Source organism: Neopelma chrysocephalum, unplaced genomic scaffold, assembly GCF_003984885.1.
Source record: "Neopelma chrysocephalum unplaced genomic scaffold, ASM398488v2 Primary Assembly neopelma1_147, whole genome shotgun sequence".
Taxonomy (NCBI): Eukaryota; Metazoa; Chordata; class Aves; order Passeriformes; family Pipridae; genus Neopelma; species Neopelma chrysocephalum.
Window position 1 is genome coordinate 15188728 of NW_020897809.1, and position 288358 is coordinate 15477085.

The window sequence follows — 288358 nt, forward strand, 5'->3', positions numbered from 1 at the left end:
AGAAAGGTTTAATTTAGTGGAAGAATGTGGATAACAAACTTGCCCTATTCACTGGCATTGCAATCTGTGGATTAGATGGATTTCACGTGTGACTAAATATTCATGTATGAATGCTAATGGTCTGAAATCAGAATCCTGCCCAACGTGGAACTACATCTGAGCCCTCCCTGCAAATCTGATTTAAGTAGGAAATACAGGCATGCACTTGGGGCATGTGCTGGTTAACAAATCAAACTGAACTTAAAAAAATAAATAACTGTTAAAAACGAGGTTTTTATGAGCAAGCCCCTTTAACAAGGTCTGTGAAGAATTTTGAGAGTTGTGTTTTTATGTTTCCTGCAGAGAAAATGTCCATGAACTGAGGCAATTTTTGAGCATCACCGTTTATGTCAAATGAATGGATTAAAAAAGCTTTAGGAAAGCAGAATGTGTGGGTTTAAATGCAGAATGTCAGAATTGCTGCTGTGAAATCTATAATTCAATCTTGGTTTATCATCCTAAGCAAAAGATGGATTTCTAGTAATGGATTGTCAGTTTTAAACTGTGCTGTAGCTTTTTGTAATAAGCACAAGTAGATTCTTGTCAACTCGACATGTAATATTTTTCCACATAAATATATTTCCTTGTAATATTCAGTCCTGGTCCCTGCATTTTTTAACAAGAGACCACACTTCGCGAGGATATTTGCTCACGCCGTCCAACATGAGAGGTGATGCACTGAAAATAAAATGCTTTGGCAATTAAAATTATCCAGTTTCAGTTGAAATCGTCCTTATTTATGCAGGGCAGAAGCTTAACATAATTTATTCAGTGATTTTGCTTTCTTTTGTACCTGAAGACAGGCCTTGCGAGTCAGAGGTTATAACCCTGGTAAAAGAAGCCAGTAATTACACCTGCCAGCATCTCCCTGTGGCCACTGGCACAATCACCCATCAAGGATAATTGACAACTAGTTAATAGGATAAGCTTTTGTTTCTTTGGGTTGTTTTGATGTGTTTTCCTACTCTTTAACAAGGGAAAGTCTATTAACTGGTGAGGCTCCACCAGGAATGTGCTGGTGGGCACAGGAGGAGGGTTCTTTGAGCAACCGGAAAGGGACAAACATCTTTAAGGGGCCGGGACGGAGGAAGAAATAGATGTCTTTCATCTCCTCTTTGACATCTGAATTCCCAAATCCCTGGCTGCTGCAGCTCAGCACGTGCCTGGAGCTGTCCCCAAGGGAGCAGCAGCCATATGGCCTCCACCTGAGCCAGGGGCTGAGGTGGGCAACAGGTTTTCTCTTGGGGCAGCTCAACAAGCCACAGCTCCGGTGTTTTCATCCGAGGTGCCAACGAAGCAGTTGTAGGTGTACAGTGGCGCCATGGTGGGCAGGATGAGACCCCCTGACCACTGGGCTCCATATCCTGAGAGCTGAGGGGTGAAGAGGAGCATCCATCACCTTTTTTCCCCCCCCTAGCAGTGATCTGTTCACAGCTTGTTCAGAACAAACGGCGCTCACCGCTCGCGGTTGTCACAGCAGAGGTTGCGAGTCCTGAGGCCAGGAAAAGGGAGGAGGTTGAAGAGAGAGAGAATAAATCCCAGCTCAAGGCTCCCACTGGGATGTGGGGAATCAGGATACCCAGCTCCAGATGGCTGACTGGGGTTGTGGTTCACATCCCATCCCTGACTGGAGATGCTGCTCCCATGTGTGTCATGTCCTCGCCAGACAGCAGGGGAAAGGGAACAAGGATGCGCCACCTCCAGAGGCCAGATCCAGAGCAACTTCCCTGCATTTCAGTCAACCCCTGGAGATGGAATTGAACTCAAAATTGCAAAGGGAAGGGACACCTTTGCAGGTCAGGGAGCAATATGAATGTGGCCCGAGCTCAGTGTTTGCTGATGGCCAACTCTAAAGCCACCCCTTGATCAGCCTGTGGATGTTTTTAATGGATTTTGCCAAATATCTGATTTCCTTCCTGCATTTTCACTTCTGGAGTTATCTCTGACAGCTGGCAATGCAGTGGGAGTGTCAACATCCTCCATCTACCCCCAGCTGCATTTCTTGGGGTGCAGTGGTGCTTTCTGGATCTAATTCATGGCTCTCCAAAGTGGCACATTCCTCCCGTGCCTGTTCCCTGGGGATTACACCTTTGTTCCATTGCAATCTTTCCTGCACAGGTAGGCGTCTGCATATCAAGGTTTAAATATCTAAAGGGATGTTATTAACACATATTGTTTGTGTTTAAAATATGCAAAACCATTAAGTCGAATTACTTACTGGTTTCCTGCTGAATTTATTTCTCAGACAAAATCCTGTTACCTTTGAAAGAGCACAAATATTGGGTTCTAAATAGCTCCTGTTAGGAAAAAAAATCCAAACTATGAATAAGGATGTTTTAAACTCCTCAAACCATCTGTGTGCTGCCAGCTTACCTATTGTGCCTTTAATTTAAAAGGAATGCTAAAATGAGTGCAAACACTGAAAATTATGGCTCTCTATGGAATACTAATCCGTAATATTTGCATATTTCTGACATTTTAAAATTCCCCAGACTCTCATTCCTCTGTGCTCCCGTTAGGGCAGTTGTGAGGGCGTTTTGTAGTTATAAGTAAGGAAGGAAAGCTAAGAGGATCTCATCAGGGCTGCTCTGTGGGACTCGGAGAACCTCCTGTAATTTTGGGATTTGTCAGATTAAAATCAATACTCCATTCCTTGACACGAAGGGAGGCTTTAAGAACCATTATTCTACCAGGAACAGCAGTATTTTCTTTAATTCTTCTCTTTCTATGTCCTGATTCACATCACCAGTGAAAAGGACATTTATTCTACAGCCAGTTCCTAAAACCAGAGACAAACGTGATTCTTTCAGATTTGGATATTGGAACTTGTTGTCAACATTTTCCCACAAAAATGAGAATCAAGTGAATCCCTCTCTTCATGAGAGGGCACTGGGAAGAGGGGTCAAAGGCAGCACACCTTCCTGCCTCTCCTTAGGGGACTGATGTGGTTTGGAGTCGGGAAGAAGAAAAATCAGGATCAGGCTGTTTATAGACAAAGCTGGATAGCTTTGTCTGGAGACCACAGGCTGAGAATTTTCAGAACAACTTCGGACTAGTATTTGAGGCTGGATTTTCCACAGTTTCCTCTGCCTCAGGTGCTCTTTTCTAGGTACCCCAGAAATCAGGGGTTTTCTAAGGGTTTGGTGTGGACAGAGCCTTCATAAAACCGGTGCCTCAAAACCCACCTCCTGAAATATCTTTAGTCACGTGCCAAAACCAATCCTTTTGGACTGTGAATATCAACATCCCATATCCTATCTATGGTGTACAGGTAGGCAAGGACCTTGGTTTCTTGGCCTCACTCTGAGGTACAAGCCATATTTGCACAGCTGGTTTTCTGAGGAATCCAGGATGTGCCCTGGAAAGGGACTGCACCATCATTCTGCTGCTCACCTGTGCTTTGAGGTGTATTTCTATAATATAAAACTAAATCTGGTCCTGGGACTGCTGGGAATTGTGTTCTATGCAGGAACCAGTTATGAGAACAGTAAAGTGGTACCAAATCATCTTAGGTTGGCCCTGCTTGGCTGAACTTGCTTAAACCCAGCTTCCAAGTTGAAATAGAAATGTTTATACCAGCCCTCACTTGGAATAGATGTAAATATTGACAAAAACCAGAGGTAAAACATGCTCATTATTTGGGAACTCATTCTAAACACTAAGTGCACACTGCTGAAAATATTCCTCATCTTACCCATTTATTTCCACTGCAGGATAACCAAGGGCTAAAATTCTGCTGTCTGGGAAGACTTTTTATTAGGCCTTATCTCCGTCACCCTCTCCACTAGTTCAGAAGGATGTGACTGGAAGCAATTAACATTTTGATGCACTTCACCATGCAATTGCCAGCCTTTATTTTCTTCCCATTAAAATCACTGGCTCAGTTTACAGCTGGCTTGTTTTTTTAATCTGGTCTTTTCTATTCCTATCCTAATGGAATCCATTCAATTAACACTGTGTTGGGTGGAGGGGAATATCAATCACCAAGAAATGCCTATTTTCCTTGGCCAGACATGGAAGGGGGTTGATTTTTTGCTCTGTCGGGGACAAAATTTTTGAAATTTGATGTTATTAGGACTTTATTTTGTGAGCAATCCAGGTAATTGTTGGGCTTTGGACACTTGAGTTCAAAAGAGACAGCTTGGCTTTGGGTTTGTGGTTTTTTGGGTTTGTGTTGGGTTTTTTGGGGGAGGTAGAGAGGAGAAGCGTTTTGGGGTTTTTTTTTTGTTTGTTTATTTGCTGGTGGTTTTTTGTTTCTTTTTGATTTTTGGTGGTGTTTTGGTGTTTTGTTTCGGGTTTTTTTGCTTATTTGCTTAAATGAATCAACCCTGTTTTGTATGTTGAAAGAAGCCTCGAGAAAATGTGTTTGAATTCTGCAGTTCTCCATTGTGAGAAAATGAATAGCATGAAAGAATAGCACAGAAACCAGTGAACCTGAGGTGGACTTGAACTTTCTGGACTTCTTTTGTTGTGGATTTCCTTTCATTCCCAGGGAAGGCATCTTCCTGTTGGCGTGTGCTCCTGCAGTCACAATAACCACCCTGAATAGGCCCTGTCACAGCACTTTGGGGGGAATCAGACCTTTGTTAACACTGGAAGCAAAATATTCATAGAATTTGACAAGGATGAGGAATATTCCTTCTGAAGAGTGAAGGAATTTAAGGAGGGGAGTGCCAGCCCTGGGATATTCCTGGTATTAGGGCACAATTATTTAGGAATTCACTGAGCATCCCTTACCACTGCCATCCAACAGGTCTTCTCTGGCTGTCTCCACATCCTTTTTTTTCTTCCCAATCAGTTCAGAAAGGATGAACATCATGGAAAATGTCCTCTTTCTGTGTTTAATAGTTCGCTTTTGCAGAGAAAGCAGATCTGGGGGCTCAGATATTCTGGTTTGTATTCAGTCGGAACTTGGATTTGATGATCTTGGAGGTCTTTTCCAACCTTAATGATCCCATGATTCTATGAAAACAGTAGTACAGTGGGTAGGAATAAATTTGCCCTGAATCCTATTTGAAATCATGCTATGATCTACTGTTTTAGTAATTACATGGAAATTATGATATTTTTCCCAGGGAAGAAGAAAACAACAGACAAACTAATTAAGAAAACTGACAGTGTAAAATATAACGTAAAATATATTTTGTGTTTAAAAGTCCTGTTCTAGCAAATCTCAATGCATAATTCAGAATAGTTTCACACTCAGACCAATTACACAACTGGTGTGTGTTTTAAGAGGAAAACACACCAAATGGTTCTTATTTGTAAATCTCACTAAAATCCGGGGTGAACATGAGCTGGTTTTCAGTTTTGCCATAAAACAGGAGACCCCACACTCACACGGTGCTGCAACTTTTTGGGTTGGAATGCTTCATTGCCAGAGGGGAAGAAGAAAGCTAAACAGCCTGTTCAATTAAAATCAGTGGAAATTCTCCCAGTGACTTCAATGAAACCCAGAATGGGCACAAGATCCATGCAGACGACTGGAAATGGTCCGTGGAGAATTTCAAGGCAGCTTTGAACTGGGTATGGAATAAAGGGGAAACCAAGTGTAAGTGGCTGCCAGTGGGGCTGTGAGAAACCCATGTGCAAACACTTCCTCTGATAGCACTGGAATTCCCTGAAATTAAGCATGGTTTTGATGAGGAACAAGTTGCATTTCCAGTTCATCAGAGTAAGAAAAGCTGCAGCAAACTCTTCAGGAGTTTCTGCAGGCACTTCCTGAGGTCGGTGAGCTGGTGTGTGCGTACAAAGCTCACGGAAAATCCAGGTTTCCAATAACAGGAAGAAACTGGGACACCCCATGGCAGTGTCTGTAGGTTCAGAGCACTTTGTTCTGCCCCACTTCACACGAGGGAGCCCTGGGGTGATGCAGATGCTCCCACCTCACCAGCCCCGTCACCTGCTCATGACCCATCTCTGATACTTGTCTTACCAAAACTTTCTGAAGGCTTTAGAAAACTCAAGGAACACCCCTAAAGAAGGCATTTGGTTTTATCAGTCCTGATGCACATATCCTTTCCCCCTCCACCTGTCATTCTGGAAGTGGAAAATGGCAGGTCAGGAGAGCAGCTCCTTTGCTACAGGCTTGGACTGAGATTTTTGCCAAAAATGAGTTTAATGAGAAACTTAAAAGGGAGGAGGCACCAAAACCTCTGTCAAAAACAGGAAGAAGGGAGAAATGTGGAGGGCTGCAGACTGAAAGTGGAGTGTCCCAAGCCATCATCTCTCTCAGTTTGCAGGGCAATCCCTGAGCTCACCGTTGTCTGTTATACAGTTATTTTTGGTATTATGCTCTGGTTCACTTAGTGGAAAAATCAAGGTTAAAATTTAGGTAGGTAGGTAGTTGATGGAGCATTTCCATGCACCACAAGGCTATGAATATACCAAAAGAAAAATATATTCATATTTTTTCTCACCATCATTTCATTTCTTCTCTTTCATATCTCTTTGTTGTTTTGGGGTAGGTGAGATGGTGTTTTACCACACTGACATAAAAACTGCTCTGTTTGCACGTTTCTGCTTCTGCAGTGCCTGACTTAGGGAATAACATGGATCCCTTAAGGAATTCACTAAGACGTAACCTTAATTAATGTTACAGCTGTATGGAAATGTGCCTGCCCCTGGTGATGGGAGGGAATGATGCTGAATGGTGACAACATTGTCCTGCACCTCCAGAGCACAACAACTCTTGATCTTTCCTGTTTCAGCACGTGGAGGTGCTGAGCTGCCTCTTAATGTAACTACAGGTAGCACTGGCTCGCCCACATAAATGATACCTGTACAGCCCATTTTCTCAGTAATTGTGCTTTAGGAAAAGGCAAAGCATGTGCACTTTATAACTGACTCTAGACCAGAAGGGATCATCAAAGGGGTCCTGATTTTTAGAAAGCCTCACAGAAAGTAACAGGTAGAATTTCACCTAAATTAGAGCAGCTGAAATCTGCAGTATGACTGTGTCCAGGACTGGCAGGGCAGCTTATCAGAAGGGGCAGCTTGCCCAGCTGCTCTAACTGATTTCTGCCCTCAAGGTACTTGTCAGAAAATATTGTCAGCTGGCTGCACTTTGCACTGCCAGGATTTGTCTTCATTCCCCTAAATAATGTCCTGTGTGGGGACGTGTGTGTTTTAAAACGGGATAGAGAAAACCGTGTTTTATCTCACAAGTGGTAGTTTGGTTCATTGTCAGGGGTTTTTTTGGATGGAGATTGCAATAAAAATGGTGTTGCCTAAGGCCAGACTATTCCCTTAGACACCAGGTGTTTTGGAGCTGGGCTGTGACCACACATCAGCTGAGTTTGGGTTCAATGAACCCACTGGCATCTCTTGATGTCCTGTGGTACCATCAGCTTTTCACTCTCTCTGCTGCTGACAAACTTTTTCATGTGTTGTGGTGCTTTTATTCATTTATTCATTCATATTTTTGTTGAGAATATTTGCTGGTTTACAGCTCTGTTTCTTTTTCTTTGCCTTTTTTTGTGCCTTTCCCTCACTTCTGTTGTGTTATGGAGTGAGCTCTGCTGCTGATTAAACTGAGGTTGATGCAGAATTCCCTCACCAGTAGCACATTTTTGTGTGTGGACAATTTGGTTATTTTTTGTTTTGTTTTTAGCTTCAGTGCTTCTGAGTTCAAACTATTCCACTTATTGCAGTCATAGTCTCCAAGGACTCTGTGTAAGGTTTAATTCCATGAACAACAGAAGTGCTGAGGAATTTGGATATTGGCTGTCATAGATATGTGTGGACACAGGTAAATCTGTATGTCTGTCCAGGCAAAAGCCTTCATGTGGAGGCAGCTATTCTTTAGTAGAACCTAATCTGGGCAGCTAAATCTACCTGAACTGAATTATTTGCCATGTCTGTGCTATGAAGGTGTTTAACCATGGTTTTGTATTTCAGACATAAAAATGATGAGTTAATACCATCACCAGAATTTCATGCCTTCATGCACACGATTTAATCAGGAATTTATGGTCTCATCCCAAACCTGCAGCTGCTACAGTGAGAAAACCTTTGCTCCTACCTTTGGCAGGTTCAGGAATTGCTTGATGCCTTTCCCTTTGGAACTCATCAGTGGGAAAATCCTCACCAATGGGGAATGTTTCCTCTATAAACAGCTGGAGAGCAGCATGGTCACTGCATGTGGACTCAGTGGTGGCTCTTATTTCCCCTCTGCAGGAAGGAAGGGAAGCAGGACCACTCATCCTGTACATCTGTCTGCAGGGATACAGCATTTCCATGAGTTATGGCAAAGCCCTTACAAAGGGAGAGGCTCATGGAGGGTCCTCAGTGGAGATATCCAGGAGCATTATAACAAAATGCCTTCCAGGGACACGTAATGAGGAGCTGGATCCCACTGCTCTGATTCAGGGAGGTTACTCAAGTGAGTAAGAGCTTCAAGATTCAACTTTCTTGCTTTTCAGTGACAATGTAATTATGTGTGTTTTAGCAGGAGGGATATTTAAAACAGGAACATTTTTTCCAGACTGAAATAATAATAAAAAAAGTTCCCCAAACAAAAAAGTAACGAATGCTGACACCCTCAAATTAAAACCCACACATTTTCTGAGAAATCTCTAAGCCAGGCAAGGTAGCTCTTTATTGAGAGAGATTCAGCATGAATGCCTTGTCAGGAAACTGAGTTTTCTCAGGAAATGTGGATTGCCTTTTGAAAACAGTCTTTTCAAAGTGTCTGAGATGAGGTCACCCATTAAAATTGGCAGGCTGGCATGTAGTTACAATGCACACCATGCATGCCTTGCTCCTCAGACATGTATCACTCACTCTTCCCCAGGATTTTATTTTTCTTGGTGGGGAGGTGACCCCAAGGCAGGCAGGAGGCTCATCCCTGTCTCCCAGCAGTGTGGGAGTACAGAGGCTGTGCTGCTGGGATGGTTTTGGACACTACTTTTCTAGGACAGGATAAATTACAGGTCTAATTAATGGGGTTGTGCCAACAGGAAAAAGGTGCAGTGGCCACTTTCTGAGGATTGATGTTAAATCACAGAATTACAGAATGGTTTGGGTGAGTAAGGACCTTAAAGACCATCCAGTTCCACCCAGCCCACTGTGATGGGCAGGGACACCTTCCACTAGCCCAGGTTGCTCCAAGCCTCGTCCAACCTGGCCTTGGACACTTCCAGGGATGGGGCAGCCACAGCTTCTCTGGGCAACCTGTGCCAGGGCCTCCCCACCCTCCCAGAGAGGGATTTCTGCCTCATATCTAATCTAAGTCTACCATCTGACTGTTTGTGCTTTTCTTCTTCCACTGGCAACATCGTGTAGGATCATGTTCAGAGTTAGGGCTCCTTTTACTGAGGTTGGAACAAGGAGCTGGATGTGGAGAGGACAATCAGCCTTTCTCAGAGAGGGAGAACACTGCGGGAGTTTCTTACACTTTACTCCCCGTGAAAGATCACAATTTAATCCAAAGTTGCTGAGCAATCTATGCCCAAACCCCCCAGACTAAAACATCTGATGGTCTGGGGATGGGAACAGGCTGAGTGTGTGCAAGGCAAAATCACAGCACTGCACAGTCAGATTTTACCAGTGCAGCACTTTTTGATTTGTTTAGCATGAGATTATTATGAAAATACTTGTAAAGAGGGAAGATCAGCTGGTTGCAAAGCCTGAGCATTTGGCACTGCAACAATTTGTATTGATAGCTTCAGGCTAACTATATTTTTTCTTGACAATTCATGCTACTCAACTCAAACTATGAGATAATTTGTTTCTGGAATCATGGACAGAATGAAAAGTCGGCTTCCAACTAGATCCCAGGGCTTCAGAGAAGGAAGTGGTCGGGTGCAATGCTTTTCTTTTATTAACAGATTTGAGCTGTAAAACTCCTGGTTATAAGAGGCATTACTTAAATTCCATTTTCAGTGTTGTTTATTGTGATTTCTAATGCTATTATTTGATGCCTAACATTATTCTTCAGACAGTCAGCAATTCTAAAAACCACTGTAATGTCTGAGCACGAAAATGTGAACATGCAAATTGCTCGTATCTGGCACTGAATATGTATGTTTGAAACAAAACTCTGCTACTCGTGAATAATCATTACCCTGAGCTCTAAAATCTCCAACTGTTTAAAAGACAAAGTTCATTAAGTTAATTACAATTTCTTGATGGCAACTCATCTTGTTGGCAAAGTCAATCTCTATGGGAAACCAAAACAGCTGAAATGTAATCAGATGCTGCTACAGAAAGTGGTTTAAAAAGGCAAAGTGCTTGAAGTTAGTTAATTTTTAAACTCAAGGCAAAGGCAGTTTGTGCCAATCCTGGATTCTCTGTGTCTTTCCTTTTGTCAAACAATTGATTTTTGTGTATTGTTTTTAAGTCAGCCATACAATAGGTAATTCATCATCACTGGGAGAAATAAACTCTAGCAGTCTCCAAAAATAATTGAATTTTTCAGAAATTCTCTAAGGGGGTGAAAAATCCATAACAGCCATTAAATTCTGCTCTTTGTAGAAGGAATATGAAATATTACAATTATGATCGAGAAGAAAAAAACCCTCTTTAATTCCAGTTGCTGAATCTAGCAGGAATAATTCAGTGTTTTGTTATGCTCTTCTGCTGTTTCAATGGAATTTGTATGAAAAAACGTGATAACACGTATCAAAAGATGTCATTTACAATGGGAGGGAGGAAGCTGTTTAGGAATTCCAGCCTGATAAATGCAGGAGATTATAGCCTTGATCTGGAGCTGTGCTCATCTCTGCACCCAAATTGGAGAACAGCTTGTTGCTGCATAAATTAGGAGGCATTTGGTGCCTGCCCTATTATGGCATTTCTGTGGGATCTTCATTTTTGGAGCATCTCCAGATCTCCTTTAAATCCCAGCTGTGGTTCCCAGGATCACTGCACGACTTCAGGCCATGGGAAAGAGTCACATCCATCCTGGAGAACCCACCTGCTCTTGGCAACCTCACAGTACAGGAGTGGCACAAAGAGCACAAGTGGGAGCTGGGATTGAGCTCTTTAGCAAGGAGACATTTCAAGGGTAGAGCAGTATTGTCAAGAAGTTTCCAAAACCTATGAGGGAACTAGAACTGTTTCTTCCAGGGATTTTGTTCCTTTCCTGGTATCTGTAGGGTCTTCCTTGCTCATCATCTTCCAAAATGGATCAGGATTCTTGCTATTGTGCACCAGTAAGACTTAAGGTCTAGTGGTCATACACTAAATATTTGCTATCCAGGAGAGATATCCCAAATCCTGTGGTCTGTGCTGATAAAGAGCTCCCAAAGATCAGGAAAAGGACCCATGCATTTGGAAAAGGACTTACATTGGCATGGGTTAAATGGGAAAGGAAGGAGATACTGAAAAGTAAATAGATGCTGCGATAATTTATTGAGAGCTATTTTTTTTTCTATCTCCATAATAGCGTGCTGTAAACTAATAGATCATCTGAGATGAAGCCAGAGCATGACAAGATGGATCATTTAAGATATTAAATGATGCTTTACTGTGTACTGTTGTTATCCAAAGTATATTAAAAAAAGTATCAGACAGTATATTTTTTCCAGTCGCTCTCATATGTTTAGACCTGGCTTTGTAAATCTACTGCATCGTTAGCCCCTGCCTGAGCTCAGCATTTAGAACAGTTTACAGTTCTGAAACCATTTTGTTGCAGGCTGTCATTTTATTGGTGTGAAAAGCCATTTGGGAACAAGGGAAAGAAGTGACCATGCTGTTTAATAGGATCCATACCCAGATCTAGTGGGAAAATAGTGTTGTTTGAGTTTACATATAGAGATACTATTTTGTGTTGGTTCTTGAGGTGCTTCCCCTGCTGCTCTGAGGGTTTTCTTTCCCTCATCTCTCCAAGAGGGTAGAAAACCCAAGGTGTGTGTGAGGCAGGGTGGTGGCATGAAGCAGGAGCCCTGCCAGGGGGTGTGTGCCCCACACCAGGATGGGCAGCCCCTTCTGGTGTCCTCTGACCATGCTCCAGGTGCATTTTTCAGAGTGAACACGTTTTTAAAAGCAACAAATCACAGACTGTTTGGGTTGGAGGGCACCTTAAAGCTCATCCCATTCCACCCCTGCCAGAGGCAGAGACAACTTCCACTAGACAAGGTTTCTCTAACCCACCCTTGGACACTTCCAGGGGTGGGGCCAGAATATGCCAAGATATTTAATTTAATTTAAACCCACACGTAAATCTGTGGTAGCTAAGACAATATTCCCTGAGTTTGATATTATCTTCCCAACCTGCCCCTCACAGTGACTCTCAGGGCTGTTTTGGAGGGACTGCCACAAAGGGAGGGTCACTGGGTTACTCTCCTTGCTATCCCCCCCCAGAGAAGGGGAATAGTGAGTGCCAGTAATACCATTGGCTTTATGAAGTGGAAACATCTTTATTCACAAAGGGCAATGTGACCATAAATTTTAGGCAGCGTTGATGGGGAGATGAGTGGTAACCTGAGGGGAGAAAGCACCTCATTCTTCCAGCTACCCAACACCCAGCTGAGCTTGGTGCTAAGGCAGTGAATGTCTTCTCTTTATTAGAGCTATGAGCTCTTATTTTTGGCCTTTTCCAATTTTTTCCAAGGACTGTCTTGCCCTTTATTTTCCTGCTTCTCCTGTCTTACAGCATTTTGTGTCTCTGAGTTGCATTATGAGGGGTGGGTTTGTCTTCCACTGAAGAATTAACTACTAGCCAGGGTTGAAAGAAGGATATAGGATTTCATGGACCAGTGAACTAATGCAATGTGAAATCCCATTTTCCTATCTTCCAAGTGTCTACAGAATTCCAAGTTAATGTACTTTATATTATATGGTTGCCACCTGTTTATATTATCAGTAGTTTGAATATTTAAGCATGACACACTTCATTTCCTACCAATTTGTCTGTATTTCAAGAATGGATCCTCCTAGTGTTTCCATACTTCATTTTTTTCTCCTTTTTTCACTCCAAAATGAATATTGTGGCTTAGCAAGACTACATTTAAATTTTCATTAGAAAATTATATAGTTCACAGCACAGATTTAATTGATCACACTCTTACCTGGTGTAAATCAACACAGCAGCATTAATTCTAACAAGATTTCTCACCAGCTGAGGATCTGCTTCTGTGGATTTTTTGTGTTGTTCTCAAAGCCCAGAAGAGCAAATCTTCAAAAAAAATGTCTTTGAAGCTGGCTCACTTTTAACAGTTCAAAATCACATTTCGCTGTCATACGCACATTTGAGGAACACCATAAATCTCACGTAAGCAACCCGTAGTTTCAGTGCATATATTTAAATATCTGATGATCCAAGGGCCCATTGCTGAGCACAGACGTGTGGGTGGGTGTTTTACACCGACTCATAAGGGGTCGTTGGATCGTTTCTGCATCTGGACTAATAAATGGCAACTGCAGCTAATGGAGAACAATGAATCTTGGAACAAAGGGAAAAAATAGCGCATCTGCTGAAGGAAAGATGTGTCGAATACTGATTAGCAAAGAGATCTGGGAGTTGTTGGAGAAAATCTCCAAAGCATTCAGCTTAATGTGCGACTGCAGTGAAAAGGGCGAGCAGAACGCTGGCTTGTACTGCTGGGGGAAGGCAATATAAATCAAAGCAGCTGGCTTTGTTACCATCAGGCATTGTTTTGACATCACCCAAAGAGCTGAACTTTGTTTGCTATTGGCCACTCCAGCTTCAGAAGAATGTATTTCTGACTGGAGGGGATTTTCTGCACGCTAAAACTAAATTACCATCTTCTGCATTTTAAGATAACGCAGAGGAAGAAACGGAACAAAAAAAATCAGCTCATTAAGAAGTAAAGCGGCCGCTCTGATTGGGGCAATTGTTGGCAGCAAGGAGCAGCCTCCAACTTGACCTGAGGTTCAGTTTCAGGAAGGAAAAAAAAAAAAAAAAAAGGATGTGGAACTATTACCTGAAACATGGTGAATTCAGATTGGAAAATAAATGTTTTGTTGAAAATCTCATTTCGTGACAACTCTAAACTGATGGGAGTCATCACTACAAAGGCAGCAAACGACAGAGAGAAATGGAACTGCCGGGGAATGAAAAGCTCTGCCATAATGAGCTCGGTGCTCTTATCTGCTTATGAGCATTTGGATTTGGTCAGGTTTTTAATTTGACGAGATTCTCAGACCAAAGGAGGGCTGATGCTTAATACAAAACTTAGAGCACAACCCGTGGCAGCTTTCGGGGGTCACTCTCTGTCAGAATTGCCACCACAGCTCCTTGCATGCAGAAGTTGTCGATTCAGCCATAAATAATCACTGCTGGTTGGAACCCTGGTGTGCAAAATTCTAGCTTGAGTTCAGCCACAGAGGCTGTGAAATGAAACATGAAGGGGGTGTTTTAAGCAAGAAAAACCTGTCACTTCTCTTTCATTCAATGGGAATGTGTGAATCTAACAAAAACGTTTTGTTATGGCCTCAAGTCACACCAGCGGAGATTTAGGTTGGATATTAGGAAAAATTTCTGCACTGAAAGGGTGGTCAGGTGTTGGAACAGGCTGCCCAGGGCAGTAGTGGAATCAACACCCCTGGAGGGATTTAAGAAACACGTAGATGTGGCACTTAGGGAGATGATTTAGTGGTAGCCTTGGAAGGGCCAGAGGAACGGTTGGACTTGATGACCTTAGAAGGCTTTTCCAACCTTAATGATCCTATGATTTTTACTGGACTAGAAAAAAGATCTAGAACTTTTGTGAACTTTTCTTCTTTATACACTTGGAAGTCCAATTCCCTCCCATGGAATTGTTAAAAAATCGCTCTGTTTTCTCCACAACCTTCTCCATATAAAGAAAAAAAAAGGACATGTCGGGGGTACAACACCTCTGAGCCCCCTGTGTGCTTGGGGTGTGTTTGCAGTGGAGTTGTGACAACTTCCAGGGCAGTTCCCTGATCCTTGGTTAATTTTTCATGCAATCACAGAATCATTAGGGTTGGAAAAGCCCTCCCAGCCCAGAGAGTCACCCCTGTGTCCCATCCCCACCTTGTCCCCCAGCCCAGAGCACTCAGTGCCACAGCCAGGCCTTCCTGGGACACCTCCAGGGATGGGCACTCCAAACCTCCCTGGGCAGCCCCTGCCAGTGCCTGATCACCCTTTCCAGGGAGAAATTCCTCCTGATGTCCAACCTGAACCTGCCTTGGTACAGCTGGAGGCCGTTCCCTCTCCTCCTGTCCCTTGTTCCCTGGGAGCAGAGCCCGACCCCCCCCGGCTCCCCCCTCCTGTCAGGGGGTTGCAGAGCCAGAAGATCCCCCCTGAGCCTCCTTTTCCCACTGGCCATTTCTAACCTGCCCCAAAACACCCTCAGAACAACTCAATATCCCCCTCTCACCTTCCTGACTATCCATCCTGTGTCTCAGTTTCTCCACTCAGATGTGTTATTTTTCAGTTATATTGCAGCTGAAGTCAAACAACAAGAATAAATTAAGGAGAAGTGTGGTGAGCTGAGCAGTTTTCACTTTAACAGTATTTTAATAATCAGGAAAGTCACCCATGTATAGTAATGATAAATTGCTTTCCTACGGGGTAATATAAACTTTACAAGTATAATAAATATTTCTGCTTGGCCAAGAAAACTGAAATACTGGAAACAGTTTAAATATGTGCATCAGAACGAATGAAGATGAAAAACTGGTGAATATTTTAAAAATAGCTTATGTTTTTTGTAAATTAAATCTCAACCTGTCTTTCTAGAAATGGGGATTTAGGTCATTGATGTGCTTAAGGTCTAGCTGGAATCAAGGAGATTTTGGTGTCACATAGGTACAAAAATTAGATTTATTTCTCTTCATGTCGCTGTTAGTAAGATGGGATTAAAACATTCAAGGTTACTGAAAAGAAATATGTCCATTTTAAATTTTTAAGCTAGAGATTTGTTTGTGTTACACTACGTAGTTCAGTAAAAAACCCCACTTTTTTCGTAGGAAAACTCCTTCTGGAGAGTTACAGATGTGATCCATATCAAAGACAGTATTTATTAGTGATACTGAGACAGAATGAGATTTTTATAACAGCCCTGCAAAGTTACTTTCCCACTTTCCACCTGCAGCCAAGAGAATGAGGAAACTTAATATAGTGGTACTGTGAGCCAGAAAAAGCTTGAAAATACAGGTAATACACCCAGGAAAATGGAATAACTTTATTAGGTCCTTTAATCCCATTTATGGTTAGTGGGAAGTTAACAGGGTCCGGAAGAGGAGCTTTGTACCACTTGAAAACTAAGGTTTGAAGCTTGTTTCCAGCTTTGTTGTCAGTGCTTGTGATGCCAGCCTTTCACTCATCCTGCAGAGGACATTTCCTAGCTTTATTCAATTTTCTTTCCAAAGTTATTACATTTCTCTCCTGCTAAGAAACATCTAACTTCAGTCAGAGCATCCAGCTGCAACAGCCTGGTTTTCATCTGTCTTTTCTCCCCATGGATATCGTCAGTCACTTCAATCTCAGCAATCCTTTATGTCAGACATGTTTTATCCAGCGTTTCTCAATATTTTGGAGAGAGATACAGTTTTTAATGTGACTTTAGTATAAATTCCTGGGCGTTCCTGCATCTCTCTGTGTATATTTCCCACATGTTTTTCTTTTTGCTCACTCCTATTGATTTTTCCTGTGCACCTTTTGTTTTGCTTTGGTGGTAGAAGTGGTAGATGGGGGGAAAAAAGGTTTCCAATTTCTGCTTCTATTTTTATTTTTGCATTACCTTTTCCCTTCTGTCTCTTTGCTTCCCAGCTATGTCTCACCAGGAGTGACACGGGTCGATGTCATCAGTATTTGCACTTCCTCTGTGAGGGACAAATGTCACGGAAACAGGTGCAGAATAATCTTCTGACAACCCCATAATCCCTGTTGTGGCAGATCTTTGCAAGGTCAAACTCTGACAAAGAATGTGTACAATTTCCAAACCCAGCCCTGGAGAAGAGCAGCACAATTTAGAATCATCAGGACAAGAAGAGATGGAAACTTGGCGTTGACCTTTTGATCTTCAACTGTAAGTTTAAAGTAAAATCTTGCTGATTGTCTCCTCCAATTTTGTTTTATCCTTCTCTCTGTGTTCTTAGATGTGTGGGTATAACTTTTGGAAGTGCAATTCCTGCCAGGAATAAGCTGCATTTTCCAAAATAAAGGGAGGATGCTGTGCTGCAGGAGGGTTTTGGTTATCACTCCGTTCTGGTTCACTGCACCCTTGTCCTGACTTTTCAACTCTGCTGAATAATTTCATTCATTTATTTGTACAAACACCGTGGACAAAAATTATTTTCTGAGACACAGCAGCTTTCTAATTCCTCTGTGGCTGCTGGTTGGATTTGTAGCAGACCTTTCAAAATAAGGCACTCAGGTCTGGGTGGATAAAAATAAAAGCAGGTTTTATATGCTGAGTTCAGCAACCTGGCCCTGCAGGCAGGAGCACAGGCTGGCTGAGCTGACCCCTTTTCACGACTGTTTTGGGCAGTCTGTGCTCAATATCTTTTGTAACTCAAATTGATTTGTGCATGAAGGAGCATATTCAGGGGTCTAATACACAAATACAGATGATCAAAGGAAACACTACAACCAGATCACTCCATTTAGTGTTGGTACACACACACATGAAGCTTGATTGCCAGGGATGCTCAAGAGGTGCTTGGAGTAGCTGTAAAATTGTCTGTGCATGTCATTGGTGGTGGTGGGATCAAACCAGCCCTGAATTCCTCTCTGGGCTGTTTGAGCCAGGAGATCCTGCCACGTGTGGGCCAGTTTTGGTGACCTGATGGCCCTGCCCCTTCCACCCACAGTGGTGACTCCTGCTCTGTGCCTCGTGAGTGGTGATGTTCAAACCCAACACTCAGGTGAATTAGGTTTAAGGCTGATTTGTGAGCCTACAACAGAATAAAGGGGATTTACCATGAGCACAAAATGTAGCTTTTTCTGTCAGGACAAGGAAATGATTTTATGAAGTTCTCATCTTGCATAAAACATAGGGAATTCTGTGTTTTCTCTTTGACAAGCTGTTGGATCCATGGCTCAGAACGTGCTGGTGGGAGATGGGTCATTGCTCTCTCTAGGAAGGGCTCTGATGGGTTTTACAAATGTTTTTCTGCTTGAAACATTCATTTATTGCTATTTCTGACATAAATAGTGCTGCTTTCCTTACTTGGCACAGCAAAAGCATTTCCTGGTAGGGCAGTAACAGATTCCTAGAAGAAGGAATTGGGCCGTGTTGGGAACACCTCGTGTCCCTTCCCTGTTTGCACAGGAGAATGGTGCAGGCAGTGGGGAGTAATTAGGATTGATTCCTGCTGTCTCAGTCACACACATGGATTCTCCTATAATTGAGAGAGATTCCACTGATGGAATTGAGCTGATTAGCCTGAACAAAGTAATGTTGCATCCACATGCATCCTGCCTCCTTGTAATTAGAATTGTTGGTCTTCCAAGAACAACTGAGGGAGGAACACTGGGAGCTGAAGGACTCTATTGATATGTCATAAGACACAGTTCCTTTTCCAAAGTCTTCCAGTCTAAAAGGAAAATTAAAAGGTAAGAAAACCAAGAGGGAAAGAAGGAGGGGACATAGTTTGCTGAGGTTATATGGCAGGACAGTAAAACTGGGTAGGATGGAGATATCCAAGGTCTCTGATCCTGCATTGTACCCACTGCATTACGTTCAATGCCTTTCAAGCCACTGTAGTACAGGCACCTTTTAATTAATTTTTTTACAGGCTGTGTGCCTTTAAAAGCAAAAATAAATCTACAGGCTTGTAAAGGGGGACTGCAGAGATGTCAAACACTCCTGCAGGTGCAGCCATCCCTGCATGATGTCACCTTGGGTTGAAAATTAGCAAACTGTCAGTGGATACATAATGGAAACACACAAAATTTGACATTTATTTGCAATTTACTGCTCAGGAAGATGTTAACAAATCTCCTTTTTTACCCTGAACAGTGCTGTCCTCAGTCCTGGGCAGGTGAAATCCCATTGCAAACCTCCTTAAAAGAAAGATTTTTTTTTTTTTTGTTCTTCCTGATTTATTGAGGTATTTGATAGTTTTATGGCAAAAGGAGCTCTGCCATCGCACATTTACATAAGCTCCTTATGCCAGACAATACCTTTGTTTGTTCCTGAATACACCATGTATTTTTCCTCCATGTTTAAATGTAGATTCACGTTTAGGGAGGATAAAAGGGTTTGAAATGAAGCGGTTCCTGGGTTAACCACAGCACCTTTTTTCAATTAGCTATGAATTCACACATTATAATAATCCCTGTTTTGAGACCATTCCATGTAAATTGAAGATTATAAGCAAGAATGCTGAGTACTGCTCTTCTCCCCCACCCAATTACTGATTTATCCTCTGAATCTTTCCATGTAACACCTTTTGACTTGGATCTAGTTCTGCCTTTACCTCACCAAGTCTCCTAAATGTTACACACAGATAAAAAAATTCTGGGCACTGATTTCAAAACAGTTGTTTTTTTGGCAAAATGCTTCTGTTCCCATCAGCACCCGGGATTCAAAATTCAGTATGATGGACATTAGAGCAAGCTATATAATGAGCAGCTGAAGGAATGGGATATGGTTCCCTGAGGACATTTTTGTTTTGTCAGTATTTTCAGGAAAATGCTCACACTGTATTTACTCTGAATAGGAAAAGGAGTTTACATGCAACACCAGTCTGTGTATCTGTTTTGGTATAAGTCTGAGCAATAAAGGCAAAAATATGTATTTGTTAGAAGATACTACTTAGTAGTCATGGCTTTATAGAGCCCCATGGAGGGGAATAATGCTCTGCATCATCTCGGCTTTCTACTTTGCCAATTTATTTCTTTTCTGCATTCAGACAGCTTTTGTTGGTGCAGCTGTAGACTAGAGACTGTCTTTGCATCTCCTGCCTGCTGCACGTGAGGCTGCCTGGGTTGGGCAGTGAGGTACAGCCCTGAGGGAGGAAAAAAAACCCCAGTAGACACAGGATACTTGTTCCAGTTGAAGAGAGATCCTCATGGAAACCAGGGGGTGTCTTTGTGTGAGGAAGACTTGAGGAAACAGCCCAAGCCACAGGGAGAGGATGTGACTTGGGGAGTGACTTTTTGCATGGGCAGATTGTGGTGGCACAACAGATAATGGCTTTAAACTAAAAGAGAAGAGATTTAGAAGTGGTGAAAATCCTTCCCTGGGAGAGTGGGGAGGCCCTGGTACAGGTTGCCCAGAGAAGCTGTTGCTGTCCCATCCCTGGAAGTGTCCAAGGCCAGGTTGGACAGGGCTTGGAGCAACCTGGTGTCCCTGCCCATGGCAGAGAGTTGGAATGAGATGAGCTTTAAGGTCCCTTCCAACAGAAACCATTCCATGATTCTCTGTCTCTGCTCTCTTCCAGATGTCTTGCTGATCTGGTTGTGTGTCCCTGGCATCTGCTGCAGATGGGCAATAGGATGTTTCTCCCATGTCCTGCAGGCAGTGATGTTGAAAAGACTCAGGTCACTTTGTGCACTCAGTGACAGAAGCAGCTCTGAAATCATGAATCACTGCACATAATAAAACACCTCCTTCATCTTGTGCCCAGCTCTGCATTCCCAGTCATTGGTACTTTTTCTCAATCTCTATTTAATGTCAGCTTCATCTGTTCTAATTCACTCCAATACTCCAAAGCAGAAGCAGCTGAAACACCTATTTCTGCAATTAGTGCAATCTTGCTCCTGCATGATAATCTTTTCTCCAAGCTGCTGCCTGCTCCCAGAAGTGCTCTTACAAGAGATCTGGTCCTTCAGTTTAGTTCAGGATAACTGAGGGCAATTTAACCTTCAGGAGCAAATACTGATGGAAAAGTACTATGTGATTTCATTTTCAGATGAAGGCAGTAAGGCAGGGACAGTAGAACACCAGATTTCACCTTTTCTGTACTGATTTTCGAGGTCATTATCTATTACTATTAGGTAATAAAAAATTAGGTATTACTTATTACTATTAGGTAATAAAAACCTGTCTGTTCATCACAGGAGTCTGTTCTGTTGTTTGTGCCATAATGCTTTTCTTGTAAATTCAGTGCTTAGAGTGATGTTCTGTGCTGATCACTCCAAATCTTTGTATCTCCTCCAGAATGAGAGGATGAAGGAAGGAGCTTGTGCATCCTGTAGGTAAGGACAGAAAAGTTGCCAGCATCTCATTTTTGTGGAGGAAAAGTCTTCTCTAGGTTTTGTTTTGTGCCCACATGTCCCCTTTGTCACTGCTATCTATACTAAAGGTCTAATGAGTGTGGATTGATTTATTTGGGGAGACCCCCAGTGATAGTTCCCCAGACTGCAAACCATGTCTACTTTTCATGAGACTCCTTCCACGAGACCTATGAGTAGGAAATGGTTTTGTTTTTATTTACCTCTGACTGTGCAGAGCAGTGGAAAATGAGCCTTGAAGAATCCAGCTTCAGATCTGAAGAGTTTGTGTTAGTTAAAAACCTGGGATCGTTTCAGGGACCTGAAAACATGGCTATGGTGCTTCCAAAAGGAATTATACACTTGTGTGTCACTGCAGCATCACTCACTGACTGGACAGCCTGGCACAGTGACACATCTCATGGGTTTGCCCCAGTCCCCTCTCTCCCAGTATGAGAGATTTGCTGATTTGAACTGGGAGGTTATCAGACACATCAATAAATCCCAGTATGTGGTGTCAGCCCAGCACCAGAAGGCAGACCAGACTGGTGGTCTCATTGCTATGGAAGAGCTCGTGGTGCTCTGGCACCAGGAGAGGGCACCAGAAGCCCTGACTCTACCCCAGCATGTCCCAGGGCTGGAAGAGAGGAGGAAGTTTCCTACAACGCAACAGTTTCTCTTCTGGACATATTCCTTCATTCCCAGGTTCAGGATACCTCATGATCCTGCTTGGAAAGACTGGAGTTTTTACCTCCAAGAGCTTGCAGCACCCTGTGTGGGCTGTATTTTTTTCCCAGGCATTACTGAATGGACAAATATCCCTGCTGAGGATGCCATCCAGAGCTGGCATTATGTGGTGCATTGATCAGCAGCTTTAGCACAGAGCTGAAGGTATCCTTGGGAGGAAGAGTGACAATCTCACTCTCACCACAAAGGTGGGAGGTTCATCAGTGAAACAGTGTTGGAGAATTTCTTTTTCCTCTTTCCTCCTGTGGAGATTGAGGGAATTGGCTTGTGATGGTTTTGTTCTGTGCTTAAACGTTGCTGTCTGACTTACAGACTTTGAACAGTTTTAGGCAAATTGTGCAGCTGAATAAATAGGGAGGAAGCAGCAAGTGAATCAAGTGTGCTTGGGGAGCAGCAGAGAGAAGCTGCTTCCATTGATGGAAGGTGGGACAGGAAGCCCACAGAGGGATTAACCATCTCTTTTGACCTTTGTTGCAATCAGACACATTTTCCTGGCCTGCTCACATGAGTAAATGCATCTACCAGCTGCCTCTTGCAAGTTTGTTCTTGAAAGAAGTCATTGAGTCTCTTGGAGAAGTGTCTTGGCTCACAGACTGAGAGCATCCACAAAGGACTGGAAGTCTGAAAAACCAGTCTGGTTTGCCAAGCATGGAACTAGAAGCACAGGCTTGGATGATGTATGTTATCCCAGATGAAATAACACACTTGGAATGATTATCTCCAGCCTCAGAGCATCGAGAGTTGCTGAATTATCTCAGGTGTCAGCTCACCTTCTCTCTCAAAATCACCACTCTTATCCTGGCAGTTTTAAATCCTCAGGTCTTTGATCCTGCAACTTTAGGTTGGAGAGAGCTTTGAAATTAACTGGAGAAACATAAGGAATCTCTTAATGAAATATGCACCTTGTGCAGTTGTCTCTGGGTGTAACCAGGTGTCTCCTTAGGCAAAACCTTTGGCATCCAGCAGGGTGATGCTGCACACGCCTTACAGGTGATTTCAGGAATTCCCAGCAGCAGCTTTCCTATGAACATTGCCATCCTGGGAATGCCTCTGTGCTGGGGTTTTGACTATCTGTGCTTATTTAATTTATCTGCAAAATAACATCCACATCTTTATTCAGCTCTGAAACTACAGAGGGATCCCCTTTCTACCTGCCCTCACTGCACACCAGGATTCAGAACCTCAGCAGCCCTTCCACAGCCTGTTTCCATAACAACAGAAGAGGAAAAAAAAACCTGAAAAGTACTTGCTAACTGCATGCAAGGCTGGTCCCTGTGGCCTCCAGAGGTGCATCAGGCTTCCTGAAACCCCCCCAGGCTTGGAGAAGACCACAGAGATTTCCCTTCTACCCCCACCAGGCCCCTTCCCCCGGGTCCCATGAAGGAAACTTAAATTCTGTCCTGTTGGGACTGAAACAGCAGCTCAGCTCTGTGGATCCACAGCACCACCCAGGAGGCTGATGCCTTTCAGCTCTATCAGTCAGTTCATTTTTATCCATTATCCCTTTGCTGTGCACCCTCTCTCACCCCTTCTCCTGAGGGCACCAATAGGTTTAATTGCCTTGCACAGGCTCTCCAGGACCCCCATTCCCACATCTGCTCTCTGGGGACCCAGGAGGTGTTTAAGGAGCACCCAGGAGGTGTCTGGGATGTGGCACTGGTGTGGTTGTGCTCTGATCTGTCTCCTAAGGACCTGCCTCACTGAGCAGTGACCTTTCACCAGTGCTATGGGCATCATGGAACCATAGAACAGAATCCCACAGTGCTTTTGGCAGGAAGGAACCCTAAAGACCATCCAGTTCCAACCCCCAGGGACACCTTCATAGGCCAGGTTGATGCACCTCAGGGTCACACTCTGGGGAGTCTTGTTCAGTCTTTCTTTGACCCCATCTCCTACTGCTCCTTACTTCACCTTCAGGATGCCTTGAGCCTGATCCCCCATCTAGGACTGTCCTGGGGTCTGTCCTGACCCCCAGTCCCGTTTGGGTGGGATGGGACAGAATGATGTTGGCCCAGGCAGTGTCCCCATTATCACTCACTCATCACCTACCCCTCTGCTGCTCCTGTTGAACCCTTTTTCTCTCTACATTCCTCTTAATTTTTAACCTCTTCATTTTTTTTTCCACTTCCCCCCCATCCCTGAGTTCCCCTCCTGTGGAGAAAACAACCCCAAACACCCATTATAATGTTACAGTACAAAAAAATTAAACAACCTCACGTTATTAAAAAAATGCAAGAAGAGCCTTAGCCTATGAAACACAGCCCAATTGCCAACATTCCCCATTATATTGCCACTGTTTGTACCATCCTTTGCCTGAATTCTCTTTTTGAATGTTATCTCAGGAGTGAGCACACAGCCCAGCTAACGCTGAACTTGGAGTCATTACTGCAGTAGAAATAAGGATGAATTATTCTGCGAGCAAAACAAATCCTGTGCAAATTGGATAGCAAAAGTTGTGTCTCTGCAGCTTTAATTTAGGGCAGTTTTGTGTTTTTCTCCTGGTTCAGAAGTGGTTTGCTCACTTAATGAGGAGGGGTCTCATTCTGCTCACATTTCTCTGTTTCACAGAGGTATCTCTCCCCTGCTCATCAGCATCACTCCTGATTTATACCAGCAGTCAAAACGTGCTTGTCTCTTATTCTGTCGTCTTTTTTTTATTAATTCCAGCTTGTCTTTGCCCTTTTTGGCATCCATAACTCCAGAGGCACAAGTGAGAGCACTTATTGAGTCCAGGTGAAGGGGCAGCTGCCAATTAAAGCCCCGTTTTTCATTGTCATTCCTACACAGATAGAGACAACGTTGTTGGAGCAATCCATCTTATCCTCTCCTTGGGTCACACTCCAAGCCAATAACCTCATCAACATAAACACCCATAAGCCTTCCTTATCCTCTTCATCACAGTTAAAGCCATATTTTACTTTCTCTTGCCTTTTGGTGCTCTGCATGCTGAACTTGCACCATGAATTTCTCCATTGCCTTGCACAACTCATCACACTGACTTCCCAGGGAGTGGAAATCTGTGGCTTCTCACTTTTCCATAGAATTACTTTTGGTGGGCCAAAGAAGAATTTTCTGGGAAACATAAGCAAGGTTTTCTCTTGTCATGAAGAGCAACTTATTCTTAGGACAAAGATTAGCTACATGTCTTGAAGGATAAATACTTGCTCTAAACCAACACCACAGGGAAAATATTGCCTGTTATCAGTTTCTAACGAGCTGATACAGATCTCAAGGTATTTCAAAGACACAGCATATTTCATATTTAAGACTATTCCATTTTGTAGCTACATTAGTCAATTAATATGTTAGTAACCATAATAGGTGCCCCCAGGGGTTAGCTGGTGCACTTGGCTTTATTACAGCAGTATTTAAACCCAGCCTTGGCTGAGTGGTCTGTGACCACATCTAGATCAGCTGTGCTTTAAAAGAGGCTTTGTCAGCACGGGGCTGGTCACAGTGCTCAAAACTCTCTCTCTGGAGATGCACAGCCATAAATGTGCTGCAGCCTGCTCAGTATTTTAAGTTCAAATAGCATCTTTTGATGAGAACACGTGAGTCAAAACACAGTAGTACCAGCACTTCTCACTGTTTGTTTTTTTTTTCCCAGAGAAGCACAAAGCTGTCTGAATCACTGGCAGCATTCACACCTTCAGCCATTGCTTTGAAGATTTCAGGGATTTTTTTTTTCTATTTGAAGACATGAATTTTTTTTAATTTTAATTTCTCTCAGCTGCTCATGATGAGCACAACTCACTACTTCATTTTACACTTCAATGTCAAACATTAAAAGTGCTCAAGTGTTTAAGGTAAGTCAGTACTGTCTTCTCCTTAAATATATCCTATAATCATATGATAATCATAATCAAATATATATGATTGAAAGTTTGAGTAGGTTTTTTACTCATTAGAGATTTTTAACCAGCACTACTAATATTTAAATTTAAGGTCAAATAATATTTAAATGAAAAGTCAAATAACATTATACAGTCTTTTGTGCATCCCTTGTACGTGATACCTGCCATCAACATCTCACCTTTGGACACGTGGTGACATCTTTGAGGCCAACCCAAAGTGTCAGATAAAGGGGGCACAGTGACCCATCTGTCCTATAATGGATATATATCCACCTCCAGCCCAAGCACAAGAATAAACTGACACATCAGCCCCCAAATCTTGCCGACTCATTGGGCTTTCAGCTGCTGTTTCTGAGAGCCTGAGCTCGGAGATGTGCCAGAGTGCATCAGTGACAGGGTAAATTAAATTCCACAGCGTCCTCCTGCCCATCTGGAAACAGCAATTCAGGCTGTTTCCCATTGACCTCACAAGATTAATTGGCAGTTGATAGCCTTTATATTCTAATTTTCCACCCAAGGGCCCTGTTGTATTTCAACTGCTGTGCCTGAAGAAAGGCATCTTCATGTGGAATGAAAACTTTTATGAGTGGAAAAATTCTGAGCAGAGGAAGCCCTGCCTAGTTTGGAATCTTTTGTCTCTTCACCCTTTCTTACTCCCACTTTGGATAGACAGGTTGGTTTAGAGGGATTTCCTTTTTCAATGGTTTGTGTGAGGAGATTTTGGCTTTACTTTTACTGCAGTTGCATAATTCTCCTTATTTTCAGCCAGTCCAATCTCTTGGCAATAAGAACAAAATCATCAATTGTCAACAAATAAGTTTATATGATTTACTGTTGCAAGAAGAGAAAACACAGTCCTTTAGTCCCTTCCACAAATTAACCAGTGAATCCTGTAACTTTGGAATGAGATGTATTCATGTAGAAAGAAGTAAAATTTGAAACGTTTTTTTGGTTTATTTATAGTTTGAAAGAAAATGGTAACTTCTTGACCCTTCCTGCTCCCCCTACCAAGAAAATCTGTAAGGCTTTTAAGGTATTCCAGTGAATCATGGATGGCACAGGGAAGGAAACTCATTCCAGCAAAGGTAAGAGAAATATAAACAGTTTGGGTGTTCACAGCTTGGACAGAGGATTGAATGTATCTTTCTAGAAGCAATTCCTTTTAGAAAAGTTCCTTTGGTGCACTGGTGATTACTGTCATCGTGGCAGAATTATGCCTGGTTTGCATTCCTGCCCAGAGGTTGAATGTTGGCCTGGGGATCTCCCTCCCCAGTGGTGGGATAAGGGATGTGTGTGACTCCCCAAGTGGGAATATCTGTTTATCTGTGATCCTGGACCTTGGAGGAGGTTGGTTTTGTCAGCAGTCAGTGAATACTTCGCAGAGAAATGTAAAGCCAAATAGAGGTGGATTGGATCCGCAATGTTTTAATCATTATGCACGTGTGATAAAAGTGCATTTAACTCCCAAATGAGGCAAGACACTTTTAAAATGTACTTTTGGTTGTGCATTTCACTGCTTTAGCAAGTTTTACAGAGTCACTGCCAAAGAAACACGTGTGAGCCCGGCAGAAAAAAAAGCAGATGGTAGAAGGACTGAGAAAGCATTTTCACCAAAGCTGAAATTTGGGAGCTGTTGGAGATGATAGAAATGTCCACAGGATGAATTTTCAGCCCTATGAACTTCAAGGAGCTGGAAGTCAGCTCAGCATGGACCCCATGGTAAATCTGTATCATTAAATCTGTGTGTACCAGAGCTCACCTGCATGAATCCCAACACAGGTGGGTTGGACAAAGGGCTTTCCCTGGTTTTGTTTCCCCTCAGTTTTGGATTTAGCCAAACTAGGATGCATGTTCAAGGTGTTGATTTCTGAGGGAGCACATCACCTCTCTGAGGAACCTTTTCAAGCCCTCGTAGCTGTTGTCACAGGACCTTTTCTGCTCCCCAGTGCAGAGCTGGGCCATGTGAGCAGGACTGAGGGTGACAGAGCAGGACAAGCCTGCAGAGCCTGGTGCAGCTGCAGTCAATTCACAGCTGGACAGGTCCCAAAAGCAGTTCCTTTTGCTGACAGGACTTGGTTTAATTGGTTTCTTTTGAGGTGATCTTTGTGCATCCTTGGCTCATTCCAGGGTCCTGTTGGCCTGGACTCAGTGCTGAGCTGGGCTTTTGTCCCTGCTGGGCATCATCCAGGGCTGCAGCACAACCCTTGTGACCAACCAACACGAATTTCTTTTATCATTCATCCCTGATTCAATCCTTTTTTCTAGAGCTAACAAGCGTTCTTAAGAAAAACATCCAGTCTTGGTGTCATAATGGCCCATCGTGAATAACTTACCACAACTAAGAAAATCTTGCCAAAGGGTTAATTAAACTCATTGTTTAGAAAAAAGCAGTCACTAGTTCTTGTTATACTTTGTTATACTTTATCAGCTGGATAGAGGAGCCTTCCTTTGCAAACATCTGTTTGCTCTGGGCCCACAGACAGGGATCTAATGAGCTCTTAACCTCCCACTTGGTGAGTTCTCCCTGCAAGATGCACTTTCCAATTCTGCAATTTTATTTATTTTTGCTTAACCTATATATTTTATACCTGTTTCATATCCTCTGCTTATTCAGCTATGGATTTTGTAGCCCTCAGATTGATAAGGTTCATCCTATGGCTCTTAAACCCCTTTCAGACTTATGTCCTGCTCAGAGCAGAGGTTCTTCATGGGGATTCAAATGTTATGACTTGAATTCCTTCTCCCATCACGTTGCATTTACTGGCTGCTCTTCCAAGTGTTGGAAGAATTTATCTTTTTAATTTATATACTGAAAAAAATGCTAAGTTTTGCCTGCAAACTTTACTGAAACTATAACTGTGTGTTTTCATACCTTAAAAGTATAATTCTGATCATTCTGGTAATCCCCAAACTTTAAAGGGACTCCTTTGTTTCATTCTCATAAGAATGGAATTTTTGACTCACAGTCATCTTCTTGTCTTTGTGGTAATATTTCCAGTATTTACTGAGTGATGCTTATTTTTAATAAAGTCTCATGGGTTTTCATTATATATAAATACATATATATGAATGTTGAAGGACAAGACAAAAGTATTCCTGTTTTTACTGTGTATTTTCCCAATTATTTTATCTGTATTCACACTGCTAATTATTTTTCTCATTGAATGTCTTGTCTGAAGGACACTGAAGAGAGATAAATCCTTTATATACTCTGTTATGGGAGAATTTGCCAACATTTTTAAAAGAAATCTTATGCTGTTGGTCAAGCTCTTGCTTCCCTGCTTGCATCAATAATTTTGTATAACTGCTCACAGTCTGACTGTACAAAAAAAAAGAAATAATTGCTGTAATACACAGTTATTTGTGTGCTGTTGTTTCCCAAGCCCTCCAGTCTTCAGATAACTTTGTCTGTCTGGTAGAATGTAAAAGCAGTCTGAGATGTAATTGGAAAATGCGTATCATACCATGTAGTATTTTAGAAGCAAATTGTCTGGGCTGAAATTGCTGATGCAGGTGACCTATTGAACACCCTGCAAGCCACCAGTCAGATTAAATTGGGAAAGGAATGCAGGGAGCACCAACTGGTTCAGCAGAATCCCATCTAGTGGTTTGGGGTTTTATGTGGATTTTAATGCAGGTTGTTGTAATAAAATCAGTTCATTATATGGACACAAAAAAATGGAAGAATACAAATGATAGCATTAGCCAAGCCCAGTGTTTGTCTCTGTCTTAGAAGAGCATTGTCATTTCTTCTTCTCTCATGAAAACCAAATGAACCCCTCTGCAATCAGCTTGTTCATGTGTCTGCACAACTTGGGAGGGGGGTCCCTGGTAATTCTGATTTAGCTGTTCAGAACTGTGACTGCTCGGTTTCAAGGGTAGCTGGAATAATTCTGCAAATGTTTGTTGTTATCACAATCCAAATGGGTTTGATTCTCAGTTGGAAAATGTGCACAAACCATTTTTTACAATACTTGTTCTTATTTTTGTATAGGGAAGTTTGGATAATTAGGTTGTGTTATATCAGCGTGGGGTTTTGGCAGTAGAAATTTTATGGAAATTATGGCAGTTGACTTTCACAGAAAGAAAAAAAACAAAACACCACAAAGCATTTTATTCAGCAGTTGGTGAGCAATAGGTCTCATCTGCATCACTGGAAAAACAGGACTGTGCTCATGGATTATCCAGGCAAGGGCTTCATTCTATATATCCCACCTCTGCACTAGGCAAGAACAAGAACAGCTGTGAGGACCTTGTTGCTGATGTTTTATCCAGTGAGTAGCAGCAATTGTTCAGGAAATAGGAAATCTTTATTCCTGGGCCTCTTTAATCTCTTTCACGAATGAATGAGATCAATGCCATTGTCCTGACGTGAGTCACGATTCCATTTCACTAAATATTGTGCCTTGCTCTGCCTGGGCTCTGTGCCAGTTCTGTGCAGAGACCAAAGATATGTTTTCAGATAGGAGTTTTTGTGTGGCACTTGCTTTTCCTTACAAATGTCCTTGTTCTGTTGTGTGGCAGAGACCTGGGCATGCATTGCTCTGCCACTCTGCCCTGGGAGGGTGGGGAGGCCCTGGCACAGGGTGCCCAGAGTAGCTGTGGCTGCCCCTGGATCCCTGGAAGTGTCCAAGGACAGGTTGGACAGGGCTTGGAGCAACCTGGGCTAGTGGAAGGTGTCCCTGCCCATGGCAGCAGTGTTGAAATTAGGTGATCTTTAAGGTCCCTTCCAACCCAAACCATTCTGTGACTCTTGCAGATGGTCCTGTGCAGGGTTAAGAGTTGAACTTGATGATCCTTGTGGGTCCCTTCCAACTCAGCACATTCTGTGATTCTGTGATTCCAGCACAGCCTTTCTCTTCAAATTAGTGTTTTAGCTTCATCCCAGGCACTGGTACCTGGATAACTGGGCAGGCTACTCGAGGAGAAGGTGTCTTTGGCAGAATGACCAACTAGACTGATGTGGCACATCTCTGCTCTCAATACTTGTGTGTATTTGAAACCTGTGCTGTGGAGTTCTGCTTTGGAGTGTTGCTTCTGGGAATGTCACCACAGCACAGTGCAAAAATCAAACAAACAAACAAAGGAAACCAAAACCCAAAGCAAACCAACCCAAAACTAAAACCTGCAATGGCAAAGGTCTCACTTAACCAGCAATGACCTCAAAGATAACAAGGTACAAAGTTGTTCTTATTTGCATTTTATGTTCATTCAGAAAGAAGCTTTCTGGGCAATTTCTAAGACCTTTAGTGTATGTTTGAAGGAAATATTCTATGAATCACATTCTATGTGGAAGGTGTCCCTGCCCACAGCAGGAGGATGGAGCTGGAGGATTTTTTAAGTCCTCTCCAATCCAAACTGTTCTGTGATTCTGAAAGAACAAGGGTAGTCTGTAGTGGCACCAGTGGAAGTCAAGCCTTTCTTCCACAAATTCTGTAATGAAGAAAGGGCTCAGTTTTGCCCCAGGTTGGGTCCAGTGAATCTTTGATTATTTTCTGCTTGATGAAATATGTTCTCAGAGCTCAGTCTGTCTGTCCTGGAGCAGAGTGCAAACTTGTGTGGGGTTTTCTGGTACAACTGGGAATTAAACCTAAATCCCCATCTCCAGGCTGAGCTCTGTTATCTCCTGCTGTGCCTGTTTTTCAATAAAAAGACACCACAGCCTCTTTTTTGAAGGAAATATATAGTTCTTACAAGCTGGCCATGGGATAACATGGGTCAGCCTACTCTGTGACTTGTTTTTCATCCTCATCTTTGGATCTGAACCTCACTATGGATGAACCCCCTTGCCTAACTTGAGTCTTTCAGATTCACTGTGACATTCTTGCTCCTAAGTAAGTTTTGTGGAGTTGTTTGTATTTTGGATTTATTCATTTTTAATGTAGACCTCGCTGCTTTCTTCCAAAAGAACTGGAGGAAACTAACTGGGAAATAAGAACCAAATATTTCCCTGAATTTGATCCTAAATCTATTAGTGTTTTGCACAGCAGACAGGCAGCTCACTGTATTTTGGTGTCATATTTGTTATTATGGATTAGATCAATTGTCTGGCTACAGGAGCAAACCCTCCCCTTGTAATGCACTTAGTCAGTTGTGAAATCATGTACTCAGTGGTGGGAAAAAAGGAAAAACCTCCACAGCCCCTCCAAGCAATCAATTTATGCCCTGAAGCATGAGATTTGATTACCATTGTTATTATCTTAGCTTGCATAGTTACAAATGTTATTAGCAGTCATAAAATTATCCAGCCTTAAAAAAATTACATTAAGAAAAAGAATCCCAGCATTTCACTCCGGGTTCTCCACAGCCTAAATTCCTGGGATTGCTTCGAACTGCGAAAAGTGGTAGTTCCTTTAATTCATTTGAAATTTGCTGCCCTTTGATCACGTGGATTTCTCCTGTATCCTCATTAGGAAGGGACAGACGAGCATTTTCTGGCACTTTTGTAGTTTCTCTCTGGTCAAGACCCATCTAACTTTCACCATTTCAAAGCTAAGTGTTGATGAGGTGTGCTCAGATCCATGTTTAATAAGCCATTAGTGGGATGTGCATCACCCTCTCTCTCATCTGTGTTTTTCCCTTTGTGGTTCCTGTGAACTCAAAGTTTCTGTGGCAGCTTTGTGCTTCTCAAGCTACATCTCAGCTGGCATAATTTAAATATTCTAAAAATTCCAAAGTTAATGAAAATACTGTGAAATGTTGCAGCAGGGTATCACCTAAAACCCAAATTTTGACATGGAAAATTGCCAGTTGGCATAAAGGCAATTATTTTAGCCATTTAATTTGTCCAGGACCAAAACAGATTCCAATAAACTTGTCCTATTTTTAAGAAAAAAATCCATATCAAATTGTGGTCCTTGATATTCAAATGCATTCCTATTTTTGCATATTCTACCTATCCAGAAAATTGCAGCATCTTTATTAACGAGAGGTGGTGGTGGGAGACGTGCTGGCAATTACCAGCAAATTAATTTTCTCTGAAGAAAATCTGGCCAATCTGTTCTTTTGTCCTGAGTATTTCATGTATCTTAAATGGCATTTAGAGTACAATTGGGAATCTTCTGAGCCTGCCATCAGGCTCTGGAACTGGGTTTAAAATGGTAGGTGTGTCTTGAGGGAGGATGTGAATCAGGTAACAAGTTACAGTTTGATCAGCACAAACACACCCTCTATTCCTTCTGATTTCTTCAGAAAACTCCTGAGATAAATATTCTGAGGGTTTTTTCCTCACATTTGATTTGAGACAATATTATGCATTTAGCACGTATTTTAAATATGTAATCAGTACTAGCCTAGTGAGATTTAATTAATTTTTCCAGTGTTTCTCGCAGTGTTGCTCTCTCCTTCTCACATTAAGTAGGGGGTTTGATGAAAAGACTCCTTGATTTCCAGCAGGAAATCCCAAAATAAAGAGCAGTTTTGTGGAGACACAGAGAGGACCTAACTGAGCTTCTCTGTCTTTATTTTTGTTCTGTGCAGCCTGAAGTGCTGCGACATTTGTCCTATTTCATCACCCGGTGAAATCTGAAGCACAATGGATTATATCTATTTACCCTTTACTTAAGGCAAACCCTATTCTCAAATAGATGTGGTTAGGGCCATGTTTTGTTCTGAACATATTTTATTTCGGAAGCGTGGAGCAGCTTTTGGTGAGCTGAGGTACTTTGACTTCTCCGTCAGCTGGTTTCCTAGTGGAAGGAAAACTTTCTGCCTGATTCTGTGTGAAAAACTCAAACCATGTCGTGGTTTCCATATTATGGGCTGAAACCTGAAAAGGTGAGGAGGCCCTGGGCAAATCATGTTGGCAGAGAGGATCTAAAAGTTGGGCCAACAGGGAAATGAAAGTCTAAGTGGTGGCTGCATTTTGCAAGCCCAGCTTCCCTCCGCAGTGTCTGGGATGGGGATGTGGAGGTGTGGGGATGGACAGCCTGGGAAGTTGGCTTTGGGAGCAGTCACTGGAGGTGAATAAATTATTGTCCCTCTTCTTAATGTCAGAGATCAACCTGGAAACTCCTGGTCCTGCTGAGGCATCCAGGAGGGTGTTGGCCAGGGGTGGGGAAGAGTCGTTGTCCCCATTTTTCATCCTCTTGGCAGCGGCAGGAGGGGCAATGCCAGCTCTCCCTGGTTTTTCCCAGCTCTGTTATCTCAGCTCCCAGACAAGCAGCTTCCCACCCTTGGTGTCTTCAGCTGTTGCCAACGCTCCAGTGAATCTCCAGTGCCCTCTGGGTTTGAGAGGACCTCTGATGGCCTGTTGGTGCCAGGTCAAATGGCTTTTCAACACCTCTGCAGCCCTGACACGCTCGAGACATTCCTCTCCAGCTGATTCCCTGTCCATTACTTCCTGAGATTTCCCCTGCACGGGGGCACAGGGCTGTTGCTTAGCTCTTGGTTGCTTTGGGAAGCAATGTGCTGTAAATGTAACCTTTTACTGTCTCTGCACAAAACAGTAAGTCAATTCAGGATTTGGCCGTGAGGGCAGGATTCAAAAGGAGAGTTATCCCATTCCCTCTGTGTGCTCTGGGCTGGGTCTGCACCGCACAGAAATCCGGCTGCCCAACTTCACAGCTTTCCCAGCAACCACAGCACGCTTTCCATGTTTGGCTCCATGCATTTGGGGAGAAGTCTGGCATTTATATTGGATCAAATTCACTTAAACACAGATTAATATGAAAATTATATCTGTGACTTTCCTTTCTTTGCATGACTGCAAACATACCATTGTTTTAACAGTTTTGCATTTACTTTCTGTAAATATATATTAAATTATTCTGCTCTTTACCCTTCCAGTTTTCAGATTTTTTTTTTTTCTTTTACTACCATCTTTATAATACCTTTTCTTAAATTTATTTATTTACTTCCTGGCCAAATAGTAAGCTCACCTGCTTAAATCTGCTAGAGATAAACATCAGTTGGCCAGTACATCAACAAATTCCGACCCCCACTGTCCAAAAAATGTTTAACCCAAATGCTGATAATCCCCGTGAGTGTGGCTGTGATTCGGTAGGGTGGGTTTATGGTTTAATGTCCGTGAATGCTACTTTGTGATTATTGCTCATTGAATTAGGCAGAGCTCAGAGAAAAGCAAAACACCCAAAGGTCATCGGCGAGACAGAATCGTCTGAGAAGTCCGAGGCCTCATGAAAATGATTATGTCTGACCTTCCCCACCTCTCTGCAAGGAGTGCTTAAGACAATGACTGGCAGATTTGTGACGACTGTCTTCACCAATCACTTAAAAATTTAGCCCATTCCACCCGGGGATCGCTGTGGTGAACCACACACAGGCACTCAGGTGCACACATCAACCTGATCTGGGTTTGTGATCATGGAGAGCACACACAGCAAGGGGTGTTAGGAGGGGGTGTTAGCAAAAATAAAAGAGGAAAAGAGGGATTTTTCAGAGGTGTGGATGTATGAAACACCGGGTGATGGGATGATTGGTACACGGCAGTTTACAGGGGGAGAGCTGTGGGGCAGGAAGGGCTGGACTTTTCCCAATTTTCATCCTTTCCTCTGAAAAGCAACGACACTTCTGCACCCCAAAAAGGGCTAAGCTGGGGCGGGGGCCAGTCTCTTCCCTGGCAGCGCCTCTCCCCTCCTTGGCCGGATTTTGGCGACCACCATGACGAAGCGACAGCATCCCAGGGTCCTGCCGGGGGCAGTGTCCCCCAGCTCGGCCATTCCTTTATCCTCCTCCCGTTGTGGTTTTGGGCTGGCTGGCACTCGGAGCGCCCCTCCCGCACCTGCCCGGGGCGCGGGACATCCCCGCGGGCGGGGGGCTGGCAGGGGCTCCCTTTCCTCGCTCCTTCCCTCCGCGATTCCCGGTCCCTCCCGCCATCCCCAGGTGCCTCCCGGAGGAGCGGCGGGCGGAGGCTCCTCGGTGCCGGCTCTGGGATCGGGCAGGTGGGATCCGGAGCGGGGCCGGGGCGGGGGTGGGAGCTGCTCGACCCCCGGGGGAGGCGGCAGCGCTTTGGGGAGCGCGGGGCTCGTTGCCATGGCTCCCTGTAAGCTCCGCCGGAGGAGATAGCGATGCCAGTCACGGAGGGACCCTCTCCCTCCTCGTGGGTGTGGAGCGGGGCTGGGTTTGGGGTGGTTGGTGCTTGCGTTGGGTTTTTTCTCTCCCCCCTCTCCCTCCCTCCCTTTTTTTTTTTTTTTTCTTTCGGGGTGGAGCGATTAATTCGGAGCCGCCGGGACGGGGCTGCGGAGCCGCCGCTGCCGCGACCCTCCGCCCGCGCCGGGCTCAAGGTACCGCGGGGGCACCGGGAGGGGGGTCCGGGGGTGCCCAGCCAAGGGGCTGCTCTGCAGCCACCTCCCCTCGTCCTGCCCGGCCACAGAAACCCTCTGGAATCATTATTGTCATTATTTTAGAACTGGGTTTCCTCCTCCCGGCACCGCACCTGGGCTGCGCCCTGCGGAGCAATGAGGAAGCGGAGCCGGGCTCAGCCCTGGCGAGTGCCCCGGGGGGGGATCCCGGGGGGTCGGTCCTTCCCCTTTCTCCTTCCCCACCGGGATGCTCGGGCTGCCCGCGCTCTGAGCGGGTCCTGCGGGCGGAGGAGCCGCTGCCCGGGGAAAGTTTGCGGGTGGTTGCGGGACCCGGGGGGCGATGGAGGGGCCCGGGGGGGCTCGGCTGGAGGACGGCGGGTCACTCTCGTGTCGGCTTAGTTGCGTTCAAGTTTGCCAGCCCGGGTGTCCTGCCTCTGTGGCAAACACTTGTTTCTTCTCCCCTAGCGATTTTGGAGAGGATTTTGTGTGTTTTTTCCCCGCAATACCTAAATAATTGCAAAAGTCCCCAGTTTGTTTTTTTTCCTGGGGAAGCGATGTGCCCGTGCTGCCCTGCAGGAGAGCTATAGGAATCTTTAAACCTCGGTGTTGTGCACTGTGTGTTATTGATTTTTGTTGCACGGTCAGAGCACTGGTGGGCTCAGCTTGGTTTGGGTTTTCAGGATGCAAGAAGGTTCCGTTTTCTAATAGTCAGACACGGTAAATGTACATAGACTTTTCACCTATCACTTCTAGAAATATGATATAGTCACGTTCTATGGTTAGTGGTACTTTGCATCTTATTTTGGGGCAGGAAGGGGCTAAGCTCTGGTATATTGGATAATGTACAGGTATTGGACCATAACAGATAGAAAATAAGGAAATTCATCCTCAGCACCACATGGGAGTAGTTTTGCTTGCAACGTGTTTTGGAAAATTTCACCAGAGAGTGGACAGGTGGCATTTTTGTTTTGTTGGCAAAGGTTCCTTTGGTGTGACTGAGCTCCCCCAAATACCATTCCATAAGTAATAAATAATAAATATTATGACTTTAGATGCAGCTCTGAGAGAAGGAGAGGGAGGAAAAGAGCCTGCACTTTAAATGAATACGTAATTTTTGCTCAATTGTGAACACATGGGCAGTGTTGCCTTGTTGGAGCTGTGCATGTCATCCTTTGCCCACTGCTTCCCGTGAACCCCTGCTTGGCTTTTCCTGATGGGAAGTATTAAAGAGCACAACTGCTGCTGTGTTAACACTTTGCTGTTGCTTAAAAATAATACATTTTCTTTGCATTTCAAAAAAAAAAATCAAACCAAAAAAACCCCACCCACCTCTTCCAAAGGGTAGTTAAAAAATTAGGAAATTCTTTTTAGCCAGTTTCTCTGGTCTTCACTTGGGCTGAGCATCTGCTGTTAGTGGAGTGTGGCTTGCAGAGGAACTACAAGACCAGATCATGTGACATTAAAATAGGATGCAAAAGATAAGATACCAAGATTTGCAGAATGCATTGGAGTTTCTTCTGAAATATTGCCCAATGCACGTGAAATGATCATGTAATATCTTTAGAAAAAACCACCTGTCAGCAATCAAGCAGCTGAAGTTTTCCCATACACAACACACAGCTTCCAAACCAGTTTGTTTCTGAACTCTTCCTGTTTATTATTGATTTTTATTGAAATAGGAATGAATTCTGAATATGAGGCTGAAATAAAGAGACTGTGCTTCAGCAATATACACTGAGCACATTTAACTCAGTGTGAGTGTCATTATCATGGGCATTTAGGATTTGTTACTTCGGTAATTAAACTTAATGAATGGAAACATAACAGTCCACCTCTTTATCCCAAGAAACCTAACAGATAAGCCTTCTTTTAAATGAAAGATAACATTATTCACGACATGGATACGTACCTCAAGGAGCTTGGATTGTAGCCACCTTATTTGCCAATAAAAATGTACTTTATCACTTCTGCTTGGAAGGGAAAATGAAACAAAAAGGTATCTATTCATTACATAAAATGATGTTGTGGGCAGTTGCTTCTGTGATAAGAAAGGATCCACTCCTTTCCCAGTGGGAGAGGACAGGGACTACTTTAAACACTACTAATTAGTTCAGTTTATCTTGCACGAGTTACAATGCTGTAGTTAGTTAATTATAGCTTTTCCCATTAGCAGTATGTTAAGAATAATGAATTAACATATCACGCAGATCAAAAGAACATCTACAAAGTTTATCTTAGAGGAAAGAAAGTGTTATTGTGTGTCAGGAAGTCCCCGTGGCTTTCCCAAGGCATAGATTTTGTTGGAATTCCTGAACTGGCGCTTCAGAGCCTGATGAATGACTTGAATTGATCACAAACAAGTGACACTGGAGCTCTTGGTTGCTTAGCAACCCCCCAAGATGCCACAATTTCTTTTGGTATATTTGTCCAGTAAAGTAGAAATTCTGTTTTGTTAAAGAGTGTGGGTTCTTTGTGAGCACAAAGCCCACCTTATAACAACCTTAAATCATGTGTAATGAAAATTAATGTCCCAGTACAGAGCCTGGGGAGCAGCTTGGGGGTCAGAACAGAGCAGGAATCTTGTAAAGCACATTCTGGTGGTGGTGTGCTCAGTGTTTTAGAATAAGTTTCAATTGTTCTTTCTTGGTTAGACTTCTGTGCAAAACCCAAAATCATTAGTGGGACACGTAAGTCCTAACAAAGGCAGTCATCTACCAAGTGCTTTTTGAACAGTTCCCCTCATGCTGGTCTTGAGCTGTGAGATCCTGCAGTTACACTCCATTATGAAATGCAACATGGAATGTGTTGTTTGATCATTGTCTGAATTACATCAGGATGGTCTGGCCCATCCTGTGGCTGGAGAGCTCTGCTGGGTTGTTCTCCAGGAAGACATTGGTTCCTTAACAGATCTGTTCTGTGTAAGGAAATAAAAGATTTAGTACTTGAAGAGCAGATGGAAGAGCAGTGTTATCATGGTTGTATACCCAAAGTGCCAACACTGATTCTTACCAGGCTGTGGCACCCTGCAGACAGTTCATATTCACTGAATTGTACTTTTGTCAGTGAACTCTTTATTGTTGCCCTTGGGTCTGTGTGTGCTGACACCTTAATTCCGGAGAGAACCTTGGAAGGGTATCTTGCAGTCGTCCCATCCCACTTCTGGGTGTTTGTTTGCAGGGAGACCTCACAAACTGGATTAATTCTGGCTGAACCTAAGCCAGAATATCTCTGTCAGGAGTTTACTTTGTGCACTTCAGCTGCTAATGGGCTTTTCATCCGTGGCCTCCTGAGTGGAGCTGAAGCAGAGCCTTTGCAACGTGTGTGGGTGGATCTGGGGTTCCCAGCACTGTTTTGCTCTACTTATCTACGCCCTTTTGGGCTCTGCTGCTTGCTAATATAGACATGTCCCCTTCTGAAATTGTAACTAAGAGAAAGCACACCAGGGCAGGCTCAACTGCAGGCTACCATGCCATTTATTTTATTTAGATAGCAGTTGGTATTCTGGAAGATTTCTTCTCTCTTGATGAGAAAAAGGAATCCAGGTATTTCTCTTCTTTAAAGAACTGGAGTATTGCATGATTTACTGTATATTGGACTAGAAGGGGGTGTTGTAGTGGTCTGCTAAGACTACACTGAACCAAATCTCAACTCATTGTCAGTATTCCTAGGCTAAAATAGTGGTTCATAAGCTGTGGGCTTGTAATTAATTGCCTTTCTAGGCTCAGAGAGACTTAGGCAAAGATTGAGGTAAATGTGAGCTTGTTTGTCTTTGTGGTGGTGTTGTTATGGTTGGGTTTTTTCCTGTTGTTTCTATGTAACAAAGTCAGTGCCTCAAAGTCAAGGTTGCTTTAATTGGCTCTTCTATTTTTTCCAGCCACTCTCCTTGTATCTGTTTTATGCATAGACTTCTCTAAGTCCATTTGCATACCCAAATGCTGATTAGCACTTGCCATTGCAGTGATTGCCTCTGCACTATAAGCAGATGAAGGTACATGGTAATATTTGGTATCTTGGGTTTCTCCTCCTGGCTTGTCCAGACACCCCCTATGAAGCCCATGGAGTGCTGGCTGTGGTGATATGTTATTTTCTGGGGCTTCAGCATTCTCTAGCAGATGTTTCCTTCTTTCTTCAGTGCACCTGAATGTATAAAACTCAAAAAAATGCAGATGGAAATTCAGTTTATCATTAAAACTACTGTTTATTGTGTTTGTTGTTTTCAGTGTGATCTCCAGGTGCAGATCCCGTTCCGTGTAAGGACAAGAATTATGTTGCTTTCTTCATTAGGGATTTTAAGTCTTCATATTTTCTTTTGACTTTCTCTAGCCCTCTCTTTTCTGCAATTATAAAGAAAATTGCTGATTTCAGGTGGTTTCCTCCTATTGTTTGTTTTTTCTCTCTTGTTGTTTGTCAGCAACAAGATGGAATTAAATCAGAGGTGTGGCGAGGATCTGACTGAGTTAGGGAGGGTGAAGGGGACATTGGGAAGGACAGGGATGAGCCTGCTTGGACTCATCCATGTCTTTGCTCCTGTTCTCTGGCGTGGAAGAAATAGAGTCTGGATCCACTTCTGAGCAGCTGGAGGAGAAGGAGCCAAGGGCCGAGGCTGGGCAGGGTTGTTTCTGTGAGAGTGCAGCTTTCGAGGATATTTTGAACAGATGGTTCCTAGTCTGGCTGTAAGAGCTGGTGTGTCAGCCAGGCTGAGCTGCCTCGGGGACAGCCCCACGCCAGGCTCTCACAGGTCACCTCCCAACACCCGCTGGGGCAGAAACGGAGCTTCTTGTGGTGTCCCTGTTCCATCCTCCCTGCCTTTGCACTCAGGGAGGTGGGGAAAGGTGACCCCTGTGTACCTGCCATGACATTTATCCTTAGAACAGCACCCAGTGGCCTTTGCATTGCTCTGGGAGTGCTCCTGGTCCTCAGCCTGGACCTCACCTTGCTGCTGGTGTCACCTGCCTGGTGCTGTTCCTGCCACCTCCTCCTCGTGGGAGCATCAGAGGCAGCACCTCTGTGCATTTCTTTTTTTGAGAGGTGGACAGAGCTGTAACTTTAAAGGTGGGAAGGACCCATGGGAAGGGGGTCTGATGGCTGGGGACTCTCAGTGCCCTCCTGAATAGAAAGTGTAACTAAAATCAAGCCAAGCAGTGAAAGCACAAGGCTCCACTTCCAAAGAAACCCAGGCATTTCAGTGAGCCAAAGTCCTCTGTCCTCTCAATATAGCTTAGTCAGATGACTTTGGTGCTTTTAAAAATCTCATTTCAAGTGTCTCCATTTTTTTGGGAGGCCCTGGGGATGACTCTGCAAGGCTGGCAGTCGCTATTCAGGCCAAAATTAATTGGTTAGGCAGCAATCCACTAAGAGGGGGGGTGGGGGTGGGGGAAAGCAAGCAGGATTGGGCCCATCCACCTTTCAGTCCGTGTCTCCTTTGGTGACTTTTGGAGTGTGACACAGGCAATTCCCTGTCAGCCTTTCCTGCTGGCTGACACAGAAGAGGTGGCTTTGAATGCTGCCTGCTGTGCTTGTGTGGCACTTGAAAGGAGAGAGGGCTGCCTTTAAGGACTGTATTCCCACAGCTTTAGAGGATGTTTGAAAAATGCATCGCTCAGTTCTGTCACGTGTATGTTACAGTATTAAACCCGATGGAAACCTGGAACAATGTCTCAGTAAAAAATGGCTGGTGCCAGTGCTGTATCCCCAGTGCTTGAAATAAAATTAGTCTTGATGAAAGATTGCTCTTCTTATAGGGAAAGTAAAATTATTATTCCAGGGCAGATTCTTTTCTGTTAGAAAAATACCACAACAATGCTTTCAGCAACAGGAGTGATTAACTCAAAGGCTTTTTTATTATTATTATTAGACCTGCTCACAAAATACACCATTATTTTTGCAGTTTACTGAAATCGGAGAATTGATAATAAAAGATTGTCTGCAGATTTGGAAGCATCTACCTTTTTTTTTTCCCAAGGCTGATCACATAGCCCAGTGTGATCTGTCTATCTCATCCCTAAAATCCTCCCCTCTGTGGTACTGGGGTGGTTTGTGCTGGTTGACCCAGGTCTGTGTGGATGTTTGCATCCATGCTCGTTTGCCTAACGTTGTTGGGTTTACTTCTTTGCAGGCAAAATACTCCAAACCACAACCTGTTTGCTGATTTCAGTGAACTTATTGCCTAAAATTTCTGTTATTGCTCAAGTCTTTTCCTGGATAAGGGTCCTGTGCTTTATTTTTCACACGTTATTCTTTCATGTCACTCCACCAATGACTTTGCTCTCGTAAAATTTCATTAGGGAATAGGTTTTAGGGGATTTCTGTTTTGACCTGCTGTAAGCCAGAGAATGTCCTGTCTGATCTTTTTTTTCATTCAGTTCTGCAGGAATAAACTGTATTCAGTGCTTACTTTGAATTCTGCTGAGGTGTCGCTCAAACCGTAGTTATTTTGGTCATTAAAATCCAAATTCCGTTGTGATAAATATTCCTTTGGTTCCATTTGAGCAGAAGTAAGTAACACAGGACTGAGCTATCTGCAAGTACTAATGGAAGCTTTAATTTAATACATTTTTAGGAAAGCCTGATAAACTGTGGTGACTTTTCAGGCTGAATATTGCACAGGAAAAGCACTGGTGAAGTCACGGCGCCACTGAAATGGATGGTCAAACTCCCCCTGACCTCATCAGAGTCAGGTTTTTGTCCCAGGAGTGATGAAAATCTAATTTACAACCTAACCAGTTTGAGAAGTAGGCGTAATGGCTCAGGTCCTTGACTGATATAAATGACTGTGGTTCAGCTGAGGATGATTGAGTTACACTGACTTTCAGCCATCTGGGCTTCTGCAGAATCGTGTCCACAAACACTCCTGTTGAGAGCTTTGTGATGGTGTCTCCTCTCTAGTGGCTCATCCTCGTCTCCTAATTTGACTAGAAACAAACAGCCAGGAAACAGCAATGAATATTGGAGTTTTCTGAGTCACACAAGTGACAACTGTGGCGTGTGAGCTATAGAGAAACAGTGATTAAAGGTCTGTCCCAGCTGCACAAAGCTAAGCCAGACCTGCTTCGTTAAATGTACAGGGTTCCACTGAAATCCCCAGTAATTGCTCAGGTTTTACCACCTGCATGACAAATGCACCTTTCTGTTATTGACTGCGTGAGGTTTGACTTAGGCTTTCACCTAAATCTGGGATTTTGATTATCTCTGCTTAGCCTGTGGAATTGCAGCATCCCTGCTGTCTGTGTGCAGCACTCACTCAACCTGGGATTTCACCACCCTGGTTTTCAGCTAATACCTGTCCAGACAGTACCTACCTGCTGGGAAATGCTCGGACTTGCCTTTTCAGCTTCAAGTTATATCCCAGGGAATTGCTGAAAATTGAGAGCTGTTTGAGTTGTATTATAGAACAAAGCTTTATTAAAGGTGAAGTGTGGTGTGTGTGGTGGCACCAGAAAGTAATCAAAGGGTGGTTTGGATTGGAAGAGACCTTAAAGTTGATCCAGTTCCACTGCCTTGGGCAGGGACACCTTCCACTAGCCCAGGTTGCTCCAAGCCCCATCCAACCTGGCCTTGGGCACTTCCAGGGATGGGGCAGCCACAGCTTCTGTGGGAACCTGTGCCAGGGCCTCCCCACCCTCACAGGGAAGGATTTCTTCTTAATATCCAATCTAAATCTACTCTGTTCGAATCCATTCCCCCTTGTCCTGTCACTACATGCCCTTGCAAACAGTCTCTCTCCATCTTTCTTGTAATACAGCTTGTTTGGTTCTGCAGCCCCTGAAGAAAAGGGAGTTTCTCCCCTTTACTTCCCCGTGTGCAGGATCCTGCCTTTCTGAGCACTGTACCTAATTATCCTGCCAGTGCAGCAGATTTTCACTGTCAGCCATTCCCCCTGTCAGACATCACTGTGCACTGAAACCTCACAGAATTCCAGCTGCATAGCAAGAGGAAAAATTCATCTTTGGTGCATGTAAAATATGCCTCAGTGTTTATTAAAAAAAAAACCCAAACCCCAACGGACAACAAACCTGAAGGGTTATTCACAATCTTATCATGTGGATCACAAAAAAATTGGAATGATCTTTGTATTCAGCAGATAAGCAGCATTCTCCATACAAACCTATTCCACTGTGATCCTCCAAAATGTATGCTAAGCTTGTCTGTGCACAAAGCTCCCTGTAATGGGTGGTAGTTAGACCAAGTTTTATCCTTGCATAGGATAGGATATGGTCAGGAATGCTGTGTATTGGCAGTGTTAATTATATAATGCACTCCCTGAAAAGAATAATGTATGCAATGTTTTGATGCTCAGGCAATGACAATCCATTTAACCATTTATAGCTTCATGTATTTTATAATCCCTGAACCCAAATGTCCCCAGAGAGGGAATGTGCCCTTAAAAATTTTAGGCCTTTAAATTAAGTGAATTTAAATGCACTCATTTGCATATTTTTCCTTTCTTTGTTCTGCCTGAATGAGATATTACTTCAGTAATTGAACTGTAACTTGGCTGCAGGTAAATGATGTGAGACAGCTGATACTCCGAGTGCCCGAGCACGTTACAGTGTGTGCTGCTAATCCAGCAATTTAGTGCACACCTTGGAGAGGAGAGGGTGTCCAGTTCGGTTAGGATCACCCAGAGCAGGGCTGGGACTTGGAATTTCAATTACTCTGGGATGCTAAATGTGCTTCTGGAGCAGGGAATTGAGAGGATGTGGTGGGGGGGAAGGAAATGGGCATCACTGGGAAAAAACTGCTCACTGAGGAGATATCATAGAGAACCACTAAATGGTTTGGGTTGGAAGGGACCTTGAAGACCATCTCATTCCACCCCCTGCCATGGGCAGGGACACCTTCCACTAGTCCAGGCTGCTCCAAGCCCCGTCCAACCTGGCCTTGAACACTTCCAGGGATCCAGGGACAGCCACAGCTTCTCTGGGCAACCTGTGCCAGGGCCTCCCCACCCTCCCAGGGAAGGATTTCTTCCATATATCTCACCTAAATTTCCCCTCTTCCAGTTTGGACCCATTACCCCGTGTCCTACCATTACAGTTCCTGATGGAATATATAGATAGGTCAAAGCTGGATCTCTTAAAAATCAAATTTTACAGCCAGAACAGAACACTGAAGCTTCTTAAACAGCTTTCACGAGCAGGCCCTGGTGATGACCTTTTTGGCCTGTATTGTCCTCAGCCACTGGATTTGGTGTCTCTGTACCTTGTGACGGATAAACTGGGGTGGGGGGACAGAAATGGTGGTGGGAGGGAGAGGTGAGACTGATCAAAGGCATAAAGTGTCTGTTGGAAAAAGTCATGGTTATTATCTTTGGAAAAGGTAGGGTGATACATCACACAAGGATGGCCAAGTGTTTTTGGCTCTGTTGTCCTCGGTATCTTGGTGTTTTGTGGGAATACCAGAGGAGTCCATGTGCAAAGAGGGAAAGCAGAAGGAGGTAGTGGATGATTGTCTGGAGAGCTTGGCACCAATCCCAGAAAAATAATGGAAAATTGATAGAGGACTGAATTAATATAGAGTTAAAGACTAGCGAGATAATTAAGGCCTCTGAGAAGGGTTCTTCGTGGAGTTACAGGTTTGATGGATGTGGATAACTGAGCTTTGTGGCAGAGTTTTTGGTGTTAGATTTGGAAATCTCAGTTAAAAATAAGCCAACCCAACAAAGCTGGTGTGTAGGACTGGTAGCAATCTTGTTTCATGTAATCATGGAATGGTTTGGGCTGGAAGGGACCTTCAGGGTCATCTCATTCCAACCCCTGCCATGGGCAGGGACACCTTCCACTATCTCAAGTTGCTCCAAGGCCTTTATTTAATGGATTAAGACTTAGCTGACAGAGCTGAACAGGTATTTGTAAGTGAGGCTCATGCACTGGAAGATGTGTGGGTTTGATGGGATTTCAAAAGAACCAGAACTAGTCCTGAAACTGTTGATCATTTTTATCAATAATCTGAACACCAAAATTAATTGACTGCTGCCAAAGTTGTGTGTGAGGCAATACTGGGAGTGTAGAAATAATAAGTTATATGGAGTGACTGACTGGCTGGCAAGATGCCTCTTCTTCTTTCCTTCCAATTGCCTGTGCTTTGAGCAATGCACTGGAAGAGGGTGGCCTTGAGACCAGGGTGAAAGGGTATGGAGGGGTCACAGCAGACAGAGAAAGGAAGATGATTTCCCAATGGGCTGAAGGATCCTTTGACACAGTTTTTATCTGAGTCCATGAGAATGCTGGAAAACCATGTCCAGTTTTGGTGTCAGCAGCTGAAAAAAAAAGGGTTTACAAAACTGAAGAGTCAAGAAAATAACCACAATATTGATTTGAAAAGTGGAGAAAATTCCCTGCAGTGGGAGATTTAGAGACTCAATCTGCTTAGCTCATCAAAAAGAGGATTGAGAAGGGACTTGATTACAGGGACAAGTATTTTCAGGGGGAAAGCATATCCAGCTTTTTAATCAAGAAGAGAAAAGAAAAATCAGATCCAATAGCTGGTAGTTGGAGCCAGACAATTTTAAATTAGACATTAAAGACTTTTTTTTTTAAATCTGTGATTAAGCACTAGAATGAACTATGATTTGTTCAAACTGAGAGGGGATACCTTGTGTGATGCAATCAAACACAAGTTACTGGATGTTATTTGCAGCGGTAGGGAAAAGCACAAACTGCCTGTGACGTGCAGGAAGATGCAAAGGCCCTAAAATCTGTGAGCATTGGGAAGGAAATCTAAGGGAGAAGATAAGGAGAAGGAGAAACCTACGTGGGAAGCACAAAAAGGAGAAACAGAAGCGCCAAAAGGACAAAAAGAGGAGTTTCAACTGGAGGCAGAGCTTCTGTTTCTGAGTATTGGAGCATATGTCTCAGCAAAGGGAGTCTTGGCATTGGAAGCACCTTGAGTGCTGGCAGGGCTGGAATCATCTGTTTCCTAGTCAAAACAGCAATTTTGGATTCTGTGCTTTGCTAATGATGATGAAGAAACCTATTTGTGGTTCGGGCTTTTGGCGCCGTCGGCCCCCTGTTCTGCTGCTGTGGGAGAAGAAAGTTGTGTCTCCATGTTCAGCAAAGAGTCCTCCCCGTGGGCTCTGCTGTGCCCTCCACCTTGTTGGCATCAGTCTTACAGATACCAGTTTTAAAAGAAATCACGAGCCCTATATTTACACCACTAAACCAAATTTTAGGGAATCCAGCAGGGAAATCTCCGTGGTCTCAGCTGTTTTTTTTGACGAGTTCTGTGTGGTTTTGTCCTCCTGAAATAGTTTTACCAGATCATTGACTCTGACTTTTTTTTTTTCCAAGGAGAAACATACTGTATTACAAGTGCTTCCGATGCCTAATAACGAGGCAATCATTCATTTAAACATAATATTGTGTTTCTTCTGTGGGGAAGTGCAGTGGTTCAGCCAAAATCATGGTCCAGGTGATTTTGTTGCTGGTCTTTTTCTGTGGATTTTCAGTTCTAATGGAAGTGAAACAGATGCCTTAAAGGCTGAAAGGAATTTTGCTTCATGGAAATTCTTCAGCCAGGAGTGGAAATCACTTTTCCAGGAAGATTTCAAAAGCTCTGTCTAACATCCACAGCAGAGAATGTTTCTGTGATGGTTACGGGGAGAGAAACAACTCACACATGTTCTTTTTTTACAGCTCCATTGCAAAGCTATTACCTTTGTTTAGCAACATTTCCTCTATTGTTTTTGGCTTTGAAGAGAGTTGTTATTTCAGGATCTTCTCATTGGAAAAAGGCAGCGTGTTTCCTTTGGACTATTTAACAGAAACATAAACTCTTTGTGATCAATTAGAGCATCCAATTACCTGCAGCTTTGCATGGGTTGAGTGTTTCTACCTATTGTGGTCACAAACCTTTTGCATTGCCAGCAATACTGAGGAGCAGTTTTCAGAGTGTAGAACCTGGGCTGATTATGGTCATGTTCTCTTTGGAACTAGGAAAAGTGATAAATGGTAATAAAGTTATTTATTGAGGGGAAAAAAATATCGTTCAAGAGTGTCTGCCCTACCTGTAACTAATTATTCAGAAATTCTGTTGGAAGTGTATCGACCTTCATGATCATTTTCTCTCTCAATGGACATCTCAGTAATTGTCTTTGCCTAAGAATTCCCCAGAAGCTGCTCTCAAATCAGAGCAGCACTTCAGCATTTAACTCCTGACACTGTGACATCCATTAGGAACGCAGAGAGGTAGGAATTACCCTATTCAATCCGATTAAAGATCCAATTAACTTGGAATCCTCTCCCTGTTAGTAACTAATACTGGATGACTCAACAGCCTGGAAAAAAACCCCCACAAACCACAAAAAAACCCCAACCCCAAACATTCCTCCCTCCTCCCCTGAACTCTCACAATCACAATTAAGGAGCAAAGTGTCCCTGAAAGATTTCTTTTATTTTATTTTTGTCCCTTCTTCCCAAGCATTTACTTCTTGGCTTCCATCCTGAAACATGAGATCAATAGCCCTTATAAATTCTTATCCTGGCTTGGGAAAGTATTATTATTAACACTTTAAACATCTAATCATTCTTCCAATCATTCTGCCCTTTGTATCAATAACAGTCTGGTGTCAGACAGTTCACAAAGTTAATTATTGTGATTTTTTTCCCCATTTTAAACTTGCTGTCTCTTAATTCCAATGTGATCATTGAAGTGACTGTTTGACCCTGTTTCACCTGTTTTCATAAATACTTAAGTCTGTCATGTCAATTCCTTGAAACACTTGGTCTGTACATGAAATACTGATAATTCTTTTCATTCCTTTCTTAAAGGGACCTTTAATATTTTCCTTATTTTTGTCTCGTTTAGTCCTTTCTATTTTTATAATTTTTGAACGTTTGTTGTCAAAGGTCAGAATATATCAGCAGCTCATCTAAATTTCTAATAATTATTAATAATAATTATTTTTAGCCCTTTCTAAGGCATTTTGTACAGGATCTCCCATCTCAGTTGCATCTTGAGTACCCTGGGCTGCTGAGCAGATGCTTCCTATTGAAGGGATTTTTCTTATTTTTTTTGTAGAAAAAAAAACCCAATCCAATCCAAACCCTCTTCTCCTTCAGCCTCCTGAAGGCCAGGGGCTATTTGTGAATTTAACTTCAGTTGCATAAAATGAAACAAATCTCTTCTGACCCTCGAGGAAGGCTCATGTTTTAGATCATAGGTCGCTTCTAAATATAGGGATGGGGAAATTAATGTCTCCCTGGACAGATTATTCTGGAACTGTCTCCTGCAAAGGTTTCCCCAGTTCCCTTTGAACTGGGTGTCCCTTCCTAAAGATGCAGTAGATTGAGTGGAAAAGGTGTTTTTATTTATCTATCTATCTATCTATCTATCTATGTATATATCTATCTATATAGATATATCTATATAGATATATATATAGATATATAGATATCTATATGTACACACAATTAGTTAAATTTTGCATAGAATTATTTAACCACCACAGCACTTCATAGAAATGATTGTATATCTCATATATTTATTTATATTTCCAAACCATTTTGTGCAACAGGCAGTAGCTTTTGCCTTGAGCTTTTGCATCTGATATTACATTTATCTTCCCTGAAAATAATCACAGTACCAGCAACATGGATGAGCTGCTTCACTTCTGGTTGTTTCCCTTTCAGGCACAATATGGAGCATATCAAATTTTTAGATTTATTCCAGAGGCATGAACTTTGAAACTTGGCATTACACCCCTGTAATGTGTGTGTTTATATGAGTATACACATACAAGTGCATTTATACCTTCTATTTTTTCAATAGACAGGTATGTAATTTGGTATTTTGCCTAGTGTGGGCACATGAGAGGTGCTGGAAAGCTCATGTACTAATATTTGTTCCTAATATTTAACAATCAGGTCTTGCCTCAGAGGTGATTCAGATTCCTTCTATTTTGGGCTATTGCTTTATTTTGGTGCTCCTCTCTGAGGAAGAACATCCTCCTGTCTTTGGCTGCTGACATCTGTGGCAGATGTTATGACTCAGAGCAGACAGGAAAATTCAGATTTATATTTTCTTCTTTTTTTTTTTCTTCATAAGTGACTTGCCCCCAGGCATGTTTTGACAGGGAGGATATAATTTCAAATTAAATGTGAATGTGGAGGCTTTCCAAAGCTACAAATTGCAGAGATTTCTCAGCATGACTCAAAGAAAAATAAAACTCTTCATGCTGCTGGGTTGCTGTGATGGGAGGACACTGCTGGGGTGAAGCTCTGGTCCCAAAACCCCAGAGTTTATTGCCTTGGGACAAGTTTGGACACGAGACAGGAGGTGTCCATCAGAGCTGCTTTGATTTCATCCTTTAATAACCCTGCTTATCTATAAAACTCATAAAGGCCAACAGGGAAAAGCTGGATTTTTTTTCCTTCTGCCTTCACATGGTGAGTAGTGGTTTAACATCTCATTTCCCCTCTGGGGTTGAAATGCTCAGGTGAATCTCCAGCAGCAGTGGGCAGGAATATTTTTAAGAGGAAGAATTTGGTCTGAAAGCAGGGAATCCAGAGGGCCAGGAAGGGCTTTTTGTCTGTGTTGAGGTATTTCCCTTTGGATGGGGAGAGGTGCAATGAGGAGATGATGTCCTTCTTCATTGTGGTGGGGTTTTTTGAGCTATGTCAGTAAATTGGTGTCTGTGATTTGTGTGTCTTTTGAAGTAAGAGAACTTAACACTCCAGACCTGAAACATTTTAAAGTATTTCCTGAGTTTAGGTGCAGAAATTTTTCTTCCTGATGAAACAAAACAAAGAGAAAACCCCTGTTTCTTCCCTAAATCTCCAGATTTAGGTTAGCATTGTCTGGAGCTGCTACTCTCTGTGTGGGTTCTGCTCTTCTGAAGACATGATGTCCTCTCACTTTGCCTTTCGTCTTCCCACCTATATTCTCTTTTTCACCTTTTGCTCCAGCTTTTGCCCTGTGTTTCATCTCTTTCTCTGCTTCTCCTGCTTCAGTTTTCCTCTCCCCACCACAGCTGGGTCTCAGGGCAGGTGTACTCACACACAGGGTGGTTCTGCAGCCCCTGGGATTGTCCCAGCTGTGACATTTTGGTGTTAGTGTGGCGTCAATAAAAGGAAAGATGAAGTTCAAGGACTTCTTCCATCAGGGTGTGACTTCAGCTGGGATCTGTTAATTTACACTTCTCCTGGAAACTGTGGAGATGTGGATGCAGGCAGGATCTGTCCCTCTGCCCCAACAGCGCTGGCCCCAAGATCTGTAACATCTCGTGGTCCCTTTTGGGTGGTGTGGACATGAGCTTCCTCTGGGTCACCACGTTCACATGGTTTTTCCTTCTGTGCTGAGAACGGAGAGTAAGAAAGGAGTGAGAGCAAACTCTGATGGCTTTAACCCACAATAAGTCTGATGTCCTCGGGGAGAGCAGAGATTAAAGAGCCCAAATTCTCTGGGAGATTGTCACTTGGCTAATGATGATCGTAGCCCATGGCAGTTAGGGATGATATGGCTGATACTTAGCCGGGGTTGTGAACCAATTAGTCTGCTCAACAAAACACTTAGTCCACTGGGTGCAAATGTTAGGAATATTTATAGGGCTGGCTATGGAGGCAGCTAATCAAAACTGGAGAAAGCTACTTAAGAGACTGTCCCGGGCTCTGCAGAGGCCCTGAGATTACACAGCTGACAGATAAACAAATGTTTGCCCGTGTAAATATTAGGACTCAAAGACTGTATTTGAACTCTTTTTTCGGTTTCCTAGTGTTGTAAAATCAATTAGGGGTGATTAATACGGGCTGGAATCCACTTCCCTGTGGAGAACAGGCTTCAGTGGTGGCTGCCTGTGAGCAGTCTCCTGCAGGTTGGCTTCTTCCAAGTGTTCTTTTGGGGTGTCTCGTGGTCCAGGTGGGATCATGGCAGAGGATGTCACATGGGCTGGCCCAGGTGAACTGGGAGCAGCACAATGATAATTCAGCATATTCTGGCATGTTGATTTGCATTCATTAACTGCTTAATGCTTAAGCTCTGAGTATTCCTGTTAACTCCTTAAAACATTGAATCTTTAAGCTACTGACTTGCTGAAATTGCAAAACACTGGCATCACAGCCTGGTTTATATTAGTGCTGTCCAGCCCTATGATAGTGATGTAGAGAGTTGGTACTTACATCAAGCCTAACAGTACAGTTGGAGAGGAAATGCAGTAATTTATCTTAATTTACGGTAATTCATCTTAATTTACAGGGTGGCTTGAATGTTTATAAGGATTCCTTTGTTGGTTTATTATTTATTTGCACTTCATTTGAAATTTTCAGGGGTTTGCCCCTCTAATCTGAGGCAGAAACACTTGTGGTAAACAGATCAGATGGTGAGAAAAATCCACAGACTTCCCTGGAAAAGGTTTTGAAACCTGAGAATATTGATTGCTCAGGCTGGAGACACAAATGTGGTTATACATGTTTTTTGCAGAGAATCTGCAAATAGAACAGCTTCTAACCCTAGCACTAAGCTCCTGATCAGATATTCTGCCTTGCTGTTTCCCAGCTGTTATTTTCCAGCAAGTGATCAGTTGGAAATACAGCCATTTTGGGTTTGGGGGCTGAAGGTGCTTTTCTCCACTTTATTTGAAAAATCAAATGTTAAACTGGGGCACTTATTGTATTTTGCAAGCTCTACACTAGGTCTTTACTTAAGGAAAAATAAAATATTAATAAAAGTCAGGTTGGAGATTGTTCTGGCAAGCACTCTGTGATTTTATTTTTATTATTATTATTATTATGGTGTTTTTTCACACCCCCCTGTGTGTAAAAGCTTTCTTTGTGCTGCTGCTGTTCTGGCTGTAAGTGGCTTTAAGTGCAGTGAGTTTTAGGATAGAGATGTTATTTCTGATGGCTCTTATATATTGAAAATGACATAATGTCCTTTTTGATCCTGAAAGATGCAATTCCTATTGGTGCTGATAATTGTGTTAATAGTGCTTTTTAGGTGGGGTTTTCCTTTTTTTTTCTTTCTGTTCACGTGTGTATCAGAGATGCAACATACTGGCCGCTAAATGGGGTAAAAATGGTCTTTTTGAGAAGATGATCCAAGTCCATTGAGACTCTCCAGGGATCTCATTAAATCATTCTTTCCTTAATACAGTGTAGTGCAATATCAGCTGTCAGGATCCCCACAGTGTGCTTTCCTGATAGGTTAGTTTACACAGAATTAATTGTTCTAATTTTGCAAACAACCAGTACAGTGCAGATTGGTTTTCATTTATTTATTTATTTTTAGTCTTGTGGATTCTGCTTCACATTTCGAGATAGTTTTTACAATCCATCTTTACTTCCACAGCTTTGTCACAGCCCATATTACATAGGAATCATGATTGATTCTTATCATTCTTCTTTTTGAACTTCCATAGATAAGAATTGCTATTAATTTAAGCAATAATTTTCTGCATAAATTTTTTTTAAACAACAGCAATATTAGGATGCATCAGAAAAAGCAAACTCAGGATTGTAAAAGGCTTCAGTGGTTTAGAAGCTCCAGAGACCAATCCTGACTGAGGAGAATGGATTTCCCTTTTCCTCAGAGGTCAGCTGGCTTGTGTGGTACAGGATTAGCAAAGGGAAAACCAGCCTTGCACAGAACAAAGGAGCAGCAAGTTGAAATCAGTTCATACAGAAGCACAGAAAAAATATATTTGAATAAAATCTCATGGGCTGTGCTGAGAATTTGGCTTGAGCATCTTTCTTTCCAGTTGGGAGTTCAGGCAAGGGGAGTCCTCCAGCTGAGAGTGAACACAAAACTGAAACACTTTGGTCTGTGGAAGCTGGGGGGAGTAAGGCAGTAGGAATAGGTGAGGGAAAAGACAAGTCAGGATAGCTTATTTGGAAAGGAAAAAAACCCAAACAAAGCAGCAAAACCATCCTCAAGGCCTGTTGTAATTCAGAAAGTGTGTTAAGCAACACTTGGATTTTAGCTTTCATTTCTCATTTACATACGCAAAACACTCTCAGGTGGAAACTACAATTTTTTGTATAAGAAATGAGCATTTTGGACAATGGTGCTGTCCCTCTTGCCAGCATGCCTAGGAGGAGAAATAGGAAGTCAGGGAAAGGTGAGATTCCTTTGCCATCTCACTAACTGTCTTTTCAGCTCCTCTTAAAGAAGTTCAGGTGCAGTGTACACTGTGAATTAATATTTCCATAGCTATTCCAAACTGCTTTTGCAGACAGGGATTGTATCTCCATTTGAGACACTGGATCTGAACAGTCCAGGCTATGGGCTCAGCATGGATCCAGCCCACGGAGCAAAGGGAATGTCTCCATCATCCTGGCAAATCCCAGGAGTTACACACCGTGCTGTGTGCACTGGGCTTGACCAGACATGAGGCTGTTCTGTGCTGGGAGGCAGCTGGAATGAGAAGGTGCCACGATCCTGTCTGGGATGTGACAGAGCCTTGGAGGGCCGTGTCCCGTGCTGGCACCGCCGGTGATGTGCATGTTACTCTCATGTCATTGTTATCTCACAGTGTTGACATCATACACTAAATAACACTTAGGCAGGTCTCTTCCCATTAAAAGATGAATTCCCAACACAATTGAAGTCAATGGGGCCTTTGTCACTGACTTCAATAGGCCTCAGCTTCCACCTCAGGACTCCATGGGAGGAAGAATAAATTGCTGCCGAAAATGCAACGGGCTCTGACATGCAGTGGGAAAGGATAATTAGCAGCCAGTCATGGAGCTGCCATCCTGGTTGTCTGATGAATAATAGAACTGAGGACAAGTGATATGTTGCTTTCCAAATGGGTTTAGCAGATTAACATGAGTGTAGGCAGCCAAGAAATATGGCATGAGAACCAAGTGTGAGATCAGTTCTAGACAGTAGACATCGACTTTTCCGTCTGTCTGGCCTCCACAACATACTGAGGAGTTTTGTGTAAACACTGAAACAGGAAGATGTTGGAGATCAGGAAGAGAAAATCTTGTGTAACTAGGCTTTGTTTCTTTTTTTTGTTGTTGTTGAATTGAGTTGATGCTCTTAGAAGAGCACAAGACAGATTTCAATGAAACTTCTTCTCCCTTTTTGCATCTTGTTCAAAATGCCTCTAGAATTGGTTAGAGGATGGTTGGAGCTCTATTGTAAGATGGTCAAGACCAGGCTGGATGTAGCTTGGAGCAACCTGGTCTACTGGAACATGTCCCTACCCATGGCAGGGGTTGGAACAAGATGATCTTTGAGGTCCCTTCCAACCCAAACCATTCCATGATGGTCCAAGGATGAAGGACCATGTTTTACAGACGTGTGCATCTTCCATGTATTGAGGAAGCCCTGTCCTGGAAGCCCTGATTTCTAACAGAAAATTGGTTAGACCAGCTGGTGCAATAGACTTCTGGACTGAAGCACAAAGATAGGTGTTGGATTTGTGGATCTAATCCCTCTGAGCAAAGCCAGCAACAATTAAAGCAGAAGAAAGGCAGCCCAATGTAGTTTTAATCATTAGTCCCAGTTTGTAGTTGGTCTTAACGCTGCGTGAAGCTTTGTGAGAGCATAAAGGCAGCTCTGTAAAGCTGTGGCTTTTAACTAGCCCTGTTTGTGTATTGTGATTGGGGAAACCATTGACTTCATATTCTTTCATGTTCTTTCTGTTCCCTTCTGTTTTGATGTTATCGTGGAGTCATCGGAGCTGCGTATTAAACAAGAGACTACTTCAATATGGAATGATCAAAGGGCTCAGGGAACACAGGGCCATGAAGAATATATGCAGAGCTCTGGGAGAATGGCAAGTTGAATTTAAAGGCTTTTTCGAGCTGCTTAATTCCTGCTTAGATTTCTGGTGCCACCAATGGGCGACAGTCCCTTTCTTTAAATCTTTCACTGAGGATTGACTGGCAGAATCGCTGTTTTACATGGGGTTTAAAGAGGAAAAGGCCACCCTGAAGGTCAAACCCTAGGAGATTTCCTCTAAGAGCTCATTGATTCTACTAGATTTTTGACTTGGAGAAAGACCACTCCTTCCTGGATACAAGTGCCTCAGTATGTACCAGCAGAGAAGGCAAAAGCAAAAGTGTAAGGACAGGAAGAAAATTAGAGAGAGATGCTATGGGGCAGACAGACAATGACCTCAGTCTTGTGTAATTCAAAGTGGTGACATTATTAGCTACTGGTCCATGAAAAAAAAAGAAAGTTATTTTATCAGTCTCAGAAATGGATTATATTAGCAATGAAATTGGGCAGAATAAAGATTTATAGCCCCATCCTCAGCTTGAGTAAACAGGCAGAGGACCTCTGCTTGCGTGGGGATGGAAGGGTTGGGCTGTAAATACTGGGGGTCTGGTTTTCTTCACATGTAGACATGAACTCAAGGTTGCTGGGACTGCATAGGCAAGTAACTGTCTTCTTTTTTTTTTTTTCTCAAAAAAATTAAGATGAGCATGTTTTACCTCTCTAACCTCATTATAGGACTGGTTTCGTGAGTTGCCCAGTGCTGTGGTAGTGATTAGCAAGAGCCTACCCCATAAGCAAACTCTAGATTTGTGCTATTACCTACTCCTGTGATATTTCAATCTGATTCATTAGAGAAATTAGCATTTTTATGGACTAATTAGGGGAAAATGTTGCTCGTACTCTTTCTGATATACAGAGATTTTTCACAGCTTAGTAAAGCCAAATAGGAGGGAAACATGATTCTTTTCCCCCACAAAAAAAGGAGAAAAGCAAAATGATGACTCAAATTAACTCAGAAGACTGGGCAAATTTGCACAAAAAAATGAAATTAAGAGAAGGTTAGGTTGCTGTGTTATTGGCAGTTTGTCCAGGTTTTTTTGAATTCCAAATTCCAGCTCTCTTTCAGCTATTTTGGTTCTTGAGGCGTAAAAATATTTTAAAAGCTGTCAGTCAGTCACCATATTTTTTGTGACAGTTGCAAAATGCACAGTAATGAGAATGAATAGTAATGAGTGCATTATTCAGCAGCTATAAATACCAATTGATTTTCATTGGAAGTTTATATATTTCAGTCAACATACATTTTAGCTTTTTTTTCTTTTTCCCCCCCCCATCTTTTTAAACCCAAGCTCAGGTTTTATCAGACCGTGGCTAACAACCATTCAAACACATCTCTGTTTTCCTCACATTAATGAACCACTTGCTTTTGAAGTTTAATTCTAAATATGCATGTGTGGCACTTGCTCCTGCTCATGTTCTGCATTAGCCAGGAGGATAAAAATGGGTGTCTCTGACTAAACATCCGAGGTCATCTCTTTGCAGGGGAAATGTTCTTTTTTTCCCTTCGAGGGTGGAATAACATTATTTTAATCAGTGCAAGGCGTCTCCTGTTTTGATCGTTGTGTTTTGATAATGATCTTGCTTTACAGAGGCCCAGAGCACTGAACCCCTCATTTTGGGCTTCTGTGGAGGAGGCAAAAACCTCCATCTTGCATGGAGGGTGGAAGTTCAATTAGGCATTTTGGTGTCATAGGAGGTTGATGGTGCTTTAATTGGCTCCAGCTGACTGGCTTTTAGGCCATGATATTCCTCACCTGCAGTTGGATGCTTCTCAAATATGTATGGAATTTTGGATTGCGTTTGAAAATGTTGCACAAAGTCAGAATAATTATTTCCAAATGATGCTTTGCGAGTGAATGCACTGTGATAAGTACAAGGGAAGGAGAAGCCATTAAAAGTGTAGAATAATTTAGGTTGGAAGGGACCTTTGGAGGTCATCTGGTCCATCCTCCTGCTGAATGTAGGCACAGCTTTGAAGTTAGATCAGGCTGCTCAAGGCTTTGTCTGGGTGAAAACAGTGATTAGCCTTCTCTCTCCATGCTACACAAACACGCTTCCCTCAGCAGCTTCTCCTCAGTTCTGTGCTGCAGCCCCTTCATCATCTTGGTTCTCTCCGCTGAATTTTTGCCAGTTTGTCAGTGTTCTGTAACAGGGAAACCAAAACTGGACACTCTGTTCCAGATGCAGTCTCACAAGTGCTGAATAAAGAGCAGGAATTGCTTTCCTTGCCCTGCTGGCTCTGCTCCTGCAAACGCAGCCCGGCGTGAGGTTGGCATCCATCACCATCACTGCCAGCTCCTGTTCAGCCCCCAGCCTGTCTTCCCTGGAGCTGCTTTCTGCTCTGTGGGTTTCAATTTGCAGAGTTTCATGTCTGGTTTGGCTGAATGTTGGAAGTTTTCTGTCAGCTGCCTTCTCCAGCCCTGCTGAGACATCTCTGACTATCCGTCCCGCTCTCCAGCGTGTCAGCAGCTCCCCAGCTCTGCTGTCATCTGGGAACTTGCTGCTCTCATTGTCTCAGTTGTTAATGAAGATATGAAGTGGTTAAACAAGTTGTCTTCATGAAGGTTAGTTCTGTAATCTTTAGGATTGGGGTGACAGTCACCAGGCAGTTGGATGTTGCTGTGTGTTGTTCCTTCTCGAGGGTGGCCATGGCAGTTGCCTTTTCCAGTCACCAGAAGGATCCCCCAATTGCCACAACCTTTCAAAGACTTAAAGAGCAGCCTCAGAGTGATGTCAGCCTGTTTTTTGCACACTCACAGACCTCTGTAGGTTGTTTGATTATGTGGCTCCTGACAAAATCTTCCTCTGCCATAGATTGGACTTCCCTACCCTAGACAAAGACATCAGGACCATGGATCTGGGCAGCCTGAGAGGAGGCCTTGCCCATAAAGACTGAGGCAAAAACGTCATTGAATGCCTCATCCTTCATTTATACCCTTTGTTAGCAGTTTTGTTGACCTACTGAGGAGTCACCCACATTTTCCCTGGTCTTTTGCTGCACTTGTACCTACAGGTGAACCTTTCTAATTGTCTGTACCATCTCTTGCCAGCTTCAGCTCCACCTGGCTTTGGCTTTCCTAATTTTTCCCTGCAGTTTGGGCAAGGCTTCTGTAGTCCTCCTGGATAGTTATCACTCCCACCTTCTGTTCACTTCTTTCTATATTTGAAGTCAGTCAGGAATTCCACGTCCAGCCAAGTTACCCTTCTGCCACGTCTGCTCCACTTCCCACTCCTTGGGGTGGATTGTTCTCCTGCTTTGAGGATGTTTCCCTTGAAGATCAAGGAGCTTTCCTGTGTCCTTCTGCACCCCAGGGCAGTCATCCACAGCACCACACCTTCTATCTCTCTGAGGAAGCCAAACTGCCCCCCTGAATTCTGAATTTCAGCATCGATGTTGTCTCAGGGAATCTCAGTTGCTTGTGCACCACCAGTGCCATATTTGCAAATACCAGGGTGCTTAAAGTCCCCCAGGATGACCAGGGCCTTTGAATGTGAAGGCTGCATAAAGCTTTATCCACTTCCATTGCTTGCCTGGGTGGTGGGCAGCAAACCCCCACAGCAAGATCCTCTGTGCTGACCTCTCTCATCTGACCCACAAGCATCAGCTCCCAGCAAACCCATCACCTGCTTCACAGCACAGCATAAAGGTCTTGAGAAATAATTCTGACTCATTAGTCTCTTCTGAGGAAAATTCTGTTTCCTGGGCATAGATTCTGACAGCTTTTAATCCTTTAAAGTGCCTTTTCCAACAAGTATTTTTTTTCCGATGGACTAAAAATAATTCAAAACCCTATTGGATTCTAAATATTTGGGGTACCTTAATAACTTAAGCATATCCTTAATGACCTTTCCTGATGGGGGATGGTTGATATAAAGTCTTTGTGCTTATCTGTGGGCTGAAGGAGTTAACAGAACACTTGAAATCTTAAGTGCCGGTGGAAAGCACTCGAATTAATGTAATTTTTCCCTTGCACTTTTCCCCTCGTGCTTTCAACAGTTCAAAAGTTGCAGTGCTGCAATGGCCCATCTTGACCCTTGTCTCTGTGCTAATCAAGTGCCCTGTGCTGTTACTTGGGCCATTAGCTCTGCACTCGGAAGTTTTATTTCTGGCTCTGCAATTATCCCCCTGCTGCAATTTCCTTATCTGAATCGGGGGTAACAAAGCTCTCCTTCTCTGCAGAAGGTTTTGAGATTGGATGATGAAAAATGCTGTCTAAGGGTTCAATATTGTTATGTGAACAAATATCACTTTGTTTGCGTGGCTTGACTGTCTTATAAACAAGCAGAGAGTTGATGACCAAATCAAGATTAGAATTGAACAAATGAGGTATAATGAACAACTTCAGACTTGACTTCATTTTTGCCTTCTGTTTGAAAGTCATTAACTTTTATAAGTTAATCTCTAGAGAAATTTTTAGTCTGTAAATCATTTGCCAGTTGGGTCTAGAAATCTTTTGGTTTGCTTGTTTCCTGGCTTTGCTTATCATTTTAGGTGCCAAATAAGTTACTTATTAGTTTGTATGATCATCAGCAATCTGAACACAGTCACATATTATAAGGTTAAGTTTCCAATTTTAATGTTGTACAGCATCCAAGTGCATTTACAGGACGTTTCCAGGAAAAAAAGACCCTGAAAATTCTAAATTAACAGTGAACTGTCTTTACAACAGGAAGAAAATATTCCTTAATTAAAACTATACTCTAAATCTGTTGTGAAGAGGGCAGCAGCAAAATTGATTATTTTAAAAATAATTTCAAGACCCTGGGTATGTTATTTGTACTTATTGTCATGGGTTTGGTCCTTCTGGACTTTTGGAATTCATGTGTCGTGGCAGCTCACATATGATGGACTTTTGTGTTGTAGAGTGGAGAAGAGTTAAATTTGCATAATGCATAAAATTTATAACCAGGAAACATTAGGGAATATTTTGTCGGATGGTGTAAATAAAACTAACTTGAAAAAAACTACACTGATTTGTTTGAGTTGGAGACTACTTATGTAGTGGCAGAACAAGGGGGAATGGATTCAAACTAAGAGAGGGTTTAGATTGGATATTAGGAAAAAAATTCCTCCCTGTGAGGGTGGGGAGGCCCTGGCACAGGTTGCCCAGAGAAGCTGTGGCTGCCCCTGGATCCCTGGAAGTGTCCAAGGCCAGGTTGGATGGGGCTTGGAGCAACCTGGGCTAGTGGAAGGTGTCCCTGCCCATGGCAGGGGGTGGGATGAGATGATCTTTAAGGTCTGTCCCAGCCCAAAAAATTCTGAGATTTTCTGACTCCATGATAAGATTTGCTCCAAAGTGTCTGAGAAGGACCACGTGTTTTGCCACCCGGGTGCGAAGAGTTAAAAACTACTTTATATCTTAGAAAACCACAGAGCTAAGTTTTCTGGCTGTTGTCATTCCTAAACCCCCAGTACTGTGATGGGAATTCATGGGTCTCCTGGAGGATGGTGGATATTTTTCAGCTGGCACGTGGATACTCACGGTGCCGCCTTTCCTCTTCAGGAGAAATCCTTTTCTCAGCCCACGTGCTACTCAGTTTGCACACAGTCCATGTTGAAGAGCTCAGGGAAAGGTGGTAACACAGACTTGTGCAGTAGAAGGTTATTAAAACCAAGTGAAAGTGCTCTCTGTACCTCGGGGACCCTAAATGCAGAATCATTCTAACTAATAGGCGGGTACTAAGTGCGCCAAATTTCACCCCAAGGCTCCTGCTGGGGTCGGTTTTGCTCGCTGATTTTTATTGACTATCAGGATTTATTGACCCAGGAGGGAAATATTGACAGAGGTGATTCTCTGCCAGTCACAGGTTCCCTCAAGGGATCATAACACCTGGTGTAAACTGCAAATTTAAGCTCAACACAAGCGTGCAAGTCATGGCACGGGGTTTAACTGCTGAGCATTCACCTCCTGGGCTGCTGTGGCAGAGCTGTACATCAGACCTGGGTGATTTTGCACAGACCTTGACATTTATTTTTTAGGGAAAAAAGGCTCTGCTGCCCTGACAAACCTCACAGAGAGAAAGTGTGTGCATGTGTGAGCATGAGCCTTTGCGTGTTAGCTGGAGCCAAGGTGATTTCCCTCTGGTAAACATTATAACAGCTTTTAATGCTGCCTATCCATATTATTAAATTCATCACCTGAATTATGTACTGGTAAAGGGCTATAACATTTCTTATGCCTGAGTAATCAAGGAGCAAAATCTGGCCCAATAGACTTGATTTACAAAAATGTTCACGGCTGCCTTCTTTTATTGGTACAGTAAATCACAGGAATTGTTGGCTCACATCATGTGATGGTCCTAGACAGCTATGATTAGTATTTCAAGGCTCTCTTCTTTTAGTAATAAATAAACAGATATTTGAGCAACTTGTAACACTGTGTTTGGTGTTATTGAGCCACCTTATTCTAAATATGAGACAGACCAGAAACGCATTTCCTAGTGGGAAAACTGAAATATTGGCAAAACATGTCTACTAAACTAGACTTCTTAATGTTATTCCTGTAAAATTAATAGATCTTACTGTTGCTAAAGAGAAAATAATCATATTATTTAAGAAATGGAAAACTGTTGTGCTGACTCTTCTCAGCACACTGGGTTGTATTCATAATGCACATGGGTAAAATTACAGCTAAAATGTTTGTTTCTTTATTGAAGAGGTTCTTTTCTCTCTTGCTCTTTTTTTCTCAACCCATATTAATTTCATATACTTGGTATTAATCTGAAGATATCACTGTAAATAATCCCTTTAGCACATTTTTCACCTGTGTGGGATCCATAAGCCATAAGGACATTGACCTTTTGCTGGAGCAGTTTATCCATTTCATCCTGTGCTGTTTTCTGAGCTGGTTGATGCATCTTTTTATTGCTTGAAAAAACTTCCTCCTTAAAATCCCTGCTGTTGATAGGCACAAGTGGAGCTTATTCCTCACTGGCAGTGGTGCTGGAGCTGATGGAAACACTGCCCATGCCTGGGTGCTGGGATTTGGGGTCCTTTCATCCCTTTGCCACCCACGTGTCACCGAAATAGGATCAACCTTCATGGTCTGCACTGCAGGGCAGAGCTGGGTCTCGGAAGGTTTGATGTGCAGAGCTCAGCTCTGCAGGACTGGATTGGCTTCAGGAGCATCCAAAGCAGTGCCAGAGCTCCATCCTGGGCAGCATTCCCTGCTTTTGATACCATTCTGCTTTGTCAAGTCCTCTGGGCCAAATCTACGAATTATCTTGCTCTGTGTTGTGGGGATCTGTAGCAGGCACAATTCAAGCAGCACTCAAATATTTAGTTTCTCATTTTCAGGGCGACTCAGAGGTTTTTACTTCATCAGTGGGTGGATTTGTTAGGGAGAAATGGATGGATGAAATGTGAAGGTCACATTGCAGCAGGGACCACTCATCCTCGCTCTTCCCCTGCCATCAGGAGCTGGAGGAGCCTGGGAAGCTGCCTGTGCCATCTGTGGCATGGCCAGAGGCAACAGGTCATGCCAGACCTAATCCTGGCTCAGCATTTGGTCCTGGTTCTGCTCAGAGAGCAGCAGCCCCTGGGCAGCTCAACCCAGGGAGCAGAGATGTCTCAAAGCCATCTTTGTGCCCTGCTGCCTCTGCCCTGCCCTGCCCCACACCTCTCTGAGCTGCAACAGTGTCAAAGTCAGTGAGTGAATGAAAGCATGAACTGCATTCCCTCACTTAGAAATCTGTCAACTCCCTCTCACCTTTTGGAAAATCAAGAGAGCAAAGCGACTGCACTTGTGGCACATCAGAACAATAAAATGCCTTGGCAGAGCAGAAAGCAGCCCTGGGTATCCAGACACACAGACACTCTGTCCACACCCACAGGGGAAAAGGATTGTATTTTAATTTCTCATCTTTAAAAATCCCAATAGATCTATAAGATCAAGGCACCTGCCTTTGATTCAGGCCACAAAGTTTCTATGACAGTCATCATAAATTCCAGTTGGTAAAGGTGCAGATTTTTTCCCTTGAAAAACCAAGCAACAGGTTGAGTTTTCAGCACAGAGTGGGAGACAGTTTTTCTCATTAAGACATGTTTTCAGCAATCCCTTTGTGAAATAGGTTGATTTTCAAACTTAAGTATCTTGCTGCAGCCAGAGCCATTTACCTGAGCTAGGGAAGCAAGAGCTGGCTGTGCCTGTTGCACAGGAGGAATGATGGTGCTTTCCTTCCAACAGGAACACCTGGGGCAGAGACACCTCAGTTGTTATTCTGCCTTCATGGTACAGAGGAGACTTGGGCAAAATGCTGGATAACCTTCAGCAGGTGGTTCGTGTTGTCAGGAGCTGAGATCACCTTCCTGTGAGAATCCCAGTGTCACTGACTGTAGTGTTGGATTTGTGGTGGAGGAGAACTGCGGACATTTATGGTCAGCTGAGTTCCTTCAGGAGGACAGTGGAAGGCTCCCTGATTATGGAGGTGGGATTGGAATGAGATGATCTTCGAGGTTCCTTCCAACCCAAACCATTCCATGATCCTCTGACCCCCAATAGCTCCCTATTCCACAGGAATTAACCCCTGCTAAAATGAAAGGGCACAAAAACAGAATAATCACATTTTTAAAGCAAGCAGTGCCAGCTTGAGCCCTGGAAAAATAATGTGTCTGTTTGTTTGAGTAAACACTTTATATTTTACAGAGTATGGACTATTTAAATGTCAAAAGATGAAGCAGTTTGATACACACATGGTCAAGTAAAATACTTCTGAGTGACCCCCTGAGCAGCGTCTGAGCTAAAGCTGCAGTGGGTGCACTTGGGCACTGAAATCAGGTCTGCTCCTGCTCTGCCTTTTGGATGGGAGCAATGGTACCCAGTGCTACAGACCAGGTTATTAATACTATATCCTGTATTTTTTTCCCCCATGTTTTCCTACACTTTCCACTGAAAATGTTTTAGATATAAATCCTTTCCTCCAACTTGTGAGCTCTATTTGCTCTTCCTCTGTCTGATAACTTCAGCCCCACAGACCTTCTCTCCAGGAAATGCCATTAAGATTTTCTTTTAGCAAAAGTGAGTAGCCCTTCAGAAATCCTTTATCAGCTCTGGTCTTTCCTGTTATAGTTTGCCTCCTGCTTTTTTTTTCTTTTTTTTTCCCATGGATAGCTGTAATTTAAAGCTTACTAGATCGATAAGTCCAAGATGCACAGCATAAATGGGAGAAGCAGACAAACAGCTGGTAAAGATAGGAGACAGTTGATTAGAATGAATTCAAGCTATAAAGCACTTGAGTTACTATTCTCTGCTGTGATTTTGGAGATAGATTAAAAAAATAGGAGAAGGGGGACATACAAATAAAAATTTCCTCCTCCCTTAGAATCTCTGATTAAAATAATGTTGAATTCCTTCTTTCCCCCCCCATGTCTCTAAATAAAAAGGAGATTTTTTATTTGGAGGAGAGGTTTTAATCAATTACGAGGGAATTTGCTTAATATAGAGATAACTGGGGGAAATTTAATGGCAGGAAGTCTGGACCTGATGTAATAACAGCATCTTGTCTTGAACTCTCTGAATACAGGGCTGTGATGAACTGAGATCCTGCAAATGGCCTGTTTTGCACTGATTCCCAGCATAAGGATTTTCCCACTCCCCTTTGCAGCCCTGGTGATTGTGTGTGGGACTGGGATTGGGTTTGCTCTGTTTTCCAGCCCAGGCATGTCTTGCAAAGCTTGGCCCAGGCTGCCACAGCTTTGCTGGGCTGTGCCCAGCTGGCACAGCCTGTGGATCAGGCAATTTGCATTTGGCATTACAAATTGCAGGCACATTACTTTGTGGAGGTAAAGGCCCTCTGAAAGGCTGAGTGTGTTGCCAGCAGGAGAGCAAACATTTCTAAGCTAAACCCTCAATAGAAGTCAAGAAGGATTAAGGTGCAGCTGAAAATAGAATCGAGGTTCCTAAATCACTGCAGAGCTTTAGAAAGTGGTTTCTGTTCACATCAGAAACCATAATTTATCAACAAAGGGGTTGAAATTTAAAATATATGTGCTAGTGGGTTGTGTTTCAGTGAAATTGCAAACTGCTGTTGATGGGAAGGTTCATGTAAATGTTCTCTGTGTGCCCCTGACCACAGAAACTATCTGAAAGACTAAAAGCATGTACAGTGTAAAATACACTTGCATCTGTGTGGGCTGAATCTGTCTATATGTATCCCGAAGGAGCAGGGGAACGTTCCAATGTGAATTTAAAACACCGTGGGAAAGGAGGTGCATGTTCACATGGGCACTTTGGAAGAGGGATTGGGTCTGTCCGTGGGGAAATAAGTCTGTCTGCAACTGGTGAGATGAGATCAGATAAAGAGATTATCAAGTAGTGACAAGGAAGAAAATAGGTTAGCTGGATTCCTCTTTATCACTTCTTTTCCCTTAAGACGCCTCACTGAATATCTTGTCATTCATACAGAGGGGCTGGAAAGAAAATCACTTTTAAAGGTGACCCACAGAGGTAAAAACAGACCAAAATTTGCTTGTGTGCTCCTCTTTCTCCTTGTTGACATAGGAGTTGGCCTGGAATTTACACCATGTGTGTGTGTTCTCCCTTTTGGGAGAGCAGGAGAAGTGGGTTTGGAGCTCCCCAGTCTTCCCCTTGGCTTTCCTGCTTCCAGCACATAGGAGAACCTCCTGTGACCCACCTGTGGGTGGGAACATCGAGGTGCCAGGTCAACAGCAGGGGTGTGTCATGTCCAGGTATTAGAGAGGTTGATATAGAAATACAGCTCTTGGCCAAAGTGTTTAAAACAGGTGGAATATATTGTAATAAACCAGATCTGTTTCCCCTTGAACACACTTTCCTTTCATGAGCCTTTTTTATTTTTTCTCAAATTTGAAAGGGAAGTAACTACTGAAAATCATTTTGAAATGTGTTTCATAATAGTGGAACTACAGGAGAGCAATAATATAAGTGGTGGTTGATAAGGTTTATTGTTTCTGGTTTTGTGTTATCTCTTGATTCCAAAGAAAGCTGAATCTTATCTTTTGGTGCTCTACAAACACTTAACAGGCTTTAGAAAGCTTGTAATGGGAGTAGAGAAGAAAGGCAAAGAAGCAGAGGGGAAATGGAGGTGCAGAGAAGTGACTCCTTCCAAGGTCACAAACCAGATTTAGAATAAGAATCAGATTTTCTCACTTCAGCCCATTTTTTTCTATTCCATGGGGTATGTTGCTTCTGTTATTCAAATATGGAAAAGCCTGTCCTTTTCCAGTTAAATGAAGGTCAAGGAAAATGAGATCAGTCATAAACTCAGTGACACAGAGGGGAAAAAAAAATAAAGCAAAGGAATTGTACTGATAAAGATGCTGGTTTAGATAAATTCAACGCATGACATTCCATTTATCAAATCCCAAATTTATCTTTCTCTCTAGATGCAGTAAAGTGGGGACAACCCCTCAGATGTAAAACTGCAAGCTGACCATGCATTGATGAAGAAGCAGCTGCATGTACTGGTTAGAAATGCATATTTTTTTCTCTCAAATTCAATATTTGTGGTTTGGATGCAGATTTTATTTACCTCCATTTCTGAATCATAACAGTTAAAGTCATTGTAACCATTTTGGACCCCTTTGTGACCATTTTTGTCTTTAATATTCCTTCTATAAAAGCATAAACACGTGTGTGTATGTGTGTGTGTACATCTGTTTGTGCATGTCAGTGTGTTCTGGAGTAATTCCACGTGATTTTAATTCCCTGAAGAATGCAGACATGATTTCAAAGCCTGAAAGCTCTCTGAGGTCAGATGGAGCTTGTTTGTCTTCTCTTCCCAAGTCAAGCAGTCACTTGTTATTGTGTGTGTAACTGAGCCCTAAGCCAGGCTTTATCCTGTTGTAGCAACTAATGGTGAGGAAATTGTGATTTTACAGTTTAAAACCCCCTCAGTTCTAGATGAAAAGGTGCTGTAATTATTTTATTCTGATCATTTCAAGGTCAGCCTCCCATTCTGCTCCCCAGCAGCTGGTGGTGGTGGTTTAGGGGGACAGTGAGTTACCTCAAACACCTGAGGGTTGGATCCACAGTGGGAGATGGACCTTGGATTTCTTTAAAATTGGGCCTGTGGAAGAGAAATAGCGGAAGAGCAGGGCCTTAGTGGTGGCTTTGCCAGCAACTGTTCAGCAGGGAAAAAAGGGTTTGGAGCCCTGGAGTTATTTATGGCTTGGACTTCCCTAGGACAGTTTGTTGCCAGGGGATTTTAGTGCCTGTGGACCCTTCCTGTAGTGAGATGTGCTTGGAGGAAATAATCACACTGGCAAGGGATTTCTAGCTGTTTATTTATTTATTTTTAAATCCTATTCAGAAAAAAAAAAAACTTATAATTCTGTGTTCTGTTTCTGTTTGTGGCTGGTGAAAAGGGAGCCTGTGCTACCAATATATGCATTTCCCATTAACTTTTATTAGTAGGAGCTCTAAGGCCAAAGATTTGCCCATAATGGGAATTATTTACACCATAACTTTGTTCTGAGCTACCATTTATTAGGATTTTCTATATTCTGCTCGTGGTCTTGGCTGCCGCAGAGAGCAGGGCTGAGAACACCTTATGTATCTGCTGCTGAATTTCATTTTGTGAACTTTAGTGGTCTGTAAAAATCAGAAAGATAAAGTTATTGATAAAATGTAGACTCTGAACAGTGCTCTAACTTTTTTATTATTTTTATATTTTTTATTATTCCCGCTGATAAATTGATTATTTCCTTACACCCAGTGATTGTTTCAAGTAGGAAATAACTCACTAGTTTCTGATAAGCACCAGCTAATCAGGCAGTGGGATTCAACTGCTGTGTGATTCCAGATCTCCATAAAATCTGGTTATATTTTCATTTATCTCTTTGGAGGGGCAGCTCTGCCCTGAAAAGCTCACTTTCTTGTCAGTTTGTAAGTCAGCTTATAAACTTTTCCCTTTTTCAAGCCCAGCCATCTGGAAAGGTCACCATGGCTATTTTTTAGGTATGTGGGAGAGAGGAGAATAAAGATTTACTCTGCTTTTTTTAGGGGACAGTCTGTCTTGTTTCTTCTTACACACCCCCAAAACCTTCTCATATATTCCCCAAAAACCTTCTCCTACCTTTTATCCCCCCAAAACCTCCTCCTGTGATCTCTGTGAGAGCATCCCGTGGTCTGAACTGTTCCATTTCAAGGGGGAAATCCTGGAAATGTAGATAACAAAGTGCAGGCTTGAGCAGCTTCTATAGAGAATCACAGAACCATTTAGGTTGGAAAAGACCTTTAAGGTCACCAAATCCAGCTGTTCCCCAGCACTGTCAAGGCCACCACTAATTCAAGTCCCCAAGTGCCACATCCACGGGGTTTTTGAACACCCTGAGCTTCTCCCTTGGCAGGAAAGGTCACCAAAGCCTTCCCAGCCAGCTGGGTGGTGCTGGGGTGTCCTGACAGCAGTGGGGATGTTTGGAAATGGGCTGTTTTCCTCCCGTTGGTTCCCAACTTTCAGCACACCCAATTTTCTACTTAATGTGCCGTTTCCTCCCCAGAGTGAACCAGTTTCTCGGGGCAGGGCTCAGCCCCGTGACCTCTTTGCCCTGCAGTGACCAGAGAATGAACCCAAAGCCATTCAGATGGGGCTGCAGACTCGAGTTAATCTGTGTCCCAGTGTCTGCCCCACAAAGAACTGCATTTACTTACACAGGGCCTTTTTATTTGAATGCCTTTCTCCTCTTTGTCAGAGAGAGGAATCCTAATTAAGATTTCTATTGTGTGATGAAGTTCCTATATTTAGGGTTCATGAGTCTTATTGCCTTTTAAAAGATATTTGGCGAGGTGGAAGTTAGTAATCGTTTCTTTTCATTTAAAATTCAGGGCATGATATGGGAGGCTGTATTTATGAGGAGGGTACATCATCATGTCATTCTCTGCGTGCTTAAAAGCTAAATAAGTGGTTAAGGAAGCTCCCATCCTGAGGAGAAGAAAGGGCTCATTAAAAACATTAGCTCATATAGAACAAATTGAACTTCAGTGCCCTGCATAAAGATTATAATAACTGTAATAATAAATGAATTAATAATGCATTAAAGGAGAATTCCTCCAGTCAGCTTGTCACACGCTTATCCTTGAAAATTGACTTCACTGAGGTGTGTCACATGAGCTAATGCCCTTAACTGATGGATTTGGGATTTTTCCACACTCCAAAATCTACTTAAATCTGTATTTCTGTATTTTTGACAGTAAGTTTTCTGGATAGACACAAAGTAAGTCTTATCTATTTGGTGTTGCAAGCCAGGGGAGAGCTCTTTGCTGAACCAAAGTGATCTCTGGTTTTCACCTCAGGTTATCAGAGTTGGTAAATCCTGACCACTTAGAAGGGAAACCTGAGATGGATATGGAGCGTTGGAGCCTGCACACCTTGGGCTGATGGAGGATCCAAAATTTGTATGGCCTCTAGCATATATTTTTATGGCCTCAAACTGACAGAGATAGGTTTGGGTTGGATTTTAAGAAATCCTTCCCTGTGAGGGTGGGGAGGCCCTGGCACAGGTTGCCCAGAGAAGCTGTGGCTGCCCCTGGATCCCTGGAAGTGTCCAAGGCCAGGTTGGACGGGGCTTGGAGCAACCTGGGCTAGTGGAAGGTGTCCCTGCCCATGGCAGGAGGTGGAATGAGATGATGTTTAAGATCCCTTCCAACCCAAACCATTCTGGGATTCTATCTGGAGAACTTCCATAAAATTGGAGGTTTTGCTCCCACTCAGTTGTGGGTTATAAATATCGTGAGATTATCAGGATTCAGGAATAAATTATCAAGTGCAGCAGCAAAATACATCCACAGGGTTTTGGTTGAGGAAGTGTAGGTGCTGAGGCATATCTTCAGCAGAAAAGTGAGGATTTGGGGATTTCTGCTGTCTCCCCTGGGTAAGGGCTGAGTTTCTAATGGTTATTGCACTGGGGAAAAGTTGCATTAAGGGAATTGGTTTTCCAGACATCATAAACCTGAGCTGGTCGTAAACTGCATCTTCAGGCACCTGGGTACCTTTAAAATGAATCCATTAGTCAGTTCTGAAAACCAAAACAGCTCCCCTAAACCCAGGCACTACTGAAGGTGTTTACATGAGGCGTGAGGTGGTTAATTTTTAGAATCTTAAAATAATTGATGCTGGAAGGGACGTGGAGAGGTTGTCTGGGTGCCTCAATTCAAGGAATCTGGGTGTTCCAATTAGAGATTGTAAGAACACTTACCTTGTTACTACAGAATCTCAGAGTGGTTTGGTTTGGAAGGGACCTCCTAGACTGCCTCATTCCAACCCCCTGCCATGGGCAGGGACACCTTTCACCAGACCAGGTTACTCAATATATGATTATTTATCCCTCTGATGCTTCTGTGTGTCCCCACTTACTCTTGCAAACAGGTATTTGTGGGTGTTGATTTGCATTGTGCAAACCCTGAGCTTTGCCTGTGTAAGATATGAAAGCAAATTCCTTCTGGGATGCCTTTTTTTTTTTTTTTTTTTTGAGAATAATTGGAAATTCATATCTAGTGTTTGGTTGTTTTTATTGGTTTTTCTTTAATAAAAATCTCATTCAGCATAAAAAGGACGACATCAATGGGTTTCTTATCAGTGCTTTGCATCATGGTAATACCAGAGCCAACAGTAAATTGTGTGGGTATTATAACAGAATAAAGGAAATTAGGCAGGGATTTTTTTTTGAGAAGATCTGGAGTTTGCTTGTCAAGTCATGCAATATATGCTTTGCTTTATTGACTGGCTGGTGTGAGACCAGCTGAACAGTTGCTGGAGTTTGCACAGGGATTCTTTTCTTTCCCACTTTATTGGTTTACTTTGGCCCATTATTTGAGACATGCCAGAAAAATAGTAAGATATCAAAAAAAGGTGATGCATTAATGCAGGGAATTGTTCCAGCTCAGAGTGTTGCCTTTGCATCACCTGAAGTGGTCACCTGCTGAAAGCCCAACCCTGTTTTTCAGCCTTCCAAGCACTAAAAGGCACAGCAGTGCTGCTGGTTTTTGGAACAGAGCAGGTACCTGGGAGGGAGCTGCTAAAATAGTGACAGAGCCTGGGGCTGGCAGTGGATAACAAGGGAAATAAAGCTCCACCTGCTGAGCTGGGTCTGCTCCTCACACCCTCTGGGACTCCTGGGCTGGCTGTGCCAGGGCCAGCAGAAAGGCCTAAATGTTAAGCTGGTTCTTAAATTTCCAGTAACAAGCCTGGGTTCATTAGCACCCCCATCAAATGGCTTTCAGTTGCTATCAGTCTGACTTGTATTTGAATTGATGACCTTGAGATAAAAGGCTTTTTATTCTATTACCCATCTCCTGAGCCATCAAGCCTTTAATACACCGTGCAAAATCGGTTTTCAGATGGTATTTCTTTTATATGATATTGTCATTTGTTATTAAAGATGTCTGATTTTGGGTGCTACCAGCTATAATTGTGCATAATACTACTTTTGTTATTCCTATTATTTCAGATTTATCTGCTATATTACTGTACACTTGTAGACACAGAGAAAATAGATTGGTAATAAAGTGTAATCCAGTTTTATATAAATGAGTTAATAAAATCACACAAAAATACAAAGTTAAAATAAATTCAGCAGCAGCAAAGCTCACTTCAGTGTTACTTCAGTAAATTGAAATACAAAATTCTGCTTTGATGCTGAAATAAGCTTTACTGCAAAATACTACCAAATGCTCAGTAAATTAAGGAAAAATGAGTAAGAATATGTAATTAAAACATCACAATGAAGGAATTATGTTAAACACCACCTCCTGAATGGCTTTTTCCTGAAGAGAATATGGAGTAGACCATGTGAAGAAATCAATGTGTACAGGCGTGTTGGAAGTGTAACAAGGGAGCTTTTCCTATTTGGTTTTATTTGACTGTATTTCTTAGGAAAAGATGAAACTGGGAGCACTGGGATATAAGAGGTGCCTTTAGGGACAAAGTCTTTGAAAATTCTCAAATATGGACAACTTATTGCACATATTTGACCTGCCTTGCCAGTATTTAATATGAATTGGAAAAAAAAAAGATAATATGAAGCTGTGCTGTGCTGGGGCAGCCCCAGTCAGTTGTGCAAAATTAAATGATTCTTTTTCAGAGGAGATAATGTTTCTATATGATGTTATTTCTAAAAATAATAAGTGTCAGAATGTGAATCTGGCACAAGATCCTAAGGGGTCAACCACTGGACCCCACTTCACATCCTGCCTCAGGAGAGGGGGTTGTGTCAAGGTCATTTTAGATGCTTCCAGCAATAGGTCACAGCAGCCTTCTTGGAGATAATGTATTGAAATGATTAACTATCTATACAGCTCAGAAAGCTTTTCATTCTATCTGTCCTTAATTTTCCTCTCTGTGAATTAAGGCAGCCACTGCTCGTGTTCACAAAGTACAACTGAGCGTGGCTTTCTTAATTAAACCCTGTAATGTGTTGGGATATTGCTGCCACGTCTCATTTTCAGCCCTCTCTCTTTACAGAGGGAGCAGATATCCTTCTTTCTAGGTCATGTTTTCTAAATCTCATATGAATAATTACCTCCTGTGTCGTGTGGTTAACATCTGTTAATATTTCCCCAAACACCACTTGTCTCTGGCAGCAGAGCTGTGCTGACTCATGTTTAGGTTTTATCCTTTCCAACCTCTCTGTCCTCACTGTGCTGCTGCCCATCCAAAAACACACGTTTTAAATCTTGCCCTTGATTATTTCCAAAATAGGTAGGACTTTGCATACCTTTTTATTAATTTAACTTCATGATTTCAGATTTTTTTTTCAAATAATTTGGGATGTCAGTGCTGTCACTCAGAGTGCTGGTGGATCCTCCACACTGTCTGTGACCTAAGTCACTCATGAAAATATGGGATCGAGTCAAATACCTGATGTGCTGATGTGCTCCCTCAGTGTGGAAGTGAACTATTGAAAACTGTTCTTTGAGTGTGTTTTTTGTCAGTCTAAACTCAGAAGTTGGTAAATCTGCCTTGTTGTGGTAGAGGAATATGTTTGTTCACAATGTATCACATCTGATTGCCTCCTATGATAGGGAAATTATCCTGATTTAAAACCCAAGAAGACTGGGTTGACATGGTTAGTTCTCCACAAATACATCTTGGCAGTTTCTTCTCACTTTATATTCTGTGAGTGCTTATAATTTCATTGTTTTATCACTTGTTCCTGGGTCTTCCAGTGATCTGAAACTAGATTATGTAGGATTCCTTTTTCCCCTTCCTAAAAATAGCTGCTCTGTTTGACCATCTCTTACCCTCTAGGACCTCAGCCATTCCCAGGCAGTGCTAAAAAGTCATTACTGGTAGTTTAAGGAGAACTTCAGCAGATACCTGAAGTATTTCAAACAGAATTTAATCCTCAGTGACTGATTCAGCTGTATCTTACCCACAGAGGCTCAAGCTCCCTGCTCAGCTTGTGGTCCAAGCTCCTGCTTCAAATGAATTATTGTTAACCAGACAGTATTATTCTTGTTTTTGTAAGTGCACTGCAGTCGTGGTCATGTTCTCCCATTGCATTTCCTTCTCTTTTTTGCTCTCCTGGTGTCTGATCCTTGTGCTGTGGGACTGTCCTGCTCCAGCAGCAGGTCCTGGTCGGTCCCTCTGAGGTTGAGCATCTGCAGTCTGACAGCAGTAGGGCTGAGAGGGAGGAGGAGGAGTCGGTGTTTTGGCAGCTGGAACATCCAACACGTGGGGGTTTGAGGGGTGGGAAGGGTTAAACTGGATGTGTCTCCTAAGCTGGTGTGCACTGGGATTTTTAGAGGCTTATGGCTCAATAGCACTGCAATGGATTCTCATGGCAATGGCAAAGGTCGTGTCCCCAAGACAGGTGGAATCCATGCTGAATTTGGAGGGGAAGGCACACAGAGTCCTTCCAGGAAAAGGGCTAAGAATTTGTGTTATGGGTATAAGAAACTAGTATATTTTTACTAGTCATTACCTTGGGAAAATGCAGAACAATTTTAGTTGAAATGAGTTGAAAGAATCTGTCCTAAAATCCCAAACTGAGAGAGTGTTCAGTCTTTAAAAAAAGCCCAAAACCAACAAAACAAAAAACATAGAAGTGTGTTGTGGGAGGAGAAAGTCCTCAGATGTAGATTCCACACCCCTGGAAGTGTCCAAGGCCAGGTTGGACGGGGTTTGGAGCAACCTGGGCTAGTGGAAGGTGTCCCTGCCCATGGCAGAGGTGGGAACAAGATGATCTTTAAGGCCCCTTCTGACCCAAATCATTCAGTGATTCTGTGAAAAGGCAAATGTGAGGACAAATTCCTACTGTGGATAGGGAAAAAGGCCAAAATTGTGGCATGAATTAAAGCATTGGTTAGTTTTATACATATATATATATATATATATAAAAATATATATATATAAAATGTATCTTTGTTAGCAATATGAATTATAGACTTGGCCAGTGTGTAGCATAGTACTGTCCTCTGTCTGTCTGAGACAGAATAGTAGAGAGAATTGAAATAAGAAATACATGGTAAACATAATAAATGTATTAAAGAGGCATGGTAAACCATTATAAGATACTCTTGAAAAATTACAGCCTACTTTTTGTTGTGTTTTAGTAGTTTAATCCCTTTCCAAGTCCTGCCTCCACAGATTTGAACATTTATGCATTTCATTCTGCTATGAGCAATATTCCCCTTCTCTGCAATGCCACCTTCCAGTCAGGTGTTTCTGTGGCAGATTTAATAACAAAGTGCCTTCAGTCCTGTACTTTGGAATAAAGAAATAATTTAAAAGCAAAAAAACAACACAGGTCCCTTCAGGAAATGGAAAGATGAATTCATTTTCTGAAAGTGACTGAGCTATTGAATTATTTTTCTAAAGGCATTATTTGATAGAATAAGTAAATGCTAGAGGACATAAAGTGATTAAAAATGTAATAATTAATAGCAAAAAGGAGATAAGCAAATTTTAGGTGTACAGATTTGCATCCCGTGCCAACTCGGGATATTCTGTGATTCTGCGATATCAGTGACTTTTCTTATTATTTAAAATATTAAGTTAATGAAACCCATGAAGATTATCAAACTAGAAATTGAAATTACCATTTTCTCTGAATGCAGTTTTTGGCAACTAGAAAGACTTTGGAAAGCAAAGTGATGGCACAGAGAGATGTGATTTGTGACCAGAATCACCAACATTACCAGTGTTTTATCTTGAGGCAACTCAGTCTTCGTGTGATGAGGAATCACCTGATTTCCTGACAGGCTGAGAACCGATTCTGACTCCCTGATCCACCCTGGATGGGATGAGCTGATGTTCCTCCAGAAAAGAACAAACCGGCCCCGCGTCCTCCACCCGCTGCCGAGGGGGAGTTGGTCCATTCCCGTTCCTTCCCTGCATCCCGGGCCCTGGAGAGGTGCCAGCTCCCGTTAGATCAGCCCTTCATCTCCCTCCCCGAGCCACATATGCTCCGTGCAGTGCTGTCTCTCCCATCTCTGACAAGTGCTGGGGGAAGTGTTCCCAGAAGTTGCTGTTTGTCTGAGAGAGCTGCTCCTTCCTCCTCCGCCGTTTTCCCGCTCGTTCCGGACGCGCGGGGTGGGCCCAGATGGATTCCTGCTTTCCATGCCACACGTGTGCACTGAGTAGACTCACAAAATTATCCCCTGGCTAACCAAATCAGCCACATGTCAGCAACAGAAGCCTTGAAAGTCATTGCAGCTCCAGTTTCTAAAAGCTGATGTCTCATTACGGAACGACTCGCGCCTGAGTCTGGCCTGACAGAGACGTGACAAATGACTTGGGGATTTTCTCTTAAATGCTGCTCTGCTATTGACATGTTTCCTCCAAACCCGTCCTGTCATGCCAGATCATAAATTGTTGCAGTAGAAGTTATTCCTCTGGAGCTCTAAGATTGATCATTGCTCAGTTGTACCGACAGGTTTTTAATCTGTTTATTTGGCTGTGCCATCTTCCTTGGCTGGCTGGAAATAGGATTCCCAAGCAGGCAGATATCTCTTGGAGAGATTTCACTTTGCATATTTCCTCACTCACCACCTTTGAAAAAGTCATTTTCTTGTAAACACTCGCCTGCCAAGCTTAGCATTTTCTATCCTGCCAAAACCAAAATTGCTGATCGTGTCTGAATATGGCAAAAGAGGGAAAAGAGTTATTACCAGGTGGCCTAATGTGCCTTTTCCCCTCAGTGCAGTTGCTGTTCTGTCCTTGCACACAGGGCTAAGGGTAAGTACAGGACACTGGCTATTCAGTGCCTGGAATAATTTGGCTGGAATTTTTTATCATTAACATGCAGGAAGGGCAAAGCCAGTTGACACACGAGTTCATTACAAGGGATTTATTTCCACATATACATTTAGGAAGAGTCAGCCCTAAGTGCTGTTGCCTCATTAAATTCAAGAACTTGGATACTGTTATCGCTCTCCCAGATTTAATAGGCATGTTTGTTCCAAAGGGTTGTTTTCCTGTAATCTCCTCCATTGCACTCGGACACCTGACAGATGCTCAGTAGATTTCTGTGCCCGCTGAGGGCTGGAGCTTTGATAACTGGAGGAGAAGGGCTGAGGTGTGAGGCTGTAGGGCTGCTGCTCCAGCAGATTTTTCCCTCTGAGCTGAGTGCTTGGAAGAGGCTGCTGTGAAACCACCAGTTTTTGTTTGCTTCTCCCCGACAGTTTGCGTTGGCCGGAGCTCCCGCGCGGCTTCTGTCGTCACTCCACGAGCTCTGGCTCTGGGAGAGGGGTGAGGAGGACACCCACTAACAAGGGGCTTGTGGTTGTATCCTCAGCGGGCCACGCTGGGAGACAAAGGGACACTGTCTGCCCTCATAATCCTCATTTGGGAATTAATGAACAAGTGCAGGGCACAGACGTGAGGGCTATGAAACCTCCTCGCCTGGGCAAGGGGTGCTTTCCCACTGCTGCTTAATGATTTAGTTTCAGATTTGAGGGAGCCTTTGTTGCTGTGCAAACTAGTTTTGGGGAAGGGAGAGATATTTTCAAGGGTGCTTCATGCCAGTGTTAGAGAAATACATATTTTTTTCTTAATTCTTTCCTGAAATCCTGCAGATTAATGAGGCTTTTTGATCATCTGTTGAGCTGCTGTGTCCCCACAGGGCGGTTGTTTTCATTAACCAACTTGGGTTTACGTTTCTACAATGCAGATTTATGTAAAAAAGTTAATAATAACCCCAGAGCACGAAATAACAGGGAAAGCAATTCTCTCCAGGTAATTAAAAATCAAGCCTTTCTTACCAAACAAGATACTCTGTAACCTGTGAACCCAAAAGATTGTTTTGGTTTCCTACTGCCTTGAATTCCCAGTCACTGCACTGGGCAGAGCTGATGCATGTTGTGCCTTCCCCAGCAGGCAGGAGATAATCCTGGGTTACTCCCAGCCTGTGTTAGGCCCAGGCTGGCTGAGTTGCCAGTAAATAGGTTGAGATTTGCCACTCAGCTGCTCTCAAACAGAATTTGCAATGCCCTTTTTCTCAGTACAGCCACCAGTTTGGGTTTCTTCCCTTTGAAATTTCCCTGTTTGCCAGCGATGGAGGGGTTTGGATAGATGGGACAAGTGTAAAGAGCCTAATTTGAAACCAGTCCATTTCAACATTCTAACATTTATCCCCCAAATCAAGATGCACAGTTTTTGCCAAGTCCCTGCTCATTACATGGGATTTTCATTTCTCTCTGAAGGGCTTCTGCTTGGATTTTTATATGCAAGGATGGTGAGGGAATTCCTGGGAAGTGGGGGTTGCATTCAGGGTCCCCCAACACTCCTGGGGTGCTGCTGTCCTGTGCCCAGGGCTGGTGGGTGAGGATGGGACAGCCCCCCATGGTGAGGGGCAATCCACCTTCCCTGAGAGGAGCTGGAGGAGATTGGGGGCTGCTTTTGGGTGTAGAGTTTAGATAGCAGAGTATTTTTCAGTAAAACTCTGAAAGCCCAGCCTGGCATTGAGTAAATTATGATTTCACCCTGCTTTTCTCAAGGTGATAATTTTTAACTCAGCATTTTGGGGAGCAGTGGCTTCACCAAAGACTTCCATGTTTTAGCCTTGTCAAGGCACCCCTGGAACACTAAACCAGTGATATTCAGAAAACACTTGCAAACCTTTTTGCTTGGTGCTTGATTTGCAATGAAAAACAGCTCAGGATGCCACTCATTATTAAATTTTGGCTTTAACCAGAGGGCTTGAACACAAACATTTGTCTCCCTCAGAACTGCTAATGCTTTTGACATATTTTTTGAAGTTCCCATCACGAGCTGGAGCCTTTGGCCTCCTGGGGGTTGCTGGCAATGTCCTGACCTGAAACTTGATTTTTAATTCTTGTAGCAAGTATTAAAGATCAGTGAGAAAAGGTTGCTTGGTATCAGGATTAACTTGAGCTTTGGTTTCTCTTCCCACTGTTTTCTGTTCAAAGTCATTCTCACACTTGCAAGACAAGTGAGCTGAGTCATTTAGTGTTGTGGCTGATGGAAAAGTGCCCCACTGGATCCCACAGGAGTTAATAGGTCCAGATGCTGGTGATGGGAGGATGATTGTGCCATGAGGCATCAAATGAATGTGGTGCCATCATTTGGTGAGAAATACATCAAGAAAAGGATCACGTGTTAAAGGAATTGGTTTTAATAGGGATTTTTTTCTCTATGTGTGTGAAAGGGTAAGAGAGTGTTTTACTGTAGAGTGGTAGAACTGAGATTTTCAGTTATAAAGCATGTAATTGATACCACTGATTTGTCTTCTTAATGTGATTTAAGTGTCCTTTACAGATCATATATGTATATTTATATGTAGACAGAAGAAATATTGCATTCTGTCATTCTGTGTATTCGGGTAGTGAGCTCTGACGTGCAAAGCACAGGTTAACACAGGACTAAGGATCCCTGCTCCATCACTGTGTGTACATTTAGGTGTGTTGTTTTGCTCTCAATCTCTTCAGGCTTCCAGGACTACCCACCATAGCTCATTTCATTGACAAGTAATTGAAACATAAGGAATTAGCTTAATTAGTGATTATGAATTGTTTAGTTTTTGACTCTTTCTATGCAAATGGTTGTCCAGTTCTCTATTGATTTGTCCAAATTAGTGACCTGGCTGCATGAGATATTATTGACTTTGTTTTACAGCAAGACATGAGAGCAAATCTCTTTTCTCCCTATTTCCCTGCATTTAGATGACTCATCACATTTCTCTGACTCAGTTGGGTGGGTTTTTTTGCCTATAAGTCTGCCACTTTCACCCATCTGCAACCCATTCCTCTCTGGAAAGAGGGATAAAAATACTTGCAGGCATCATCCCAACAGAGAGGCAGCAGTTTGGTGATGCAGCAAAGGCAGGTGCACGCTGACATCCACCAGGGAATTCGAAATAACCAAAAATAATTTGCTTTTTGAGAATGTCATTGAAAAGAAAAGGTTTTGCTGAACCCTGAGATCCCCCTGAAAGGAACCTGGTCCTCTCTGTAACACAGATTTACACCCTGGGTACATTCAGGGTGGAAAAATGAAAGTGTGGAAGTGTTTCATGTTGATCTAAGAGAAATTCTGTTAAAGGCCATCATAGCCTAGGAAATAACAGTGCTAGAGGATTTTTAATTGCGTACACAGTAATTACACAGAGCTTCATGGTACTTTCAGTAATTTGGCTTTATAAAATGTGTTGATAGGCCAACTTGCCCCCATTTGAAGCTGATCTTAAGAGATCTCAGAAAGAGTACAAAAGTAAGTGAAAATATGCTGGAAACTGCAAAAAAACCCCAACAAAACAAAAACCAACTAACCAACCAAAAAAACCCACCAAATCAAAAAAACAAAAAACCCAATAAAATAAAAAAAAAGGCATTAGAATAGCTTGAAGTTGCTCTGACAGTCAGAGACAGAAATGAGCTGAATTTAGGAACTCATTTTAAAACTATTTAAAATATCATTTTCTAGGCTGTAACGAAAGATAGAGTTTAAATATTTCTTGGCCAAGTTCAGCTGACTTCTTTTGAAAGAGGAGCTCATTGAAATAGGGCAGAAGGACAGACTCAGATACTTTAAGATCAGGCTTTGGAAGTACCACATACAGGAAAATATAGTGCTAAATACTTTTCCCCTGATAACCGTGGTTCTGCTGCCATATGATCCACATTTCCAGCTCGGGGATGTATCACCCTGCAAATTGCAAAACTAAGTGTTAAGAAATTCGCCCTGAAAACGTGCCAGCAAAGTTCCTTAAAAGGCTCCCAGAAAAGATGACTCACTGCTTAAATGGCCACTCGTTGCATCTGCGGAGCATTTCAGGTTAAATTCCCTGCAATAGTCATGATTCCCTGGGGAAGCTGCAGCCACAGCCCGTGGACCAGGTCCTGGTGAGGAGGAAGAGACATCCAGGAGAAGGACAAGGGGGCAGGAGAGGCACCAGAGCCCCCCTGAGCAGTGAGGAGGAGGAGGAGGAGCACACAGGCTCCCCCCCGAAGAAGGTCTGTAATTTCTGAGCTGATGAAAAGCAGGTTGGGGATGTCAAATGGCTGATTGATGTGTTACCAGAAAGGGACAGATGGCCAATGTTGTCCTGCTGTTCATGCTGAGCTGGGGTGCCTTGGTTTGTCAGACCACTCTGGGAAGTGTTTGTGATGTGTTCATACCTGGGCTGTGTCTGTGTCTGTCTCTATTTTGTACCTATGTCTGTCTCTATTTTGTATCTGTGTCTGTCTCTCCATCTCCTGTTGGTCTCTCTGCAGAGTTGTATCACAGAACCTTGTTTCTTGATATAAAATCAGGATTTTTTTCCTATATAATCAGCATTTCTGAATTCCTGTTTTAACCCATGGGTTTTGTGGGGGTTTTGTTGTCGTTGCTGTTGTGTTTTTTTCTTTTCTTTTATGTCTCTCAACAAAACCTGCTTCCTCAGTCTCTCAGCTGTGTCTGATGTCCCCTCGTAGCTCCCCAGTGGGGCAGAGCTGAAGTGACAAACCTTGAGCTGAAGCAGAGCTGAGACATCTGAGTTTATTCTCAAGTGACTGGTGCTTTTTGCTTTTCTTCACATCTAAAATAACCTTTAGTGGGACAATTTCTTTTAACATTTCTGTTTCCCTGGGCCATAGAGGAATTTGATTTTTTTACCAGTTGTTTGCTGGCTAAAGACACCAGATTTTCCTCACAAACCGTGTTTCTGATACATTTCAGTGTTGAAGAACCTAAATCCAGGTTCTCTGTAGGAATCTTTCAGCAAACACTGATTTCCTGAGCTGAAAAGCAAATTCTCTTTAGCACTGGTTAGATTTTTAAAGTATCCTACCACAACCATTTGCAACCTTGGATGTTCCCAGCTGGTATGAACAGGAAAAGTCACCAGGACTGTGCAGGCGCTCCCGGCTAATGAGCTCCGTGTTTGGCTGCTCTGGGATGTGCCAGGTTTTGCCTGGCAGCTTTTTTTTTTTTTCTTTTTGGCTCCTTCTAAGTGGAAGCAGCTTCTTTCTGTCTTTTTAATAAATGGGGGCAGCTGCACATCGAGGCAGTGCCCTTCCAGTTTTGGAAGATTTATCAAAACTGTGCCGTAGCCTCTTGTGATTCCTTGTGGAAGAGGGATCCAAACTCTGCTGAAGTCACCAGGAATCTCTTCCTAACTTTCATGTTACCTTAGTGGTAATTCTACCTTTGGCTCTGTGTGGACAGTAAGTAATTGTCAATTATCTTTTCTGACAGAGGTGCTTGTGGAGACACAAGTTCCTGATTTTCATGAGGCACTGGAGGGACAGGACAAGGGGGAATGGCTTTAAATCGAGAGAGAATAGGTTTAGATGGGATATTAGGAAGAAATTGTTCCCTGTGAGGGTGGGGAGGCCCTGGCACAGGTTGCCCAGAGAAGCTGTGGCTGCCCCTGGATCCCTGAAAGTGTCCAAGGCCAGGTTGGACAGGGCTTGGAGCAACCTGGGCTAGAGGAAGGTGTCCCTGCCCGTGGCAGGGGGTGGCACTGGATGGGCTTTAAGGTCCCTTCCAACCCAAACCATTCTGTAATTCTGTACCAAAGGACTCTGTCCTAGATCATTGTCATGAAAGGTCAGAATAAATGGACTTAAATAAAAGATACATATTTTATTTGTGTTAATGAAAAAATCTCATGTTAAGAAGTTTATGTGAAACAGGTGGAGAGAAGGATGGAAGGGTGAGGATGGAAAATAATTCATTGCTTAATGTTGGTTGAAACTGGAGAGGACAGAAGAATTCAGCTAAAAAGAAAAGAGTAGGGTAATTTTCTCATAAGTATTAAAATGGGAATCCAGGTGGACATCCCATCCTCTGAATCCCAACTTTCTTCTTCTCCAGCATGTTCTGTGGCAGCCAGGACACGTGAAGTTCTCATTTTATCAGATCTGAGGCAGAGGGACAAAATCCTTGAGTACATCCCAGCACGTTTTGGGGTGAAAACATGCTGGGGAAAATGGTCATTTCTGTCAAAGAATATTATCCATGTTGCAGTTGAGTGTCAATGCATGTTACTAACGTATGGAATTGTGTGGGAGATGGTGTACATTTTCTTTCTGTCTGTTTTTGGGTCATTGAACAGAAGAAACGTGATTTATTTTACCAAGTTTCTGTGATGGCCTTATTTGCCCTGAGCATGGGAAAGAAGGGGAATATTCTATTTACCAGTCATAGACTCAAATTTAATTTTAGATATTGTAACTTTGCTCTGCCAAAATGTTTTTTTCCCTGTCTGGCTCCACCCTAAATCCAGGTCTGGAGCAGGTCTGTGTGTGTCCCACAGGGGTGTGTTTGCAGAGCTGAACCAACATTTTCCTTCACATGCTACAGGCAGAACAGTTTTGCCTCAGGTAAATCCTTTCTCTGGGAAAACCCATCAATAACGCCTCAGGGCCGGGATCCCCACGTGGAACAGAGATGTTTGCTGGGAAAATTGGACTAAATTTTCATGTCTGTGTCAACTGAAAGAAAATTAACCAGGAAAAATAGTTCTGTCCTGTAAGGCAGGGGGAAAACAAACAACCTGCAGAGCAGAGAAACAGTTTGTTTCTCTCTTTTTTTGTTTCTTTTTTGTTATTTTTGTTGCTTCTTTTTTGTTTTTCTTTTTTGTTATTTTTGTTACTTCTTTTTTGTTTGTTTCTTTTTTTGTTATTTTTGTTGTTTCTTTTCTGTTTGTATTTTTTATGTGTTTTGTTCCTTTTTTGGTATCTTTTCATCTTTTTTGTATCCTTTAACTTTTTGTATTTCTGCATCTTTTTCCATCTTTGTATCTTTTTGTGTATTTCTATCCTTTTCTATCCTTTCTGTATACTTATGATATGCTTCTGGTATAGTTTTATACCTTTTTTTGGTGGTATTTTTGGTATCTTTTTATATCTTTTAAAACTTTTTTTTTATCTCACTTGTATCTTTTTCGCACCTTTTTTTGAAAATTTTTTTATCTTTCCTGTATCCTTTTTATTTTTGTATCTCGTTTCTTTTTTGTTTCTTGTCTATTTCTTTTCTCTTTTGTGTGTTTGCTTTTTGTTTCTCTTTTGCTTCTTTTTGGTTTCTTTTCCTTTTTTTGTTTCTTTTTGTTGTTGTTGTTGTTGTTTTGTTTCTTTTTTCTTTTTTTTTTCCCTCTTTAAATGCAAAGTCACAGGTTTTCTTACCCTGTAAGGTACAATTCCTTTACTTTTCTGATTTGACAGCTGCATTTTTGCCACTCCATGTTATTTGGGGAGGTTTATTCTTCCTCCTCCCCCCAAGAAGGAACTTTGCTCTGCTGGACCTTCCCAGCCCAGGTGGGCACTTGTGGCTCTGCAGCAGCTCCAGAGCATCTCTGCCTTATAAAATTACTTTACATTTCTTTGTGGCTCCTCTTCAGGCAGGGGAATTGCACAACTTAACATGAGTAATACTAATTATTTGGGATCTGTCACTGCACGACTGCTGATGAATAATGCAGATTATTCTGCTGCTGGATGCAGTTGTTGGGGGTTTTTGCCTTTTTTCCCCTCATCACCTGCCTTGAAGTATTGTGACATTGGGTGACACAGATAAACCTGAGTTCTGTAATTAAGTTGTATTTTAATGAGCCTGGAAAATATTCAGTTTTGCACGTCTTCATGGTTTAAAAGTGGCTTAATTAGTCTTCCAGCTTTCCTGTCTGCTCAGTGCTCCTCTGACATTTCTCCATAGGAGTAGCAGGATTCAGAAGGAAAAAACTTCAGAATTGCCCCACACTGGCATATTTAGGTTTTCATGTTAATTAAGGTAATTTTGTGCATTAGATCAATGTATTTTTCCCATTTATCAGTGCAAGGCCTATTGCTAAGCAAACACCTCCAGTGAGGAGGGAATTTCAGTGACTACGAATTTGACTTTTCTCATGGAATTCTCCTTATTTTCTGTGAACATCGGTGTGATTGGGATTTTTTTGCACAACTGCTTCTAGAAAACAAGCTTTAAGCCTCCTAATATAGGCTTTTGCAGTTGCAAAAAATGATATTTGAGGAAAGCAGTGACTGAAATCACGGGTTCCTCCCCCCCTTGCTGTGCACTCTGCCCAGAGTTGGTGGAATATATACAGGAAAAGCTCTGCTTAGGTGGGATCTTCTTGTTTTTCCCACAGTATTCCAGCAGAGCTGCTGGCTGCCTCGCTAAAGAAAAATCACTTGTGTGTGGTGGGTGAGGAATCTGTGTGTATTCAGCTCCTCTGTCTGAGTTCTGAGAGCTCTGTCCATAACGTGTCCAAAGGGATAATTTTAGACTGAATTTGATCCCCTTTAGGCACAGAAACTTATGAATTTAACAGTCCAATTTTTTTCCCTCCCACCCCCTCCCTCTTTTTTTCCCCCCTGTGGCTGTTTAATATTAAAATGCTGCATCTTTGGGTAGGAAGGTCAGCAGGGAAGCTCCTGCTGCAGAGGAGGGATGGATGTTAATTATCAGCAGTGCAGGATTCCCAAACCCCTCACAGGAGCATCCTCTTTGAAGGGACTGAGGCTCTTGAAGGGTTTTGGGCTCTCTACGGGTCTGCAGAGGCCCCATAAGTTGGTCCAAGTGGAAAAGATAGCCCAGATTTGCTCTGGCAGCATGGAAAGCTTATCCTGATATTCAGAGTTTATTCCTGTAAAGGGAGGACATGCTGATGTCCAGAATTTTTCCCAGAAGGAAAAACTTGAAGGTTGCTCCTGCACTCCAGAAAGGTGATTTTATTCCATCTTAGACTTGAAAATAAATCTGAATATATATATATATATATATATAAATCCAGTTATATCAGAGTGCTTGGGATTAGGAATGGCACATTTCCAGCCATAGTTGTCTCCCTCAATTGCAGCTGGAAAGGCTGTGGAAAAGGACCAGGAAAAGAATCGGCTGCTTGATGGTTCTTCCTATGGAAGAGTCCTTTGAAATTTAGCAACTCAAGTTCCTGAAGTCAGGAGTAATTCAGGAGTGATGTCTGCTGCAGTAAAAACCAAGCTGGTGTTTCCAGAAAATAAATGAACTCCAGATGTATTTATTAACTGTGTGTCTTGGATTCAAAGATCTTCAAATGAGAAAGAAAGTGTCCAGTTTTCCCAGCAAAAACATTTATAATGGGAAGAAATAGCTTGAAAATTTTCATTTTTTAGCCTAAGGCCAAACAGAACAATCACATGTAGATGAATCAGATGGATTGTGTGTATAGAATGATAGGAAAATCTGCTCTGGAGCATTAGTCAACACTATCACATTATGATTTTTAGCTATGTAATTACAATCATGAGGTGTGAATACTTACATTGGAGGGATTTGTTATCAAATTGGACATGGGGCTTAATTTAGATTAAATCCAGAAACTTTGTGCTTGGAAATCACCCAGCACTTTATGCCTCGTAGGCAAAAAGTGCAGAGGAAGAACATGAGAAGAGGGAGAGGAAATAAACCCTCTGTTTGTAGAGACAAGGATACACTGATTTTTCTCTTTTAATTAACAGTAAAGGTCTAGGTATGATAATAGGAACAAATCAGCTTGATGGAAATCCACTGCAAACCAGAGGTGCACTGCATGTGCAGAAAGGAAGATTAAGCTCCAAGCAGAGTCCTGTGGAAGCTGAGTTTTGGAATTGATTATTGTGAGCCTGAGCCTAAGTAGTAAATGTGAAATATTAATTAGGCTCCTCGTTTATGATGAAATAAAGGTGGTTTAGTGTTAAGAAATGAAATTGAACCAGATTTAGAAGAAACCTTTCAAATTATTTTGTGCAATAGGCTAAAGCAAATATTGATTCACTAGTACATTAATGCAAATACATTAAATTATTGGGGATTAGGGGCCACTTTAGTCTGTGGAGAATCCAAAGCAGGAGCTTTAACCTTTTCACCAGTCATCCTTGACACTTGGGCTGTGGCAGCAGCCGTGTGTGTCCTCTGCACTGGAGCACTGGGATTCTCCAGGGGAGTCTTTGGTACAATTAGTCCATAATCTTTCATAATGTGCTCTCCAGAGGGTCCTGTGACTAAATGCTCTTGATAAGTGATAGTATATGCAAAGTAGATCTGCACTCGAGGTCCTGTCATGTGACAAATGACTGATTTAGAGCAAGGGAGCTGCAGTGAAACCTTGATTAGCTGAACCCATCTTAGCGAAACTGTTCTCATCTGGAATTAAGAGCTGTCCCCCCAGGCTGGGTTACCTCCCTGCTGGAGTTCAGCCAGTCAGGGTGTTCTCCAGGGATAAGTCAGGTGGTTTCCTGGCTCCTGGTGGAATGAGAAGAGGGAAAATCATGAAAGGAGCAAGAAATAGTGGGCATTTTGGCTCCCTGTGGCAGGGGGAGCTTGGAGAAGGCTGTGAGGGGTGGAGAGGGGGGAGTTGTGCCCTGGAAGGGGGACACTGCACTGGGTTGGGTGTTGGTGCTGTCAGTGTGACCTTACTGTGCCAGTTAGACCAGGTCTAACTTGAGGGAGAGAGACTTTCTGCAAGAGCATGTGGTGACAGGACAAGGGGGAATGGCTTCAAACTGAAAGAGAGTAGGTTTAGGTTGGATATTGGGAAGAAATTGTTCCCTGTGAGGGTGGGGAGGCCCTGGCACAGGTTGCCCAGAGGAGCTGTGGCTGCCCCTGGATCCCTGGAAGTGTCCAAGGCCAGGTTGGACAGGGCTTGGAGCAACCTGGGCGAGTGGAAGGTGTCCCTGCCCATGGCAGGGGGTGGAACTGGATGGGCTTTAAGGTCTCTTCCAACCCAAACCATTCTGGGATTCTATGATTCTATGTGGGAAAAGAGGAGGAAGGAATTGCAGCAGAAGCTCTGGGTTTTGTCATAGTCACTGATTCCTTCAGAAGGGAAAATCCTGGATTTTTTCCCGTGCTGCAATGCACGTGCCTTTTATCTCCCTCCAGTCCCCTCCAGACTGGAGCTGTGGCTGGAGCAGCGCTGTAGTTCCCAATTCCCTCCAATTCCCTGCTTTTAATGGCAGCAGTAGGTGTCAGGAACCCAAGAGTCAGTCATTTTCACTTGTCTCCTGGTTTCCTGGTGTCATTTCATCTGCACTGGAAAGCCCACAGAGCATGGAAGCTGTGCCCACAGTGCTGTGCAGGAGCAGATGGTGTTCCCTGCTCAGGTCTTCCAAAGTATAGAATTCCACTGATTTCACCTTGCTGAATACCCTGGGCACTTACTTACTCATATTTCTTGGGTTTTGCACACTTTAATTAATCATTTTTATAGGATCACAGGTGCTGTCAATTCTTCTGTTAAAACCTCTGTGTCACATTTATGAACTGGTACCGGGAGGATTTAAACATCCTTTTGTTTGTAATTAAAAGCCTTAATTTCCTGGCAAACTTGGAACAAATGCACCTCAAAATAAGGCTTAAATAGCACTTTAAAGCTGTTGTTAAATGTATTTTTATTAGAATAAGCCTGTGTATCCCACGGGAAGTTCAGGGAACATTTTTTTTTTGCACTGAGAAACAGGTGTCCAAAAGATGGAAGGAGAAGGTGCATCATGGGAAGACACAGAGAAGTTCAGTAGGATCACATGTAAAGTCTGGCAGAGCTGGAATTTGAATTTCTGCCTCCTAACCAAGACCATCTCCTTAATTAAAGGCACCACAATGATTTGGAAAAGAGAAGGACTGCAGCGACAGGGTCTGATTTGAAATTTGTAATCCACATCATCTCTTTCTGAGCTCATGCTCTGCCCTCACAAACATTTTCTAGAGTGCAAGGAAGTGCTGGTTTTATGTGTGAGACTGGCACAGTCAAAACACAGCCTGACATGGGCCTCAGCTGCCCACTCCTGCCTGCCCTGACTCTGGAGAGCCTTTGTTTTGGTCCAGCAATTTTGCTAGAGCACTGTGTGTGTCATTAAGAATCGGTGGCCTAATTTCTTGTTTTATTATGGATGACAAAATAAAACATTAATAGGTTTTTTAATAAGAACTGGAAGTTAAATATTCATTATTTCTTATTACTCCAGTGTCACTGAGCCTTTGATGTGCCGTAACTCACAGAGCCTTCTCCCTGCTCTCCACTTGTACCCTTTTAATTCACGAGTGTGAAGGTTGTCTGAGTGTTGCTTCTGGCCCATTTCACTCCTTAGCAGCTCCCAGCTGTGGGACATGTCATCCTCTGTCCTGATGGATGGATTCTCACAGGCATCATGAACATTCTCTGACTTCTGGTGTGCACTTTGGCTTTGGGCTAAACTGCTTCCTAAAGCTGCACCAGTCACCCAGAACTGTTTTCTTCAGTATCACAGAATCATGGAATGGTTTGGCTTGGAAGAGACCTTAAAGATCCTTTTGTTCCAACCCAATCCATAGGCAGGAACACCTTCCACTAGCCCAGGTTGCTCCAAGCCCTGTCCAACCTGGCCTGTGTTTCCAGTGTGGGAAGAATGACATGGCATCTTCCCCACGACAGATGGGGAGGGAGAAGCACTGGGCCATCCATGTGCCACAGGAATTTGCTGTAGGGCTTTGTGGCAGCAGGGGAGCAGGGAAGGGGATGTCATGTCCAAAATACAACAGTAGCTAAGGCAAGAGGGACAGCTTTGCAGTTTCTTCCTTAAAGCTATTTATATCCTCTCTTTCTCCTTCCCAGCCCCCTTGTGTGTCTGGGTTGTCTCTCATTCATTTGTCCTTCCAAGTCAACTTTCTATCCTAAATTTTCCCCTTCAGATTTAATATTTTTTCTGATACCATGTACTCATAGAATCCCAGAATGGTGTGGGTTGGAAGGAACCTTAAAGCCCATCCAGTGCCACCATGGGCAGGGACACCTCCCACTAGCCCAGGTTGCTCCAAGCCCCGTCCAACCTGGATTTGGACACTTCCAGGGATGGGGCAACCACAGCTTCTCTGGGCAACCTGTGCCAGGGCTCCCCACCCTCACAGTATAGATTTCTTTCCTAATCTCTAATCTAAAGCTCCTCTCTTTCAGTGTGAAGCCATTCCCCCTTGACCTGTCTCTCCATACCCTTGCAAATAATCATATTTTTTTCCAAGTGAGTTGCTGCAAACATTGACTGTCCTCGTCCTTTAATGCCATATTTTCCATCAAAATGGCATTTGAATGCCATGTGCATTTTTGTGGCAGATTTCCTCAGAATAGAGGCAGAATTTGCCTACATGTGTCTTAAATCTTTGTGTCTTAGGCTTACTCAGAGCCCAGTCATAATCACACTCTGTCCCACCCAACCCCCTCTAGTCAACACCAAGATACCACAACCATTGGTTGTGGAAGACTTTGTAACTTCCTGAGGGTATGGTTTTAATTCTGTTGAGGAAGATAAGCAGAAATGTGAAAATCAGTACTTAAAATAGAGTTTTAAGTGGGGAAAAGGTATAAAATTTGGCTTTATTTAATAAGTATAATCATTAATTATGAATAATGTGCAAGAGGGTCTGTAATTATAGTTTCTAGTCACACAAGTTGCATCCTATGGGTCTGGGCATTTTCATATCGTAAGTTCCTCATATGCAGGTTAAAGAGAATTCTTTATCAGTGACATGATCTCCCCTGAAAGAAAAGGCACATTCTGCTTTCTGTGTGATTAAATATTTTCCAAAAGTAGTTAATTTAAAAATTAATTTCAAAGCAAAACGTTAGGTTTGTGCAAAGGCAGCAGACACCTGCCTGATGAGGTGTTTGCTGTTCTCTGATGGACTGGATTTTGTCTCTGTGTAGTAGTTTGGGAGTAGTAAAATAAGGTTAAACCATTCATTCTAACCTTAGAATGAAAGATATTTTCACTTCATACAAACAGAACTTGCTCAGAAATCCAAATTTCTGGCTCAAATGCTGATTTCTCACTCCTGGGGGTTGAGTTTACTACCAGGAGCAGGGCCATGGCTGAATTCAGCGTGGTGGGAAGGAGCTGGAATAGCAACAGTCCTGGGGAGAAACTCCAGCACTTGATGAAAAAATAATACAATCAATTAATAGATAATCAAGTGTTAATAATTTAAATGAACTCGGAGATGAGTTTTGTTAATATTTAAACATTATTCTGATAGATTAAAATGAATCACAGTTATCTATCCATCCATCCATCATGAGGGATACTGGGGAGAAATTGGAGTCTGCCTCCTGATGTAATGGATTTCTGTGACCCCATTGCAACATCAGCTGATGTTTTGTGGTTCAAAAGAGATTCAGTGTATTTCCTGTGTGTTACCCACAACTTTACAAGCATTCAGGGAAAAGAACATCAATGTCTGCAATGAAATACATTCAAAAGTGGTTGGGTTTTGGTTTTGTGGGGAGTTTTGGTCGTGGTTTCTGGTTTGTTTTTTGTGGAATATTTTTGTTTCTGTTATTTTTTTGTTTGGTTTGGTTGGTTGGTTGGTTTTTGGTTTTTGGTTTTGTGGGTTTTTTTGTGTTGTTTTGGTTTGGGGTTTTTTTTTTTGTTTGTTTGTTTTTTAGGTTTTTTGAGGGGTTTTTTTGAGTATTCAGAAGGTATTGCTTTTCTCTTGCTGAAGCCCCTGTCCCCTTGTTATGTATTTTATTCATAAAACCTGAATGCAGATGTTTGAATTCCTTACTTGGCTGCATTTTTTGCTAAGAGCAATGAACCACTTTGGAAATTCTAATAGGTACCTGGTCACAAAAGGAAGTATGGCATAAACTACACAAGATTAACTTGGAATATTTATTTTATATTCTGGACTCACTCATGTATTAATTTTTCAGATAATTTTAACCTCACAGATTCATAGCAATGAATGTATTTCAGACTTGAAATGTGGCAGTTTTCCAGGTCCTTAGAAATTCCTGTTTCTGTTGTCCTTATCACCTTTCCCAGTTCACATTTCAACCCTAAATGCAATAATTTATTGGCAGCACTTTAGATTCCAATAGTTGATGCTTTATCCAGTGACTCTGGAAGAGGGGGCCTGGGATAAAAACTTGGATTCATGGGAGAATCCAGAGGTTTTCATCTACTTAATTGGGAATAGCACTGCACTCTCTCTTGGCACTGCTCTTGAAGACACTTATATGAAGTGGTTGTTGGAATAGTTTGGAAATGAGGAGTGTGGCCAACTGGAGAAGGGATCTTAACATCTGGGAAAAAAGTCCTTTTTGAAATGGCACCCAGTTTTGTGGATTGTTTTCTTTGTTTTCTCCCCTGACCTATTTTAATTTGGTTTTAATCACTTTTTTGTTGGGGGGTGTGTGTGGGAATGGAGGTGAGGGTTTAACAGACAATAAACTGTATAATGGCAGTGATTAACATTCACACGAGGTAACTCAGAGATAGGGAAAACACAGTCTAATAAACTCTTCCACAAGTGGATCTGCTCCCTCTGTGCTGGGGGGAAAGAAAACCAAAAACCCACTCTGGGATTTTGAAATTACCCCTGGAGATTGGGCTCAGAGATTGCTCCTGGTATTGGTGTGAGCAGAGCATCCAAATCCCCTGGAATCTCGGTCTCAGTCATGTCAGATGCCTGCAGGACTGGGTGTCCTGGGGGGAACAGTTTCTGCAGAGATTGGGGACTCTGTGCCCCTGTTCTGGGCTTCAGCTGCTCAGAGCTTTCAGGCTGTTGAGTCCCAGGGTTTTAAATGAGCTGTACTGAGTAAAATCCCTAAAACTGTGAGTGAAATAGAAATTAGGGGATGTTTCCTGCGCTCCACAAAGGCAAAGCTGTACTGGGGAGCTGGATGGGTTCTGGTGTCCAGGCAGCTTGTACCAGGACTGGTCATGTTATGGCTCACACAGAAGTCACCTCTGATCTGTCTGTTCTGTGCATGTCATCTGTCAAAGCTGCTCTGTCTGCCGGGCATTGATGTCCTTTTGGACAGATTTATCTTACACGCCATCCTTGCACTGTGACCAGTGTCATATGAGACAATGAAAGAGGCAGGTGCACACTATTTCTTAATTTGTTTTATTGTTATCTATAAATAATTTCATTTTTACTCTTTCATTGATTTTTTTGTCCCCTCCCAAAGCAGGTTCCTATTTGTTTTCTTTTTTCCCTTTTCTCGTTGCTACTCTAATGGGCTGTCTCAGCTCAACAGCCATCAGCAACCTTGGTTTGATGAGGCTGCTATGAAACATTTAAAGGTTTAAATTATAAACTCAGAGGGAGAAAATCAGTGATGCATGATTAGCTGAAAGTTTTAAGTATAATAGTCGTATTTTTCATATTCATGTGCAAAAATGGCTTATGTCAACTGTAATGTGATTTTTAATACATATTAATAGACTCTGTTGCAATGTGGATGGTTTGTACACCTTTTGGCAGATGGCTGTGGTATTAGAGTGTGCACAGGATGAATTAGTCATTTACTGAAAGAAAACAATACAGGAGAGATAAGGTCGAGGCTGCTCAGAGATGCAGTTCCAGTGCATTGCTCCTGCAACCGAAAGGATTAGAGGCAGGATTAAATTTGCCAGGAAAATTAAATAAACTAATAGATAAATTCCTGTGTCAGAAAGGAGCTGGCTGATGTTACAGCTTGTTCACGTCCCTGGTTGTGGCTCCCATCTTTCAGCTCCTGTATTTTTAGAGGTCAGATGGTGCAAAGCCAAAGCTCTGGCTCAGCTCGCCCTGGAAGGGTTGGAATGAGCAGCATCTCCCACATGGAGCCCATGACTGTGTGGTCCAGGCAGCTTGGATGTGTGGATTAGAGGGATGGAGCAGCTCTGCTGGGAGGAAAGGCTGAGAGAATTGGATTGTTCAGCCTGGAGAAGAGAAGGCTTTGGGGTGACCTCATTGTGGCCTTGCAGTGCCTGAAGGGCTCCAGTAGAGCTGGAGAGGGACTTTTTACAAGGGCCTGGAGTGACAGGACAAGGGGGAATGACTTCAAACTGAAAGAGAGCACATTTAGGTTGGATATTAGGAAGAAATTGTTCCCTGTGAGGGTGGTGAGGCCCTGGCACAGGTTGCCCAGAGAAGCTGTGGCTGCCCCATCCCTGGAAGTGTCCAAGGCCAGGTTGGAGCAACCTGGGCTAGTGGAAGGCGTCCCTGCCCAGGCAGGGGGTGGAACTGGATGAGCTTTAGAGTCCCTTCCAACCCAAACCAGTCTGTGACTCTGTGTGGAAGGCAGTAAACTCTCTGCCTTGGAACTGCTGTAAGATGTGAAGGGAGCTGATGGCTGAGCATTGTCCCCTTGTTGTGTGTTCAGAAAACAGAATTAGCCGGTGATGAATCTGCGAGTTCCATAAGTGTGTTACACATTTCAGGTAGTGGCCTGACAAATGATCCAGATTTCTTAGGAAATCACTTTAGCAAATGCTAAAGGGCACTCATTTCTGAGCAGGAGAGCAGCAGCTGCTTTGGCAATTTATTGCTGTGCTCAAATACCCAGTCGAGCCGATTGCCTGTAATCGCCCTGGCTGGTAACCCTGGCATGGCTGGAGCAGCCCAGAAAGAGATATTTAAAAACAATCTGCATTCCCTTCATTGGAAATCTCCTGAGCCATCCTCACTGCTTAAGTTTTCGACAGGAGAGGCAGTAGCTTTTGGCTTGTGCTTTATCAAAATGATTGTCAGGGCGCTTAATGAGCTTTGTGGCAGAGCGAGCGCTTCAGGAACATATGTCTGCAGCAAGAACCTCGCTCCTGCTGGCTGGGCACGCTGCTCTGCTCCACAGGCAGCCTGCATCTCCCTGCCTAGCTGAGCCTGGGAGCATTTCAGTGTTTCCAGACACCCATTTGGAATTAGGAATTACCATCGCTGCATCCAAGCCAGGCCCTTTGAACAGTTGTTCAAAGTGGTGAAGGAAAAGTGGAAATGAATTCCGACACAATTCACAAGGTGCAAGAAAACCACCTGCTTTTACTGGCTAAGGCTGTGATTCCTCTTGAAAAGAAAATGCAGGGAAATTGTGCTTTAAGTCTTTGAAAAGGAGCATTGTGAGGTGAGGTGGTGGCTGATATTAGTGCACAATAACTGCCTGACAGGTTTGCACCACGCGCTGACACGTCCTGTCAAGGCTGCTGGAGATGAAGCCGAGCTCTTTGCTGGAGATGGAGCAATTGCAGATCAAGTGATATATAATTTACTGAGCTGCTTGTTAATTCTGTGATGTTATGAAATCTCCTGGGCATATAATTACTACAAATGTTTACTTGACTTTACCACATAGCTTGACATTACACTCCATAAGTTTGTACCTCACTAAAATCGTGGCTCAGCCATAAAACGCAACTATCAGGCAGCAAAATATTAAAGAAGTACAGATGAGACTAAAGGCATTTTAAAAGTGCTTTCTACGCCTCGGAATTGCAAACATTCATCCCATCTCCTGCTGATTGCACACTTTGTAATAGCTATTGTTTCCACGGCTGGGGTTTAATTTTCCTCAGTACATTGGCAGCGCCGGTGATCTCAATATCAATCCTCCCAGCAAGGCTGCGAGGGCTGTGGGGAGGCCAGCGGGGAGGCAGCCCTGATTGACAGATATTTTAAGCCCTTTTGTGGTTCAGGATTAGCAAAACATTTCCAGGCAGACCTGTTGGAGTGGGTAAAACGTGGGATCCTGGCACCCGTGGGTGCCTGTCACCTGCAGGGGAGCTCGGGTGGATTTGGGCTCAGGTTGGTGTCATCCCTCCCTGCAGGTGACACTTCAGCCCTTGTTCACTGCAAAGCCTGGAGCAAAGGTGTTTCCAGCTTTCCGAGGGAACTTGGAGCTGCCTCCTGACTGTTCATGGCTAAATTGCCACTGAGAGGGTTTTTCATGACACTGGTCAGGCCCAGAGTGCAGGAGTGTGTCTGAGATGAATATTTTGGGGGGCACTGTCTGACCTCCTGCTGACCTGTCACATCAAGCAGGTGTTGGGTCGGGCTCAGCCTGCTCTGCACTGGGACAGGTTCTGCAACACCAGTCGCATCTACACAGCACTCACAGAATCCCAGAATCATTAGGGTTGGAAAAGCCCTCCCAGCCCATGGATCCACCCTGTGCCCCATCCCCACCTTGTCCCCCAGCCCAGAGCACTGAGTGCCACGTCCAGTCCCTCCTGGGACACCTTCAGGGATGGGGACTCCACAACCTCTCTGGGCAGCCCCTGCCAATGCTTTTCCACCAGCTCTAAAAACAAATGAGTCACACTTTGCACCTGTCTGGATGTTTTTTGGAGTCCTGGGTGGTCCCTTTGGATAGGGAGAAGTGGTGCTAGACAAGAACCAGCTCCTGGGATGTTTCCTCCTGGCCTGCAGCTTTCTGGTAGAATCCCTGGAGCTGATTTTGCAGCGAGTGAGAGCCACTCCCAGACGCCTGGGATGCCCAAACTTGTCTTGGATTATAGAGGCTTAAAGTATTTGTTGAAAACACGGATTTCTTTGAGTGTGAAAGCAGTATTCCTTGTGCCCAGCAAGCTTGTGTGAGCCCTTTTAAACATTAGCCAAGTTGAGGATGAAAACAACTTTCACTCTAATAAAGCCAAAGTTGCAAAATTAGAAATGCTGTTACAAAAAGAAAAGCAGGCAGAATTAGGGAACAGAAACTTGGTGTGTACCTGGATTAGCAGCTGCTGAAGGCGTTACCTCCAAGCGAGGTGGGACTGAGATTCTCACCTGTTCCCATCCTGGAAACGACAGAGCCAACTCTGTGTGAGAGAAAAACCCCAAAGCTATTCATCAGACTCAGTTCGACACTGGAGGTACAAAAGGTAAACAGAAACAAAAAATCAAATGTTTTTTTGAGCCAAGATGTTTCGACTGCTGGGCTGGACACTTGTGGCCTCCCTCCGTGAAGAAATGAGAAAGCAGCAAGGGATGGGGGTTCCCTGGGAGGGTGGTGTGGTACTTTATTAACATCTCTCAGGCTCTCCCTGATTTCTCCCCTGATTTGAAGGACCTGTGTGTGTTGTCAGTTTGGATTTACCTGCCTGGCAGTCAGGAGAGTGACCTCAGTTCACTGGTGAATGGATCTGAGGAAAGCACAGGGACTTGGGATGGTGACCTCTTCTGTTCCTTTCAGGAGACAAACTGAATTGCAGTTACTTGGTTTATAACCTGTGTAAATCATATTGATAAATCCCCTCCAAGAAAGGTTTTCCTGAGACAGGTAACAGAGAGTGGCCCCAGCCCTGCTTTGCTTCACCAGTTGCTTCTGTTAACTGGAAAGGCAGGGAGGTGTTCTGGGGCTGGAGTGGAATTTGACAGTTTTCCCATAGAAGCAGAATTTTTATTTGGTTTTTTTTGCCATTGAAGCTGATATCAGTCAGGAGCATCTATCCCGACCTCAGAGGATACAGCCTGGTGTAGATTAGAGTAAGTGAGGGCTGAGTCCTGTAATGCTGGTGTATTGATGTGACAGAATAGCTTGTACAGACTTGTCTGTCTTAAACTATTTGGTTTATATATAAAACCCCCAACATTTTCTTGGTGATTCTTTCCTTTTGAAATAAATTCCCACTGTGTCTCCCAGCCTGGGGAATGCAGGCAGGTTTGAAATACTCAGTTGAATGGAATTTTCAGTGCTCTGCTCTCTGATCCCCACAGACTGTCGTTGCCATTGCAGGGTCTCCAGTTCCCTGCTCGGGGCTTTGAGACCAGTCTCTCTTTCATTTCTTCCCCAGTGAGCTCCTGTTCCAGCCTCACAAATTCTCCCAGGTCCCTGCACTGCCTGTCTCTGCACAGCACCGACCCCTCGCTCATCTGCATTCCCTGTGATTTTGACAGAGCCGTCCCTCTCTCAGGCTCTGTTCCCTCCTCATCCACATCCAACAGCAGCTGCTCCAAGGCCCCATGTAGCTGTACCAGCCTTGTTTGGTGTCTGCTCTCATTTTCCTTAAGTACTTGTCATGCTGCCTCTTTTTTTCCTGAAGCTTTTCTCTCTCCATCTCCATTTCACACTCCAAATTCTTTGCTCCTTTGTGCTGCTTCACAGCACTTCATCCCTTCAGCCTCAGAATCATGGAGTGGTTTGGAAGGGACCTTAAAGCCCATCCAGTCCCACCCCCTGCCATGGGCAGGGACACCTTCCACTAGCCCAGGCTGGTCCAACCTGGCCTTGGACACTTCCAGGGATCCAGGGGCAGCCACAGCTTCTCTGGGCAACCTGTGCCAGGGCCTCCCCACCCTCCCAGGGAATCCTCATCCCTTGCTGCTTTCTCATTTTGGCACAGAGGGAGACCACAAGTGTCTGTCTCAGCGATTGAAATGTCTTGGCTAATAAAAAAATATCAGTTTTTTGTTTCTCTTTAACTTTTCCACTTCCAGTGTCAAACTGAGTCTAGTGAAGAGAGTTGGGGTTTTTTTCACACTCTGCTGTTTCCAGTATGGGAATAGGTGAGAATCTCAGAGTCACACCTAGACCAGGTAAAGATGAGTCAAGACACACATTTGTTTTGTGAGATGTCTGTTGGAAAGGAGCTTTTCCCCAAGCAAGTCAAGCCTTTACTGGTATTTGTTCAACCCAGTTGCCTTTAATGCCTTTCCCAGGGTTACCTGCTGGGAGGAACAGAGCGAACAATTCTGTGAACAGGTATGGTAGAGTAAACCCAATGTCTTGCTGATCCTAGTTGGGAAATACCATAGAGCATCCCAGAGGCATTGTTTTACCTGTCTGCTGACTAGGAAGAAACTCTCAGAGAAAGGAATCTGTAAGAAACCTGTTTGAAATCCATGTTTCTCAAGAATTCTCTTATTCACATTGTGATACTCATCTCAGTTTCCATCCTCTGTGCAAACCTGCTTAGTGTGTGTTGTCATATCATTTACCTGATCTACTCTTCAGTTATTGGTGGGAGAGAGGGAAGAGAAGGAAAAAAAACCCAAAATCCCTTTATGAAGTGCTCTGCCAATTTACCATGCCATGAGAGATATGCCATAGTTATTACTAAAGCCTAATTATGTAAATGACATAATTTAATAATCATTATTAAATCCCAGCAAGCTTTATTTCTTCTCCTCATTGTTGATGGTTGTCCTTGATAGCAAATGTCACGATGCATATCATAAAATTAATTTTTGTGGGGGTTTCACACCCTTGCAGGGGTTGGAGTGCAGGAGGCCTGGCAGGCAAAGGAGGAGGCTGCTCAGCAGACCTGTTATCTGTGCAAGAGCAAATGTTGTCCACAAGGATGGCAGGGAGGGGAGAGAAAACTCTCACAGCAGCAAATATTTAATTAAAAGTGCTGCTTGGGCCAAGTAGTCGTGGCAGCAGCTGCTTAAACAGAGATCTGTCCTTTAAATAACTGCAGCTAAACAAAGGGAGGAAAAGGAGAGTGGAGAGAAAAGCTCAAAGGGCATGTGCTGTAATGGCAGCAGTGGTTTCATTTTTATATTGCCATGTCTTCAGCAGCCATCAGCTCCTTCTCTGCCTGTTGGAAACTCGGGATGCTTCAAGATCTGGGGGTTTTATGGGGTTGCAAATCAGTGTCAAGAAAGCCAATACATCACCTGCCACCTCCTGTTACCTGTGTTTTGGGTGTACAAGGTCTAACAAGGAAGGCTCCTGTTGGCTTTTCTGCCATGCAGAATAAATCAGAGTTAGGTAGGGACAGGATGAGCTCTTTTCCAGTATTCCCTGGCTAAATTACAGGTAATTGTGTGGCTCTCCACTGCAGCAGTGTTGCCTTGTGCCCCCGTGCCACTGGCTGCAGACAGTTCCCTGCATTTATTTTCAGGCTCTCAGCAAATTCCCTTTGCTTCTTGATCTGCCACCCTGTGACCTGGACCTCGAGAGGATTCCTGTTATTCATTTAACATGGAATGTTATTTATCATAATATAGTCATGTTTTTCAGGGAGTGTTAAGAGCTTCCATCAGGCTTCCAGGTGCAGTTTAGCTCTGTAATAAATGATGTTTTTTGGTCCAAGAGGATGGACCCAATGGACACACCAGTTGGGTTGGACAAGAAAGAAGAGTGTGGGGTGTCCATTCATATGTCTGTGCTGTGGAGAGCTGTTTGAAGTGCTCAGATCCATAAGGAATGAGGCCATGCAGCTCCTCTTTCCATTGCTCTGGGGACCTTTTCCAGGGAAGCATGAAGAAGCAGACACTAAATCAGAGATATCTGAGAGTCAAGTGAATGAAAGATAATGTGCAGCTCTTGCCTTTTTCATAACTGACTCCTCTCTGGGGTATTTTTAGGTTTTCTCAGCTGCTTTCTGGTTAGTCTTTCTAAGGTGCATAAAGTGAGATAATGATCAGAGGGCAATAAAGTGGATTTATCCACCTGACATGACACAAATGAGATAAAAACCAATATGACCAGTAGTATTTAGGGATAAAAACAGTAAGATAACAGTATTTACAAGTTTCTTTATTTGTTTTCTTTTTAAGAAAAAGGTAGAGCAACACATGTGATGTTATAGAAGCTCTGCACAAAGTCTGTAATACAGTTTTCACGTGTGTGGCATGGAGAGCACGTTATCTCAAGGTGCTTGTAGTTGATTAGTGTGACACTTCTGCAGATGAAAAAGTCACTCTGGCTCTGAAGAACAGGGTGTTATGGGCAGAATGGGCAATGAAGGCCGTGATTCTGCCTGTTTGACATTCAACATGAAGCTACTCCTGACAGTTTTACATAACTTGAACAGATTTTAATAATTCAGGCAGAATTTTCCACTCCTGATGCACGTTTGCTGTACTTTGAATTTAATTTTATTTACTTTAATTTCTAGCAAGGTGGAGTTGGGGTTTTTGTCAAAGCAGGGAAGATATGGTGGGTTTGTGTTCAGTGTTCATAAAGTCACCTCATGGGGAACCAGCAGCAGCTCCAGCTTCGAAACAAGGACTTAATATTTGATGGTGGGACTTAGGTGGCTGTGTTCTGCTGTTGCCATGGAAAGAAAACACCAAAAGTAAAGAGAAAGGAAAAGTGATGATCTAAATTACCCTTGTGTAGTTAGTGGGCACTGCCTCTGAATTGTTTCTAAACCTCCTTGCCTGGCTCAGGAGATACTTTACCAGCCCTCCACTAGCTGAGGGAATGGACTTAGATTTGCCCAATTTCCTTCAAAAGATTTTTCTCCGGGAACTTAGGAAATAGGTGTATTTTTCCAGGCTTTTAGGCTTTTTGGATAGTGTGTTTTGCTGCATCTGTTGCTTCCTCATTGTTCTCTGTTCAGGCACATAGTTGGAGTTCAATTGTATTCCTAAAGATCAACTGTGCCTTAAAATACACTGTGTGTGTTTGTGATCTGTGTGATGAAACCTCTCCTGTGATCACCTGAAAATAATGCAGCCACTGACAACTGCCTTTCTGCATCTTGCAGGTAGTGAAAGGGATGATGAATGTGGATCCAGAGGAGAGAAAAACAGAATTACAAAATCTTTTCCCTTTCTTTCACAGCTACAGTAGATATATATCCAATATATTGTCAGCTGTCTTCAGTGCAGCTGATGGATGTTTTGATTCAGTGCCCTGAAAAAAGGCATTAACAGAGAAAAGCAACTGTTGCAGCAAGAAAATCATTGGGATTTGGAGCATTTTGAATGATGCTTTTCTCCCACAATGGTAAAACTACCTGAGTGAGTGCAGAAAACTGCTGCTGTGCTCAGAAATAATCCTCACCTTATCAACAACTCCCCTGAAAGCCTGGGCACAAAACATTTTCATTAACAGGAGCTATTGGAAAAAAAATGATGGCCAGATAAATTGCAGCATTATGCTGCTTGGAGGAATGTCTCAGGCACTTCCAGGATGATTGTGAACACTTTTCTCCCTGGAGATCCTGACAAAAACTTGTCCCATCCGTTTCTCATGAGCCTGGGCTGGGATTGTAAAGGCTCCTAAAAAATACAGGTGAAACAAGATTGTCTCACCTGTGTAGGCTGAGCTTCTGAATGTGTGTTTTTCTTTAAGCTTGTTGGGGGTTTTATTTAGCTGTGAAGTTCTTTGTGGAAGAAGAAAATGATTGTAGATTCCAGGTAAACATAAGGGAAGTTGGAAATGCAGGATAAGGATGAAGTATCCATGTCTCTGATGCTATCCTGTTTGCTCTTGACTTCCTAATGTACAAACTGGGCCAAATTCTACTATTATTGCCCTAAATCAATTCCTCTGGTGGTATTTCCTTGATAGACTGTAAATCACACATAAGTGTGGATCCTGCTGTAGAATCAAACCAAGATTCCCATTCTGAGAAGAGATGCTCCCCATCCAGGCATGTCAGGGTTTCAGAGTGATGTGGACGGTGTTTAACTTGTGCCCTTAAATGCTTTCATTCAGTGTCTGTGGTTAAATCACTACATTGGACTTAATTTTTACTTATTTTTTTTTAAAGTAATCTTTTGTATCTCTGGTAACGTGGAAAATGTTGGAAGCTCAATTGCCTCGACTTAGTGGGAAAAGCAAGCCTGGGGAGATCCTCCACAAAGCTGAGAGAGCTAATCTCTCTTATTACAGTGAAGGAGGAAAAACCTGAGGAAGACAGAAAGTACACAGGCTGCTCGCTGTGAATCCCTCCGTGGTCACGAGTCACTGGCTGCAATTTAAATTAGAAACACGCAGTGTCCCAGTGCCTCTCACTGCCTTGTAGTGCCATTGTGCTGAGATACACAGATAAAACTGAGAGTGGAGATTTGCCTCAGTTTTGCTGTTAGTTTTCTTGGGGAGTTAGGGTTTTATGTGTGAAGCTTGCCAGGGTTTTTCACTTGGGGTCTTGGGAATGCACTGAGCATCCCCTGAGTCCACGAGGCGCTGAGAATCACTGTGAGTGTTCATGGTGCATGGCATGGATGAAGGAGTGAGCTCAGATTTAGGATTTTTGGTGTTTGACAGCACTGCCAGTGTTGTAGGTTGTGAATGAGCTCACCTGTCTGCGGCGCAGCAGGAACAGATGATCCTTAGCAGATCAGGTGGGAATAATAGCTGTTTTCTCCTGTTTATAGGGGTAATTCATTTGCAATTAAATACCATTTTCCCCTCTGTTCGTGTTGTCACCTCATTTCTAGCGCAGGGAGCTCTGCAGTAAACACCAGCCCGTGCTGTGAGAATCACTGACACCGAGGGGAGCCCTCGCAGCCCTGCAGTGGTTTTTGTCATTGTGGGGTGGTTTTCCTGGCACGGGGATCGCTCCTGCACCACGATCACCCTGCACTCTCCACTGGAGCCCATTAGGGGCTGGATGTGTGGTTTTCTCCCCCTCCTTTCCCACCTGCCGGAGCGCAGGATTCCTCCCGGGGCAAATTCCCGAGGAGCTCTGGGCTGTTCTGTGCTGTTCCCCCTGAGCTTTCTGCTGACTGAACAATCCCCTCAGCCTGCAGGCCCGCGAGGAGCTGTGCCTGGCACATCCCTGCCCGCATTTCCAAGTCAACAGGGCTCTGCCTGGCTTTGTGTCTGCCCAGGGATGGAGCTGGAATGGCTCAGGCTGCGCTGGGCTGCGGGAGAGGCTTCAAGGTGAGGCAGGGCTGCTCCGAGGAGATGTTGCTTCACTATAACTCGTGTTTGTTTGTATTAACGTGAGAAAGCTCATGATTTTCCTATTATTCCGTGTTTTGAAAGAGGGAGAATGAGTGCACAAAAGAAGCGAGCGCCTCTGCTGCAAATCCATTCTGAAATTGAGGAGAATTTGCATCTCCTCCGTAGCAGAGCTGTCATGAACAGCCTCATCTCAACACCAACTGCAACCTGCTTTCCTTTCCTTTGTGCCTGCCTGACACGTCCTCACCCCCACTCACCCAGCCCACTTGCTGCTGTCCTTTGGTTTGTGCTTCATGCTTGACCTATGAGCTGAAATGCTAATGGCTGTTCAAAATTTCAATTAATGTAAAACTAGTTTCAGCCAGAAACGTGGTAAGCTCGTGTAGGAGACGTAGTATCTCGAGGAAATACAGAGTGGCAAAAGCCTCAGACAGCAGCAGAATTTTTAACAGGCTACTGTGCTTTCAGGTGGATCTGCAGAGCTCAGATCTGGGCTAGTTTGTTACCAGTGATGGTCACTGTGTGTTTGTAGGTCACGACATTCCTCTGCTACAGCGTTATCTCCTTGTGCTGGAATAATCCCTCTGGTTTCATTGGTTAACAAAAAATGAATGAATGCATGGCCATACCTTTGAGTGAAGGAGATAAAGCAGACACACGTGGGGGGGATTAGGCTGCTCTTACATCTGTAAATGTGCATATATAAACCTTATTTTATGGTGACTTGTACAAGAATCATGCAAAGTACACTTCGTAGTGCAATGAAGGAACATAGTCTAAAATTTCAACATGGTATTTTTAATTCCACTTTAAATGCCTTTAAAACTTGCTAATTAAACACTTGTAGATTTCTCAGGAGTCTGCAGAACATTTACACCAGCAATTTATGCTGCAGGATGTGGTATATACACCTCAGATACACTACATTAAATCCACATTTTCCCCTGAAAGAGAGATTGGTGCCCCAGTAGAACTGGAAGAAGGATAGAAGATGAATGTAAAGATATGGATTGGTTCCCTCTCAAGGAAAGATTAGGTTTGTGTCTAGAGACCTGACCTCCTCTGTTCCAGGAGCTGCTGTAGTGGCCCAGAGCTCCCACTGCTCAGAGGTGCCCAGTTAACCCAGTCCAAAAGTGAATTGGGGAGGAATAGTTGTACCTGCAGTGAGGACGGGCAGGGAAACAGGACCTGGGACCAAACTGGGCAGCTGAGTTACCCCAGAACACACCCCAGTGCTCTGGTTGAGCTGCTGCTCTGGGGGGGCTCAGTTTGGCAGTGGGACTGCAAAGGGGGGATACAAGGAATTGCACAATCAGAACTGATGCCAAGGGGGGAGACCTGTAGAGAGCTGGGAAGAGGCAGTGAGATTATTGAGCAGTAAATTTAACACTTACGTGTTAATACATATTGAGGGACTCCTTAATTCAGTTGATGGAGGTCAAATATTTCATCAACTCAGTAAAAAGAAAAAAGTACTTAAATGGGTGGAAGAGAGGCCCGTTGGTAGCTGTTACAGACTAGAGGTTGGCTGCAGCATCTGGCTCAGAAAGTCCCCAAGCAGTAGGAGATGGGAGAGTGTCTGTTCTCCTGCACCCCCTCTGATGCTTATCCATGCCTGTCCCATCAGAAGGGCTGAGCCAGAGCCACTTTGGGGTCACCTGGTGTCCTGCTGTTCTTCTCTTTAAATCAATACAGATATTTGTATTTACTCACATGTTTAAGAACATCCCTAATGGTGGGATTTGGCTGCAGGGCACTCAGGGTTGTGTGTTCTAATGGTACAAATAACCACAGCAATGGTTATCTCAATTTACTTGTAAGTGCTGTGTCAGTGATGCCACAACTAAAGTATAATGAGGTTTCCATCAGCAGCAAGTGCCATCCACAGTGAGGTTTTATTTCATTGGTTATGAAGAGGCTAAACCAGGTATTGATTTCCAGGCTGGATTTTCTTGTGAGTCTTTATTACAAGTGCTGCTCAGAGGCTTTTTGAGGTTCCAGCAGAGTGGATCTGATGATCCGCTGGCAAACCTGGGGCTCCTCATCATCTTTGCAGGGCTGTGATTTTCTGAGTAGGTTTCTATTGTGAATATCCAGAGTTGCAAAAGTGAATTTTGTTTTCAGCAGTTGTGTAACTTAAATTAAGTTGGTGGTTTTGTCAAATGTTCCAGGTCTTAAAGTTGCTCACGCAGATTTTCACAGGAAGGAAATGCAGAATTGGGGAGTTTTATTTAAGTTAAATGATCCTCTGGTGGGCTCAGTCAATTCCAGTTAACATTGGATGGGTTGAGCAGAGAGATCAAAATGGGTATTGAAGAAATTGTTCCCTGTGAGGGTGGGGAGGCCCTGGCACAGGTTGCCCAGAGAAGCTGTGGCTGCCCCTGGATCCCTGGAAGTGTCCAAGGCCAGGTTGGATGGGTCTTGGAGCAACCTGGGCTAGTGGAAGGTGTCCCTGCCCATGGCAGGGGGTGGAACTGGATGGGCTTTAAGGTCCCTTCAAACCCACACCATTCTGTGATTCTGTGATTCTAAATTACTCATTAAGTTTGAATACCGTGTATTTCCGGAAACATTGCTGTTTTAAAAACCAAACCCCAAATTCAAACTCTTGCTGACTTGAAAGGAGCTATCTCATGGTGCATGTTGGAAGGGGTAAGCAAAAAAACAAGGGGAAAAAATTATTCAGATAATCTAATTGGCAGGAATCATATTGGTAACATGACAGTAGCAAATCCATTTATTTACATTTTCAGGAAAAGCTGAAGACCTCACGTTCTTTGGCAGCAAGACCCTCCAGATCCTAAGTAACCTTGTCCTAGGGATATTAATTCTAATATACTGTTTATTGAAGTGAATGTTTTACTGCTGCTTGTGCTACATTTCACGGCCTTTGCTACATGTTTCTTTATTAATTATATTCACTCCATCACATTTTTAGAGTGGTTTTGTGGTTTGGGAAACTGAAAGACTGATGGATTACAAAATTGGGAAGGAATAATAGTTGCAATTATATTTGAAATATATAAATTTTGGGAAATAATGCTGAAGTTTTTTAACTACACTGAGAACTTTTACTTTAGATGTGCTGTCCAATAAGGTTTGTGAAGTCCTTGGCAGGATAAATAATACATAGACTTTTCTCACTAAACCTCCTGAGAGTGGAATTGCATCTAAAAAAAATATCTCCACTCCAGCTTTGTGCTACTGTCTATTTGGAAATATTTTGCCACGGAAGGAAGAACAACTTTCTCATTTGGGTGATTATCTTAATCACTTCCAGCATTTGCATCATGGGCTGCTTTTTTAAGAACTGACAACATCCCAAAATAGGTGATTGGGACAGAGTCAAGTGAAGGTTATCTTCTCCCTGCCACTAGCACTGGGATGTCAAAAAGCTTTTAGGGGAAAAGCTGTGTGTAACACTGACACCTGAAGTGAAATGATGGGGCCTTATGAATATTCCCTCTCATCTTTTCCAAACACTTGAGTGACTCTGCACGTGGGGGGTTTGTAGGGGAAAAAAAAAACCCTCTAGAGCTGCACAAATAGTGTTGCTGGAGCACTACATTTAGGGTTTCACTGGTATAAATCTCAGCCTTTCCCAGCTAATTAGTGAAGTAGGGAGCTACTCGTGGCATGGAAAAGCACAGGGGTGATTAATTCCATGTGCTTCCTGGGGCTCTGCCTGTATCCCAGGGAACCTGTTCTGGGAGCTGCAGGTGGAACATTCCTGCATCTCCAGAGGTGGTAGGGATGAAGGGGTTACATGGGTTGGAGCCTCCAGGTCCAGGCTGACCCTGTGCAGGGATGGAGATGGAGGCAACACTTCTGGAGCACTGGTGCTCTACAAGCTGAACCCCAACCGTGGGACTGTAGTTGAGAAAGTGAGAGGACTTAATTAAGCTCCTATATTATATACTCACTGAACTTGTCTTATTCAACCTTTGTGGTTCCATGTGGTATCATTAAACAACCCAATTTTTATTTCTTATACCAGAAAGCAATTTTTTTTCCCAAGTGCTTTTCTGTTTTATCTGTAACTGTGACCATACAGAAGGCTGTAATTTCTAATTGCAAATGGCTTTTTATTTAAAAATCCTGTCAGTTACAAGTCACTGAGAAATTAAACCCAGTTCTAGCTAATGAAAAACTTAGCCCAGAGATGTCCCAGTGTTAAGCTGTGGGAATCCAGTGCCTTCCTGAATATTTGTGCTGTACAGGACTTAAACAAGAACCAAACCTTACATATTTGAAGAGGGAACCAAACAGCTGAGGTAGATGCCATATTTAGTAGTGCAATATAATTTCTCTTGGAAGCAGTAGACCAGTAATCTGGGAATTTTGGCTGTCATCCTGCTACTATTTATGAGCAATTTTAATGCAGTAATTACACGAAGGGAAAATTTTTCACTAGGTTGATGAGATAAATGGAAATTTAATTTTTTTCTTGTTTGGTTGTCCAATATTTTTATTACATCCTTGTGGAAGCGAGGGGGTATAATAAAAGATTCTGGAACTGCATTGCTCCTTGGAAAAAACAGATATTTTGAAAGATTTGCTCAGTGTAAGTTAAAGGCAGCTCATTAAACAAACAAATGAGCTGTCCTTAGAGCAATCAGTATTTACTATTAACTGAACAGCACAGTAAATAATGAATTGCAGGTAAGGAACTACAGATAAGTATTTGCAGTGAATTCAAATTACTTGACTTAAGCCTGAGGCAGAGAAAAGCAAATAGAAGGATAGAAATGGAGGGAGGAGGGGGGGAAGCAAAAGGGAGAGGAGGGGTTGTGAGTGTGACATTTGTTGCATCGATACGTGTTCATTTGTTGGGTAGAAGAGAGGTTTTCTGTGGCAATCTGGTGCCCCCCTCCCTGGTCCAAGGGATGCTGGAGCCAGCTCCTTGTGAGGACAAAGGAGGAGGTGGAATTCCTGGAGAAAAGGGGAAGAGAAGGCTTTGGGGAGACCTCATAGCCTGACAGTACCTGAAGGGGGCTCACAGGAAGGCTGGAGAGGGGCTTTTCCCAACCCCTTGTTGTGACGGGACAAGGGGTAATGGCTTCACACTGACAGGGGGCAGGGTTGGATTGGATGTTGGGAAGATATTCTTCCCTGTGAGGATGGTGAGGGACTGGCACAGGCTGCTCAGAGAGGTTGTGACTGCCCCACATCCACAAGGTGTCCAAGGCCAGGTTGGACGGGGTTGGAGCAACCCGGGCTAATGGAAGGTGTCCCTGCCCATGGCACGGGGTGGGACTCGATGGGCTTTAAGGTCCCTTCCAACCCAAACCATGCAGTGATTCCATGGAAAGCAGGAGCTCTGGGCCTGACCCCACACTGCCTCAGAGCAGGGCTGATGTTTTACCAAGGTAGGATTTTGCAAGGTGCTCTCTGGCACTTCCCCACCCCCGAGGACAGAGCTGTGCTTTGGCACCAGCGAGACCGAAACCTGCCCACAGCTGCCAAGTGCCTGCACAGCTCCCTCATTTATTTCTCCAAATTACTTAAGCAACTAAATTGTTCGTTTGCTAGGAACTGGCACAAGATGAGAAATTTTGGGCTGGAGTTTTAATCATCACAGGAGGGAAGGACTGTGCTGCCTGAAGTTTGGGTATGAAGCTGTGTTTGAAGCCGGGATGGATGGGCTGTCTGGATGGATGGATGGATGTCTGGGCATCTGATGGAGGATGTCTGATATGGCTCGTTTAGGAAGGGACTCGGGGTTGTTTGGGTGCTGGAGATGAGAGGGGAGGTTGGTGATTTAATCAGGATCTCTGCAGTTTCAGCTGAGCTGTGGGCCTGAGGCTCGGTGGGACAGCCAAGGGCGTGACAGCCATCCTAAACACCTAAAGCCATCCTAAACACCTACAGCTTGGCAGCCCTGTCTATAGTCACCTTAAATGAGGTTAATAGCTTGGCACAGGTCTCTGCTGGGAGGATGAGTCTCACCTGTCCACGTGCTGAGGACCAGCATTGTCCAGCACAGGGTGCAGCAGAGACTGGGGGAGATGTGCATAAAGGGCTGGCATTCCATAAAACCTGCTGTCAGCCCAGACAGCACCTCTGCTGCTCCGTTAGGGATCATATACATGACATTGGAACAGGAGGCTTATCTTGCTGGATAGTTATCACCAGGCAAACACCTCCACAAAGATGGAGGGGCTTAATTCCTCTCGCTTAGTTCCTCTCACACCGGGGCTGCGTCTTGGGGAATCCACTCCAGAATAAACCAGCCAAGGTAAAACACAGTGCAGGGAGATTTCTGAGTGGCTTTTGGAAGTATCCTCTGGCTGTGCACAAGTCCAGCAGCACCAGTCCCCCTGTGCTGGCTGCTTCCCAATGCTGGTGCTGTCAGCCCCTGCATTAGTATTCCAGCCAGGGAAGAGGAGCGAGGCGCTAGACAGGCCGACTAATTACAGCAGCCTGCAGAGGCAAGTCATGCTGTACCACAGGATAAAGGATATCCTGCTTATTTGGAATGTTTCTGCTTTGCTCTGTCACTTTATTTAAAAAAAAAAAAAAAAAAAGAGAAAAAGAAAAGGTGTGAGCTGATGGGTTTGGGTAAAGAATCGAGTTGTGTTCCTGGTTTCTTCCTTGAATTTAATCTGAATCTACACGATGCTTTGTAACATTGATATAAAAAGAAACTTGCTGCTGCTCAGCCTGTGACCTTAGCTGGCTGCACACCTCCTGGAATCCCAGCTCTCCTGCCTCTGGTTGGCATCCTGACCTGCCTGCTCGGGTCCCCAGAGCTGTCAGCAGATGGGGGAGAGGAGGATTTCACTGCCATGGATGTACCATCTGCAGGCAGCAACACTGGTCAGATTTTTATGAGCCTAAATTGCAATTCTGTGTCCAGAGGGTTTGCTGTCAGAGCATCTGTTTTGCTGTGGCTGACACAGATCTGGAGCTGAGTGTCTGCCAGGATCAGGTGAGGGAGGGTGGGAGCCCTGTCCTGCGGTGACAGCAGCCATCAGGTGGGGCTGCTCCGTGTCCTGGGTGCCCCCCAGGCTGTCACACAGCCCAGCTTTTAGCAGGCTGGGGGTTGGAAAGGTCCATTACTCACCAGTTAGAGCCAGGAGAACTCAAACTGCGGGAAATAACGACTGGCACAAAACAGAACCTGCTGGTGCTGCCTCATTCTGCCTGATTTGCACTCGGGCACAGCCTGGGGGTGACAGCAAAGCCAGAGGGTCTCTGTCCCCTCCAGTGCCCTTCTGCACCATCCCCCCTCTGTGAAACCAGCACTAAGCAGATTAGTCAGGTTCTTCCATCAGCAAACACTCGCTACCTAAGATACTTATAAGACATCTGGTTTTTAGCCTCATTTCCAAACAAATGAGGCTTATGTGATTATGGTGTCTGTCGCCTGCCCCTCGTTGGCCAATTTCAACCTTCATCCAAGGATTTTGCTCCCAAAGGCCTTACTTTCCAGGAAGTTTTCATGAGCTGGGGACCGTGTGAACAGAAGTTACTCTGGAGGAAGGGCCACAGCACAACCTGTTGCTCAACCCCAAGAGCTGAAGCGAGAGGGAGCATGCTGGGTAAAAGGGGAATCTCTGCTTTGTGCCTGTGTTTTGGAGAGGTCCAGCAAACCAACTGTGAGGAGAAAACCCTGTGTGTGTGTGGGCTGTGGCTCAGCTCTGTCCCTGCTCCAGCTGTGCTGGGCAAGGACGAGCATCCCCTGGTCCCACCTCCCGCCTGCCCCCAGTGCCAACTGCCCTCGGTGATCCCAGGATTGCTTTTCTGATCCCTGGATTAACCGGGCGGGATGTGCAAAGATCCAAGAGCTGTGTTTGAGCCAGGCTTAGTCTGGAAATGGATTGCCATGGTCGTACAGCTCTGCCTGTGAACTTGGTGGCTGGAGTCAGAGCTCACTGTGCTGCACAGGGCTGGGGTTGCTCCTTTGCTCCAGCACAGTACGCTTGTCTTAAAAATGGCTCTTGAGAAATTATCTTGACAATGAGGTCTAAATTCTCTTGGGACTGATGTCCCTTAGCATTATGTGTTAGAGGATGCACAAGTACAAAACACACCTTAGAGTGGTTCATAGTTCACTGAGATACCGTGAATGAAGCTGCACGAAATCCTCTGTGCACCCACATCCGTAGAATCAAAGAATCACAGAATGTTTGGGGTTTGGATGGGACTTTGCAGATCATCCTGTTCCACCCCCTGCCATGGGCAGGGACACCTTCCACTAGCCCAGGTTGCTCCAAGCCCCGTCCAACCTGGCCTTGGACACTTCCAGGGAGGGAGCAACCACAGCTTCTCCGGGCAACCTGTGCCAGGGCCTCCCCACCCTCACAGGGAACAATTTCTTCCTGCTGTCTGATCTAAACCAGCCTTTTACTTCTCTGTGAATTACACTTGAATGCTCATTAACACTGGATATGTCTCCTTTTGGCAGCTAAAAGACATTTTTGCCTTGTAATGAAGAACCTAAGGGTGTCTAATGGAATGTGTAAAACCTACCTATAGGAGTTCTGGGATTACGGAGGAAAAGCAAATGTTTCATGTTCTGGTCCTTATTAATGAACTAAATGAGATTGTGTCCTTTTTTTAAGCATAAATGAAAGATAAAAGACAGATGAGATTTATGAACAAGGTCATTAGTGTACCAAATTTCTCTCATTAGATCTGTTACATTACTTTCCAACTTACACAACTCTCATTAGAAAAATTTATGAACTGGAATGATTACAAATATACTGCATTTTAAACCATCCCTACTTTTAATTGCAAACCTAAAAAAAAAAAAATAATTATCCTTCTGTGCTATAATAGAGTTGTACTTTTGGGTATGTGGTTTTTTTGTTGGAGGTGTAATAGGGGTTATTCCTGAAACCAAAGGATGGAGAGAGAGAGGAGAGGAAATTGGACCACTTAGTGCAATTTGCAGTTTAGCTGAAACATTTACTTAATTTATAACTTTGTTAGACCCAAGTTCATTTTGCAGGGTAATATTGTTGTTTCTTCTCCTCACCAGACTTCCACTTTCACATCCCTACGTCTGATTTGAAGCAACAGTGAGAGGAAGCACCAGGTATCTCTCATTCTGGTTGGACTCCTTGTTTACAGAAGAGTGATGGAGATGCTATTAAGCACAAAAGGCATCACCATATGCCTGTTTTTCTTTGTATTGAGTTTGGCAGCAGCTATTGAAATACCATTATCAGGTGAGTTGTAGTTATTTGCTGTACACTTTGCTGTTTTGTTTGATATCCCCTTTTTTTCCTTTTAAACTTCCCCTGAAGAAAAAAAATATTAAATCCTCCTTTCCAGTTGTTTCATTTTAAATTTAATCCTGCCACAACCTGGCCTTTGGGAAATTCAGGTGTGATACAAAGTAGAGCTACTCTGGTTTTGCCTGTTTAAATGTAGCGGTGAACTTGTCTAATAACATATATCTGGTGTTTGCCATCCAACACACAGCTTAGCTCCGAGGGTTTGGGTTTGTCCTTCACATAAATTGCTCATTTTGGCTCTGAATCTCCCTGAAGCTTCTTTGATGTACATATATCCTTGTTTTCTTGTCTTGCAACCCACCATTCCAGCCTGGAAAAGGAGCAGGTGTGTGGCTCAGGGTGGATGTTGGTCCCCAGGGAGGTATTTTGTACTTTGTACCCCCCTGGGGAGCACCTCGTGTGTCCCTCTCTGGCTGTGGTGCATTTAAACTGCCTGTTTTACACGGTCCATGTGCTTCCAGGACACGTGTAAAATATGGGATGAGGCTCATAGGGAACAATCCAAGCAGAGCCCGTGGACCCCACTGCCTGGAGCACAGCCCAGACCTCAGAGCTTTGCATTTTCCAAGCATAAATGGACCAGGAGGATTGCAAACTACACTTGTTTCTTTATTTTGTTTTGGGTTTTGTTGGGTTTTTTTTGGGGGGGTGGTTAAACAGCCTCAACAAAGCAAAACTCAACAATATTGGGGTTTATGAATTATGGTGGGGGAAAATAAACAAATAAACCTAAGGGAAAAGCGATGTAAGGTCTTTGCAGGGTTTTGAGTGATGTGGCCTCAGAGTAGGACATGAGCCAGTTTTGGGGCATCCTGTGGAGCTGCTGTGAGCTGTCAGCACTCTGGAGCTGCCAACAGCCCTGGCTGCAAAGGGGAAGGCAACCAAGCAGGGTTAGAGGAGATTTTTTTTTAAAGCTATCCCAATTTGCATTGGAAAGTGGAGAGTTTTTTTTCAGGAAGGTTCTGCACCAGCTCCTTGAATGTCAATAAAACAGAAGTGGAACTGTGCCTGTGAAATGCAGGACAAACTGCCTGGGCACCCACTGCTTTTACATCACCATTAATTTGCTCTAATGAAGCATTTTATATTTGAATAAAAAGAGTTATTTCTGATCAGTGAAGCTGGTGATCTTAGAAAGTGTTCAGCTTTGAGACCACACGATACGATCAGACATTTCACTCCAGCTTTGAGCTTCCTGGACTCCAAATAGCAACCAGAGAGCATGTTAATTCCCTTCCTGGCTGTTTGTAACAATGTGATGATCCCATTATCCCCAGCCCTGCTGCAGGGAGTGTTCTCCCTCGTGTGGCTCTGCTACACAGGCATTTGCAACACTTTAATTCCCTCAGAAAACAACAATGTTGGTGCAACATCCTTGCGTGACCGTGTGAGTGGTAACTCTGCACCCTGGAGGGGTATTAACTCATCCTTGCAGTCCATGGATTTCCTGGCAATTTTATCCAGGATGGAGATACAAGTTTGCTGCTTCACGTGTGTGAATCTGTGTCTGGATTAAAAGCCAGTTATTGACTTGCCCTGTGAATAAATTCCCCAGCCCAGGGCCCCGTGCTGTGGCTGCAGGGGTGGCACAGTCCCAGCTCTGAACGTGAGCAGGTGATGCCCCTGGGCTGGGCACAGCCAAGCCTTTCTTTGGCCACTGGGGCAGTGCCAGTGACCAGTTTGGGGGAGCAGAGAGCACTGTCCATACCAGGAAGATGATGATCATGTTTTTGTTAAGGCAAGGTTCCCTTTTAGCAGGAATGGGGCAATCCTGACATTGTCCCTTTCCAAGGAAGGACCCGAGGGGGCTCCCTTTTGCTTGCCTGGTGATTTAACTCGATCCCTCTTTGTGCTCAGTCTCACAGCTTCCAACAATCACGGAGCAATCCCACACCCAGGTTGCCTACCCCTTTGATGAGGACTTTACAATTAAATGTGAAGCCAGAGGAAACCCTCATCCCACGTGAGTAGTGCTGGGGGGAGCAGCAGGAACTGTTTGCTTTTAACCTTTGCCAAACATTGTCCTGGCTGTGGGTGGCTGGGGCACATTAACCTGCTCATCATCACAGTTAAGGTTTGGGTTTCCACTTGGGCCAGTCAGTCTTTGTTGCTCCATCACTTCCCCTCACTCTGTGAGTGGGTATCAACATGGTTTTTTCTTGCTGGGAGAGGTTCCATTTCTCTGCCACGTGCCAAGTTCACCCCATGATTTAAAAAAACCTTGTCTGGGCCGTGCTGCAAAAGATAGGAGGTGTGTAATAATAATCAAAGGAGCCCAGCTGCTCTTCTGCCTTTTCCACAGCCACCCTAAAAATGCCAAACACATTAAATCATGTATTCAGACATCACATTTGCATTTTATCAGATAACTTGTCTGTACCTGACATCATCAGGGCCATGGTGATGTTACAAATGGACACGTAAGGAGTCATTCAAATAAATATCCAAAGATAAGCTTTATGTATTTTACACCAGTGTAGAAAAGAGAAAGATTTTTAATGAAAATATGATTAACAAGAATGTAAAAGCTCCTCCTGAGACTTTCCACACTGAATGGGCTAAATTAATAGCTGGTTTGCATGTCATTTTTAGTCTTTAATCCTTCCATTCTCCTTTCTCTGCAACACAATTTAAACTTTAAAAAGGTTTTCTTTACTTTATATCAAGATTACTTGATCCCTTTTAATTGAGCTCTGAATGGGGATTTGTAGCATGATAACAAATTCCCTTTGTTTCACAGATTGTCAGTGCATCAATGAGAAGTTTTCTGTTCTCTTGAAGTGATGTGATAGTGCCTGTTAGGTGATAGGAACCCAGATTCCCTCCATGCTGTAGCAAGGCAGTTTTGCCAAAACTAGTGAAGTGACAAAATGCACAGTTTTGTCAACATTAATTTATTCTCTTGAAACAATACTCTTAAAAAAAAAAGGTACAGCTCCCACTAAATGCATGTTATACTGTAATTTCCAACTGTCAGATTTTGAATCAGTGCAGCCAAATTTCAATCCATCTGAGAAGTCCAGACACAGGACCTGTGACAAATATTTCAAAATCACACCCCAGTAACATTAAAACTACAGGTTTTAATGGCAAGGAGAAGCTCAATGGGATCATCTCCATTTCTTCTGGGTCCAGTCACTGGGAGATGGTGAGAAAAGCCCCTGCCAGTCCAAACCACCAACATTTCTCCAGACCCAGCCCTTTGCAAACCTCCAGCTCCTTTCAGGGGCTGGCTCCTGCTGTCACAGATGGTCCCTCTTGTTTGCTGTCCTTGCCTTAAGCTCTGTGTTCCTATTTCATGGCACAGTGAGTTATCCAAAGGCAAAGTGTCCAAAAGGAGAGATGTGCCCAAGAGCCAACCCAAGTTAGAGTAGCACAGTTGTCGTTTTACCATTCAACTCTCTCCTCTTACATCCTTTTATTTCAATAAAACACTCTTGGACCCACATTTACCACTGATTTAGTCCCATAGTGCTCTTCTGGGGCCTGCCCTTCCTAACACTTGTTTTATTTTTCAGCTTTAACTGGACTAAGGATGGAAAACCATTTGATTTGTCGTCTGACCCCAGGATAGTTACATCCAACAACTCTGGAACTTTTGTGATTCAAAACCGAGGAATCATCAACAATTTTCAAGGGAAATATCGTTGCTTTGCTTCCAATGTGCTGGGAACTGCCATGTCAGAAGAAATCGAGCTTATTGTTCCAAGTAAGGGGTTTACTTTACTTCTGGGTTGAAATTATTATTATTATTATTATTATTATTATTATTGTTATTGTTATTGTTATTGTTATTATCATTACTATTAAGATGAGAACTGTGTTTCCTGAAATGAAATGAGAAAGAACTGGTTCCCAAGGTGATGTAGGGTGAAACATGAACTGTTTGTTACTCTGTGAATATTCAAAGGAAAAATTCTTATTTGCTCCCTGGAATGATTTAATTTAGTTGCTGGTTTTGAGGATAGAACTCAAATCTGGATGCAGGATTTCAGACAAGACCCCTGGACTATCAACTCCCAAATGCAGCTACTGACACTCCTTCCCAACTGCATCCAAATGAAACTGGGTAGATCATGTATATGTTTTCCCAGACACAGTATTTGGGAGAACATTTATTATTTACTTTTGCTTTTTGAGCATTTTCTGCCCCACTTTGCCTCCAGAGGGTGGGTTAGTGACTAAATTAGTATCAACTTTTTGATGACCATCTCAGGAGAGCTGAAAGCTCAACAACAGAAAATGATTGTTTGCTTTGACTTGGCTTTTTAAATGCCTTTGTAAAGCACTTGCTTTGCCTTCGCCATAAAACCCATAAGAATTCTTTTCTGATTTGTGTTTGTTTAGACCCAGTGCTTCTTCTCCCACTTCTAATACTTTCCTCTTTCTCTAAAGAAGAAAGCATAAATATTGATGAGAGTTGTAGGCTGGTAAATTCTCTAACTAATCTGGGCAGAGACAATTTGTTTGTAAGCTGATGCCAGCACATCATGAAAATACAGGAATTAAAATATTTGGAGAGATAAAGCAAATAGCAGAAAATATGGCAGAGTAGCTATCTGAGGGCAGTACAGTTATTGAAAGGCATTAGCTGTTCATGAAAGGTAAAGGTAATGGGATGGCTCATGGAATAGTGTTAGAATTATATTAAAAATTTAAAATGTAGTGGGCAATAAAGGATTAGGAGGTTGTTGTCAGAGAAAACAAAATTGGTTGGAGTCAGATCACTTTGGTGACATGATGGAAAAGGCACTTTGTGAGTTTGGAGAAACTCCTGAGTTAAATTTGGCATGATCTCTCTGATATTGGCTAATTTTATTTGATAAAGAATGAGAAATTATGTGATGCTTTTGCTTTCCAAACATTTATTGGAAAGCAAAAGCTGTTAAGGGTCATAAGAACATTTCAGCTCAGCAACCACGACTGAGGGCTGTTCCAGTGAGGAACTGGAGGACAATATGGTCCCATCTCTGAGCTGGGAACAGGGAATCAGGAGCTGGGGGAAGGATGACAGAAATGGGAGGTTTTTACAGCAAAATAGCAACTGATGCAAATGTTTGAAAGCTCCAGGGGAAGTGACTCAGTCAGCTGGGAGTTCATTAGTCTGATGTGAGGAACAGTCTGGGTTTGGGATAATAAATACTTACAGGGAGGATATGAAAGGCCTGGAACTGAGTGAAAAATGAGCTCAAAAATATAGTAGCGAAAATTAGTGATCCTGGAAACTTGTCCTTCCATCACCAGCACAGAGGGGGAAATGGGGGATTAGGGACCAGGTTTGCAGGTTTACAGAAGTGGGATGCAATATATGGATATGGATTTATGGATATAAAGTTCAAGGTCCTGGTTAGGACAATGTTGTAGAGTCAAAGAATCATTAAAGGTTGGTAAAGGCCTCTGAAGTTCATGGAGTCCAACATTAACCCAGCACTGCCAGGTCCAACACTAGACCATGTCCTGAGGTTGATACAAATGTCTTTGTACCAATACACTTCATCCCTTTTATTTTGGAAGATGAACAGACAATTGTCTTAAATTCAGGATTGAAATATATGAAATTGGAAGAGAATAATCTGAAGCAGAACCTTCCTAGTGGGAGTAGAAAGGAGAAGAAAATTCCCTGGCTCCACGATGGAGCAGGGCGAGAACATGGAACAGGCTGCACAATGCAGTTGTGGGATGGTAGAAGAAGAGATTCAGCAATGCAGTGGAATTTTTTCCAGGTTAGATCCTGCATTTCTGAACTCCTGCAATATTTTGTTGTCAAATATATGACAACCCTTTGTAGTGGTGGAACTGGTGTGTCCACGTGGCAGGGGATTCCTCCACAGCCCTGTCAGCCTCACAGGGCCAGGACGTGGCTACCTGTGTACAAAACTCACTTCTGGCAGGTCAGTGTGGATGAAATGGGCTATGAGAAACATGTATGAACATTTTTTTCATGTCTTTTTCATAAGAAATAATTCTGAGAAGCATTCAAGGCGTAGCCAGGGGTGGGAGAGTCGTGTTGCTGTGGTCACAGAGAACACAAGACACGTTTTAAGGGCTGGGAGAGTTTCTGGCAGAGGACTTCCAAGGATGCCATGTGAATGTATTTTATGAGTGCTCCTCATGAAAGACATGATTTATTTCCCTTCCATCCAGTTTTATGGATTTTTTTTTTCCTTGGGAAATTTTATTTCGTGTTGCAATGCTCACTATTCCCTGATGCCACAGCTTGGTGTTTGTGAGGAATTCCCAAGATTGCATCTGTTGCTCTGTGGTTTAATCTCTACCAACAAGCAGTTACTTTAAGGGAATGTCATTCCAGAGTAGAGGAGAACTGCACAAAGTTTTAGGACAGTAAGTTGAGGTTTACTGAGCTAATGGTGTAAGTTGGCTCCACGGGTGGGACAGTGCAGCTGATGCCACTGGAATTTCAGGCAGGAACAGGAGCCTGATGCAGTTCCTCAGGTTTAGACAGGACATAGTTCCTCACTTTGCAGCCTGGCCAGGGCAGTGGGGTTCCTGTGACTTCTCATAAGCAAAATGTCTCAAAGTCATTACACTTCAGAGGAGTTGAGGACCTCAGTGTCACGTTTCACTGAAGGGATGTCACCTCCAGCAGCAGAATATTCCCATATTCCATTGCTCCTGAACTAAAAAAGATGCTTAACATGAAAAACAATGATGTCTGTATATGGGATTATTGAATTTTTACTCAGAGCAGACATTTTTTGCTTTTCATGAAAAATTGGCTATACAGCTTGAGTAGGTATTACATATACTGGGAACAGTTAGCAACAAATTCATTGGGAGGTTACAAACATGGTTGTTATCAAGTGCAGGAGGAATTTTAGAGCTAATATATGCAAAGTCCTAAACCCAGAAAATAAACACGTGGTACAGATAATCTATTAGAGGGATTTACTAAACTCATACATCTCTTAAAGCACATTTGCTGTTATTAGTACTCTTCTGCCATCAGTTCTTTCATTTAATGGTGCAACATAGATGCTGCAAATAAAATCAGGATTCAGGGGGGAATAGAAGACACATTTGCTTTTCTAAAGTGCTGGATGGTCCACAACTGTGGCCAAGTGAAAGAGCTGCTGCTACACAGATCCGCTGCAAATCAGCAACCCCTGACAGAGGAGCTGGGCATAAATCACCTCTATTCACCCCCAGGTTTTGAAGCAGAGACTGGTACATGTGAGATCACTCCATGCATTCATGGCATGATGTAGAGGTGGCAGAGCTTTGCCAGCTGCATTCAAGGCAAATGTGAAGCTACTTGGCAAGTCACTGTGCCAGTGAAGGGAAGAAAACCCCAGCGAGTCAGAGAGGGCCAGCTTCTTTCATAAATTACATTTCCACTGCAGCAGCAGAATACTGGGTCTGTGAGGTGGCTGCTGAAAAGGAGAACAAAAGACTGTTTACTCACAGTAGTCATCCCAGGAAAGCAATGGAAATGTCAGCAGAAATGATCATTAAATCTCACCTACATAATGAAAATACCCCACCTCCCCTATATAGGTTGACATTAAGGAGAGGGGGAAGAATGGGCTCTGAGGATCTGATCTGTGTGCAGCACCAACAAAGGCCAGATTGTTACAAGGTACATGCAGCAGGAAAATGAATTTAAATGGTGAGAACACAGACTTCAGCTCCCCTCCTCCTGGATTTTGGGAATCTGTTGCTTGAATTAGTGAGCAGGCCCCATGCCAGAGGAAGGAGAAGAAGTACAGTTTAAACTTCTTTAATTAACTGTGGTGTAAAAGACTCCTCATGGTAGATTGCCTTAAGATTTATGCTCAGTATTTCTAAAGCTGCTGCTCCAAAAGCTCAGAGATCTGGGGATGGAAAAATAGGCTGAATATAAAACTGTCCAGTGTCAGGCTCTGCTCTGCCAGTGATGTGAGTTCTAGAATTCCCAAAGAAAACCAAACCCGTGTTAATATTCAAAAACCCAGATGTGAATATTGTGAAATCAGTAGAAGATGCTGAGCTGATACTGAAGCAGGAGGTCTTAGTAACCCACTTTGTGTTCCTCTGTGGAAAATAAAACAAAAGAGAGGAACTCATTGAGACTTTGCAGGTGATGGGAATGAAATGTAACCCTCTTATCTCCTAAACCCATGTCCTGTACCTATGAGAACTTTACTGGCCATCTGAATGGTTGGGTTCACTCTGTTGCCAGCAACCATCATTTTGGAAAGGGTGATAAATTTATACAGGAAAAAGAAATCACTGATTCCACCCCACATCTTTGGGGGAGAATAGACTGACAGCCACAGTCTTCCTGACAGCCAGACTTTGGTAGCTTTTTCCATTAAATGCAACAATTAAAAAATCCATAAATAAGCAGGATTACATCTCATAAACAGTTCAAAGGCTGCAATGAAAATTACAGATTTAACTACTGCTCCTGTGGCTCAGAATATCAATTGAGGTGCAGAGATGAACACTGGAAGCTTCCCAAGGTGCATTCAGTGCACTTGTGATTGAGGACTGTAAATCATGGTTGAGATTCTTTGACATGTTGGGCTCTTTGCTGCACAAGATATAGATCTGCATGAAAAATCCCAATTAAATGCTAATTAAAGTGTCCAAGGGGCTGGAAATTGCCGGGATATCAAAATTTCTTGACTGTTTCTGCTTTCTCTCACTTTTGCATCCTTTAAGGGTTTATTTGCAAGGAAGAATGTAGGAATATCCATGATGGATCAGGCTAAGCATCCCTCTATCCCAGGACAAATCTCCAGCAGCATCCACAGAGAAGGTTATAAAAATAGACCTGGTGGATAGTGATGTTTTTCTACAATAGCTTCACAATGTATTCATTTGCTGTTGATTTAACATTAAGAATTGACTCCCATTTTATATCAGATACCAATAGAAACAAGACACAGGGGTCTCAAGGACAAGTTACCTGGAGAAATGCTTTTCCTTCAAGTTCTCAACACTTTGCTGAGAAACGTGTAAAATATCAGATTGAATGGAATGTATTCTCATACAAAGTGGAATAAATTGCCATAATTGGTACAGTTGTAGTGTGAAGTCACTGTAGTCAGCAGCAGGACAGAAACCAAGCTGTGGGACAAAGTGTGCCAAGAGATACTTGAGTAAATCAGCAGCTCTGGGGATGGAGAACCCACCTCTGGCTGCTGTATTTGTGAATTTGTGCAGCCAAACTCAAATGTGGATTTTATATTGCATTGTATTGATGTCCTTCCTGTTTGTTTTTGGTTGAGATACTGCATTTTCTGAACAGATAAGGAGGAGGAGGGAGGCACTCAGGCTCCTTTCTGAATTTTCCCCCAGCCACCCTAATTTGCCAGTGGTGCTTCAGGCTCCTCTCATTAAACTTTGAGTCACCCCAAGGGATTAAGCAGAGCCTGGCTCCCTGCACAAATGACTCTGGACACTGATAATCTTCCATTTCCATGGTTCACACACACTGTCAAAGCACTTTTAAGGCTGGTTTTTGAGTGCTGGGCAGCAGTCACAGTGCTGCCTTGTCAGGAATAAATACTTGGGCAGCAAAGCCTTTCTGAGGAAAAAAAAATACTTGGGCAGTTAAGTTTTTCCCAGGTATTTTGAGTTTTAGATGTCATGGAGGGCTTTTGGGAGATGTCTCCATATCAGGTGTGGTTGTGTGTGTGGTGGGAGTCCTGCTGGCACCTCGAGCCTCTCAGAATCATTAAATAACCTTATTTTTAATAAATCAGAATTCAGAGCAGGTATTTTTCTAGTGTTTGAGACCACAAAAAATTGCACTTGTCAGAAGGTTCGGCTAAGGAATTTATCCTGAAACTGAGTTTTCCTCTTTTACAAAGCTTCAAGGGTTCAAAACACTTAAAGTTATGTGTTATGAGAGGGAAAATCAGAGTTTTCCAATCTTTTTCATGGTACAATAAGCAAAAAAAGCAGCAGGAAAGAGGCAAAAAGGCTCAGTCACCTGCGGTGCAAGTGCTTGTTTGAGGTGAGGACGTTTGGGGTCAAGTTGCTGCTTCCCCCCAGTGAAGTCCAGATGCCAAATCTCTGCCACACTTTGGAGATGAATGTCTGTGCTCCCAGCTAATGACACTGAGACCATGACTTTTCACTCTCTCCTGGTGGGGCTCTGTATTTTTGTGTAATTCTGTAATTACTGGCTACGGAAATTCACTGAGAAGACCAGTGATTATGGCACCCAACTGGGAGACTGGAGACCTAGATTTAGTTGTGCTAAATGAGGCAAAAAATGAGTTTGAACAAGTTTCCAATGTCCTACATGAATGATCCCACTATTAGTCTATTTACTGGCCTCTGGTTTAGTCAGAAATCCCTTATCTTTCACTTGATCCAGCTTACTTGAAGTTTTGTTGAGAGTGATGTTTCTTGGGAATAAACAAATTGGCTTTTTCCTACTGGAAAACATTCACCTCTACAGTCAGCAGATGTATTTTCCAAGGCTTGAAGAATGTAGGTTGCTGAATGTACTGGATATAAATATCTAGTTCTTCTTTTTCACCTGAAATTTCACCTACAGGGTGGGTGATGCTCATTAGCTCCATTTTGCCTCTCCTAAGAATTCATAACCTACTAATAATCCTCCTGGAGATGAAATCTCTGCACAGCCTGCATTCAGGCAATCAGCACTGTAATGATTGCTTCTTTTTATGTTTACTAATCCTGAAATGTATAAAGTGTCCTCAGAGCCCTGTCCTTGCATTTCCCACCCTCCTCCTTAGGATGCTGCAGATTCCCTGCAGAGCTGCTGGACCACTGTTGTTTCAGGCTGTGGAGTCACCATCAGAGCTCCCTGTCATGACTTGAACACCAGGATGGTGATGTTTGCTGGGCCAGTTTGACTCTGCACAGCCAGGACATTTTCATTCCTTTGCTGTTTAATTGCTGTTCATTTTGCTGGTTGAGGCAGTTGCTCGAACTGAAACTTTTTGCCAGTTTGAACTTGCCTGAAACGAAAGCAGGAGGCAACGTCAGCCCTGAAACTGTCTGAGCTAAACTCCTGTAGGGAGTGGTTCCGTTTTGCAGCCTGGTTTCTTGGTGATAATCTCTGAGCTGCAGCCTCCCGGTGCTTGGTCTGGGGTGGGCTCTGCTCCCCCTCTTCTCAGATGCCCTTGGGTTGAATTTTGGGCTGCTGAGGTTGCCCGGGTTGACTTTGCACAGGCCGCTGGTGTCGGTGCTGATGCTCTGGGTGATTAAACATCAACTGTTTAACCTCTATTTCAGCCCAAAAAGTGCAGCCCTTGTGCTCCCCTGTGCAATCTTTGTCTCTGCATCCTGAGCTTGCTGAGGGAAGTCTGCCGGGCTGCAGGGCTGAGCTTCCACCCCTGGGGGGATGAGGAGGGAACACAGAGCTTTGCACCAGCTTTCTGCTCCATCTGATTCTGGAGCTGGATGAGAACTGGGACACCTCCAGGCACCAGGTGGAATTGCTGCCTGATGTCTGTCCTCACCTGCAGGGACTTGCAGTGGCTCCTTGGGAACCACTTTTTAGCCAACACTTCCCAGAACATTCTGCACTCCCAGGCTGGTTTCCCATCTCCTGGGAGCAACTGGGGACCCACGAGTGCACAGCCCTCTGTGCCAGGCTTGGCCTTAGGCTGTGGTTCTCTGGGGCTCTGAGTTGTCCCTTCCAGACAGTGCAGACAAAGGAGCTATAGAAAGAGTTTGCAAATAAATGTGTTAAAATAAAGCCTAAGCAAAGCACAGGGACATCACAAACAAGTGTTAAACATCCCCATTCAGTGCCTGGCTTTCAGTACTATGGTCTGTGCACTTTGTGAATGAAGGGATTCCTGCTCAGAATATCCCTGAATGCAGGGATTTCCTACTCTGAATAAATGCAGGGATTTCCTACTCTGCACCACTTCATAAATAAGAATACTAATTAAAGGCAGGAATCCAAAGGAAGTTGTTAAGGTAAATATTTTATTAAAAACTACCTTAAGGGGAAAGAAAAAACAAAACTTCAAAAGGTACCAATAAAAGAGGAACTCTTCTTCTTTGTGCAGGTGTACCAAAGTTCCCCAAAGAAAAAATCGAGCCTCTGGATGTGGAGCATGGAGATTCTGTGATTTTGCACTGTAACCCCCCAAAAGGCATCCCACCTTTGCATATCTATTGGATGAATATTGGTAAGTAAACAATTTTGGCACAGTTCATGCAAGGAGACTCAAAACATTTGTCTTTCAGAGCAGTTTCATTGCAGATTCATAATTGATGGGAATGAGAACTGTGCAAGTGCTTGGCAGAAATATCTAGATACTCAAAAATGAAGAATGGAGATCTGTTTTCACAGGACACAAACTGTAGAGTGGATTGACACAACAAGTTATCAGAGATGAGCTATCAGAAAGCTCATATTTCAGTTAATGACTGCCAGTAATGAGGATTCCTGCATTTATGGAGAGAGGATATTGTGTGTCAATATTCATCAACTAGTGGTTGATTTATGAAACCAAGAAAAAAAATAATCTGTTAGGTTTGTATAATTAGTTCCTTGTGGGTTTCTGTGCTGTTATTCTGCAGCATTTGTGCTCTGCAGGAGTTTCTGGCTCTTGGGAAGCAAAGGAACAAACGGGAAGGGTTTGTTCAGGATGCTGCCCAAATACCTGCAGAGACAGGGTGCCAGACTAAAGCTCTGATCCTTTAAGGCAGCCCCTCTGCTCCTGCCAGGCCTGTTTAGCACAGACCTGCATTAGGCTGGATCAGCAAGGAGGCAGAACATCAACCTGAGCTCCTACGAACGTGCCCTGCCCTAATCTGGAGTTACAGAACAGCAAAATGCTTGGGACACTGGCTGGGGAAGCATCTGCCAGTGATGACCTCCATATCACCATTCCAGACCTTTCTGTTGGGGAGAGATGCTGAAAATTTACTTTTACCTGAGCAGGAACTTTACCCTGTGTATTTTTTATTATCGATTATTTTCCATCTACAACAATAAATACATATTGTTACAGAAAAATATTTATTGTACTTTGTACATTGAATATTGATGAATAACCCATTGTTTATGCCGTGTTTTCTGCCTCTTTTGCATCCAAGTTCTGTTTTGTGGCTGTATCTGGAAGGAAGCACATGAGAGGGGAGCATTAGTGAAGCAGCTCAGTGTCATTACCATCTCACAATTATTTTCTTCTTGCAGATTTGCAGCACATCCCACAAGATGAAAGGGTCTCCATGAGCCTTAAGGGAGATCTGTACTTCGCCAACGTGGAGGAGAATGACAGTAGGAGTGATTATTGTTGCTTTGCAGCATTTCCAAGGCTCAGGACGATTGTGCAGAAAATGCCAATGACGCTGAAGGTTTCCCGTTGTAAGTCTGGGCATGAGCAGCTCCCTGTTCTCTGGTGCTTTTTGAACTCCCCAGGCATCAGTGCACACACATGTGTGCCCTGTGTCTTTAAAGAGATGCTCTCTCAAGAAAGGGCACATTACTGAGCTTATTTCCTGCGTTATTAACCTTATTCTCAGGGCTAAATCCAACTGAGAAAAGCTTTTTGCAGCTGTCGGACCCCAAAAGTGCCCCGTTCTTCCTCCTGTTCTCCCCACAGGAAAAGCCAATGATGCATTAGGGAAATCTGCTTCTCTTGCGGTCCTGCAGGTCTCTGACAGATGGGACTTCACTGGGTTTTGAGGACTTTATGTGGCCACCTCCTCTCTGGTTTTTGTCCAGCTGCATCTACGTGGTTGGGAGGGACGGTGCTTTCCAGGCTACCTTAGTTACACACGAGGCACTTTCCATTTTCTTAAAGAAATGTTGTGTAGGGAACATCAAATTTTCATTTATTTATTTATTTATTTATTTTTCCATCTCTGTTTTCCTGTAGTCTCCAAGGGTTTTGTACAAAAGATGGTTTCAGGTACTGTCCTGCCCCCGAGCCTCACTGGGGCGTGCAGGGATCGCTCTCCCACAGAATCTCAGAATTGTTGAGGTTGGAAAAGTCCTCAAAGATCATTGAGTCCAGCTGTTCTCCCAGCACTGCCAAGCCCAGAACTAACCCAGCTCCCCAAGTGCCACATCTACGTGGCTTTAAAATCCCTGCAGGGATGGGGACTCCACCACTGGAGAAACCTTTCAGTGAAGAAATTTTCCCTGATATCCAACCTAAACCTCCCTTGGTGCAACTTGAGGCTGTTCCCTGTGAGGAGACCAAGACCCCCTCGGCTCCCCCCTCCTGTCAGGGAGTTGCAGAGCCAGAAGGTTCCCCCTGAGCCTCCTTTTCTCCAGGCTGAGCCCCCCCAGCTCCCTCAGCCCCTCCTACTGCTCCAGCCCCTTCCCAGCTCCGTCAAACCTGTCCATTTTTTGGGAGTACACAACCTGCTGTGGTGTCAAACCCCTCATTCCAGCCCTGACTGGATGGGCTGTACATCTACAGCGTTGGGACCAGAGGAAAAGGATACAAATACCCAAGGAACCAAAAAAAAATAAACCCACCCTTTGGGGCACAGTCCCAGCTGTGCTAAATCAGCAAAGCCCAAGAGAAGCTGGTGGAACTAAGGCAGCTTAAACCAGCTGGAGCCCATCCTGCTCTGCCTGCTCCTCTTCTGGCTGTAAGAATTTCTGCTGTCACTTGTACCACTCACTGAGCTCTCTGTGCCCTTAATATCAGTTTTCTGTTTCACTAATACCTCTGACCTTTGGGGCTTATGCAGCTCAGAAAGCCAAGGAGATTTTTTTTTTTCCTCCGTGAATGAAAATCTCATATTTAATATGTGATTCTGAGTGTTTTCTTGTCGGGATAAAAAGATAAAGGATTAACTAGTGGCTTTGTGTGTCTTAATGCTTGCTTAAAGTGTATCTTGGGATAATAATTGTGAGAAAAATATCCAGAGGAAACGTTGCTCTCTGTGGGTTTTCCGCTGGGTCCAGTCCCCCACACATGCACACACAGAGAAAAATTAGATGGGCTTTGACTGTGGGGCCACTGGTAGCCCTGGAAGTGACCCAAAAACCCACTTCAGTGTGAACACCTTGTCATCAAAGCCACAAGACTTGGTCCAGGAAAAAAAGAAGTGAAACATAAATTAAAGGGTTTTGTAAACTCAGTTTGACCTTGCCCACCCTACTCTGTGCCAAGTCCCTGCTGAGGGACTGCATTAAAAAAAAGACATATAAAGAAATTTAAGCAGTAAGAAATAAAAGAATAAATAAATTTGATACCATTTATTTTTAATGGATACTTAGAACTTAGTGATTTTTTTATTACCCTAGATAGCAAGGTTGAAAAGCTGATTGCATCACCCGTGGAGTATTTTGACATCAGCTATGAAGTATTTTGCAGAATAACACATATATTTGAACAATTTTCCTTGTATTTTCAAAAATTTGTTGTTCATCTGTTACTTTCCTTTATGTTTTTCTTTCTTTCTTTTATGGCAGAAATTGAGGGGGGTTGGGGCGGGGCATGATTTTGTTTTGGTTGATTTATTGTTTCTTTTGATTCTGTCTCAACCCTGCATGTTTGTGTTTGGTTGTCACTTTTATTTATTTCAGTAAAGCATGCTAATGACTCAGGCTCACCTAATGCTGCTGTTACTAAGGGTGAGTTGAATGCATCTGTTCTTTAGCCTTTAAACTGAGAATCCACCAGCTGAGATGAAATGGGAGCTGGTAAAAAAAAAAAAAATATCACAAAAGCCTTTTGATTGTGATGGGTTGGATTTAAGTGCTCCGTGGAGGACAATTTGCTCATCTCGTAGTTTTTGACAGAAATCTGCAGGGTTTTTAATAAAAAGGTATTTTTTTTCAGTTGAGGAAGAAGCATTCACACTCCAGAACATGATGTAAGGAGGGTGACATCCTGGGTTTCTTGTGTTATCAGCTCAGAACAGCAGCCAGAGCTGGACGCTCCAGATCTTTTTCTGGCAGTTAAGAGGACTCTGGGATTAGGGAGCCACGGTTTGACACCATGAATTCATGTCCAAAGGGTCACCCAGGGGCTGCATTATTTCAGGGGGAGCTCAAGGTGTGGATTTACAGAGTTTTGGGTGCTCTGAGTTAATTGTCCCCGCGGACACAACCCTCCCTGTACATGAGAGGTGCTTCTCTCTGTCTGTACCTTGACCTGCATGTTACTCCCCACAGGTAAGGACTACAGCAAAGCACTTCTCATCCTAAGGATTCCCAGCTTCCATTGCTTTTTGTGCCCCTCTCTGTGAAAAAATAACCTGGAAATATCCTGCTGAGCTTTATGCAGGCAGTGGGGATAAGCCACAAGGCAGCTAGTGGCTATTCCTGCAGCTCTCCACCCAGATAATTTTGTTTAAAATGTATAAAACCAGGTTTTGTTTGTAGCTCTTGACTCTGATTTCTTTGGTTGAATTGCTTTTGAGAGCCTCTGTTTTTTTTTGAAATGCCCGATTTGAACCTCCCAAAAGATCTTGTTTTGCTGGATGAGCTCTGAGAAGGGTTTTTGGGATGGATGATTTGGAGCACTCATCCGCCCTCAAGCCTTTGCCCGCGGAGGCTGAGCCCTGTGAGCAGAGCAAGCAGGTCTTGGGAGGTGTGACAGACACTCCAACCCAGCTTTTCCCTCGGAGGGATATCTGAACTCCTGCTGGGAAGGGGCACTGCCTGCCTTTGGAAGCAGGAGGTGGAGGCAGATGGGAAATGTGTGAGCGTATCCAGAGGCACCAAAGGGTTCTGCTGCAGCTCAGAGCACTTGTGACACAGATTTGTAGAGATACGAAGCAAGGGGAGGAAGAAATGAAAAATTTGAAAATGGTTCAGGGAGATATATGTGGTCTTTTACCAAATCATCCATAACTGACTATTTTTGAAGAACTAGGACCATTTGGGGACTTATTCATTACTGTGCTAATTGTTATGAGAGTGATAACTGGGCAGGCACTGAACTCTCTCTGTGTTTCATCATGAAACCCTTGTTTGGCAGCCTGGAACAAATGGGCCGTTGAAATCAAATACAAGTCAATCTTGTTTTATTATTTTAACAGTCTTCCCTACAAATTGTATCTCCATTACTGTAGATTTAATAATCGTAGCAAGAAGAGCGATTCTGTGCCATGATCAAGTCAGGAGAGATGGGGTTTCATCTGAGGTTTAAAACATAATCAAGTCAATGCAGAAGAAAGATCTTAAGAAAGATGGTGTGGACCAGAAGCTCAGCAATTGAGAGCACCAGTGTACCCAGACTGGATGAGGTGAATGATAGGAAGGGCCAGTGCTTGGAAAACAGGGCATAAAACTGCAGGAAAAGGGGTTTCACCAGTACTGCTACCTGTTGATATCACTGTACTTGCCTTCTGACTCTTATCAGGAGAAATAAGTGTCCTGGATTAGCCTCCAACTCTATAAATAAAAAAAGAAAATGTTCAAATCAATGTCTGAAACCTTCTGGCAGCACTGATGTTCGGGGCATTACTGAGGGCCCTAAGATTTGATGTCTAACTTCTACTTTATTTTATCTTTCAGCAAATTTTATCAAGGAAAGAAAACCCAAACTGCTGATCCCTCCTGAATCTGCTGGCAGTAGCTCATCAGTCACTGTCATCAAGGGAGGTGTCCTGCTCCTGGAATGTATTGCTGAAGGGCTGTGAGTAATGCACGATGCTGCACAACTTAATCACCTCTTGAGATAGAAATAAGTAGAGAAAAAGCTGTATTGCCAATTATACAACAGTTTGAAATTGAATTTCTATGCAGAGTTGTTTGTGAAGTTTGTGTGCTCCTTGTAAAGCAGCACAGAGCACATGCAACACTGGTTATTGCTATAGCTTGTAAACAAGTAATTAAAATCATATCATGGTAAGTATTGATTTTTTTTTTTACTGTTATATTAAAAAAGACCCCTATTATTGAGCTTTGTTCAGTAGTACTACTTTTGAGATGTTGATAAACTAAATAATATCAACATCAGCTTCTGTTTTGTGGCTCACAACCTGTGATGTTTCTTTTCTGGTTTTGTCAATTCAGTTTTGCTTCAACGCTCAACATGTTTTCAGTTTTTTCCACGTGCAGGATCTCATGTTTTTAAAACCAAAGTCCTTGAGTGATGTGATACAAGACATTCTTTAAGGAGTGGATGTGCCACTGAGTGACACCAGTGGTCCATCTCGCCCAGTTGCAGCAGGAGATGCTGGTTCAGGTGTCCACGTGAACCTCCCTGCTCGCTGTGGTCCATCCCCCAGCATCCAAAATTCCCATACAAAGGATGTTCTTTCCAGGATGCTCTCACAGGTGACAGTATGTCAAGGAACAAAGTGCCTGACTGTGTAAAAATACAGTAAACTGGAATCAGCCTTGTTGGTTTGATCCTGCTAAAACCAAAAGTAATGGGCAAACCTCAGACTTGGTCCCAGTCCCAAGTTTTCCTGGGCTCACTCCTGTGTGTGTTGTGGTGCTTTGCGCTGCACAGACATTTCAAACTTGTTATTGCTGTCAGCATTTATCTTAGAAAGCTACTCAAAGGTTAGTTGTGGATCCAGGTGTAGGAAGTATGGAGGAATATCTGGAGGAGGAGATGTTCACTGTAAAAATATATCACAGAATCACAGAATGGTTTGGGTTTGAAGGGACCTTAAAGATCATCTCATTCCACCTCCCTGCCATGGGCAGGGACACCTTCCACTAGCCCAGGTTGCTCCAAACCCCGTCCAACCTGGCCTTGGACACTTCCAGGGATGCAGGGGCAGCCACAGCTTCTCTGGGCAACCTGTGCCAGGGCCTCCCCTCCCTCACAGGGATGAATTTCTTCCTAAAATCCAAGCTAAACCTACTCTCATTCAGTTTGAAGCCATTCTCCCTTGTCCTGTCACTTCAGGCTCTTGTAAATAGTCTCTCTTCCTTTGTCTTATAGGTTCCCTTAAGGTACTGGGAGGGTTAATATAGGGAAGGGTAAAAATAGATAGTATGTGATGGGAAATCAGGACAATTTTGTTGATTTTTGTAAATAACACAGGACAAAATGAGGGTAAGCAAAGAAAGGGAATGGCTAAATAAATGTTGAGTGCCATCCTCACCACTTAGCTGTGGTTCCCTCTCTCAGAGCTGTCCCTGCTGCACTAACTCACACAGACAGAAACCCCAGTCCAGTTTTCCAATGTCTCCCATGTGCCTGTCCATGCAATAGTCGAGCTGCCACCAGAGAAACAGGTAAAGTGAAAATCTCTGCACCCACCAAACCCACAGTGAAAGCAAAGTCCCTTCTGGTTTGTTTGTGACAGAGCTTTGTGTCGAACAGAGCCTTAAATCACCCTCTCCTCGTGCTGTACAACAGAGGCAGAGCCTGCTTAGCACAGACATAACTCCTATTAAAGGCTCTGAAATTATATCCCCTCTCCAAAATTCCAAAGTCAGGATATTTATCTGCCTGAACAAACATGTTTGGGGTATTTTGTTTTTCCATAAAGGCTTGAAAGGGCATTGCTCATTTAGGCTGGCAGGGTTCTACCTCTGCAGTTGGTTGGCATTCCTGAAGGAAGGTGAATTACTTGTCTCTGTTGGATTCACTCCAGGTATCTGCAGCAAGTTTTGGTTCCCTGTTGCAACACTTCCTTGTCTAATTCACTTCCCATCAAGCTAATTCGCCGACCCACAAGCCTCCCCTAGTCCACAGCTATGAGTTTATAGGGTTTTCAAGGTATTGAATAGGCAAAGCACCTTGAAAATACTCCAATATGGATTTTAGGTGCAGAAGTTAATATCATATGCAAGAATAGAAAGCCAGAAAAGCTTGTTTATTTGGGAAAAGGTAAAAAAAAATATATATACAATTTTCACTCAAAAATTTCCAGGAAACTCTTTTAAAAATTAGTTTTTCAAACAAAAAGGTGGGTTTTTTCGAAGTAGCCACTTTTGAAAGAATACAAAGTACTTCTTTATACTTTCATTGAGATCCTTCAAAAAATGCAATATTTAGAACAAAAAAAAAAAGCTATTTTTACTTGCTAAAATTTCCCTTTTCAGCAGAAAAATGATCAGCTTTGCCTGTATCTCTGCCAATCCATCCCACCAAATGTCCCCAAACCATGGAAGCGGATAGACCAAGCCAGATTCCCAGCAACTAAGATCAGGGGCGTCCAACTGCAAAATAAGGAATTAAGTGCATTTCCAATCTGTCATTTTTTTTTGAAGACTTATGTTCTGAGTAATGGCAGCGTCAGGAGGGCATTGCCTCCGTGCAACACCGAGGAGACACGAGGCCAGGCTTTGGGACAAGAGCGGGACAAGGACTCTGGCAGGAAATAATGGGATATTTGCATTCAGTGCTCCTGGAAATCCATAATTTCTGGGCACCTGGGGCTCTGTGCAGCTCGTGCCAGGGCATCCAGCCACGGGAACAGATGGGCACGAGAGTGAGCAGATCTGACACTGTGTCCGTGCTTCGTGCGCGGTGTCGGGAACGCGGAGCCCAGCTGGGAATGCGCGGCCGACGGTCTGGCCCCAATCCCTGTGTCACTGCTTTCTGAGGGTGTAAAGAGCATTTCAGCCACCTCCAGTGGTTGGCCAGCAGGCAGGCACTGAGTGAAGTCACTCTAATGAAGTCTTCACCTCCTCGTCTGTCCTCAGGTGCCCTTTTGTAGCGGGATGAGATGAGCTCCGGTCCCTCTCCCACAGTCCGTGCCAACACACACGCAAGGAACGCAGCCTCGTGCTCTGTCCTGCTGAAGAACCCACTCACAGGGGTTCTCCAAATCAGGAAGCAGTACAGATTAGTTTTAGTCTGTAATATAACCCTTAGTTAGCCCTGGGGTTTTAAAAAGGCTCAAAATCCTCTGACAAACCGTAGTGTGAAGTCTCCAGCAGTGCTATAACAGGAAGCAGCTTAATATACAACTAAAAATCTTCTTTTTCTCTTTCTCAGCCCAACTCCTCATCTAAGCTGGGTCAAAGTCACTGGAAACATGCCCAAGGATGAACCAGAAACAGAGAATTTTGGGAAGATCCTGAAGATAGACCAAGTGTCAGCAGCTGATGAAGGGACGTACCAGTGCACGGCGAGCAACCCCATGGGGAGGGCGAGGCACGAGTTCCATGTCCACGTGGAAGGTGCTGAGTACAATTTACTGACCTTATTTATTTTGAACAAAGAGGTGGTGAAAGGGAAGGGGATAATAGTAATAATAACCTTTTCCATATAATTTTATATTTATAATAATAATAATGACCTTTGCTAATATATCGATGTCATGCGTGAATTGCACGACACTATTTAATTTTTGATACCTAAGGGCCCATCTCTTAAATTTGGGAAGGTTGCAGAAAGTAGCAACTCTAAAAAAAAATATATATATATATATATATAAATAATGCATCTTTTTTCCTAAACCATGAAGGCCTTACAAAGTGGTGAACAGGAGTACAAATACGTGAGCAGATTCAATACTCTAAAGATGTGAGTTAGTCAAGCAGAGATATTGATGAAATGTCTTGTATTAATCTGAGTGTCAGACAAAAAGATCTAATTATTCCCCTTGCCCTTAAAGACTGTGAAAATGGCTGTGCTGGGCTGGATCAGAGGGACATTTAGCTCAGTTCTCTTTCTTTGGCTTCCTCCAAAGTGAGTTCCTAGGAAGGGCTGTAAAAATGCAGTGAGCAGACATGGTATCAGCCCTCTCCTCCCCTCCTTCCCGTGCTCTCTTGCTGTGAATTTGCATAGGGACAACCTGAGCTAAGAGTGGTTTCTATAATCCTTGAAAAGCATCACAAAAATTTGTGAAACAAAGTGAAAAAAAAATATTTTCTACTAATTGTGAACCGAATCATTTAGGTTGGAAAAGAGCTCTAAGATCATAGAGTCCAACCTGTAAACAATCCACCACCTCCTCAACAGTTTTAAAAAATTGAAATATGATCCTTTTTGTCATCCCATTGAGTATCCAAGGCCTGTTCCCACCCCACCTGCATGCTTGGAAGGATGACCAGTATTAGCAGCGTTCATAAATAGTTTTAGGGTTCCACTTGTGCTCGTCGTACCCTTGTGTGAGGGGTGGTGAGTCCCTGTGCATGATCACACACAGGTCTGGTGGCTGACCCAGGTGAGTGTTGGCTGCTTGTGCTTGTGCAAAACAGAGAACCTGCTGTGTTTGTGCAGGGTTTGGTCGTCATTTATTTCTGGTGCTCAAGAAGGTGGTAGATGAACAAAGCCAGCTAAGATCCCTTCATCCCAGGCATCTTGAAGAGTGCAGATAGAGGTGTGTGGCTCCATCCCCCTTCCTCCTCCTCCCCAAACTCTGAAGGTGTGAGCCCTTCACAAGGCTGGTGTAGATGCTCTTTCCCAGGAGCCAAGCAGAGCTCTGGTGAGACTTGGAAAAGACAAGCAAGACCTGCAGAACCCTCCCTGCCACTGCAGCTCTCTGCCCAGGAATAGCTACAGAATGAGAATCCTGAAGCACAGCTGAAAAACTCCCCGAAAACATTTCCATGCTCTGCTCTGCAGAGTCAAAAAATAAAATAAATCACCGGCAGCATTATCTGTCAGAGTCTGCCAACAGCTTCATTTTCATCTGGGCTTCTTCTCCCTGGTCACAAGGAGTTGTGATGGGAGGAAAAGGCACTTTCAACCCCTGCTCTGTATTTACTCATCAGCTGAGGAAAAGCCTTTTCTGCCAGTGTGTGATGAATCATCCCCATCCACTTGACACAACCTCGTGCCTCGCAGTCTTCTTCCCCTCTCTGGAAGTGTGGCAGAGGGGGATACCAGGGCATGGCAAGTTTTCAGCTGTGATGGAGGGGAAGTGCTGACTCCCAGAAATCATTCCAGATGGTTTGGAGCATCTCTGCTGTAGCTGAATATTTTAACAATCTGGTGATGATTTTCTCGGCTGTAAAAAAAAATCGATTCCTTCAAAGAAATTGCAGGAGCTGCAAAAACTAAAATACCAGAGAAATAACATTAATTTAGCAGTTTAGGATTTTGACCTCCATCTCTCCCAGTCTGTAGAGGAAGGAAAACTTTCTGGCAAATTTTTATTAACAAACAAGTACTTAAAAAAAGTAAAAGAAGGAAATAATCCCACTCCAGCCATTGCTGTTAAATTCATTTTCCATGTGTGTAACTAATGATGACTACTGTCACCTGCAGGAATTCTTCCTATTAGGAGTCACCTCACATCCAAGGTATCAAGGTAAAAATGAGCCCAAACATTGTTGTCTTCTCCAATTTCTAACCAGCAAATGTCACTGTCATTAATCAGAGATGGACACGTTCATCATTCTTGCAGGAGCTCCTGTGAGCACACTCAAGGGCAGATCCTGAGCTCTGGAATTGAGCATTAATTTCAGTTGGCTTCAGGGAGGTTGTGCTGACTTAGGGCTTCCTCACACTTGACAGGCTCCTCTCGAAGGGAAAAGAAAATTAAACATGGAAGAAAAATTATCTATTATTAACCACCAACCATCCTCAGTCTAGTGCTGGTGTGTAAATCAGGATTTGCTGCCATGTTTTTTGTTTTTCTTTCTTATATTTGAAGACCTCAAACCAGTGCCCCATCCTTCTAAATAACAATTTTAGTGATATTTGCATGCAGCCCACTTACTAATCCTACTGAGTCTGAGAGCAAAGATTCAGGTAATTATTACCAAGCATATGAAAATATTCAGCAAGCAAATTGCTTGACTCTTTGAGCATTTTAATCTCTCTTTGCAAGGGAAGATGTAACCTGGAACATCAGAGCAGGCACAAAACCCCCACTGTTGTTATTAGAATGAGAGACAATTATTTTAAAAAAATAGCAAAGCAAGCCCACGAATTGTTTTGACTTCAAATGTTTATTTGGTTATTGTTTGTAGCCCACCAAACCCAACAGCAAATGTACATATAACCTCAAAATCTTGCAGTATCATAATACCTAATCTAATGTTACCTTAATCTTGATTGAGGCTCCTAGATGGTGTTTAATAGAAATAATTGTTACAATATAATGCTTATTTTAGTAATGATACAATAGCTAAGGGCCTTTGCAGTTATATCTTGCAATAGTACTTGTCTCTAGTACTCAGCTAGAGAAAAAGAAAATAGATGAAACTAATATGAGGCAGAACCAGGACTGGGTGTTTTAATTGGGTTCAAATTGTGTTTCTGTGTTTCACTGGAAAACTGCTCCAACAGGATGCAGAGCCCAAGGTGGTACCTGCAGCTGAAGGTGCTGCTGATGCCCCCAAAGTGGGATGGGTTGGCAGCCTTTGGGAAGATGTGAGGAGAATTTGAAAGGATCTTGACAAATTGGGAGAGTGGTCTGGAATAAAAAGGATGTGTTTCAGTGAGCACGAGGGCAGAGCAATTCTCCCCAGGCAGCACTAATTGGCTTCATCAGCACAGGGTGGGAAATGTCTGGTTAGGCTGGTTGGGAGGAGATGCTGGATGGAGAGCTGAACGTGGCTGGGAAATGTTAGTCTGGCAGAAAAGGCAAAAATCATCCTGGAAAGTGTGAAGAAAAGTGTTGTTGTACGAAAAACTCCTGAGAACTGAGAAGGCCTCACATAATATAAGGAATTTTACATCATGAACTCCATCAAGTCTGGGGTTAACTGAGGCAGTTCAGGAGAAGGCAGCAAGGGTGGTCACAGAACCCAAAATCATGGCATTTGAGAAAAAAACAGATATGTTTAACTTGGTAAAAAAATAAATCTGGGGAGTGCATAAGAGCATTCAGATGAATAGAAGTTTCTTCACAAAGTTTCCTGGGGATGATGTAAGATACAATATGTTAAACTGCAGCAAGGCAGATGTTGGTTAGGTGTTCCAAATTTGTTCTGGTCCCGGGGAAAAGCACAGTGCTGTCACAGCATGGGAGGCTGAGGGGAAGGTCTGGATCCATTTTGGGTGTTTTAGGTGTAGATGATCCTCCTCTGTTGCAGCAGGATGGACTAAATGCCCATTTTAGATCCCTTTCACGTTTGAACATGTCAGTATTTTCTATAAAGACATAAATCCCTAAATAAGGAGGCTCACTTTGATAACTCTCACCAAGAAAATGCAGGAAATATTTGCCACTCCCTGTTGCTCACACAGATTAACTCTTTGACTCTCCAACCACTGGATTTTATAGTTGCTAAAAATACATGTATATTTTGTTATTCCTATACTTTGTATACTTATAAGTAGTGCAGCATATCTGCCACATGGAAAAGAGGTTCTTCAGCCTTTCTGTGAAATTCCATTTCATACTTGGCAAAAATCTCATTGCCTCTGACTTCACAGCTGCATCACTTCCTTGGGGCACCCACAGCAATTCTCATGCTGAGAAAGGAAAGAGAGGCATCATGTGCATGCACAGATGGAAATAGGAAGGGATCCATCAGGTGGTTTGTGTTCAGGCTGTGCTTGGTATCCCCTCCTCCAAAACACAGAAATATCCTGACTCAAGTTCTGAGTTTGTGGCAGATTTAGAGGAAAAATTCCAAACCAACACTTTAATCAGGACTGCCACGAACCTTTTCACCTCCATGCCTTTAACCTGTCTTTTCCTGAGGAAAGCATGATGTATGTGAGGGAAAGAAGGGAAAAGATCTGCAAGAGCAAAATGTTCTGTTGTTTGCACAGTTTTTTTCCTGGAGTCAAATACCAGGAAGCAAAACAAATGTGGTCATGTCACTCTGGGTGTGAGGAAGGTAAGAAACCCGTCCTGTGTGAAGGAAATGGGAAGATCTTATCATTATAGATAAGCTTCAGTGTCTTGGATTTTACTGGAGTCTTCATGTGTTGATGAACAATGTCTCTTCACATGGAAATGCTGGACTGGGTGTGGAAGTGTCTTGTCACCCTTCAGAGGTGGTTTTTTAATATCTCTGTGAATATGAGCAGTAATGCTTTGTCTTAGCATATCACACTGATAACATCTGGAGCTGTATTACCAGGCAACAGCTCTGTTCATCTTCAAAGTGTTTTCTGAGCATTAACTAATGGATCCAAGTGTTTCCCAGGCATTAGCTCACCTGTTTCAAATAGGGAAAGAGGCACCATGGCCTGCCAAGAACATGCAGAAGAGGTAGTGTCAGGTCTGGTATTAAAATCTGGAAGTTTCTTGCTTTTCAGAGGGAGATAATGATGAATTCAGGGTTGTGTTTTGGACTGAGGCTGCCCACTGATGTGTAGGCAGGCTCAGGGACCTGCATTCAGTCAGTGGAGAATGAAGCATTTCTCAGATAAAGGCTCTTTTTCTCCCTTTCAGTTCCCTTCCCTCCCTTATGGACGTGTTTTTCCGACGAGGTTTGGGTACCTGAAGCTCATGGGCTGCTCTGCAGGGTGGAGGGTTTCCTCAGAGACCCCCGGTTTCCCTGGCAGTGCCGGGAAAGGAGAGCACAGGGAATGCAGCAGCACACACGGCTGCTCCTCTACCACCACCCTGTGGGCAACACTTCTGCACCCAAACCTTCTCTCATCCCCAGAACGAGAGAATGTTTCATCATTCCTAAATGTGTTATGGGTCGGCCTCTGGTCTGAATACAGGATGGAAAAACAGAATATTGAAGTGACAATGCACAGCACAGGTGAAGGAGCAGGTGGAGGTGCTGAATCCTGTGGTGGAGCTCCTTCCACTCCCGGGCGAGGCAGTGGGAGCCACTTTCTCATGCTTAGAGAGGGGCATTTGAGCTGGATGGGTGTTTGCATCTTGTTTGCATTGCTGAAATAGTCTCAGCTCATTTCCCAGCCCACAGTCTGAGGGTCCCTGTGGAAATGCTGACCCGTCCCGGTGTCTCTGCTCCCCCAGCCTCTCCCCTCCCATTTGCATTTGTTTTCCACTCGGATAAACACTGCCCGTTTCTACACCCTCCCTGACACTCACAGAGTGTGAAGGACAGAACTGGTGCGTGCTGATGCTAATTTTGCCTTTCCTGACATCGCTTTGCACTGAATCCAATTCAGCTGCGGGACGGGCTGCCAAGTGTTGGCAGCGTTTGCCATCTCCTGGAGGAGCGCGGCAACAGCAGGGTCAGACTCCTGCGGCTGTGACACTGATCCCTGCTCTGTACCCTCTTTCCAGAGCCTCCCCAGTGGCTGAAGAAGCCCGAAGGTGGTGTCTACAGCGTGGGGACGAACCTCGTGCTGCTGTGTGAGGCGATTGGCAACCCGGAGCCGAGCATCCAGTGGAAACTCAACGGGATGCCCATCGACAGTACGTGCCAATCCAACGTGGGGCTGGCCCAGGGGCTGGCTGGGTGAATGAGCCTGTGTGGCACCCACTTAGAGGGAACCCACAAATCCTGACATGCTGGATGATGTCTGATTCGAACCTATTTAGATATTAATTAATATTTATCTACTTAAGAAGCTAATATTTAAATGTGATCTTGCAGCATGGTGTGGAGCAGTGGCACCTGAGAGGTGCTGCCTCTGCCTCATCCCATAATCTTTTGGGGGATCTGGGACAGCTTATGTTCATTAAGGTCTTCTCCTCTTTCTTTGTGCTTCTGAATGAGCCCAAGTGGCTGTGGAGCACAGGCCCTGCTCCCTGGTGTAGCAGTATTATTGCTCCTGGTGTAACAGTATTGTTACTCCTGGTATAGCAGTATTATTATACCTGGTGTAGCACTATTATTACTCCTGGTGTAACAGTATTATTACTCCTGGTATAGCAGTATTATTATTCCTAGTGTAGCAGTATTCTTACTACCATTTTGAAAAGTCTGATTGGGGATTTTACTGGAAATTGGTGCTCTGGAGCACTTTCTTCAGGACTGCTGGCAAAGGCAGTGCTCTGCAACTCACTGTCTGGCTGTTGAACAAGGTCCTGGTTTGATCCCTTTGTTTCACAGAATATTCTGAGTTAGAAGAGACCCACAAGGATCATCAAGTCCAAGTGAAGTCTTAAGTGAAGGGCCCATACAGGGATCAAACCCACAATCTTGCTGTTAGTAGCACTGTGCTCTAACCAGTCTCAGGCTTATCCTGAAGATGTGCTTTGCCTTTGACTTTCAAGCAGTGAGGAGGGACTATGAACTCCACAGTCATGGTGTTTTCTCCAGCTCCTGACATAATTTGGGTCTTTCCAGGCAGGACCTTCAGAGGGAGGATCTCCACCCGGGAGATCAGCCTGACCAACCTGCAGCTGCAGGACAGTGCCGTGTTCCAGTGTGAAGCCACCAACAAGCACGGCACCATCCTGGCCAGTGCCAACGTGAACGTCCTCAGTGAGTGCCCCTTTCCTCTTCGTGGCAACCCCAGTGTCCCATTCTCATGCCTGAATCCTCAGGAACAGCCTGGAGCTTGTAACCACGTCATAGTTCCTTGCACTGCCCCCAGATTTTAAGAATTACTTTATCCAAGTTAATGCCACAAGTCTCACGACGGGCAATATTATATTAGCAGAGTCACTCATGAGCTTTAATTCACTCTTTATTTCAAAAACATGCTTGGGCTCAAAAATTTTTGAATTCAAATGGCTGGGGGCTGAATCGTGACCACAACTCTCTTTTTGAATTATTAAGTGTACTGGTAATCTTTAATTTCAGTTGTGATTCCCAGACTGTGCTTTGAAGAAAGGGAGTGAAGGGGATTTATTTAATACAAAATGTCCCTAAAGGAAGCAGAACTGGGTCTGTTTTGTCTCATGGTGATGTTTCAGACATTTCTGACATGTCCAGCAGGCAACTGGAAGCTTTGGAGAGCTCAGTTGCTCAGTGCAACTGAGGCAGGGAAATTCCCATGAAATGCCTCAGCATTTGACCTTTGCTGGAAAAGTGGATGATGCACGGGCAATATTTATATTCCCAGTTGTGAAATCTGATGCTTCTCACCTTGCATTCTCTTCTGCAGATATTGCTCCCTTAATCCTGACCTCAGATGGGGAAAACTATGCTACAGTGGTGGGTTACAGTGCCTTCCTGCACTGTGACATTTTTGCCTCACCTGCAGCAGATGTCAGATGGTAAGATACTGGGAAATTATGTTTTCCCGTGAAACAAGTTCATACAGGCTCACCAAACACTGAAAAATCTGTCAGTTATTATTTCTATAGAGTTAAGATTAGAAATGTGTAACAAAACTGTATACAAATATAAGTTTTCTGTGTTCAAATGCACTTTTAAGAACCCTGAGGAACTGGTTTGTAAAAAGGGTTAATGAAAGTCCTCAATACCTGTGTGAGACAAGTGCTGGGATATTTGTTAAGCCAAGCCATGCTGTAATAGCCAAATCCTGCTACTAATCCTTAGATTAATGTTGGCAACTTTTTAAGTTTGGGCACATTATTGAGGTGGAAACACAGTGACTTACAGAACATATTTAGCTGGACATGGTTCTGAAGGGTTGGAAGTCACAGGATTGTCACAGCACTTGGCAGATGCAGTAAAATTGCAGATGGCAGCTGTAGATTAAAGACAGAGTAGTTTAAAGACCTTTTTAGGTACTCTCAGTGTGGTTTTGGTTTGCAGGACACTTGTCATAGAACCATAGAATAGTTTGGGTTGGAAGGGAATTAAAGATCATCTCATTCCACCCCTTGCCACAGACAGGGACACCTTCCACTAGCCCAGGTTGCTCCAAGCCCTGTCCAACCTGGCCTTAGACACTTCCAGGGATGGGGCAGCCACAGCTTCTCTGGGCAACCTGTGCCAGGGCCTCCCCACCCTCACAGCCAAGAATTTCTTCCTAATACCTAATCTAGACCCTAACCACGACTTTAATTGCTCAGAGGCAGAGCTGAGACCCAAAATTCCCGTGTTCCCTGCAATAACTCCATGAAATAACAGTTCCTGCAGCCCTAGAAATAAACCAACCCTGTTGTTATGATCTTTAGGACCAAGGACGACAGCATAGAGCCCCTCTCAACGTTCCGCTATGAGTTAAATAAGAATGGGACCCTGGAGATCAAAGACACAAAGAAGGAAGACTCAGGATCTTATGCTTGCTGGGCTGCAAATTCTGTTGGGAAAAGAGCAATCACTGCTAATTTGGATATAAGAGGTAAGGGTTCACTCATGAACAGAAAAAACTTTCACAACTGCTAAGGTTTTACATTTACAAATGTTCAGTGAATAAATAATTAGTAAATGTTCAGTCCAGGACGCAGAATTATTCTGTGAATCTAGAAATTCTCTGGGTATTGTGACCTGAAATTGCCACAGGTCTCATATACCTGTAGCCTTTAATATTGTCCCCATGTTAGTGTTGGATTTTTCCATGCTCAGACATGATGTCCACTTTCTTCTTGACACTTGCAGAAGCTGCATAAGCCACCAAAAATTTGCAGTTTTCATCCCATATCCATTAACTTCATTATCTTGGAAGGATTTTCCCTCCTTTTTGCCACAGGTGCTGTTACAGAGCAGGTTCTTGGCCGACCCTTGTGAGCCCAAAGCCCTCCCTGTGCTCGTGGCTTGGTGGGGTCCTTGCTGAGCCAGACAGGGCTCCTGCTTGTCCCACAGCCTTGGGATTCCTCCTTCCTAAAGGCTCTTCCCATCTCCTTCCCTAAAGCCACTTTCCATCTCCTCCCCTAAAGCCATTTCCCATTTGTTGGTCAGAAGGAACATCCCAAAGTGAATTAAATTCCACTGTGGACACCAAGCACATGCAGCAGGATGAGTTGTGGGTGCTGCTGGTTTAAGGACTCTGCACTGGGCTTTTGCCTGTTTGTTGATAAATATTGGTAAATAAAGCAAAAAAAAAAAATATTACTGAAATGTGTTTACTTATAAATTTTAGATCCATTCCTTGTGCTCCAGTTCTGTTTTAAGGGATTTATATGGTAGGTTGGCAGCAAACAGCTTCTGTTCAGCACACAGTGGATTTTATACAAATTTACTTAGGATTTAGGTCTTGCCAATAAAAAAAACCCTTAAATACTCAATTAGCAAAGTCCTCCAAAGGACTCTCCAATGCAGGGTTTGCTGTGATAAACTTGATGAAAAAAGCCCACTCTCTTTGTGTTCTATTTCCACCCACTCTCTTTGCTTTGTAAATTTTACAGTGCTAATAAACGTGAAAATGTACAATGAAATTCTCACAGAGCAACGTTTCTCTGCAAATATAAATTCTGCTAAGTGCCTTCTCCTTACTTATTCATCTGTTTCTGCATTTGGATTACAGTCAATTAAAAGAACAAACTTGATTGCAATAATTTTTTCTCACTTGACTTTAATAAGCTTGTAATTTTTCTTGGATCATTGCCAAAGCTTATTTCAAATGGCAATTAGACATAAAAATCATATTCAACCCTTTTTATTTTTTTTTTTATCATCCATTTCATGACAGTCTGCTAACAAGGATTTTCACCTGTGACTTTTTATTTTGTGGATTTTTTTTTTCTGGAGCTCTTTACATTAGAGTGAACTGAAAAAAAAGCTTCAAAACAAAAAAATTAAATCCTGGCAAATATCTATTTCAAAACAAACCATCCTCCCCTTGAAATGTGTGTATACATAACAAAAAAAAAAAAAAAGAGACATGATTGTTGCTCCTAAGGTTGCTTTTTACATATGAAGTGCGTGGTGAAAAATTTGATATAATAGTCGCTCTCTCTCCTAATCAAAGTGTTTTTCTGTGATCAATCAGATGCTACAAAACTTGTTGTTACTCCCAAGAACCCCAGAGTGCTGAAATCACATTCAATTTTATTGAAATGTCAGGCTGAGTATGATTCCCACTTGAAACACAGTTTTAAATTATCCTGGAGGAAAGATGGAGATGAGCTGCCAGTCAACAGCACGGAAGGTGGCAGGTGAGTGGGGAGGGAACAGGGCTCTTCTCATCTCAGCTGGGTGATGGGATGTGGGGCTGCAACACGAGGTTCATTAAACCAGGAGCCTTAATAGCTTGAAATGCAAATTCAGGGCTGCAAGAATTCTTCATGTGGTGTGTGAATAGATCTGCATTTTATACATATATACATGTAAATGAAACTGTATGAGTTACCACGGATGGTAAGTGATTTGGGGGTTTATTAATTCTTTCATCATCAAGCAGAATGTAATGTTATGCTTTATATCTCTATATTTATATGGATATATCTATATAAAAATATATCTCTATATTTACCTATATCTGTATATCCATATGTATCTATTTATACCTATCTATTTCTCTCTCTCTCTCTCTCTCTCTATCTATCTATCTATCTGTCTATCTATCTAACTATCTAATATATATAATTTATATATAATATAAATGTTGGTTCAACCCAAAAAGCCCCAAGGAAGTCAACTAGGGAGTTGTTTCTCCACTTCATTGGAACTATTATTTTCCTGTGTTTTACACCTCTTTGTCCAAAGCAAAGTCCTTGTAATGTTGAAGTGAATGGAAAACAGATTTCTGGGATTCTGCCTAAAATCCTACACATTAAAAGCAACAAGTTTTTCCTACATATAAGTTTAGGACTTGCAAGCCCAGGCTGAGTTTTGCCCTATTTTTTGTGTTTCCATTGTCCTCAAGGGGTTGGAGCTCAGCCTTTATTCCATAGGAGGGGTCCCACAGTGGTTAATCAGGTGTCTTTATTAATTACCACAGCAGAGAGATGGTTTCCTAAACACTGCAGTGCTGGAGAGGTTGGAGATCCTGCTGAGCCCACGTAGGGTGGGGAGGGAGTGCCAAGAGAATTCCATGTCTGCCATGGAGCCCACTTGCCTGGGATAATACCAACTTCCCCTGGGCATTGGACATTACACAAGTGGGTTGGGAATGCCCAGTTTTACTCAACCCTTCCAAAAATTCCATCATAAAGCCCACATATTTGCCTCACTAATGACATGCCAAAATCCCATGATTCAGACACTCATCCCGTGCATATCAATGGGGTTCTTTTCAGACCAGGATTGACACAACAACTTCAGCCATGGAGGCTAAATTGCTACAGAATACAAATCATAGTCCCCAGCACAGTGTATAATACAATTACAATTCTGTTTAAATTAATAGTCCTGGTGTGTAATTATGTTATTCAGCATGTCCCGTTACTGAGTGTATTTAGGAACAGTTTTTCAGAGAACAGTGGTGTCTGTCTGTCATATTTGTCTCACAGATTTTTTTTCATCCTTTGTTTTTCTTTGGCCCCTCAGGATGATTCTGGACAGGGACACACTGTTCATCTCCAGTGTGCTGCTGGAGGATCAAGGAGTTTACACGTGTGTGGGCAGCACTTCCCTGGACTCTGCCACGGCCGAGGCCCAGCTGATTGTTCTTGGTAAGGGCTGATTTTCCCGGTGCTCAAACAGCTCCAAATGCCATGGCAGCACTTCTGCTTCTTTCCTTCTCTTGTCCAGTTCAGTTAGAAAGCCTCAATAACCCGATTTCACAGCCTCTCACTCCTTAACCCCAGCTGTGCTCTCCCTCTATCTCCAGGAATGCTGATGCTGACACAAACTTTATTTATATTTAATCTTTGTTATAGGAAGATGAGGGAGCATTTTTTTCCTCAGTTCAAGAGGCCCCCACAGTGGGGAGTAACCCAGGTTGGAAGGTGTAACAGCATATTAAGAATGGCTCTGCTGCTGCTGCTTTGAAGTCCTTGCTCAGTCCTTCATCTCATTTTACTGGGAATCTGCACAATAATTGAACTCTTTTTTGAAGAAGAAGGACTTAAGGCCAGTATTTAGTTGTCCAGCTCCTCTGAAGATCAGTGAAAGTTAAGCACCTAAAAGGATTAATTATCTCTGGGAATCTGAACGTAAATTATTGTCCAGTGGCAAAGAGCAAGTCCACAGCAGAGAAAAACCTTGACCCACTGGGTCTGAAACCTGACCTTGTGTGAGCCTCCTTCCAACCTGCCTCCCTTCCTGAAGGGCCACTTGGAATTCAGGGGGTGAATTTGTGGAGTGCTGTGTGTCCCATTGCACAGGTACCCAAGGGCATCACCCGATAACTAAAATGTAGTGGACAGTCTTGCATCATTTTAATCGCATTAATTCTTGCTCCATTTTACATTTTTATTTATTTCTGGCGGTGATTGCAACAAGAAATAAGTCAATCTGACCTTCAGGATGTTTTTGCACTTTAAAGGCGTGATATTTTTCGGTAAATAGTAAATTAAGAAGATGCTGTGCACATTATTTATGGTACTGGCTTCTTCAGTGCTGTATAATTCAAAATGTTTGTAGGCTATCCGTTACATTACTTATGAAAATTTCATAAAGCACTTTATTCCTTTTTAAAAAGCTGGTTTGCAGAAGAAGAAAAACAGTTTTGAGCTCTTTTCTCCTTGTTTATTGTGTATGAGAAAGGTCTTGGTGGATTAACAATATCTGTTGCTTTTCAAATGAAAAATTCAGGTTTCTTTTGCAATGAAAGACTTGTGAGATGACTAAAGAACTAAATATGGCACAGATGGAGACATCAGAATATGGGCAGCTAAGAGCAAAAGAAATATGCAGTTAGAATATTTCTAAATATTTGTTGTATATTTAATGAACAGGTAGCGGGCTGAGTATCTTTAAGATGCACCATCAGCATCTTTAAATTAATATACTGAATTTTAAATGGATGTGCTCCAAGAATAGAACAGCAAAATTCCTGGAGATTAAGCTGTGCTTTCCTGATTTTTCCCACGTATTACAGAAATAGAGGAAAGAAATGCAAAGAAAAGTTAAAAAAAAAAAAAAACCAAACAAAAAAACCCCCAACAGAAATACAAAAGTTTTTAACTTAAAATATAAAGTTCTTAACTTTTTGATGTACCCTGAGATAAACAAAGAGTCATAGAGTTGTTTAGATTGGGAAAGACCTCAAAGACCATTGAGTCCAGATGTTAACCATGTACTCAAGTGCCACATCCACACATCTTTTGATGACCACCAGACATGGTGACTCCATCCCTTTGCAAAACAAGAAAACACAATATTGTTATTTTAAAAATTCAGTACAAACACCATGAATTTCTTTCACAATGAGAGTCTGTGGCTGAAGGAACTGGTTTTCCTGTAAGAAATGACATTGTCAGCCAAAAATTTAGTTGAAAATCGGGGTGGAGGCAGGTCAAAGACCTGAAGTTGTGCAATCACATTTCCTGGGTCTGCACATTTTTTAAGTGTTGAAACACCAGCCCTGTTTAAGGGGGGAGTGTGTGTGGGACTTTGGGAGGGTGAGGGGTCACCACCAGCCCCCAGCAGGGAGAAATTACTCTTTTACGTCACATTCCATTTACCAAACTAATCCAAAACAATCAGACTGTCAGAGCAAACCACGGGGCAGACAAACATCTGTCAGCCTGAAACTGTTGGATTTGGGAATGGTCATTCAACTACAAGAATTTTGGCAAAAGGAGGTGTTGGAGATGTGTGTTCTCCTTGCTGTATCCAAGGTCTGTGAGGGGGAGCAGCATCTTTTGGTCATGCTGGCAACCATGTGCCTATAAAATGATCTCTGGCAGCAGATAATTTTATGTTTGGGGCTTCTGTAGCCCCAAACTTGTCCCCAGGAGGTTCAGTGCAGTTGTCACACCGACCACCACCTCTGCCTCTGATATATTCTCTGGACTGCGTTAGTTGAGCTGGCAGGTAATTAATTTTCTTGTTTCTCATTAATATAGACCCCCATGGCTGGGATAATGAATGTTATCCCTTCACTCACACTCTAAAAGGCCAAGTTCAATAACTGTCAGAGCTGAGTCACCTTCTCCCACTCTGGTTTGCTCCAGAGGAAATCCAAGTGCTGCTGATATAAGTTCCTGCTGAGAGCAGTGTCAATATCTATTAATGATTAAATAGATCTTGGTGTTGATTTGAAAAGAAAACTCTGTTGCTGTGAGCACAGTAATGAGAGTAGATGGGAATGAACTCGAGAAGGATATTGTGTTTATAAAGGAAAAATCAGGGCCAGAATCCCAGAATGTGCTGAGTTGGGAGGGACTCACAAGGATCATCCAGTTCAACCCTCAGCCCTGCACAGGACCATCCTCAAGAGTCCCACCCTGTGCCCCAGAGGATCATCCAAACCCTCCTGGAGCTCTGGCAGCCTTGGTGCTGTGCCCACTGCCCTGGGGAGCCTGGGCAGTGCCCAACCACCCTCTGGGGGAAGAACCTTCTTCTAATATCCAACCTAAACCTCCCCTGAGACAACTTCAAGCCTCGCTGGCTGTAATTAAAAGGATTTTCCAAAGCAGTTCCTGCTTTCCTCATTGTGTCCATTTTGAAATCAAAGGCTGTTTTACCACCACCTTCACTGAACTCTCCAGTCCTTTGGAAAATGCTGAGAAAACAGAAGCAGCTTGCTGTGCTCCTGACACTTCTTTGTTCTTTCTCAGATGTTCCTGATCCACCAGAAGACCTTCAGCTCTCTGAAAACCAGAACCGAAGCGTCCGACTGTCCTGGAGAGCTGGGTCCAACCACAACAGCCCTGTTAATGGTAGGAGGGGGTTTTTAACATCCTCTTGTGCTGTTCCTCATTCTGGCACAGCGTGGCTGTTCAAAGAAACCAACCCTGCTCACAGTCCTCCTTAATCCATTTGGCTACGACAGTTAATTTGTTTAAGTTGCTGTAAGACATTTCTAAGCTTTTTATACAAATTCTCCTTTTTTTCTTGTTTTTTTGTTGCTTTTCCTGCCCAGAGTCCATCATAGAGTTTGAAGAGAACCGGTGGGAGCCGGGGAGGTGGCAGGAGCTCACCAGGATCCCCGGGGATGACACCACAGCCCTGTTGTCCCTGGCCCCGTACGTGAATTACCAGTTCCGTGTCGTGTCCGTGAACGCCGTGGGAAGGAGCCAGCCCAGCAAACCATCCCTGCGCTACTCAACCCCCCCAGCTGGTAAAAATTCCTCTCTAATTTCCTGAATGTTACCATTTTTCCTGATTTTTTAGTGTTTTCTGTGCCCTCCTGTGCTTCAGAGGAGTGAATAAATCAAGGTCACTCGTGCTGCTCTCGGTGGCGGCTCAAAGGATTATTAAAAGTAGGTGATGTGGTGGGAAACACCCCCAGCTGGTCCAGTGGCCTGAAATAACCCTCAGCATGTTTGGTGGGACAGGTGATTGCTTTCATTAACTTTATTAATGAAAATAACACGTTTTCAGGGAAATGAAATCAACTGGGGAATGTCTCATGACAAAGCATTGTGATGCATCTTCTGCTATTTTATAAATGAATGTTAATTAGGTGGGAGCCATGCTGGGGTGAATTCTTCAGTGATTGGTAAAAGCAGAGTGGCCCAGCAGTTGAACATTAAGTGTCCAGGCGTAGTTTAAGCATTTGGTGTGTAGTTAGAACAAATCTAAATTTTAATGACCCAACTTGCTGTGCTACATAAAATTCCAGAGGGTGCCAGAGGGAAGAGTCCAGGCTGCTGTGTTTTTCCTACCTCTAGCACCCCACTCTGCTGATTTTCCACCTTTGAAGCCCTTGGCAGCCCTTCATGGACAAGCTGCTGGAGAAGAGCTGGGTTTACAGGGAGCCTTTCAGCAGCACTGAGCTTGTCAAAACTCTCCATTCACAGAGCATTTCACTGTGGCAGAAAATGTTGTCTCCCTGCACATCATTTTAGAGGCCAACTGTTCAGCACAGCATTTGCATTCCTTGGCATTTCTCTTTTTTTTTTTTATCCCCCTTTACTTTAATTTCAGGTCCTTCTTCAGCTTTTCAGCCGTGTGTGTCCCACGAATGATGCACCTTCTGTTTCCTGTCCCCACAGGGAGAGAAATCTCGTCCTCACAATACCCCTACATCTGGTGCTTTCCAATCTAAAAGTCACAGTTCCATGTTAGCTGGTGTCTCCAACCAACAGGGACACTTAGGAATCAAAACTGCATAAACAATGTGTTTTGGTCACGTCGTCAGCTTTGCTGATCCAAGTAATTAATCTCACAAGTGGTTTTTTGTTTAGGTGTCTTTCCCTAAGAGAGACATAAGAAATGCTTTTGGATGCTTGTTTTGCATTTAAATACTAAATGCAAATAAACCCCAGGATATGCAAACTAACCTTGTCACCTGTGTGGTTCCAGCTCCAGACAAGAACCCAGAAAACATCCGAGTTGAGGCTTCTGAACCCAATGAAATGGTGATGAAATGGGAGGTAAGGAAAACGTGTCTTTAAATGCTACAATATTGGAAACAGGTTCCATCTTCAAACATCAGTTTCTAAAACAGCATGGAATTTATCATGCTACGTTGTTCCTTGTTGGAATATAATTACATTTAAAAAAAAAAATAGTGGATCCCTTTTATTCCCCTTAATGGACTTTGTCTCCCCTTCTCCTACCCCTGTTTTCCAGGAAATAATAGCAAATTCTATAGGTGGAATCCTTTACTCTTCTGAAGGCAAAGGTAAATCTGTCACTGGCTTAAGTGTGTTCTGGATTTTCTCCACCAGGATCACTTTTGTTTCAAAAGACAGTTTTTCATGTCTAACTTCACCAGATATTAAAAAAAAATAGAAGTCCTATAAAGCACCATGAGAATCCCACAAAATTTGCTCATCTGTGCTTCTGGTACACTAGAAAGTGCCTCAAATAACTGTGGTCTCACCCTGCTCTGCAGGAGGAGCAGCCAGGCCCAGGGAGGGGATGGGTGACTTGTGGCTTCTGCCCTTCCAGCCTGGAGGTTAAAAAATCCCACAGATCCCTTGTCCAAGAGAATGAGCTGGAATTTTTACACCAAGAGCTACAGGACTGTGGATAAATATGATGTGCATCAAAGGAATTGTTTAAAAGTCTTGAGGATGGTTTCCAATCTTCAAATTTCCTGGGTTTCAAGCTTGCAGGTTCTGTGCCAACAGTTGGGAGAGTTACATATGCCTTCGTTTAACACGAATTTCCACGAGTGTGGAAGGAAGTATATCTTTGTTGTGGCTGGAATTACACACAATTTGCATGAGATTTATTTTTCAATCTACTGCTCACAGTGAGGAACAATAATTGTTTCCCCAGTGTGAACTTCTAGGCTGTAATTGCATCCAAAAGGAGATGGTCCTCTCTCCATTGGCTTGGATTGGAGTGGGATTTTTGCTGTGTGACACAGCCCAGGGTCAGGGAGGATAATCCCACCTCTCAGAAAAGGTTGGACTTGATTGACCTTGGAGGTTTTTTTCAACCTTAAGGATTCAGAGTGGTAATACCCAGTATTTTTACTGGGAAATGCTGGTATGACTTCACTGAACAGAAGCAAGTTCTGGTCCTCTCTGGGAAGCCTTTAATCACTGCTCAGACTGGGCAAAAGTGGAAGTGAAAGCTGAGACTGAAGGCAGAGAATGGGATGGAAAGGCTTTGTTAAATCTTGTTGAATCATTAAAATGCTGTAAACAGGATATTCATTTATTTATGGCGTTTCCTGTGTGCTTTTCTGAGGAACTGCTGGGCACTGAACATGCTATTTCTGACTGACAAAAACTGCAAAATGATGTTAATCTGCCTATTTTTGGATTAAGAGACCAGCTGAGCATTAGTGACTCGATTTTCAGCCACGGATTTGCAGCATTAAGGGAGATCAAAATACGAGTCAAGCAGTGCTTCAATTTAGCTCCAAACAAGGAGTAATATTTTAGTAGGAATTTTTTACTTCTTCAGCTTCTCTTGCAAATCCCATTCCCTGGGATCTTTGCCATGGAGGTGAATCTCACAGTGGTGCCTGTTAGAAAGCTGCCCAATCTACCAACTCCTTTGCCACAGTCATCCCAAAGGTCCTCATACCCTCAGAGCAGAGCAGGGGAATTTTTGCAGATCCCCCAGACTGGGTGGATGAGGAACATCAGTGGGGCATCACTTTCTGCTGCTAATTGATGTAATTTCATTTCAGATCTCTGTGTGCAACTTGGATACTGATTATTACATATTTATATATACCAGCTATTGTATATTTAATATTTACAACATGTAATTTAAATATAATTAAAAATAGTCTATATGATGGGAAACACCCACAGCTGTTTTAATGAACTGAAATAACCCTCAACATGTTTGGTGGGGCAGGTGACTGTTTAACTTTATTAATTAAAGTAGGATATTTTCAGAGAAATAAACCCAACTGGAGAATGTCTCATGACAAGCCATTGCTATACATCCCCTAATATTTTATAAATGAATGTTAATTAGATGGGAACCATGCTGGGATGGATTCTTCAGCTGATGGGTAAAAACAGAGTAGCCCAGCAGTTGCACATTAAATATCCAGGCACAGTTTCAAGCATTTGGTGTGCAGTCAGAACAAATCTAAATTTTAATGACCCAACTTGCTGCGCTACATAAAATTCTAAGATAAAATGCAAATTTTATCTCTGTTAAAAGGCACACGCAGCCGTGTCCCAAAACACGCCATTTAGTTGTGCTAAAGGCATGTGGCTTCACCTCACACGAGAAAACCTGTGGCTAAAGAAAACCTGATGTATGTAGGATGCAGAAATATGTCTACTAACAATTAATCTGGTTTTAATCCAACTGTTTCTCAAGTCAGTGCCATGATTTCTCTTGGAGTGGTGACATTGTTCTTCCAGTCATCTCAAAATTAACGTGACAGCGAAAAGTTCAGGCTTTATTTTTTTCTCCTTTTTCACTTCCAGTGTGTAACACACTCCCCAAAATTATTCCCCCCCCTCCCCTCAGCTGCTGTTTCATGATTGCTGCAACAAAGGCAGACGAGATCTCTTTTAACTTCTCCCACAGCCATTGAAACCTGTGGAGAGGAACGGGCCGGGGCTGGAGTACAAAGTGAGCTGGAGGCAGCGGGGGGTCAGGACGGACTGGAACGAGGAGACGGTGAAGAAACATTCCCTGACTGTGAGAAACACTCCCACCTTCGTGCCTTATGAGATCAAAGTCCAGGCAGTCAATAATTTAGGATCCGGCCCCGAACCAAACGTTACCATCGGATATTCGGGAGAGGACTGTGAGTAGGGGAGGCTTTCATGTCAAAACATGGGGGATTCCTGGGATGCAAAACCAGCAGATATGGAGGGAGGGACTGGCAGCTCCCAGCAAAACTGCTGAAATGCCAGTGCCCAGCACAAGAGGCTTCAGCAGACAGGGATACCACTGATGCTGGATGCCAGTTTGCTGGAGTGTGAGGGTTTTTTGGAGAGGTCACTTGTGCTTTCATTAATCCCAGCTGCTGCCTTAACCTGGGTACTTGTTTGAAGGCCACAGCCCATAAGAAGCCTATAAAGTGTAGAAGTCGTGCTGTATTTGATGGAAAAAAAGTCTTTAGGTTCTCTGAGGCCCCACTCACCACTTTAATGCTGTCAGAAGTTAAATACTCTGCTAATTGGGTACAAACTCTCAGGCGCTGGGTGTTGTAAGTGAACTTATAGGTGATGCTGGGTGTTACCTTATCCATTGAGACCTTGAAGAATGTGTCATATTCTCCAGCCTGGGCTTCTGTCCAGTGGTTTTCCTTGACTCCCAGATGGCACAGCCCCTCTGTGTTTCACCAGCACGAGGTTTCAGTGCTGGGAATGGACTTGGTGCTGTTCAGACAGGAGAATTCCCACTGCACACCCAGAGGTGGGAATAAGGTTTGCTTGTGCATCATCTCTCCCCTTAGAGTGTATTTGGATAGTGGAACAGGGGGAAAGAAACTCCACAGCATGGTTATTTTCTTTGTCTGTCTGTGATGAGTCTTATTTTATATCTATCTCTGGAAAATATTCCTTTCAATTCAGTTGTCAATGGATCAAGGCCTCGTTTTTTTTTCCAGGCACTGTAATAGCTCTCTGTGTTGTTCAGTGATTAAAATCCAACTGTTTAATGAGCTTAGTTGTAAAATGAAATTGATTATAAAAAAAACTTCATGATTGCCTTCTTGAGTGCTGTGTTAATCATTTTTTTATTCTTCTCACTGCTGTAAGCATTGCTTGAAACAGGAAATCGTAAATACTGGTGTAGAAATTCATATGTCCCAGTGCACCTGTATTCCAACCCTCAGCAGAAAACCCTCATATGGAAAAAATCATGTTTATTGGCCCATTTCACCCACTGGCTGCAGGTGGAATGGCTGTTTTCTTGCCTGCAGTAAGACTGCCACAGTTTGAGCTGGAAAGCCAAGCCCTGGAGCTGTGAACACTGGGAATCTGGGCTCTTGGAAGGGTCTTTAATACCTGGTACTTTTGTTTTTACAGTCCCAGATGCTGCTCCTTCGGGCGTGTCGGTGGATGTTGTGAACAGCACACTGGTCAAAGTCTTCTGGTTTGGAATACCAAGGGACAGAGTTCGTGGACATTTAAGAGGCTATAAGGTTAAAAGTTTCTCTTTAAATGTTTCTATATAGTTGAATAAACTACTAAAGGAATCCCAGATCAAGGATGATTTGCAATCTCTCATTTTTGGGAAGGTGAGAGAAATTATTATCATTAACATGATTTGTTACAGAAATCCCAATCTCCGTGCAGGTCAGTTGGTGGAAAACAAAAAACATGCTGGATGGGAAGAGGCACCACCCAGAGAAACACTTCCTAACGTTTGTAGGAGACAGGAACTATGGGATGATTCCTGGCCTGGATCCCTTCAGTGAATTCCACTTAACTGTCCTGGCTTACAACTCCAGAGGGGATGGCCCCGAGAGCTCCCCCGTGGTGTTTGAAACTCCAGAAGGAGGTAAGACAAAATGGGGATGTGGGATGGAGGGACAGAAATTGAAATTGTCCTTGTGACAAGGTGAGTTGATTTCCTTATTTAAAGTGATTGTAAAATCTCCAATATTCAATAAAACCCCTCACTAGAAAGGGGAGCTGTAGGTGTTGAGCTAAACTACACCCTCATTTAACGAGCGTGTGTAGGACAGACATGTTCAATCCTCTCTGAAATCTAATCCCTGTGTCTTCCAGTCCCTGAACAGCCACGTTTTCTGAGGATCCTGAACTTTGACGAGGACTCTGTCACTCTGTCGTGGGGACTCCCCAGGAAAGCCAATGGCCACCTCACTGGCTACATTTTGCAATACCAGATAAGTACGTGCTCGGTGTACTTGGAGTTTAGAATGGCAGCATGACCAGCTGAATTAAAACCACAGGTGTGATGTGCACACAGGCTGCTAGAGGGCAGGCTGAAGTCAGCTTCCAGAGCTAAAAGTTTTCCATGCACTTTTCCCATGTAAGGACACGTTATTGCCATGCCCCATCCCACATTGACGGGCTAATTCAATTATTTCATATTTGCAAATTATACTTTATGTAGCAGTTAATAAGGCCATAAATTGTAGGTGCATTTTACTGAAGTGGAACTCATTCAATGCAAAATAAATTGTAATGAGAGCACTTGTAAAGCCACATTTATACAGATCTGCAGTCAGTGAGCTTCTCCCCCCATAAGGTGCCTCAGCAGAAACACAGACAAACCACCTGAGTCATGTTATTGAGTAATCACTGAGAAATAACCTAATTCCAGGGGCATTTCTTTCTTTCTTGCCTCTGGAAGAACTGAGAAACAGAGCAGACAACCTCAGGCAAGACCCAGTAATGGTCCCATAACACCAGCTGTGTGGTGTGGTGACGATTCTGGGTATTTTATATGTCATTTGAGGATTAGACTGTGCCCTATTTACAAACAAAGTAAAACCCCATGTACTTTTCATTAATCTCTGTTGATGGCAGAACTGCCCAGTTGCTTTTGCAAGGGGCTTGAGGTTGGATCTTCCCTTTGGTTTTGATCACTGTGGGCAGAGCGTGGATCTGTTTAATTATAGAATCACAGAATGGCTCGGGTTGGAAGGGACCACAGTGGGTCATCTGGTGCAACTTCCCTGCTCAGACAGGGTTATCCCAGAGCACATGGCACAGGATTGTGTCCATGGTTCTGGAATATCTCCAGTGAGGGAAACTCCACACCCTCCCTGGTCTCTGTTTCAGAGCTTGGTCACCCAGAGAATAAAGTTCTTCCTCATGTCCAGGTGGAACATCCTGGACATCATTTTCTGCCCATTACCTCTTGCCCAGTTGCTTGGTACCACTGAGCAGAGCCTGATCCATCCTCCTGACCCCTCCCTGCAGATATTTATATGTATTTACAAACTCTTCTCTCAGTCTTCTCCCAGCCCCTCCTCCAGCTGCCTGAGGCAGAGCACAGCACAGCAGAACAACCATCCTCTAACTTGCTTGTAAAAGTTTGCAGCTGTTTGGAAGCAAAGCAAGAAGCAATTCATATATATTTAATGATCCAGGAGACAGTAATTTTTTTCCCTCCCACTCAGGATGTGCATATCTGGAATCAGAGAGCTTTTTAAGAACAGTAATAGCTCAGTGAGTAGTTGAGAGATTGACAGGGAGGATATAAATCCCATTTAAGCCCCTGGCAGGAAGGTGAGATGCTTATTCAGGATTTATCCTTCCCACTCGCTGCAGTGCCTCCCTCACAGGAGTGTTCATGGCACGTTTCATGCTGGAAACAGGCACAGAAATGGTTGAGGGAGGGGGTTGTGCCGCTCTGCTCTGCACTGGGGTGGCCTCACCTGCAATATTGTGGCAGTTTGGGGTCCCACAATACAAAAAAGACATTAAGGCATTAGAGAGTGTCCAAAGGAGGGCAAAGAAGATGGGGAAGGGCCTTGATTTGAAGCCATGTGAGGGCATGGAGGGCATTTGGTGTGTTCAGCTGGAGAAGAGGAGACTGAGGGGAGACCTCACTGCAGTGACAACGTCCTGGGCAGGGGCAGAGGAGGGGCAGGCAGTGAGCTCTGCTCTGGGGGGGCCAGGGACAGCACCCAGGGAATGGCTGGAGCTGTGTCAGGGCAGGGTCAGGTTGGATCTCAGGGGAAGGTTCTTCCCCCAGAGGCTGGTTGGGCACTGCCCAGGCTCCCCAGGGCAGTGGGCACAGCCCCAAGGCTGCCAGAGCTCCAGGAGGGTTTGGATGATCCTCTGGGGCACAGGGTGGGACCCTTGGGGATGGGCCTGTGCAGGGCCAGGAGTTGGACTGGATGATCCTTGCGGGTCCCTCCCAACTCAGCATATCCTGTGATACAGCACAAGTGCTGTGAGGAGAGGCTGAGGGAGCTGGGGTTGTTGAGCCTGGAGAAAAGGAGGCTCAGGGGAGACCTCATCCCTCTCTACAACTCCCTGACAGGAGGGGGGACCCAGGTGGGGGTCGGGCTCTTCTCCCAGGAACCAGCAGTAGGACAAGAGGGCACAGCTTTGAGCTGCACAAGGGGAGGTTTAGGTTGGACATTGGGAAGAGATTCTTTACAGAGGGAGTGCTCAGCCATTGGAACGGGCTGCCCAGGGGGGTGGTGGAGTCACCGTCCCTGGAGGTGTTTAAGGACAGACTGTCTGGGTGACAGGGTGGGGTTGGGTCATGGGTTGGACTCGCTGATCTCGGAGATCTTTTCCCACCTGGTCCATCCTGTGATTCCGAGGATCTGACCCGGCTCCTCTTCCCTTCCAGTCAACGAGACGCACGAGGTGGGGCCCGTGAGCGACGTCAGCGTCACCAACCGCTCCACGCTCAGCTGGAGGCTCTCGGGGCTCAGCCCCAGCACCAAGTACAAGTTCTACGTGAAGGCCTGCACTGCCCAGGGCTGCGGGAAACCCGTCACCGAGGAAGGACTCACCATGGCTCAAGGGAGTAAGTTCACGGGCAATATGTTTTTTATGGGGAGAAGCTCTAAAGAGTAATGGGAAAATCTATTGAGAATATTCCAGGCTTGACGTTTCCTGTGTAATTAGAGGAAATAAATTTGTTTTTCTTTCCGCGAGAACAATCAATGAACTTCTTAATGTGGCCGTGCAGCTCTTGAGAAAAGCAGAGCTCATCTGTTTCATTTTGCTGTACAGCCCTGTTTCTGTTCCCACCAATCAAGTCTTTAAGCCTCACTAGAACGAGTGAATTGCATTTAGTCACCAACTGAAAATTGAAGATGCAGATAATCTGTTCTCTGTAATAGTGTAAAAACAAATTCTGCCCTTGCATGAACATGGGCGACTTCCAGCAGCATTAGGGTCGGCTGCTTGACATGGAAAATCCAGATGAACACAGAGCTGACTGCAGTGTATTTGATCCATTATTTACGATTATTTTATCAGGGGCTGGGAGTGAACATTCGTGTGCCACTTACACCCTGTCCTGAAACACTGATGTTCAGTGATTTAAGGGAAAATGGCAGGCACTATGTGAGAGCTCATCTTTCACATTCAGCTGAAATGAAATAAAATGTACTGTGCTCAGCAAGTCTGAGAACTCCTCAACACTGAGGAGCAGGTCCCTGCTATTAATCAGAAACCATTGCTGGGCACTTACCATGGGGAAGGAGAAAGAGAACGTGACAAGCAAAAGAGTCCTGCCTTCATCATTTTCAGCAAAGATCACAGCCTGGAGCAATGTTGATAGAAAATAGAAAAATTGGTCCTTGTTACACAACACCCTTGTTGGACTTCTAAGTTGCAGAATTCTTTTCAGTTATTGGTAAAACATTTGAAAAGTACTTTAAACTCATCCCAGTTCAGGATCCAGTTGTGATCTGCAGTTTGTTTTCTCAAGTAGTAAAACTCCTTCTCAGCTGTCTTGCAGCCTACAGTCTCACTGTAGTATACTAGTAGAAACTATTATTCTACCTATTAATCTATTAATAGTAGTATTTATTAATCACCATGATTTAAAATTTATTCTTCATTAAGGAAATAAAAAGATTTTTTTTTCCCCAGCTAAAAATCCACCATTTCCCCTCATTAATTACCTTTTCTGGCCTTCATTGGGCAGCCAGAATAATGTGTTTTGGCCACTGGAGATTCTATAACTTCTTGGAATAACCTTGTCAGGGTTTATGAGATGCATCCCAGGCTGTGGGATGAGAATGTTGCCATTTCTTTATTCTCATTCTCTTCTTTCCTTGGACTGTTTTCCAGTAGTGGCAGCAACTGGTTCTTGTTGCTCTTGGAATAGAGTAGGATAATTAATAAAAGCTGCAAGGGTCCGGTTCTGTGATTTATGTGCTCCTGGCTGGTTCTCAAGCCACCCTAAATTAGGGCACTGCATCTGTCACTGAGATGCCATTAGAGTTCTGTGTCATTATTTGCTGGCTAAATTGTTCAGATATTTTTCAACTAAACATGATAGGCTGGGGAAAAAAAAAAAATCACTCTTTTCAGTGACCTTCTTGGGGTTTTAAGCTGTGGCGTGGGAAGGGAGGCAATTGCTCAAAATTAAAACAATCTCTCTTTTTGAAGAAAGGGAGTGATTTCAGAAGTCAAAGTTTATCATTCAAAATGACCCCCGTAAATGACAGATATAAAATGTGGTGCCCTCTGAAATGAAACTCTGTGATGGAGCACTTTGGGGTTTGATTCAGCGATTCTATATCCACTCTGTTCCAGTTTAATAATAAAACCATAAAGCTCTCCTTGTTCATTTTAAGGCTTTGAATAACTTCCCCTGCTGTAATACAGCCTTTGCCAGGGGTATTTCAGAATTTCACAATACATTCTGCCAGGAAAGTGCAGATGTTGAGGTGGAAGCTCTGCTTTCATTCACATTTTGTCATTGATATACTTCATCTGCTATTGATTTCATTTATTTGGAGTTACCTCTGTTATTGTAGTCTGGAATCAGGAATAAAAACCCATGTCTTTTTTTTTAAATATGTACATATATGAGTATGACTGTAGCACCACTGAAAACAAGGCTGTGCAGGGAAAATTGTTTTGCTCTACATTATAATTTTTCCAGCCTGTGTTTTATGTGGAAACCATTTCCCAGTGATGAGGGAATGGCTAAATTTAGTTAAAAAATTCACATCAATTAAATAAATATAATTCTCTGTATAGATAAATGGGTAGAAGCAGAGAATCATTTAGGTAGGAAATGCACTTCAGAATCATCCCATATTCACATCTCTGTTTCTCCATAAGAGGCCTTTTTCCTATTACAGATCTTAAACATGGCCAAAATAACTCAACTATGAAACCCTGATAGGCAACCTAATATCTTTATCATCTCTTGATAAAATACTGTGGACAATCATGAAGATTGTGGGCAAAAGGATACTTGCATTGTACTGCAGAATAAAGAATAGTTTAATTTTTGTGGCTTCATCTTAGTTTCATTCCACAGAAGAAACTGTGGTGTTTTAAGAAAATGAGATTTCTCTCTAATTTTACATTATTTCTTAAATGACCTACAAACTAATTAATTTATCCTTGAAAATGTCCATTTCCCAAGGAACATCAGCCCTCAGAAATATAACACAAAATAATGTACTTACATAAGCGAAGAAAAATAATTTAATATATCAAAGCTGCTTTTCATCTTGTTACCAGTGTTTCTCAAGGATTACTGAACATGTATTACATGTTGAGAATTATCACTGTGTGTCCAGAAATTCAGACATTAATGAAAAATTCAGTCAGAGGAAACCTTCCAGTTGTAGCTTTAGTTTCCAGAGGAGCCAAGAAATAGAGGCTCACCAGTTTTATTACATTTCAATGGCAATGGGCACATAACTTCTAAAGGCTTTTTGAAAATCTTAACCAGAGGTTCCTACTTTCCTTCATGACCAGAGTAACTGTTTGTAACAAATGGGGTTTTAGTTCTCTTTTGCCACGGGCACAGGGAAAAGGAATAACACAAAGTGTAACCACTGGTGCTGTTCCCAGCAAACCCTTTTTGCTCACAATCGAGAGAACCCAGTGAAATTTGGGTGAAAATTTCTTGATCACATATGTGAGATCCCATATCTCACCTCTAAATTCTTCTCAGCAGACTTGGTGTACAACAGGCTCACTAATCTCTATAGTTTAGAATAATCCCAATTTAGCCTGAATTACTTCCCGTACTTAAAAAGCCCAGGAGATGAAGGATGCTTGGGATGCATATTTATACACTTTGAACAGCCAGACAGCAGGGGAAAATTAATGAAAGTTCAACTTTCCAGATGTATTTAGACAGGTATGGTTATGAATGAAGATGCTGCCCACAATTAGTATTTAGCAATTAGGCTGCCAGCTTTTTTTATCTAAGTCTGTTTTATGACAGATGTGCTAACTTTTGGAGAACTAGCACTCTCAGAAGTCTTTGGGGGTGGTTTCTATTGTTTTTCCCTTTATACCATAAGCTCCTATAAAAAATGGGTGTTGGGTTGTTCTCATAAATCTTGGAGCCCGGCAGGAATATTGTAAAATTGCAGTTCAGTGTTTAATGTTCATGCAAGTCCCATGGTATGGCTGATAAATAGTGGGGGAAGATGAAAAGTGCTGGTGATATGCCTTTATTACTAATGTTCCTTCTCCCTTATTGGAGATTAAAAACCTCACCCAACTGCTTTCAATTTTCTGAAGCTCATTCCTGCAGCTCTCTGGCCTTTCAGGACGTGGAGCTTTTCCTTGTCTGTGTATCTTTGCTTTTATTTTTCAGGATCTCAGATGCTTTTTTCTATTCCAGCCACCAAACCTGCCCCAATTAACCAAGCTTTCCCCTCTGTAGGTCCAATATCGAGTGTGTAACACAGAACATAAGAAATGGCACAGAAAGGAACCTCATAATCGCTCATCACTGGACACCTGGTCTGAGTTTTAAAGGAAAAATCAGTGTTTTGGGATAGGTGATGGTAAACAGGCTGCAGATCCATTGGCAAATCCCCAGTCCCAGCTCAGGTTGGGCTCTAACCTCCTCCCAGAATGTTCCTCCCAGCCCTGTGCTGCTCCATGTGCCAGGGCAGTGGCACAGCTGGAGGATCTGATACAGCTGAGCAAGAACTGGGCAGAAAAAGGGGTATTTTCCAGCCATGTCAGCTCCCATTTCTGCTTCTACAAAGAGCTGATCATTCAGAAAGAAGAGGTTGGCACGAGCTGGACATAAATAGGTGGGAGACAGGGCCTAGTTAAGCTGATTTAAGAATCTGCACAACAAACCACAGCTGTGGGCTGCCAGTGAGCTCCAGTTTAGCACGTTGTTTCCCAGGAATTCAGGACAAATGCTTCCCAGGAATTCAGGATAAATGCTTGCTGGTGTTGTGTACACATTGGATCATGTGGTTATCATGTCATAAACAAGTGTTTTATGGTATTTAATAGGCACTGGGTTGAAGGTTCATGCTCATTCTTGCTACTTTGTGGGTAATATTTCCATTAAATACGTTTTTCTGATGCCTTGATTTTAGAGCGTCTAATTAAAATATACCTGTGGTATCCTGTTGCCTAATTTGCAGTTTGATTAAAAATTATAGCTGGGTTTCACATACTTCATTTAGCAAAAAATTACCAATAGATGGATTAATTAATGCTAATGAGCTGTGCTTCAGTATCAGCAGTATTTCAGCTGGATGTGTTCTCTCTGGGTCCCAGTGGGCTACTAATTTAACTGCTTATTGTAATACATGTAGAGTTGCCTTGGAAAACTTATCTTGAACTGCTGCTTCGACTGTGCTTGGATTTGTCTTAATCTTTTTGTTTTTTTCTCCCTTCAGCTGTCAACTCAGCCTTAATCTCCAGCAGCTTCTTGCTTTGCTTGTTCACTAGTTGAAGTATTAATGAACATTGTTTTGCTGCCACTGGTAGTTGGCAAAGCACGTTTCAAATTATACTGTGTGCTCCATCTTTAGTTTTGACCACTTTGGATAAAACAGGCAAACTGGGCAACCGAGAACAATTAAAGAGTTATTTTAATCAAATGCAGCCCCCTGGTCTCTCTCCTGCCATCGAGGACAGAGACACTCCCATGTTGATGACTAAGAGATCCCTTCATGTCACTCACAGTTCTGAATTGGCTGCTGTGAACAGGCTGTTCCTGGTCAGGCATTATGTCCTTTTTTTCTGCTCTCCACAAATGCTGTTTTGGAAAAGTTGATTTAACACCCCCCAATCTGAGTGCAGACCGAGGTTACAGGAGGTGTTTTGCACGTATCAAGGCTCTAAAAGCAAAGCTACTGGAACTTCCCGTCTCTTAACCAAATATTAAACTCGTCAGCAACATTTAAGTGCTTAAATATCAATTTAAAAGCGAACTCCAGCTCTATTGAAACGAGGCATTGTGGAGTTTAAAAGGACATGGAAAACTACTGTCAGGAGAGAAATGAGTACAAATCCCGATGTTATTTCTTTCTGTGAGACATATAAGAATCCATATCCAGATAACAAGCTGTCTGTGCTTCCCTGCTGAGCTCAGTTCAATGGGAGAAGCATCAAACCCCAGATTATCTTTACACAGCGAGCCCGTTTGCAGGTTGTAATTTTTTAAGCATGCATTAGTTAAAGCAGATCCATAATCCCCCATCAATATTAACTTTCATCCTGGGAGATGTACCAACCCCTCCATAAACATCAGGATTACTTCACTCAGCTCTTATTTCATCTGATGGAATATTAAAAAATCAAGCAGGGGAAATGTTTTGTTTTGTTTTTTGTTTGTTTTTTTTTTTTTACTTTGAGAAATCAAATTGCCTGATGACAAAGGTTAAAAATCCTTGTGTGTGTCCTACTTGTGTGTTCTTTGCCTTGTTTGTGAGTGTGCATTTCACAGGCCTTCTGTTGGATGACTCCCATTAATCAACGTGACCTGACTGTGTACATTCCGTAGGTAAAGGGACCGGCAGGATTTCAGATGCAGTCAAACCCACCCAAAAGTTTCACCCCATTGAGGCACTTGAGCCTGGCACTGAGTACACAGTTCGACTAGTGACTAAGAACTGGGTTGATAACAATAGCATTTTTGAAGATGTAATTGAGACAAGGGGGAGAGGTGAGCCATGAAACCCTTCCGGGTGATAAACACTCTGAATGTGACTCGATGTCGAGGTTCCATCTGATGTCTGTGCAGTGAAAGTCTTCCAAAATCATCATTTTCCCCTGTGATTTGTAAGTTGGCCCTCGCAGTTGAATCCCACGGGAGCACAAACACATCTGAGGTTCTCTGCTGATTCCTGGGCATTACTTGATGCACTGGAACAATCCCAGACCTTTCCAAAGCAGCTTTCCCTCCTGTGGGATTTTGAAAGGGTAGTGCTGTGATATAAATCCATTTGAAGTGGCCAGTCTGGTGATTTGCATGTACTGGGGGCACTTTTAACTCTCTCTCTTTCGCAAAACTGCTTTTGCATGAGAGGCTTAACAACTCTCTGCTCAGCTTTGCTGTGTGGTGTTAATCCTGTGAGTCAACTGCTCTCTCAGAACTACCTCTCTGAAATGTCTGTGTTGTGCCTTGTACACTCTGTGTTCCCCTTAAATCCAAAAAAGCCACGCTCTGGATGTGTTTCTGCCTTGCATTTAAGTAGAACACCATAAGTAGTGATAGACTGGTTCAATTAGGATCCAGCCCAGAGCATGTGATGTATTTATGTTTTCACAGGGTGATGCCCTTTTGCTCCGATTAATTTTCTTCTTTTTTGCTCCTCTTCCATTTCCCCAAGCCTATGCTGGAATTTATGATGGGATTTCCACCCAGGGCTGGTTCATTGGACTGATGTGTGCCATAGCTCTGCTCACCCTGCTGCTGCTCACCATTTGCTTTGTCAGGAGAAATAAAGGAGGAAAATATTCAGGTAAATGGATTTATTGTCCTTTCGCTGTTTTCACATGTTAATAACAAACATCCTTCAGCCTTTTCTGTCTGGGGGCAGCAAAGCCTCGGGCACAAACATCCAATTAGGATTTGTAGCTTTTGATAAATATCCACAGAAGGGATTTTAATGAATACAAGTGCAACTGTGCTCTCTGGGTGAGACAGTGTGCTGGTCAGAGAGCTGGCCAAGGCCTTTGATTGAATCTTCAGTGAATCTTCCAGCATTTAATCCAGCCAAAGTTCCTTGTTGGCAGGGCTCCCTGCTCACTTCCCACCTGATAACTGCTGCTTGACACACTGACAGAACTTCCACGGGAAGCCAAACTTAAAAAAAAAAGGTGACTGTTTTGCTAAAAAGAGAATATTTTGTTAAAAGTAATACTGTAATTTTTAAAGAAATTAGTAAGGACTTAATTCTAAGTATTGCAGTATAAATCTGGTTGCTCAGAGAGGTGGTAGATTCCTGGAAAACATTCAGTGCCAGATTGGACAGGGCTTGGAGCAACCTGGGCTAGTGGAAGGTGTCCCTGCCCACGGCAGGGGATGGGACTGGATGAGCTTAAAGTCCCTTCCAACCCAAACCATTCCAGGATCCTTTAAATGCTTTCTAGCTTTTAAAAAATTAGGGAATAGCCCTGAATTATTGTGTGTCCAGCCAGCTCCAGGTCAGGGTGATGACAGGAGGTTTTCCCCAATTCATCTGGGAAAAGAAAAATCCACGTGGGAACACGACACACAGACCTGTCCTTTATTTTATTTGCACAGTGAAAGAAAAAGAAGATTTGCATCCAGATCCCGAAGCTCAATCAATAAAAGATGAAATCTTTGGGGAATATAGGTAAATAGGACCTGCTTTCCCAAGCATTTGTGTTTGTGGGGGTTTTGTTTGTTTTCCAAATGCCATCGTTGTTTGGGACATTTTTCTAGCATGCAATTAATGCTGTTTTTCATTTTCAAAGCAAACCTCATAGGAGTGGATAAGAGTAGGAATATGAAGGTATATCCACTATACTTCAGTCCATCCGAGCTGGGATATAAGGAAATGTTGATTATGGTGGTTATTTTTCACCTTTTCTTTTTTTATAAGCATTGTATGAATAATGTAAATATATATGATAATTTGGGTTCCTGCTGCCCACTGAAGTCATAGAATTAATTCTACGTCTTCAGTGGGTTTCAATCCCAGTCAGGCCCAAATCTGTAATGTGTGGAATGCTCATTTTGTGGAATAAAATAAGGAAAAGTTTGAAATATGGTAAAAAATGTAAAAAAACCAAACAAACCTACAGAAGTCTCTGTAGCAGAATTGAAATAACCACTTTGGCTGCTTTAAAAAACCTAAAACTTAGAGTAATATGTAATTGTGGTGTGAAGGAAAATGCATCATTATAAGAACCATGCTGGAAAAGTGATGTCTCTGGCCTTAAGGGCATAAAATTGCTGTTGAAATCCCACTTATATATACTACATTATTTGTACTGGAACAGGGGCTTTTTTTTTCTGCATAATTTCATCTTTATTTAATTTTTAATGCTTTCTAATGGGACAAATATTTAGAAAGGTAAGAAAGTCCTGAGGTTAATAACTCTGACCCCCTCCTTTCCCCCTGAAATCCAAACTCGCCTTTTTTATCAGTAGAAATGCCACGTGCAGAAAAGCAGCATTTTTATGTGTTGGTTACACACCTGTTGAGTCTATCCTGAAAAAGAAGTGAAGTTCAGATTAATTTTTCTGTCCTTCCTTGGATAACATTGCCAAAGCTTTGACACTGAGTTGGTATCAGCAAGGGCTGTAACTGAGTAATTATGTACCTAATTCAGAGGCCTAATTGAGGGTTTTTTTTAATGTAATCTTTTAATCCATGTTCCCAGTGCCCCCAAATGTTGTGTTCAGTCAGGGGAAATCAGGCTGCTCTGGTTCTGAGGAGGAATGGCCAGTGGAATTCCCCTTTTTTCCCTGAATTTTGATGATGAGTCTGTCTTTTTTGTGGAATTTTCATTGAACGTAGACTCCACGTGAGCAGAACCAGCCACTGATCCTACTTTTGTTTTTCCCTGCTCCTCCTCTTTAGCAGAGAGAAAGTCCACCAGTTAAAGACAAAATAACAGCAGAAAAAAGGGGAGAAAGCTCCTTTATTGGTACCTAAACTCAAACAGATGCTCCCAAGGCAGTGAGATAAAACCTCCAGCTGATGCCTCATCAGTTCACCCACCCACCTCTGAAGGAAAATTAAATAATCAGGCCCTGAATATTGCCCATTGTTTTGTAAACTGAAAATGTCTCTCTGTAAGGTGCCCAAGACTTGATATGAGCCCTGATGGCTGGAACAGACCCCTCAGATCCTTTCCAGCATTTCCTTTCTTTTCTCCTTCCCTTTCTGTCCGTTCTTCCGTGTGCCCAAGGCAAAAAGGGCAAGAGATTAAACACGTGGGTAGTTTTCATTAACATTTGCCTTTTTAACCAATTAATTTGTTGAACAACGATCAAATCCCACGTGGGGGAGCTCAGGTTGGTGGCACCCACCTGTGTGAGGAGCACCAGAGCAGGACTGAGGGGGTCACATCATCCATCTCACCACCCACGTAGACATTTCTCCCTCACTCTTCCCTCCTGCTGCTTTTCTTTCCCGATAAAAAAAGCAGGGTTTTTTGGTTTTTTTTCAATGAAAAGCAGGATTTTTGGAAAGGCATCTCTTTATTTTGTAGTGACAGCGATGAAAAGCCACTGAAAGGCAGCCTCCAGTCACTTAACGGGGACATTAAAGCCACTGAAAGTGCTGATAGTCTGGTAGATTATGGAGAAGGGGAGCATGGGATGTTCAATGAAGATGGTTCATTTATTGGAGCTTATTCTGGATCTAAGGAAAAAGGATCAGTGGAAAGCACTGGGAGTTCTACGGCAACTTTTCCTCTCCACGCCTGAAATATTGGCAGGGATGGTTGGTGTTTAATTGTGATATTTATCTCGGTCAGCACTCCACAGGTTGCCAATTGAGCCGGTCAGGACCAACCTGACACCCAGGTAATATAAAAAACGAGTCACTGCCACTAAAAGATGATTTTCCATCTTAATTTCTGCGTGTTTTCTTCTAAATAAAACAAAAATGAATTATTTGCTATACAAAATGTGTTAGTCTGAGCAACCCAGAATTTCTCGGTGTTATATCTGTATCCTTAAATGCTACCCCACGTGTTTCCTAGGTTTGGAATATGTTTCTCTGTACAGGTATTTTTTCCCTGTATGGCTGTTGTCACTTTGTACATACATTTACGTGTAGAATTCCCACAGGCATCATGGCCTTGGTTATAACCTAGGAGTTATAAAACAAGAAAATCAAATTAAAACAGCAGGTTGCTCTGCAAAGTGGCACAATGATCCTACTGAGAAAAATGCTAATTTAAAATACCAGAGAAATATATTCTATATATTATATAATTTTTCCTAAAGAGTTAAACTCCTTTGTGTATGATACTTTAAAAATTATTTTAGTGGTTACAGCTGACTTCAATTACCAATACTTAGAGATGCAGCTTTATCTACAGCAAAATGTGGATGAAGCTGCTGCCCAGTAGCTGGCACTATTTCCTTAAATAAGTTAAGCTACAGCATCTTTCCTGTGGCAAGGCAAAACAGGGTTCCCATCCCATCACTCAAAAGTGTTTTAATTTGTTTTCCCCAGTCTCTGCAAGCTGCATTTCTAAGCAAAATACTTGTTGTCTGTCTCATATCTGTATATTTGTGAGCTAGCAAACATTTCCTGGAGACGTTGTACATATGATATTAATATTGACACAAGTAAAGATCAGCCTGGTTTTATTTTAAATGAGACATGTTGCTAGCATGGGTCTGTATAGCTGTGTAGGAATGAATAGAATTGCTTCTCAATATGAGTTTGGACCAGCAAAACTAGTTTTCAGAAGGAGTTTTGTGTATTCCAGTCATCCCACTCTCACACTTTTCCAGTATCACCTAAACTAGAGCTACCTGACTTTCAAGAGATCATTTATTTTCAAGCTATTCACTGTTTAATAAACAGAAGCAAAAGCAAAGAGAAAATATTATGGTAGAGTTTCTGTTAATATTTTGTTGACTGAATGCTGGTTTAAATTCTTTCCTTTGCCTCCCCAACACTAACTCAGCAAAGCTGTACAGCACATTTTCTTGGTCTTTTTGTATTGAAATCTCCCGAATCTCTTTTAATAGCATTTGTACTTTTGAATCTGCTAATTTGAGTAGAGTATGATGTGGCTTCATTTCTTCTCGGGCTTACAAACGACTGTCACTTCCATTAGAATGTTTTTAAACAGTGACTGCAGGAGGAACAGATCCTAAAAGCTATTTTGCATTGTGATGCTAATTAGGTAGATCTCCCCAGTGGCTCCTTCATGGGCTCCAAGATTTCAGTGGAAGAAAGCGAGGAAGCAAGAATTCCTCCCGTGGTTCTGAGTTTCCAGTAAGGGCTACAATTAAGCCCAGTTAGTTGCCCACAGAAATGCAGGTTGTTCCCAGTGGAAAGGCTGTGGATCACACTCAGCTCCCCTTAGGCTGGGGCTGCTCCTCAGAGCTTGGTAATTTCTGGAAGCCTTTGGTGCTCGGTGCTTCTGCATATCTGTGCTTCTATTTTTTTTTGTTTCATTTTAGCTTTTAAGGGCCTTTCACGTAACCCCTGTTTGGAAAAAACAACCCTCAAACAGCCAGCCCCAAACCCCCATTCAGGCTGTGTGTGTGAGTATAAAATGATGAGTGGAAACCTGCCCTGAATCAAAAATCCCCCCACGCTACATCAGTGACCCAAGTCATTCACTTTTTGTCATTTGTAAAGTTTTATTTTCTGTATTTCACTCGATCCAAACGTGGAAAAATTCCAAAGTGCTTTTCATTTTGGTAAAAAACCCCAACAACAAATGTTCCTTTTCAAAAGAAGGGAGAGCACAATTGGAGACATGTGAAAATTGGCATCTCAGCAACAGAGACGTTTCCCGGCAGCATCTTTATCTGCTGACTCGTGTCTGCTGCAGCCCAAACCAGATAAAATCTAAGGACTGATTAGGCTTGTGACAATCTTTGCTGCAAGCTTCGGGCTGTTTTTAATGTAATTCCTGTAGGAATCATCTGCACTGATCAAGGGTCTTCTAAATAGGAACAAAATTAGGGAATAAAACTAGGGTGGGGTCCCCTAAATCCTCCCTGAGCCCTCTGGGCTGGGGACGGGATGTGTTTGCTCATCCATTTCCTTGTGCTTGGGGTCACTGCAGATAAACCAGACTCCTCCTCCCAGCAAATACCTCTGTTAAACAGGCACAAACTTCAGATTGTATTAGTGAGTGTCAAATTATGGAATAATGAACATGAATCCCCCGTGCTCCCACTCGCTCTGTTGCTGCTGAGAGGTGTTTATGATGTCCCTGTGATGTGCTGCTTTTCCTATTAAAACTTTAATTCAGATCCTTAAATCTTAGTGTTGGAGTTTCATGATGCCTCAGGGCCTAAAAATCCAACAGTGAGGAAAAGATGTGCAGTGGAACCTGTGCAGTGCACACGGGCTATTGAGGAACGTGCCCGGTGAATATTAAACAAATGCCTCAAACTCTCAGGAAATCTCCCTCACCTGAGCTGTTTTCTCTTCCCCAATCATTTATTTCCCCGGTTTTCCCCCTAACTGGGCTTTTATTTTCTGCTGGAAAGGTACAGCTCATCCAGTGTGCCCTGGGAAGTGCAGGGCACCGATGGTTTTTTAGAGATTTGCTTTCAAAAATAACTTAACAGAGCAAGGCGAGATTTTCCTGAGGAGTTTTTTGTCATTGCAAGGAGTTGGGCTGAGGTGTTTTTTTTCTAGATGTTACAGCTGAGAGAAAGTGTGGCCACGTAGCTCAACAAAAAGCATCACCAGCTTTACTGCACATCACAGAAACATGGAATATCCTGAGCTGGAAAGGACCCATAAGGTCACCTGCACAGGTCAGGCCCTAAAAATCCCACGATGCTCTGAAATCCTACATTAAGTCACTAAATCTTTTGTTGCTATTTTTTCCCCCCTCTGGAGAGGAGTGTTTATTAAAATTAGCTGATGGAAAATCTGTGGTGATTTCATTAATTAGTACCTGGCAGGGAATGTCAGCCTGTCTGCTGGGAGGAGGGAGTCCAGCCGTGGGAGCAGACGGAGCTGGATTGGGAATCATTAATTATCCCGTGCCATGGCTGGGCTCTGGTTCCGTTTGGTTGTGATCCACCATTTCATTTTGCCCCAGTCCAAGTGTGAGAGGGGAAATGACACTTTCAGATTTGATATCTAAGTCTAAATCATGGGATTCCAGCCAGCCAGGAGGAGGCATTTCCCTGGCCCCACTCATCCAGGTTTGTGGGTTTAAGCAGCCTCTGGAACGAAGAGAGGGATGGATGTGTCCCAAAAAAAGTTGTGCAGTTTTGACTGTGCATGAGATGAAACAAATAAAATCAGCTCTTCTAAATCATGGGAAAAAACTCTCAAGTGAACTGTTTGGATTCACAGAGCAGCATAATATTGGTTTGGAATGGACTGTAATCCCAGAACTATTTTTTTTCTTTAATTAATATATATATTTATGCATATATAATGTAATTACACAATCAAGAACTTGTAGGAGTGGCCCAAGCTTCCTTCTCTGGCAAAATTTTGGGATCCAATCTCCAGAAATCTTCCATTCTCTGCAGTTCAGCAGGAAAACACTCCAGGACTGGTATCAAATCCCTCTGGGCTGGACCTTTAGGAAGAGCAGAATTAGCAATCAAATCTGAAAATGACTTTCCCCCTCTGGATAAAATTGTGTGTTCATGTATAAAAAACCTTCTTTGTAACTCACATCTTAAATGGATCTAATTGGAATATCATTTAGTGATTGATATTTGTTCATGTTACACAAATTTTAACGAGCAGCTCTTTTCCTGGTAAGTAATTCCATTGACTGAGTGGGTCAATCCAGTGCATGAGAGGTTTTAATAAAAGTTTTCAGGCCCATGTTATTTTTGAGATGAAAACAAGAACTAGCACAATCTTTCTGTATCGAAAGGTGGGGTTTTTTTAAACAATAAATCCACATTTTGTAAACAAAAGTTAGAATAACCTTCACTGATCCTCGAGCTTCTGAAAGGAAACCTCCTCATCCTTTTTACAGTCATTATTTTGCAGATGAGAGGTGCAATTAGGTCATTTTACTTGCCTTCAAAAAACAGACCCAAAGAAAGGAAATTCTTCCCGGAGAATTTCCTTTGTTTGCCCGTGGATCGAGCCCTCAGCTGCACCTCTGTCAACTTTTAGGGTTTCAAAATATAAATGCACAAACCGTGTTGGAGCAGCAGGACATGTTTACATGGCAGCTCTGGATCTCTCCTGTCCAATCTCAAGTGATCTGCACTGATTTGTTCTGTTTTCAGGCAGGAACCCCCCGGGTGGGTTTGAGCCAAAGCACACTGTCTGTGTTTCGTTTTTTTAATTACTATTATTATTATTATTGTTATTATTGTTATTCTTTACACGAGATACTTTGTAATTTCACGAGGAAAAAAGATCAAAGCAAATGTGGTGTCGCCGTCAGGACGTTACTTTTTCGGAGCTAAATGTTGGTGTGCATTGATTAAAGTTTAGAGGAACGTGTTGTATCTGTAGTTGCTGTTTGTACCACGCAGGTGTGCACGTATGGTTCGAAAAGATATTTTCATTTTACATGAAATACGACTTTGCTAATAAAAGTTTGACTTGATGTAATCTTCAAAAGCCTTAGTTGTAATCGGCAAGTTTCTCTTTTATTTTGGTTTGGAGTTTTTTTGTTTTTTTTTTTTTCTGAGAGCATTTATTTGCTGGGAATTTGCTTTATTTGTCACCCACAGCCCTCTCTTGTGGTGTGTGTGGGGGGTTTTTTGCTTCACACCAAGGCTGAGCTGCCTTTGGCTTTCACTGGGACTGTTGGACACCCTGGACCAACAACCATCTGGATACAACACCAAGGCAGGATGAACCCGACCTGCAAACACCCCAAATTCAAATGCCTCATTAATTCCATAGTCTGATCATCTCCTGGATCAAACTATCACCCCATACACTGTCAGCATCTCTTACATGCTTTATCTACTCTGTTGAGAGCACAGAACCTTCCAGCACACAGAGATCTAAACTAAGGGACACGTGAAATACCCACAAAAATAACATTATCCGGATTAAAATCCACTTAGCCATGAAATAGAGGACAAAAGTCAACATACCAGGTGTGAGCAGAGGTGAGAGGACCTTATCCAGTTACACATGGTAGAATACACCTATAAACATCAGCAGGTTGAATTTCTGCTCCTCTTCATTAAAGATCACCAGATTATTTTCAATTTTATAAATATAAATAATATGACTTATTTTAAAATTGTAAATAAATTATATAAATACTCAGGCACCATGGAACACAGTAATACTCATTTTTTTCTTCTTGTACCTTAATTAGGGGAAACTACAACGGTGCTTAAAGTCTGAAATCTATATGTTATCATTGTAAACTATATTTGTCCTTAAAGACTGAAATCTATATATATTTATTATACAGAAACATAACAACTGTGGTTTGTTTGACAAGGAAAATGGGAGAAGAGCAAAATACGTGCCAAGGAAAATGTGAAAGGAGCAAAATCCCTTAGTTCTGTTGTTACAGATGATTAAAATGGTCATCCTGTCCCTCCCCTCCCCACAATATTCTGTGTTATGTGATTTCTTTAATTCTAATCTGCCTGTCCATGGAGAAGGTTCTGCATGTGATACACCCACCTGATAACTGAAACATTCCAACTGAGCACTCATTAAAAACCAGCAGATAAATCCATTGGCAGCTGATATTGCAAAATCAATTTATTTCTTTCATGTACTTAACAGGAATCTGAAAGCTCTACTTGATGTCAGGTGTGAGACAAATCGCACACACGCGGAATAATCCCTGGTTTCCCAGCCTGGTGTGGTTTCTGTGCTATTTTGAGGGTATCCCACTCCATATATTTCTTTTGGCCACGTGTTTTTTGCTGCTTCACTTTAGCAGGAGGGTGTCAGGGCTTTTGTAACTCATTCCTCACCTGCAAAAACTCCTGGATGCCTTCAGTGGGAACGCAGAACCCAGCAGGGCTCTGCTAACTGGCATTCACCTCTCAGCAAGGCACCAGGGGCATCCCAAGTTTTCTTTTCTCTTTATTCACGTCCTGGAATAACGAGATTTACACTTTTCTCAAGAGCATAACGAGGGGGAAAAGTCTTACAATCATGTGCTTCACTGGAGTGAGGATAAAGATGCTGCTGCCACCCTCAGGTGTGTGGGTTGCACATCCCAGCTCAGCACATCCCACAGGCTCTGCTGACACCCAGCCCCCCAAAGTTTAAAGATAAAATACGGGCCCGATATATTTTTAGTTGGTATTTTGCTTTTAATACACGGTTGGCATTATTAGAAGTGGTTTGGGGGCAGAGTATTACTCCTAATGTTCAAACATTTCATTCTGTTCTCCGGTCCCACAACGAAATGTCACCGCTTTTTGACTTTTACCATCTGTTAATAAGCTTGAAATGCAGAGGAGTCAGTCAGTCACCCAGAGGGAAATGCCAGCACACTCACTCCTTGGAAATGTCTGAGCTCTGCACATTTCTAAGCCTCATTTAACAAGACTTGTGTGCTGGTTTTGCCACGCTTGAAGCCCATATGATGTGGCCAAACCTGCCCAGAAGGGCTGTGCCACACCAGCCCTGGCTGCAGAAATGAGCATTTCTGGAAAAAAAAGCACCACTCTCTTCATTTCAAGTTGGTTTTTTTTTAATGTAGAGTTTGTACCTCTATGCTGCATATCAAGCCCGGGCTGAAGGCTGCAGCATGTTCCTCCCCACTTGCTTAGAATGTTGGGAAAGGAACATTTCAAAGCAGAAAACAGGCAGCAGTACCCTGTGTTCAGCTGGTTTTGCTTTTACCCTCTGGTTTAGTTTGGGAGTTCAAAGGCTTACTGATGTTATGCTTTTTCAGCATGTTTGCAGCACTTTTTTGACTGAAACCTCTAAAAATTGATGGCTTTGACAGCTGTGCTTCACCTGGGATGGAGGTGAGGAGGGGTGGGGAGGGTGGGAAGCACTTGGCAGCTGTGGCTCATTTTCAATTGCTTCTCCTGGGGGAAATGCCATACAGGAGATACCTCCTTACTAATTATCCTGGTGACCAGTCAGCCTTTCCTTCCAATTTGGGCTGCAGTTCCCCTCCTGGCTCTAGTTTCCATCTCTTCTGGGGTGGGGAAGCTCTCCAGTGGTGTCACAGCTCATCCTGCAGGAGCAGGACTGGGAGGTGATGTCGTATCTCCTGTGTTTCTGCTGGGCTGGGGATGGAAGTGGAGCTGCAGGAAAACCTCTGGCTGTGAAGAAGTGACCCAGGCATCCAGGTGAGAACACACCAGCTGTTGGAAAATGGGTTTGGTACTGCCTTTACTTGGAAGAGTAAGGTGAGGAGATGAGGAGACCTTGCTGGGGAGATCTAAGAGGGCTGTGATCCCAACCAAAGGGTTTTGCTGCATTAGGGCTGGTTTGCAGCCTGTGCTGTGGAATTTTTCCCTTTTTCCTGGCTGGAAGATGTGGCTGCTCTGCTGTTTCCTCTGGAAAAGGTCTGTTGTCATCCCTGAAGTACAGGGCTGCCTCTGCTCCACAGAGTTTTTATTTTCCTTCTTCTTTCTGACTCTCCACCAGGATTTGTCTGTGTCCATCCCTCAACTTCGCTGTCCCTGAGCTTGGAGAACTTCCAGCCTGTTTTGTATCCCTGTGTTCTTCCTCAGCCTGTATTTTCCTCACCACCTGTAACCTCCCTCATCCCTTCATGGTGGAAGTTGTGTTCCACTGACAGATACACCTGGGATTTTGAACTTACCATGGATTGAGGTGTCTGAGCTGTTCCAGACTTTTTGGTGCCTTAAAAAAAAAAAAAAAAAAAAAAAAAAAAAAAAAAAACGGAGGGGAAAAAAAGTTTTTAAGTTTAAAAAAAGAAAAATGTGAGGTTAATCTGCAGGGTATAAGGCTCTCTGTAGTAAGTTTTCATTCCTGGGAGAGCAGACACCCAAAGGAGAGTGTGACCTTTGCCACATCCCTAAATCTGTCACTCAGGGTGTGTGAGCCCAGGAGTGCTTAGCTGGGCTTCCAGGGAACGTGGATCTCATGGAAAAGCTGAGGCTGATGCTGAATATTTAGCTGAAAACACGATAATTTGTTCAAAACTGTTCCCACTTGCTCTTCTGGGTGATGTAAAGAAGATCTGTGCAGGTGCTCAGGCCCTCACCAGTTTGTTACTGGTGTGAAGACCTTCCTGAGCCTGGTCCTGGTGTGGGATTTAAGGCAGGAATCACTTGTGTCTCTCCCTCCTGTGCCTGCTTATATTTTTAAGTGAATACTTTTAATGATTATTTATTAAACAATGAAGAGCACAAATGCAGCTACTAATAAAAATAAGCTCACCATGTAAGAGGGATGTTACCCTTTATGACTTCAGGCAGTCACTGTTCTCAGCATTTGTTTTCCTCTTAAGTGGCAATTTATATGAAACATGCATAGAAAAAAATATAAATCCTAGACTATTTAAACTAAAAGTGGAGTAGCAACTTCCAGTGGAGCAGGAGTTCTGGTTAATTATTTATAATTTTGAGAAGAGTACGTTTTCCAAGCTCAGCGTGGAACCCAGAGACCACTAAGTAAATAAATTTACCCAAAGTGCAGCGAAATCAGATCGTTTGACACAGTAATTCACCTAATTTGAAAAATAACTTCTGGAGGAAAAATAACTGTTGCCAAGAGTAGTGTCAGCAAAGGGATCTGGAAGTGGCCATGACAAGTGGAGGGGGAATAGCTCTGGAACAGGGGTTTTGAGGAGCACTGGGAGGTGGGGGGAACATCACAGCAGCTGCTAAAGCCACTTGTTTTCGTTGTTTCTTCACCAGGAGTAATTTAAGTGAGTTTTGCCACAAGTTTTTTGAGGAGGAAATGGTTTGCTGAAAAGTGTTTGCTTTGTTTCTTTTCCCATGACCATCAGTCGGGGAGGATTTTTAGTTCTTGAGAAGTTTCTTGAAGTTTTTTCACTAAGAAAAAAAAGAAAACCGAAAACTGTTCTTTTTTTATTTCATTTTTTAATGACTTCAAGGATGTTAATTATCTAATTCTTAATGGTGTCGTGGTTTGTTGTCCTGATACCTCTTAACTTCCAGATTTTATATGTTTTCTGGATTTTTTTGCACATATTTAAAGCTGAGCTCTGCTGGGCTCAGCCACTCTCCTGCACAGGTTTTCATTCTCCCAGAGCAGCAGCATCTCCATGGATTTGCCTGAATCCAGCTTTTCTGAACCTTCCAGCTCCTGGAGTCCCAGGGCTGCAGAATTATGACTAAGAGGAAGAATTTAACAGTTGTGTTTTCAGATTATTTCAATAAGGGAAAAAAATATAAACCCAGTCTACCTCATGGAAGAAAGGTCATCAGGCTCAGCCTGTGACTTATTGAGAATTTTATGATTTTTAAAAAGAAATAGTTACAAAACTCCCCTCCTTTTGACTATATAAAGCCATGGGGAGAATGGAAGAAGAACATGTTAATTCTTTAAATATGCAGGATTGTGACTCTACCTTTCAAAACTGAACATTTAAGTATCTACAAAGGCCATATTTTGACTAATTTTGGCAAACCTCATAAAAACATGCATTTCTCTGTCCTATTATATATGAGTTGAAATTTGTCCACATCTCCCCTCGCTGAATGTTCCCAATACTAAATTTTTCTCACGTTTGCCATTGAAGTTTCCAGTTTTTAAAAGGAAACTTCCAACTCCATGGGCTCATTTTCTCAGCCCTTTGTCAGGGCCCATTGTACCTGCAGGGTTCTGTCAGCTTGACAAGACAGAGCTGAATCTGTTTCTTCTCATAATCAAGATAATAACTGCTAAAAATGGATGGATTTTGCTGCTGCTGAAAATGCAGACTAATTCTTGCCATAATTATCAAGTCTTTAAATGGTAATTGCACACTGTTACCATCTATCTGCTGTCAAATTTAGTTCAGTAATTGACCTCCTGGTCCAGGAATTAGAGACAGCCTTTGATTATTGGTTCAATTAGTCTTAAAACATCATGTCTCTTTTCTTTAAGGTATTTTTATCTCTCCAGCCACTCGAAGTACTGAGAATATCACTAAATATTTCTTACCTTTATCACTATTAGTACCTGCTGAGCCTCATTTTATTCAGTATTCAGGTACATAGATGAAGGTTTTGGTGAGAAGGTATTGACTTTGTGCTTTTTCTTAGTTTTAACCTTTAGGGGCACCTTTTGGGGACAAGGGGATGGGTTTTTCTACTGTGGCAATGGTGGGGTTGAGCTGCTACATCCCCAGATGGATTTGGGTGTAGGTCCTATGGGCTCTGTTGTTCAGATATGCAAAGAAAGGAATATATTTTTTTCTAGGATTATTATAAGTGAGACTTTCCACAAAAAAAAACGACCAGGGCTTGGTTTGGGAGAATGGAAGAATAGAATATTGTGTTCTTGCCATGCACAGTCATGTGGAGAGGGAGAAACCTGTGGAGCTTCATTTGTTCCTCACTTTGTATAAAACAATGGTAGTGCCACAGATTTCAACAACTTCTGCTCTGATTTTACTCATGTAAATGAAAGAAAATTAATATCAACAAGGGCCAAAACTGTGCATTTTCTCTCTTGTCATTTATTAACTTTTTTTTTCCTTTTTAAAAAGAAATTGAAGTCCTTGGACTCCCTGACCAGGGAACATGCTGGGTTTTTTGTGGCAATGCTTATTTTGTAGCTGGGAGATGAGGAGGGAGATGAACACAGGAAGCAAAACTCACATCCATGTTTATACAATCACTGTACAAGCTGAGCTCAGACTTCCCAGCTGGATTAGCCACTGACTGGTTTGAGTTGTCTGTGTAAAGGTGAATTTCAAAGCCATTCCTAAAAAGCAGCTGAAAGGGCAGAGGTTTGAGGTAGAATTAAATCAGTATATGGACCCTCATCTTGTCATGGGGAGAAGAAAAATTCCAACTCCAGTGGTCTAAAACCTGCCCTTCCCTCCCTCTCCCAAACTCATTTTCCCTATGTCTGCACAGAGGGAGTTTCCCCCTTGCACATTTTCCCTGTGAAAATTCAGAATATTCCATAAGGGTTTCTGGACAATATATTTTTCTGTTGCTGTTGCACATACAAATGAATGTCTACAGAGATCTGAAAGAAAAAATTATGAAATAAAACAGGAACCTGTTTTCTGGTCCCTACCCTAAAATGAGCAGTAAAATCAGATCGACCAGAATAAATTCTTTCCCTGCATGTGGCAGGTATGTGATCTAGAGTTTTTAATTATTTCCTTGCAATGAAATTTTATTCAGTTCTACCTCAATTTTAACCATCAGAGGATGGGGCACCTGCAAGTTAAATTTTGCAGTCCCCATCCCTCCAGGCTGGTGAAGCCAAGGCAAGTCACACTTGGCTGTTTAATCCCCAGCGATCACCACTTGATAACTCTTCTCGTAAGAGCAAACAATCGCTAAATAGAAACAAATACAGTCTGGAATCTCATATTCTGCAGCGTTCACCTGGTGTTTCAGCTCTGTTATTATCCCAAATCCCTTCTGGTCCCCTCTGGAGCACAGGAGGGAGGGTTGCTGTGGTTACAGGGGGGAACAGGCAGATCCTGCCACGTGCACGGGGGGCTCTTCCAGGGAATGCATCAGGATAATTGCACGGAGTGATTGGGCAGGGATATTGCTTGTTCCTGTGTCTCTGCAGATAATCACTTTTCTAACCTTGGCTGTGTCCTCTGGAAGGATTTGAGTACGCAGTGATTGTAGGAAATCACCTGTGAGGATTATTTCCCTGGGCCTTGTCCCTGCTGGACTGACTGACAGGCTTTACCTGCGCCTCAATAACTGCTCCTCAGACTCTGGTGCCTCCAGTTCTTGAGCTTTAACTGGATTTCAGCATCTATTGAGTTTTTTTTAATCTCAGAACTTCTGCTTGAGGATTTAAGAACTTCAGAGCAGCCCAAACACCTGAGTCCAGTATTTTGCTGCTGCTGGCCCCTGAACCTGCAAGTACTTGACATCAGTTGGTGCATAGATAAGCTGGATTTTAACACTGAACTTCACCAGTTCCTCCTCTCCTGAGTGTGTATCCCAAAGCTCTTGCTCCTAAGAATGCCAAGCACCTCCTGCACAAGCTGGGGGAGGGAATTCCAGTGGAGTTTTCCTGTATCCTGGTGGCTTCCCTTCTGTAGGTCAGACCTAAGTGAGTACTGAGATGTTGGTCTATATTCTCCTCCAGCACCCACCTGAGGCTGAAGGATCCCTTTTTGAATGAGTGTTGAACAGCAAGTGTAGGGGCCTTGAAATAAATCAGTCAGTCTCACAGCTAAAAACATCCCAGTAAATGCAAAAGTTCCTGGAAAGCACAAGATTTACGACACTTCAAAGGCACCTTGACCCCCATTGTTCCCTGTTTACTGAGACCTGGTCCCAAGTGAGGTTATGAAGGGATGTTCCTGTCCTGATGTGTTTGTAAGGAGCTTAAACATTGTACCTACACTTGGGAAAACTGATGGAAGAAGCCCAAGTCATCTCCAAGAGTTGGCCTTCAGTCAACCCATTCATTTCAATATTAAAATATCATAAGCAGTCAGGGAATTCAGAATTCCCCCTCTCTGTAACTTTGCCATCTCATCAGAGTTGCCAAATATATGTAATTTTTTCCTCCCCCCCCTCCACAAAACAACAAGCTTTGCTGCTTCTCTGAGAGTCTTCATTTTCACCACATCAGGAACTTATTAATTCTTGATGAGAATTCAAGCATTAATCAATCCTTGATTGAATTCTCCCCAGAGGGAAAGAGGAGAAACTGGGCCAGATTTGCCTTTTGGCTGCTTTGAGTTCTGTCTCTGACTTAACACACGTGGCAGCAGTGGGATAATCAGTCTGCTCGGCTTCAGCTCCATATCAAATGCATCTCCACAGTTAATGGGGCACTCTGAGGACAATCTCCCTTCTAGAGGTGCTGTCTGATGAGGAAAAATGGCCAGAGACCCTTTCCTTTGCAAAAATGCTTTAAATCTTACAGATGAGTGATTTGGAAGTGCTGCTTCTATTATTTTCTCCCTCGTTGCAGAAAAAGTTTTTCGGACATAACCTTATGAAAAAAAATATCAGAACGACCCAAGCAAATGTCGTTCCTGTTAATTGCGAGAGGGAACCAGTTGGTGGCGGTGCAACCATGGAATGGTTTGGGCTGGAAGGGATCTTAAAGCTCGTCTCCCCTGGACCGGAGCTGTCCAGCAGCGCAGCAAACACGAGCTGATTCCCGAGCTCAGGCTTTGAGAAGGGCTTTGTGCTGCTCAGCCCCGGTGGTTTCTTTCTTCCTTCATCCTCCGTGCAGTTGGGAAACGTGTTTCATTTTTATTCTTTCTAGTGTTGGAAGTGAACCCCCACTGCTCTGCAGGGATCGCTCTGGGAACAGTCACCTCACCTGTGTTGGTGTGACCCCCCTTCCAGCACTGACTGCAGGGTGGGAGGGCTGTGGGAATTCTCCTCCCAGACCCAAAGAAAAGAAAGGGAGGAAGGGAACGGGAGCCTTGGGACAAGGACAAAGTGTTTGGGCGCTTCCTTGGGGCTTGGGCAGAGAGCTGAGCTGGCTGAAGGGACAGCTGTGGAGAAGCCACAGAGGTGGAGCTGGTTTTAAGTTCCTTCATTCAGATTTTTAGGTTTCTGAAATGTGGTCCTGGCTGCCCTGGGAGAAACAGAGGGAATGGGATGAGCTTTGACCTCGGTGCCAAGCGTGGCTGTCGGAGTGGAGCTGGAGGGCTCTTGGTGGCACAGGAAGGCAAAGCTGCCCATGGGTCAATCCTGTCCAGTTTGGGCCTCAAAGCAGCAGGATTATTTGCTGTTCATTTGTGCTTTTGCCCTGCTGGGGCATCACCAGCAGTGCCTGTCTCTGCAGGCTTCAGGCACCCACCATGGGGATGATGGTGATCTCTGTCGATGGTCAAGGCCTTGTAGCCTCTGATTTCACCTGGGAATGGCTCTAGAGGATTTAAGTGGGTGAAAGAAGAGAAATATCCATTTTTTTTTTGTCAAAAACCCTTCACACTTTGAGCATGAAGGATCTTTGAGAAGAAATCTCTACCAGGAAATACCCTGGCAGTGATAGCACTAAATAGGGTTTGGGTTTTATGAATTGCTGTCCTGCCTCCTCTGGAAGGAGAAGACCTCTATTTCCACCAGCCTCAGCTAGGACACCATGAATAGCTGGGCAGGAAGGGTAGGAAACAGCTTTGAAAGGTCAGTAGGGGACTGAGGGAACACTTAAAATGAAGATGTTAGCAGTGAAATGGAGATTTATCAATTCTAGTGACCTGCATAAACAGATGAGAGGAGTTGTAGCTGGTCACTTATAGCCATGTAAATTTAATTAAATCAGTATTGCTTGCAGGAAATGAACAGCATTGGATATAACAATTAGTGGCTCTTTCTGCTCTTTTGGAAGCAGCAAGTAGGCAGCAGGCACAGGGAATGGCCCTGGGACCAGAGGGCATTGCCCTTGTCAGTGCCAGGCAATTAATACAAATGAGCCATCAGTGAGTTCACTTTTCTAATGGCTAAAACACAGGGTGGGGCACTTGGTCAGGTCTGCTTGGAAAACAAATCCCACAGGATCTTCAGCTCTCTGTTTTGCAGCGTGTGTTTGCAGGTTAGAAGGAGCTGGACTTAGAGAAAGAACCTCAGCATCACTGGGTTCTTCCCTCTGAGCACTGTGGAAGCAGCTGGAGGGAGATCAAAAACTGTGGTTGACTTTTCCCTAACTCAAGGTGCACCCATCCAACAGGAAGGAGCTCTATATTAGATGCCATCTCCACAGCAAGAGAGTGATTGATCACTGAGTGGAAAATTAGTGGTTGCTTGGTGCAGGGAAGCACGGTTTGATCATGTCTGGTCTGTGCTAATGGGCAAAAATCTCAATAATTTATTTACTCTTCTCCAAAAGATCCAGTTTCACAAAATTTATAGTGAAACTTCCTTAATTCTTCCCCTTCTCCTTGGCCCTAAAATGCTCCATAACAAACAGTGAGTGGGGTAATTAGGAGCACACAGCAGAGAATGTAAATGAGGAGTTTGACAGAGTAAGACCAAAAAAAAAGGCATGAAAAACATGTATGGCCAGTGAGTTTAAACCTGTTTTATAATCTTCTTTTTCATAATGTCTTTTAAATAAGACAGGAGTGAAAAGAAGTTGCACCAACCCATTTGCAGCTGGACCCAGAGCTGTTGGTGCCTCTGTCCTGGCAGGGAGGGAGGAGGGTGATGCTGCTGCCTCCCAGGAGGGAATAATTTATATCCCAGCAGTGATTAAGAGGCAGTTAAACAGCAGCTACTCTCATCAGACTCTGTTAAATCACTAAGTCTGCCTAACTGGCACCTAAAATTTTTAAGAGCCGTCTGAGCTTCTCTTTGGATCGTTAATGTTTATTTTTAATAAGTCCTGGCTCGCTGGGGAAGTTTCAATAGGCTGGGAGAAAGCTGGTGTTCTGCCATTATTTAAAAAGGGTAAATGGGATGACCTGAGTAATTACAAGGCTGTCAGATGAGCGTTCAATCAATATGTGTTTCATAGCACCGAATGTAAGGTCATATATCTAAGAATAATGAATGGGAGCTGATACAGGCAGGATAGGAGATTTTATCCCGGGAAGCAGAGCACAACAGGAGAATACTGAAGAGGTCTGGGGAGAATCTGGCTCTCTCTGTCACGAGGAGACTCCATGTGGGGATGCTGCTGTCCTGTTTTTCTGCCTACAGTTCATGAAGACGCTTGGAAATTCAGAGAGAGTTCAGGGAAAATTCACCAGAATGAGGAAAGATTTTGCAATCCAGCCTTGTAAAGCTGGAGTCTGCTTAAGGGACAGAGGAAAGGTGAAGGACTTCCCGGACTGGTCTCTGCTGGTCTGTGCTGGGATCATACTGGAAGAAATTACAGGTTGGGTGCAGAGAGCTCAGCTCTCAGTGGTGTGTGCAGGGCTCATTAATTACTGACCTGATAAATTGGGAGTGGGGCAAACTTCCACCACTGGATTTCTTTGCAATAATCTCAATTTTTCCAGCCATTATTGGTGGCCCTTGGACTGGTCCTCCAATCCTGGAGTGTGAGGCTGAGCCAAGGCAGGTCAGGAGGGTTTGGTTGTTGGCTTTGGTTGGGTGTGCAGGGCAGGCTGGGGGCTCAGAGGGGTCCCTGCAGGGCACAGAGGGGTCTCTGCAGGGCACAGCCCTCAGCAGGACCCCTGGGCTGGAGCAACCACCCCACAGGAATGAGAACTGAACATCTGCAATAACATCTAAAACTGATCACCCACCCCTCGGCTCACCCAGATGTGTCTGACCACTGAGCTCCCACATAAACCCTTTCATTATTTATATATTCTAAAGAGCCATCCAGGCTCCAGAGCTGGTTTTTGAAGGTGTGGTGTAAATCTAAATTGAAGGCTATTTTTAGCAGCTCTGCTGGAGGTCAGGATGTGCACAGGTGCCTCTCTGGACTCTGCAAGATCTAAAAATATTTCCCAGATATAACATTTTTATTTTTTTTTAATTCCCTTCAGAAACTCATGAACTCACAGATTTTTGAAGCAAACATTGAAATCTTGTGCTCTTCTTTTCTAACTTCCTTTCATCTCTTAATTAATTGACAAAATTAGCAACAATATCTGCCCTGGTTTTCCCCTTTAATTAGTTGTTGGATCTTCTGAATGAAAATACTGTTGTATTTTGGCGACTTGGTTGATGCACTGCCAATACAATTTGCACATTAATGTTGGGTTTGTAAATTGTTTATGTTGAAAAAGAAACTGCCAATGCCTTTAGGAAAAAAAAAAACATAAAAATCCTAGAGTCCAGGAGGAGCTGAGTATGGAAGGGCTTCTAGAGGCTGCAGAGCAGTTGGCTCTTCTTGGATGCTCCTGCCTTGATTTTCCACCAGGAGTTAAGGAGATGTGGAAGTAAAACGGTGTGGTGGGAATAAAGATGCTTTGGACAAATATCCCTGTTAAAAACATATTTTTAGAGTATAGCTTGGCTTCGTATTTAAGTGAAGAGTTGCTTTTCAGGGTTTAAATGACATTTCAGTTCGGAATTTAAATCCTTATCCTGTATTTTGGAAGATTAAACCCAAACAAAGTCCATCAAATCATTCACTGGGGGAAAATTCCAGGTTGCAATTTTTATAGTACACTTTCCCGCTCCATTTTACCATTCTCCCCCAGGTTAAGGTTTTTTAACCTTTCATTTCATTCCTGGGCAGGGAAAATTTGATATTGATATTTCTCACAAAAAATAGGCCAATATTTATTTCCTAGACCCAGTTAGGAGTGAAAAGCACTTTGTGAGGCTGAAATCCCTGTTTGCAGCAGACAGGATCATTTGGAACACAGTGCTCTGAAAGCAGGAACGGCTCCCAAAGGCTCTGACAACCCACTTGTCTCACACCTGCTGTGCTCAGGTTATATTTGCAGCCTCCAGAATAGATTTGTTCCCAGAAAGTCACTTTCCCACTCTTTTCCTTTGACTCTTTTGTTCCCTATTCTTCAAAATTCCAGTTTCCCCCTCCCTAGGGAAGCGAACCTTTGAAGTTTCGTCTCTTTATTCGTAGTGAGATTGTTAAAATATTTATTGGGTGCTTTCATGAATAAAAAAGTCTCTGAGGAAGGCTCCAGGAATCAGGCTGGATTTGGGAGCCTGGTTTGGTTCCTCCTCCTGACTGGTGAATCAATTCCTGCTCATTTGAAGTTGATGAGCCTGATTATCAATATCCCACCAGCAGCTAAATGGAATTCTATGGATTTGGGTGGAGCTGTGTCACATTTCTAAGTTAACTTCTAATCAACAGAATCCAAGTCAATGGGATATAACTGCAGGAAAAACATCACTTTGAACCAAAAACCATTACAACTTTTTTTCTTTTTTCTCAGTACTCACCATCCTACGAATCTTAATTTAATGGCTTTAATGTGCTCTATAGTGTTAAAAATAAGAAAATAGGCATTCTTTCAATTATCTAACAGTGGTTGGTTTGCTGGGTTGGGTTTTTAATGAGTGTTTATTTGTTTTATCACTACTGACAGAAAGAAGTGTCCTTGCAACTGCAGTGTCCTCAGAGACCAGCAGTGTTCAAACTGTTATTTTTCCTCAGAATTTAGTCAAAATTTCAGTCAGTTTGGGTCAGTGTGGACAAATATTTTGTTTTCTGATCATCTGACCCGTTGTCCTCAGCTTCAAAGCCCTAAAAAAAGATAAAATAAACTTGTTCACTAGTTTAATGTCTGCAAATGTGATTTCCATAATGGAGCAAACCCAGAATGAAGGAGCAGCTCACATCCCGTGCTTTGTGAAACATATGGAAGGCACTTTTTATAGGGTTTCTAATGAAGTCTTCATTATTGTAATATGTACATATTTTGAGTGCTGTCAGGTTGTCTTTCATTGGTGTTGCTGCTAAAATACATCAGTTGGAAAACGACTATAAATTACACAGAGCTGTAATTTTGTTTAGGAATTCTGGTTCCTATAGAATCCCTTGGCAAGGAATTATCAAAAGCTTAATCTGAAATTTTGATCGTACAGCCTGATTTTTTGTTTGTTTTTGTTGGTTTGGGTTTTTTCTTGTTGTTGGTTTTCGTGAGGGTTTTTTTTTTTTTAACATTATGGGGAACTACAGTCAAGAGATATAAAATATAGATTTCTTGAAAGAGTCTATTGACCACCAGTAAATGGCTTTCCAAGGAATGTCAATCTGTGGTGTGGCCTGTGAAACTGTGACATTTTTGAGCTCTAAATGGAAGATTTGCTCTGAATGCAACAGAAAATTCCAGTTCGGATCTCTGTCCTATAACACCTGTTTGTGGCCAACAGAGCTGCAGGGAGGGGGATCATGGGAAGGCAGCTTTAAGTTTTTGGTTTTCAGTCCAGTTCCTTCCCTGAGTTGTGTTCTCAAGCACCTCATGGCTGCTGTGGCCCAGATAAAATAATGACACTCCTCATTTTGGGGCGTGTTTGCCTCGTTTGTCCAGAGAGGTTTTACATCCCAGGACACCAGGCTCCCAATCCATGCTCCCAGGGAAAGCAGGGCTATTTTGGGGAGAGGCTGAGGTGGGTGTGGGTTGTCTTTGCTGCTTGTTGGACCAATCCTTCTCTCTTGTCTCCTGGGACATGAGACCTTGGAAGCTGTTTGAAACCCTTTGGAGTCATCCCAATCTTCTAAAAACACCCAGGCAGAGAAAATCTTTTCCCAACAGGAAAACTTGTTTTTTTCCACGACACAGAGGTGGCACTACAAGGCTCAGCTGTCATCTTGATGTGGATTTAGTACCCACAGATGTTTGACAAGGAGGAAGTGCCAGTTCCACATTTCCAGCCCTTTGTTTCCAATGGTTAAGCCGAGGAAATATTATTGATTAGCTTTCAGGGTTAAAAAATAGGGATGTTTGCACAGATATGTTCAGCATCATTGTATATCGACTAAATGTATGGAAGACAGATAAGATACAACCGTGATGGGCACACCTGGTCTGCAGCAGTGGCTTTCATTAACTTTATTATTAAAGTGGACACATTAACACTCAAGTCCCAGAGTCCTTCTGCCACCTCTGTGATCAGCACTGAATCTTAGATTTACTGATCTCTAATTCAAATTTTCCAGCACTTTGGTATAACATGTTTCCTGCTCTTCTGAGAGACAGTTTGCTCAGGGAAACAGCAGGGAAGGGATAAAAGCACTACCCTGAGCAATTTGGACTAAATGTGAGAAAAATATGTTTACTTCACATTGATAATTAAGTTTATTCTCACAATTGGTTGGAAAATGTGAAAAGTGCTTCGTTTCCTAGATTAACCTGATTCATCTGCTATTTACAGAGTATTGCTTGAGATCCAAAAATATAAATTTAAGCAGAGGGGAGAAAATGAGGATGTGCTCACCCTGGGGTTGGATTCGCTGTGTTGCACTGAGGTTGCCTGGGCCAGCTCCATTTATTGTAGACTTCATGTGGACTTTGACTAGTTATTGTGATGAATTAAGGGGTCAAGAAGATGAAGTGCTTTAATCATAATTGCACATTCTTGAGCCAAATTTCAAGGCAAGGATTTAATATCTTTAAGTGCAAGAGATAATAATAATAATGGCAAAAGTTACATTGTAAGGAGTAATTCAGTTTCTAAAATAAGTCTCTGGAATAGTTCCTAAAATAGTCCTCAGCCAAGTAATTTGTGTAGCTACATAAATATTCCCTGTGTTCCTTAAAGCATTTCTTTTTCTCCTCAAGTCTGCAAATTACCCTTTTATGAGATGCTGTACAAACTAACTACTATATCTATTCAGAGTATGATAATAACTCCTTGCCTTTGAATGAAATATTTGGCCCTTGAGAATCTGCCAGTGGCTTTCCTCACAAAATACCTGGAAATTGAATAAGATCTTAAGCTTTATTATGTACATATAATACTGGAACCTGTGGGATTATGTGTAGTAACCTTATTTACAGAACCCTAAGATGTATTTGCAGAATATATTTTAGGCTGGGACAGCTCTGTAACACATATTTATAACCTCTTCTTCTTCTGTGACTTGATCTCAGAGAAATGCCAAAGGTTTTAACTCAGAAAAAGAATAAGAGTCCCCAGTACAATCTGTGCAACATTTCGGAGTAGCAGGAATAAAATCTGCACCTGCCACAATAAGAAACCAGTTTCTAAATGCTTTTTGCTCAAAATGCAAAGGAATTGTAAGGAAATGCAGCTTTTCTCTTAAAAGAAAAGCTCATGGATGGTGTGTCCTTTGTGTTTTGGAATCGAAATAGGGCCAAGAGTTCTCAGGTACCAGAGAAATAACATTGTGACCTCATACTGATGAAAATGCTTTAATTTCTTCCAAAAGTGTATTCTCTCTACTCTGGAACCAGGACTTAACTCTTGAAAGCTCTGGTGAAGAAGCTGCTCCCACAAATATTTGCAATTTCCCGACATGAAATCCACTCCCTTCAGAAGAAAGGAGGGGGGGAAAAAAAATCATACCCTTTCCAAGGGAGAAGAGGGCCTGTATTTGGAAATTGTGAGTGAAGTCCAAACCTATATTTTTTGGGAGGCATCTGGGAAAATATAGAAACATTCCTTCACTTGTCAGAAGTATTTTCTGCTCGGTTTGCACAAAATTCTTCTTGGCCACAATGTGGACACGTGTTAGGGCTTTGCAAAGCAGTGTTGAGGTTTTAGCCATGGGGGCACTGCTGCAAAAGGGCTTTGTAGAAACTTCTCTAAAGCCAAAACACAGGACAAAACAACTTTTTATCTTAGTTGAAGGAAAAAAAGAGATTTACAAACACTTTTTCCCCCCCCGATCCTCTTAGCGGTTCCTTCACAGATAAATAATTCCATTACATTTCTGTTTGAAACATGTGAGCATGATCACTTTGGTGGGTTTAGTTATTCTATTTTTCTTTACTAAGCTGTTCTTTACAGGCCTTTTAAGGCACTGGAACTGAATCCATGTCCAATCAAACTGATCAGCATTTTTGGGCATGACTTTTCCATCACAGCGTGATGTTCAATCATTTAATGTAACTTTATACAACAGAGCTGTTTGGATGACTCCCTAAAGATTATCTGCAGGATCTTGAAGAGCACTTTGGATAGCTCAAAAGTCTCAGCACTATATATATATTTTTCATTACGTTCCTGCTGCTTTTGTAATGTTTCCAAAGTGTCAGTGTTGGGTACAGTAACAGAAGAGTTTGCAGTTTCCTTCACTGAGACAGCAATGCTGTCTAAGGTGAAATTAAAATAGACTCAACGCATTGGTGGAATTAATTATTAAAATGTGCTCAGCAATCACTCACATCAACTCTCTGTGCTTACAGGGCTTTTTTTCCCCTTGTGCAAATACCACCAAAACAATGAGAGGTGGGACTGAGTTGCTTTGCACTGGTCTTGGCCATCCCTCCTATGCCTGTTGTATTATTTAAAATGTGGCTTTCATTAGTTACTCAGTGCAGAACATTTGCTGGGGACAAAGTGAGCCCTTATTCCTTTTCAGCAGCACCTAAACCTGGGAATGTCAGTTTTAAAAAATATTTTAATTTTTGGTTTGCAATTTTCATTTGGTTCTTGCCAGCTGTCAGATTCTGAGTTAGGCTCAACTACTTGGATTAGGTTTTGTTCTTAGGCCTGATTGGTTTTCAGGCACTCCTGTGTGTGGGTGGGTGAATCTTGGGTTGTCCTGCACTGGGTAGTTTAGGAAGAGCCCCGTGGTGTCAGCAGGTGGTGCCTCCATGGCTCATGGAATCATGGAATGGTTTGTGCTGGAAGGGACCTTAAAGATCATCTCATTCCACCCCCTGCCACGGGCAGGGACACCTTCCACTAGCCCAGGTTGCTCCAAGCCCCGTCCAACCTGGCCTTGGAAACTTCCAGGGATGGGGCAGCCACAGCTTCTCTGGGCAACCTGTGCCAGGGCCTCCCCACCCTCTGAGTGAAGTTTTTCTTAACATCTAAACTAAACCAACTCTCTGTCAGTGTGAAGCCATTTCCCCTTGTCCTGTTCCTCCATCCCTTGTAAACAGTCTCTCCCAATCTTTCTTGTAGCCCATTCAGGCCCTGGAAGACCACAATGAGGTCACCCCAAAACTTCTCCTCTCCAGGCTGAACAATCCCAACTCTCCCAGCCTTTCCTCCCAGCAGAGCTGCTCCAGCCCTCTGACCATCCTGGTGCCTCTTCTGGACTCTCTCCAACAGCTCCATGTTCTTGCTGTGCTGTTCCCCAGGGCTGGAGCAGCTCTGCAGGGGAGTCTCACCTGAGAGGGCAGAGGGGCAGAATCCCCCCCTGCCCTGCTGAGGATCAGCCCAGGGCTGCTGGGGCACAAACGTGACCAGGGAAACCTCTCCAGAGTTTCCTGAGATTCAGCCTCATTAAGTATCACTGGAATAAATTGTGTCAATGATTCCCAGAAATCCCATCTCCATCACTCAGTGACTTCATTTAAAAGCACAGATCTGTTTGTGAGCACGGTCTAAAATTGGGAAATCTGGGAGTGGATGTGAAGGGGGACATTTAGGAGGCTCTCTCCTGTGAAGAAATGAGTTTAAAGGTCTGAAGTTGTGGGGTGGGTTTGTTTTTTTTTCAACAGAGATGATCTTTGAAATCTTTTCCATCAGTTCTCTCCACATTCCAATTTCAGTTTTATAACACCCCTCACTGTGCACGTCTTGGCAGGAAACTTGCCCATCTTGCAGAGCCTTGCATGAATAATTCATTGGAGTGTCATGCTGATTCTCAAAAGGTTGGAATATTTCTTTGGAGAAAGTGTTTAATAAGATTCTTCCAAACAACACAAACTGGAGCTTTGTATGAATTTTACGGGGTAGTAACTCTTAAAAGGTTTTGCACAATCAAGGATTTAATGAACTGAAACCCCAAACATATGGTAGGTCCCTTCTACCTATTTGTTTCCTGGGTTGAAGGATGGAGATGAAGCTGCTTAATTGGGGTCAGAAACTCGAGTCTGGCAGATCTGAAAGCACAGACAGAAGTTTCAAGAAACAGGATACAACTCCTCTTTGGCTGCTTATATTTACATCTTCATTTGGGCGGTGTTATACGACAAGGATGGAGAATGAAGCAGCTTTTCCACTTATTTTCCAAGCCTACAGCAAATATCACACAGCTCCTGCAAAATACAGTCACTAAAGTCTCCCAACTGCACCATGTCCTAAAAATTTTGTTCAACCAGGTGTCATTTAACCCATCAGAGGCACTGAGGTGTTTGCAGTCTTGGAAGGAAGAGTGAGTTCCATGACAAATTATGGATATTTAGATGTTCCTGAAGCTTTCTACAACCAAGGGTGTTTTGGCTTTGTTTGTTTTTCCTTTTGAAGACAACTTTTAAACAGGCTTTGGTGATTTAAGAGGCTGGTTTGAAATAGGAGGTCCCTTGAAATCTTTCAAAAGAACCCTTTCAGTTGTTTTTTTTTCCCCTGTTTTCTAGGCTATTTTAGAATAATTCCAGTTTTTTGTGGGCATTACTTTGCCAGAAAGCAAAGAGCAGAGCCCAAGTCAAGAACCAGCCAGTGTAGTTAAGATACAAGATCACATCAATCTCATTGGGGTTTGCAAGAACGTATTTCAGTGCGTATTTGACAGCTATAAAATTGGGATAAAGTGTTTTGTGTTGCTCTGAGGATGGGAAACCATTGGACTGTTTGTTGAGAAGGAAAATAATTCACAAAGGAAATGTTCATGGTATATAATTGGTGCTCATTATTGGGTAAATTAACCAGACAGTTATTACATTGTTGTCATTTCAAACCTTTTCATCAGAAGAATTTGGCCTGAAATCTGAGTTAGGGGAAGGCTCCCGTTGGTGCTGGAGTGGTGACACAATTCCTGAGGCAGCAGGTCTGACCCTGTCAGCAGTGAGCAGAGCTGAGGAGACAGTCAGGGCACTTGGGGACACTCACACTCACACTGTGACTTTGCCCTCTGTGCCGTGTCAAAGCTGGAGTGAGTTACAATATTCCTCTCAGCTCTCCCATTTAGGAAAGGATGAGGAGCCCTTTCTCCAAATATCCTTCCAGCAGTGCTGGAGCTGCTGCCCAGGGAGCTGCAGAAGCTCCATCCTTGGGGATTTGCAGGACTTAACTGAAAAAAGTTTACTTAATCCAGCATGAAGAGCTTTACTTTGAGTGGTGGAACTGTGATCCCCTGTAGTCCCTTCCAACCATTTCTGGGAGTCTATGAAATTTTAAAGGCTGGAGGCATTTAGGATTTCAGTGAGGCTTTGGACAACACCCAGTGGCATGGGAGGGATCATGGCCCATGAAGTGGGGTTATAAAATATATCTCCTGGAATTTCAGAGCACAGATCTCCAGGGAACATGTATTCCTGCTCCCCCACCTCAAGGATCCAGCAGGTTTTTTATGGATTCACCCTTGTGTCTTGACAGAGTTGAAGACTTGCATGTGCATTGCTGCTGGAATGTATTCCTGGATATTGCTCTTTGCAGATCCTTCCAGGGAGCTCATTTAAGGATTACTTTGGTGATTGGTGGTTTTCAGTGTTTGTGAAGTCGTTTTCATAATCAGGTTCTAAAAGAACTGAACTTAAACTAGCTGAGTTTTTTTTTTCTTAGTTGTCATTTAGTTGAAATTAATATTGTAATTGCTTTCTCTGGAGAGTCTATAGCTTCATGCACTCTCATTTATGGAGAGAAATATGGATGATGGGTGACTAATGATGCTTAGTTAGGCATTCTTTTAAAAATAAATACTGAATCTGTCAATCCTCTTTCTGTCAGAGAGAGAAACAGCTCCTGTTTTCACACAGTCTCTTCCTTCAGGGGATTCTGTCTTGGGAAGCACTGTAATAGGGAGAAGTGGATGGGGTTTGATTTTTTTGGCAGTTTTTACCCTTTCCTTTGCAAATATCCTTCCACTTTTCTGATAACATTTGTGGGGGCCGAGAGTGCATTGCTGTCAGAGAAGGGAGAGAAGGTCTTGCAATGACAGTGACCACAGCAAGTCAAGTCCGTATTCTCTAATTTTATAACTGAGGGTAATAAAAGTTGGACAAACAACGTCTTTAGCCTGAGGAGCTCAGCTGAGCTGTCTTGAGTAGGATGTTGCTGTGTGGAATTAAATTAGCTGAATGTGTTCTCAGTGGTTTAGACAGAGTGGACTGGTATGTCCAGCTCTCCTTCTGCCTCCTTTGCCAGCCTCTTGCTGATAAGTCTTTCCCCCCTCCCCTCCCATCAATACTCTGGTGATTGATTAACTCAGTTCAGATTCCTCTGAGTGCAAGTTTCAAGAGGACACATTCTTATTTTACTCATAAATATACAATATTTTATTTCCTTCAGATTAACTCCTCGCCCTTCAAACATTCATTTTTACATTTTCTCTTCTTGTGAACAGCCTTATTTCCTGCTGCCTGGAAAAGAAAAGGAAACACTTTACTTTCCAAGCTTTCTTAAGGGTCAACCTCCTCTCTTTTTAAAATTAGCTGTGGGCTACAAGGTGCAGGAGAGCAGAGGGTGGAGTATGGCAGCAGGAGCAATCAGCTTGGATCCAAACAGAAAAATTCATGACCTAAATGATGTATCTCCCTCCAGATGTCAGAGCAGCAAATAAATGTTTCATAAACTTTGCTTTCCAGGTCAGCTCCAAACCATGATTTTATGTTTGGGGTTTAACCCTTGCTGTCTGGATAAAGCAGCAGGTTGGGATTGGACAGGGAGCAGGGAAGGTGTTCCTGGACATATCTCTTTTTTGGGAGCATTAGTGACACCGATGCCTCCAGCCAGGAAAAACAATGTGCAAGACTGATACCATAATCTTGAGGATGAGGATCAATGTCACATTAGTTTTCTTTGTGGAAAAATCTGAGGAAATAATTTCCAAACCCCATGAGAATGTCAGAGCAGGTTTAGCACCGTGGGGCAAGAGCAGAGGCTACAGGAGCCAAACCAGCCCCCTGTGAGCTCTGGTGCCCTCTGCACAGGAAAGCTTGTATTCTTACAGTGTGACAGAGGGAAGTAGATGGTGGATGACTGCACTGAGAAAGTGAGGGCACGAAGCCAAAATTCTCTTTGTAGGGTGAACACTTTCCTATCGACTCGACCCTCACAGCTTGTAGGAGCACTGGGGGCTTTGTTACAGGTTAGGGAAAAGCCTGTTACTGCTGCTGCATCCTCAGGACCAGGGAAACTTTGATTACATGTGCTAATCCTCCTCTGCTGAGCAGAGATGCCTGGCACCAGGGCCCTGCTGATGCAAGATTCAGCTGCGTGCTCCAAATTGGCCCCTGCGATTGCCGTGGAGCAGGGAACTGTATCATGGCAACCTGTGTCTGCAAGCCCGGCCTGAGCAAGCTGTGCCTATTATTAGGAAGCCAAATGGGACTGCACACCACGCAGTTTTAAATAGAGCATGGAGATTGTCAGCAAAATTCTGTTAACAAGTGGCAGAATTTATGCGCTCGTGGGCCAGTCCTACATCGGAGATTTATGGAATTCTCCGTTCACGCTGTGCTGGTGCTGCTGCTTCACAATTAGAGGGAAGCTGGCATTAAAAACATCTGCTGCCCACGTTGGCCCAGAGTTGCCAAACTTCTCGCTCTCTCTGTGCCAAGCAGTACCTTGCCAGCAGCACCGTTGTGCTTAAATGTTAAATGTGAACTCCCGAAAGTGCCGCTCGCAGGCGTCGGTGCCACTGAATCAGCACTAATGCTGACATTTCACTCAGGGAGGGGGAAGGATTGGGGAGGAAGGAGCTTAATTAGCATGGAAGCACAGAAAAAATAGCATGTTCTACAAAAGAGCACGGTAAGAGGTTGTTTCCTGTGTTTTCCTGAGATTTCCCAACATCTGTTGTGGATCTGTTGTTTGGGAACGGGCGGCTCCAGGCTCTGGTCTTGCACTGAGGTTCCTCCTACTGGGGACAAACCAAGGCACCCAGAGGGTGTCCCAGTTACTACCACAAGCACAGAATCCGTTCCCCTTGTCCATCCAGTTGGGTTGTGGTGAGCTGGCACTGCAGTGCTGATGCTGTGCTGCTCCAGGTGGGTCGAGGGCTCCACTACGTGATCCAAAACCTCACACTGAGAGGATCTCAGTGTCCTTTCCATGTGTATTCCCTCTATTTAAAATAATTAGTGAGAGATAAAGAAGGTGTCAGCTTTTCATTGCCACTCCTCACTCTAATGGTCAGTGGTATTCTTCTGATTGCTTCCCCAGCAAAAGCAACACCCCGCTGGGACATGCACGAGACATTCTCATGGCACAGAAATGAAAACAGCAGTGAAGTCCTGAGAACCCTGCCCAGGAGAGCTGAGCTGGGGAGTAGCAATGCTCATGAATAACATGAATTCAGACTCTCTCTATCTTCTAGCTGTGTTTTGGGATAGAATTATGAAACTGTTTACATTCAAAAAGCCTTCCCAAGGTCACTGAGTCCCAACTGTTCCCCAGCACTGCCAATCCCACCCCTAACCCAGTCTTTTAAATCCCTCCAGGGATGGTGACTCCACCACTGCTCTGGGCAGCCTCTGCCAGGGCTTGACAACCATTTTAGGGAAGAAATTTTCCCTAATATCCAACCTAAACCTCCCTTGGGACGACTTGAGGCTGTTTCCTCTTGTCCTGTTGCTTGTTACCTGAGAGAAGAGCCCAACCTCCACCTGGCTCCACCTTCCTGTCAGGGAGTTGTAGAGAGCTTGTAAGTTGAAAGCCTAATCTAAAAAGAGGAAAGAATTAAATGTAAAGAGCACCAATAGACTCCAGAAATGTAAATTTCTTTCTCTTTCTTGGGGTGTAACATGTTCCTTCTTCCAGTCAGTTCCTAAACTCAGGCTGCTGTCAAGTTGCCCAGCTCACTATTGAATTTTTCTCTTTTTATGAATGCCCTGCTTTCTTGTAGTTATTTTTTAGACCTTTTAAAAAACAATAGTCTTCATAGTTTTCTGTGGCTTTCTGCATTTGCGCCACTCAGTTACAGGTAAGACCCTGCTTGTGTGAGCATCCCCAAGCACAATCATATTTGTGGGTGAGACCATGTTTCCCTTCCACCTGTGTCTGCTGCAGGAAGTGACAGCTGGCAAATATCTCATGTTTTGCACTTTCCTTATTAGCTAAACACTGATATCAAGCTGATAATGTGTGTATAACAAATTATAGATATGTAAGACAATGATTGGCACTCTATATTTTAGTTCATTCAGCATAAGAAGGGCTGAAAGCAAGTTTGGACTAATTTTTTGGACTAATTTCTTTCTGCATCAGTGGGTTTGTCTGTGCCAGTTTTACTCACCTTAAAAATTTCCTTGCTCTTGGAGTAGGCAAATGTGGTAGCATGGGCTGTTTGCAAAGAGGCAGCTTATCTCAATATACAGCTGCAATAGGAACAAGTAAATCCCTTTTTTTTTTTTTCATAATGCATTAAAAATATTTCACCTGATCAGGAAGGAGAAAAAGATGAAGTTTAGCAGCAAGGCAAAGGAGGTTTTGTTTCTGGGCTGAACCACAGAAGTTATGATGTGTAGAGATGTAATTGTAGGCAATATTGTCACTGCAGGCTGTTGGTGCTAAATTTCCCTCTCATCTGTAGTTTCCCTTAGGAAGATGGTGTTGAGGGCATAAATCCCTGCAGGGTGTCTCCCTGTCAGTGTAAATCCCCAGACTCTGGCTGTGTTCAGGAGGTTTTGAACCGTTTCCTGCAGCAGTTGGAGCCAGGCACTGATCAGCAGAGGGCACTGATCTAACAGGAGTTGGAGGAAAATCGTCATTTTACTTCAGCGCAGCCTAAATGGCCCCAAGATTAATCTGTTAATATCCTCTCATTCCTTTCCCTGCTATATCAGTGTTAATTGCCAAACAAGTGACAACTTTCTCCAGTATATTATACTGGTCCATTATACACTGCTGCTGTAGATATGGTTATTTGCAAATTTGCTACAGACTCCTCCACAAACTCCAGAGGTTTTTTATGTTGCTCCTTATGTACGAATTCAAATAAATAGAGGCTGCAATTCCATCTATATCAAATTTAATCTGCATGCCGTTTAAAGCAGCCTAAATATTAAAAACAGATTATTGGAGTTTTCTGCAGGAATAATTTTATTTTTCATAGTTTACTTTCAAATCAACTTGTCGATTTCCTTTGGGGGGTAATTTTCCTCCGAAAGATTACAGGGTTTGGTTTGTTTGTTGTTTTTTTTTTTTAACTATGCATTCACAAGTATATTTAAGCAGTGGTTTGTTGTCAGCTGGGCTGATAAACGAAGCCACCACTGAGGCTTGGCAGAAATAGTCATCATAAACCTGCCTGCATAAAAAAAACAAACAAAAAACTGGAAAGGGAATGAAATCCAAAGGAAAAGGCCAGCATGGATGTGTGGGGGTGAAGGAGAAGGCAGACAGGGGCAGAAGCTCCTGCTGGTGATTCCCAGCTCCAAGGGCAGAGCCCTGGCACGGGATCGGGGCGGCGGCAGACGGGGTTGGAGGCAGTTGGGTGTCAGCACAAGGGATGAGGCCTGGCATGTCTGGAAATTGCTCTGACAGCCAGGGCCCTATAAAATTTTAATTTGAGAAATGAACCTGTTCTAAACTTCGCCAGTCGAGCCCGGCAGCTTTTACTCGGGCGAGATTTTTTTTCGCGAAGATAAATGAAAATAGACTTAAAGACTCTGACAGCAGCCAGTGGGCAAGTCCCTGTCTTGTGTCTGGCAAACAACCCCAACCTGTGTCATGAGATTGGGGTCAATAAATAAATATCAGTTGGTGTAAGCATGTCTGGAGTGTCACAGCATTATTAAAAGCCTCTCAGGTTGAGCAAAGGACAGTTTTTGTAGCCTTGAAGTGCTGGCCTCCTACAAATCGTGGTTTTATTGTCTGTTATGTGTTGGTCTTAGAGCATTATGTCAAATATAATTATATCCTGCAGAGTTTTCTGAGAATTGCTTCTTGTTTGTTGTTTTTGGAAGTTTTGAATGAAAAAAAAACAAAAACAAAGCAATTACTGAAGGTGCGATTTAGGTGTTTACTGAATATCATGGCCCAAACCAAAAAAGTGATCTCACTTTTAGCTATTTGGGATGAAAACTCAAAAGGAAATCCAGATAAAGACACTTAAGTGGGACCACTAAAGACAACACCTCTTGCTGTTTCCTAATCACTGCCATGTAACAATTAATAGGGAAAAATCTCTGGAATGGCTGGAAAGGGGTTACCCCACCTCCCAATATATGCTAAAAGCAGCACGTTCAGTACTTGTTTTGGGAAATTCCTGTCTGAATACAGGTTGTACTAATAGGAATTAGCAAATAATTGTCAGCTAAGGACTCATTTATCCCACTTTCTAGTCAGCTTCAACAGAGCAATAGCAAGTAGGTGCTACCCAGCTGAAGGCAAATGTCCCCTTCAAACACGTTCAGACAGACATTATTTTCCAATATGGATGTGGCCTCTTCCCAGCTGATGATGGTGCAGCTTTGTGAGCACTAACCAGTTTTTAAAATACGGTATTCATGTTGCATGGTCATTTTTTTCAGTTATCTTTTTAACGTAATCTGGTTTAAATTTAATTTTTGGGCCAAATTCTTCCATCCTTTCTCCCACCGGTAGATGTTTTATCCCATCAATATGAAGGCAGTTGGATTTTGTGCTTAATTACATTTGATGTGTGGCTTAGCAGTGCCCATTTGACAGAGAAAACTTATTCCTGACTGTGAATGTTAAGCAGGATCTGCCCTGAGTTCAATCTGAGAGGCAGCAGGTCAGACTTGATAAGTGGTGGCTTTCTGATTTGTTTGTTTGATTTTAGTCTTGTTTAGCAAATGCCAAAAACAAATTCCTGAGCTGAGTTAGGTCATCTCGAGTGAGGTCAGTCAAAGTGGGCTGATTAAATCCCCTGATTTTAAGCTGGATTTTAGCTTATTCATGGCAAAGGGATGCAGCCCAGGATTTTCTGCTCCCACAGCTGCTGTTGGGCACTGGGTCTGTCCAGGAATAACTTCCTGGCTTAGGTTCTGCTGCAGGACCTCATAATATGTGAAAGGAAAATTAAATATGAGCAAAAGGAAGCAACAAGGCATTTTACAGCTATTGCAATAATGTCCCTAAGTTAGGGAAGAATGGAGGAGGTGTTCAAAGAGGTCTTGGCTCTGAGGATACTTTGCTGTGAGCTCAAGGAGCTGCCCAGGGAGGTTTGGAGTCCCCATCCCTGGGGGTGTCCAAGGAATGACTGGATGTGCCACTCAGTGCTCCGGGCTGGGTGACAAGGTGGGGGTCAAAAGTTGGACTTGATGATCTTGGAGACCTTTTCCAACCCAGATGATTCTGGGATCCAAAGGGAGGAGTGTTGCATCCATTATTTGTAGTGGTCAGTGCAGAAAATTCACCAAGGTCTTCGTTCTGCACTTCTTTTCCTTAAAAACATAACTTTGCTTTCCTTGCAAGCCACGCTGTCATTTCCCAGAAAACAAAGATACAGCCAGGAATAATTGCTTTAGCCTTTAGTTTGGAGTGGAATTTTTTCTTTCCCTCTGCCAAACAAATAGAAAAAGCACTTGTACCAATTTAACATATATTCCTATCTAAAAAGAAGAAAAATTCAATAGAGATGAAGATAACTTTATTTCTGTCAGCAAAGAAAAATAGATATTTGATCCAATCTATGCTAAACTTTTCTTTGCAGTTCTTGAGAAATAAAAAGCCAAAAAAATCTATATATCACATTCTTGGCCAGTGCTGGATGACATTACCCTTCAGTTTTTCCTTTTGTTTTCTTCCTAACTACAGCAAAAAAGGCAGAGTACAAACTTATGCACCAGTAAAGGCAGAGCAGCAGAGTTCCCGTGCACCTCATTTTACAATTTGCTTTGACACGTAGTGAGAAATAAACTGAGCACAACCTTTACTACAATAATTGGATTTTTGCCATCAGGAAAAGCTTGTTACATTTGTGTCCTCTGAGAAATAATACACTTTTTAGGTTTGGGTTTTTATAGACTCCATTCTCCGTAACCTTAGAGGGCTCAAATTCCAGCGAGAGGGATGTGATGTGCAGGGGCTGGATCCTTCCCCCCCCCGAGTCAATAGTCTCTCATGGTTCTGTCGATAGTGTGGGATGGTTTACACCACCACAGCCTCAAAAATCATTCTGTGAGACATGTCTTCAAACACAGGCTAATTTTAGAGCAGTCTCCTTTGTCGTCCTTTTTTTATTTTGCCTTTTTTTTTTTTTTTTTTTTGTTTTGTTTTTGTTTCAGGTCATGCAGGTTTTTTTCTTCCCCTTGTGCAATTTCCTTGAAGAACTGTAGGAAAATATAATTAATTCTAAAACCTGCATGGATAACGCTGAAAATGTCAGTTAGGTCAGAGCCCAAGGATGAGTGGGCTTTGTGAGCTGGGCAGGAGGAGTTCCTTTAGTTTTAGAGTGTCCAGTGTTTTGAAATTTGATGCTCCTCTCCATCATACCTGGGCTCCCCCAATCAAAAAAAATGTGCTTAATTATTTGCATCTCATTAAACATGTCAGCAATTTCATGGATTTCATTAGTGCTGCCAAATACTGCTTTATTATAAATATTGATGGTCATCTACAGCTTTGGACTGGTTTTGTCACTCTCCGACCTGAAATGAAAGAAATATTGAAAAGAATATAAAAAAACTGTCACTTCAGACTTTGTTATCATAAAAAGCTCCAGAACATTTGTAACTACCATGACACTGCTCCAGAACTCTGAGTACATGAGCAGTAAATAATCAAAGGTGTATTAAAAACCATTCTATTAAGGTTGTGCAAGAGTGTAAAAGAAGCAAATAACTCCCAGTGGCATTAATGAGAACAGGACTGGGAATTATTAACCACAGGGATAAGAGGATCCTGGTTTGTTTAAATATAACCAATGTGAGATGGGAAGTGTGAGGTGGTACTAACAAGCCATTTCAGTAGTGGGAGATGGATATTAAGTTAAAGTGCCTTGTACTCAGAATCAATTTGAATTCACTCCAGACTTTGCATAACCTTCTCCTCAGCGCTACACAAATGCCTTGATAGACTCATTAAAATCTGCAAAATGGGAAGGAAAATCATAAGATCAGAGACTCATGAAAGAGTGGAAATAAAAATCTATAAGTGAAGTGTGAAGCTGGAGTGGATCAGTGAGAATTTTAAGCTCCAATTTCTCTTACTTCATGGCTTTATCACACACTAACTGTTCCTTCACCACTTTTATGGGGCGGAACGCACACATTACAACTTATTTATTCAGATTTCTTTTTTGGGGGGTTGTCTCTTTGCTATTCTACTCGTGTAGCTCGTGGTGAACACCTCCATGGTGTCTTTGGTAGAAGAGAAGAGCCAGGATTAGGGAAAATGTGAGAAATAATGATCCTTGTGTGCTCCTTTCGTTACCTCGGAGGCCAAAAGAGCAGAGATTCTGGTTAGGAGGAATAGTTTACAAGTTGAATAACCATCTCCTATTTGTAGAAATAAATTCAAAATGCAATTTATCTCATCGGGATATGTGCATAAATTTGGTTTAGACAACACTCTTCTGACTTGCTACTAAGCACCATATGAAAGGGGTATTTCTACTCCCTGTTCCTGTCAGCCTCCAAATGGACAGTACAACTGGCAGCATTTTATTTAGTCACACAACCAAACCCAAATTAGTGTCATATCTGCTGTTCCTCTGAGATTTAAACTTGGTTCATGTCCTTGAAATGAGACTTTTATTCTGATGAAAGATTTTTGGTTGAAACTCCCATTTACATGCCAAATTGATGGAGCAAAATTGAGATTTTCTTTATCACGATTGTACAGTGTGAAACAAACTGTTTCAGGTTATGATTCCCTCCAGTTTCAATTGTTGCATTGTTTAGACTGGGGCTGCTGCTGTTTTGTCAGCCTCGACCTCCTGCCACATTAGCTCATTGAAAACCAGACAGTCTCCATTTCTCTCTGAGCTCTCTGAGCCAAGATTAGGCACTTTCACTGGTTGTGAAAGTTCTATGGACAGGTAACAAATGACATCAGAGCATGTTTTCTTTCTCACACTGGATCCCTTTTCACCAATTTGTGTCCTGCATCAGAAACACAGATCTGATAATTCACACCTCACAAGAAAATTTAATTGCTATCCACCTTAACTCTGATTTATTTTATAGACTTGGTCTGGCTTAATAACAGCCTTTACACAACAGAACCAGCCCACACTTGAAACCTGGATCATTGAGAAACAGTGAATTCTTGGTATGTGGTGATCAGAAGTTGCCTGTGATGGACATACTGGTGGCTTTTTCTAAAACTTGTCTTTGGTCAACTGCATATTTAAGCATCATTTTAAGAAAAGATTGCAGTTGTTGGAGCTGAAACCTGAAAAACCAGCCTGGCAATTTTTCAGCTGATACAGGTAAGTACTTCTCTGAGTGCTGGGAGGTCATTCCATGTTCCCTTTAAATTGGATAAAACCAACCACTGTTTCCAAGCCACCTGGAGGGGCAGCCAGCGTGGTCTCAGCAGCTTCTCCTCACCAGGAAGGTGGCATCCCTTCTTCACTGCAATTTCTTGCAAACTTTGCATGTTCAAATCCGGACCTCATCTTTCCTCCTAATGGGAATTAATAGCACTGGGAAATTCTCCCAGCAGTCTCTTTTGAAGAATTATGGTGTGACCCACTAAAAGTTGCCTCTCCATTTTTCTTGCAGGTAGGAACCCACAGGGAAAAAAAAAAACAACCAAACATTATTGCAGAAACAAACCAATAAACCCAATCCACAATGACACTGCTCACAGGCAGGGACAGGGAATCCCAGACTGGCTCATTTTCCAAACCTATTGTGACTCACGAACCTTAAAAAACATCTCTGCTTGAAAGAAGGTCTCAGATTGTGCAAACTCAAAGCATTTGGGAATCAGCTGCCGAGGGAACAGGAAAACAAAGGTGCTGATTGCAAGGAGTGGGAGAAAGGAGGTTTTTCTCATCCCATCAGGAGGATTTATCTGTGCTGATGGCTCAGCTCCTGGATGAAGAGGAGCTCTGGGAGCAGAGGCAGGTCTGTGGCACCCTCTGCTCCTCACTGAACCCACAGCAGCTGCTCAGCTGCCAGATGCTCTGGTTTGGATGGGTAAATCACAGCTGCACCCCTGAAAATGCAGCACTTCACGCTCCAATCTGTGCTGTTCAATCCTCACATCTCATTTTCACTTTACGGATCAGTTTTCTTTTCAGTTCTTTATAATTTTTGTTTAAGTTGGTTCCTTCTTCCTCCTTTTTTTTTTTGTCCTGTGTTTGTAGAGATCTCTGTGAGCCATCAAATTCTGTGTGGTTATTCAAGTAGAGCTCAATAAATAGTTGAAGTAATGCAGTTTTTAACTGAATAACACTCCCATTGAAGTCAATGAGATTTTAATATGTTTAAATACCACGGAATGTAGCCCTAAATTCAATTAAGTTGAGAATTGCAAGAAACTTAAATCAGCCATGTAGGAGGTCTTGGAGGGTTGGTTCCCCCCCCTCCCCAGGATAAGAGTTGTGTTTCACATGGTGATAGAAATCCAAAATGAAAATAAGGGTCACCTCCTTTAATTTAGACTGTTGTTCCACAGATTATTTACTTTGTGGTACTTCATCTCTTAGTGGAGACTGATCTGACAAAATCTAATGAGACATAATGATTAATTATCTTCACTACTATAAGTTACAATAAAACAATCTGCCTTTGATGAAACCCTTGAATTTTAAAAATTCTTTTAACAGCACCCTTGGACTGCACAGTCTTGCAAATTCCCAGACATCTGGAAGAAAATGCCATGAAATGTGGCATTGCACAATATCCAAGTTACAGATTTTGAAATTGATAGGACGAGGGGAATGGTTTTAAACCGAGAGAGGGCAGGTTAGATGGGATGTTGGGAAGAAATTCTTCCCTAGAAGAGTGGGGAGGCCCTGGCACAGGTTGCCCAGAGAAGCTGTGGCTGCCCCTGGATCCCTGGAAGTGTCCAAGGCCAGGTTGGAGCAACCTGGGCTAGTGGAAGGTGTCCCTGCCCATGGCAGGGGGTGGCACTGGATGGGCTTTAAGGTCCCTTCCAACCCAAACCATTCTGTGATTCTTGAGTAGCAGTGACTGGCAGTATTTGCTCCAGAGTCTGTGGGGAAAAAGCAAAGCTACAGAGTCATAAAATTTTGCTGGAATCAGTGTAATTAACTCCCAGAATGGACCCAGGGACTGGAGCTTGGCAGTGAGTTGAGCAATGAACTGCAGTAAGGAGTTGCTGTGTGTTACTTCAGGGCAGACTTTTGTAATTGTAATTCTTATTTACAAAGAGAGTTATCATGTTTTTGTCTGGCTGTGCTGTTGCTGTTCTCAGGGATTAAGAGATACCAAAACCCACCAACGTTTTGATGTCTTGTTCAGATAAAAGAAGAAAGAACATCTGTCTTTGGCAAATCACAAATAATAGAGGAAGGTTGGTGAGGTGATCAGGGGAGATTTGAGTGAGAAGCAGGAAGCAACTGGCAGTTCACAGCAGCCCAAAATCAGACTGAGTGTCACGTGGCACAAGGGCTGGGCACGTCCACATTAGTTTCTCATGACTCTGAACTTGCTGCGGTGATAAAGTGTTGATCTTGATCATATCTGAGCTATCTACATCATCTCCTTCCCTGAGTGCTGAGCTCTCTGAACAAATCCTGCAGCCAAGGGTGTTTTCAAACTCGTTTTGGGAAGGATCCTGCTCACCCAGCACTGTAAACCATGGACAAGGTCACACTCACCAACTTTTTTGTCTTCAGTGGAGCCTGGACTTCATCCCACTGCTGGAGGAGGAGGAAGCTGTGAGTACCCCATTTGTTTATGTGGAGTGAGAAGTGACAACAATAATTCCCCTCAAGAGCACTTCACATATTTTTTTTCCTAACTCCAAGCTACATAATATATTAATTTTTATTGCCATTTTACTCCATGTAAGACACAGACGAGGTTATACAACATTCTATTCATTTCTCACACTACAGCAACAATAATTTACATCAAGGGTTGTAAATTATGAGACCATGGGCAATAGCAGGGAGTAAATGCTTCCTAAAATGCTTTAATAGGAGACCTGATTCCTGTATGTGTGTTCCTTGTGACTCAGTTCAGTCTAAACTGGTAGTTAATTGGATTGTCATATTTACAGGGTGAGTATTCAAACATGTCTAAACTTCACAAACCCTTCTGTAAGGAGAGAAAGACAATGTTAGAGCCATATCAAACCCAAACTTCTAAGCCTGTTTGCACAACAAGTTCAATAAGCACTTTTGCAGAGCTGCCTGAAACCTGTGCCATTGCAATGCCATTATTCTCTTTGTCAGAGTGCAGGAAAGTCCTGGGACTGGTGGAAAACCTAAAAATATGAAGTTTGTTTAATATAAAACCTATTAAAATGGGTGGCATGAAACTGAATTATTTCAACTGGAATATATACACTGGGGAAAAGCAAGATCTTGAATATTCACATTACAGCTCATTGAAAAGGCAATGGGCTATGCAACAAGATTGACAACAAAGGGAAAAATGATGAGGAAAATTGCCTTACTTATCTGCTAGAGTGCTCTTGACTGCCAACTGTAATTTTATGGTTCATTATATAAAAAAATACCATTAATGTTAGTACTTGTGTATCATAATCACGAGAAGAAGGGAAAAAGTTCATTGAAATGTGCTCCATTTTTAATCAAGACACTATAATTGTGTGTTTTTCAGGCATCATCAATTTCCATCAATTTTACTGCTGCAAAAATAATGTGCTGCTCCAGTTCTTCCACAGGTCAATGCCTGCGTGAGGTACATTGACTGCAGGATGCAAACTGTAAATAAACAGTGGAATAATTTATCTCCTCTGATATTACTTGATTCATCCCCAGCTTTAAGTTGATAAGGGGAGAAAATGGGCCGGCTGGGTTTGAATTGTGTGGTGCATCACACAACTTAGAAATGGCAGGAACTTTTTGTTATATAAATGTTGTTATATAAAATGTCAGGCAACAGCCAATATTAGCAGTGCAGAGCCAGTATCACGCAGCAAATGTGTCTGTCAGCTTATCTGTGTGCTTTCAGGAGCTGGGAAAATCACAGAGCAGATAAAATTGTCTGAAACAATGGCAGGGGCTGCACTGAGACGTGTCACAAACCTGGTGGATTGGCCACCTCAAAGTAACTCTCTGAGCACCAGAGAATTTGAGGAGAAAGGGGAACAAAGGTGTTGGTAATTCAGGTGCTCTGTATCTTTTTTTGAAAATGGGGCACAAGGAATTTTAGTGGCACATTTGGGTGCCCAGCAAATTTTGTGTAGAACAAGTTTTCTGAGTTAATGTTGGTGTTATTCCAGTTTTTCACAGCAGAGCTCAGTCCTGGTGCAACCCTGGAGAACAGCAGAGTCCCTTTCCCAAGGACTTCCCTCTTGACAAAAGAAAGATGATTCCCAGCTGATGTATTCCTACTTAAGGGATGCTCAGATTTTATTCCACAAATCATTCCAAACCATTCCAAAATGGTTGCGACTGACCTTGAGGAAGAGCTTCTCCTTTCTCCTGGGAATGTGCTCTGGGTTTTGAAGGCTGGGTAAGTCAAAGTTTGTTTACAAAATTTAAGTTTAAAACAAGTTACAGCTGCCCAGTAAATTACAAAAAGTTCATTCTAGATATGTTATCAATGTTTCTAAAGGCTGTCCTTCATCTACTGGTGGAGAATATTAGTAAAAAATTATGTGTTTTATGGGCACACCCTTTGGTAGCTGATCCTTAATCCCACTGAGCACATCCCCTTCTTGCAGAACTGCTCATAGAATCTTGGAATTCTAGAATGGTTTGAGTTGGAAGACAACTTAAATACCACCTAGTTCCAATCCTACAGCAGGGCCACCTTTCACTAGACCAGGACCAAAACTACTCCCAGTATTTGTTTCACACTCACTCTTGTAAGCTCAGCCTAAGTTTCTTAGAGGACAATCTGCATGAAGACGCTCCAAAATGAGGGCAGAGTTGTTACATCACGTGGGAGCAGCACTGACACACATCACAGCCAGGAATAAATAACATTTCCTCTCCACTCTCCCTCTTCTGAAAGCTCCCTCTCCTTAAATAAAGGAAGAAAGGCTCTGTACGCTGGGAAGGGCTTCTGCTGAGTAGCTCATGTGAGGGCAAACAGCTCATAAAACTGGCATTACTTGGATGATATATTCATGTAGTATTTCATCTGTACTAGTGTAATACAGGATCAGATTTGTGTAGCTTTAATTATATATTACTTGATAAAATAAGTTCAGCTGTCAGAAGCCCACTGCAGTGTCTGAGGCACGCAAAGTTTGGTTGGGAAGGAAGGAAAAGAGCAGTTTATTTTATTCCTGAAGAGCATATTCTTCACCAAGGGGAAGTGAAGGATGGTGAGACTGAAGCTGAGAGGCTTTCCTGAGGCTGACAAGCCCTCCAGGAATCCCATCACTTCACCAAGGATCCGGGGCTCTGGGAACAAAGTGCAGCACTTGCTGCCAGCTGAACCTCTCCCACAGCTCAGCAAAGGGTCTGAAATCACTGCAATAATACCCACATTCATGCCTGTTTTCGAATTAATGTCACTGCACACCTCACACCTTTGAGGTGGGATCCTCCTGCAGAGGATGCTGAGTGCTGGAGGAGCCTCTCCCTCCTCCTGTCCCCAGCAGAAGGGAATGTCTGGGATAACACACTGCAAATGTGCCTGTAAAAACATGGCATTATTCATAGTGTATGATTAGTCTTGCACGCTTTCCTTGTTATAAATATGTAACACATGCTCCAGTGCAGAATGTGATAATGTATTCCAACATGATCTTTATTGCTGATATTTAAAAACCTGTTCCTGAATATGCACAGTTTAAATTCCACATGAATGTACATCTACCATTTTTCCTGCTTTAAAGCAGAAAGTCTCTCAGGCAAAATGCAGGGTTTATGTCAATCCATTTTTACCCCTTTCCTCAGCTCATTTGTCTACAGTTAAATATTTTCTTCATCTTCCACAGGAAAGTATGAATTATTCCAAAGCACAGAGTGCTGCAGTGTGTGTGTCTGTGTTTGTTGGTAAGTCAAAATACAAACACTGGGAGAAGAAATTCTCATTTGTTTTCCATCCCGGTTTTTAAGTGATATGTTAGGAAGCAATCATAATAAAGAGGAGCTGGGGAAGCTGAAGAAATTATTTCTCAGTAAGACAGCAGCCTGCTGTTATCTCTAATCTAAGAGGCACTGGATAGAGGTCATCTTCTGATCAATGAAGTGAATTTCATTTTATGATGCTGAAAACAGACAGGGAACGGTACAATCAAGTGCTTTCCAAAAGAAAACAGAAGCAGTCAGAGAGAGAGCGGAGAACCATAACAAAAATAAACAGATTTATTGCTCTGTAGAGCCTGTTTTACAAGGGCCCTGGAGTGCAGGAAGAGGAGGTTGCCCTCCTTTAGCCCCCTGGATATGCAGAGAGTTGCCAAAATTTAAAATCCCTTTGCCTGCCCAGGACAGTTTTCTGCACGTGGTGTTAACGTAGTGGGGTTCTACATCCACAGATTATCTCTCATAAAGGAAAAGCAATTTAGTTTCCAAGCTGAACATGTAACTGTGTAATGTGATGGGACTTGCAGGAATCCTCATGGAATTCTGACAGCTTTTCTGTTCCACAGCTCCAGGAACTTCAACACAACTTCTCCCCGTGCCTGGCTCTGAGGGACTGGCTCTCTGGCTGCCCATATTTTGCTTTTCAAGAGGAATTTGGCTTCATCAGGTCTCACAGCGCTGTCTGAGATGATTTTGGATCACTAAATAACATGGATTGCAAGGTCAGATCAAAATGTTTGCTACTGAAGTTTAATAGTTAGTTTGGAATATTAAGCATGGAGATGTCATGGTAATTGAGCAAATATTGGATGTTTTATGTAGCCTGTGCCACAGGAAAGCCTTAAAACAGTGTCTGCTGCTCCATCTAATAACTGGGGAAAGGGAGGGAACATTCATCATGTTTTGGGGAGTTTGGTTACAAATGGTTCTTCAGCAAGAAGTTAAAAGTATTGAATTTCTCAATAAGCACAATTGTCTATGTGAAATGATCCATCATGTAGAAAGCTGGGTAATTTTCCTGAGAGGAAGCAAGATAACCAATGTTGATAAGAGCAAGTAGATGAGAAAGTGGAAGAGATTGTTTAAATATAGAAAGGGATAAGGAGGTTTGAGAAATGGAGCAGGAAATGGGGAACTGAGCAGCTGTCACAGGGCATGGGAAAACCATCCGTTCCTGAATGTCTCACTCGATATTTGTGTCTGATCTATCCATCAAAAAAGAAAGTTGGACTGGAAATATTCCTTGGTGGAGGTTTTAAGAGGAAGAGTAGATATGCACCTGTGTCCTGGGGATGGAAAGGTGTCATTCAGGCAGGGATGGTGATGAGCAAATGGTTACAAACATCCATAAAAGAGTGACAGAATAACACTGCAAGAATAGAGAGCTAAAATGGCAGAGCAACAGTGTGCAAAGGAGCTCAGAATCCTGACTGATCTGCTCCTCATACACCTGTTGGAGGGTGTTTATGGGACTCACCCAGACATAAGGATGCTGCACAGGCATATTTGAAAAGACACTGTTTGCCCCAAGCAGCAGAGCTTCTGTAGCATCAGGACATAGAACAGAGCTTATTTATTTCCCCAAACCTTGCAAACCATCTTCAAAATCAATGGAAAGGTAATGAGAGCCCTTGCTGTCAGCATGGATTAATCTGGAATTCCCTGGCATCTTCAGATCCCTGTGCATCAAAACATGAGTTTATATCAGAACTTTGAACAGTGACTCAAAGTGTTCAGGAGTTCAGAAAACGACAAGAGAGAACGAACCAAAATGCCTCCAATTTCTGTGGTTTGCAAACTTCAAAACCTCTGATTGTGCTGGGAGCCTTTGATCTCAGTATTACTTTTTTATTGCCTTTGAAGTCAAAAGCAAAGGGTGATTGCAGAGGGATCCACAGGTGCCAAATGTTAATTCCCTATAGCCACGTTTAAGGTACATCATATTAGCTATTGACCACCAGACACTAAAGAATGTAGCCATATGTAGAGAGCATTTTCTTATTAAGGAAGGTTTCACACATCAGTAGTGTTGGTTCAGATTGATTTTTCCCAACAAAGAGGTCACCACAGACCACTGATGCTCAGAACCTCAGGAAGGTGTTTTCTTGTACATCACGAATTTTTAATAATCAGCTGTTACAGATGAGCAGGAGTTAAAATTATATCAAAAATTATACACTCAACAGCAGCATATATTATTTTTGGAGCTGATGAGTGAGCCCTCCAAAGAGGGAGGTTGGTGGGGGGCTCAGAATCTCTGCCTGCTCCCAAGACAGGAGCCTAATGCTGTAAATTGGTCCCAGTGTCTGCCTTCCTACAGCTGGGAAAGAAAAATGGAAAGGGCTGCATTTATATGGCTTGTAAAATATTCATTTATGTGCTGCGCTCGAGGAGAATCGATCTCTGGAGAGCAGGAGGTTCCTTCATCTCAGTCAAATTAGATTAGAGGTAAGAGCTGAGTGGGATGAAATGTCCCAGGGATGGGGACAGGGTGAACCAGCACTGCTGGCTCTGAGCTCTGAGCGGGGCAGGGGGTCACTGGGACAACGGGGCTGAGACAGGAGCTCATCCCTGAGCAAGGGTGTCTGGGTTTGGATTCCACTCAGTGGCAATTTATTGAAATATTTTTGCAGATTTGGTTTGCAGTGACTTGTTTTATCTGCCAAAAAAAGGCAAGGTTAAATAAGGTCAGCACCGAGGGAGGCAATGGTTTATTCCTTTCATGTACAGGCACATATTGGGATGTCCTGTGCACAGTCTGGAACTGGACTTTGATGATCCTTGTGGGTCCATTCCAACTTAGGATATTTTCTGGTTCTGTTGTGTTCAGTGTTTGCTGAAGGAGGTTGTAGCAATGGGCACAGCAGCTTTTATGCTCTGCTCCTCCACAGTTACCTGCTGCTCCCAGACACTGCAGTGCTCCAGAGTTTTGTGAGGGGATGTATGTGGCTGAACAGACTTTGTTATTGCAGCCTCTTGTTCAGTAGTTTCCTCCCCAAATGAGGGAATTCCAATCCATTGGATTTCTCTGATCCTGTCAGACCCCCGGGCAGGGCTGTGCAGAGAACGTGAGATGTGATGTGGGCAGGCACAGCTCAGTTTGCCAGAGCCTGCAGTGACCAGTCACACCAATCCAGTGATTTTTTTCCCATTTAAAATGCTCTTTGGATATTTAAGTGAGACATTCTGTTGTGAGTGGTGTTCTTTCAGTCTTTTTCTGATGTTAAGGGATCCTGAAGAGTTTCTAACAACAGACTTTTACATAGTTAAATTGAGAAATATCTTCTGTAACGTTTTCAGCTACTTCTGACAATAATGTCTTTACCTTGGGAGCAAAGTATTCATGATGATGTCAATAAAGGCAGCAGTTTTGACAGCAGTTTTATATATCAGCACAGATCTGGAGTGCTGACTATTACCTGCATTATCAATTGGCGAACACTTTCCACAAGAAAGATGTCTCTTTAGAAAGCTGTTCCTTTTATGAGTGTCATCAACTCCTGTCAGCTTGACACGGCTGGCTTTGACTGGGTTTGAAGTTTTTGTTGTTGTTTAAATCTGTGACAACATAAGTGAGCGTTTTGTGAGCAATGGATGTTGAGGAATGTGTGATGTTCACATATAAACGGCTTCATTCCACTGGGTTTGTGCGAACGCCGAGATCTGGGGAGGAAAAGACTTAAGTAATAGAGTGATTTGCCAAGCTTTTGGTACTAAAACAGCCCAGGAGTAGTTCATGCAGAGGCAGTGACTTATTGCAGCTCTAAATATCCCAGCCTTTAAAAGCTCTGGGGTTTAAAGCTTTGGGCAGAATCTCTGTTGGATTTGGGATAACCCAAGGGCAGAGAGGGCAGGCAGCACACAGTATTATCCCCATAAGAAACACTTTATTTGTGATCAATAATATTTATTTGTCCACGTTAAGAAAAAGACCCCTTTTATATTTCCAACAGCACAGATCAGTATGGTTTCATACTTCATTATTTCTGATTAAGTTTCTTGATGGATGCAGAAAGAGCACAGGTTTGCTGACATATTTCAACTTTTTCACTGTTTGTTGATGAAGGGAACATCGACACAGGAAAAAGCAACATAACACGTCACAGCTCACCACAGGCTGGTGTCAGTGACTGGTGGTCAAGGGCCACACTCCTGAAGAGCAAGGAAGCATCAGGTGACACTCAGTCTTTCCAAAATTATCACTGCCAGCTTGCAAGGAGCTGATACCATCAGAGAGTCAGACAATGGGGTGGGTTGGAAGGGATCTTAAAGTTCATCTCATCCCACCCCCTACCATGGGCAGGGACACCTTCCACTAGCCCAGGTTGCTCCAAGCCCTGTCCAACCTGGCCTTGGACACTTCCAGGGATCCAGGGGCAGCCACAGCTCCTCTGGGCAACCTGTGCCAGGGTCTCACCACCCTCACAGGGAAGATTTTCCTTCTAACATCTTGTATATTGTACCAGCACAGCAAAGTGGGACATGGATGGAGAGCAGAGAGCAGCTCCTTTCATTAGGGGAGGCCTCTTTCTGAATATTTACATCTGAGATATAAATCACCCCTAACACATCACTCAGTGTAATAGGTCCCTGTAATTAAATGAGAGCTTTATTGAATAAATTACCACAGTGTTAATTATATGTGTAATACTCTTGCCATATCTCCAGCAATTCCTTTGACTTTACTGCAGATAAAACAATGACCTCGTCTGTTTTCACAGTGTTTGATAATTTAAGAAGATTGAAGAAATGTTAATTGTGAGTTGTCCAAGAAGCCTTTAGAAAGGCTTTAACACCTTTAATAGTATTAACTCAATATTGAGATAATATTATTCCTAATACTTTCTGTGTACTCACAGTGCCAGTCCTTTGGAACTCACCTGTGTGAGCCACTGACCTTGGGATGTGCAACAGACACTGGGAATACAGTGGGAAAATGTTGGTTTGATCTATAATATCCCCAAATTGATTCTTCCCGATGGAGTGGGGACTCAGAACTCATCTGCATCCAATCAGCAAGGATCTTTATGTAAATTAATGCAGAATTAGAATAGCAGAGCACAACTTGATGACATTGGCCTTATTTTTTGTGTATTAGTCAATACTTGCTAAGTTTACAATTTTCCCTTTCCTTTGGCTTGTTTATTTATAATTAAGTTATTTATACATACAAGTACAAACTCACCCATTGGACACTTCAATTAAATTCCAGTGAGGCCTTATTTTTATTTACTGCTTTCTCCAATAAATGCACATCTTTCAAATCTCTGCAGAGCTTAATCGATTCCTGGAGTATCATCTCCCAGTTTATTGAGTACAAATGGTGACTGATTGTCCCTTGACACCTCAGGAAAACCTTAAACATACAAAAATCTGGTTTGAACGGGCTACAACTTTATTAAGCTACCACCACATCTGGGAAATTATTTGAGATGGTTGGGAATTTCTTGATAATTTTTTTTTCCCCACCGGAAAAAAATGCTGATTTGCCCAAATCCAAGCTGTTTGCTAAGCAGAATTTGATTCAACATATCCAATTAAGAAGAAAAAGAAGCCAGTGCAATAGCAGGTTGACACTGTTAACTGAAGATTGTGCTTTTTCTTGTGATGGCAATTTTTCAAAATTTTAATGAACTTCCACTTGAAAAAAAAGAGTTGAAACCAATTAATTTGACTGACCTGACAAAAAAAAGAGGGAGAGTGTTGGTGGGTGGAAATGTGAGATCACAGATTTACACCCTGTCTCGTTCATAACTTCTCTGCAAACTGTTGAAAACCTGGGGGGGAAATGAAGCTCAATCCACACTCAGTGGGGAACTTCCCTGCTGCTGCACTGCTGAAAACCAAACTCCTGCTCAGAGAAAACTTGGGAAACTGAGGGGAAAAGCAGCATCTCAATGGAAAAGGCATTAACAGCCTGGTTTTTGTCTTCTTGGTGTCCTCTGCTTTCCTGAGAGCAGCTGGTTTCCATCATCCCCTGCCAGAGAGCTGAGCTTGGGGTTCTGCTCATGTCTCAACTCTTCCTTAGCACATTCCAGCCCATCCCTGGTCCTGCCAAGCTTTGCTGGGATCTACCTGAGCAGCTCCTTTTTGCCTCTGTTCTACTGAACATCATATTTTTGTGTTATTGATCCCTTTTTAATCACGACTTCGCTTGAATTTGGCACGATTGCAATATCAGGATCCTGTCAAGTGAGTTTGGAAACGCAGCCTGGTGCGGAGAAAAAGCTTCAGTTTAAGTAAAGTTTGAAACTATCTTCCATTAAAAGCATTTTAAAAAATTAATTTGCCCCCGTGCTCAGTAGGGCACAGGAAGGACAGCGAGGTTTGAAAAGCCACAGCAAAATAACCTCTTCAGTAAAAGAAAAATAACTTAATAGCAGCTTTCTGTGGCAACTCACAGTATTTCTCTGTTCAATGGAGCGTGAAAATACATGTGTTTTGGATGAATATAGAAATGAAGAAATAATTTATCAGGCCAACATATAGGTGTTTCTTCAGGAATTTCTGTTGCTTTGCCAACACTATTCTTTTTTGACACAGTTTTCCTGATCTGTTGTCTGATGGATGGATCTGAGGTGGGAGAGGAAACACTTTCCTTCACTTTATGATAAAGAAAGGGGAAGAAAGAAAAACTAAGCATTAAGATGCCAACATGTGTTTCATCTGCTTCAGATCTGCCCCAGAGAAGGGGGTTCAGCAGAACGGGTTCCCTTTTGCAGAAGTTATTGCCTTACCTTCTCTGCCTCTTTTCACAAGTTTTCCTATTTTTTTTCCTTAGTTTCTTATTTTTTTTTCTTTGTATTTTACCATTCAGGAGAGAGTAAAGCACCTGCTGTCTGAGGTTACACAGAAATCAAAGCCAGCAAGTGTCCAAGGCCAGGTTGGACGGGGCTTGGAGCAACCTGGGCTAGTGGAAGGTGTCCCTGCCCATGGCAGGGGGTGGGATGAGATGATTTGGTACATGTGCCAACTGTGACAGAATTATTGTGACATCCATGTCACCATCTCATTGTGATGGTGCCTTTATATTTCTCAGTAAAGACACAATGTTAACAATGGACTGAGGAATATGAACAACTGTTTTTCCCACTTATTTTTTTTCCCACTTATTTTACAGCTGTGCTCCACAGGAAAATGCTCCATGACTTTTGTGGCTCTAATTATTACACAGTCTGTATTATTAACACAGGGATTGCATTTAGGTGACACTGGGCTGTAAGAAATTGGACAGAAAGACTTCCAGTTTAGGGGAAAGATACGATTATTCATTTTTCTTCAGCAAAAACTAAGATCATAGATCATAAGATCATAAGATTATAGATCCTTAAAATTTTGACTGGGAGCCAAAGGCAGAAGCTGTCTTTCAGAGAAAAATAAAATGCAGTGTCTGATGGGAATTGTTTTCCTTTGAACTCCGTGGTCAGCCGATATCCTTGACCCGACAGATGGAAAGGTCACGGTTAAAATACAAAGCAGCTACTCTTTTAAAAAGCAAATACAAAAGACATTCAGCTCAGCAAAATATTATTTCTAAGCTTTGTACACTGACAAGAAATCCAAGAGTTTTCTGTAACCTCTTTGTCGTTGATAATGTAAACATCTCTCTCCCGATGCAAATAGCAGGGGTATTTTTAGCACTGATCAGATGGTTCGGTATTTCTGAGGCTTTACTTGTTTTTTTTTGTAAATCCATTTTCTAAAAAAGAAAACACACCGTCAGCAGGCTTCTGGAATGCTCTGGGTCATGTTGGGCATCACATCATCATGGCTGTTTGGAGCGGGATGTGCCATCACTCTCTGGGATGTGCAGTTGCTGCTGCAGCCCCTGGTGGGATTGTCACCTCAGCATCCTCTGGGCAGCCCACTGGAAAATCCTGGAAGCCACACAGACAGCTGTTTAGTTGAAGGTGATGGGGTAGGTGTGTAGCTCCTTCATCCTATTCCAAAATCCAGCCAGGCTGAGCACGTGCCTGGCACACTGATCCAGTGCCACGCGTGGTGAGAGCTTCCTGCAAAGACCATTCCACAGGTTCCTGGAGCAGTTCTTAGTCTTGCAGCATAGAAACAGAACTTGACATGAGGCAATAAAGAAATGTTTTACTGAATGTGATGAGTGTTGTGGCACCTTTGATAGCCTCAAGTGCTTCTTTTAGGGAAGAAATTCTTCCCAGTGAGGGTGGGGAGGCCCTGGCACAGGTTGCCCAGAGAAGCTGTGGCTGCCCCATCCCTGGAAGTGTCCAAGGCCAGGTTGGAGCAACCTGGGCTAGTGGAAGGTGTCCCTGCCCGTGGCAGGGGGTGGAACTGGGTGGTCTTTGAGATCCTTTCCAACCCAAACCCTTCTGTCAGTCTGTGCTGTGCTGGAATTCCCGGCCACCGCCTGTGCTGACAGGGAATCAGCTGAAGGGGGAGCGAGGGGCGAACAGACAAATTTACACACCCGAATTTACACACTCCTGTAATCTCTGCCCACTCCTACTCCAGAACAGATCATCAGGATTGCAAGATCATTCCTGCCACGAGGGGCACTGTGACCTTGGAACACGAGGAACATCAGGAACATGTGCCAGAAGCTGCTGATTGGAGCTACCACTCCTGAGGATAAAGGGAAAGGATGCTGCAAATTTGTGCTTTGCGAGTACCTGGAAAGACGATAAGTTGGTTTGGCCTCTCACTTGTGCTGGGAATGACCCTCCCAGGAATTCTGGTGTGTAATGGAAGCACAGCAGAGTGAAGGGGAATATCCCATCTTGGCGGGTTGGTGAGTACAGAACATCTGCTTCAGAACTGAGACTCTAATCTTCAGAGTTTTTAATTTAATTAGTGCGTTTAACCAGTCTACTTTGAGGGGAATATTGATCAGTTCTCTATCCCCAATATTATTCTTATTTCTCAGAAACTTTCTAATAGATAAGACAGTGCCTTTGTCTAAATGCAGGGCTTTATTTATTTGACTCTCTTTCCCCAATTAGTTAAGTTTGTATAAAGGTACCAACTGGAGACACAATGAAATGGCAGGAGCATTTTTCCTTGATTGAGTTTCTACTTGTGCATTTCCCAAAGCAAATAAAACCAGCTTGGAATTGAATTAAGGGGATTCACACCATGTTTTGCATTGGTTAATTTAATAGGTATAAACTTCACCTGATTAGTTATTTCCATACAATGTATCAGTTTGGAACTTGTTTATGTATTCAGCAAGCAATGGATCTGTTATGGGAGTTATGGTTTTCTGCTACATGATTTATTTTTAAGGTAGTGAGCAATAACATCCATGTTTTTTCAACAAAAATCTTCTTTGCAAATATTTTTTGGGGGAAGAAAACTTTTGGGATCACTTGATAGGCATCTGTCAAAGGAGACATCCTAAATCACTTAAAATATTTAATATTTGTGTCTAATTTTACAGATGGACTCTTCAGGAACCTACAGAAATCAGGTTTCCTGCTCCTGCTGAACTTTTGTACAAGGAGGGTTTCTAAAGCTGACAGGAGCCTCTGATTGCCAGTAATATTAGGAAAATTATAAAATTGCATTAATTTAAGGATTAAGAAGGAATCATGGGAAGCGTTTATTTACCGGATTCTGATGGTCTCACTGTGATTAAGCATAATTTTCATCGTTTTCTATATTTTGTTGCAGTTCTGGCAGTTATCAAATGGAAAAAAAAAAAAAGAAAAAGAAAAGGGAAACATAATCATAGAAAAAATTAAAGCCCTGAGTGTGGCAAAGTGTGATGTGAAATACATGGAGAAAATTAGGATGGGTTGGGTTCCTAGGATGGTGGAATCCCTCAGCCCTGTGGCTGGTGAGTGTTGTTAATCCAAGATCCAGTGCAGTTTCTGGGTGGAATTCTGTTGTTCTGCACAAGGAATCTCAGTATCTCAGTGAATCATCAGCTCCACAAGTATTTCCCTGAGTTGTGCTGCAGAGGGAACTACTTGTGATATTCAGATCCCCTGCATCTGAATTTCTCTCTCAGTTAAAACACGGAGCCATTTTCCATTCAAATATTTAAGTGAAGCAATTTGATGGCACAGGCACCAAGGACTGGCAAATCTCCTCTGCTATCACGAACAGAGCAGTGACAAACACCAGTAATACTTCAAAAGAAGGTCAGCACTGCAAACAAATGACACTGGAGCCTTCACTGGGACGTTTGTTAATATATGGTGGGACAAAATTTCAGGGTATGAAGTTATTTAGCCTCAGAGTTTGACTTCATGATAGACAGTGGCACTGAACTCCTGAGCTTGCAGCTTGATTGCAGACCATAAATAGTGCATGTGGGCCATACCCAATCCACCACCTAATGGCATTTGTATTGGGAATACAGCTGGAAATGCAGGAATCTGAGAAATTTTTCCCCCTTTTATTTCTTTCTGGGGGAAGGGAGGGGATGTTGTTGAAACAAAATCTCTTTTTTTTGCGCAAATTTCGCAGCTTTGCTGGAAGTCTCAGAGCCCAGCTCTCTGATCCATGATTCCACGGGCTCTGCTTAAAAGATAACATCCTCCAAACTGGATTATCTTCCTGGATAAAGCAAAGAAAGATCTATTTTCCACATCTTGCTGGGACTCAAGAAGAAGAAAGACTCGAAACCACCAAGTGGAGGAGCAAACTGTACTCACAGCCGACAGCACCGTCAGGTTGGGAATATTGCAACAATATTCACAGGCAGGTAACTTTTGGGTTGTTTTTTATACCAATATTGATTGACTGACTCTGCAGAAATGTTGCAAATGTGGCAGCAGAAAGCCTTGCTGAGGTCCATGAGCTTGAGAGGTGCTGGGGTCAGTGAGCACCACAGGTTGAGGATGCCCAGAACACACTTTAATGAAGTCTGACATCCAACTTCAGCACGACCTTGTTTTGTACAAGGGCAGGAATATCGTGAGTTACATCAATAAAACCTGAACAAGGCTATTTTTTATTTTTTTTCCCACTGAAAAGAGTCTCTGACACCTGAACTGCTATAAATATTCATTGGAAAAACACACCAAATGGTGGGAAGGTTTATTTTTGGTAGGGCTGAGGGCTGCCTTTGGGTTTGTGTCACGAGAAACTAAATTACTTATGATTTTATTTATGAAAATACAATATTAGAAAGAATAGTTTTAATTTGAGTTACAAATACAGATATGGGAGTCTTTCCACATATATTTGATTCGCTAGTGTCTGGCTCACCCAAGAAGTTATGAACTATGTTGCAGTGCAGGTCTTGATGAGATGCTTTTATAGGGATTATCCTGCATTTAAATAATCATTTTCCATTGGAATATCTCAGGATATTATCTGAGATAAGAGAAGTTTTCCATGATTTCTTAAGAAGAGTTCCCTGATCAGGGGACAGCTGTTCTTGTTGCTTCAAAGTAATATCTGCATAGTCAAAATATGATCCAACAGCTTTTAAATACTCTTGTATTTGGACTTTGCTAGTTTTTATTTGATTTTATTTTATTTTTCTCTGAATGTAAAGATTAGAGCCTGGCACAGGGAGGACATGGAGTTGTTGGAGCCACTCCAGAGGAGGCCCCAAGAAGATCAGAGGGATGGAGCAGCTCTGCTGTGAGGAAAGGCTGGGAGAGTTGGGGTTGAAAAAGGATAAAGGAAAAATGGAAAAGAGAAGCTTCAGGGTGACCTAAAAGTGTGGCCTTGCAGGACCTGAAGGGGCCAACAGGAAAGAGGGAGAGAGACTGTTTACAAGGGATGGAGGGACAGGACGAGGGAATGGCTTCAAACTGACAGAAAGTAGGTTTAGATGGGATATTGGGAAGAAATTCTTCCCTGTGAGAGTGGTGAGGCTCTGGCACAGGTTGCCCAGAGAAGCTGTGGCTGCCCCATCCCTGGAAGTGTCCAAGGGTGGGTTGGACGGGGCTTGGAGCAAACTGGGCTAGTGGAAGGTGTCCCTGCCCATGGCAGGGAGTGGGATGGGATGATCTTTAAGGTCCCTTCCAACCCAAACCACCCTGTGAATCTCTGATTCTCTCAATCAGGCACTGAAATATCTCTGCAGATCTGGCTAATTATATCCAGACAATTACAGCAATCAAATGTCCTGCCCAGAGCCTTCCCTCCAACCCTGCCCCAGCCCCTCCTGCACGAGGGCTGAGGCAGCTGCTCCTCAGCCAGGGAGAGGAAACCAGCACGTCCTAATTCCAGCAGCGGATGCTCTCCAGCCCAATGTAGGCCAAGCTCTGCTCTCCTGCTTATTAAACCCCATTCATCATGGCTCACTCCATGTGCCACAGCTGCCTGGGTGAACACTGGTATTTGGATAAAGATATATCCTTAAACTAGTTTTTCAGCATTATTTTTAGCCTTTATCTGTTGCTCTAACTTAAGATACAGGTATTGTTGTTTTGGAGCCTTTTTGACGTGTGTTCTGGACATGCTGAAAAAAATAATTTAAAAATATCTACATATTTCAAAAGAAATATGCAGCTGTGCTTCCCGAGCTCAGTAACAGCCACAATCTGGCTTTACCTTTAATATTGTTGCTTTACTGTCTTAAAGCTGCATTTTCCAGGCAGGCAAACTTTGATGGGAGCTTTGTGCATATGAATGTTAGTGATAAAAACTCTTTATTAAAAAAGGGAGGAATACATATATCAGAAACACATTTTAATGGATAAATACATAAATATATGCACATAATATAAATACATGCACATATTTGTGTGTAAATACATAAATAAATATGTGTTTATAAGCTAACAGAATCAGGATTTTGCTTTTATGTTTGTGGGTTTTTTCTAATTCTTCTTTCAGGGGCATTTTTGGCCCACCATGTGCTGGTTTAGCTTTTCCAAAGGATATGGAGTGTTTTTATGTCACTCAGCAGCCTGTGCTGGTGCTGGAAGGGACACAGAGAGGTCGGTAGAGGCAGATGTGGTAGGAATTATGTCATATTTTCTATTCAGGCAACCTGCAGTTGGAATTCTGACATCATTGCCCATGTGTTACAAGGGCATTATAGAAATATGAATAGTTTCAGGTAAAATTAACATGATTTCTAGTTTTTCCAAGCATATCCACTTGTTTAAAAGAGAACAGATTTTTCCTTAGCTTGCTGGAATTATAGGTTGGTATTTTATTAATACAATACCCAAAACCTGATGTGGTATAGAGTGGTAAGTCTCCAGCACAGGATGATGGATGGTTTGAGGAGAGGCTGGACTGACCCTCTTGCAGGCACAGCATCTTCAGGTGTGGGGAGGTTTAGAGAAGACCTCAGGACAAATTTATTCATGGAGAGGATTGTCAAGCATTGGGACAGGCCACTCAAGGCAGTGGTCGAGTCACCATCCCTGGAAGGGTTCAAAAAATGTGTGGATGTGGCACTTGAGGACAGGGTTCAGTGGTGAACACGGTGGTGGTGCTGCTTGATGGTCAGACTTGATGAGCTTAGAAGTCTTTTCCAACCTTAATGATTCTCTGATTCTATTCAAGCTTAAAGGATTAGGGATTTAAAGGACTCCAATCCTTGATAATATTCTTATGTGCCTGTAGAATAGCACCTAATTTATTAATCAGACACAATGAAGGACAGAATCTCTAGAGAGAGAAAAAGAGGAAATTCAGCCCAGAAAAAGGACGGGGAATAGAAGAGATGAGCAAAGACACAGGAGGTGCAATCTAAAGTTCAGATAAAATATCCATGCTTGTCTTATTGCCAGTGCTGCCCTTATTTGACAAGCTTTGCTGATCTCATGTAGTGTTCACTATGAAAAGTTACCCAGAGATGCTTCTAGAAGGTAAGTAAATGTATGTCAGGAGAAAAAACAACACTCACATCGAAGGATGATTTAAGATTATCCTTCCACACTTCTGTGTGAGATTGGATCTATTGTAACCTTCCCAAACCTTTGTTACCTTCGTAATTTAAGCTGACAGGTTAAATGCTAATGCAATTGATAGGGGTGAACAACTGGTCAAGGAACAACCTGATCTGACTGTATAATGCATCAGAGAATTGCAAAAATATGCAGGTCAGATGTAATTTTGACAGAGAATGGCTTGCTGCAAGGGTTTATGTTTCCCTGGATAGTCTTAAAAAGAGTTGGACTATGGTAAGTACCCCATTGCTTGAAAAAAAATACCAAGTTAAACTTAATGGAAAAAATCCAAGTTCTCAATATCCTCAGATTTCATTATCAGTTTTTATTGGAGCTAGGATAATAAGATTATGGAATTAAGAGAAAAGTTATACCCATTTTCTTCAGCTCAGCAGCCCTAATGTGCAAAAGGAAAGCGACACTCATTTCTCACCCTAAATACAGCAAAAACTGCTCGGAAAAGGAAGTGGTTTCCAACAGGTCCTTACTGAAGGAGAAATGCTGTTACTTCCACAGGCACCAGGTCATGGTAATATCTTGCTAACAGGAGGTAAAAAGGTGATATTTCATGAATTAATCCTGGAGTTGGTGGTTTTCCACTTGGCACAATGTGAGGTTGGGATGTGAATTAAGGTCCTGGAGCAGCTGCCCCAGAAGGAACCTCTCTGTTCCAGGTGTAACAAGCACTGAAGTGAAACAGCAGTACCAGGGAAGGTGGGAGGCAGTTCAGCCCAGACCATCTCATTTTCAGTTTAGAGACCTTCCTGAAAAAACAAGAGGCACATTGAAATCCCTCTGTTGAGTGCTCAAGGTGATCTGAAGAGGGAAAAGGACCCTTGAAGGGAAAGTTGGGCAACTTTCATCATGTCCAACAATACTTTGAATCTCACTTATTTCCTCATGTGTGCTTTAAAAAAAAACAGTGGTTTAGGCTACAGATTATTTTCCATGTTGGGGCATGATAACAAAGTCTTTACTCCACTCTGAGGACTACCAAGGAAAACCCCCTTCTGCCAAGGGCATTGGAAGTCTCAGTTCTTCCCTGGACACCTTCTGAGCAAGAAGAGAGTTGGTGACTCCAAAATCTGTCAGCAGTGACATTATGCCAATGGATTTTGGTGCCATCTTGCTTAAAAGAGTGTCAGTTTGTTTGCCTTTAAACTCTGAAATGCCAGAAATCACTCAGACTGTTGCCACTGCCAAGCACTTCCCAGCTCCCCCTTCCAACAAGAAGCCACCAGCAGGTAGTAAATGGGCCAGAAAAAAAGAGAGAAAATAAACCTACAACCCCTCCCTTCAAGAAGTTAACTTATTTTAAATATTTCACTGATTTGTTTACTATTTCAGTGTGGGTTTTTTCCCAGAGGAAGTTTCAGAGCTGGCTTTGTCCTCTTGCCCGTACGAGCGCTCACTGTATTCTTCATCTCTATAAATGTTTAAAAAAGGAAAATTGAAATGTAAATTGCCTCAGTGCTTTTAGAAACCTTAAAAAAATAATAATTCAGTGACTCCTCTATGAGATGGAACTCTCCTCACTGCCTGAACCTGCAGAGTAGGTTAGCATAACACGGAATCAATTATTGTGCTCACCATATAAAACCTGTCAGCTTTAATACTTAACTGCAGTATCTCCCTGAATGTTTGATTTCCAATCACCTGTGTGAAGCTCCAGAAATACAGGGACAGCAGAAAGATTCTGGGGTAAGAAATTTATTTGACTCTCCTGAGTTATAAAAGTGAAATCTGGAAAGAATAATGCAGCCTGTGAACACGACTCCCTTTTTAATCAAACACTTCCCAGTCCTGTAAAATAGAGCACAAACTACAGAACAAATATTGAATTTCTATTCTGTATTGTCGTAATTGGGACACCATTTCACTTATTTTTCAGCTTGTCTGGAACCAGCTTTTGCTGAAATATTATTCTTATCCTTTCCCAATCCTTGCCCTTGTCTTTCTCTTTGGATTCTTTTGAGGTGGTTTTTCTGTTTGTTTGAGGATCTTATGTTTGTGTGTGTTTCTCTACAAAGAGAGAATCAGAATAGAAAAGAAATGCTTTAACTTTCACAGCTCTTCTACTTTATTATACACTTATTACACGTAATGCAAATAATTATTAACCTTTTCCTCCTTCTATGGGCTTTATTTTGTGACCTTGCTATGGCTAAGATTGCAATCTTGCAGTTTGAACTGGTAGAGGTGACCACACAGTGATTCCTTTATTTGAGAGCCCTAAAAATGATGGATTAAACAAACATTAAGGATGGTGAAGTGCTGATGTTATCATAACAGGCAGTGTTTGTAGCAGAGCTGGGACAAGTGCTTGGGGTGGTGGGGGAGTGAAAATTGTGAGTCCAACTCTTCTCTCCTGCAACGTGTTTCTGTAGGGAAGGGGAAGGCTGGGATTTTGGGAAGGCTGGAACTGTAGTGAGAGAATGAGGGGGAATGGTTTCAAAATGAAAGAGGGTAGGTTTAAACTAGATATTGGGAAGAAATTGTTCCCTGAGAGGGAGGTGAGGCCCTGGCACAGGTTGCCCAGAGAAGCTGTGGCTGCCCCATCCCTGGAAGTGCCCAAGGCCAGGTTGGACGGGGCTTGGAGCAACCTGGGCTGGTGGAAGGTGTCCCTGCCCATGACTGGATGGGCTTTAAGATCTCTTCCAACCCAAACCATTCTGGGATTCCATGGCTCTGAGAAAAGTCATCTTGGAGCCCGTGTCCTTCAGACAGAGAACACTGAAACCCCCCAGAGAAGCCAGGACAGGTTTCTGAGCTGCTCCTCTACCACATGTCTCTTTAAAGTATTCCAAAAGCAAACCCCAAACCACCTGTAGGGTCTGGTTTGAAGCTCTCAGCCACTTGACAGCTTTGGTGGATTGCTGCTAACACCAGGAACATTGCCTGCCCATGGTCCATAATAGCTTGGACCAAAGAGCTGTAAAAGCAGGGAGCAGGAGAGAGATTTATCTTGCTGTGTTTCAAAACATGATGATCCTGAATTGATTCCTTGTCTGAAACACAAACTCCATGTTTAGCTCTTAAAAAAAAAAAAGAAAAACCATAAAATAAAGCAGGATTTATCCTCAAGATCAACTCTCATTCTCTTTCAGAAATTACATTCTAGACAATAAGTGATCATTATGTGCCAACAGACCTGAGAATCTGATTTTAACTTTCAGGTAACATATTAGGGCTATAACCAAATCTGAGAACTATTATCATAGCAAAATGACTGTAATGCTTCAAGGCTGTAATAGTCATCACCTTTTTATCATTCACATTACCATCAGGCCCTGAAACAATGAATTCCTTTAACGTTATTCTCCCATAACCTTTAACTGTCTGCATTATTTCAAACATCTGAAATAATCCTTTATGTGACACAGTAGAATAATATGTTTGCCATTGACTGCACACTAGAATTTGTTAAGCCCAGAATAATGCAAAAACTCTGCTCTGTGTGTCAGGAAAATACATTTATTATTTCAGTTGTGCTGGGGAGTGATGTTTAAGTGATATATAATTTGAAGGAACACCAATAGGAAACATAAGGTTCATAAAAGTCCAGGAATGCTCCTGCAGTTATATCACCATTATAAAAGTGTCCTGCTTACCTTGTTTTGGGAGGGCTTTACTTGGGCAGCTCTCCCATATTTTATGTGGAATGCACAGCATAAATATTCCAGAGGTTCATTATAAAGCTGTGCTTGTGCTTTACCTTCCCAGTGTCCTTCATGTTCTTTCAGGAAATGTTTATTCCTGTTATATCAAGTAGGTGTTAATGCCCAACACCAGCACTATACATAGATAAATAATCATGTTTATGCTCTGGTGATTTTGGGCACAAACACTCCTATACCTAAATTACTACAGCCCTAGGCCCTGAATGGATCAAATTTATAAACACAACCCTCTATTTCTCCCCTCTGGTGAGGTGTATTATGACAGCAGAACTGGCATTTATCTGCCCTGCTGATATAAAGGTTTCCAGCCACGCAAGCAATGCATATTGTATTGTGGAATTTTGTAATAAACTGCTGGAAATATTACCAGACAGAGACAGAGGGATCTTGAAAAACATCCCAGGGAGCCCCAGAGCAGAAAGATTCCTACTGAGTACAGAGAGGTTTGGACCAGGTTCTTGGAGAACACGACCTCTAAAATAATAAGTTTGGAGACTGAACTGTGACTTCTTCAATGTCACACTGAAAACTGGATGCCTTAGGAAGGTCTCAGCAACACAGAGTAGCCTTTTGATAAAGTTTAACTGCTTCAAAGAACTTGGAAATGTACTCTTAGAAAATCTAAATTTATTGGAACATTTCTAAACTGCATTGAGGAAAAGGGATTCAGATACAAAGAACTCAGGCCCTGGATAAGGGACAGTTATTCCTGAGCTGAACAAGCAAAAAGGTTGTTGGACTTCTGGTCTAATTTTTGTGTGATTTCTCGTGTGACCTTTCCCAAGCCACACACAGGCTGCCCAAGGAAAGCACAAAATGATTTTCCCTGGCTTCAGTGGAGGAGAGAATAAGGTCCTAATTTCACTTTGAATCAGTTTTCTCATTAGTAAATTACCGACCTCAGAGCTTAATGTTCCCAACGCTCTTCAGTCTCCTTGAAGAGCAAGTGCTCTTGGAATGTTAACTGTCCTTATTGCCAGCAGTCACAGAGCAGACAAATCCAGATTAATATGAGCATTTCAGTGGCCATGACCATGCCATGAAATCTGTACCCGTGTTCCCTCTCCCCCAGAACAAGGCAAGAGTCAAAAAGATTAAACATTCCAGCTAAAGAGAAAAGCTGCTTTCTCAGCAGGTGCCTTGAATTTCCTGCAGGTTTTGCTGTAATTTAGGACAGATTTTCATTTGCTGTCATCTTAGCACTGCACTAAAGCACTCATTTCATTCACAGAGTTAATCAGCAAGTTCACTTCACCTGGGTTTGAAGTTTCTGGAGCTGAATGTTCACCTTGTTTCAGCACTTAAGGGCTGATGATGTTCAAAGAGTGTTATGAACTCCGAGCTCAAGGAGAGGTAGAAGTTGTTCCTGCTGGATTGGTCATCCCTGCATATAAACACCTGGAAGGAAAAGGGGAACATCTCAGTGAAGAAGAAACAAAAGACTGGTGGCAAATACTGGTAAGTATTTTTTAAAAAAGGCCAATCCTCAACATTAAAAAAGCCCAGCAGGAAATCGTTAAATCTGAGTGATAAAAAGCGGGTTTATTTTAATTTGCTTGGATGTTCATTCACAATGAAGGGATGGTGGAAAATAGTTGTCTATAGCTTGCAGGATGACTTAGAAAATAATGAGCCCTAGAACTTCATCCCAGTGAGAATCAGAAAAGTTTAAGTTGAAAAGACCTTTTAGATCATGGAGTGCAACTGAAGAGATTGTGCCTTTTGGGTAAATTAAAAAAAAGAAACATCCATCTTGGCTGCAGAGGATCACTTGCCATGCTTGGTGATTTATTTAACCAGTTTTTCATCCCATAACTCTTCCAATCTGTGTTCCAATGATCTCATCCTGCATTTCTGTGATGAAGGTTACCAGTGTGGAACAGCCATCTCCTTCCACCTTCATTATGTGACTGATATTTCTGATGTTCTGTTTACCTCTCTTTAATCTACTCCAAGGCTAAGATATGGGTTTTTTGGTCCCATCCAGAAGGATTTTGGGAATACCCTTCCTGCTGCCCCCACTTAAAATAGGGGGAACCTTTTTCATAGCAATAAACCCTTTATGTTGCATTATTTTAACATTTTAACTTCTGCTCTGGTGTTCTGCTGCCAGCACAACTCTGACTGAGTAACTGGCCACAAGAATCATTTCAAATTGGTGCAAGTGCTCATCAGCTTTCCTCTTTGTTATCCTAACAATGGTGCAGGATGAATTCCTGGTCCCAGGGGCCAGCAGGCACCAGGAGGAGGCCAGAAACACTCCGGAGTTATTTTAAAAGCCATCTATTTCCCAAAGTGTGCTGTGCTGAATTAAAGCTTGTCCAAACTACTCAACCTGCTCATATTTCTTCCCCATCAGTGTTGGAAACGTCATCTGTTGTTTCTCCACCTGTTAATCCGTCTGTGCCTGAGCTGAAAATTTGATTTATAAAGATACCTATATCTTACTTTTTGGTACATGTGAGCAATGGAGCCATTTCTTCTGTCATTGTTTGTTTTTTCAGCCTTTATTGACCTATTAGTCTAAGTTCTGAAAGACAGGGAAATATGGAATATTAGATTCCCATATTTTTCTACCTTTTTTTTCAAGAGCTACTGAAATCACGTTGACACAACAGGACATTATTGGAGCATATATTTTGATTTACAATTTTTTACTGCCCTCGTTCATTGCTATCAAAAATGAATTTTAGCCATGAGGGATACATATACAAACCTGATGATTTGTGCTCACAATCAGCTAATTTTTTAAGGAATTTCCTGCTGTGGTTAATGTTCATGCAGATATGAGCAAAATGACTTTGCCCATAGCTTGCAATAATTTTAATAATTTTATTTCTGTTTCTTTCAGAATTCTGGGAAACTTTAGCCAGAGTAATGATACCTTTTGATTGCCAAAATGTGTTTGCTTCCTCAAAAATCAGCTTTGCACCGTAAGCATCACCTCAAATAGGAGTTTCATTGTGGGCTGGTTGATTTTTTTGTCTATCTTAGCTTTGTGCCAGAGTATTCCTGTTTTTCAGTCCTACTTTTATGCTCCAATATACCAGCAATATTTCTCCTTTTACTGGCTCATTTAACCCATGCAATAAAGATGCTTGTCATGTCATAAGGTAAGTATTTTCCCTAGAAATTGCTATAGAAGTTCTTATCAAACTGGACACTTCTATTGATTTGTGAATTGATATTAGCAAGTCTCTTTCTGCCTTCTTTTTAACAATTGACTTCTGGACCTCCACATTTCTTCAAAGAAATATTGCTGTAAATTGCAGTGACCCAACGTAATCTTGACCTGCTCTTTTTCTTCTCTTATCCCTCAGTGCTCCAATATTCTAATAGCTTTTCTTATGCTCCTCGCAATTAGTTCACAGAAAATTAGAAGAGATAATGGTTAATGAACAACTGTCACTCACTGTCAGTGAAGTGCTGCAAATGAAAAGGCACTTTCAGAAGTCAGAGAAATGAGATAATATTGCAGGGACAATGAGCCATCCAGAGCTGGGGAAAAACTGAGTGGAATCTGAAATTTTCCTTTCTCAAGATCCTTTAATACCTTGAAAATATTCATCTCTGCGTGGCTCTCACTCAGATCAAACCCTGAAGAACTTTTCTAACCCTCAATACATGCAGGGAAATGAACCCAGGCCAGTGGGATTGTTGGAATATCCTGGTCTTTCATAGCCTTGTCTTGGACCCTTTAAAAGATACATGAAAAAAGTTATGATTATTAAACCTGTGTAATATTAAAGCATCAGTATTTATACCCCCATCAACGAGGGCCTGCACTGATGTTGTTGTGAGCACAGTTTAAAAATGGAGAATCTTTTCTTCTACTTTTCTTTTGGATCTAAAAAGAGACTCTGAAAGTAATCACTTTAAATTTGATGGGAAAGATCCCACACAGGATAAAACTCTCCAGCAGGATATTTCTCTTACTTACTCCCCTGACCAAGCTTAGTCAGAAACATCCCCCAATGTGGTTTAGAATGTTGTTTGTCTTCATCCAGGAAAAAAGATCAATTCTGTTGTGGAAACACAGTGCACAGCATGGGATCACACTAATCAATTTGAGCAGGCCTTGGTAAAACTATCTGGTGCTCTGCAATCCAGCAGCATCAAAGCTAATTAATACTTTAGTCAGCTTAATGAATGTATTAGCAGTTAATATTTGTGTATAAGCTCCTCATAACTCAATAATCCCATCCCATTTGCATTATTAATAGGACAGGTATGTGCCTTGGAGTTGATTGATCATAAAACCCATTAACCCAGATTTGTGCTGTGTCTCCAGTTGACTCCAGGGAGGAGCAGGAACCACCAAGGGCACGAGAGCAGGGAGCAGACTCAGGGGTATAAAAGGCCTTTTCAGATTCCAGGTGACTGGAACTGGAGAATTGCAGGGAAAGATGCATTTTAAACCACCTGGGGGCTGGTCTAGGAGGTGATGGATGTCTGAAACCAAGGGCTAAGTGCCCTAGTTTATGAGATGCCCAAACTCTTTCAGCCCAAGCCCCCTCTACAAGGCAAGCAGAGCAAGAGGAAAGAGGGAAGGAGAGAGAGGGAGAGGAAAAGGGAGACAAAGAAGGAGAGGGAGAGGTCTGATCCACTCCACAAAAGAATATCCCTTCATTTCCCTTACTCTCTTTACCCCACTCCACACATAAAAACTTGCCATGCAGTGGAAGTTTATTTATTTAAATGAATCTGTGGGTTGTTTCAGGTGGGAGACGAGTAAATAAACCAAGCACTTCTCCACCGCCCGTTAAGAGAGGAACAATATTTTGCAATTTCCCTCCTACAGGCTTTGTGTTCTACAAAGAGAAATAAAAACCTACTTCATCCTCTTCAGCAGCCTTGAAAGCTTTTGCTTATTCATCCCCCCCTCACAATAGAGGCCAGATAATGCTCTGAAAGGGGAAAGCACCGTTCAGACACTGCAGAGAGAATATGCAGCGGAATGAATTCCATGGAACAATAATAAAAGAAAGATATGAGGAAGAAGCAGTCAATTCCTTTGGAGACTCATCTTTTTAATGCACTATTTCCACAGGATCTTCTAATTGCTTCTTGTGGGATTGAAGTGTTTTCTCTCGCAGCCTTGGTTTAGAAATTTGTTACGCTCGTTGGTACCTCGTTCTGCTTTTTTAGTTTTAGGTCTGAAGAATTGTTTTCTTACCCTGTTCTTCTTTTTCCTTTTTTTTCCCTGAGATATTTTCCCCATCTCTCACATTTCCTTGTTATTATCAGTGAAATTTAAGCCTATATGATGCTGTGAAGCTGACTCCTCTTTTATTGCCACACTTTCTTACGTGGTGGGACGGCGCTGAAAGCTGCTGGTTAATCAGTTCTGAAGCCCTACATGAGGCAGGAAGATGTGCCATGAATTATCCAGTCAGGATCACCTGCATGATTAACGAGAATTCCTCCTCCATTCTGCACTCCAGCTCTTCTCCACTTGCAATATCTTTGTTAGAACCACATATAAAGGGAATGAGAGGGGGAAGGAAGCAGAAAAACCTCAAGCGAAGGAGTTTGAGGCTAAAAAAGCAGACAAAGTGAAGCAGCAAAGCCACAATTCCCAGCACTGCCCAGATGTTTTCTCATCTGTTCAGGCACAGCTTTTTATTGTCAGCTGCCACGTGAAAACTTGCCATGTTAAGGCTTAATAAGTAATTAAGACAGTCTGCCAGGAAACTGAGAAAAATGAGGAAAACAATGTGCTTTCACCTCTTCTCACAGAGTTTGATTGAACTGGTTAAAGATGTTCCTGTACTTTGCATAGAGCTGAGCAAATCACTCATCATAAATAATGTATTAACCTAATTTCATCACTTTTACTCTGCGAAATGTTCCTGAGTAGATTTAAAAGTATTTCTTCAGGAAAAGTGTTGGTGCTTGAAAGCAAATCACCAGATGTTTTATCTGCACATGGTAATCACATACAAACAGGTAATGCTGTAAATTGAGAAAGTCTAACATTACCTCTCCAGGTAGTATTTGAGAAATATTTCAGAAATAGCTTCAGAGAAAATATTTATGGCTAAAATCAGTGTGTTGGGAATATTTTGTGCACCTGAAGTGCACTGATGTGCTGGAGGAAAGTCATTGTGAAGGACTCAGGGCCAAATAAAAATAATTTACTTCTTACAATGCCAGCAAAATTGCTATGACTAGATCTGTTTAAATTAACAGAGTCACAGGCACGTGGGATAGACAATATCATCACAGACATGCAAAAGTCTCCCACTTATGTGCAGATATCAAACTTCTCCAAGGCAAATTCCTCGTCTTTAACTAAACTTGTCTCAGGATTACAGCAAGTCTTTTATTTCCCTTGATGCAATTCTGTTTTTTCCCTTGAAGATCTCTGTGCAGAAGGTTCAAAGAGCAGGAAAAACAACTCCTGAGGTAATGCAGGAAGACACAATATGCAAAGATCTCTGCTGGAAAATAAATTGCATTTCAGGTAATCAGTGGAGATCAAATAAGGCAGCAAGAGCCTGGTGGCCACCAGTCTGTAAAGGGCAATGAGAATCAATGGAGGATCAATATTTTATGGATATAGCCTTGAAAAAGACTTTTAAATGTGCATAATTAGCCATTCTTGAAGGTGTCAAAGTAGCTCACACCAAAACACTCTTGTTAATGTGAAAACCTGTGAGCACACAGCTCATACCCACAGGAAATCCGGGCTGACCACCACATGTCACTGTAAAACCCAGGAAAAAACCAATTATTATAACATGGAATATGTTATATCGGTCATTCATGCTTTGGACTTGTGAGAGAATGAATAAAAACTTTGATGGGAATGGCTGGAAACCAGTTGCTCTGGCCTTGGGGATCCCCAAATGTTCCTCAGGGTGAAGAGCAGCAGAGATGTGTTCTGCTAGTAACCATTCATTAAAAAAAGTCACATTAATCCTCCACCGCATCTCAACAGCCTGACATTACATTTGAGTTTTAGGATAATATCAGACTGTAAATAAAGGCAAATATTATACTGTAAGTAAGGACAGGTTCCCATTTGCATAGTTTGTAAGGATTTAAGCCAAGCAAGTTTTTACTATTGTTTCCTTTCTAAACCGATATCAAAAGAACTTTCCCTGCCAGGTTTTTTGTGAAGGTTTTGGGTGCACAAGTCTGGGATGTTGTGAGTTTGGACCCTGCTCTAGTCCATTGTAACTGGGATTCTGCTTTCAGCATCTGGAAGGTCTCACCAACAGGAACTTCGATGTTCAGAAGACAAAAAACCCTGTTGGTTTAAAAAGTGTGAGTAAAACTCCATCAATTCCATCTAAAAAAAAAATCTGATGGTCTATTTATTATCCTCTTGGTGTTAGTTCATAACTCTCAGGAGCTCAAACTAAAGCTGGATGTACAAATGTTTGTAGCTCTGGCTGCAGCCACTCCAAAAGCACCAATACAATTGTTCATTCACCGCAAAATTAGCTTTTTACTTTGCAAATAATAATGCCCAAACAGATTTATTCTCTGGCTAGTTACTAATCCTCAAAACAGCAATATTTTTCTCTTTTAATGACAGAAGGAATAAAACTACATGATAAGATTTCCTTTTTTTTTTTACACTCTTGTGCCATTGGACTGGCATTTGAGAATTATCATTACAAGTCCCTGGTGGTTTTAGAGCTAAACCCCAGGAAATGCAGCAAAGTGGAAGATATAAAAGGTATCTTCACCCTCCTCAGGATGGGGCTGTGCATATACTGTGCTATAATGCACATAACATTATAGTGCCTAGGTTTTTACAGGATACTCAGACTCTCAGTCTATTTATTACAGATCAATTTTTGTGATATCATTGATCCCCTGAACACTGGGACTGTCATCCTCGCTCAGGAGGAGCTGCAGCAGCTGAAATACAATCCTTTCTTCTCCATCCCTCTGTGGATTAAACCCTCAGCACACACAGAATAGACTCTCTCTTTGTGAAGATTATATACCACTGGTATTAGACAAAAAAAGAACAATAATGAAGTAATGTGTTTAGAAAAATGGTGAAGAATTATAGGCTAATCATTCCCTGCTCTGTGCCCAGAGACATACAGAAGAAACAGTCAGACCATCTATTTAAGCACTCAGAAGATCAATGATGATAAGAAAAGCAGCAGCATGGATGTTTTGAGAGCAAGTCATATCAAGCTCCCCTAAAGCCTTTTGGAGATAAGGTGGCCAAGGGAGAAGGGTAGTGAGGGTCTCTGCAGGACAGGAGGAGCTGTGCTGGTGGGAAGCAACAGGAAAAAAAATTCCAGTTGTTCCAATTTCCTTTCCAATTTTAAAAGCCATAAAAATCTGTTTGTGGATGGATGGAACCTCTTTTCCCTCCTATTTATGGCTTATTTCTTACCCATCTTCCCTGCAGAGCCTCCCAGGTGAGGGCACCTCCCATCCTTATTCCTTGATACCAAAAGTCATCCCAAAATAATTTCCAGAAGTTTTGTTATAACACTTGACTATTAATTATTTCTTTTTAACACACAAAACTTTAGGAGAAACTCAAGAGACATCATGTTTATTGTTAGTTGTAAGGATCCCCCCAAAGCCAACCTCAGTTAAAGACATTTATTTTAATTTTCTGATCCTAATTCTTATTTTTCAGAGAAATGAAGGCTCAGGTCTGATCTTGCACTGTTAATTCCATGGAATTAACTCCAAATATAAACATCTGTAGAGTCAGAGCCAGAGGTTTCTTTAAATTAGATGCCCAGAAGCCAACAGATAATTGTTACTATTGTTTATGAAGTCCTGTCCTCGTGAGAGCAGAGGCAACTTTTACTCTGTTGAATTATTTTTATGAGATCTTCAGGCTTCAGTGTTCCTTTGTTTCCTATTGTGTATTTTTAAGATTGTTTTCATCCAATTGTCCTTCTGTAGATTTACAGTGAAAACAACTAAGGGCACTTTGTACATAACCCTTTCATCAAAACTGATTGAAAAGTTCAGCTGAATATGCTCAGTGCATTTTTTTAGCTTGTCATCCTTCACAGATTTCCTTCTTTCCATTCTACCTAAAAATATTGTTTTGCTTAAGAAGAAAAAGAAAAAAAACCACCCCAACCTATCCTGGTGACAATTTGCATAATATGTTAATGCTGATATGCATAGAGACATCTGGATGGCATTTTAATATCTCATTCTCATTCAAACAACTAGAAACCACACAGATGGGAGAGACAATTTTAAGAGCATTGTTGTAAACAAATAAGGCAGCCAGGAAATCAAACACTCCAGGATGGGCTTTCTGGGTGAGAATCCACACATGACATGTTTTGACTGCAAGGCAGAGCTGCCTCCTTCACTTCCAGCTAAACCAAGAGGAAAATGAGGGATTTTAAAGAGAGATTGGGGATTGTTTTGTGGCAGGAAAGGCCACCCTGATGAGACCTCAAATCCAATCAGAGAATGCAAACAGGTATGTGTGGTGAGTTCCTGGTGGCTGCTGGAGCCACCCCACCAGGAATTGCACTCTACAAGGAACACAATACCCTTTAAAAGCAAAATTAAGGGTTTGTTTTGCCATTTAATCATAGGAGTAGCAGTGTTTTAATGAATAAAAATACCTTGACCAGACATCACTACATTTAGGGAACCTTAGTCCCCAAAACAACATTAAAGTTAAAACCTGTTTCAGTATTTCACTCAGCATAATAAAAATGGAGATGGAACAATTACTTAAGAATTTATCAGTGAGGTGTTTCATCAGTTTATTTCTCAGTTCTGGGTGTTCCCTCCCCATTTTGTGGGGCACTTGAAGCAGATTCTTGATCAGCTCCAGTTCTTTGATTTTGTTCTAGTTGTAACCCTCTAATCATTCCATCAACCACTTCTCCATCATGTTGCAAGTGTAAAACAAACCAAAGGAATGATATTATTCCAACTGCTTATTCCAAATGAGAGGGAATAAGGTGCTGATGGTTTGTGGAGCCCTCTGCATACAGAGACCCAGCCCACAAAAGCAGCCATGGAGCTGGTTTTGGTGCTGAATTCTGCTAAAACCAGCCTCCAAACTCTTTGAAGCTGGATGTGACAGATAAGCTGGAGCTGGCCTGGAAATTTAGCAGTCAATTATTTTATGCTATAAAAGTCCAGTCCCCTTGAATAGTCATGTTCTTCTAACATAACCCTTCCTGGGGTGTTGTGGAGATTCCTCCCTTGGGTGAGGACACCCCTCAAGGTTGAGCAAAAGAAATCTGCCCATGAACATTGCTCTGGGTGAGTTACATCAAATACTTAATAATTATTTGTTTTTGCTACCTTTAATATAATTGCTCCAATACTTGCTTCAATAGAGTGCACTATCCTATCTTACACTATCCTACTAGTAGTTTTAGTGTTTATATTGTACAGTAAATAATTCTGATTAAGATCTTTTGTCTCATCATTTGTAATAATAAATGACTCATTTGATATAAATATTCTCATTTTGCCAATCATCAAAACCTGTGGTTCAATCACATCTTTGTAATTTCTTAAATTTAAACAGTTGACATAGTCCAAGGCTGGGATTGGATTCAGCCACACTTAGACTGAGAAGGAGTTTAGAAAGCAAGGGGGTCCTTTCTGCACCTTGTGACTCAATAAATAATAATAAATAAATTATAATAAATATAATAATAAATTATAATGAATATAATTAATTTTTATAAATTTATAATAAAAATAATAATAATAAATCATGGCTAGACATCACAAATGAAGATTAAGGAAGTAATAATAAATAAATTTGTAATAAATGAATATATTTAATTAATTTAATAATATTAAAATAAAATAATAAATAATAATATTTTATATAAATTTTGTCTAATAATAAATTCATTAAATAAATTTTGTCCAAGCTTCCACCCCTACACATTTTCTGGAGGCTCCTGACCCAGCCCAAATGACCCCACAGATTGTCCCCAGCACGTGAGAGCCAAAGATATTTGAGTCTCAGGATGCTGTGGGCAGACTGTGGCTTGTTTCATCAATTAGCAATAGAAATATGAAAAACCCTGATTGCTTCAGGAAGGAGACATGTAAATTCTGTTTTCATGCTTTACATAATAATGTACCTTCCAGTAGTTATTTGCTCCTGTTGTTAAAAATTCATCTCCGTGGAGTCGTGTAGGACTCGGTAATTCCCTGCAGCCCTCTTTAATCTGTTCTTGTTTGTGCCTCTTTATAGGTATGTAATCGTTCTGAACTAGAGCAGCTCCTGCAAGTGCTGATATTTTGGAGGTCTCTCGATGTGTTTGTGTAAGAGCCACACAACAGCCTTTGCTGTAGGTGGAGCTGGTGGCTCAGCAGACGCTGCAAATGGGTGGATCTCTCTGGATTGCACTAAAATTCCTAGAATTATCCTGAGTTGGAAGGGACCCACAAGGATCACTGAAGTCCAATTCCTGACCCTGCACAGGACAGCCCCAAGAATTATTCCTATCTTTATCAAATAACACCATAAACTGATTATTTTTCCTTCACTGCAGCACCTTTTAGCTGTTATGGTTACAGATCCCACACATTCCCCTGTCCTTACAGAAGTTCAGGAATTCAGATGTACTTGGTGAAGCACATGATACAGGAATCCAGTACCTCCTCCTGCATCACTTGTAAAACAAGTAAAAAGCTACAATTTAAATTCTACCCCTTCACTTTGTAATTGGATGGAGCTCTGACCAACCTTGTCTAGTGGAAGGTGTCCCTGCTCATGGCAAGGGGTTGGTCCACATGGCCTTTAAAGGCCCTTTCCAACCCAAAATATTCTATGATTTTAATTATAAATAAATGAATATATTAGAAAATCTACTGAATGTTACATTGCCCAAATATCTAAGCCTCTACTGGTACCCAAGGAATATTTCAAGTAGTGAATATCAAGGAGCTCTTTAGAAAACCAGTGAAATATTTGTGCCTGGTGCAGGTTAACTGAAGACCACAGGACTCTCTTGAATAGAAGGGAAGGGGATTAGAAGCTCATGGGAAGTGGGTGGGGAATGACCTCAGAAAGCAGCTTATCAAGGGAACTTGTGAAAACAGCAGTTCCTAAAATACTCCTGCTTCTCCTCTCGCCTCCAACCCGCGGGTCTGCACGTGGTAAATGCTAAGCAGGGGGTGGGAGACAACTCACAGAAATGAGACACAAAGCTGATGGAAACCCAGAAAAAGGCCTTAATTAATCTCTAAAATTTAGGAATAAAAACAACACTGCAGCACAAAATAACCTGACAGGAGGCTTTCAGAACAAATGACGAATAAACCATTTTTTCTTCACAACTACAACCTGCTCCCTGGTTATAGCCATGTTCCATGAGGACCATTCCTGCTAATCTGCAGGTGAATCCCACCACTGGGTGATATTCCTCTTTCCCACAGATGTTTCAGGCTCCATCTATCACACTTTTCCTTTTTTATAAGCCCCTCTGGACCCAAGTTGCTCCATTGGGTTGCAGACTGTCCCCATGACTGGGATCAGAAGCTCTTGGCAGCAGAACTGGAGGTGGCAGGACTTGGAATCTGGGCCAGGAAGTCTTCTGATGTGGCTATGAAAACTTTATGTGCCAGACTTTAGGTTTGCTTTAAAAAAAAAAGTCAATAAAACTTTAATCCTAAGCATGCTAACGTTGACAAATTTAGTTAATGTCTGGCAGAAAAGGGAGGATAAAAATAGTCATTTAATTTTTAGTCTGCAAATTGTAAGATTGCAAACAGCATTTGCTCTCAAGGATGATTCTGTACTTTGTTCCCACAGCTGGATTTTTGTGATGGCTGCTACATGCTTAAAGAAAATCATGATCTAATTGTTCCTCCTTCAAGGCTGGTGATGATGGAGCTATTGTGGCAACTTGAATGGATGGAAAAACATTAATAACAAATGATGCAAGTGCCTCCCTCTGATCACAGAGTGCTGGAAAGCAGGAAAATGATTAAATTATGATAGGAATAGTCAGAAAGCGAGAGACAGACACTTTTAAAGCACAGATTTGTTCTTTGTTCTTAGCAGATGGGGCTGATGTGTTCTCTCAGCAGGTTGGAGAGGAGGAGGCAGCTCCAGGAGCAGGAGTGCCTGGCTGACAGGTCAGGATCAGGGCCACGATCATCCCTCCACCTTCCCTTCCTCACAATTGCACTGTCCCCCCTCCCTGCATTAGTGGAGCAGAGCAGAGAATCCAAAGTTCTTCTGGAAGTCAATCATTTTCCCAAATATCAATCTCCCTGCAACTCACAAACCACAACAGGCAGGCGTTTTTATAGGATTGCAAGAGCTTTTGGTGAAGGGTGTTCATAAAATATGTATGAATTCATTGTATATCTGCAGTAAAAGAAGAGCAGATATATCACAGAAGATCATATTTTTGTGTCATCTTTGGTGAGAAAATATAGATCAATCGATTCTAAACTCGTGTTTTGCTGGTACACAAAGAGCACAAAAAGCACTGGGGTAACTGATGTTGACACCACGGGAAGAGTTATTGTCTAATGAGTTTTCTCTATTTGGATCTGTAACACACAATTCCATATGAAATGAAATTAAATTTGTTGTCTGCTATTCTTTACCAACATATGAAGAGCAGGAAAGGTGTTCCAAGTCAATCATTTAAACCACAGCCACACTAAAGCCCTTCAGCTGAAAATTTACAATTTTTTATATAAAGAATGTGATGTCTTGTCCTCAAACCTGTTTCTGAACAGAATGTCTTTTTTAAAAACAATTGAAATTTCTCTAAAACAATGCAGCTGATGGCTCAGGCTGCATGATTAAATTTGAGGATTTGAAAGCAACTGAACACAGAGTATTAAAGCAGCCAGTATTGATCTGCATTATGAGCATAATCCCCACTGTTTGAAGGTGGAGAGGAGGAATCACAGTGCCTGGAGATGACTTAAATCTGTTCTTAATTTGTGCAGCCCTAGTTAGGTAACAGAGGATCAGTGGGTAAACTGAGGGATCACGATGGTTAATCTTTTAAAGGGTTTTTTAAAATATTATGAGGAACCTGCATGCCTTACTTTCTGTACAGAAGCTCCCAGTGCAGGTACAGGCACAGCACCATTAGATGGAGATGTTCAAATCTCTATCAGTGTTATGGTGGTGTTTCAAAAGCTACATTATTTAAAAAGAGGCATAATCAAAAGAGAAGGGGCTCCTTTCAGCTTATTCCAGGATTGAGCTATTTACCTTAATCAATTACAAAAAAAAAAAAGTGGGATGGTCTCCTCCATTTACATTCCTAGAATAGCTTTTTTTGGAATTACTCCAATACTCTGTGTAATTTTAGACTCAGGACAGCTACTCACTCTAACCAAGGCAATAAAATTCCACAGGAAAAAAATATCCCTTTTTTGTGCAGAACTAGATGAAGGCAAAGAAGTATCAAAATGCTTCATTTGTCTCACTGCCTCGAGCAAAGCTCCCCCTGCTCTCAGAAATACTGGGGAAAGGCTTTGTAACAAAGGGCCAAGGGAAAAATGGAATGGAAAAGGAAGATATGTACTCACCCAGTTGGGATTTAATTGTGCTGGTGACTCTCTCCCTCCAGGATCCCACATCCCAGCCATCCTGCAGCAGATGCCACACAAAACAATCCATGGTGCTCCACTCCAGCTGTGCCAGCCCAGCAAAGAGCCAGGCAGGCCTAAGGGGGGGGGGGGTTATTTAAGCTCTGAGTCAGGTTTAGCTGGGAAATGGCTTATTTTAGTGTTGTGTCCGTGGAAAACTCATCTTCCCAACCCTGCTCCCACCAGCTGGGGTTGTGTTGGTCTTCAGACGTCCCTGGATGTGTGTGTGCCATGGAGAGCCACCAGCAAGACATCCACACATCCCTTGATTGTCCAGGGACCCGGAGAGATTCCGGGTTCAATTTGGGATGGAGTGGCCCTGAGCAGCTGAATTGCAACTCTTCTTTCCTAGGATTGTGCTTCCAGCAAATTGAGCCATTCCAAAGGTTTTTCATTTAGACATTGGCAAGTGTTTCTGCCCTTCATGTTGTTTTGATTGGGATCTGCTCCATAGGACTCCTGCAGGCAGAGGGGGATGCAGAGGAGTCTGTAGCACATCCTAGTTCTCTAAAAACCTAATTCCAGACACCACAGCTGGGCCAGGGTGGTTCCCAAATCACCCCTTCAAATCAGGATCAGCCCTGGTGTGATCAGACTCATCTCACCTGTGCTTCAGACTGTGCTGAACCTCTTTGTAGCTCTCCCAACATTGATTTTATTTTTTTTGGTTTCCAAGCTTTGCCACTGTGCTTTCCACATGTTCTTAGATTTCAGTGCTGCAAAATTCTTCCTTTTTACAGAGAAGTTGACCCACCCTCACACTTCCAGGAGCAGAATAGATAAATGCAGGCAAAGCCCTTGAACTCCAGTGAAAGGGAATCTGATTCTGCTAATCCTCAGTAATTCCTTCCTTTTATTTTGTTTTGTGGACCATGTGGCAAAAGACCTGCTGCTTCTTTCTCCTCTATCCCCTTGTCTTATTAAAGTTCCCTCTCATTCCTGATCTCCACAGAAAATAAGTTGTGTCCTAAAATGGTACCAACTAAGCAAACACATCCTGAGAGAACAGGGAACGTTCCTCAGCAATTTGTGTCAAAATACAGGATGAAACTTGTGGATTCATCCTCTGTGTGGATGAAACTCCAGCTGAAGGGGGGGAGGAAAGGCTTTGTTTTATCTCTGCATTATATGTGTTCATCCAGTACTCATAATATAAATAAACTGGTGGGATTTACTGTTCTTAGCTGTTTTTTTGTTCAACCAGATCCTTTTTGCCCTCCTTCCTTGGGAGGTGGATATCTTAATCATATTTATAGCAATTATAAAAGTCATTCATAACTTATATTTTATGACACCTGAGGTACTTTGAGAATTTCTAGAGAGAAACTTCTTTTTTCCCCCCCAACCTAAAAGGAGATAGGACTGCATTGGATTATATGAAATTTAAATGCATTAGCTGTTAGCCAAAGTGAATTTTCATATAAATTAATATTGTTATTGTATTTTAATAAAGCAACAGCATTTATGGAATTATGGAGACATCAATTACTTGGAGGTGTCTTGGAACAATTATTGACTTCATGCATCACCTACTTCCTCACTTCCAAACTAGTTGCAGTCTTCAGAACACCCATATATAAACGAGCCATAAAACACATTTGAAATGCCTTCTAGCCCATCACAGCCAGTTAGAAAAAGCCCCCTGAGCTGCTGACATCCTAATACGTGGCTGTGTAATTAAAATTTTGACATATGCAAAGAGTTGTAAGATAGATAAAAGAGTGTGTATTGTAAATAGAAGTTTAAAGGCTCCCAGCAGATGGTTGGTTTGTGGAAGAGGGGCAGGGAGTGCCAAGAAATGACAAGCAGATGGCTGAGGTGTGAAGGATTTGGAAGAGCTGGGGATGGAATGGACAACTCTCTGGATTTTCACACACCAGGCTTGAATAGAAGGTTAAACATTTTACATTCTTCTCTTTGCATTTATAGAAATGTGTCATGGAAAATGTCCAACAGTGCAGCCCAATAATAACAGTCAAGTCATTCCAGACAGGCTTTAGGGATGCAAAATCTGTTCAGGCTGCAGCTCTCACTTGAGTGATAACACAGGCACTTCTACCCCGAGTCATTTGTGTGGGCTCAGTGGTCTTAATTCAAACAGAAATAATCAAAGTTGTAGCAAAATCATATTGCTGATATTTACAGGTGCCTGAAAAACAATTTTAGTAATGTACTAAATGAACTAATGTTTGCAGGCTGCTGCTCCTACTGTTGTGTCAGCAGTGTATGTGTGAATTCAGTTCAAATTTAGGTCATTCTGCACCAAAATCATGACCAAAAGGAATCTCATTTGGGCAGAAAGATCAGATCAAATATGACTTATTTTTTTGCACAATGGCGAGACTGAGATCACAACCAAATTTTCCTGGTTCATTTGGACTCTCTCATATTTGTCAGGCAAAACTTGCAATCTACACCACCAGCTACAAAATAAAAGAATTTCTGCACACAAAGGGGCAAATAATCACTTTCAATAACCAAAATAAAATTTCCTGAGAGTAGTGAAGGTGCAGGGATTTCGAGAGTGCTCTTTGATCAGATTCTGTGTGAAAACTTGATCCATGTGGTAAAAGGGATAATTAAGAACCCTTTTGCAGAAGTCAGTTAGTTCTGTCAGTGAGTAATTCATTCTAAAAATGGTGACTGGGATGGAAACCAGAAAAACCTTAAAAAAAAATCCTCATTTCATAGCAATGGCCGGTGCCAACTCAACAATAACATATTCAATCAATATTTATTCTTTTCTCTTACTACAAAAGGCTATTTACATTTGAAACAGCATTTATGTTCATGAAAAGGGAATTTCTGCAAAGCAACTGTTACAAGGGAACCTTTTTTCAGGTTTACCTATATTTTACCTTGCAACCTTTTAAGTTGTAAAAAAAACAGCCTAATCATTACTTTTGCATGGGGTAGTTTCTTGTGCAATAGTAAGACAAATGGAATTAGTAGCTGTGTGCAGTGGAGTTACCATGGGAGTAAGGGAGCACTGAAATGCCAATAAAACTGGTATTTGCTACCTATTGCTGCATTATATAAAGGCTTGGAATTTTTTATGACCACTATTTGAAAGCCTAACGCAATCTGGTTGTTCCAAGAATCAAACCAAAGGCTCGCTCCGGTGCCCTGTAGTAAATATTTTTGAAAGCAACAACTACCTCTGCTTGCCTTTGAGGAGTTCCCATAAACTGGCTAAAGCTAATCCTAGTTTTTCCACCTTCCAAAGCCTCAGGAGTTATTCCAAGCCTGACTTACAGAGGGTACTTGTATTTTTAGGTGCTCTGTGAGGGTACTTTGTGAGGCACTTGTACTTTTTCGATGCTGTCTCTGTTTTAAACTTCGTCTGCACTTATTTTCCTGGCGGGATGATGTGTCTAATCCCTGACAAATGTCTTTCCCTTGCTCTTTTGTGGTGTCTCTCTGGTTAATTCAGTCTCACATTTCTCAGGATGCCAAACTCGCTCCCTCCCAGCTGTCACCGCTCCCTGTGCTGACAGTCCCTTCTCCTGCCAGCTATTCCCTGTTTTTCCCACTGGAGGCATCTCCAGGGCTCTGCTCCCCATTCCTACAGCACCACGACCACCCAACACAATTCTCATCATCCAGCCACACCTTTTTCCCCCAGAATTTTGGTAAATTTGTCTTCTTTTTGTCTGGAAGGGAGCTGAGTATTGGAGTGATACATTATTCTTAGAAGGATTAACTTATTTAACCTGCTCTTTTTTTTTTTTTTCTATTTTGGCTAAAAGACTATCACTTGTCATGCTTTTTTATGTCATTTGTGATTTTTTTTTATCTCACTTTTATATTCCTGGTTCTTCTTGATTTCTCCTATCAGCCAGGTATCACCCCACACCAGCTGTCCAAAGGAAGGGAATTTTACTATTAAAATTGTGCCATGACAGCTGAGGCTGTGTCACAAAAGTGTCATAAATCACATCCTTCAAAACTTTCTAGTAGCCAAAAACATTTGCTCTGAAAACCTCGGTGGGTTTTTGCTAAGTCTGGTATTTTTAAAAATCTGGAGGAGTTTTGTAGAAATAATTATCAATAATGTGCAAATAAAATATATTGGTATATTCTTAATGCCTATTACAAACAACAGAAGCATAAATGTCTAACAGAAATAATAGAAGCATGTAATAAATATGTATATGGGCACAGATTAGTCTTATTTCAGTGCTCTTATGTAAAAATGCTATTTGAATAACAAACAGCAGACTTATTTTGGGATATGTGTTTTTCACTAAATTTAAAGCATTAAAATTGTATTTAGACATAATACAGAGAGAGATATTTAGATATAACTGGTCCTCAAAACAAAAACAAAACCTCTCCTCTGCCTAATGTCTGTGTTTCTAAACTTCCAAAAATACCACAAAATAACCCCTACAATACCTGGGGTGAAGCACAGAGAAGGCAAAGGGATCCTTCAAGACAGATATAAGACAGAAAATGCCACATAATAACACTGAGAATTAAAGAAAATAAAGGAAATTAAAGAAATTAAAGAACCAAAGAAAAATAAGTAATCACAGTCAGAGGACAATAAATTAATTTAAATTATTGAAACAAAGTGATAGATGCAGTTTCTCCCTCCCAGTCAGTCCATTTGCAAGGCTGTCAATGCTCCAGCCTTTTCTTTAGCTTGTTTTCCAGGATTTCAAGGCCTCATCACTGAGATTTCTGATCTAGAAGGGAATGAACAGGTGGAGAGCTCCCTTTCATCCCCGTGTTCACAGGATGCGCTGCAGGAGAGCAGCCTCTGCACACCTGAGCACCAGGGGAATTGCTGGAATGAGGAAAATCCCTGCCAGGTACAGCGTGGGCAGGTTGTGAGAGCAAGAAGCAGCTAAAAAGGAACTTTTCCTGGATGTCTGACAGTCATCATCTTTTTTCTCTGTGTCTATCAGGACGGTGGCAATAGCACAGTAAATTTTGGGTTGTTCTCCTCTGGGAGGATAAAACTCTGAAGCTCATTCCAGTGAGGAAGGCTGTGCCCTCACTTACACTGAAGTCAATGATTCCTCCAGATGAGTTCAGATTTATGGTGCCCTGAGTGAGAGGAGAATTTGACCCATAATTTTTTTATAAAGTTATGGGATTTTTTTTGCAGTGTCTTCCATCTGAAGACTCACTTTACTCTGCCATCAATATTCACACTTTAAAGGCTTATTTCCATCAAGCTCCATCAATGACCTTTAGAAATTGGTCCCTTCAAATAATAAAAAAGACCTCAATTACAACAACATCTGCCTCCATCTAGCACTTTATTTGCCTTACAGAAGGGATGGAATGATGATTAAGTTAATGGGTAGGACGTTTTCATTTTTCACATTTACCATGTAAGTGGCTCCATGAATCACCAATTATTGGGAGCCCAGTCATGGAATCAGTGGCAAAACAGCCATTGACTTCCACAAGCTGTTTTCCTGGACACTTCAGGGAGGGGACTGACACTTATCAACCTTGAGAGCCCATAGGATAATATATTTAGGGCTGGAAAATAAACCAGGCTCCTGCTTCTCTAAAATCCCCTTTGGCTCCCTCAGCTTTTCCTGTGGTGGTGACCGTGGCAGTGAACTCCTGAGGGGAGAGGATGTGTGAAACCCAGGGGGTGTAAAATATAGGGGGTGTATAATGTAAGAAAAGATACATATCAGACACAGAAAGAGATGAAAACACCCCAGTTTGGGATTTGGGGAGGAATCCAGCTTCAGTGGGCAGAGAAAGCCATGAAGTCAGAGGGTGAGCCCCAGACAGTCACCCCTGCAGCAGTTACCTCTTCCTGGGGCTTCTGCAAAGCCAGGCAAACCCACCAGCTCATCCTTCCATCCAATTCCTTCTGCATCTTGGCAGAGTTGCCTCAAAGGGTTCAGTTTTCTGACTTTACTCAGCCTTGGACTTGACTTGGTTGAGATTAAAAACACAGATTGGATCAAACCCAGTACGTTTTAAGAGAACAGAAGCTTCTAGAAAATGAAGGTTAAAGAGATCAGGTCATCAATGAAATAGAAAACAGACCCCTACTAGTACGTTAAAAAGCAAATAAAACACCACTATGTACATTATGATCAGATTTCTGACACATCAGTTATTAAAAAAGAGGGAGCAGAACAACTTGTAGTGCTGGAGATGAAACTTTAAAAGACTGAGGGTGCACTAGAACAAATTGAACCGTGATGAAGCAAACACCACGAAGCCCAGACCTCCTCAGAGCAGAAACACACCACGGTGAGAGCTTGTTTGACCATTCCATTTGTTGGCAAAGTTATAAAGATCAAGATCATTAGAGTGAGATCAAGATCAAGATCATTAGACTGAGTAAGTAGACAAGATTTATAAGAAAAGGAACAGTGACATGGGAAAATAGAGGTGAAGGGTTTTATTTGAACTGACAAATTGCATTTATTATTTAAACACTATAAATCATCAATTGGCTGAGCAGCAGAAGGAGCCTGGGAAGATCAGATATAAAAAGAACTTAAACAGGAGGCCAATCTGATCAGCAAAAGGGCAATAAAAAACAGCCCAGAAAGTTACAGTCTGAAAGTTGTGAATTGAAAGAGTAGGTTTGGGTTGGATAACAGGAAGAAATTTCTCCCTGTGAGGGTGGGGAGGCCCTGGCACAGGTTGCCCAGAGAAGCTGTGGCTGCCCCATCCCTGGAAGTGTCCAAGGCCAGGTTGGACGGGGCTTGGAGCAACATGGGATGGTGGAAGGTGTCCCTGCCCATGGCAGGGGTGGGACTGGATGGGCTTTAAGGTCCTTTCCAACCCAAATCATTCTGAGATTCTGAATAAACTTAGAGAATTCAGCCCACAAAGTGGGCTGAATGTTGTGACTTCAGTGTTTGGAACAGCTGGACTGCATGACATGAAACGGCAGCATTTCACTGACCAGAAATGCCAAAGGGAGGGAGCAAAATCACAAAGGAAAGAGGGAGACACATAAAATGAAGTGCAATGAAGGGTCTGTAGGATGAACACACCTCCAGTGCCATGGAAGCAACAGCAGGAACATCCTCCAAGAAACCCAGAAGCTGCAAAATTTAGCTGCATATAAAGGCACACTCAGAGAAATGTCCTTTCATCCTCCCTGGGAGTTTTTTTGCACACACACACACATGGGTATATATACACACTCTTCCTAGTGGTAGAAGTTTTCCTTATGTCCTCTGATAGCCAAAATAATTCCCCATCATGTTGGAATATATCTGTTGTGAGAAGCAATGCATCTGGGATGTGATAACATAAACAATCCAAAGCAAAATTTTATTTCTCCAGAGAATCTTCCTGTTTAAGCTGCTTTTCCTTATCCTTCAAGGCTCTGGCCTGTATTCATCTGAAGATAATTTATATCAATGTATATCAACTCTAAGCCACGTTTATGAACTTCATTCAAAAGCCAGGACTCCTCTGAGCTATTAAACCATTAAAGGCCTCTGTCATTTTTCATATCAGGGTTACTAATCAAGTTATTAAATCAGTTAAAGTTACAACTGCAGCAGTAAAAATGCAACATTTCTCCCCACTTTATGAGATCAAGAACAATCCTGGATTTATATGGGAGAACTGTGTCAAAGTGTTGATAATTAAAAGGTAGCTATTGGAAAAGGAACTTAAAATATTGTTCCTAATGCTATCAAAAGGAAGTTGGATGATTCTCCTTTCCAGGAAGGAAATTTATGTTGCATTTCATTTAAATATATTAAAAATGCTCCATTGTTTTGATTTACCTCAGCCTCTTTAAGATTAGGAGGCTGGATGTGCTTCCAACATCAGAAGTGCCTAATCAGGAATCCAACAATCAGCAGGGGCTTTGATCCTGAAAAACCCAGAAGTCAGGGAGTAAAACATTCCACACACACAGTGGCTTTTTGACTGAGTTTTGCCAGCACACAGGGAGAGTCCTGGCAAAACAATCCCACTGCAGGACTGTGCCTTGAGGGGATGTTTATTCCTGTGAAACGTTCAGTCTGGTGGCCAGGGAAGAAGCTTCCAGAATGGAGCATCCCAACATCATGGAAAGGTGAGAAGAGAGAAATTTGACTTCCCTTTGACTTCTGTGAAGCTGCAGCTTCAGGGATGGGTTGGTTTTTTTCAGCTACTCACAGCCTCAAGTGCAGTAAGAGCTATGATTTACCAAACTCAGAAAAGAATCCCTCATTTTGGGCTAATCTCCACCTGGAATTTTCTGTCTCCATGTTTTGTGAAGGGTGACCACTCAGATATTTGTAACTCAGTCAAGCAATGCTAATGCAATAATGATCACTCCTGCTCCAGCTTGTTGCATTCTGGATCTGGGCAGCCTTAATTAGTTTCCTTATTAAAACCCAACAGAATTATTCATGTGTTTTTATGTGTGTCTGAGTTTTTGCTGTTCAGAAACTTCTTTTTAAAAAGCAAACCAACAGCTGGAGTTAATGTTACATGAAAAATATTAATTTAACTCACATTTTCAGTAACTCTTCACCTCCTGAATTTCTGCAGCTGCATTTGAATCATCCAGATATGGCTTTTTCTGTGCAAGCTATTCTAAGGAAAAGATAAAAAGTGGATTATTCAACCATTATATATAAATGTATATGTATGTATACACACATATATGTATTTGCAAGCTATTTTTAATAGGCAGTGGAAAGTTGAAATTTGCTGTAGAAACCTTTGCTATAGAAACCTTTTCCTGGAGGAGAAATGTGTTAAAATTCATTGAAGAAATCTTGCTGACAACTTCACTGAATTCTATTGCTGTTTCTATTTTGGGACAGTTTGTGAAGGATTTATCTGCTTTGTGAAAAGCTAAAAGATGCTGTTGTGCATCGTATGATGATCCAATGAATTCAGCCTTCATGTTGCCTTTCAGACTTGTGCACTACAGCAATCTTTCAGTTTTATGATGGGATGCTGCTTATCAAACATCACCTCAGCTGTGTTTAGAGAATGGAGGTGAAAAAAAAATCACATCCTTGAATGAAAACCAGGCTTTGGTGCACACCAAAAGGAAATTATAATTAATGTTACCGGTATTTCTAATATTGCCTGTGGCAAAAATGCCCATTTGGTAATAACAGCATCACTTGTGGTCTGCATTAAAAAAAAAAATAAAAATCTCCTTTAGGAAGGTTTGGAAAACATAAAAGTAATAGAATCATGGAATGGTTTGGGTGGAAAGGGACCTTAAAGATCATCTCATTCCACCTTCCTGCCCTGGGCAGGGACACCTTCCACCAGCCCAGGTTGCTCCAAGCCCCGTCCAACCTGGCCTTGGACACTTCCAGGGATGGGGCAGCCACAGCTTCTCTGGGCAACCTGTGCCAGGGCCTCACCACCCTCTTAGGGAACAACTTCTCCCTCATATTTAATCCAAGGACAGACCTGGGCTGGAGCCCAGCTTGGGAGGAGCTCAGGGAGGAGGTACAACAACCCCAAAGTGCTTCTGCAGGAGCTTTGAACTGACCTGCCCCAAAGAAGGGTCAGAGATCCATTTGTCACAGCTTTCAGTAGCACCCAAACATTCCAGCTCCTCCAAAATACACTCTGACAGCCTGTTCCAACCTGGCTTTTGTGTGAGGCTGTGGAAGAGAAAATGATCCGAGTTATTTCAATTTCTTCAACAAAGACCTGTCAGGGAAACAAATAACACCAAACAGAAGAAAACCAAGTCTTCATCCTCAAACTTCAAAATAAAGTAGCTGTAGGTATAAAATTTCTGTGTTATCTATTGTAACTCACAATAATCACGATTATTATTGGCTTATTTTAATCATCTTTAGGCACACCAGAAAAACATTTTCTTTTCAAATTGAACAGAACATGGAGTTTTAGATTACTTATATTTATGAAAGGAATGATATGATGTGATGTGCCAGCAGGAGACAGGATATGCCAACCCAGGAGATCTTTTCCTGCTTCTGTTTCTCTTCCAGTGTTCCTGTGTTCCTACTTAGGAGGCTGGTATAATAAAAGTGGTGCTCATAACATGTAATATATTTTTCCAGATTACTTTAATAGTGTCAAAAAGATAACCAATGAATAATCATAATAAAATATGTGTAAAGGGGATCACAAATCTCACTGATGCAGAACAGGGAGAATTTATTTTCAGAGTGTTGCTAATGACTTTCCGCCTGCCCCTTTGAAAATCTCTCTGAGCTTAGCACTATCCCTTGGAAATCCAATTCACAAATTCCCAAGCAGCGTGAAATTCCAGTAGGAAATAAAGCACTTTTATTCCAGTGTATTCCAGCCTGTTAATGCTGTTTGTTAGGACATAAAGTGCAGTGAACATCGCTCTGAAATACAAACAAGGAGCGACCTCAGCGTGTGGGTCTGGAAAGCTCCTGGGTTAAAAGCCAAAGCTCAGCACACAGACAACTCAGATTATGGAGAAATGGATCCAGGTGACATTCCATGGCTCATGCAGTCCAAGAGAAGGTGCACCTAGGAGTGGGTCGTGCCTTCCCTGCACTGAGGAATCACTGCAGGAGCTGCTGCTGTGGGAGCTGCAGGGGCAGCCGTGACACGTCCCAGCCCCCTGCCAAAACCAGCAGTGTGCAGAGAGCAGGTGCTGCAGGCTGCTGCTTTGGCAGCAGTGCTGTGTCATCCAGCAGCTGCTGATAAGTGATAATTTTTCCTGGGAGCTATCTCAGAAGCCTTTCTCCAAGTGCCTGCTCCTCGTGACTGCCTCTGCTCCCGTTTCCCTCTGAGTGCTCCTCTTCAGCCACTCGACTGATCTGCTCTGCCTGGAGGGGGAGAGAAAGTTGCTGAATTTCTAAATATTGCCTCTGAACACACACTGATTTGTAGCAGGACTCTGGAAATAGCTGGTAGTCTCCTTGTTCTACATTCTCCAGAGCTGCTGAACACTTTAGCTCAGAGCAGATGGAAAAGGTTTCTCGTACTGCCCTGCGTTGCCAGCACAGATTTGGCTGCCTCATGTCAAGAGCTGCTCACTCCCTTTTCCTCTTCTCAAACAGAATGGATTAGGTTGGAAGGGACCATAAAGCCCATCCAGTCACACCCCCTGCCATGGGAAGGGACACCTTCCACTAGCCCAGGTTGCTCCAAGCCCATCCAACCTGGCCTTGGATGGGATCCAGGGGCAGCCACAGCTTCTCTGGGCAACCTGTGCCAGGGCCTCCCCACCCTCCCAGTGAACAATTTCTTCCCAATATCCCATCTAAACCTGCCATCTATCAGTTTGAAGCCATCAGCCCCTTGTCCTTCCTGTGCTGGGGCCCCCAGAGCTGGACACAGCACTCCAGGTGGATTCTCACCAGAGAGGAGCAGAGGGGGAGAATCACCTTTTTTACCACCTGGTGGTGTGAGGTGTGATGGGCCCCAAGGGTGCCCAGGCATGTGGAGCTCCTGCCCTGCATCACAAGAGGTTCATGATCACATGGAAACCCTGCCAAGCAGAGTGAAACCACGGGTGACACAACAACGGGGTGAAACGGAGTTTCTTTGGGGGAAAAAAACCCTAAAATTAAAAAAAAATTCCTTGACTGCAAACTAGAGTAATCACCTTTGAAAAAAAGAGGAGGTTAATTAACTGCAGCTCCTGTAGGTCCTGGGGAATGGGAGGTTGTCAAGCCCAGTCCAGTTCCTGAGACAAGAAGTGAAAGATCATCCACCTGGAACGGCACCACCGGGGAAGGCTCCGGAGCTGCTGACGTGGATTCCGTGGGAAACCTCACATGTCTCTCATCTGCAGCTCTCCCAAAGTATTCAAAGAGAAATGAAAGTGACCTCTGCTGAATCCAAACTTCTTCAATAACCAAGGGATTTGCCTCCACGTAGTTCACTTTTAATTGCAATTTAATATTTTTAATAATTGTGTTAAGTAACTATAAAAGAAGAAACAGCAGCTTCATCAGCTGTGATGACTGAATTATTGGAAAGACAGAAAGAATAAAAGAAAGGAGGAAATATCAAGAATTGGCCAATTTGGGATCAATACTCAAAAATCTATACTTATCCATAAATGCTGTCTTGATGTCTCTATAGGATATGATTTATCTCCATTATTAGGGTGTTGATTTATAAAAAAAGTTTGATAAACCTGCCTGTGTTCCTAAACAAACATTTTCTTGGGCGAAAAAAAGTCTTTCTAATTTATAAACTTTCATCTTACAATTTAAAGATCTCTGTTTTACAGAGTAAATGGAGAATTTCAATTTGTGACAGGGAGTGTATCTGTGTCCTGGGCTCAGATCCCACATGTTCAGTCAGTGCAAGGAATCAGCAGCAATTCCAAGACCATCCTTCCTTCCAATCTCTGCTCTGCTCCCCGAGACCAATGGGCTACAGCCCATCCCTAAACTTCTCTTCCCTCTGGGAATAACTGCAGCCAAACAGCCTCTTTAAAATACTTATTATTAATTACAAATATTTATTGAAACAAAAGCGTTGTAGAGAAAAACCTGTTTCAAAAAAACACTGCAGAGCTAAATGTCCCTTCAGACACTTCTTCTGGGATTTGGGAAACATCAGTTCCTTCAGGCTTTTCCACAAGCCTCCCCCAGCCCTGGACCTGGACTTCTTCACCTTTCCTGTTTAGATCCCAGACTGGGTAAAACATCATTGTGACTCAAGAGACAAAAGAGCAAAATATTCCACATGACCTGCCCAGAGAAGCTGTGGCTGCTCCTGGAAGTGTCCAAAGCCAAGTTGGATGGGGTTTGGAGCAACCTGGGCTAGTGGAAGGTGTCCCTGCCCATGGCAGGGGGTGGCACTGGATGGACTTTGAGGTCCTTTCCAACCCAAACCATTCTGAGATTCTAAGTTCATGCCCTCTTGCCTGGTGAGAAAGAACCCAAGCATTCCTGTTCCAATTTGATGGGAAAAGGCTGATTTTTTTGTTTTCCACTTTCTTGTCTAGAAATCCAGTGATCCTGATGAATAACAAACCCTCTGCTGTGTGACCTCTCTTAGTAACTGTTGAGCTCTGTCATTCCTGCACTGGAGCCTCAGGAGAGTTTAGTGCATTATTAAATATCAATTCCAGCTCTGTCATTTCAGCCTTAATGAAGCTGATGCTGTCTTTGAAAGTCAGGGCCTAAGACAATCACAGCAGCATCTCATTGCTTAAAATTAGACCTCTAAATCCACCTTAAACATCCAAATAAATCAGATGAGGTCTCAAAAATGCTGAGAGCCTGTAACACTCACAGACATCAGTGAGACTGGATGACACTCAGCATCTTTAGAAAAAAAGGACTCTGGTTTATACCAAAATGCCTTGGGAAATGGCAGGTACCCCCACTTGAATATCTGCTTCAGAGAACTCTGTATTTCATATCCTGAAATGTTTTCATTTCCTGGAATAGCTGTGTTTATTACTTTAATAAACTCAATTAGGAAATATGGTTATTGGTTTCCTAACTAGGCTGAATTAAGTTTCATTAAAAAATAAAATCCAGGATCCTCATTTATACTTGGCATGAAGGCACTTAAAATGTTAAAACAACGATGTTCCTTTTCCTTTTGCTTTTAATATGGAGATAAAGAAAATCCTTCCTGTTTTAAACCTAGAGCTATTCCCAACATTTCAAATGGGCTAAAATATCATAAATAAAAATTTTAATTAAAATATCTAGCGTAGAATTTTTTTAGACTTCTTATGTGTACGATTTTTTTTCTGTTTGCTGTAGATCACAGAATAAACACTGTAAAATGTCCTTATTAAAGTGCCAGGGTGATGCTCCAAAGCTCTTACCTTGTGTCCCCTGTAGGAAGTTACTCAAGCTGGCACCATGGGCTGGTGGTGGTGGCCATAATCCCTTCCTTGGAATTAGGTGAGTGACATGGACGTGGGCTGTAACACCACAGCAAAGGAAAAATTAATTAATTATCTGTCATTCCCATGTAAAATTACCTTGTCTCACACACAATCTAATGGGTGTGTTAGGGGCGTGTCTCAGGTATGAAAGGAAACACCAGGTAGCAGCATTTTGGGAGCTTATTCCCTTCAGATCTGACATTGGGACAGTTGGGTCATGAGTTTTTCAGAGCAGATGCCAAGTTAGCTGGACATCAGGAGGTGATGCTCCTGCTGAGCACCTCGTGGTACCTCTGGTACCTGTCAGAGACTGAGCAGAGCACACCAACCCCGCTCTGAAAGCTCTGCAGGCAGTGACTGTGGGCACCTGGGAACAAAGCAAACAAAGAGGGATAAAATGCAAGCCTGAGAACACCCTGAAAACTTGTTTTGCTCTCCTGTGTACTTGACTTCACCACAAACTGCAGCCTGTGGCCTCCCCATGCCCACGGCCCTGCCCTCCTGTTTGGGAAGTCCATTGCTGTCCATGTCACTGGGACTCGAGCCTATGGCATGGATGGTTCATCCATGTCTTTTTCTGGTGGAGAATGGACCAGGATCAAGCACAGTCCCAAGTCCTGAGCAGGAATAAACCAGCTTGGTACCCATCCAGCAGCCACTGCCCTTCCTGGGATCATCCCAGCTCACCTGGAGGTCTCCAGGGCAGCAAAGCTAATGAAGCAACGGGGGTTTTTTGTTGAAAATCTTACAATAAGAGAGAGTTATTCCATTAACTACAGCCCTCCTATGGCCTGACTTTGTTCACACTGCTCTTGGAGAGGCAAAGGCAATAGTTGCTGCTCTGTGAAGCATCTCTCAGCACTTTGCTTGTCACATCCCTCACAGGCCAATTCCTGCTGCATTTATTAATGAAGAATCACTGAAGCAAGAGCTAATTCTTTTATCTACACTTTTGTCCCAGCAAATTGGTGTTTAATTGTATGAATGAAAAAAAAAATGTGGGTGGACACTGTCACAAAGATAAAACCCCATCAATTCCTGTCACAGAAATGCTTAAAATACTGTTTATCTCCACTCAGGAGCCTGTTCAGTACATTTTAAAAAGCCACAGAGCTGTTTTGGACTGTGGGTGGGTTATTGTGGACTAATTTCTACTTGCAAGGTTTTCAAATGACAGATTATCTCCAAAAAAAATGATTGTGGAGCTGAGCTGAAAAGGGTCCTCGAGCTGAAAAGGTTTGGTTCCACATAAATGTAATGGCAGATTCACTAATGTTCATCTTGTGGCATGAAAATTATTGTTTGTGTGCCAGAAAGAAGTTCTGCAAACTTCTTGTTCCAGATTCATAATTAAATCACTTCACTCTCTACTTACCTAATTCGAATATTGCAGGGCCAGAGGATGGGAAAAGAGAGAAAGCATTAAACACAGTTTGTGTGACAGAAGTTAACAAAAGAAGAAATACTGAAAAAGCTTTCTGAGGGCTTTAATAAGTAACTAAATGACCAAACAAAGTACTTACCACTGGGAAGTCGAGCTGAGCCAAAGCCCTATTTGCAAATGTTGAAGGCTTAATGACACCGACTGCTTAATTCTTTGTCTTCTCTCAGACTTTTCTCTTTTAAGCTCTATTGAAGTGTACAGACAATGCAGCTTAAGATAAGCCACCTTCCTGCAAGCCAGGCAAGTCATTCCACTGAAATCAGGGAGAGGATTTCTGGCATAATGCAGTTTCAGACATTAGGATGTAAAAATTGTAGCTTTTATTTTATAACAAACCTTATGACCTTCCTGGACCCCAATCCAGTCCACAGCACATTCTTTCCTCTGATGGTTTATCAATAGTTAAAAAGGTAATTCATACATCCAAAGCTATTAATCTGCCAGAGAAGTGAAGGTTCAGAAATCACAGTGTCTTAAAAAGCAAGAGTTTTTTGTGGATTTTCCTGAGTCTTTGAGTGTCTCAGACAAAAGCAGCACTTGCACAGGCAGCTGCTCAGTCCACACTCACAGGCCATGGATGGCAGAAATAGAAATGCAGTAAATCACAAGGAAATCAGAAGACACCCAAGAACAAAATGCTTTTTTGAGTGATGCTTGATGTGGGACCATCACACATTCACCGAGCACTTGGATGAAGGGTCGAGTGTTTCCTCCTCCTGCAAGGAGGGGAGGACCAAAGCCCTGCTTCTGGCACCAGGGACAGGCATTTCTGCCTCTTGGCTGCTGTTGCCACTGCTCTGTGCCTTTTCAGGCTTCATTCCTGAAAGGGCAATAATTGAAGTGATCAATATTGCTGAGAGGAGCAGCAGCAAAGGCTCAAATTCTAATCTCTGCTTTTGGCTTCACACCCGTTTTTCATGGACATAACAAGAGAACAGAGCAGGACATTCAACACCACCAGGCAAGAAGGGAAGACTAAATTATGAATTAAAGCTAAAATAAACTAGGATTGCACTATTGCTTAGGGCCTCAAACCACTATTAATCTTCATGAAGACAATAATTCAGTGGAACATGCAATATTGACCACTGGTGCTCTGCTTCAGAAACAACTCAAGCTCTCTTAGAAACAATTCTGCTCTGATCTTCCCATATTCCCACTGGTCTGCTGGTCCAATGCAGACATTCCCATACAGAAATTATACCCTCCTCTAATTTATTCTAAAATCTTGTTGAAATCCATAGGAATTTGGTATAAGAAAATATTACAGCACTTCACACCATGAGGTTTAGATGGGATATTTGGAACAAATTCCTGGCTGTGAGGGTGGGGAGGCCCTGGCACAGGTTGCCCAGAGAAGCTGTGGCTGCCCCATCCCTGGAAGTGTCCAAGGCCAGCTTGGATGGGCTTGGAGCAACCTGGGATAGTGGAAGGTGTCCCTGCTCATGGCAGGGGGTTGGACTGGATGAGCTTTAAGGTCCCTTCCAACCTTCTGTGATTCTACACAGAATGATCAGTTATAATAAATACTTTAATTACAGCTAGTTTATCAGCTACAGCACACAAACAGAAGTCTAATTAAGTGGGCCAGGATGCAGCTCACACAAGCAAAGTCAAGATCTCAGGTGTCAGAAAGCAAACTGAGAAAGAATTACCAGGTTTTATGTTTTCCATGACTCAGAGAAGCAAAAACTGCTGATGATCTGATGTGTTTCACAAAACTTGCTGTGAACAGCATGGCACGGAGGTTCAGGCAAACGTGCTGTAATGAGAAGATGTAGGATGCAAAAACAATTAGTGAAGGTTTATGGAGCCCACCAGCTAAACACAGGAAACTGGGAAGTTATCAAAGGCTCTGTACAGGGGTCTGATGATAGGAAAGTGTGGTGTGGCAGACTCAGAGAGAGGGTCTGCAGGCCCTTGCAGCACAACTGGAGTTGTGTCAGGGCAGGTTTGGGTTGGATATTAGAACAAGGTTCTTCCCCCAGAGGGTGGTTGGGCACTGCCCAGGCTCCCCAGGGCAGTGGGCACAGCCCCAAGGCTGCCAGAGCTCCAGGAGGGTTTGGATGATGCTCTGGGGCACAGGGTGGGACTCTTGGGAATGGTCCTGTGCAGAGCTAAGGGTTGGACTCGATGCTCCTTGTGGGTCCCTTCCAACTCAGCACATTCTGTGATACAACTTCATTGCCAGTTACTCTTGTGTTTAGTCATCGCAAGTACAGCCAAACATTGATAAAATAACTTCTTTGCACTGCATCATCTATTGCTTTATTTATCTTTGTAAACTTCTTCCTCCATTTCTGTTCTTGACATATTTTGAAACAAAGAGTTCTTGAAAGCCTTCAGCGGGACTCAGACACTGGTTTCCCTTCAAACAAGTGGGGCTCTGAACACCAAAATCACAGAAGGAGCTTTGAAAGCGCCCACCTTCATCTTTCCCTTCCCTCATCATTAAAAATTTTCTTTCCACATTGCCAGTAATTTTCATCACCCAAGATCAGAGAATTCTGCTTGCTGGGGAGGACTCAGGGAGTCACCTAAACAGCAACAAGCACCAGGAGCTCCTGTATTGTGTCACCTGCAGGTAATGTGGTGAGTCACAGAGCACAAAGCAGGCACCTGCAGAAAGCTTTAGAGCAACCAGCCATCCCAGGGGAAGGTGCAGACTAATTAAAACCAGTGCTACAAAAAGATGTTGCTGTTCTAACATGTGTTAGTGTGAGCTGGTGCACGGGAGAGCAATAAAAGAAATGTCAAAGGAAGCGAGAAATCGTGGAGGAGCCTGAGCTCAGGGATGCAGAGACAAGTGCCTGGGGAAGCAGGGCACAAGCTCTGTTTGCAGCAGAGTTCTCTGAAAAATTCAGGGATTGGAGGCAAATGTGCAGATGAGCCCCTGCCACGGGGACAAGTCACGATCAGAGCTCTTGGAGGCAGGTGCTCACATGGGAACAGTGACACTGTGACATATAATCATAATCACAGTCTATGACATGGACTCACCTGTGTGTCCACTGACAGGCCAAGATAATATTTCTCCAAGATTCTTGTAGCTGTGCTGGAAGAGGAAAGAGGAGACTTAGATTTCCCAGCTCCTTATTCAAGGCTCAATCTGCAATCCCCAAATCACTCCTCAATGCTGGGCAGCTCCACACCTCTCCCCGTGCTCACCTGTGTCACAGAGATTCCCTGGAAAGCCCTATGGAACCCCTGACAAGCCTGGAAGTTAGGACTTATCTCCTTGCCTCTGTCTCTGTGGTTCCAAGATCACCAGGGCAGTGGGCAGGTGCTGCCTGGGAGACACAAATTCCATAGCAAATGTACCTGAAGGCCTGACTTCATTCCCACTTCACATCCACCGTGATAAAGAGCAACTGGATCTTTGATGAGAGACAGTTTTAGGTGACAAAATCACCTGGGTTCCAATCAGTGTGCTGGAAACTGAAGCCTAAGGAGCACCTAAAGGAACAATGAATTGGGAGTCCACCTTCCCCTCCTGTATTCAGCCTCCTGGAAAAAGGGAAAAATTAAAAACCCCAAGTGCTTGAAACTGGGCAACGAGCAGTGCCTGGGCCTCTGAAAGCTGTGTGACAAATCCTTCCCCATCTGGTGGGTCTTCAGCTAATTAACTGACATGGTTGAAAATGAGCAGCAGCTAATTGGAGCACTTTGTTCTCCCTTCCCCTGGCAGCAATGAAACGGATTCCAGATGACCAGTGGTTCAACAGTTTCCAAGTAATCTCCATTCAATGGCATCAGTGCTGGGCCAGCCTCCCAACAACTTGTACACCTTGGACTAGGAATCCAAAGAGCATCATTGGAAAGGGAAATTTGTATCAGGAAACAGTGGGCAGACATGTGCAGGCTCCAGTTCCAGTGAGATGCTGGAAAACAAGCCACCTGCAAACAATGGGAAGCTCGCTGAGCTCCAGCCTTGCCTTTCCTCTGCAGCCAGGGAAACCCTCTGAGGTAGCCCATGGAGCCTGGAGGCACAAAGGTCCTCTGTGGTGCACTCTGCAAGAGAATTGCAATGGTAAAAAGATAGTTCTGTGTGTGTCCAAATCTGGGGTCTCAAGAAGGAGAAAAAGAACCCGAGTGCCACTGCTGAGGATGTTAAAGCAGCACTTGCAGGTTTTTGGGACCAGGAGTGCCATGGAGCAGCCTGTCTGCCTGCCAGCCCCACTCTCATCCAGCCCACCATGGCTATTCCCAAACTTAGGGAGAGCCTCTCCCTCCAAACAAGTGATTTAGGAACCCCAGCTGTCACACCTCCTTCCTCCAAGCACCCCCTTTCCTTGTACCTGCTGCCATCCAAGGATTTTATTTCTCCATCCTTTCCTGTTCCAGCTCCAGCTGGCATTCCTCTCCTGAGCTGCCAGTCCCCTCTCCAGCCATATTCCCAGTGACATTATCCACTCCCAAACACAAGCAATAGCTTTCAGTGACAGCAAGAAATCCCTTAAATACCCTCCATATTACAGAATCATGGAATGCTTTGGGTTGGAAGGCACCTCAACGATCATCTAATGCCAACCCCCTGCCACGGGCAGGGACACCTTCCACCAGAGCAGGGGGCTCACCCTGGCCTGGAACACTTCTCCCAGTGTGTGGGATTAGTGGAAAAGGTTAAAGTGTGGCCAGGGATGTCTCTGTCCTGTTGTTGCCCCCAGGTGGTTCAAACACCAACATCTCCCAGAATACAAACAAGCAAACAAAGATCCCCTCCCCAAACACACAGGGGAGCAAAACTGTCTGTAAAAATACTTGCAGTAACTCGAGCACTACGATGCTCCAAGCTTAGGCCAGTTGTTGTGATCAGGCAATGATATTCCATAGGATTTCCCTGAAATCTAGGGATGAATACTATTCCATCTGAACTTATTATACACAGAGATGTCCTTTCAAATAAGACCATAAACAGTGAATGTCAAACTCAGGTGTTTTCATGTATTTTGCTCTCAATTGCAACATGGTAAAGCAGGTTAAACCCACTGAGGACATTAGATGGGCTGCAATGAACCCAAAATCTATGAGAAGACTCACATCCAATGAAGGTTTTCCTCATTTCTCTGCAACATGAAATTTTAAAAATTCTCCTGGCATTTCTAGTTGTCTGGTCTTTACTGGATGCTAAAAAACCCTGCTGATTTTCAGTTCCAAACCATGATAAGTTCAAGGACTTTTTGTTTTCTATTTTCATCTTAAATTATTAAATTCCAGCGAAATGACATTAAAACCTGTATTAACTAAGAGAAGTTCTGTGTTTCTGAGTTCCGGGTCTGTGTTTCTCAAGTTTGGAAACAAGAAAGCATAAATAAAATATCTCCATGGGATGCTAATTCACTTCTCTGTCTGGAATGCATGAAATACAGCTGTGGAATACAGATCATCTGCTAGCTAGAAACATCATTTAATATTTATTACTGCACATTTGGCTCGGAGGATGCAAGGAGGGCACCCCCCACTTCTTCATCTGTGATTTTTTGAGAGTCCTGACCTCACAATGTGCCACCATTAAACCATATTTATTTTACCCCATTTTAAACTGCATCAGTTTGGATGTTTCCCAGTCTCAGGCTTTTTAAAAACACCAACATATAATTGATTTGGGAAACCAGTTTGAAGACATCCTTTCACTGTGGAAGTGGGAGAATGATCCAATTGGAAGAAATGCTGTGATCCTGCAAGGGCAGAGTGATCCTGGAATTACCTCTGCAGAGGCTTTGGCTTCTCAAAGGGCTGCAGCCACTGGGCTACAAAGAGCTTTCCCACACCTTCCAAAGAAAGCAAATTCCACATTTTAACAAAAAACTAAATTATAGTTTTCAGGAAAATGTAAAAAAGGCTCCATTCTTAATAAGTATTGACATTTTCATTTGGGTGCTTGGTGTCCTGTGCTCTTCAGGGGTGTCCACTTGTCCTGAGTTAATGGGCTGAGCTGTATAAACACACACATCCACATCCCAGTCAAATCACATTAATATCACTTAATACACTGTGATGTACCTGTATGATGAGGCTGATCACAGGCAGGGATTTTCAAGTGCTGGTCACCTCTGTCCTTGCTCTGTGCAATTCAAAACGTGACAGTTTAGAAGAGGTAACAACAAATTTTCTGTCACCCTCTGTGCTCCTGATCTCTATGTGGGAATTATGGCATTTGCTTGAAGGTTGGACTTAATGATCTTGGAGGTCTTTCCCAACCTTAATAACGCAATGATTCTAATGCATTTTGAGTTATGGTAATAAATTTAATACCATTAAGGGTTTGCTCCATCTCCCTGAGGGACATGACACAACCCCCAAACATGTCAAAGTTAAAAACACTGGATTTAAACAGCTTTTCGAAAGAGTGTTTAAGAAAACAGTGGGATTTCTTATGCAGGGAAGACTTTTGATGTTCAATCACTTTGAACAGGAAGGAGAACTCTCTTATACCTGTGTTTTTATGCTCCCATTCAGGTGGTAACTCTCCTCCTTCCAGCATGAGAAACAGGTGCTAATAAGGGGATATTTTTAAAAAACAGACATTAAGCATCATGGTGCATTAAAAGAAAAAGTAAATTTCTCTGACAAAAGGGTTAAAAAGGTCTAATTTTTAATTTCTACCTCTGCACCCCAAAATGCTGCTTCTCTTAAAGTCAAAAGCAAATTTATATCCCAGACCGAGGGAACCGAAGCCATCCTTTACCTCCTTCCTTTAGCAAAGAAATAAGAGAAAAATTAACTTTTCCGTCATTATTATGTCCTGGCAAAGCAGACATCAGCCAATTATCCTATGAAAAATATCAGCACCTTCCCCCAAAAGCGAGGCAGGCTCACGTTGCCAGGTGACAGAACCAAGGAGCCAACTGTGCTCAGCGTTCACTGCGCCGGTGCACCACGGGGACTTTGTGTCCTGAGCATGAACCCACAGCCAGCATCCCACTGCTCCCCTTTCACTGGATTTTTACACTCTAATGAAGCTCCACGTTATTTTGTCAGAAGGCACAGCAAGGGTGGTTTGAGATCTGCAAGCAGGTGGAGGAACCAGGACTGAAACAAAACTAAAGCTGCTGAAATAGGGGTTGAGTCGGCGACTGTCTCCAACCAGCGTTAACCCCCAGCCTACAGAGGCTCCTGCTGACACCCATTTGACCAGCTGCTAAAATAGAGACTTCCCAGAACACTCTATATACTGAAAATACAGCCCTTGACAAGGCAGAGCTGGTAACCATAAAACACTGGGTGCTGCACACAGGAGATTTAGGAGGGGAACTCGGGAGGTCGGGACACTCCAGTAAACCTGACTTGTTGAAGAAGCACCACGGGACATTTACAGCCAACACTGCCAGAAGAGCTTTTCCTAAACAAGGGGTTTTCATTTCCAGAGGTACAACCACCCTCCTGTTACCTGCCCTGAGACCCAGCTCCTGCTTTCTGTTCACCTTTAGGTCTTGTTTCCCAAATTTACACACGTGCAAATATTTTTTTTTACTGCTGTAACACAAATCATTTCAACAACCCCTCGGATCACTGACGCTGGAGCTGGGGAGCTGCAAACCTTGAACATGAAACATAGAAAGCCAGAAGTTCACAGCAGCCTTTGTAAGCAAAATTTCATACAGTGCCAGAATGATTTGGGTTGGAAGGGACCTTAAAGCTCATCTCATTCCAACCTCCTGCCGTGGGCAGGGACACCTTCCACTAGCCCAGGTTGCTCCAAGCCCTGTCCAACCTGGCCTTGAGCAATCCCAGGGATGCATTTTAGATTATTTTACTGGTTTGCTTGATTTCCTCTGTGCTATCACTTTTTTTTAGTCCTTGTCCAGCTCTTACCTCCCCCTTTTTATGCTCAAATTCAGCATAAAAAAGAATCCTGGGAGAAGACCATGTGCTGAGCTCCCCCAGACTTCCATTTTCATGGGAAATGTTTTCTCCCAGGTGCTGCTTGCTCCCAAACAGATTAGGATCAATGGAAAAATGCTTGCTGTCCTTTCAGAGCTCTCACATTAACACTGTTATATAATTAGCTCTTGTTACCACCTGCATTTGTCTAATTCCAGCAAAACCAACTTCCCTGCCAGTGCCCTCACTCCTGGAAGCGGGAAGAGCACAGTGACTCAGCCTGGGGGTAGGTGAGAGCAGTCAAAATTGCTCTTCTTTGTGGTGAGGGTGTTGATTAGTAATTGGATTGCCTGGGAATCCAACACTGGATAATCTACCTCCTAGAAAAAAACCTGGATGCTGTTGGCTTGCTCCTCTAGAGCAGAGAGAAGATGATTATTCCATGTGCCAAATGCACCACGTGCACGTTCAAAGCACTTTGGGTGTCATTTTCTCGTGGATGTTTGGAGAAGGAGCATCCTTTAGAGAGAAAAGGCTGCAGAGGAGGGATGCAATAAATCCTTATCTCCTAAAAAAATCTTTGCTGGTTTTAATTAAGCTGGGCAGAGGGAGGTTATCTGGGAAACTGTGCTGGGAAAATCGAGTGTGAAAAGGTAAAAGAGGTGATCAAGATCCCTGTTTTCCATCAGCACAAACTAAGAGTCAGTTGGGAGAGTCAGGACTCCAGTTGGGGAGTGGCTGGAATAAGCTCCAAAAGTTGAATTTGGCCCAGAATTCGTCAAGGAAGACTCTGCTTCGTGCTTGTATCTTTTCTTTTTATGCTTCTCTTTTGGCAGAGGTGCTGCAGAACATGTGGTGCAGCTGAGGAGATTTTCTGCAAGGATATTTTAAGCTCCCAGGTAGGAAAGTTTTGCTCAAAGTGTACTATTATTATTGCCCTTCAGGAAAAACAGCTGTGGAAACTCTGATTGCGTTCACTTTAAGGCTCGCTGGTATATTTATAAACAGAACTGGTGGTGATTTGGGTTTCTCAGAAGCCAATTTTGCTGTTTATCTGCAGGAAAAAAAAATATATTTCAGAGAGATGTCTTAAAGAGTAGAACTAGAAAAACTTCCCCATCTGCTACAACTCCATTAAATGCTAAAATGAGGAATTTTCAAGCCTGTGATTTGGGTGGTAAAGGTTTGAGCAGTTCTGTTCACATTTACTGTTTGCATCTCCCCAGGCATATGGGGATTGTTTGTGGATGCCTGAAAAAAGCCTAAATTTGTACACACAGGCAAGATAATTCTTATTAAAGACAATTTTTATTAATGAATTCTATTGACATATAACCCTCTGCTTGTATGTCCCAGACTTCTGAGTACACAAACCTCCTCTGAGAGGGAAACATGTCATTATTAAAGAGATATTAATTTTATAAGTAGCATAAAAATAGCTATTACTGGTCTAAATCACAGTATTTTCAGCTTATAAAAATGCCTGTGTTTATAATAATGTAAAATTACTATATTACTTCAAGAATTAGAGCAGTATAAAAACTGATAAAATCTTAAAGTAATATGATCTCCTTTGGTTCCAGCTAATTAATGGAATGATCTGGAATGTTTTTTCATTAATGGATACACCCTGTTTTAAGTTTACTCCTACTTAACACATCTCCACCCTGCTTTTTTCGTAGCACAAACCACACATTATGACCTGCATAGAGGAAAATGATGTTCAATTTTCATGCCAATAATTACTTTCAGCACAAAAATAAGCCATTTTCCATCTCCACTGCTCAAAGAGATGAATTCAGGGAGGTTTGCATGTGGTAGATGCACCTGTAGTGTTGAATTTTAACAGCAATTCGCATCTGTCCTGATTTTTTTTGGCCATCTCAGCTTCGCTTCTGACTATTTTTAAATCATAAATAAACACCACATTCTACATAAAAGGGTAAAAAATCCCTACTCAAAAAAATCCTGTCCCAAGTTCTGAAGAACACTCATAGCAATGATAAGGATGGAAACAACTCAAAGAACTTCTAGTGGTCAATTAAGAAAATGAGTTTCAATCAGAATATAAAACCCTTCAACTGGTAATCCAACACAAAAATTAAATTACCATCTTAATCTCCCTTTTTTTTTAAATATACTTAAATTTTAGCAGTTTTTTTTCCTAAATATTGGTAGTTTGACAGTTTTGCAGTTCTACTTTAAATAAAAATTTCTCGACCTTCTTTAGCACCAAACTCTATTCTTGCTTTCTCTTATGAAAAATCTTAATTGTATTAAATTATCTAAAGTTTATTTGATGTTATACTCATTCAGGGGGGTGTTTGCAACAGCATGGGAATACTCACAAGGTAGTTTTGTTTTGATTTTAATGCATAAAATTTATGGCATTTGGCATATGTATATTGAGTTACTGCTGAATAAAACTAGAATAAAAACTCCTGGTTTTAGGATAGAATGTGATATGATAAGCACATTTTAATTCAAAACACTGTTATTTTATGGAATATCAGATTTCAGTGGCACAGCAACCCCTGGAAAACATTTCCACCTCCCTGCTCCCTGTGTTTTTCTACCTGCCCTGGAAAACAACATCCCACACTCTGCTGTCCATCGGATCTCTCGAAGGATGTGCTGGAAAGCTGAGATACCCACGTGTGGACTCCCTAAGCCTTTAAGAAGAAGGTCTTACTGTTATCCAGTTATCTCAAATTACAATCCAATCCCAGCTAAGGGAAAGGGGAGATAGAGGTATTTGTAATATCAAAACCAGACCACATGGTAACAAATGACATTGGGGGAATAAATACAAGAAAAGCTGCTTTATCTCTGCTGAGGCCACCCCAGAAAGTCCTATCCTGCATTTGACTTGCTGGTAAACATTCTGCTTCAGAGGAGTGCAGATCTCCTCCTCCTTCTTTGGGTAACAACATCTTTTTTCTTCTGTAAAACACACGTGATATCAACATCTGATGCCGAAACACCAACGCCACCCAAATTTGTCTCCCGCTGGTTCTGGAAAGAACCAACAGGTCTGGGGCAAGGGCTGTTCCATCTCTTGCAGAGAGCACTGGAACACATCCTAATAGCCTTTTAAAATGATAATTGAAGTTTTATATATGTAATAACCTGAGCACTGAAACGCAAATTAAAAATAATTGCTATTGCTCTCATCTATCTCTGCTCTACAGGCACGAGTTGTCTCACAGCACAACAACTGGTGTCTGCTGGGGGCCTGGGGCATCATTCCAGTTCTGATGCCTTGTTTTAAGAGAAGAGAGGAGTGTGGGGAAAGCAAGCTGGATGGAGGAACATTTACCCCCTATTTCCATTTAGACATTCAAGCTTCAAATCCTATTCCTGGCCTTGCTCACGGATCCCTCAAACGCCTCCCTGCAGATTCTCCCAGGACTGAGTGTAGCAGGGTTCTTGATTTCTCTCAAACTGCTGTGCAACCAACTGTATTTCACTGTATATGTCCCCTGTTCATTTTATTATTCTGCTTCAGCCACAACGTGCTCAAGGAGGGATTTCCAAAGCGTGTTACACATCCCTCACCATGGGCAGGCCAGAATTACCCCAGAGCACTGTGAAAAGGCTCATTGAAGAGCTGCTTCTCCTCAGACATGCCCTGGCTGTGCAGGGGGTGCTAAAGCAAAACAGGAACAAATGACATCTGGTGATCCATCAGTGTGGGTGATGAAGGCTGAAGACAAGTCTGTGGATAGTTCTGGCAGAGACCCCACCTCAGAGAAGAGGTCAAAGCTCATTCAGGAGCACATTTAGATAACCTGGTGCCATCCAGTTCTCCAGAATCCTTCCCAGCTCTGAGGAGCAGAGCCTGCTGCTCTGGCTGAGCACTTCAAGCACTTCGCCTCCCTCAACATCACTTCCATCTTCCCCGAATTCAGCCTGTGCCAGCTGTTCCTAATCCACAAGCTCCTCTCCTCCAGGCTCCATAAACCTGATGGAGAGTGTGAGAAGTTTGCAGAGTTGATACATAAACTGCCTTTCCAAGAAAGTGCCATCTGTATTCCGTGCTAAAATGAAGCCAGGCTAATTGGCTGCCTCACACGGAGCGTGATGTGCTCTGCCTGATGAAGGAACACGGGTATGAGTGGATTTAAACTGTTCCATTATTCTCCATTATGGAAAATGTGCTCACCCCTGTTAAACCCTGGCATTAGATCCGTGCTGGTGGCTGCACAGGCAGAGCAGGAGCCTGCTCCTACATGCTGGACCAGGTGACCCAGGGCGGCCCCAAAAAATCGTGGCTCGGAATGAACCAAAAGGAAATGAACCTGCTTAAAATACAAAGGCTGACCTTTCACAGCTCTTAGAAGTTATTTGCAAACAGAGCTTCACTTCTCCAAGTCTCAGAAGAAGAGATGGATGTGGAACAGCACAACTTTTGTACTGATTTGTGCTTCCTATGACAACACCTGTTTTTTCCTCAAATCCTCTTTATGTAAAATGATTCTGTTCACCACCATGAGAAATCTGCAATCAGATTTCCCCTTTTTCTTTTAGGATAAAACAAGTAGCAAAGGAGAGACAAAGCAAAGAGCAGTTCAAAGGAGGGGGCACCTGGTGTGATCACCCCTTTGCATCCCCACAGGAAGATGCTGAAATGGGAAATGGAGCTGCTGCTTCATCCCTAATCCCTCCAGCATCCATGAAACAATCAAACATCTACTTTTCCCAAAAAACCTTTTCTCACAGAAAACATAAGAGCTGAGATGTGCATCTGTCACAGTGAAGAAATACGGTAGAATTTTTTAATATATTAAATTATACTACATTGGATAAAATTCTATTTTAATTTGAAACTCAATGGATATTAAAGGCAACTTTAAAAAGTTATTATCTAAGTTTTAATTGCATACATTATGTTTGTAGCCTTAGGTACTGCAGGTAGTCCTTTAATATTTCCTGCAGTATATTGAGATCATGGAGCAACCATTTAATTCTGCTTGAAGAATGTTCCAGAGAGAACTATGGGGGGAAAAAAATTATAAAACTCCAAAGTTTTGGCTGTTGAGTGAAACACCAATGGGTTTGGGCCCGTTGGCAGGGAACTTCCAAACTTTTAGCTGTAGTAAGAACACTGAAAGCATATGGGCTGTCATTAGACCCTCACTGAGTCCACCCTTGATAGTCAGACACCACAATAAAAATAGAAAGATTGTCAAGCTGCAATATGGGTGTTTGGAACAATATCAGATATTTTCCTGCAACTATATCAATGCATGGGAAATATCAAATATGTCCAAGCATTGAAGTGGGGCAGAACCTTCCCTCCACCTCCTGGGCTGGAGGAGGTTGGTTGTGTGAGTCCCAGCTGTGCAGAACCTCTGTCCCTTGCCAAAATTAACCAGAGGATCTGCAGAAAAATTGCCAGCATGGGCTGGGAATAATCAAATTTCCAGTCCTGTGCTGAAAGAGCTGGAGATTTCACGGGGAGCAATGATTCTCCTTATTTTGCTGTGCACCTGCCTCTCTGCAAACATCAAAGTATCCAACATCACATGGTTTCAAGAGACCAAAATTCACCAGTGTCTGAGGGGCTGTGGAAAGCCAGAATCATCTTCCCTGTCATTCAGGAATCAAGTCATGTTGCTCAGTTCCAGTTTGGGGGCTGTGGTCCCCTTGGTTCCCCCTGTAAATGCATTTTTGGGCCTCACTCAAGCAGGTGAACGCCTTTGTACCCATCCTGACTCTGCTCACAGGGGACAAAAGGGGCCAGAGAGGTGAAATGCTGAAGATGAGCAGTGAAGAATCCTGTTGGAAGACCTAAACCACTTCACCCTTCACACCACACAAGTGAAGAGGTTTTCTGCACACAGACAAGTTGCTGACAGTTCTCCAGCCCAAATGCTTCTCACATCAATTGCTACTGAAGTGCCACAGAAGTGATCTGGAACTTGCCACAGATAATTTCACCTCCCACCTTCCCCTCATTACCCAGTACCAGGAGGAGTGAGACTTTTCCTACAAACCACTTTTGTGAAATTAGTACTTAACAATACAATTTATTTATTACATTGCTTAGGAACTTCTGAAAATACTTTTCTTTTTCTCCCTGATATGAATGCCTTTTAAAAAATAATCATAATTAAACAAAAAACCTTCCAGGTATTTTTTCAAATTACCCAGAATTTCTACACTCATTTGAATATTGAATATTACTACCTATGCTTTTTTTTTTTCATCTTGAAACAGGTAAATCCATAAAGAAGCACTCAAAGCATATTCCACACATCTCACTTTGATACCCTTTGTATGATGGAACTTGTGCAAACCCAGCCCTGCTCAACATAAAGCTGAATAAAACCCCAAGTAATGCACAAACAACTCAAATTCATAACAATATCTTCCAGAAAAGGATTAGACAGAACAACCATTTGATCCAGCACAGGAAATATAGAGACTTATTTCCTTCAAGACACGTGGAAGGACTCCTGAACTTGGAGTTGTGAGGTTGCTGAACAAGCAGAGCCCACGATGGCAGAGGGAATGCAAGCCCTGGAGGACAGAGCACAGTATCTTTGACTCCTTATTTTCAGTTCCTCTGATTATCTGACAGCACTGCATTCACCAAATGTTTGTTTAACTTGGAGTGTTTGCTTATTTAAAAGCAATCTCTGCAATGAAAATGTGGTGTCTGAGTGGTTCTGGAGAGCAGGGGATGGGAGGGAGCCGAGCTGGGCTTTGTTGCAGCAAACAAAGACACGCAGAGTTTTCATCTCTTGTTCAATCATTTGAAATGAAGGCAAACTTTTTTTCTTTTCCTTGTCGTTTAATTTGAAATTAGTCTAATCAGACATCTGCCAGGATCTGTCTGAATTAACAAAACTGAACACAAATCTTCTATGAGCACTCAAGTGCTGCTTCCCTCAAATGGCACTAACTCACACGGACACTCCGTGGAACTAATTGAACATCCCCAGCTCAATATTCCAGACTTTCTGATTTAACTTTATTACAGTCAGAACAAATAACAGTATAAGGGGAAACATGTTGTTAAGGACTCGGTTCTGAAGTGGTTCAATAAAAGCAGGCTGCTTATCCTACTTTATTATCTTTATTATTGCTGCTTTTAGATGGAAAGAGAATTTCCTCTCGAGACAAAAAAGCAGAGTTTGCCTCAAAGCCCTTTGTTTTCTTTTGAATAGCAAGGTACAGTTTACTTCTCAGAATTCCATGGGAATTTTATTCTTGCCAATACAGGGAATTTTGATATTATGGCATTTTCCTCTTCCTGTGACACGTTATGGCTGAATTTGTCAGCATTTACTAAAGGTTTTGACATCACTCAACAACACTGAGGTGGATTCTGCTGACTCTGGACATGTTCTGAACTAAACATCTTTTGCTAAACTCCTGAAATTACACAGGAGCTGCCCTCAGTAACACAGGGAGTCTTTTCAAGTCTGTGTTCCTGGCCTATCCAGGAGGTAGGACTTCCAAAATCAGATTAACAGAATGGAGGGACTTTTTTTAGCATGTTTGTGGGGTCGATATTTGCACCAACATAATGACCATCTGAAAACCCCACTAATTCCAGGAACCAGTTTAAATCTACATCAAGTGACACTTGATTTTTTTTTTTTTAAATCTGAATAAAAAGACAATTTTCCTTATGTCTTTTTAACCAAAATATTGCGTTTTAACCCAGACTTTTAAAGGTATCTAAGATTTCAGCCTGTAAATTCTAAAAAATAACTGCAAAATTCTGTGATATATGAAAAAAGAAGCATTTACCTGAGAGTTTTAAGCTCTTGCCACCTTTATGGACAGTTGGGTGTTCATGGGCTTTGGAGGATGACACAGGAGAGAGGTTTTCATTCCTGGGGCAGTCCTGTCCCTCAAGGTCACTGCCAAAGCTGTATAAGGAACAACAGGGAAGTTTCCATGAATTTTTCAGGCAGCCCTGCCTCTGTCATCCCTTAATAAATAAATAAACAAATAAAATCGAGCCTGAATGTCCCTTTTTTTTTTTTTTAATGAGTAATGGGAAATGAGACAGAATCAATCATTGGCAAAGTAAAAGATGTTTAATATTGATTGTTCTTCTGAAGGATGAGGAAGCTTTTCTAATGGTCGTAGGGAGACACAGGGAGGGGGGAGCTCATAGATTTGTTTTCCTTTCTGTATTCCCAAAGGAGTAAGGAGAAGATGAGGTCATGATAGATTATAATCCTGCAAGCAATGACTAATGAGTAACTGAACTACCTTTGTAGCAGCAGTGAAGGCAGCAATAGCCAGAGTAATTGGGTTTATTGGGTTTCTGCTTAGCACGAATTCAGTCCTCTCTTAAACATCCTGTCCCTTCAAATCATTTTATGCTCAATGTCTTTCCTTTTTACTATGCCTGACTTGAGTTATTTCATGAAATCTGACCTTGTATTCTTAATCTCATCTACTTGTTCTGAATAGTTCTTCTTTATTTTCCTTCAATAACTGTTCTGTCAAACAGTCCACGTAAGCACAACATCTCAATCTGCAGTGCCAGCCCCTGACTCAGGGTGGATGTACATTAATGTAACCCCAACAGCCCAATTTCACCTTCTCAGAGAAACCGGCTCAAGAAATAATACTCAGGGATAAAGTCTGTAGAAGTGCAGGACCCTCTTGTACAAATAACAACGGTAACTCTGTGTTAAAATTAATTACACCTTCCCTTTTCAACTAAATGTTATTTTTTTTTTTAACCAGGTTGGAAACAGCAAAGTGTTATATACAAGGTTTTTTAAAAAAAAGTTATTGTTTGCTATTTTTTTTTCTAAAAGGGCTTTTACACTCCTGTAGTGAAAATATCTCTCTGCAGAAATGTATTCTTGGAGGGGAAAGGAAAAAAAAAGTCAGTGACATTGCACTTCCAATTCCCAAGAGCAAACCAGACATTTCATTCAAGCTGGTTGTTCCCTAAAGCTGGATGGTTTGCATAGTGAATTTATTCCTCTTGCCATATTATGTCACACTGGTTCAACAGGATCTCCCTTTGGGGAAGCGTTTTCAGGCCCTGCTTGTGCTCCCAGTGTCTCTGGCACTCATGTTCCCACGTTTCCCAGTGGTGGCTCATTTCACAGTCACTGCAGAGGCAGAACCTGTGCTTCCTTGTTCCCTCTACATATGTTCCAGTCCCAGCTGGCATCATTCCCTCTGAAGGGAAAACTCCTCATCCGGATGATGTTTGGTCTGACTGTTCTTGTGTCCCCCTAAAAGTCATTTCCATGCCTTGTACATCAGATTCTTTTAGGGGAAGAGAGAGACAGTTGTAGAGTCAGACTGTGTCTTCCACCTCTATAAAAGGGAAAGAGAATCCCTCACCTCCTGAGAGATGAACTGGTGAAAAATATTCCTAGAAGAGCTAAGCATACTTTTGAAATTCTGTTTCCTTCATGAATTTATTCCCCCTCCCATCTTTGCACAAAGGAAAATAGACTGTGGTGGAATCTACCCGAGACCTGATGATTGCCACTTGACCTTCCAGTCACAGACAGTGCAAGGCCACTGAAAAGAGACACCCTGTGATTCAGGGAAGGGAGAGAAAGGTGCCCAGAGGGTTTCAGAAGGTTTGGAGTAGTCACATTTGCTCTTCACCCTTCTCAGGTCTCGTGGGACAAGTCCTGTTTCCATGCAACGAGCTGCACAAGGCAAAGAGTCCTCCAGTCTCTGTGCAATGGTTGTGGAAATCTGATTTAAAGAGTTCGTTCAGTTCAGCTACAAAACACGTGGTTTCCAGTCAGGCAAGAGAACACACATTGTGTTTTCTGCATAAAGGCAGTGGAGGTACTTCACCCTCACTGGAACTATATAACAAACATATCACTGAGTCAGTCAGCTATGGAAATTCAGGGGGTTTTGGGGGTTAGCATTGCTCTGGCTGTGCCTGCAGCTGTGGGGACAACACTGTGACCCTGTGCCAGCTCTGATGCACACCTTGAGCAAGAGGCTGTGGACAGTTTCCTACAATTAAGAATAATAATGAATAGATAGTACAGCAAAAATTTCCAAGATATAGGCAATGCTGGGAGGCTTAATTCATTCTGGAATACCAGTTTGGTAGGTGCAAGGCAGGGCTCTGAACACAGCTTGGCTGAGCCCTGCTTCCCCAGCAGGTCTCCGAGGGGTCTCATTGACATTGATTCCCCATCTCAGATTCCAGATAGAACATGGATTACCCCTGGTTCTGCAGGCTTACAGATGTTTGTGTTACACTGCAACAGCTGCATGCACATCATTAGACATGGAGCAGGAAAAACAAGTATTACTAACAGAGAAAAGTTATATACACTAAAAGAAATTAACACAGAGATTATTCAAGTTTTTATACTCCCAAATTCGCTGTAGCTACCCACTGAACAGTCTTACAGTCTGTTACATCTTGAACTGATCCCTCTGCTTTGTGCACTGCCATCCTCCAGCTCTGTTCACAAAGTTTTTGGCACCTTTCAAACCCACAGCAGAAATAACATGTACAAGAGCTGGTGCCTTCACTCACAGAGAATCACCAGCGAAGGCAGGAGAAGGGGCTGATGATAATAAGTATAATAGTAACTGCATTAGGCCAGCAGGGTCAACAGCTAATCTTGCTGCACTCTGAAAAAGGTTATTTTAATTCCAGTAATTGGCCCCAACCACCAGCAAGAATTGATGTGCTGCCACTTTTATCTGCTTGCTGCTCCCCACGTTCATGTGCAGCAGCTCTGCAAGATGAGCACAAATTACCTGCTGGAGTCAATGGAAGTGATTGCTTCTGTTCACATTATTGATCAGTTGTGTTGCTTACACAAAGCCTCAGTCACCGGACCCTCCCCAGCTTATTGGAGATGGGCTGTCTGTAGGTACCAGGGTGTTCAGAGAGCCAGGGAACAGGCTAATTGTTATTGTGCTGGCCATCGTTATTATGATTATTTTTCTTAATGACTAACATTTATATGATGCTGATCATGCAGTTGCCCTACAGCACTTTGCAAGCTTCACAAAAGGCTCCACAAATTATATATCTGAGCCTGAAAGCATTATTAGATACTCGTAATGTGGCCTGGGGCCAAAAGAAAGATCAGGCTCGTCCTTAATATGTGTTGTAACAAAACATCATGTTCTAAATACACAGACCATCCAAAGGGACCTACAGCTCCACTGGGTGTGTGGAGACTCACAGGACCACGACTGAAAATCAGGAGAGTCACCAAAAGGGGCTGGTGGAGTTCACAGGAGTTCATGTGTGTGGGTCATGGCCATCCTGACATCAGCCCCCTCCCAGGAGGCTCCTTTTCACCTCCAGCTTTTCAGGGAATACAAAGCTCCCGACACACACTCAGTAACTTTGTTAAATGGAGTGGACATAACACACAATTATGCCTTGGTGTGAATACTTGAGCTCCTTGTCAGCAACTTTGTTGGTGTTCATATTTTACAGTGGGTTCCAGCTCCTCTGCAGAGCAGGTTGGACATAGAGCCATGAACACCAGGTTTTTTGGTCCCTGAACCAACTCAGTGCCCTCACAGCCCCATCCCTGCCCTCGCAGACGTGTTCTTAGGTACTGCAGCTTCCACTGGGATTTCACTCTAGATTTGAGCTCCTGTTCTAGGGAACACACTGCCTGTCACTTCACTTTTCTACTGTTTTTTAGGGAGGGGAAAGAAAGCTCACACCTGTTTAAGTGCTTTTAAATTTGAAGCATTACCTTATGAAATGCAGAGCAAAAAAACAGGGCCAGGAGCTGGACTCTGTGATCCTTGTGGGCCACTTCTAACCCAGGATATTCTATGACCTCCTATGACTTTCTAAATAACAGTATTTAGATAAAACTTCCAAAGCTGTAATACCACAGGGAGAAGAAAATATTATTACTAATAATATGTAGTAACAGAATAAGAGCCTGAAAACAGGGTGTCTTGAAATTTGGGAAGCTTCACTGGCAAGGATTTGGCTGCTTTTATAGGAAGAAATTCCAGTTTGGAGTCCTGGGTTATGTCCTGTCATTTAATCGTTTGAAACTCAGAGGATTTGACCACCCTTTGTCCCCCAAACAGGGGCACAGGGAGTTGGCAGCAGCCTGTTGGAGAATCCTGCCTTTCCCACAAAATCAGGACAAAACCTCTAAATGTATTTTCTTCCCGATGCTTGAACTTCACATTTGTGTGCTAAGGTGGAAGGAATTAATTACAGAGATTTCAGCAGAGCTGAGAGCTCTTCACGGGAAAGCACCTTAATATGGGGTGTAAATAAACAATCCAAGAACTTTGGACCCACTCCAGGAGCAATTCTTGTCTCCTTTCTTTATGGATACTCAGCCAGCTGCCCCCATTCCCAAAGAAATATTTGAGGAAATTAGTTTTTCCACCTGATTCTTTGGCCAATTTCCCATAGCAGAGATAAGACCCGGAGCATGTGCATTTACAGATTATGGTTCTCTGTTCTCCTTGTCCTTGTAAAAGGGGACTTGCTTTCTCCAGGAATATTCCAGCCTAAACACTTGGAGTACTTTTCTAACAACATAAAGATAAGTTAAATTAGAAAGCTCAGTTCAGCAAGGAGAAATGCAGCTGAAATTCAGGAGAAATTCAATTCATGAGATGACAAAACTTTTTAATTTTACTTGTTAAACTCCTTCTCACTGACTTAGTTAAGGAAAACAAACAAAAACTCCAAATAAACCACACACAAAGCGGGGTGTTGGGGCTACATTAAAAAACAAACAAACAAAAGTAGCAACTAGCCAGGAATCCTGCCATGAACCCCAGCAATTTAATGAAAGTAAAATATAATGACTTTGAGTGCAGATTAAAAAGCAAAATATGTTAGAAGCACTCACACCAATCCGTTGGGTAAATAAAGGTACAAAATTGTATGTATTTTTTGCTAATTACTACTATAACTACAGGGGGTTTGTCAGCAATTCTGTTCTTTATTCAGATAAAGGGAAGTACATTCCAAACAGAGACTGTTCCATGTTTCAGCCACATAAATTGTTTTATAACATGGTTGTTTTATAGATCAAAAGCTTAATTCATAAATAAAATTAAAGGGTTATATGTTAGAAGCTGTGCTCAGCCTTGCAGTTCTTTACAAATGAACAGGGACTACAATGGCTATTACAGGTTTTATATATACATGTTTCAGGCTTGTTTTCTGAGCCCCAAACGAAGACAGGGGGAGAAGGTGCAATTCTGGAAATAAATTAATAAACAACAATATAGTATTGAAAAGGAAAAAAAAAACAAACCTGAATATATGCACAATAAACATATAAAAATAAATAAACCTGCACATATACACAATAGCCTAGTGCATTTTCATGTCCTTTTCCAGAGGATGTTTTTTCCCCCAAAGGATGGAAGAATCAAAGGATGGTTTGGGTTGGAAGGAATGTTAAAGATCATCTGGTTTCAAACCATGGGCAGGGACACCTTCCACTAGCCCAGGTTGCTCCAAGCCCTGTCCAACCTGGCCTTGGACACTTCCAGGGATCCAGGGGCAGCCACAGCTTCTCTGGGAAATGATGAGTTTTGCAACAAAACATTTGCTTTCGTGTAGATTCTTTCCTGCAGGAGCCCTCCCTACCAGCAGACAGGGAATGTCAGAGTAGCTGGTGATATTATTGGGCCAAGGGGTAGGTCACTGCATCCAGTGGTTGCTTTTCCAAGTGGAACACCCTTCCCAGACCCAGGCATGACATGTGGAAAGGACACAGCCAGGCCATGCATTATATGAGCCCCAGGAGGCCACTGACAGCCGGCAACACACAGAAGAGCTGCTCTGAGGACCAGATTAATTGTGGGGTTTGCCCCGAGTCTCTTCTGGAATTGGAGTATTATGAAAAAAAAGCAGATGTGAAATTGTCATTCCAAAGGGTAAACTGTCTGCTGGATCAGGAAGATGATGGACAGTTACCTCCTCAGAAAACTCTGATGCCTGACAAAGTGATGGGCGCTGCGACTGCCGACACGAGGGATCGGGGCAGCCTGATGAACTCAGCCCATCTCACTGGGCAAGGAAAATATCAGATCACTTTTTAGGCAGATGAATGGCAGCTCTCCTCACTGCTACATTTTCAGGTCTTAACTTTGGCAAGTGAAAACACCCTTGAAAACTACTGCAAGTTTCATCTGGCTACTCAAATATTCTTGCAAATCGACCCCAACAGCAGAGTAAAAGGTGTGTTCTGAAAAGATCAGAACAAAGGCAGCAGAAATTAAAACTTCACTGTGTTGGCTTTTAAGTATTTTTTTGGTAATTAAGAATTGACACATCAGAGTTCAGAAAATTGGGAAGAACTGGAAGTTTTTACTGAATGGAAAGAAAATAATTCTGTTTCCCCACCAAAACTGGCATATTCCAAGGCACAATATTTAAATAAAAACTTTTTTGCCTCCCAGTAAAATGGAATTCAGTCAGGCCCTTTTTCCTCCAAATATAAGTAAAATCATTATTGTCACCATTTGTGACCTTCCTCCACTACATTTCTGGTACAGCCCTGGCTGCTGTAGCAGTTTTGCCCCTGAGTGTTTTCAAAGTGAGCCAGTGTCCTGTTGGCCCCAAGAGCCCAAACCGGAGATGTCAAGGTCTTTGGAACAAGGACAAGCCAGCACAACACCTTGAATCCCCACAGACCTGCCGTAGACCTTGCTTTGAGAGAGAAAGTGGGAGATTAGGGATAACAGAAATGATGGTTATGAAGGATTAATCCCTCTGGACGTTTGCCTTCCTGAGGCTTAAATCCCCCTCTGCCTCCCCCTCCAGCCTCAAATCACCGCGGGCTGGTTCAGCAGCAGCTCCTGTAAATAAATGTCGTGGGGTGGAAGGAGCAAATCCTTCATTACCTTTTAGGAGTAAAACTCATTTAGTGACCTTGAAGCTGTTACACAACCGTGTTTTGCAATCGTGGGGGTGAAATGAGGACCTCACTCAGAGCCATCTGCTGCAATTCATCTGCCCTTCCCTGGTAGACTGATTGCAAGCCATGTTGCAAACAGATTAGTTTGCCTGGCAGCGATCTATTTTTGGGTACCACTTTGTAATCTGAAATTCCAGGAACGCTATTGTTTAAGGGAAATGTGGGATGGCCAATGCAGGCTGTGAAGTGTGATATTAATGCCATTTAATGCCACTCCGCTCCAAGTCGATGTTATACAGTGAGACCTCTCCCAGGCTTTTGAGAAATGATCCAAGGGAAGCAGTGAAGGGCAAACACAAGTGTTTTGGCACTGACTCCAAGTTTGCTGGAGAGCAGGAGTGGTGGATATAAAGTTTATGATATGAAGTTGGTTCATATAAAGTTTACATCACTCTCTCGAGTTTCTACATCTGTCAAACTGGGCAAAACCTCGCCTGGGGTTGCCCACCCCTCCTGCCAAAGCTCAGCTGCCAGAGCTGCCCAGGGTGAACTCCAAGTCTCAAATGCCTGATCACCCTTTCAGTGAAGGAATTTTTCCTAGACTGGATATTAGAAAACATTTCTTCACTGGAAAGGTGGTCAGGCACTGGAACAGGCCAGTCAGGGGAGTGGTGGAGTTGCCATCCCTGAAAGCATCCAAAAGAGGTGTGGATGTGGCACCTGGAGACTTAATTTAGTGATGAACATGGTGATGTGGGTTAATGGCTGGGCTCGATGACCTCAGAGATCTTTTCCACCTTTAGTGATTCTGTGAAGGATCTGAAACATAAATATCTTATCAGAACCAGAGAGCACTGATGTGTGGGTGTGATCACTGCCAAAACAAAACACCTGAATATTTTGAATGGAGGAAATTCAGCCCAATCACACGTAGTGTCTGTCACTTGAAGTCTCATTTATTCTGCCTTCCTGAAGCACTAAGAATAGTCAAATCTGAACTAACATCTCAGTTTTGCTGCCATTTTAATTTGGGATGTTTTGTGCCACAGTGAACAGTGAGACATCACAATATTTTTAGGATACGAAAAATAACATAACTGAGGCAACGGCATGAACATTTGCATATGGAAAATAGGACAGGTGCAGCTGCTTCAGCTGCAGGCAGAAAAACCTGTGGCACCAACACCTTGAGAAATACTTTGCTAGACCTGGCTGGTTGGAACTTTTGCTTGTTGAGTAGTTTCATGAAAGTCCTTCAAGGTCATAATTTTCCGAAGTGCCATGCTTAATCCAAGCCTTAATTAAATAATCCTGTGAGTTAAACTAAATTCATAACATCTCCTATGAAGATTTTTAGTAATTTTGCAAAAATATCCCTGAAATCTCACTCAGTGACCCCCACGGGTCAGTCACTGGCCACTCTGGGTGCCTTGATTTCAGGAGAGCCACGAGGATGTGAAGAGCTGCCACTCAACTCTCACTGCTCAACTTTCTCTACTACTCTGGCACTGCTTAAAAATCTAAAAGAATGAGACAATAAGCAGCTGAAGCTTTTGTTTCTCTGGTTTGCTCGACCTCATCACAGCTGGCTGAACATCAGGAGAACACTCCACATGCATCAGGCACGAGGATACAGCTGCTGACAGACACCCATGGCCTGAAGCCCTTCCCCACTCGATGCATTCCTTACTCTGCTTTTGCACCTTTTCATTGTCAGCACTTCCCTGAAGTCCCCAAGTTTTAAATACCACGTGTTTTCACTTCAAAACCCAGAATAAATCTCAATTTATTCTTGAACGTGGAGCTTTTAGTCCCCAATCTTTGCCCTAAGTGAATAAATCAATTCCTATTTAAGTAGTAGTGTCTTTCTCTCGCTGTTTGAGGCTGCAAGAATAGTTACACTTATTCTACACAGAAAAAAATCACCTCATTGGGTACTTTATAGACTTTGGTACCAACTGAATCACTAATTTACTCTGTCAAATCAAATTAATGTTGTCTCAAAATTCACTCTGTTATGTTCAGTGGATCAGAGATGAACTGCAAGTGATTCAATGGAAGGCCATGCTGAGATTAAACAGTGTATTACAGGAAAACAGTTGAAGGAATTAATGGAATTAGCTTGGCTACAGGGAAAGATTTCCATTTAGAATTTACTTTCAGAGGAGGGCCTGGTGTTTTTCTGCTTTACTTCACAAACCTCCCAGTTTTACAAACCTACAGTCATGCAGTTATAAAATGGAACAGAGACATCATAACACACGTGGCCCAAAGTTGTCCTGCCTTAACTGTGCTGAAATCAAGACACTCTTCTGAAATGACAAAATTAGCTGAGCCAAAGCTAAATCCTTTGTACAAATCCCCTTCTACAAACACTTGACTGTGCCACTTTGGATGCAGCAGAGCTATTTCTATTCCAAACAGCTTTACTGTTCTCTGATTGTTTTCTCTTTAGATCAGGAAAACGTAACAGAGCAAACAGAGGAGGCAAAGGAGAGCGGCCGAGGCTGAATCATCCTCTGATGCAAACAAGAACTTTGCATTATTTTAACACATTGTCCCCACCACCAAGTGAATCTCTTCGAAATTCAAGCAAGAACCAAAAAAAAAAAATTAAAAAAATTTTAAAAAAGCCAGTGTTTTCCAAGTTCTGGGTTACCTAATTAAAAGTTTACTTTTTGAGGGACGAGACACGAAAGCAAGGTGCCCAATTAAAACCTTATCTCCCACGGTAAGCCCACACTGTTACACAACAGAGCTGGCAGGATGCAGATAAATGGTGAGGCAACACCGGGCACAACAGTTTTCATGTTCCTTTTATCAGGAACATTTAACGGCCTTTCCACTTTTTTGCAGCGAATTAGACGCGCTCAAGTCTGACACTTAAGGAATTAACACGACACAAATCATCTGTAAAAGACTTTTAGCACAGTGACAACTGATTTCGGCTGCCTTCACTTGCAAGGCAGAAAATTAGTCTTTTGTGAGCAGCCCTGAAAGCACTGAGCAAGAACCATCCTTTTACAAGGGAGCTGGGAATTTAGAAGGAACGCTCAACCCTTGGCAGAATCAGACCTTTAATTTTTATTCTGCAGAAGGAACTGGGAAGAATTTGCTTTTAGCAGAATTTATAGAGATGTACTTTATCCACACAGTCCATAATACAGATGAATAGCTCTAGATGTTTACGGGATATTTAAGTACACTCACGGGACCCATCCCAACTCGATTCTGTAATATCAATTTTGTTCTATATTTGCTGTGGGGAAGATGTTAATAGGCTGTTAAAACAGGCACTAGAAAAAAAAATTGAATCAACTTCATAAATCCTAAAGCATCTGATTTCAGTTTTATGTTTATTTCTTTCACTGAGATATCCAAAAGAAGAGTTAGAATCCCAATAAATCTTTTATAGGTTACACTGTTTTATAGTCTTAAAATGATGGCACTTGGTAGTTAATTTTGCTTCTTGAGGGGGAAAAAAAAGAAGCAACATTTTCCCTATATCATGTCTTCAGCTTAACTGCACATTCTGTAGCCACTGCTCTTTAAGGAATCATAACTTAAAGCCAGGATTTTCATTCCCCTCCCTCTTTCAAGTTTCCTTGAGGAAAACACTTCATCATTATGAGCCATGTCATTATATGAGGGAGAGCAGAGCCCAGGGTGGATTACCCAGCTCAGGGCAGCAGCAGCAGCATCACCTTTACCTTGGTAATGGGGCCAAGACAGCCCAGACACAGCAAGAACACAGAAAACAAATAGGAATCTCTTAAATAATTTCATTTTGAAGAGCCTGTAGACACATTTCTACCTGTGCAAGCCAAACACAAGTGTAACCAGGGGCAGCAGGTTTGCTGTGACAAAGCTTGTGCCGTGAGCTGAAGCCAGGGATGGCTGGAAGAAAGGTCCACCCAATTCCCAATTTCAGCAGCCACCTCAGGAAAACTGAGCTTGGTCCACTGACACCAAGTTGAGGACTTGGCTTTTAGCTCAGGACAATTGAAACAGAGGGTAATACTCTAAATGCACATTGCAGGCTTACATCATGCTCACAAAACCTTCTCCATGACACAGAGGGCTCTTGGCCATGCTGTTGTGCTTGTTTTCAAAATTATTTCAGGGGTTTTTTTTGCAGCAATACTTACAGATAACACAACTCTACACACACTTCACATTGCAGGTCACGGGTTTAGTCAGTGTAATGGAGGGATCCCTCGAGGCCAGACCACCCACTCCCCCAAATCTCATGTTTGTGGCATTCTCCCCTTTCTCTCCAGACTTCTATAGGATGCCTGATGAATTTAATTTCTTAGTTGTGAAGGCTGAGAGAACATCATGCAATGCAAACCCAGGTGAGCTTTGCAAAGCCTTTGACGTCAGGAATTGCCAGGATCCCTCACACCCCTTTGCTCCCTATGGCAGACACATATTGACAATAAAAGGAAGGGGAAAAAAAGGCCATTCCACAGCCAAAGGCCAATAAAACTCACTGAATCTGAGCTCTCTACATCTGGAAACAGGACTGAATATGAGATAAGTGCTGTTGAAGGAGAAGGAAATTTGCAGTGAGACAAACTCCTCCTGGCTCATGGGCTGGTCTCTCCTGGGCACCAGCTCCTGTGGGTGGACAGGAACTGCCACTTTCCAGTGGAACACCTTCCAAGCAAAAAAAAAAAAATCCTTCCCTGTTCCAAAAGCATCTCAAAGCACATTCAATGAGACTGTTTGCTTTCTGAGCTAACTCAGAGGCAAGGAGGCAAGCCCAGCTAAAGGAGGGGACATCTTCTCTTTACTTCTATCACAGAGCTCTGCAAAGCTGCATTTTCTCCATCTCCTCTGCACAGGTTCTTCCTTTTCTGCCTCATCCTGAAGAAGCAGCTCCAGTTCTTTGGCCAAAGGGATGCTGAGGGCACTGCTGCACTTTCTACATATTCCTAGTTCATTGTGCCTTGCACTGAGCTGTGGCTGGAGCTGTCAGGGCACAACAAATTCTAATTGTGATTCAGGCTCACTCCCATTTTGAGACACAATTTAGCTGCCTGGATTGGGGGGTTTCTTTAACACCTTTCCAGTAGCCCTGTTTCCTTTCCCAGTTCCACAGAAAGGTTGTGCCACCCTCTGTGCCACAGGTAATCCCAGTACTCCCAGGGCTGGGACACTTGTGTTTTCCAAGTTCTCTCTCTCTTGGATCACTACACTTGAAAGAAATTAGTGATACTTTGGGATAACCTTCTCTCCTGAATGCCAAATTACTTGCCTACCACTCTAAAGAGAGATTTAAATAATTTTAGACAATTTCATTCCTGCTTCCCTCAGTTTACATCAGGGGTAATCCTGAGTTAACTCCCACACAAACAAACACAGCCTCTCCAAACTCAGGCTGTGCCCTCTCTGAGCATCATAGGAAAACACCCAATTTGGTTGAAATGGGTGTTTATTTCTAAGGAAAGCAACAACAACTTCCCAGCCATCAAGGACTTTGTGCAGAATTCATTATTAATGAGGATTCAGGTCGGCAGTGACAGAAGAACACACCACCTTCTTTGAAGCTACTTCAGTCCCCCAAGCCAATATAAAAATCTCATTTAGCAGTGTTTGGCTGTGTGATGAATTGGGGGAACTTGTCTAAACATGATTTATGAATTCTATTGTGCTTTTATGAACTACCTATACTCTTATATCTTGTGACTCTCTGTATTGTCTTATGACTCCCTTTTATTGTATTGTGCCTTATGGTTCTTATGCTAAGGACACAAGAGAATAGTTTTGGTACATCTGCTCTTAAAGAATTGATAGTTAAGGACTGCAAGTTGCTGAATAGACCTATCTGGGGAGAACAAATGACCTATGGCACTCTAGAAAAAAACAGCTTTTTCCAATTTCCTTGCAGGGACCTGGGATTTGGAAAGTTGTGTTTTACCCAGAAGCAAAACAAACATGAGATATTAACAACAGTTCTTAAAAACACAAAGTCTGAGTCACTCACTGAAGGGACCTGGAAAGCAAGGCCACTCAGCAGAGAGCATTTCTCACTGCTAAGCTGGGATTGCTGAATTAGAGCAACACTGGCCTTCATCAACACATGGACCAGCTCCAGCTGAACTGTTCCCAGCTCTGTGCAACCTCAGTTTCTTTAGCAAAGTCAGAAGTGAACAGTTGTTTAAAGTCAGAGCAGCAAAACCCCCCACTATAATCAGAAACTCATTTTGACCATCTGCAATCAAGAACATGTGTTTGATCATCTCTCTTTTCCAGACTTGTCAAAGATACAGTCAAAGAAAAGCAAGAAAGGTCCAGCCACTATAACAGAGGGTAAAGGGCTTTAAAAATTACCCAACTGTGGTACTGCTGGACTAGTTTTATCATGGTTAGATAAACAAATAATATTTTCTTGCTGACAATTTATACAGGATTTTATGTTCCTAACAAGTTCCCTGAGCCCTGCAGTCGGCTCATGTACGAGGATGAGCTGACAGTACAAAGGAAGAGCAGAAAGCAGAGCAGAAATGATAAAACAGAGCTTGAAGCCAAGCAGCAGAGGATGGTTTTGGCACAAGCAACTCTTTCATGGGGGAATGTTCCTCTTTGTAAACTTAGCCAGGAGCCTTTTCATTTCAGCAAAATGAGACCGTCTCTAACATCTTTATTTTCTTCCCTGCAATATGATCATTTTGCCTCTCAGAACACAAAAATCTCTCTTCTTATCATTTCACTGGCTTCCACAAACATAATTTTATTTTGAAAATACAATAAAAATAAGGAATCCCGAGATTTGGGTTTGAAGGGACTTTAATGATCATCTTGTTCTGCCTCCTGGTTGCTCCAAGCCCTGTCCAACCTGGCCTTGGACACTTCCTGGGATGGGGCAGCCACAGCTCTCTGGTTTAAGGGCTGTAGTAGGAATGCAATTTTTCCTTCTACAAGGAAAACATGATATTTTTGTACAGCCTTATATGCCATCTACTCTTTTATGCCTGAACATTGCAAATATTCCAAGAAAAAGCTGGTAGGAGGTAAACAAACAGGGCTGGGCCTTGTTATCCCAGTTGATAACCTGAGCTAAATAAGGCATTTTAAATAAATAATTCTGGTAGGCTTTCTTAGATCTGCTGCAGCATTGCATTCCCTGGGAAGGCTGTAGGCAAGATACAATTATATTTGTATTTATAATTGTGTTTTATGTAACACATGAACAAGAAAGAGAAAGAGAACATAAAAAGAAAGGTCCACCCAAAAGATAAAACCTATTTTCTTACAGCAGTATGTTAACAACTAAAGCAGCCAACAGCTCAAGGACTCTACACTTCAGTGAGGATGCCAGCTAAGAGCTGTTATTCAGATAATTTCTTAAGTAGAAGCTTTGAAGTGGGTTAGAACACACAAGATTATAAAAAAAAAATAAGTTCTATCGAGAAAAGAATCTAAAACGATTCCTGCAAACGCCTTTTAGATAATTTTCTGAGTTCCATAAACAGAATTAATTTAGGATGTTTATTTTTAACAGTTCTTTTGTGTAGATGAAGTGGTAGAAAACTGAATACGAATAGCACATAACAAAGATTGGAAAAGGACATAAAGGCAGATTTAATAGTGAGGCAACATTTAAAAATAGTAAGCGAAGACAGACATCTGTACAAAACTCTCTGCATGGTGACATCAGCTCCCACTAGAAAGGGTGAGATAATCTGAAGCTATTTATGCTCTGTAGAATTAGTGCCATTTTGAGACAATTTTAGAAGAAACATCTGACAATATTATTTTACAGTGACTTTGTTTTGGTTGTGTCCAATAATCCCTGCAGATATAACCATGTGACTGCAATATCCCAGTTTCTGGGCTACTGCTGAATACCTGAGTTTTGATTTCAAGAGCAAACGGGGTTTGTCAGAACTACAAAAAAATAGTTATTCCTAAGAGAAACCGGAATATATACATGAAAATAATAAATGAACTGCTTAAGAATTCAATAATTCTGTTTCAATATCATTGGAACACGATTAACTGATGTTAGTTATATGGACTCACAATCCTTATTCCTTCACTATTTGTAAAGAGAACTGAGGTACTAGTTTGAGTTGTAAATTAATGCAATGCTTCTTATTTACCACTGAGGGATGATTTTACTACCAAGTTCCAACACTATTTAGCGCAGCAGAGTAAGTTTTCCCTTTTAACTAAGATTCCCCTGGTAGCAATTAGTAAATAACCCATCCCTTCCCAACCCAACGTGAGCAGACACACCGAGGTCATTGGCAAAGGGCTCCCCTGTTCTTCTCACTGTGAGCAATTGTCAAAGCAAGGATGGGCAGAAGCATCCTGGCCTCTGGAAAGTCAATGGAGTTTTGATCCTGACTTCCCAGCACCAGGGATGGTTGTGCCTGGAGCTCTGTGTGACACTCAGCTCTTCCCCTCTCAGCACAAAGGGAAGCAAACAGCGACTGTCTGTCCTGGTGCCTCTCTGCAAACGAGTGCAAACCTGACCACCCAGCTGAGCTTTTCTTATCAGAGAATCATAGAATCAGCTGGGTTGGAAGGGACCTCCGAGATCATCGAGTCCAACCCTTGATCCAACCCCGCCGTGGTTCCCAGCCCATGGCACTGATGCCACATCCAGTCTCATCTTAAAAACCTCCAGGGATGGAGAATCCACCACTTCCCTGGGCAGCCCATTCCAATGGCTGATCACCCTCTCTGGAAAGAAATTCTTTCTAATCTCCAACCTAAACCTCCCCTGGCACAGCTGAAGACCCTGAGCCCTCTTGTCTTGCTGAGAGTTGCCTGGGAAAAGAGACCAACCCCCCCCTGGCTCCCCCCTCCTGTCAGGGAGTTGTAGAGAGTGAGGAGGTCTCCCCTGAGCCTCCTCCTCTCCAGGCTGAACAGCCCCAGCTCCCTCAGCCTCTCCTCACAGCACTTGTGCTCCAGTCCCTTCCCCAGCCTCGTTGCCCTTCTCTGGACCTGCTCCAGCACCTCAATGTCCTTCCTGAGCTCAGGGCCCAGAGCTGGACACAGCACTCCAGGGGTGGCCTCACCAGTGCTGAGTCCAGGGGAAGAATCACTTCCCTGGACCTGTTGGCCACACTGTTCCTGACCCAGGCCAGGATCCATTGGCCTTCTTGGCCACCTGGGCACACTCTGGCTCCTGTTCAGCTTCTTCTCAATCCAAACTCCCAGCTCCCTTCCTGCCTGGCTGCTCTCCAGCCACTCTGTCCCCAGCCTGTAGTGCTGCAGGGGGTTTTTGTGGCCTGAAAATCCAGCTAGTCCTTTAGACCATCCTAATGAAAGCAGGTACATCCATGGACAGAATATCTCCCGTTTATCACGTCCCATCCAGGCTTCCTGCTGTGATTTTCATGGCTGTAACTCGTGCCCAGCAAGCTGGTCCTGTTCAGGAACCACCGAGCTGGCAATCCATTTCCCACTGTTAGTGGGGGCTGAAAGCTAAACCTAAAAATGAAAGTGCTAATCCATTACAAGGAAGTACTAAATCTGTTAGGAAGGGGCTGACAGATCACATTAAAACATGTGCCCTCAAGCATTAGGTGGCAGGGCAAGTGACTCGTGATACACGATACCACTGTTGACCTTTGAATTGTACAATTTGTAAGAAAGCAAAAAAAAAAAAAACAGGCTTTTTTGCCTTGCATGTAAACTAAACCAAAGGGGGAAAGCTCCATGCTGACATCACAAGAAAAGCTGGCTGTAAAGCTACAAGTTAATATTG

At 42.7% G+C, this 288358-nt stretch overlaps 1 protein-coding gene and 1 long non-coding RNA gene across 14 annotated transcripts; one reads left to right on the forward strand and one right to left on the reverse strand.

Moving 5' to 3' along the window:
* The first annotated feature begins 35612 nt into the window (after positions 1–35612).
* On the forward strand, positions 35613–172684 carry CHL1 (cell adhesion molecule L1 like). Of its 12 annotated transcripts, none has more exons than XM_027700429.1 (29): positions 35918–35978; positions 67081–67161; positions 83395–83461; positions 112403–112592; positions 114519–114624; positions 116180–116370; positions 124664–124786; positions 125800–125970; positions 128152–128199; positions 130090–130210; positions 133481–133665; positions 139602–139733; positions 140611–140748; positions 141374–141485; positions 142356–142522; positions 144110–144275; positions 145609–145733; positions 148788–148889; positions 149093–149290; positions 150478–150548; positions 153130–153352; positions 154581–154696; positions 154851–155055; positions 155286–155408; positions 157834–158013; positions 163954–164115; positions 164774–164914; positions 165700–165772; positions 167640–172684. In XM_027700429.1, the coding sequence occupies exons 4-29, from the start codon at positions 112502–112504 to the stop codon at positions 167854–167856; spliced, it is 3687 nt and encodes a 1228-aa protein (XP_027556230.1). In that variant the 5' UTR covers positions 35918–35978; positions 67081–67161; positions 83395–83461; positions 112403–112501; the 3' UTR covers positions 167857–172684. The 12 variants fall into 12 exon arrangements, with proteins under 12 accessions (XP_027556228.1, XP_027556232.1, XP_027556230.1 ...); XM_027700437.1 differs by lacking the exon at positions 83395–83461 and adding an exon at positions 166492–166495 and having other exon boundaries at positions 164783–164914; XM_027700436.1 differs by lacking the exon at positions 83395–83461 and adding an exon at positions 166492–166495 and having other exon boundaries at positions 167640–167746.
* An 84938-nt stretch (positions 172685–257622) lies between these two features.
* Positions 257623–271639, reverse strand: LOC113976170. 2 transcript variants are annotated; one of them, XR_003537024.1, is made up of 3 exons: positions 271550–271639; positions 258962–259016; positions 257623–257723 (listed from the first exon to the last, which is right to left on the reverse strand). It is a non-coding gene; the product is annotated as an uncharacterized LOC113976170 (long non-coding RNA). The 2 variants fall into 2 exon arrangements; XR_003537023.1 differs by lacking the exon at positions 258962–259016 and adding an exon at positions 261965–262025 and having other exon boundaries at positions 271550–271612.
* Between the last annotated feature and the right edge of the window lie 16719 nt (positions 271640–288358).

Bases quoted from the DNA above. Each gene is read 5' to 3' on its own strand.
- CHL1 (XM_027700427.1), top strand. From the start codon at position 112,502: ATGGAGATGCTATTAAGCACAAAAGGCATCACCATATGCCTGTTTTTC. The intron at 140,749-141,373 runs GTGAGTGCCCCT...TCTCTTCTGCAG, and splicing joins TGCCAACGTGAACGTCCTCA to ATATTGCTCCCTTAATCCTG. The intron at 153,353-154,580 runs GTGAGTAGGGGA...TTGTTTTTACAG, and splicing joins CGGATATTCGGGAGAGGACT to TCCCAGATGCTGCTCCTTCG.